This window comes from Balaenoptera acutorostrata, chromosome 15 (genome assembly GCF_949987535.1).
Source record: "Balaenoptera acutorostrata chromosome 15, mBalAcu1.1, whole genome shotgun sequence".
Taxonomy (NCBI): domain Eukaryota; kingdom Metazoa; phylum Chordata; class Mammalia; order Artiodactyla; family Balaenopteridae; genus Balaenoptera; species Balaenoptera acutorostrata.
Genome location: NC_080078.1, coordinates 81650780 through 81939137, shown reverse-complemented (window position 1 = coordinate 81939137; position 288358 = coordinate 81650780). Strand labels below are relative to the sequence as shown.

The 288358-nt window shown below is 43.2% G+C and overlaps 2 protein-coding genes and 1 long non-coding RNA gene across 9 annotated transcripts in view; all 3 read left to right on the top strand.

Moving 5' to 3' along the window:
* Positions 1–16428, top strand: part of LOC103015403 (1,25-dihydroxyvitamin D(3) 24-hydroxylase, mitochondrial) — an 18564-nt gene extending 2136 nt beyond the window's left edge. Inside the window, exons 3-12 of the mRNA XM_007185278.3 lie at positions 705–798; positions 2645–2741; positions 5775–5866; positions 6528–6639; positions 8120–8265; positions 11409–11575; positions 12295–12373; positions 12846–13043; positions 13145–13265; positions 15128–16428. Of these exons, the coding sequence (XP_007185340.1) occupies positions 705–798; positions 2645–2741; positions 5775–5866; positions 6528–6639; positions 8120–8265; positions 11409–11575; positions 12295–12373; positions 12846–13043; positions 13145–13255 (1096 nt within the window). The 3' untranslated portion in view covers positions 13256–13265; positions 15128–16428. The remainder of the gene's footprint in view (positions 1–704; positions 799–2644; positions 2742–5774; positions 5867–6527; positions 6640–8119; positions 8266–11408; positions 11576–12294; positions 12374–12845; positions 13044–13144; positions 13266–15127) is intronic.
* A 47795-nt stretch (positions 16429–64223) lies between these two features.
* BCAS1 (brain enriched myelin associated protein 1) lies at positions 64224–179118 on the top strand. Of its 3 annotated transcripts, none has more exons than XM_007185279.2 (13): positions 64224–64242; positions 81549–81625; positions 84802–84880; positions 110459–111030; positions 130829–130975; positions 132040–132084; positions 134504–134638; positions 141134–141310; positions 152825–152866; positions 160378–160551; positions 168710–168775; positions 174758–175021; positions 178038–179118. In XM_007185279.2, the coding sequence occupies exons 2-13, from the start codon at positions 81554–81556 to the stop codon at positions 178110–178112; spliced, it is 1848 nt and encodes a 615-aa protein (XP_007185341.2). In that variant the 5' UTR covers positions 64224–64242; positions 81549–81553; the 3' UTR covers positions 178113–179118. The 3 variants fall into 3 exon arrangements, with proteins under 3 accessions (XP_007185341.2, XP_007185342.2, XP_007185343.2); XM_007185280.2 differs by lacking the exon at positions 64224–64242 and adding an exon at positions 70696–70816 and having other exon boundaries at positions 160396–160551; XM_007185281.2 differs by lacking the exons at positions 64224–64242; positions 152825–152866; positions 160378–160551 and adding an exon at positions 70696–70816.
* A 51200-nt stretch (positions 179119–230318) lies between these two features.
* On the top strand, positions 230319–245932 carry LOC103016355 (uncharacterized). Of its 5 annotated transcripts, XR_009005547.1 has the most exons (8): positions 230319–231961; positions 232439–232562; positions 232867–232988; positions 235557–235692; positions 237538–237598; positions 240087–240197; positions 243060–243114; positions 245753–245932. It is a non-coding gene; the product is annotated as an uncharacterized LOC103016355 (long non-coding RNA). The 5 variants fall into 5 exon arrangements; XR_009005545.1 differs by lacking the exons at positions 243060–243114; positions 245753–245932 and adding an exon at positions 240836–241005; XR_451279.2 differs by lacking the exons at positions 243060–243114; positions 245753–245932 and adding an exon at positions 240836–241005 and having other exon boundaries at positions 230322–231961; positions 235621–235692.
* Positions 245933–288358: the final 42426 nt, after the last annotated feature.

Here is a 288358-nt window from a genome sequence, read left to right as displayed (position 1 = left end):
CAGTAGTTGAGGCGCACGGGCTTAGTTGCTCCGCAGCATGTGGGATCTTCCCGGACGAGGGCTCAAACCCGTGTCCCCTGCATTGGCAAGCAGATTCTTAACCACTGCGCCACCAGGGAAGTCCCTGGTTACTGGAATGAAAAACGGTATTAATGCATGATGCATCACAGGCAGCATGGTCACCTATAGAGCAAGTGCAAAAGGGTTCATGATGAGAACAGGCTTTTTACAGCTCCGGTGAATCTCTGACTGTTATTTGAAGGCAATGGCAAAATTCTAAATTCGAGGTGTTCTGTGAATGTGCCTTTCAACCCAATTCAATAGATTGAAAGAAGACAAGATTTTTTTCCTCAAACAGATCTGAGTTGCTGGTGAAGTGGGTGTTCACGTGCCCACTCTTATTGCTGGAAACAGGCCACTGGCCTCCCAGTTCAACCCCAGCGAGGGCATATCAAAAGTTCTGAACCCAACTATCTGGACTTGATCTTTCTGTGCAATCTTTGGCTCAAGGGAAAAGTGCTTATTCATCGTATTGTCAAACCAGCCCCGAATATTCCAATACTAATTATTCTCTGGCTGTTTCTTGGCACGATTCTGTGTTCATTTTATTATATAGTTCATGAAGTCAGAGAACTGGAGGTGTCTCTGCTTCTTCGTTCTTTTCCTTTCCATTTGCTCTAAATATAATTCTGCTTCTCTCCCAGGGAAGGAGAAGACTGGCAGAGGGTCAGGAGTGCCTTTCAAAAGAAACTAATGAAACCAGTGGAAATTATGAAGCTGGACAACAAAATCAATGAGGTTTGCAGGACGGGGTTCGCTTTCCTGGTTCTCCTGGGGATGGAGGGATTTAGTGGAGCTTCAAGCCACAGCTACAAAGTGCAGAAGAAAAGGCAGGCAATTTGGATGATTCAGGAGTCTTCCTTTTCTCCTCATTCCTCTCCACATCCGCCTCCTCCAAAACCCTTATTCCTCCCTCCTTCACTCCCTTTTAAAGTAGTATTACGATAAGGGAGCAGTTACGAGCATAGACTTTGACATTCTACAGTCTTGGTTTTGAACGTCACCCCACCCCCACCACTTATGTAACCTGACTGTACCATTTAATTTGCTCACTTTCCCAGTCTATAAACTGGGAGTAACAATTCCCACTCCTTAGGTTTACTGTGAGGATTAAGTGAGATAACACTATAAACTTCCTAGGTAGTGACAGCTGAGCTGGGTTTTTTAGGACGAGTAGGAGTCTGCAAGCCAGAGAAGGTGGGAAAAGGCATTCAGGCAGAGAGCATAGCCTGCTGAAAATATGGAGGCATGAGATGGTGTGTTCAGAGAACAGTACATTTAGTGCAGCTGAAGTGAAGCTTTCTCTGAAATGATGCTGGGCAGAGGGCAGGTCTTTACAATATTTTTGGGCCACGCTAAGGTATTTAGATGTTATCCTTTAGCCAACAGGGGCCCAAAGGGGGAAGGATTTAAACATGTAGAGAATTCTTTTTACTCCTGTTCACTCTGGGTATTTATTTTGAACTGGACACACATAAGATCATATAGGTGAAAGACTGCAAATTCAGAAGCTTCCAAGGGCCAGGTGATTAATATAAATGTATAAGGCAGGCCCAGTAGGGATTTTAGCAAGCAGAATAGTGCCTGCCCTTTCTAGAGGGGACAGCTGCCCCAGCTCTGGCAAATGCCTACCACATGGAAATGTAGACCCAGTGTCACCAGATCTAGTAATTATTATTATTTTTTGATGACTAACGGAAAATTCATATGTTCATGTGAAATCTCTGGATTTTTTGATGGTAACAAATTCAAAGTACTTTTTAATATGCTATGTGGACAAACACGCCCATTAGTTGCACCTGTGGGTTTTGTAGTCACATATACCCTATTTCAGACCCCAGCAGAGCCACTTTTATGTGTCCAAGGGAGAGTGCCTTCGCTACTCTCTAAGCCTCAGTTTTCTCATCTGTTACCTAGGAAATGGGAGTAATGACAGTATTTTCTACCTCATGAGGTTATTTGAGGATCAGCGAAGGTAATACATTTTGCACTGTGCCTGGTTCTATACAAGCCTCATTAAATGCAAAGCATTAGTCATCTAAAACCCTGATTGTGGAAACTGGCCTCTAGGGGCCGTATAGGACTTGCCCAAGGTGACAGAGCTATTTAGTGAAGGCGCTGCATCCAGAACTTACAGTTCCCTGGCTCTAAGCTTAACATGCTTAATACCACACCAATCAGTAAGGAGACGTTTGCCTGCCCAGCTATGGAAGTGGCAAACCTCAGGGTAGCCAGAGTCCTTGAGACGTTGTCCCCACAGAGACACTGGGCTGATTCCTCCTTTGTGGTTTATTCTCCATTCTGATTAGAAGAAATGTTTTCCTTTTCTTAAATTTAGATCAAAAGCTGAAACCTAAGCTTCAGGGAGGCTGCAGGGAAAGCTCAGGAAATAACCCAGGACAAGGGTGTTGGGGCAGAAGATGAACTCCCAAGGAGAATATATAATTAGTGATGATTCAGAATGAGTAATATTATGGGCAGTGAATATACAAGGTAGCAAAACCTGAAGCTAACTTACTGAACTTGAAACTTTTGTTTTCCTTCAGTGACTGAAATGTGTCTTTGGTGATTTCTTTCTGTTAAGGTCTTGGCTGATTTTACAGGTAGAATAGGTGAGCTCTGTGATGAGAGAGGCTGCATGGAAGACTTGTACAGCGAGCTGAACAAATGGTCATTTGAAAGTAAGTTGTCTTCACATCTTGTTCATTTGATTTTGCAAGTGATTTTGAAGACAAACATGGCCCTGTGGACAACTCTTCTGTAATCATACACTATTGCTGAGTAGGAAAGGCCATAGCAGCCCTCTTAATGCTTTCAGGCGTTTAGGTGATGCTTTACCCTCTGGATTGTTTATGTAGTCATTCAACAAACATTTATACAACACCTGCTGTGTGCCAGGCACTGTACTAGGGACACAGCAGTGAACAAAACAGGCAACATCCTTGCTCACATGGAGCTCAGATTTTAGTAGGGGTGACAATCAACTAGTAAACATAGTTTAATATATACTCTGCCAAGGAGTAAGGGAGTCAAGAAAGAATATAGGTTCCTAGGTGAGGCAAGTCTGCTTGGTAAGGAGACATTTGAGGTGAGACCTGAAGGAAGGCAAGGAGCAAGCCACCGGGGTATCTGTGGGAAGCCTGTTGGGACAGTGGAGACAGGAGGTGCAAATGTCCTGGGGTGAAAGCATGAACAATGTCTTTGGGGAACTTCGAGGATGCTGGTGTGAGTGGATTATGGGAGGAGGGGAAAGAGGAGCTGAGAAAGATGAAGCCGGGGCCTGAAAGTCCCCGCAAGGACGTTTACTTTGAGTCCGATGCTGAGCAATGGAAAGTTCCGAACAGAAGGGAGCATGATCACTGTTTTCAAGGACCACGCTGGGGATAAAAGCAAAGCCCTGCCTTGATGTGCTCGCTGCCCAGTGGAGATGCAAGCAGGGGAACAAGGCAGTTGCAGTAGAATGGGGAGCACTTGACTGAAGAGGTTCAAGGCTGGGGGAGAATCCTAGCGGCTGCCTCAGCTGAGCATGGTCAGGGCCGCTTCATAGAGGTGGTACCATCTCAGCCAAGGCCTGGGGGACGAGCAGGAGTTTCCCGGGTGAAAGTGAAGGAAGATGGAATGTTCCAGGCTGAAGGAACAGAGAGTGTTGTGTTGAGGAGAAAGAGGGTGTTCCGAGTGACTGGAGCACGTCCAGCAAGGGACAAGGATGTCCAGGGCAGAGGATGGGAGGAAGCAGCGGCCAGCCCATGTCAATCCTGTAAACCAGGGATGGGCATTTGGCTTTGAGCCCAGAGTCCCTGGGAGCAAATAGGAGAGTGATTTTAGCAGGAAGGTGCCAAGGTCCGATTTGCTGGAAGGATCACTCTTTTTTTTTTTTTTTTTTTTTTTTTTTTAAGGATTTTTTTTTTCTTTTTTATTTATTTATTTATTTATTTATTTATTTATCTATTTTTGGCTGTGTTGGGTCTTCGGTTCGTGCGAGGGCTTTCTCCAGTTGCGGCAAGTGGGGGCCACTCTTCATCGCGGTGCGGGGACCGCTCTTCATCGCGGTGCGCGGGCCTTTCTCTATCGCGGCCCCTCCCGTCGCGGGGCACAGGCTCCAGACGCGCAGGCTCAGCAATTGTGGCTCACGGGCCCAGCTGCTCCGTGGCATGTGGGATCTTCCCAGACCAGGGCTCGAACCCGTGTCCCCTGCATTAGCAGGCAGATTCTCAACCACTGCGCCACCAGGGAAGCCCTGGAAGGATCACTCTTGACTGCTGATGTGAGGGATTGGAGAGGGTGCCCCGGGACGGAGGCTTTTGTCCTGACCTGTCTCCCCCATCAGATAGACCTCGTTGTAAAGTTACAGACTGTCATCTTAGCACATGAGAAAGCCCCATGCCAATAAGAAATCCACAGAAGGTGTTAAGGGAAAGAGGGAATGACTACAGAGGAGAAAAGAAAAGTATGTTTTGGAAATCGTCCACTGGAAATACCCAAATTAAGGAGCATCAAATGCATTTCTTTGCAAGTCAAAGAAAACCTGACCATGGTGGTTGACAAATTATTGTCCAGTGTTATGAGAAGTCTTGAGGAAGCCAGTCCACAGCTGGCACTCAGTGATGTCACTGGGACCCAAGCCTGTTCTGTCTTCCTTCTCATCCATCCTGAGCTAGTTGGCTTGCTGCAGAATGGCTCCTGCCCTTCCTGGCCTCACCCCTGCATTCTAGGCAAAAACAAGAGGGAAAGAGGGAAGAGCTAAACCAGCTGTCCTTTCCCCTTTATTGAGAAAGCAAAAGTGTCTCCCTTGAATCTCATTGGCCAGACCTGGGTCATGTGACTGCTTTGGCTGCTACAGGAAGCCTGGGAAATCAGGGAACAGAATTGTCTTAGATCAATCCTGACTTATTGCCTGAGGACTGATACACTGACAGCCTAAATAAAATCGGGGTTCTCTTAGGGAAGAAATGGGAAAGAATGAGTACGGAGTAGGTCATTAACAATGGCTGCTACACACGATATCAAGGGTAAACTCTGAGAAAATCAAGACATTACAGGAGAGATTCACTCATGTATAAAAATGGCTGCATCTTCACAGTGGCTTTTCTGATCAGGAGGTTCTGCAGGGGATGAGTCATTGGACCTGGGGATAATTCTAGAAAGAGAGGAGAGTAATCAGGCCCCTTTCTCTCAGAGAATTTGCTTTTCCTCTTTCTTCGAAAAGACCTCACTTTTTTTTTTTTTTTTTTTTTTTTTTTTTTAATTTTTTTTTCTTACGATGAGGATTTTTTTTTTTTAAAGGATTTTCTTATTTATTTATTTATTTATTTATTTATTTTTGGCTGTGTTGGGTCTTCGGTTCGCGCGAGGGCCCTCTCCAGCCGCGGCAAGCGGGGGCCACTCCTCATCGCGGTGCGGGGACCGCTCCTCATCGCGGTGCGCGGGCCTCTCTCCATCGCGGCCCCTCCCGTCACGGGGCACAGGCCCCAGACGCGCAGGCTCAGCAATTGTGGCTCACGGGCCCAGCCGCTCCGCGGCATGTGGGATCCTCCCAGACCAGGGCTCGAACCCGTGTCCCCTGCATTAGCAGGCAGACTCTCAACCACTGCGCCACCAGGGAAGCCCAAGACCTCACTTTTATGGGAGACAGAATTGAGCCTTTGGTAGCCAGCTAATCATAGACTCCAGTGTCACTGTAAATGGGTAACAGTGTTGATTATTTTAAATAACAGGCATCTGCCTTGTGCTATATGAGAAGAGATTTGGGCTCCTTCAGAAGAATGCAGGCGATGAAGCTTTGAATTTCATCATGGCCATCAAAACAGTAAGTTTCTCCAGGGTAGAGAACCTTTCCTTATAAAACGTTTACAGAACCTAACAAATGTGCATCACAGTGTTTCCCAAGAGTGGCATCCACACATATTTTATTATAGTAGTTAAGTGTTCATTTTAATATGTGTTGCATATTTTCATGAATGAATGTGCATATATGTACGTATAATAAAAAAGCACATTCAGTCGTTGTCAGGCAAGGTGAAAGTAGGTATTTCAGTTAAAGGTCAGTTGATTAAAATACTACTTCAAAGAGTCTGAACATTTTCAGATTAAAATTTGGGGGATTGTTTAGGTTGTAGGTAGAGATAGTAGACCCTGTGAATCTGGTTTTAGGAATGGTTGAAGTTTGGAAATTATTGGAAATGGAAATGGATATGAGATTTGTACCCTTTCTTCTTTTTTTATGTTTCGGTCATAAGATCAATTTTTTTATGAGACACATCCAGTGGAAAAGCATCCCAAAGATTATTTTCATATGTCCCTGGAGGGTGGGGCTGGGGACTGGTGCCGAGAGCCCTGAGGCGTCCTTGGAATTCCGGCCTTTAGGGGAGCAAAGGGTGCAGTTGTTTAGAACGCTTCTCTCAAGGAGTGCAAGTTGTCTTTGAGAGAAAGAGAAACGGGGGATGAAAAGGCATTTGTGTTCCCCACAGATGATGAGCACATTTGGGAGAATGATGGTCACGCCAGTCGAGCTGCACAAGAGCCTCAACACCAAGGTCTGGCAGGCACACACTCTGGCCTGGGACACCATTTTCAAATCGGGTAACGTGGCCACATGTGCCCAGCAACCCTGTCTCCGGAGCTGCTGCCGGAAGGTCTGGATGACCTTGGCCTCAGCACCCCATCCTTTGATGGAATTGCTCCTCCGGATTCTTTCGGGCTTTGCAAACTCATGAATTTGGGGATCGCCCTGGTGCAGATGAATTCTAGGAAAAGGCAGGAGGTAGTTTTCTGTAGTCTTCTTTGGGAACTAGGAGTGGTTAAAGCTTTGGAGTCAAAGATTCCTGGGTTCAAGTCCCAGCTCTGTCATTGGCTGTGGTGGCTTGGCCAAATGCACTCTTTTTCATTCTCAGTTGTCTTGCCTCTAAAATGGGTTAATAGTGGTAGTAGTAGTGGTAGTAGTAGTAGTAGTAGGTACCTCAGTACAACTGTTTTCACTTCTAATATAGTAACTTAAAACCTGGCATATGATCTAGTGGGAACTGTCACTGTTTCCTGCCAAGAAAATATGTAATATAATTTCTGCAAAACCTAAAAAAAAAAAAAAAACCTGGCATAGTCCAATATCTCAATGGATCAGAGCTATTTCTGCTACAGGATGAAGGGAATATTTGGTGCTAAGTATTGTTCTGAGTATACACACACACACTCATTTAATTCTCACAAAAACCCTGTAAAGTAGGGTTTTCTATTAGGCCTGAGTGATAGAACTGAGACACAAAATTAAGTAACTTTATCAAGATTGCATGCTAGGTAATGGCAAAACCAGGGTTGAAGCCAGGCAGAAGACCCAACTCTAACCTCTGTGCCATTTATTGTCATCATTTTTACCATCATCACCATGATTATTATCATGGTGGTGGCTTGTGTGATGGATTGAAGTGAGGGAGGTGCATGCCTAGAATGTATTTGGCAAACATCACCATTATTGTCAGCATGCATGGGCACTGCACGTGTGTGTGTATGTGTGTGTTTATGTTTGATAACAATGGGGGAGGGGTTCTCCTCTCCTCTGCTGCCAGGATTTGGGAGCCAAATCCCACTGTGCCTGTATCAGTGACCATATCTGCTAGATGCTTGGATATGGGACCAAGTTCTGATTCTGAGAACGGACCCAAATGCCACCTCTGTCTCATGATGACCTCTCTCTCCCAAGCTCTAAGCTCTTCCTACTCAAAGCATGACTGCAGATCCAGCATCTGCATTGCCTGGTGGCTTGTTAGAAATCAGACTTCCAGGCCCACCCCAGACTCTAGAATCAGAACCTGCATTTTAAGAAGATGCCCGGGGGATTCTTGTGCACGTTAATATTTGAGAAGCCCTGCTCCTGTGGGCATTGGTCAGTCCTTGCTGACTTAACAACAAGGCAGTATTAGCTTACCTAACAAATTGTCAAATTGTCAGATTGCCTGCAAAGACCCTTTAGATGTTGCAAGGAGAATTTGATCCTGGGTTCCATTTCATTCTTTTCCTCCTCCTAATTTTCAGCTGATTTCCTCTCCCTTTTTCTCTTCTCCAACAGTCAAATCTTGTGTCGACAACCAGTTAGAGAAATATTCTGAGCAGCCCAGCATGGATTTCATTTGTGATATTTATCACCACAATCAGCTTTCAAAGAAGGAATTGTATGCGGCTGTGACGGAGCTCCAGCTGGCTGCGGTGGAAACGGTAAGGGTGGGCCCGGTTTTAGTTTGCTAAATCAACGGGCTGTAAAATCTTTTTCATGATGAATTTTACGTAGTCATTCAACTCACCTATTCCATAAGGATTAACTGAGCATTAGCTTAGCAGGCATAAAAATTCTCATACTAGAAATGTGCAGGAGACCCAGAGCACAGGCTTTGTGCTTAAACATATGATAGAAAAATACATGTGCTTTAGAGACAGAAATCCGGTGCAGGGTATAAGTGCCACGACAAATATGCAAAATGCTACAGGAATTAAGAAGCAGTAAAATCCTACACCACAGCAAGGTAGATAATCTAGGTTTTTAAAAACTGGATATATTTTAGGTTGTGCATGTTACCCCAAAGTGCCTAACTGTGGATGTTATTTAGTCTAAAAACATTGGAATACTGTCTGCAATTCCAATAATATTTTTTTCTGCTTAAAATTGTCAACAGAGGGAGTTTGGGAAACACTTGATTTCAATTTAAAGGAAACAGCTAATTTTAAATACCAGAATTCTGTCCCCAGTATGGTTGATACTCCTAGTAGGTACACAATACAGCCAAACTCCAAACATAAATACTGACAAGTATTCAGGAGGGTTTCATCGTCTTTGGTTCATTTTTTGAGCTCTCGCTGGAGTGATGATATTAATATTCCTCACAGGCCCAACATCTCATACACGTATCATCTCTAAGAACAATGTGTACCAGGTCATTTCTGTTCCATGTTTTCCCCTTTCTGTAGTGTTTCTGGTCTGAACAAAAAGTAGGGTTTTCTACATCAGGGAATAGCAAGGTTCTCATTTCTCCTCATGCTCCAGAAGGCTGTCAAAAGTGGGGACTTATGTCAACTCATTTTTCTGTTCAATCCCTTACCCTGAGAACCTCCTTAGAGGGATGAAAGTAAAGCTTAACCCATTATTCTTTTTTTTTTAAACTGGAATGTGAGCTCCATGACAGTGATGACTTGGTCTTGTCTCTGCTATTCCTAGGGTGTGGAATAGAAGTTGGCACATAGTAGGTGCTCAACAAATACTTGTTCAATAAATGAAAGAATTCAGGAATTATGGAGTGTCTGCTATGTGCCAGGCACTGTTTCGGGTACTTGAGAGACCACGATGAACCAGTTCCCCTCATGAAATTTAAGTGGTCTTGGGGCACAGATGATAGACATGTAAATAAATAATGAAATAGGATCATTTCAGATAGTGATCCAGGACCTGGAGGAAGCCATCGGGGTGAAGTCAGAGAGAGGTAGGGGAGGTCATCTCTCTCTGAGGATGTCATACTGGAGCTGACACTGGAATAACGAGAAGGAGCCAGCCAAGGGAAGATCTGGTGCAAGACCACTCCAAGCAGAGGAAACAGCACATGCCAAGGCCCTGGGCAGAAAGAAGGATGGACTGGAGAAGTAGCACATGTGGTCAGAGTTGACAGGGAAGAAGACGATGGGCCCTGTTAACCAGGAGCCTTCGTGAGGCGTTTGGATTTACTGCACCTGTGATGGAAATCTCCTGGAGTGTTTTAAACAAGGGAGGAACTTAATCAGATTGATGTTTTGTAAAGTGGGCTCCGGCTGGTGGATGGAGAATGGACCTAGCGGAGAGAGAGTGGAAGCAGCAAGGCCAGCTATGAGATGTGTCCCCTCCGTGGAGGTCAAGCGGGGATACTTTGGGCCCATGAGGTTTCTCAGGCCACTTCCCCTCCATTCAGCCCCTGCAGTTATCCTAAAAGGCCAGGGCTGTCTTACAGGGCTTTGGTGAAAGCTACAGTTATCTGCCTTTTGGAAACTCTATTTGGTACTTGTGGTAAGGGACCCACTGATACGGTTCAATCTGTTTCTTTTTTTAGTCCTGGCTATTCTGAAAGTCACATTTGGAAAATCAGAGAAATTTGACAGTGTATCTAATTTGGTGGCTACGCCCTCTTCCTGTTTTGTAAATTGGACTCTGGTAATAATGACATCCACGGTTTATTTGCAGCTGAGGCTGACAGTCCTCTGACAGGAAGAAGGCTACTTGGAAGCATCTTCTTCCAAAAACAATAAATACCATTGGCTCCAAATTGTCCTGCACTTGGCTCATTTGTGTGAGTGGCACATAGCACTTAGCAAAAGCGTCTTCATGTCTGCAGAGAGGACACAATGACCATTTTTATGGGAATATTTGGCTTAAATTAGACAAAAATAGGCCTAAAGACAAATACATAAGACTACCAGTGGTGAGTATTACGAAGCTAAAAGCTGCACTGGCTGTTTCTGCCAATATTTTTTCTCTTCTCATTGCCTTTGGAAAGGAAATAAAGGATGCCACTTAAAAGGCCATGAGTCTTTGTCAGAAATTGTGGCTGGTTCCTTGAAATACTCAACTTGACGCTAGAATTTCTTATTTTGGTGTTGGCCGCCTCCTACCAGGGCGCTTTCCTTGAGGCTGAAACCCTGGGTACAGATAATGCCTTTTTATTTTTGTGGTAACTTTTGAGGGTGTGGCAAAAAAAATCTTTCTTTTAAATTCCAGGAATGCAACTTCTTGTGCATTTGCATTGCAAAATTTTTTTTTTAAAAAAAAGACACTTTTATTAGCAACACTCTTAGGCTCTCCATCCCTCTCTCCCCACTCAATTTTCATATTATTTTTTATATTAAACAATTAACGAATTTCATTTTGAGATAATTATAGATTCACATGCAATGCTAAGAAAAAAATAGAGAGGATCCCTTAATCCTTCACCAAGTTTCCCTCAGTGGTAACATGTGCATAAGATAAACTGTTATCACAACCCGGAAGTTGATACTGTTGCAATCGCCCATCTGACTCTCATTGGGCCAGTTCTACATGCCCTCATTTGTGTTCACTTTTTGTACCAAACTATATTTTGCGTCCTCATGCAGCTGATTATTTGAAGAATTCTACTTTGATTCCCTCGGGAAATAAGCTATTATTCATTGATGTGTTTTATAAACTAAATCTGACTTTTCATACAGGGCATTTGTTTGAAGCACAGCCAAGAAGGACATGTAAAGAAGTGTCACTCATACAGTTTTCATGACAAGGTGGTAGGCGTCACCTTTGGTTCAGCTCATATTGGTTTTAAGGCAGTTTATTTGCAGAAAACTCAAGTTTATGTCCATTTGGCTTTCAGACAGCAAACAGCTTAATGTGGATTCTCTACAATTTATCTCGTAATCCCCACGTGCAACAAAAGCTTCTTAAGGAAATTCAGAGTGTACTGCCTGAGAATCAGATGCCACGGGCAGAGGATTTGAGGAATATGCCATATTTAAAAGCCTGTCTGAAAGAATCTATGCGGTAAGAACACGTGCCTAAGCCAATATGAATATGTCAGAAGGCTGTTCTCTCCAACACATAATAAGGGGTGCCCTGCCACAGATGGCTTCATTCCCTAAATCATTTGGGCAAATTCTATTAAATCTTGGAAAGTCAGAGTCCTGCCCTTTAAATCAGTAATAATAATACTCTAATGGATGCTATAAGCAATAATTAAGATTAGGGGCACGATTGAAGGATGTGAGATGAAAGCTCAGCAAGGAACCATATTATTATATGATAAGACATAGAGACACCTTTGTTTTTGAGCCTCTGTATAAAATGTTCTTTGAAAATTCTTTTTCTGGAAAACAAAGCTCACAATGTCTTAGGGTCAGAGGGAAATATCTTTAACTTCATGAAGGGTAGTTAGGAGAAACCGAGAACAAACAACAAGCTTGAGGGCGAAGCATGTCAATGTACACATTTGAATGTGTACGGGGAATGAAACCGAACAAACACTATCAACAACTATGAAGCAGGCTTGTACTTGGGGGTTTAACCAACACAATAAGATAAAGAATATAAACAAGAGGTGTAAATATTGGGAAGAAAGAGACAGAAATTCTTTGTAAAGAGTTGGGATCATGTTCCTTTTTTGAGAACTCAGGCAGCAACTATTTATTTAACCAGAATCTGCATTCCCTTGAGCTAGAACTTGGTCCGTGCCCACTTTGACATCTCTGATTTTGTTTTTCCAGGCTTACCCCGAGTGTGCCATTTACAACTCGGACTCTTGACAAAGCAATGGTTCTGGGGGAATATGCTTTACCCAAAGGAGTAAGTAGAATTTGTACAGTCTGTACCTTACCCTTTTCAAGTATCCATCAGATCTCCCTAAACGTTTCTACTGGGAGAGCATTCCTTTTGGAAATGTGTAGACTGCAGTATATAGTTGACGTGTTGTGTAGTCTAGCATTAGGCATAATGGTTATGGAGACAGACCTGGATTCAAGTATAGCCTTGAGTGAGTTACATAACCTCTGCGAGCCTCAGTTTTCTCATCTGTAAAATGGGAACGATAAAAACCTACCACATGGGATTGTTGTGAGAATGTGATGTAAAATTTTAAAGTTCATGACCTATTTATTGTGCCAGTATCACCTGGCACATTTCAAACACTCAATACATGTTGGCATTCATCATTATTATCCATTTGTGGGTTACTTTCACATTTGTAAGGTGATGGCTTTTGTAAATTTTGCTATTCAAATGTTTTCTTTAAGTGCTTTGTGTTTCTGTGTGTTTTTAGACAGTACTGATGCTAAATACCCATGTGTTGGGGGCCAGTGAAGAAAATTTTGAAGATTCAAGTCAGTTTAGACCCGAACGATGGCTTCAAGACAAGAAAAAGATCAACCCTTTTGCCCATCTTCCATTTGGCATTGGGAAAAGAATGTGCATTGGTCGCCGATTAGCCGAGCTCCAGCTCCACTTGGCTCTCTGCTGGGTAAGACCCTGATGGGATTTCTGCAGCTGTATTCTGGGCTATTTATTCCTCAAGGCAGGAGAAGAGGGGTGATTCTGCTTTTCTGTGCTTCTGTGTTCCAGATCGTCCGCAAATATGACATCGTGGCCACGGACAAGGAGCCTGTGGAGATGCTGCACTTGGGCATCCTGGTACCCAGCCGGCAGCTCCCCATCGCTTTCTACCAGAGATAGGAGGCCTCAGGTGAGCATCTGGGGTGTGGAGAATGGCCAAGAGGTGAGCCAAGCTTGGAAGTCAACCATACTTGGCTTCGAGTCCCTGCTCACTGTTGGTTCACTGGGTGACCTTGAACAGTTACTTAACCTTTCTGCCTTCATTTTTTTTTTTCATTTGTAAAATGGGGACCAAAATAGTATCCATCCAGAAAGATGATATGAATACCAAATACCTAGCCCGGAGCCTGGCATCAACTAAGTGCTCCAAAATGCAAGCTGCTTGTCATGGTTTTTGCATGTGAATATCGGGGTGGGGGGCAAACTTCTTCTGTAAAGGACCAGTTGGCAAATATTTTAGGCTTTGCAGGACATAAGGTCTCTCTCACATCCACTTTACTCCACCTCAGTGCAGCCTCAGACAACTGGTCAATGAATAGGGGTGACTATTGTATTAGTTTTCTATTGTTGCCATAACAAATTACTAAAACAAATTACTTACAAATTACTAAAACTTGTATTAAGTAGCACACATTTATTATTTTATCATTCTATAGGTCAGAAATTCAACACAGCTCTTGACAGGATAGAATCAAGTTGTCATTTGGCAGGGCTGTGTTCCTTTCTGGAAGCTCTAGGGGAGAATCTATTCCCTTACAAATTTCAGTTGTTGGCAGAATTTAGTTTCTTATGGCTGTAAGACTGAGGTTTTTGTTTTCTTGCATCAACTAAGAGTTATTCTCAGCTCCTAGAGGCCACCATTCCTTGGTTCATGACCTCTTCCTCCATCTTCAAAGCCAACTAGCCTTCAGGCTTCAAATCCCTCATCCTTCTTCTGTTGCATCTCTCAGACGGGATATCATTCAGGATAATCTCCCCATTTCGAGATCCATAACCTTAATCACATCTGCAACGCTCCCTTTGCAATGCAAAGTAATATATTCACAGGTACTGGGGATTAAGGACTAAGCTTTTTTTGAGGGCCATGATTCTGCCTACCAGTACTATATTTCAATAAATCTTTATTCGTAAAAAGAGGTGGTAGTACTTATTGGACCACAGGGTCTTGATTTACAGACCCCTGGCATAGAAGAGAAGATACTTACCAGCCTGTATTAAATACAATGTAATACTTTTCTGCAACATACCATTTATTACTTTTTCTGACAGTGTGGGTGTTCTCATACCAACTTCATAATTTTTGCCATATTCATATATCAGCTATTTAATTGCTGCTTAATTATTTCCTTTAAATTAACACAGGCCTAATAGTATACTTTAGCCTTATTTCTAATTTCCTTGATGAAATGGTGTTTTTTAAGTCTAGTTATTTTCCCCTAATCCACAATAAAATGAATTTTCAACTACTGAAGTGATAAAAAGTTAGCCTGAGAAATCTCTAGTATTATCAGGTGTGGAAATATGACATTTCTGACACATAGCTTTATAGAATTAGGTGTCAGTGGTAAAACTCAGTCTCAATCACTCTTCCCTTTCAACGACATCACCTAGAACTTGCCTAGAACTAGTTGCTATTTGCTAACTGCAAGTTAAGTGTATTTGCTGATAGGTGGATTATTTTGGGAAACATGCAATTACAGATGAAATTTCTGAATGAGGCCCAGTGAATTCCTCCCTACTTGTCTGGTATCATTAGGCAATTGTCAAATTCTGAACATGCCAACAAACAGAGTTGAATCAAGTAGGATAATGAAGGAATTCTAGCTTAATTGCGAAACTTCCAGTCTTCAGCTAGGACAGTGTGCACAGTTGTCTTGGTGAAACACAAGAGCCCAGGGCACTACTGGTTTTAGCATTTATTTTTTTGCTAATAATTCCTCTTGTTTAACTATACTGCTGTGATGTATAATTGGGGTATACTTTATTTTCCAGATTTTTTTTTTTTTTACCAAGACCACGAGCAGCAATTTTTACCCTTTTGCAAGAATGAGGCTTTGGGCTTCTGCATGACAGGAAAGCAAACATCAAAAACCTGAGCATGAATCAGCATGTAAAGAACATTTAGTCCCAGGTGTTTATACTCCTTCTTCTGTACAATTGTTCTAGAAGCTGTACTGTCTGTGTAGCTGATGGTATTTATTAAGATGGCATCTGGCTCAGGGAAAGCAGATTGTTGGAATACCAGGCACTCTACAGGGTATACCGCCTGCTTACACGTAACTTACACATAACTGACATCACACCATCCTGACTTACACAGAATTGCTCATCATCCTGTTTTCTCTTGTATAGGGCAGTTGGGCACTTATCCGTTGGTCAGGTAAAAGTCACTAAATGTTTCTGTCCTAGCTTTACCAGATTCACTGCTGGAATCTTCACTTCTCAGAAGTTTACATTTCACAATGAGAGACCGACTATAGCTAGATTACTGGGGGCCCTGTGTAGTATTGACGATCCATTTGTTGTAACTCCTTCTAATATATTTGGGGAAATACTGCTTAATAATAGAAGCAAAACTAAATATTAGTTAAAGTTATCAGGTCCCTATGAAGCTGTTTTTTTTTTTTCTTGTTTTGAAATAGAAACATTATTGGAAAATTAGAGAAAACGTCTATGTTAAGAAGTACTTTAATGAAGTCAAAACCTCCTGTCTAAGAATGCCTTAATGATTTACTGTGGCATCATTGTGTTAAAGGATCCTGAAATTATTTAATTATGGCATTGGGTCTATCTAATGGCAATTTGCTTACATCATTTAAAAATATATATATGGTATTTGATTTAGAAGTTTAGGGCAATGTTCTAAAGTTTAGTCATGGCTTAAAAATATTCAGTGACTTTCCCTGCCTTAATTTTCCCAGCTATAGATGGGTCAGTAGTAAAGTGTGCATACATTATAGATTAACTAGGTAAACCATGTTATGTGACTTGAACTCCTTGGGAAAATATGATTTCATAAATGGAAAAGGCATATAGATTTAAGCAATACTTGTAAAATTCTTAAAAATTGTGTTTACATATAGTTTATTTGCACAGGTTTTTACTACTACTTTTCCTAAAAGCATACTATATGTTTCTGTATATTTGATAAAGATTTCCCTTTTTAGGTTACATTTTTAGACTATTTCAGAAGTGTACATTTATATCTTTATTTTGAACAAATATGTGCACATCACCAAAATAAATATATGCTTTCTCACTGCTGTGAAATTCTTTTTAGAATTATAAATCCACATGTGTTATCAGATTTCATCTGTATTATCTTCTTTGAATTCTCTAAAAGAATAAAAGTTTTCAAATATGTGAGATGTTTCCCCTTCATTGCATTTCATTTTTTAAAAAACTTATTTATGTTATTTATTTATTTATGGCTGTGTTGGGTCTTCGTTGCTGCACATGGGCTTTCTCTAGTTGCGGCAAGCGGGGGCTACTCTGTTGCGGTGCACAGGCTTCTCATTGCGGTGGCTTTTCTTTTGCGGATCACAGGCTCTAGGCGTGTGGGCTTCAGTAGTTGTGGCATGCAGACTCAGCAGTTGTGGCGCACGGGCTTAGTTGCTCCGCAGCACGTGGGATCTTTCTGGACCAGGGCTTGAACCCGTGTCCCCTGCATTGGCAGGCGGATTCTTAACCACTGCACCACCAGGGAAGCCCCTCCCCTTCACTGCATTTCTTACAACCAAAGTTAAACATTCAAACTTTGTCTCACTAGAAAATTTTGTCATGTGGCTAGTTTACAATATAATATTACAATAATATTTTACAGTAGTTTTACCAAAAGATGATCATTTGAATGGCAAAATAATTTTCCCTTTTTTGCTCCATTTACTTCTATCTGCACCACCATCCCCTTCACTCTGGACCACAGCAGAAACTGCCAACTGATCTCTATCTTGCTTCCTTCTGGACTGTTCTTTGTCCATTGGCCATATCGGTCTTTTTAAAACCCAAGCCCTACGGTGTCCCAGCCCTGCTTCTGTGGCATCGCATTGCTCTTACATAAAGATCCAATTCCTTAAGCTGGACTTCGGTGTCTTGTAAAGTACAACCCACTCACCCACAGGCCCCAGCGCACACGAGCCACCGGAGACCTCTGCACTCTGGCCACACTGGCTTCTGCCAGTCTCTTCTATTCTTTAAACACTCTCTGCCCCCGAGTTTTTGCACCTGATGTCTTTCCTCCTGGGGCACTCTTTCTTCACCTGTTCATCTCTGCTATGCACCAATCAGAGCGCAGCTTAAGCTTCCTGGAGGATGTCTTCCTGGATGATCGAAATCCCCCAGAGGCTGAGGCTGACCCTCTCTCTCTCTCTCTCTCTCTCTCTATATCCTATTTGTTGGTCTCTGTTTGGGGGGGAGCCCTGATTGATACACTCACTCTAAAAATGTGCTAATATTACCTCCATTTTACAGATGTGGAGGAGGAAACTGGAGCTCAGAGTTTAAACAAACTTTAACTGTTTTTTACAATGAAAAGTTTTTTTTTTAACTGATTATATAAATAATGCTTCTGAACTTTATGGTGACTAATAAATCCAGGCACATTTCCCCAAAGTCATCCTGTTGACAGGTGGCTGAGCCAGGACTCAGCCAAGTCACACAACCTCCTGTCTGGAGGATGGGGGTGTGGCACAGTGCTCGGCCCAGGTGAACGTAGCAGATCTGTTACGATTGTCGTCAATCGTACGTGCCATTCAGTGTCTGTGGCTTATCATTTTATCTCCTCCGGTCCCTATTCTGTCTCCCTGAAGGCCACCTCAATTCTTTAGCTCAAACAAAAGTCTAATGGGTGCTTATGGGAAACCAGTTCATGAGGATACATTGGGAATGCTGTCCACTTGGCTTTTGAGATGTCCAGATAATTTTTGGAAAGAGAGAGGGAGGCAAGAAAAGAGGGAAGGGAAAAGAACTAAGTAAGAAAGGAGAGAATCGAGAGATCAAGGGATTTCCTCGATGTTTGTAGCCAAGATTCTACACACAAGATTGGCACTGCTCCTCTGAATAGTAGAAAATTATTTATGGGGCAGCTACTACTCATAAGCAGGTGATGGAGGGGAGTTGCATTATATGCACCTTTAACCCATGCAGACTTAACCATACATGCTCAGAGCAGAGGTGTGACTGCGACAGAAGGTAGCACAGGTGATTCCAGCAGCCTGAGTCTGGTTGCAGGGCCCAGGGGATCCCAGGGCTGATGTCGGGTCACTGGTGGAGGGGGCTCGTTCCTAACACAGCTGGGTATGGGGTCTGGGGTGCCCCAAAGATTGTGTTGGCCTGGGCAGAGCCAGGCCCAGCTGGTCTCAGCGAAGGGCCTGGCCCGCTACGAGCAGGCTGGGTCTGCAGACTGGGGGATTATGGTTTTCTAGTGTCCGGTGTCTGCCCCCTGGTGGGTGAGGCCGGTCCAGAGGCCAGAGCCGGCTTTCTGCAGGGCAGGGGCAGGGCCAGGGCGCAGGGGATTCTGGATCCGATGCCTCAACGCGAGGGGGCGGAGCTGCGTCGGAGGCCCTCTTGCGGGCAGGACCGTGTCTAGAGGCGGCTGTGAGCTCAGGGGGTCTCTAGGCAGCCCGTCTGCTGATGGGTGGCGCTGAGTCCCTGCCCAGTCAGTTGCTTGGCCTGAGGCGTCCAGCGCTGGCACCTATGGGCTGTCAGGCAGGGCCAGGCCTTGGCACTAATGAGCTGGAGGGAGGCTCCCAGCAGGCCAGCCGCCGGCAAGCGGCAGCGTGCACGCGGTAGGACGGTTCCCGAGGATGCCACCTGCCCGTGTCTGTGTCCCCAGCGTGAGCAGCAGCCGCCCCCGCTTCTCTGGGAGACTCTCCAAGCCCAGCAGGTAGGTCTGGCCCAGGCTCCTGTCCAATTACTGCTTTTGTGCTGGGCCCTGGTGCGCGTGAGAGGTTGTGTGGCCCTTTAAGAGTGACGGCTCTATTTCCCCGCAGTCCTGGGGGGCTCCCGAAGTTAAACCCTGCCGACCTTCAAAGCAAAATGCTCTGGGGGCTCGTCTTCCCAGTGCAGGACCCCCAGGCTGGGGAGCCTGACGTGGGGCTCAGAGGTCACACTCTCGTGGGACAACCTCTGCAGTGTAATTATTCTCCAGTTTGTGCGTCGCCCACCCTGGAAGTATGGGACTTGACTGTATCACGAGTCTGCCCCTCCTAACGGTCTCGCTGTGGTTCCTTCTCTATGCCTTTAGTTGTGGAAGATCTTTTCTGGTAGGTTCTGGTCTTTTTCATTGATGGTTGTTGTGCAGATAGTTGTGATTTTGGTGTGCTCACGAGAGGAGATGAACTCAGGGTCTTTGCACTCTGCCCTGTTGGCCCCAACCTCTCAAGGGGGCATATATACCTTTCACAAGTGATGTGCAGGATGAATTTCGGAGGTGTGCAGACAAATAATTTTTATTACTGATAATGTGTGTTTACAGTCATCTTCTGTAATACTAATTTTTAAAAAATGTCTAGTAGTATTATTAAATTTGCTTTTTAAATAAGTTGATTTACATTATAAAGGGGAGATGGTAGTGAGTGAGTGATATTTCTTGAAGCATATAAATTAGGCAACAACCATGAAAATGGCACAGGGGTATCTGGAAATGAGGAATTTCTGGAATTTAATAACCCTAGGATGAAGGTGTGAGTAGATTTTAAATTTTATAGATGAGGAAGCTGGGGCTTGGAGATTAATAAATGCTTATGTTTCTTGGAACTCGTATGCGATGGGGCCAGGATTTGAACCCAGGAAGTTTGGCTGTGGAGCCCAGACACTCAGGTGGCCTCCGTGTTTCCCACCTCCTGTTAGTCACATCGTTATATAACCCCCTAAAAGTATGGGCAAGACCTGTGACTTGCTTCTAGCCAATAGCCTATGTCAAAGGTGACGGGACCTCACCTCCTGATTATATAATAGAAGATTGTCACATCTGTCCTCCCAGGAGACTGTCTTCTTTGCAGGTTTTGATGACTAAGCGGGTGATGGGGGGCTCTACATGGCAAGGAACTGAGGGCAACCTCCTATTAAAAAGGAAAGTCCAAAAAGGAACCTAGTAAGTCCCAGATTAATCATCAGAACAGTATCATGCACTGATTTATCCAACAAATATCTATTAAATTGCATACTTGTTAAGGATAAAGGAATTCTATTCTCACGTTACAAGAGCTGTTCCTTGTTCCCTTCTGGAAATTCTCTGCTTTCCACAGTGTAATTCACTATGGAGACAAACTCATCCCACTTGTCAAGCTTGGATTGATTAGTTCTTTTTTAACGCCTAAATTGTAGGAAATTATCTAACATCATTGTTCTAAAACGTGTTTAAGATTTTTAATTTCAGGTACATTTTGACTGTGGGAGAACCCCACATGAGTTATCTTACTTCTCATTGAAAACGAATACATGAAAATAAGGAAGAAAACATGAAAGTGAGTAAGAAGGGAGGACACTGCTGTTTTCGAGACATCAGTGAAGTGGATTCTGGTTTTCATTAAATAACAGAAGCAGACTATTAATTAAAATGAGGAACTAAAATTATAAGGCCACGAAGTTTAGCTCAGGATTGCCTTCTAGAAGTACAGCGTCGGCCAGATCAGGACCATACACACAGCAGAATATGCTGCCATTGTGTTCTTAATGAAATTCCCAAGGCTAATTCCATCTATTTTTCTTAGAGATTCTGGATAAAGGTGCTGAGTCTGACTTTGGATGAGCACTCATTCAGTTTGCCAAGTTTTTCCAAGGTTCACTAGCAAGTGACCTGGGAAAAAATTCATATTAAGGCTTTAAAAGTCTACAAGTGCCGGAAGAGCTTAAAATAGTTAACTCATCAACTAGCCGGGAATGAACTTAGGATAAGTTTGTCTAACATGTTCCTTGTTAGGACCAGAAAAAAAACCCCCAAAAACCAGAAAACAACTTCATCTGAGGAAAGGACAATTCATTTGTGTAGGTCAATATCAAACTTCCTTGGTAATGAATGACTTTGGTAGTTATTCATGTTCTGGCAGATCTGATGAAACCACATTTTGTCCCTAAATTTCTAAGTGACTTTGATCAAGAGATGTTGGAAGCTTGAAAAGTTACACTAGCCTTCTAAAATGAACTGGGTAACATGCTTTCTTTTCCTATTTTCAGAAAGGCTTTGGATTATCAGTACCTTAAAAGTTAAACATCTATAAAACTACACAGGTATGCTCAGGGCTGGCTACATAATTGCAGGGTCCAATGTCAAATAAAAATGAGGAACTTCTTGTTAAAAAAAAAAACTTAAGAATTTCAAGATAGTGGCACAAGGCATTAAACCAAGTGCCCATCTAAGCTTGGGGTCCCATGTGACTGTCCACGTAAGATCCCATAGCCGTGGACCCAGCCCTGACATGGGCATGGAGGTGTTTAACCACCATGTCAATTGGTTTATTGATTATTGGTTTATTCAGATTTTCTTTTTCTTCTTGGGTCAGTTTAAGTAATTTACATTTTTTCCCCAAAGCTTGATTGAGGCTGGAGAACCCCCTCCCGAGATGACTCCCTTGTGGGGCAGCAAGTTGCTAGCCATTTGGACGGAGCCTTAGTTCTTCACTACGTGGATATCTTCACAGAGTTTCTTGTGTGTACTTATAGCCCAGCTGACCTCTCCCGGTGAGAGCAAGGCAGAAGCCACATTTTCTTTTAGGAGATAAACTTGGAAGTCACACAAGTCATTTCTGCAATAGCCTGTTGGTTATAGAGGTCTGCCTTGCTCAGTATAGGAGACCACACGAGGTCTTGAATATTATTGGTGGCCCCCTTGGAGACTGATACCACTGTACTCTATGTCGAGAAGCTAATAATAGTAATAATAATAATGATGATAAGAATCATTTACTAAAGTGCTTACTGTGTGCCAACAATGTAGTCAGCACTCTGTGTACATTATTTCATTTTATTTTTTATTTTTTTGGCCACGCAGCTTGTGGGATCTTAGTTCCCCAGCCAGGGATTGAACCCGGGCCCTCTGCAGTGAAAGAATAGAGTCCTAACCACTGGACTGCCAGGGAATTCCCCCATTATTTCATTTTGAATGCACAGCAACAGCAACAAGTCCTTACTATTACCAACCCTGGGATACGAATGAATAAACAGGTTTGGATAAATTAAGTAACTTGTCTTCCCTTTTCTACAGAAGTTTTTAACAGAATTATCTAGACCAACCCTGATTGAATCAGGGTTTCTCAGCATCAGCATTAGTGACGTTTAAAGCTAAATAATTCCCTGTGTCGGGGTGTTGTCCTGTGCATTGCAGAATACTTAGCAGCACCCCTGGTCTTCCCCTGCTAGATGCCAACAGCACCCTCTCTCAGTTGTGACAACCAAAGATGTCACCAGACATTGCCAAATGTCCCCTGGGAGGCAAAATCACCGCAGTTGAGAATTACTGCTCACACTAGGATTTTTCTCTGTTGAGATGTCACTTCAGTATAGTGCAAAATTTCAAGCGTTGCATGAAAATTCCATCCATTGAAATGAGAATGAAAAGGAGCATGCATTCATTCCACAAACATGTATTGTCTCCCTAGAGACCTGTACACACAACTGTAAAAACGCCTATACTGGCAGTCGTGAACTTTCCAAGATATGTAGGAGTGAGTTATTAAGTGTTGGAAATTAAAATCTGTATTATTGATTAGCAATCAAACAAAGAATTGGCTTGTCAGGTCAGATTAGGCTGACAGAATTAGGAACCACATGAATCACTGAGTTAATTGCAACAAAAGCTGCAGTTTACCGAAGGCATTCCATTTACCCAGTTCAGAAGGAATTCCACCTGCCTTTGAAGCAAAGAAAGTTTAGGGAATGTATAGATTTCCACGCCAGTGTTGAAATTGCTTTGGGAATCTGTTCATTACCAACATATTTATCTTGCGATACAAACAGTTGCCAGGGATCTTGTTATCAGCCCTCAGAAAGACAATTGAGAAAAATGACTTGTGAACAACACATTATTACTCAAAACATGTTGTTGGTAATTCAGTTCTAAACAATGGCTTCGGGAAACACGTTTGTCTCAACAAGTTAATGCATTTTTATCTGTTATTGAATAATTAAGTGGCTGATTAACTGGGTACAAATGTTATCCCTACCACTAATGCTATTATTCATTTGGACATAAGGATGGAAATCCTTCAAGTTTCTAGCAATTTCTGGCAACTTGTAGAAAGTTAAGCCATCAGGAAGAATAATAAGGGCTATGATCTCTAACTGCTGACTTCAATTCTGAACACCATGAGAGTTGGGGTTCAGGCAGACTTGCTCTTAGCTACTTTGCCAGAACCTAGTCTAGTGTCTGGTACATAGTAAGTGCTCAAAAACCTTAGTTGGAAACATTGAGTGATCTTTAAAAGTTCATTAGCTTCACTTCCTAGAAGACTGTTAAGAAATGTAATTCTGGAATGGATTTGAAATCCTGTTTCTTATCCTCTACCATGTTCCAAATAATCTTGTAACACCTTTTGATATAAATACCTGAATCATCAGCTCATCCTTTGACTCTGAGAGTTGATTAGATTTTGCATTGGGGTTGAACTTAGATGCTCCTATTGAGCTGGGCCAATGCTTGACTCCCAGCTCATCTGAGGGCAAATGGTGAGTCTGCCAAATTTTACCGTACCAAAGGGGAATTTTTTATGTCATGTCTGAACTTCTGGCATCCTGAGTATGCGTTACCGGGAATCATCCAGACCACCAAATCCACCATCCCTCCAATCTAAACTGATTGCAGGCTGGGCTTCCTAGAAGTGTTAGCACATCACTAAACTTTATGAAACACTTCAAGGAGTAGCTGCATTCTGCAGTAATAAAAAAAAAAAAAGGAATAAGAGCAAGGGCAGTGGTAGATAATACCTACTGAGAATTTGTGTGACAATCATTATGGCTAAGTTTGTTTATAAGCATTGTCTTACTTTAATTTTTACATCAGTCATGAGCTGTGAGGTAGAATTATCTCGTGTTCAGATGAGGAGATAGAAGCTTAGAAAGTTAAGAAATATGCCATAGTTCACAGAGCTAAGGAGTGGTAAACCTGATCTTTGAACCCAATATTCTTTTTGACCCCAGAGCATGGGCTCACAATCACTATGATTTATGTCTTCAAATGAGTATCTGTAAAAAAAACATCAACACAGTAGACACTACATGAGTCTGAGTTCATACTTGAAAGGTGTAGAAAGATGAGCTGCCCTTGTGGGGCCCCTCCTCTCCCACACTGAGCGGGATGACCTGTGTGACCAATAGATATTATGAAAGGCTACATCATAAAAGACATTGTGACTTTCACCTTGTACTCTCTTGGATCACTCTCTCTACGGCGAAGCCAGCACCGTGTCATAAGGACACTCAAGAAGTCCTACAGAGAGGCCCACGGGACACGGAACTAAGGCATCCTGCTAACAACCAGGACAAACCTACCTGGCATGTGAGTGAGTCAACTTAGAAGTGAGTCCCCTAGCCCCATTCAAGCCTTCAGATAACTTATAGTTATTTTGACTGCAATCTCCTGAAACCCTCAGACAGAACTGCCCAAGAAGCCACAAAAATTTTTTGGTGCAATTTGTTACACAGCAATAGATAACTAATACAAAAGGGGAAGATGTTTTCAAGGGAGTGATTATAATGATGAATCAGGATAACTAAGATGGATAAGCAAGGAAGTGAGGGAATGTAGGGTGTGCAGTTGGATGGATATAACTGATTAAAATCACAACTCCCCACCATGGTGTACGTACCGCAGGCCCTGATGCATTCTGACATAATCTCTTACCCTTCTCATCTTGCTCACTAAGCACACCCCACACTGATTCCGTTGGTGCCATTGTTGTTCCTTCAGTAAACCAAGCTCATTCCTGCCTGAGGACTTTTGCAATTGAGATTCCTTTACCTGGGACACTCTTTCTCCAGATCATTGCATTGCTGGCTCCTTCCCATTCTTTAGGTCCCAGCATAAAAATAGCTTATTCAGAGACAACTGTCGCGTGTAATGTTGCCATCCCCCTACTCCCACTAAGCTGCCCTACGACATCACCCTATTTTTTTTTTAATTATTAGCACCTTTAATTATTATTTATTTATTTTATGACTGTGTTGGGTCTTCGTTTCTGTGTGAGGGCTTCCTCTAGTTGCGGCAAGTGGGGGCCACTCTTCATCGCAGTGCACGGGCCTCTCACTATCGTGGCCTCTCTTGTTGCGGAGCACAGGCTCCAGACGCGCAGGCTCAGTAGTTGTGGCTCACGGGCCTAGTCGCTCCGCGGCATGTGGGATCTTCCCAGACCAGGGCTCGAACCCGTGTCCCCTGCATTAGCAGGCAGATTCTCAACCACTGCACCACCAGGGAAGCCCCCAACATCACCCTATTTTATTTCCTTCATATTCCTTAGCCCTTTCTAAAATTATTTGTTTGTTTGCTTACGTATCTCCTCAACAAGAATATAAGAGAACAGGGACCTTATCTATCTTGCTGACTGCTGTGTTCCCCAGTGTCTTAAATAGTGCCTTGGCCAAAGTGGGATCATAATATAAAGCTGCTGAATGAATGGATGGTTAAAAAGAAGCAAATAGAATAGGTTGAACCCTGGCTTACACAAACAGTACAAGTACTGACAACAAGGAAATGCCAGTTAGACAGTAACTGCAAACACTGAGAAAGCAGAGAGGCTGGGCAAAGACACCTTCAGCCTCGGAGGAACTCAAACCGCCATTCAATTCAAACCTCCAGGAAGGACGCCAAGCACAACGAAACCAGATACTGACTTCTGCGTGGCAGTGGTGCTTCAGCCACGTTGACAAGGGTTCAGATGTATCAGGAAGGAGTCTCATACTTGACCAACCCTCCATCCCTGCACTGTGTCTGATCCTATCTGGGGAGGCTTCAGAAGGACCCACTTTCAGTTCATCACGACTTCTCTGGCCTCTGAATATGGCCACATGGTAAAGTCAGTGTTACCTGGGAAGCCATTCCTCCAATTTCATAGAACACAGTGCAGCTTCAAAGAAACTTCCACCAGGTCATGAGTGATCTTGTATTCATTCGCTACCACACATTGTTTAATGTTCCACCCTAACTGGACACTCTGAACCCGATATTCACATGTTGGCAACTAGAGCCACAGCAGCCCCGCCCCAATTATGAATTTACAAGCTGTTGACACATCACATGCAGGCATTTTTAATCATTAAAGACAAACCCAGGAATAGTTTGGATTCTACGCCCAACTGCATGTTACTCAATGTCTACAACTGGGCAAATTAGGCTTCAAAGGGTCTGAAACCCAATTCCATGTCTGCATGAATCATTATCCCCTCAAAGTGGATCTCAGCACATTGTAGAACTGCTAAATACATGGGTGATGTCCTAACCAGGAAAATAAATTCCTGTTTTGAAAGGGAAACAGTTTTCCCTCTTTCAAATGAAAGGCATAAATTTATGTTTTGAAAGTTGTCACTAGGGCAATAATGAATCCATCTTCATGTTCAGGGACTGGGGTGATTAATAACCAATAATTCTTAATAAGAGTCTGATTTATGTGGCAGCTTTATCAGCCCACAGGCATCATGTGTAGCAATGGGAATGTCTTCATTTCATCCAACCTGAAACACATCTCTTGGGATGCTCCCAGGAGTCAGCTGAGTGGTGTAACCAGCATTAGAAATTGAAAACAGCAAACACAAAAATGACAGTTAAAGGAAATGAGGAAGTATATCAACGATCATCTTCTGCGAAAAGATTTACAATATTTATGGGGTTTTCTTTTTCCTTTTTTAGAATTTTTTTGTTATGTTTTCTCTTACTGCATGATGTAAGCAGTACTCATTTATCTAAAGGAACTCTGCCAAAAATCTTGGTTCTTTTTGATAATCAAGACCAAGATTCATATCCTGAAGAGAAGGTCTTATGCAACTTTCCCTGTTTCAAAATTGAAACTGTCCTAACGAATCCTTCTGCTTTTCACTGGAAAAATGTTCATGAAAGAGATCTTCGTGGCTTTCAGTGGAAGTTTAGGACTTTTGTTAGGCAGAGAAAGGCTCCAAGAACAGGAGAGATGCTGAGGAAGAGGAGGAGAGAAGATGAAGAATAGAAAAATAGAAAAGAAGAAAATGGAGAATAGGAGAGATGCTGAGTAGAAGGAAAACAAAGCCAAAGAAGTTCACGTGCTGAATGGCGGTGGATCCACTGGCTGTGAGAAGCCATGTAGTGATGGCTGGGAAAAGACTTTGAGAAAGGATGCCCTGTGTGGAGGGCTTCTCTGGGGTCACATCACCCTTATTCATCTCTTTGCTTCCCCAACCGGATCCATATGTGCCCACCTCTATTCCTGAGAGGCTGACCTCCATGGTCCTCCAGATCCTTTGCCCTTGGCTACATTTGGATTTAGCCAATGGGAAGCAAGCACCAGCAGGAAATCAGAGGCTGGGAAGTGAGAAAGGCCAAAGTATTGCTTCTGTCACCCCTCAGGCCACGTGTCCGCCACCAACTTCATCCCACTAGACTACCTCTCCTTCCAGGACCCATCCTCCACTGCCTCAGCTCTCACTGGGCACCTGCAAAAATTATTTCCTCTTCTTGCCCCTTCAGGCTAAGTTCTTAGCACAGGTAATGTTTTAAAAAGATCTCTCAAGTCAGTGAAAGAAATGAAAGAAACACGTATTTGATAACCAGCGGTTATCAGGTACTCCCAACATGAACTCATTTCCCCCTAAAAAAAGTAATAATAATAATTCCCTTTCCCTACAATGGCAGATAAATGATAACATCATTACATACTAAGCACCAAGCTAGCAAGCTATTTTTTTTTAAGTAAAAACAAAGCATTCTACCAGACAGAAGAACTTTAAGCCCTGATGAGATGACTTCTAAGAAGAAAGAAGTGGTTTTTGATGAGGAAAACACTTAGAAATAAACCAAAGGAGCGTGCACTTGAACCTCAGACTTAAAGGTGGCAAATAGATTCACTCTTCCCTGAAGCTGAGGTGGAGCCCTTGGATGCTTCTCTGAACCACACACACAGACCAACATACTGACTCACTGCTCAAGCCAAGAAAAGAAGCAACCAGGAAAGAGAAACCAGAAAACTCTGTTGAATTCCACTCTTGAGCACTTTATTGCCAAAGTACATAGACCAAGCTTCTTCAGGCGTACCAGTGAGATATTTTCTCCCACATATTTTGGCCCATAGCCCAGGTACACACCCCCTGAGTTCAATTATGGCCCAGGAATCACCATCCCCAACAGTGCTGTGACAAAATTACTGGGTGAACTCATCAGGAACTTTGTGTACAGAAAAAAAAAAAGAATGAGGAAAATTATCCACTGTGGATGGTGCCAGAATCCCTTCTTAGGAGCACTTTATCACGAACTATATGCCCTTCTTTCCCATCAGCCGTACCTTCAACGAATATTGGATTTGAACTCTGGGGGTCACAACATCACAGACTTAGGACTAGTTTATTATCTCATAGTTTTATGGAAGACTAAGAAAAATAACCAATTAACAAAGTGGTCAATTGCATAGAGATGACCAACAAACACATGAAAAGATGCTCAACATCACTAATTATTAGAGAGGTGCAAATCAAAACTACAATGAGGTATCACCTCACACCGGTCAGAATGGCCATCATCGAAAAATCGACAAACAAGAAATGCTGGAGAGGATGTGGAGAAAAGGGAACCCTCCTACACTGTTGGTGGGAATGTAAATTCGTACAGCCACTGTGGAGAACAGTATGGAGATTCCTCAAAAAACTAAAAATAGAACTACTATACGACCCAGCAATCCCACTCGTGGGCATATACCTGGAGAAAATCATAATTCAAAAACATGCGTCCCAGTGTTCATTGCAGCACTATTTACAGTAGCCAGGACATGGAAACAACCTAAATGTCCATCAACAGAGGAATGGATAAAGAAGATGTGGTACATATATACAATGGAATATTACTCAGTCATAAAAAGGAACAAAATAGTGCCATTTGCAGAGACGTGGATGGACCTAGAGACTGTCATACAGAGCGAAGTAAGTCAGAAAGAGAAAAACAAATATCGTATAATATCGCTTATATGTGAAATCTAGAAAAGTGGTAGAGGTGAACTTACTTGCAAAGCAGAAATAGAGTCACAGATGTAGAGAACAAACTTACAGATACCAAGGGGGGAAGGGAGGGTGGGATGAACTGGGAGATTGGGATTGACATATGTACACTACTATGTATAAAATGGATAACTAATGAGAACCTACTGTATAGCACAGGGAACTCAACTCAGTGCTCTGTGGTGACCAAAATGAGAAGGAAATCTAAAAAAGAGGGGATATGTGTATACATATAACTGATTCACTTTGCTGTACAGCAAGAAACTAACACAACATTGTAAAGCAACTCTACTCCAATAAAAATTAATTTTTAAAAATCTGTGTGACATCCCCCCCAAAAATCAATAAAAAATAAAAATAAAACAAACAACAACAAAAAAGTGGTCAATTAGCCAACAATAAGTGATGGAGAAAATGGAAGAGAAGTTTGAAGGGAAATAAGGTAACTACAATGGGAAACAATTTTATAAAGACTTAACACGCTTCTCGGGGTTGAAGACTTCTATGCATCAGACCCAATAAGCATCTAAAGGCTTAAAAAGATTCTGATTTGACAGTAATGGTATTTCTCTTGAAGAAAAGGCTAATGATAGCCTGCTTCACACAGGAATCTCTGAGGCCTCCTTCCCAAAGCCAGTTTTCATCCGCAGGAAGCTGAGGTTGTCGGGTACTGTCATGGTGTCTCGTGCTATTTCTTGAACGCAGGTTGGGATAATTACAGAATGTTATGGGAATGTCCTGAAACACCTCAAGTAAGGAACGTGCCTCGGATAAACCGGCTCCTCTGTGGAAATCCGTATAAGTACTTTGTGTCTGGTCCCTGGAACATTGAGATTCCTTTGCTCTTTCCTTCTCTCTCTCCTTCTACACGCCTGGGCCAACTCTGTAATATTCGTGCGGGGGCAGGAGTTCATTATTGACTTAAGATGATCGGTTCACAAGGTGAAGTAGGCGAGATGAACTTCCCTCCGTTGTCCCGTTCTCCGCAGCTACCAGCTCCATCAATAACCGCAGGTGATGCAGCCCCTTCAAAACGTGCCCCGGAGCACGCACCTCCGCCCCCTTCTGCCAAGCTGCTTCATGTTAGGGACCATTCGGAAGACTTGATTCTTCCCCTGTCTCCTCTGAGTGTTCTTCTGTGACTTTCAGACAGAGAGTGGCAACGATTAAAACACACACACGTCAATGTTTTCTGGGGCATAGAAATTAGAAGGTACTAGTTTGAATTCTCGTTTTTCTCCTCCCTTCTTCAAATGTCACAATCTTTCCCAAATCCCACGCCATTCAAGACATTACCAAGATATATTTTCACATTGTTAAAATAAAGTGTGACCCTGTTTCCTCAAAGATGTGCCGACCACAAATAGTTAAAGCTTGGCTTGACGCAACTTACCAGCAGTTAACACACACACACACACACACACACACACACACACACACACACACACACACACACACACATACACACACACACACACACATATTCTTTTCCTTGATCCAAATTTCTAAACTACTTATTTAAGAATAACCCAAATCACCAAGATACATTTAAACACTAAACATACAAAAAGTTAGTACATTAAAAATAATTAAAAGCTTGAAACCGGCGTGAATCTGGATGGTCTTATATATCAGAAAACTGGACCATGAAAAGAAAGAGAGCACAATCTCTCTGTGAAGCAGGTACTTTTATGATCCCCATTTTACAGATGAAGAAACCAAGGTACAGACAGAAGTAACCTATTCAAAGATCAGTGACAGAGCTAGAACCCAACCCCAGCAGGGGGACCCCCCCACCCAAGCCACACACATAAAGACTACGCTCTAATGCCTTACTGCCAAAAGCAGTAAATAAGAGGATGTGTTGAGGATTTCTATGTGCCAGCACCATGCTTGGTGCAGGGTGTATGATACGGGAAGCAAAAGCAGACACGGTCCCTTTTACCGTGAAGCTCTGGTGGGAGAGAAGAACATTCACCCAATGCTCCCTGATCAGGACTGAGCGGTACGTCGAGCAGTGAGCCTTGAGTGTGGCTTGGTTCAAATTAGGGGTGAGAGTCTCTGGTCACTAAGACCTGTTCCTACAGAGACCCTCTGGTGTGTTGTCCTCCTTAGAGGATGACATTTCTAAGAGCATCTGATTTGCCAAATCCATATATTATTATTTTTTTAAACATCTTTATTGAAGTATAATTGCTTTACAATGGTGTGTTAGTTTCTGCTTTATAACAAAGTGAATCAGTTATACATATACATATGTTCCCATATCTCCCATATATTATTTAAAGCACACACTCAGTTCAGAATTTCCGTTTCCGGGTGATACACATGTGATCTCCTCTTTATTCCTCCGGAGGTGTTTGGAACAGGGAAGGTGACTTCCTTACCTTCACAAGTCAGAACCAGCACAGTATCCAATCAGCCAGTTACAGAAAGGAACCACCAAAATTTTATCAAGTCTATAAAATCAGGTACATAACATCAAGTACAGAAACTCTGAAAACCTTGGGAATTATTTAGCCTTAGGAGAACCTCAGGAATATGCTCATTTATTGATGAGGCCATAAAACATATATTCCCCTAAAGGTTTTCAGCTACCTTAGGGCTGACTAAATTGGGATCTGATTTTTTCACAACCACCTGAAAAGATGGTTGAGGCCTGGAAAAAAATTATTTCCAACCTATGAAAAAGAAATATCAAAATGACATGTAATATATGTTTCATAAATATCTAGAAAATGTAAAACTATGTTGATAATCAGTTGGTACTCAAGTTGGTACCTACATGTGTACATATGTGTATACATGTATATGCTTATATGAGTGTGTATGTATATATAAAAATATGACTTAGTGTGGGATGTGGTTGAAGTTAAATCTGTTAATGGTAAGTGGTAGAATATTCCAGATATAAGAAGACCCTAACTTGTTCTTTAAAATTTTTATTGAAGTATAGTTGATATACAATATTGTGTTGGTTTCAGGTATACAGCAAAGTCATTCAATTATACATATATATGTATCTATTCTTTTTCAGATTCTTTTCCCCGATAGGTTATTATAAAATACTGAGTACAGTTCTCTGTGCTGTACAGTAGGTCCCTGTCGGCCATCTATTTTATATATAATTGTGTGTATCTGTTAATCCCAAGCTCCTAATTTATCCCTCACCCCGCCCTTTCCCCTTTGGTAACCATAAGTTTGTTTTCTATGTCTGTGGAAGACCCTGACTTTGAAGAAAAGAAATTTGTGAAAAAGTGGGTCAGGGAGGGCAGTATCAAAGATTTAACTGCATTTTGGATTAGGCGTCTAAAGGACAACCCAAAACAATTCTTTTCCGTTTTCAATTCGTCAGGTTTTAAAAATGTTTCTTTTAATTAAGTGGCTGGCCCATTTTTCACAGCAATGGGTCCCATGAATTCATGCCCCGGGAATTTACTGAGCACCGAATGGCAGTCCTCTTCAAGACTTAGGCCTAATCCACATGTTCCAAGCCCCCTTGGGGTCTGCTCTGACACCAAGAGGTGGACAAAATTAGCAGTGTCCTCTTGCCCGACTCTTTGACAAGAGACAACTTGACTTCCCTTCGTGGTGAGGGTGAGATAATTGTGCCCGATGATCCTGGTAACCTCCACTGCCTCCATCTGGTCTGAGTGATTCAGACAGAGACCTGCCTGCCTGTTGGTTCTCCTAACTGGGTTTGGCGAGCCTGATAAACAGGCAGTTTGCCTTTTGATGTGTCTAGACACACAAGTGATTCAGCAGGTTCCTGTAAGGAACGCTGAAAAGCTCGGGCGGGGAGACTGACTTTGTAAGGTCCCTGCTCCACAAACCCAGCTCCCGTCGAGGCTGAACACTCCTCGGCACTCTCTCCCTTTCTTTACCTGAAGGAACCAGACGATGAATCACCAGCTTGAAAGAGCCTGTTCTTTCCTTCCCCATTTCGAGCCCCATTAAAAGTTCCCTCTGACACAGCCTGTTTCCCTAAAGGCTGGCTGAAGGCCTCCTGACAATGAGGAACACGCTTTGCATATGAAAACACACTTTCCTTGTCTGTTGCAAGTTGTTTTCTGCACAGAGGTTCTAAACCTGGGAGGTGGTTGCAGGGGAGCTCTGTGAACCCTAGAAAGACCATCTGCATTTGGGTGGATGTGTGCGTGAGGAGTTTTCGGGATGGGGTTCGTAGCTGGGGGCTCAAAGTTGACAGTCTACTAGGTCTCCAAACTGACTGAGCTGGTAGAGCTCATGTTTCTTGAATTTGTGCTCAGAGCCAGGCACTGTCCTAAGTATTCATGTAACCCTCCCAACCCACTTATGAATTGGCACTACTATTTTCATTATCCCCATTTTACCAACCTCAGATTAACCAACCAATAAAAACGGCACAACTAGGAATCAGACCCAGGGACCCTGGTTCTAGCACGTGTGCTCCTAACCCCTGCACAGCACCACCTCCCGCAGTGAAAACAGAGGGAAAGCTATGAAGGTATTGCCATTTTAGCTCTACCTAGTCTGAGTGGGAAACTATGAAGAAAAAGTAGACTCAACAAAGAAGAAATGGTAAATTACCGGGGCTATTTGTTGATTAAACTACCAGGTTATTTAGCAAAATTTCCTGGGCTTTGTAGGCACAGCTTATGTAAAATCTTAGGAGCAACAGCTGCCTGCAAAATTCTTCTAACACCCCCAGGAAATGTATTTCTTCCCTTGGGTCTTCAATGTCCCCAAACAAAGATACTCTTATCTCCCCACCGTCATTCCACAGAGAATATATGCTTTCTAGGCACACACACAACTAGGGAGATGGGTCTTTATAGGCACAAAAACATTCACATTTGAGGAGATAAGCATTGTTCACGGTCCACCGTTTCTGTCTCCCAATGTAAGGCAATTAGTAGATGCAGGATATGAATTTAGTCGTGTTTATCCTGGTCATAGGCTTTGATGGAAGGAGTCTGGGCTCTGGAATCAGATAGTTCTGTCTGTGTTATTTAATGATTGGAAGCAAGATATCTGTAAAAGCATTAGCTATGGAAGTATTAGTAGCCCTAGTATTGTTTATATTACTTATGGTCTTTGTTTATGGGCCAGATACTGTTCTAGAAGTGCTACATGTTTTACATCATTTTATTTTCACAACTTTCCAAGGGAGATACTATTATTACCTATGTTTTGCAGATAAGGAACAGAGGCAACTAGAAGTTGAGTAAGAAATTGACTAGAGCCACACAGATGATAAAGCTCAGAGCCATGAAATGAACTGATGTGACCAGTCACACTAAATATTTGCTCACTACCTTGTGTCTTGGAAGTGTGTGTATGTGTATGTGTGTGTGTGAGTGTGTGTGTGTCTGTCACCCAAATTTTCATAGGTGAAAACTCAGATTTCTATCCCCCATTCTTTTATTGTAATGTATCTTTCTCTCCTATGCTGTTTGAAGCATAATAGAAAGTATTTTAGCATTTCTTTGATAGACAATGTCTGTTTAATGACTTTATTGATGAGTATTTTAAAGTAAACACATTTGTTCACTAAAGAGGTAAAATTATAATCTGGGGAAAATGCCTTGTCTTAAATGAAGGACTTAACCTGAAACTGAAGTTCATGGGTTTACGAAGTGAGTCATCTCTGACTCACTCTCTGGATTTGCTTGGAAATGCAGGAGAAAGACTTAGAGCCCAGCTTGGGGTTGCACTGCTGTTTTTCTTGTTGTTGCCTTAAAAATGCTCAGATGGAATCGAGGCACAGAGTCAACAGGGCATGAAAAATGGAACTAGCCTCCTGGTCAGTGTCTTGTTCCAAGCGCAGAGGTGGAAATGGTTCCAGTGGCTGCTTTCATGGGGGGAAGGAGTAGTATTTGGACATTAAAGATTTACCAAGCTGTATTTTTTATTCTATTTTTGAACTTTGCTGAGCAAAACCCATGCACCTTCTGAACCCGGACTTTCAACATCCTCTCTCTGGTTTACTATAAAAAGAAGATTCTTTAAAAAAATTGGGGTGGGATGAGAGTTTAAAAATTTCTTTACTTCTCAATAGCCTTCCTTGTGGTTCCTGAATTTCTGGCTGAGCAAGCACAAGCCAGTGAATGGTAGGGAGGAAACACAAGTAAAATATTGTCTTTATTTGAGGTCCTGATTCAGAATGAAGAGTTAAGGAAATGATCACACCAAGGGTTCCTGACCTAAGTAAACAGTGCTGACTTGGAAGGAAAAACAACACTTGACAGGAAGTGAGGTGGGAACTACACTGTCAGGAAAGGCATAGGGTGCTGGAAGATTCTGCAACCCAGGTCACAAACAGGCAGGTTTCGAGCCACCTGTGGACCTCAGAAAGGCTTTGTTTGGCTGGCATGGTGTGGTTTAAACTTTTGAATTGGTCAACAACTTTTAAAAATCGGGAGATTCCATCCTCCAAATTGGGATCTTCACTTCTCTTCAAAGTTAGATCTGTCTCCCTGTGGGCCTGCTTCTCTTGGCACCATGGATACAGCCAGGTAACAGAATCCCCTTTGAGGAGGTCAGGCCCTCTCTGGTTTGCCCTACTCTCCACCATTCCCTGCTACTTCCCACCTGGTCTATCTCACTCATTGAAACCTTGCCCCACCTTCTATGCATTTGGGCTTTTAGCGTGCGTTAAGGACCGTGCGCAAGTCCTTTATTTAACTCCAGTCCCCATTTATTTACCTCCAAAATGAAAAAAAAACAGAAAGTCGGCAGAGAAAAGTCTCTCTAGTTTTCTTCAGCTGTGGAATCCTGTAAGAGAAGAACCCCTCATCCAATATGTCTCATGTCCTGAAATACTGGCCTCAGCCGTCAACATAGCTCAGTGCCCCTATCATCTGCTTCTCACTTACCAGCAGTCCCAAAAGAAGAAAAACGACTCCGTTCTTTAGATTTTGTCTCATTTCCCCAGCTATTAACAACAAGCATCCTCACTGATGAATATTTCAACTGAAACCTCTATGAAAAAGCGCCCTATCTTTCGTAGCGTTCTTCTCCATTGTTAAAAAGCAGGTATTCCTTAAGCGTTGCTTCATGAATACAAAAGGTTGGGTTTTGTGATTTTCCTTTGAGAGGCCCCTCAGCATTCCCACTGTCAATGTAGCAACGTACGGTCAACAAGAAGATCAGGCAGAGTCCCCAAAATGCCCTCCTGCCCCCAACACAGACCGCCCTCTCTTTTATGGCTTTTCAAATGTGTCCTAGGAGACAACCCCCAGTCTGTTCACTGCAGGCACTCAGTCCCCAGGCTGCTTGGCATTTATCAAGCACTCGGTGAGAGAAACAACCATCCTGGAGGGACTGAGCTGCTGAGCTCATTTATTTCTCCAGATATATTCTTAGAAAAAATCACTGGTGGCAGTAGAGCAAAGTAGTTAGGGGCTCAGCTCCCCAGACCAAAAATGAGCAAACAGGTAGATAGCCTTGGCCCCTGCTCTCAACCTTCCAGTGGCTTCTCCATCAGATGGGAACCATGTTATACTTACCCAGCAGGGTGGCTGTAAGAGTTAAAAACAACAAGGCATACAGTGCACTTAGCTCAGACCTTGGAATATGGCCAACCATCATGATAAGGGCAGCAATAATCATAACCATGTTTACTGAGCACTTAGAAGCACATGGCTCTGTTAACTGCCTTACACCCATGATGACATTTAACCCTCACAACAGCCCCACGCAATGGGTACTGTTGTTACCATGCTTTTTTTTTTTTTTTGGCCATGCCACACTACTTGCGGGATCTTAATTCCCCAACCAGGGCTTGAACCTGCGCCCTCAGCAGTGAAAGCACAGAGTCTTAACCACCAGACCGCCAGGGAATTCCACCATGCTTTTTTTTATGAAAGGCAATAATGGACTCAGAGATGTTAAGTAATTTTCCCAAGGTCACACAGCAATTAAATATTGGAGCCAGAATTTGAAGCTAATGTTTGCCATCCTAAGCACACTACTATCTACTCATTTAATGTTCATGAAAACTTTTGAAGTGGATACTATTGATGACCCCATTTTACAAATGAGGAAACTGAGGCACCGAACAGTTGAGTAACTTGTCCCAGGTCACCTAGGTCAGGCAGTCTCTTATCCACTGCCCTGGGTGCCAGGCACTATACAGAGTCCTCCATATACGGTTCTATTTATTCTTTGCAAACACTGTAAGAAAGGGATTATCACCCCATGTTATAAATCAGGACACTGAGACTTGAAGACATGCTGTAAGTTGCTTCTAGTTAGACAGCAATGACACAGGGTTACTGAGATTCAGGTCTGCCTGTGGCTGACCACAGAACCCTTAACTGTTACAATACCCAGTGGCCTCCTCCTCCTCCTGTCCCGATGGCCCAGATCCCAAGTGGCCTTTTCTCTCCCTCTGCCATATCTCTTTTTCTCATAAATTCAAAAAATTAGGATTCTTTACATCTGGCCTCACCCTGGGACTAAAGTTTAATCTCAGGAACTCATTTAAAGGTCACAGTTCCCAAACAGAGATGTTGGGAGGGTCTGCCAGTGATTACCATCTGAACTTCATCACCTCCACGACTCACTGCAGTCACTGGGTTCACACATTACGAAACCGAATCGGAGACATCTTCTTCCAGCCTCTTAGTCAAACCAACAATGAAAAACTGCTCTCTCATCAAACACATCCAAAATCCAGAGAACCAGGTTCAACCATTTGAAAAGTCTTCATGTGAATATGATTGGTACCAGCTAAGAGATTGATCAATTATCTTTATATACTTACTTAAAAATAATGTAATCGGTTTTTTTCCCCTTAAAACTTAGAATAGAAAAGATCAAGAAGCTCCAAGGTGGATAATAGTCAAATTCAGTCTGTATCATTTAGGGTTTGTTCAGGGAAGCAGAACCATGCTGAGTGATCTAGAAGAGGGATTTCTTATGGGATTGAACCTTATCCGATTGTGGGGGCAGAGTAAGGACTTTCCAGTTGGGGCTCCTTTACTTCCCTCTTCTAAATTCTGTGCCGATTTCTCTGGCAGGCAACCCCAGTCTGGAAATATACAGGAAAGCAAATTCGGGGAAATGTCCTACCTTAGCTACATTGACACAGTGCAAATCTGCCACCCATAAGATGAATTTCTATACTTGACAATTAATAATAATAGAAGAAAACGTATTGTTTCATCCACCCATTCATTCATTTAACAAATAGTGAGCATCCCTTATTAGGTACGAGGGAGACACAGGTGGATAAAATGAGGTCATAATTCTGCCAGAGTCCACTTCTTCTTTCATCTGGATGCTGGTCTCCCTGCTTCCTTTGGGCAACACTCATTCCCACCGCAAAGATTTCTCTACAGAATTGCCAAAGCGATCCTTTTTTTTTTCTTTCTTAATTTATTTATTTTATTATATTTATTTTTGGCTGCGTTGGGTCTTCGTTGCTGTGCGCGGGCTTTCTCTCTAGTTGCGGTGAGCCGGGGCTACTCTTCATTGCGGTGCGCAGGCTTCTCATTGTGGTGGCTTCTCTTGTTGTGGAGCACGGGCTCTAGGCACGTAGGCTCAGTAGTTGTGGCTCGCGGGCTCTAGAGCGCAGGCTCAGTAGTTGTGGTGCACAGGCCTAATGGCTCCGCGGCATGCGGGATCCTCCTGGACCAGGGCTCGAACCCGTGTCCTCTGCATTGGCAGGTGGACTCCCAACCACTGCGCCACTAGGGAAGTGATCCTTTTAAACACAGATCATGTCACTCCTTACTCTCAACCTCCCAATGGCTTCCCATCCCAACAAAAATAAAACCCAAAGTCCTTACCACGGCCTAGAAACCCTCCACGGTCTGGCCCCGGCCGCCTCCTGGTTCTCATTCCCTCCTACTCCCGCTGGCGCCCTCTAGCCCTCCTCGCACCCATGCTGTTCCTCAGTCACACGAAGCCTGGCCCTGCCCTCGGGTCAGTGCACTGGCCACCCCTCTGCCTGGACCACTCTCCCCCAGAGCCTCACAGCGCTGTCCTCACTTCATCTCAGTCTCCTCTCAGATGCCGCCTCCTGACCCCGGTCGTCTTCGTCCCCATGCACTGAGCCCTTCAGGACACTCTCCATGTAGCAGCTGCCTGTCTCCTCAGGGCGTTTATCACTACCTGAGTCACTGTAAATGTGTTCATTTGCTTCCCCTTGGTCTCCCACGCGGCAAAGGGCACTCCGGGGTGGCAGGGACTCTGCTTTATCCAGAGTGACTTTGTCCATGCCTACCTTTCCGTCCTGTTTCCTTCACAGCACACATCACCATCTGAATTGACTTGCTGTTCATAGCATTTACTTGTTTACTGCCTGTCTCTCCCCCCAAAGGAGGCAGACCCTGGGTGGGGCGGGTGTTGGGCAGGAGGTGGCCTTCCTGCTCTAAAGCAGGGCCTGGCAGACACCCTGCTCTCTTCTCCAGGAGTAGAGAAGGGCTCTCCCCATGAGAGACCTGCTCAGAAGCAACCTTTATGTTCAAGGAAGCAATCCTGGCAATAAACGTATTCCAGTGAATTTCATCTTAAAAATTTCAAAGTCCCACCTAAGCAAGCCATCAAAATTTACATCGCCGATCGAGGGGCAAATTGACATCATGGGCTTCCTGATATGATGCACATGACGGGAACATACCGCCACTCGTGAGTTTTCCTGCCAGAATGTTTAACCCAAATCTAATTGGGATGAAGCAATCGAAATCAAACCCAAACTGAGGGTCGTTCTACAGAACAGCTGGCCTGCACACTCAAATCTGTCCGTGTCCAGAAAAGACAAGGAAGGGCCAAGGAACTATTCTAGAGAACAAAGGGAACTAGACATGATAAGACAATAGATGACCCTGGATCCTGGGTCACAAAATTAATCGCTTTAAATAGCCTTTGTGGGTGGGGGCAGTTGGGAAGATTTGAATGTGGTCTATACTGATAGTAGTATTGCTACCGATGTCAACTTTAGGAATTTGGTAATTGCATGTGCTCATATGAGAGAACGCTGGTGTTCGTACGCAGTACTTGAGGGTTTTAGGAGTAAAAGGACATGATGTCAGCAATTTGCTGTCAAATGATTTAGCAGAAAAATAATGTATATATTATATTACTATATACAGTACATACTACATAATATATAGTATATCTCAGAGAGAAGGCAAACATGGCAAAATATTAACAACTAGAAGAATCTGGGTGAAAAGTAAAAAGGTATTCATGGTGCCCCTCTTCCAATGTTTCTGTAGTTTGAGGTTTTCAAAATAGAAATTTGATAAAAAGATTTTTAAAGCATTTGGATGGATGAACAGACAAAGAAAATGCAGTCTATAGATACAGTGGAATATTATTTGGCCTTTAAAAAGGAGGAAATGCTGCAAAAGGCAAAAGCATGGGTGAACTTTGAGGACATCGTGCTAAGTGAAAAGAAGCCAGTTACAGAAGGACAAATACTGCGTGATCCACTTATATGAGAGATTTAAAATGATTAAGCTCAGAGAAGCAAACGATAGAATGATGGTGGTCAGGCGCTGGGGGGAGGGGTAAATGCAGAGTTGCTAACCGATGGGTATAAAATGTCAGTTATGCAAGATGAGTAAGGTCTACAGATCTGCTGTACGGCATCAGGTCTAGAGATAACAAGACTGTATCACACACTTTAAAAATCTGGTGGAAGGGTGGATCTCATCCGAAGTGTTCTTAGCACGAGAACATTTTTTAAAAAACTTTTTTAACCCAGCCCACCACAAAATCATCCGCAGAGAAGAACTGTTTTGAGTTTCTACCTGGCTTCCTTGGAATATAAGCCCTTTAAAGGATACAATAGCCTTCCCTATCTTTGCTGAGTCATTTCATAGTTTAAGTGTTAGACATTTCACATTTCACAGTGTGCTGAGTTAGTAACTTATAAGATACTGTGTACGATGTTATCTGCTTTAGATTTAATACATATATTTTAACACACTGCTTTACTCATTGACACACACACGTGCACGGAGTCACCCATTGGATTTGCCCCCGTTGACACTGATCTCATCCATGAACTTGATGCCTCCCTTGCCCCCGTTGTCCACTCACCTCCCCTTGGTCAAGTCACATTTTAACAGGAAGGTCACAAACCTCCTTGGCCTCTCTGAACTCTTCCCCAGTAGGTCAGGAGCAACTCCACAAGCACCCGATTCCCTCAATGAGTCCCATTCATGCTGTTGATCAGTTGAGGCGCGCGACAGAGACACTGTTGGGTCGGGGAAGGAGGGATGCTGTAGACCCAGCCTTTAGCGCTCGGCCACCCGCGTCACCTCCCAGTCCCTCTCCCTCTGCGGGTCCCCGGCATGGGAAGGAGTTGGCTGCCAGAAGCACTCAGGGAGTTGACACAGACCAAGGGGAAGCCATATTCAATGATTAACTCAACCCTGACTGCAGCTTGCACTTCTTGACCTCTCATAAGAACCCAGCAGAAAACAAGTTTGAACACTCAGAACTGAAATCCATAAACCCAAAACCTTTTACAGAGGGTTCATAGCAGGAATAGAATGCTGTTCCGAAAAATGCACATCTAAGCATAAGTGCCAAACGTGTTGAAACTATAAAACAGACAAAGGAAGAGGAGAGAGAGCAGACAAAACAAGTAATGAAATAACGATTTTTAAAATTCTGAAACATTTCAAGCATACCGAAAAGCACCTACCACCCAGCTTTGTCAAATCTTAACATTGGTCATTTAGACCCCAACACTTTTATAAGAAATAAAATATTACAGATAGTGTCAAATTGCCCTGATTTCTTTTCAGCAAATCTAATCCCTTGTTCCTCCTTTCCCAGAAATAACAGCCAACCTGAATTCCTGAATTTGGGATCCATTATTTCCAAACATGTTTTGTATGATTACCACAAATGAACATATTCATAATCAGTATATGATATTGTTTGCAGGTTTTAGGCGGCATATATCTTTCTGCAATTTGCTTGTTTTCAACATTGTGCTCTTGAGATCTTGCCTCACTGATGTAATTCATTTGAGCGCCAATGCATTTATTTAACTTTGGTGTAAGATTCCATTGAATGACTTTATCCTAATTTGTTTACCCATCATCTTGTTTCTGGACCTTCAGTTTGTTTCCATTTTTAACCATCTCACACCCTCCTGCTGTCGACATGCCTTGTGCACGGGTGTGAGGGCTCCTCCAGGACATCACGAAGTTGCTAGGACACCGGGATGCACATCCTCATTTTGATTAGATCTTGTCAAATGACTCTGCAAAGTGGGTGCAGTCCTGGCCCCCACCTGTACTCTATGAGAGTTCCCACCACTGCGTATTTCAGTCCTATCTTATTCCAGATTTTTGGTCCACATTCAACTCAGTGAACACCTTTAATTCACTGGGGAAAAAAAACTGTATAAACATAAAACTTTAAAATAGGATCACTTTTATCCCGTACCCCATATACACATAATTATATTTACATTTTATATAAAAAGCACTCACCTCTGAAACAAAATAACAGTCTTTAACACAGATGTCAACATCGTGATAATAATCATTAAAAATCCACTAATCTAAATCTATCCACTAATATATTGAGTATTGACTGGGTGTCAGGAACTTTCTGCATTCAATAAATGCAGTATCTCCTTGGACCCTCACCACCACCCTTATTTAGATACTGTTGTTATTATCTCAGTCTTGCAAAGGACCTAGTAAATGTTGAAGTCAATAAGTAACTTGGCCAGAGCCACGTGGCTAGGAATCGGTGAACGCGGGATTTGGACAGTCACCCGAAGCTTCATAGCTTCAGAAAATTTACTTACTCTGCCCCCATTTCCTCAGCTATAAAAAGGAGGAAAATAATCGGACTTGTCTCATAAGAACGGACCTGATGATGCAACGCAAGTAAAGCAGAACAGTCACAAGCATGCGGAAAGCTCTTCAACAGTTCTCAGCTGTCATTATTTTTCTGTTTATTAGTTCTATCATTTAAGAATCTTACAAATAAACTTAAAATGAAAAGCTAACATCAGAGGCCTCTGCTGTCACACGTGTCCTGTTCTGAGGGCTTCAAATAATTCTCACTGCCATCTTTTCATCTTAGTGTGTCTTCATCAGTACAAGACGGTGCTCACTTTGAGTCTGGCTTATAACCGTCCTCGCTAGTTATTCTGAACACCATTACCATTAAAATGCAGAGGAACAAGTGACGCAATTGAATGTGTACACCCAGTTCAAAAGAAGGAGAAATGACTGAATAATTGCCTAGACCTCCAAAGAGAAAAGGTAAAGAGGCTTTGCTTCATCAAGCCTTCAACGAAAAATGTCGTTGCTGACCTCTAAAGAACCAGCCGTTTTACATGACCCAGATATTCGAATCCTAGAATTTCAGGTCTAGAAGAGCTTCACAGATGAAAGAGTAAGAGTTCCAAAGCGTCTTTCAAATAAGTTTGGGAAATGCTGTCTGCCGCACCCCATCTTGGAGGTCTATCCCATACATTGGTACATGAAAGTCTCTGAGAAGTCCCATAATAATAATTTTAAAATCTGTTTCATTTGCTTAGCACTCATGTCCCCTAACTAATTGGATCACAGCATGTTTTCATTATTAAGCCCCCCATGCCCATCCTTGGGAACCAGTACCCCACGGACCTCAGTCACCTTAGGGGTCATTGATCTAAAGAGACTTTATTTTACACATGAGAAGACTGAGACCCAGAGGCAAGTGGGCAGCTGGTGGACGGATTTCTCCAGTGCGGAGGGTAGTGCTTTCCCCGTTATCCCAAGCATTTCCCTTTCTGGAAGATAAGAGCTACTTACCTAACTCTGCCCCCATCCCACTGCCCAGGAAAAACAAGTCACATTTCTTAACAGATCTCAGCATCTGTGGTTACAGTCAATTGCTTTTCCCTGCTCTTATACACGAATGTTATTATAGCTACCATCTCTTGGCACCTACTAAGCACTGAACTAAATGGCTTAAATTATTAATTTAATTTTCACAGCCTGTGGTTATTACCCCCATCTTATAGATGAACTAACTGAGGTTTAATGAGAAAACCAGCAGAGCTGGCACTTGTCTCTTTGAAAGCCCTGCTCCTTCTATGTATGGCAGTAAACTAACTTAGCCTGTTTATTAATGATGGGTAGGAAGGCTTACAATAGAAGCCTCTAGAAGAGGCAAAGAACTTTATAATTGTTATTAATTATTCTGCCAAGCAAAGAGAATGCCATCTCAATTTACAGGTGATGGAAAGACTCAGAGAGAGTAGGCCAGTCTCAAGATTTCACGGAAGTTAAAGGCATAGCCTGCCTCTTGCTTGATCAAAAATTCTGCTTTTCCAGCATGACAGGGATTATCTAAGCCATATCATTGCCATTTTCTAGGCCAGTTTTTAGCCTCTCACATAGTGGAAGCAACTTGAGTTTGGTGGTAGATCTAGACTTGCATCCTGGTGCCACCCTTGGGGAAGTCATGGGACCTCTTTGAGACGCGGTTTCCTCATTTGCAAAAGGAGCATCTAGCCTGATGCTTGGCACATAATTGACCTTCAATAAATGGCAGTTGTTTCTCTTTTGACGCACCTGGTGATCCTTGCCCCATTGGATTATCCACCAGTGTTACCTGCCATGCCCCTGCCAGCTGGCATGTCCTCTCCAGCCTGCGGGCACTGATGATGGGAATGCTTCTTCAGATCAGTCTAGACCAGCTACAGGCTGGGGCGCTCCACCACCTGTGCCCTCAGTGACCACAGAGACCTGGCAAAAAGGATGACTCAAAAGCCCTCAGTGACCCCGGCTGGGGTTGTGCCGCGCTCACAGCTGGAGCACATCCATCATCGGGCTGTCCTCGCTGGCCTCCACACCTGCAGAAGGAAAGCAGACTGTCAACCAGCATCCACAGGTCAAAGGAAAGCTCAGCGTTTGTTGGGCACTTGATCCCGTTTCTTTGGGAGTCGCCTGCCTGGAATTTTCGAAAAATCTGAAAATTTTTCACGTTTTAAGCTTATCCAAGTGATTAATGCCACAGTGTGTGACTGGTCCCCTGTGCTCTGAATTCACTCAGCTTGAAGCTTGGTACAAATAGCATCACATTCATCACTTCTGCATCTTCGGGTGAGACTTCACTCAGCTTTCGGGCTGTTCATTTTATTAGTTATGTAATTTCCAAGGATCGTCTTGGGGCTCTGTTGTATCTTCAACGAGAAGGAAAAGGGAAGTAGAGAAAAAGGGAAATAATATGGAGGGGTGTCAATGGGGTTTGTGCTAGGACGTATTAAACACAGTTAATCCTCATATTCACCCATTGTGGTGGGTAGTATTATCCTAATTTTGCTCAGAGAAGTCAGGTAAGGTACCTAAGGACACAGCTAGTCATCGAGGCTCCTAGGATTTGGCCCCAGGTCCACAAGACCCAGAGCCCAAGCTCTTTAATCACATGGCCTGGCCAGCATCACAGGGGAGTCAATTATGGGTTGGATTCTTACAGTTTATACTGATGATGATTGGATTGAAACAATACAATGAAACCCCATTAAATCATGGCCCACATAGTTCAGCCTCAGAAAGGAGTACAAGAAACACAATCTGCTGTTGGAAAAGAATTTCCGATTTTTACATAGATTTCTCCACAGTCATAAGGGAGTTCACAGTCAAGGGGGGGAAGACAGATGTGTAGTTGGATTCAGCAGCATAAATGCTACAATGTGGAGCAGACAGGGACCGGCAGGCAGAGAGCGTGGAGAGGAGAGATGAGTCCCATGTGCTGGAAGCAGCAGACGTTCAAGCAAGACTCCACCTTTACCCACTCCTTCTCTGCCTTGCTGACCTCACCTCCCATATTCTTTCGGTTCTCTTTACGTCCCCCTCGTAGTCACAAGCTGGCTGCCCAAATGTCCAAAAAGCATATCCTCTCAACAACGTCCCAAGCAGGAAGGAAGAGGAAGAGCCTTCTTCCTGTAACAGTTAGAGAAGAAAATCTTTCCCAGAAGCACCCATCAGGCTTTCCCATATATCTCACTGGCCAGCCTGGGTCATCTGCCCACCCCCAGACCTGTGAGCTGGATGTCTTCCAGTTTCCCCCAGCTCTACATCCTTTCTTCAACATTCTATGTAGACCAGTGAGGGCTACCTGTAAGGACTTCAGGGCTCCCAAATTCCCTGCCTGGTTTCAGCCAAGGCGGAATCCCTGCAGAAGGTCAGAGGAAGAAAAGACAGTGATGGGGGAGGGGGACGAGTCCCCAGATGTCTTCTCTGGATGTGACCTCAGGCTGGCTGGGGACTTTTCTCCTCTCAAGAGGGTCCTCCCTACTTGACTCTCTCCTCAATTCTATGATGACTCTACTGATGCCTTTGGCCTAGGGAAGGTACAGCTCTGTCGCTGCTAGTCTGTAATTACCTCACTATCCTTTTGGAGTCCCATATGTTCACGCCTCTATAAATATTCTGTTTTAATAACCCCTCCTAAATCACTTGATGCCATCTGTTGCTTCTTGGGGGCCTGATTTGCTACAACTTGTCATCGCCAAAGAAGAATCATGGTTTAGACCAATCCTATTCCGTTCCCCTGGGGCCAGGAGAAGGGTCTACTCTTTCTGAGGGGCTAAACATACAACACAAGGCAGTGTGTGCCGTGAGCTGCAGGCCAAGAGGAGGGAAGGACCCTTGGGGGCAGATGTATCCACGTCTGAAAGCTTCACAGAGAAGGTGACAGTTGACAACATCTGGAAACCCAAGTAGAGGTCTTCCTTCACTTTTCTCTCCATCCTTCTCTCCCTCTGTCAGCTGTTGCTCTTTTTCTCCTTCACCGGTTTTCACTCGTGAGCAGTTTATTCACACAACTCAGCATCACAAGGCTGATTTAGAATCTAAAGTATTGGGCTGGCCAAAAAGTTCATTAGGGTTTTTCCATAAGATGTTCCAGAAAGACCCGAACGAACTTTCGGGCCAACCATAGCAGTGGGTCTCAAAGTATAGTCCCTGGACCTGCAGCCTCCAGCATCTGGGAACTTGTGAAAGATTCTCAGAGACACTCCAGACCTACCGAGTCAGAAACTGCGTTTAACAAGCTCCCCAGAAGATCCCGATGGCCACTGTGGCTAGAGACCCCCAAGCTTTAGATGGTGGCAGAAACTGTCGGTTGCCAGCTCAAGCCATTACCAACCACGCTCCTTGCAAGCAAACTCAGACAGTGTTTGCGATTCAGGTGAGGGACATTGTTCTCAAGTTCTTTCAGGACAGGAAGCGGAAAGGTCTTTTTTTCTCCATTCTTTGGTCCTTTCCCTCCTCGGCAGCTTGCACTACAGGGTGGGGCGGGGGGGGGGGCGGCGGGTGTCACGTGGTCGTGGTCAGAATTGTTGCTGAAAAGGTGAGAAGCTGGGCTAGCCAAGGGAAGAGGAGGGGGAGGGGAGGAGAAAGGAAAAGAAGGCGATTGTGCGGGATCTCCGGGATCTGGTTAAAATGCAGATTCTGGTCCAGCATGTCTGGGTGGGTCCTGAGACTGCATTTCTAACAACTGCCATGTTGCAGTCAAAACTGGCGGTCCCTGGGCTCAGCAAATGCCCCCTCTTTACGCACTCAGCTTCGGAGTCAGAACCGAGACCTGGCTGTCCTAGGCACTGCCTTAGCGGGGAGGTTCTCCTAACTGAGTGCGTGCAAATCACAATCACTGGACCCCATGTCCCCGTGCACACACCCGAGTTTCTGACTCAGCCCTGCTGGAGAGTTTGCATTTCTACCAGTCCCCCAGGTGGTACAAGTGATGCTGACATTTTGAGAACTGGTGCTCTTAACTAGCAGAACTTTTTCTTTGATATTTTTGAGCATTAAGTGACCAAGATAACTGTCATTTATTCAAGATGCTAATGATTCCAGGTGTTGATAAAGAAAAAAAAGACAAGTATTTATCGTCCCACAAAAACCCCAGCTGAAAGAGCCCCAGGCCCTGACCATCTAAAATATAATCCAACTCCACCACCTGCTGGTGATCTCAGGAAGTGCAAAAAGGTGCCTGTCCTGTTCGAAAACAGCTTGCTGCAAATTAATCTTGGCAGACACAATAGGACGCGCGAGACACTCACTAACCACCCTCCTCCTCGCCTTTATTTAGAGAATAAACATGATTTGCGTAGTTAATAAATCAGTCCCTTGATTCTCACCTAAAGCGCGCCTGGCACATTGAAATAAAAGAAGTGATAGCTAACATTTGTAACATGCACGGTAGCCACGCTTCGGCGATGCACGTGTATGAACTCTGCTGCTCCCATGCTTCCTACAGGAACCGGGTGCGGGGAATTTAAGTAACTTGCTTAAAGTTACACAGCAAAAAGTGGTGGAGACAGAATTCAAACCAGGTAATGTGCCTCCAGAGTTGCCTGCTCTAAATCTCCATGCTAGGCTACCTCCCAAAAAACAGCTGGAGGAAGTGCCCAATAAATATGTTTTAGGTTAGTTAACTCACCCCACCCAGAAATGTAGCACTGGAATATGCCTCAGATCCAAACTTTTCCATCCCTTTCATTTTATAAAAAGAAGACGACAACAATCTGGGGCACAGAGAGGTGAGGTGACTTGCCTGAGGTCACACAGCAACTTGATGACAGATCAGCAAGGCCACTTGGGCTCCTTCAGCCGTATCACCCTTGCAGTAGCATCTACTGAGGGTAAATTGCCAAATCTCTAGCACAAGGCGGTATGCCATGGGAAAAGCAGAATTGTGACTAAACGCCCATTTTTGGACAGTTAGGGGCTCTGATTACATTTGGGGACTATGATTGTAGAAATAATAACTCATTAAAAAATACAATCAAGGGCCCACCACATTCTCTCTTCCACTGTTTAAAAAATTATTTTCTAGCCATTCAAATAAGCTATTAAAATTGTTTAAGCTATTAAAATTTTTGCCATGTACTACCTGGATGATTATTTACTCAATATTTTTCCTGTAATCCATTTTCATTTGTCCTTGTCCAAAGTAATATCTGTCAAAGCATGTGTATGACATTACTTGATAAATCTGTTGTTTGATTTAGTCACTTGGACTACACAGAATTTACTTCTGTAAAGCCTAATAGCATCTTCCTCTCCACCAGTGACACACCACCATGTTTTGGGCAGAAGTGATTGGGTCCTCAGTAGCTCTGGGACCTGCATCCTTCTCTTCTCAATGCTACCTGTAGGTCATGTGATGTGGGGCAGGTTACTAACCTCACTGAACCCTGGTTTTGTCATCTGAAAAGTGGGATTAATGTCATTTCCCATCCAATATAATTATTGGGATTAAATGAGAAAATCCAGAATTTGACAAGATGCCCCACTCATAGCAAGTATCCAATCAACGCCAACCTATTATCATGAGCTATAATCATTGCTCTAATGAGGCATGACAGTGTAGTTTTTCAAAATGAAGAACCATGAATCTCAAGGCTAGTCATAAAGGTGGCATGTCATCGTTTTCTTTGAGAATATAGACCTTTCTTTGGAAGAGGGACTTGTTTTCCCATTTAACAGCTGGACACATTGAGGCTTGGGAAGAAGTCATTATCATGAATTCCCTAAAGTCGTTGCATGACTCAACAGGAATACAGGCATCTTCAAGTCTTGAAATTAGTAGGAGGTTTTCATTCTTGTTTATTTTCTAAATATGTGGCTTGGGAGTTTATGCTATTAAAAAAGGTGCATCCTTTTTCCGTATCCGGGAACAAACAAACCAGGAATTCTTAATGCTGCTTCCTAAGAAGGGAATGGAATCTACCTAACTGAGCATGGTCTCCTCCGTGATTCATGGAGGACAGTTCTCTTGCTTCAAGAATAAATTATGCATATGGAGAAACCACTTAGAGTTCATAAATTCTTCCATCTATTCAGGAGGAGGAAATTCAGTTTGACTGTATTCTTTGGGCTTCTTATGCCATAGATATAAAAATAAAGCAGCTTTTCAATTTAGAGAGGACCTTATGACCCAGAGCGTTTAAGTAATTTTACACAAACAGAAAAGCTGGAATTATTAAAGAAGATTCAGATTCAAGCTACAAATCCCGTTCAATGGGGGCATTGTTCTTTTCTCCTCAGGGGAAGGTTGAGTGAAAGTGGATGGTTCCAGTCAAAATCAGGAAAGCACACTCCATTTTTTTCTCCCCACAGTCAGTTATCCAGTGGAATTACATACTTGGGAGCCAGCTGGGGGAAGAGGGAAACAATACTGCAATTGAAAGAACACTGCTTTGCACACACGCTTGATTTAATAATATGCTTTGTGTTTCTGCTTGTTCATATTATTTGATCTTCTCTGGTTAGAAATGCCCCAGCAAATTAACAAAGCTGCAATCTCAGCCCTCACCAAAATAGGAAGAAGCGAGAGCCTGACAGGGCTCGCCACTACAGGGAGTCTTACTCTGGATGCACATTGAAATTACCTGAGTAGCCTTAAAATAATACAAAGTACCTCTGCCCAGGCACACCCGGGACCTACGGAAGCTTAATTGCTGGGCGGGCGGCTTAGATGAGCCCAATGTACAGCCAGGGCTGAGAACCACTGAGCACGCAGACAGGTGGGCAGGACCGGACAGCTCTCCATCATGAAGCAAGCGGGCTGTCTGTCCTCAAGGAGATGCACTGCGGGAGGATGCGGGCATCATGGTGGATGTTCAGACATCAGAGAAGTCATTGGTCTAATTCCAGTCTGACTCTGATTAGCTGTGTTTTTTCAGGCCTCTTCTGTAATCTGCCTGAACTTCTCTCAACTTCTGTGGACCGAGGAAAAGAACTCATTCTACTAATGATTCATAAAATCAATATCGTGGCTCACAAGAAATATATTTTTTAAAAATATTTTTTTAATTAATTTATTTATTTTTATTTATGGCTGTGTTGGGTCTTCGTTTCTGTGTGAGGGCTTTCTCCAGTTGCGGCAAGTGGGGGCCACTCTTCATCACGGTGCGCGGGCCTCTCACTATCGCGGCCTCTCTCGTTGCGGAGCACAGGCTCCAGTCGCGCAGGCTCAGTAATTGTGGCTCACGGGCCTAGTTGCTCCGCGGCATGTGGGATCTTCCCAGACCAGGGCTCGAACCCGTGTCCCCTGCATTGGCAGGCAGATTCTCAACCACTGCGCCACCAGGGAAGCCCAAGAAATATTTTTTAAGTGGACCAGGAGAGAATGCAGTAGAATATAATTGAAATAGAATGTACTACATAGAATAAGTAAGAGCATTTTTTTTTCAGATGTGTGTGTGTGTGTGTTTCAGTGAACATGGTCCTAATGAAAAAATGTGTGTCTTGACTGTAAGTGACCATCAGAAAAGTTTGAAAGCCTGTGTTCTCACCTACAGGGTTTTTGGGAGGATAAAATGAGATAATGTTGCAGTGCACATCACATATGTAGTGCACGTCACATATTATATAGATTAGGTAGACTGATAGATCAATAGATTGATAGACAAGCAATCTACAGCAAAATATGTCTAATTTGGTGCACAGATGACGGAACCAGCTGGATGAAAGTGGGGCCTCTTCAGCTGTGGTTCTGTTAGTGGTAGAATTGGAAGGTCTGTGTCCTAAGAGAGCATGATTTTGAAAGGGACTCAAACCCTCGATCGATTCCCTATGTGATGAATGGGAATTTGCTCCATCACATTCAGATTCAAGAAATGTCACATCTCTTCTTTTCCTCTTTATCAACTGAATCCAGCTGAAAACCTTCACTAACTTGATTGCTGAGAAATTCAATCTCAGTCCTGGTTATGGGGTCACTGCTCTTTTTTTTTTTTTTTTTTTTTTACAATCATACAATAATGGAAAATAATAATAATAAAAAACCAGCTATGATTTATGAACCTTATTATGTGCCAGGCACTGTGCTAGCACTTAAGCACATTGTATTGTTTAATCCTACCTATGAGATACTTACTATTATAATCTCTATTTTCCAAATTGGAAACTGGGGATTCAGCATCTCCAGGGATTCACTTTGAAGTTACAGCTGCTGTTTCTGCTAATTACCTCCCTTACCGACCTGTTCTTCTTCCGTCTGCAGAGCCCAGATGCTTCAAGTGGGCTCAGAGATTCTCCTCTTTCCCCTGACCACAGGCTCAGACTGTAACCCTCATTGTTACTCTTAGAACCTCTGCTCTCAGAAGCTAGATTCCACTGGCATCCCATAGCTGCCCTCCAGGGAACATGAAAGCAAAGGTGACACTGGCACTGGTCTCTGGCACTAACAAAAACAGTAACCACCCAAAAGAAGTGTTGCCCCTTCCTTGGAACTGGGCATAACCCTCTGTCTACCAGGGTAGAATCACTCCCCCTTTTTCAGCCACCAGCCCCAGCTTCCCTCCTGGGATCCTCTATGCACCTCTTTCTTTTTCTTTAAGAAAAACCTAAATCTTGTCCTTGGAGTGTTTAGAAACCTCTGTCTTTGAGCTTGAGACACAAAAACCACGTCTCAGGGAAGCACAAACACTAAACACAGACAGTTTGGCTAATTTCTTAAGGAACTTCTCATGATTTCAAAACTCCTACATTAAAAATAAGTATCTCAATATTTGAGGTGTGCCACGGTAACAAATCACTTTCACTGACACTGTTGGTTCCCCACTTATTTGCAAACAGAACCCTGTTTATTTTTCCAGACAGCCATGCGTCCAGCCCTAGGGAGTGAGCCATGCTTGCTTCAAGCCAACTGCCACACGTGGCAACGTGTTACAATTTGCCAGTGATTTGTCTGCAGGTGAGGGGTTCTTGGAGATATTTTTCTCCCTGCATCTGAGAGAGCCACTCAAAAGTGACGCTCCATCCTGCTTTGGAAGCTACCATGCCAGGATGCGATATTCAGGTCAATACAACCATGGGATAATAGCCTAAGGACAAAAATCAATGTTCCAGGACAGTTCATTGGAAAGGTGGAAAGTCCTACTTTCCTTGATGACATTATTAAACCAGTATCATGCCTGGGGCTGCAAATCTGTGTACTTCTTAAGTAATAAATAAGTGTACTTATGATTTAAGCCACTGTTTTTGGACATTGTGCTACTTGTGGCTAAGACTATTCCCTACGGATGCATGAATCCTTCAGGCAAAGAGGAGAAATAAGTCATTAGAAAAATCTGAACAAACTTTAGGGTACCAACTTCCTTGACTTAACAGTGTTTCGATCTTTTCTGCCTTTGCTGAGTTATTCAGACTAGATTTTCAACAAGCTTAGCCCTGAAAGCTCCTTCAGGTTTAAAGTGTTGGGGTAATATGTTATTACCTAGAAATGCAAAGTCTTTGTGTCCCTTTGTGTCTCTGATAGCACTCTTCAAAAACTTCTCAGATAATTCCACAAGCATTTATGTTCCCGAGGATGCTGGGGGATGGCAGCGGGAGGGTGCAGTACAAGGCACCTGAGACACAGTCCCAATCCACACGGGGCTCGCTGTCTAGTGGAGAGATGGGCCTGGAAAGAAAAAGTCTCAAATACAGCATGGCAAATGCAGAAGATTCCAGGTGAGCAGAGAGGAGGGATGATGCTCTTACTTCAGTTCCCGCAAGAATTTTGGTATAAAGCAGAAGTGGTCAGAAGTGAAGGGCATGTCCCATCCTTGATAATGTTAAGAGATGAATGAAGAAGTTTCTCCAGGTGACTTTGGGGTTCAAGAGGGAAAGGGGGACAAGCAAAGTCTTTGGATGAAAGGAAAGGGATGTTGGAGATTCCAGGGAATTACTGAGGCTTAGGCAAGTGACTTCACAGCAGAAGCTTCTGCCCTTCTTAAAAAAAAAAAAAATCCCTTAAGGCAAGAATATTAAAAGTCTGGCTGTTAGCTTGAATTGAGGACCAGGGAAAAATATGAGATTGACAACCATAAATTACAAATAGATCCTTCCAGATTCTTGTTTTCCCTCTGTCATTCACTGTTGCCTTGTTCGCAACTAATTTGACAGCATTTTTTTTAGGTTGTCCTTGCTGAGGTTCTTTTCCCCCCCCAAAGAATTTAACTAACTTTTCACTGAAGCAACAGCTCTCTTTATTTTGATCCTGATAGTTTACTGAATTATTTATTATTTATTTCAATGATCACTAACAGGTACTACTAGTGTAAGCGGGCATGGGGACAAACATAACTGAGTCCTATAAACGTAAAATTCAACAAGTGGGAACAAAGGGAGCCTGCAGACCATGGAATAACCAACTTCCATAAGCCCCCAGGTGCTATGGGCATCCTTGGTGTGTTTTACAGGCTGTGTGTGTACAAATAAAAGAACCGTCTATTTATAGAGGGAATGGAGGAAAAATTAATCGAGAGGTGAATAATAAGATCTATTTTACTTTAGTCAATCATTCTGTTATCTGGGCTTTGAAATATATTGTACTTCCCTGAGATAGGTACAGTAGTTCTTGGACTGGAATGTAGCATGATATTCTTGTTTTAAAAGACTTGCCGAACTTTAATTGGTACCTTTTTTTTTTATATAAATTTTTTTTTTTCGGCTGTGTTGGGTCTTCGTTGCTGCACACAGGCTTTCTCTAGTTGCGGCAAGCGGGGGCTACTCTTCGTTGCGGTGCACAGGCTCTAGGTGCGCGGGCTTCAATAGATGTGGCACAACGGCTCAGTAGTTGTGGCTCCCGGGCTCTAGAGCGCAGGCTCAGTAGTTGTGGTGCAGGGGCTTAGTTGCTCCGTGGCATGTGGGATCTTCCCAGACCAGGGCTCGAACCCATGTCTCCTGCACTGGCAGGCGCGTTCTTAACCACTGCGCCACCAGGGAAGTCCTTAATTGGTACGTTGAGTCGCTAGCCCAATAGCTGATCAGTGATCCAATCGGTCTTTAGGACTAGCTTCACCAGAACCTTCCCGTCCAGGCAGCTCAGAAGCCTCATCTCTCCTGGGGTGTTTCTTCTGTTTGCCTTACTGCTTCCACCCCTCTCCACCTGCGCTCTGCCTCCCAAGGCCAGCCTGTGTGTACGGCGTCAACACACAATTGACTTAGTGCTGTGCCCTTGGCTTCCTGTTGGGTTTGGCCACTGGGGATACCAGACAGGAAGTTAGAGAAAAGGAGGAGAGTGAGGTGACCTCAGGCTGGCCGTGTCCTTCTACAGAAAGTCACCGTTCTGCTTAAAGCAACCAGCTTTCTCCCGCTCTCTTTCTTTCTGAGTCCACGGCTGCTACCCCCTTGGGCTTCCACGCTGTCCTTGTCCTTCTGCTAAGCTCCACCCACACCTTGGGAATGAATCTCTCAGGAGATAAAGCTCCCTTGAATTGTCCTCATTTGAGCGTGCCATCTGTTCCCTTCTGACCCTAACTGATACACCACGGGAGGGCTCTCTTGGATGCTAGCCACCGACTCACGTGGGAGAAAATCGATGGGGAAAGATGCAGTTACAGACATACTTTCCTTTTAGGAGGAGAAATTGTCAAGGCTTGGAAGCTGCTCGGAGGCAAGGGTGTGGGACAGTTTGAGAAGCTCCTGATGGCACGTGCTCTCCGAACAGCTGTTCTTGGCTTTTAAACAAGGCAGTGTCCTTTTATGAGAGTTTACACACTGTAACTTAGAAAAAAACATGATTCCCAGGAAATCAGCAGCAGTAAATGATGCCATGAGAGGTTGAGAAAACTATAGGTCCCGTTTTCAAAACTCCTCTTCTCTCTCTTCTTTTGGAAACTTGGAGCAGCATTGAGAGTGTGCTGATTCATAAGAGTAGCACCGACGACAGTAAATTAATCGTTGCAAACATCGATTCAGTGCTTCCGGTGTGCTAGGCATGAGCTCCAAGCTTTCCGGGCACTGGTCGCTTAATCTTCACCAGCTGCCCTGACAGTAGCTACTACTGTTCTTCGTATTTTACAGGTGAAGAATTTGAGGGCGACAGAAGGGCAGTGACACACACTTGGTCACACAGCTGGTAAATGGCAAAAAGGAGTCAAACCCAGGCCTGCCTGATTTCAGTGCTACCCGGGGCTCGTCAAGCGTGGGTTGGGAGGCGGGCATGGGCTCAAATGCTGCCTTTGCCGCTTAGTGCTCGGGTTGCCTTGGGCAAGTCACCAAAACTCAGAATCCATGTTTATCCAATGAGGCTAATATTACCTGTGTCCCAGGGCCGTTGTCAAAATGAACCCAGCTCCCCTCTGCCCCCTACAGAGACCCCTGTTACAGAGTGGACTTTCCAGAACATGCAGGAGAAGGGCAGGAGGTTGGCATTGCGAGGGCATGGAGTTCCCATCCCTTTGCAAATCTGCTTTTGTAATTCTTAATTTGGCCAACTCAGCCAGGGCTTCAGCTGAGGAATAATAATCATGCTGAACATTTATTTTTTGCCAGACTGTGCCAAGGGTGCTGTGTGCAAGATCTCCTTTCAACCCCACATAATCCTAAGAGGGAGGAACAATCATTATCCCCATTTGAGCAGTGAATAAACTGAGTACCAGAGAGATGAAGTAACTTGCCCAGGGCCGCACAGCTAGGAGGTAGCAGAACTCACATTAGCACTCAGATCTGCCTGGCTCCTGTACCTCTGCTCTAATCCCCTATCCTATACCACACACCTTTCTTTATTGCATTTAACAAACATTTCTCTGCTTACTCTGTGCCAGGAACTGTTCTGAACCCTTCAAATATTAACTTGTTTCATCCTCATAAAAACTTCATGAGGTAGGCGCTATTATCATCTCTTTTTCATGGCTGGAGAAGACTAAAGCCCAGAGAAGTTAAGTAACTTGCCCAAGATCACACAGCCTTTCCAATTCCAAACCCACTTTTTCTTAAGTTTGCAAATGAAACCGATGTCAAGCACTGTAATATTTGGGAAGTGACAAGTTTGAGTTGCCCATAGACTTGGTGATGTGTACTCCCATGTCATAAAGTTGTGTTCTTTGCAAAAGAGTGAAGGAAACAGATAGTGGTTTTCAATCCTCAGCTTCACCATAAAACAGCTTGGGGTGGATCATGGCCTCAGTGGGGATACCAAAAAGATGTCAGAAAGCAAGCCCTGTACTGGTTTAACCTCAGAGATTCGAGAGAACCTCCAAGCCATTTGTCTGCAGACAAAATAATTCTGCGTGAAATGCTCCCAACAGGCAGCCCTGGGCCAGGAGAAATGAGCTGGAGAAATACCCATTCCCTTTTTCCACAGGGATGTGGTGGATACACCAGGCTGAACACTAAAGGTTAATTGCCCTGAGTAATATTGTAGCATTTAATCCTGGTGCCAGATGAACTGAGACAATATTGACCATGATTCAGCCAACATCAGAATGTAAACACAAATGAAAACCCAAGTCCTTAGGCAGAGGGAGTCCAAGCAGGAATCTGAATATCCAGAAAGAGCAACCAAGGCTGGGCAGTCCCCTCAGAACTTAAAATTGGGGGCCCATATTGCCAGTGCTTTACTACTAGCAGTGTTGTGTGTGCTTGGCCTTTGCACATGTAGCTCTCTGTGCTAGAAGCACCTTTCTCCACCCCTCCAGGCCCCTGACTTTCACCTGACCAGTGCCACGTTTCTGTTCAACTCTCACGTGTAAGATGCTTCCTTCAGGAAAGCTTTCTCCCCACCCGAGGCAGAGCTAGGGTGTCTCCTCCTCAGTCTTGTATTCCCTCTTTGTTGACTGCTGTTTGAACACTTTTTTTTTTTTTTTTTCAGTTTATAACACATGCATTTCTCCCTATTAGTCTGTGGCCCAGACAAATGTATACTTTTTGTGTCTTTGTATCCTCTTGTAATCTTAGCACTTACCACAAAGCCTGGCATGTGATAAGTGCTTAATAAATGTTGAAAGGAAAGAAGAATGGATGGATGCCTGGATGAACGGCTAGCTGGCTGGATGGATGGATGATGGCTGGATGGAGGGGTGGAGAACGGGGAAAATGGATGGTTGGGTGTTTGGGTGGACGGGTGAGTAGGTAAGTGGATGGATGGTTAAGGGGATGACTGGATGGATGGATGAGCAGACAGATGGACCGATACCTCTAGGAGGCAGCTGATGAAGGAATGACAAAAGCCTCCATCTTCCGGAATTCAAAGAAATCAAGTCTTCTCCAACTGTAATTGACCCATAGAATTCTGTAACTCCCTTCCTGTGGAAGAAGGCACAGGCCCCACTCCCCCTTTCTCAGAATGTAAGTTGTCTTATTTTTGGACACTTGTTCTCCTTCAAGATAGTCTTACTTGCTAATTGTAAGCAGATTTCACCTGGATAAAGATATAGTTCAATACGGGTCGCATCTATGATTGATCCTGAGAGCTGAAACCACAGCCGCCCTTGTTCCTAAGGAAAAAATGAACACTTCTAGGGGGTTTTCTATTCCAGCCCTCTGGCAGGGGAAGGCCACTGGAACACTACTCATTTCTTAACTTGTGAGGGCTGTGGGGTTTGAGGGGGCAAAACTGTAGTGAAGTTGGTGGTTGATCTGAAGGGCAAGCAATCCCAACTATTACAAGTAGTATGAGACCTGGGTTTGAATTTCAACTCACTTCTAGTTGTGAGAAAACCTGGCTAAATTTAACTTCTCTAAGCCTCCTTTTCCTCATCTGTAAAACGGGCAGTAGGAATGATTGAAAAACAGTATGAAAGACTAACTCAAAGAGTTTTGTCGGGATTTGAAAAAAATAGCACAGTGTAGTGATTGTTCGGTCGATAATAGGTTGACATAGTAGCTGGTAGGTACAGGTAACCCAAGTGGTAATACAAATATTTTCAATTCAATTAATAAATGATTAATAGTACATTAGGATTTCACAAATTATGGAATACTTACCAGTGGTGATAGAGAAAAAAATTTACATTGTAAATAAAATGAGATTTAAATAGCATAAACTCACCAAGTAAGCAAGTGGCAAAGTTATTCCCTGTGAAACTTTCTTTCAGTTACGAATTACTGCTTTTAATTTGTCAAGGAGGAAATCTTAGTTTGATGCTGGAATTTCTTTAACATCTTTTAACAGAATGAGCAAGAGTCAGGTGTGGATCTTAGGCAGGTAACAGAATCTAGTTAGAATGTATGACCCTTCTTTATATTTGTTGCAAGTTTATTTTTTAATGTTACTTTTTAATTGTGGGAAGTAATATTGGTTTTCCTTTTATGGTAATCATGTCCAATTTTTTAAAAAGGCATTAAATAAGATTGTGAGTCAATTTAAAAGAAATATATAAGTAATAGTTTAGGTGGCATAGGAGGTATGGCAAAAACCAAAAGTGAGTAAAGTTTGGGAAACCCTGCAGGAGGAGGGAGAAAATACAAATATGGCCATATGGATAATGTTTAAATCCACCTATGAAAAACTTGCCATCTTTTTTCCTAACCGTCTGTTTTAATCTGTCAGAGCAGTGTACATTATAGCTCCTAAGAGATGGCTTTTCTCATTTTCTCAGCTCTAGCTCTTTAGAGAGGCTAAGATAACCCAGATGCCTAAACACTGCACGTGGTGAGTTGAGAAATCTCCTTCTCTCAGGGGAAGGAAAAACACTCACAAAGCTCAGCTTAAAGCTTCTGCCTAAATGCAAGAGGAAGGTGGATGGACACCATTTGACAGCCTTGTTGGGATTCACAAACTCAGGTGTCTAACAGTTCAGAGAGACCCAGGGCATGTGATACACATGTTGGAATAAACTCTCCATCTAAAAGGAGCTTGATGCCTGGGCATTTTTCCAGAGTTTAAAAAAAAAAAAAAAATAGTTATGTTTTAGATGAAAAAATCATACCTGCTGCTTTAAACACACATGCTTTGCATATTAAGTATATGCAACTATATTTATATACATATAATATATAACATATTATACATTACATTAAATGCATTGCATTAAAATGTAGTATATCAAATTACATTAAATATGTGTCATATATGAAATATATGTCATTTCACTTTCACACGGATACTTACACATGGAGACAATGGGGGTCTCCTACTCTTCTTTTTCGTACTCTTGATAGAAACTTGCGCATAAGAAACAGTTCATGGTTCTTTTAAATTTACCCTAAGAAAAAATGGCAGCATGAGGGTGAGGATAAATGGCAAATGATGCTGGGACTCAGGGCCAGAGAATGACAGAGGGAGATGGAGGTCGGGGTAGGGGGAGAGGAGGGGACCAGGGTGAATTGAAACTTGAGCAAGGAACATGGCTCTTTAAAAGGTACAGCCGGGCTTCCCTGTATTGTAAGAGGGATTAAGAGTGGTTAAGAGTCCGCCTGCCAATGCGGGGGACACGGGTTCGAGCCCTGGTCCGGGAAGATCCCACATGAGCGGAGCAACAAAGCCCGTATGCCACAACTACTGAGCCTGTGCTCTGGAGCCCGTGAGCCACAACTACTGAGACCACGTGCCACAACTACTGAAGCCCTTGTGCCTAGAACCCGTGCTGCGCAACAAGAGAAGCCACTGCAATGAGAAGCCCGCACACCGCAACGAAGAGAAGCCCCTGCTCGCCGCAACTAGAGAAAGCCCACGCATAGCAATGAAGACCCAACGCAACCAAAAATAAATAAATAAATTTAAAAATAAATAAGTTTAAAAATAAATAAATAAATTTATTTTAAAATAAATAAATAAATAAATTTATTTAAAAATAAATAAATAAAAGGTACAGCCAATGTCCAATCCCTGTCAGCAGTGATGAGAGACTACTTCCTAGCCCTTTCCAAGTTAGAATTGTGAATTTTCATATGCAGTTCCCTGATTATTAAATTAATTCCTGCTTTTAAAAAACGCTCTTCCCTTTTACCCATTCCTCTGTTGATGGACACTTAGGTTGCTTCTATGTCCTGGCTATTGTAAACAGTGCTGCAATGAACATTGGGGTGCATGTATCTTTTCGAATTATGGTTTTCTCCAGATACATGCCCAGGAGTGGGATTGCTGGATCACACGGATAAAGAAGATGTGATGCATATCTACAATAGAATATTACTCAGCCATAAAATAAAAGAAATAATGCCATTTGCAGCAACATAGATGGACTGAGAGATTGTCATACTGAGTGAAGTAAGTCAGACAGAGAAAGACAAATATATGATATCGCTTATATGTGGAATCTAAAAAAAAAAAAAAGGTACAAATGAACTTATCTACAAAACAGAAACAGAGTTACAGATGTAGAAAACAAACCTACGGTTACCAGGGGGTATAGGGGGAGGGATAAATTGGGAGATTGGGATTGACATATACACACTACTATATATAAAATAGATAACTAATAAGGACCTACTGTATAGCACAGGGAACTCTACTCTATACTCTGTAATGGCCTACATGGGAAAAGAATCTAAAAAAGAGTGGATATATGTATAACTGATTTACTTTGCTGTACATCTGAAACTAACACAACATTGTAAATCAACTATACTCCAATAAAAATTAAAAACAAAAAAACAACACTCTTCCCTCTGACAACATCAGGGAAGATTAATCACTAAGATCATGGCCCTCATGCCACTTATTTCCACCTCTGCCTTGGTTGAGTAATGAAAGCTGATCAGGAAGGAGGCCGAGTCCTGGAAGATAAACGGAACTGGGTGTCAAGAGTCAATTGTTTTGGCAGTTGACAAAGAATAAGGACAAATGTCCAATGAACATGTGACAACATTTTCACCCTCATGTTCACTAAGGCGGGAAAAATTACGAGATGGAATACTGATGAGAGATCATCTTTTTTCACTAAGCAAACACAAAATAATTTTTTTAACTGTGAATGCCCAATTTTCACCTGGATACAAAGAATCTGTCCCTCTCACACACTGATTCATTCATTCATTCATCTGTGGAAAAACAGAATATAATCATGAGTGTTGGAGACTCAGTCCCTGGCCTCAGTGAGGAAGGCCATTTAGTGGAGAGGAATTTGGCCATGTGTATCAAATGCCTTTAAAACATGACTATCCTTTGATCCCACACTTCAACATCTGGAAAATGCTTCTATGAGAAAAATCTAGGAAATGACTTCAATAATACTGCTGCAAGGATGTCCATCTCTGTCACGTGTATAATAGCGGAATATGTCAAACACTTAAATGTACAGCATGGCCAGTGGTTAATTCATCTGGGGCATGGCTACTCAAAGAAACTCCAAACCCTATTTTGAATGACATATTTGGCAGGGTATACAATGATTTTTAAAAAAAGATATCTTAGCTTCAAAACAGTATTTCGGAATCAGTAATGTTTCTGATATTGACATGGAATGAGAGAAATACCAAAAGAGAGTATTTCTCAGTGATAGGGTTATGGATTATTATTCCTTTTATATGTTTGCTCCCTGCATATTTTATAAGGAGCATCTATTCCTTCTGTAATGAGAAAAAAAAGGAGCAGTTTTTGAAGTTTTGTTCTCTAGAACCCTTTTAAACTGTTAAAAACTATTGAGGACCCCAGAGTGCTTTAATTTATGTGGATTAGAGCTACAGAAATTTGCCATATTAGAAATTAAAGTTAAGAATTTAAAAAATATTTATAAATTCATTTTTTAAAAAATAATAAACAAAACTATTTGGTTTGTTCCAAAACTGAAAACAAAAGGCAAAAATAATGGTACAGTTTTTCATTTTTGCCAGTCTTTTTAATTTCTGCCATCCGAGAAGACAGCTGGATTCTCATACCTGCTCTACATTCAGTGTGTTTCCATATGTTGCTTTGGTTAAAGTATAGGAAGAAAATCCAGCCCCACACAGTTCCGTAGTTGGACAAGGAAGAAGTATTTTAACAGCCTTTTCAAATAATTGTGGGTAGTGTGCTATGATGCCATGCCAAAACTTGACAAGGGATAGTTTCTTAAGGTTAGTTGTAGTGTGAAATCTGAAACCATAAATGAACTTTTTATTGTCTGTATACCTGTGAGAGGATGAGCGAGAGAAAAGCAAATAGCATCTTAGTGATATTATGAAGACTGTGTAACCTTGTGGACCATGTGAAAGGCTCAGAGACATCCACAGATTCCTGGACCACACTTTTGAGAATCACCATCATAAATTATCCACAAGAAAGTGTGTAGCTCCTACCAAATGTGAAATAGATAGCTAGTGGGAAGCAGCCTCATAGCACAGGGAGATCAGCTCGGTGCTTTGTGACCATCTACAGGGGTGGGATAGGGAGGGTGGGATAGGGAGGGTGGGAGGGAGACGCAAGAGGGAGGAGATATGGGGATGTATGTATACGTACAGCTGATTCACTTTGTTATAAAGCAGAAACTAACACACCATAGTAAAGCAATTATACTCCAATAAAGATGTTAAAAATTAGTTAATTAATTAATTAATTTTTTAAAATAGTATGTAGCTCTAGGGCGTCATCCTAGGAGAGTTGGAATGATAGCTCCATTTTTTTGTTTGTTTGCATTTGTTTGAATAACCTTTTGAATTATTTTTTTCACTTTTTCCCACATGCATTTCAATTTAAAAAATCAACTTTCCTAAGGTCATTATCATAGATTGGTTCCGTGGGATGCAGACTCTGAGATGGAGAGTTGCCTGTCGGGAGTTTATTGGGGTGTGCTCTTGTGAACCACTCCTGGGGGTGGGGGCGGGGCGGGGTAAAGAGGGAGAAGGGGAACACTGTCAATCGACAGGGAGCTCTGGAGCTGAGCCCACCTTTCAGGGCTGTCCCCACTGAAGCAAGGTGACCAGGTCTTTATATGTATACCAACCAGTCATCGGATGCTGACTGCCCAGGGAAGGGCTGATCTGAGGCAGAGCAAGCTCCAGAGAGAGAAAGAGCCATCGACAGCCAGCCCTTCCAGAAGCTGGGACCGAGCACTCAGTCCTGGAGGGGGGTTCTGGGCAGGCCTTGCAGCATTCCCTGCAGCCACATGGCTAGTTCAGTGCCAGAGCTGAGATTAAACCCTGTCCTTCCATTTGACTCTGGAGCCTCTGTAAAGAGACCCTCTGAACACTTTCCTCATGTAATGCGGGCTCTATCCATCCATCCGTTGCAGATGACGACCAAAGCAGAAAATCCGAAGTTAATGGCGTAAGAAGAAAGGGTGGGATCTGCACATCACCCTGTCCTGCACGAGTACAGTTGGCCCTGGGCTCTCTGCTCCTCTCGCGGTGAGAATCTGATCCACTTGTCATTTGCAAACATAAGCAGGTCCACGTGCAATTCACTCTGGGCTCTCGCGGGATGGATTCTGGGAAAATGGAGGACTTTTCCCGAAGGTTCACACACTTTCCCCATGGTGATGGGAATAAGCTAACTGACCAGAAAGGGGAAAGGAAACTGTAGAAATTATGCCTTGAAAGTGTCACCTGAGTCTGAAGTGCTACTATTAACAAAGTGAAATAATCGACGTAGGAATATCCACACCCATCTATAAGATTGGAGATGGGGGTACCCAGCTACAGGGGCTACAGATGCCTCTTACACCCACACGGCCGTAATGAATACAGTAACGGCCTGTGTCTCTCTGACACAGTAACCTTTTCTCTATTCTGGAAAAGGTTATGTCCCCACAGAAAGAAATCTCTAGTTGGCATCTGTGTCGTTGCTCATGTTTGCTCTAATACAGAGGAAGACCTGAGGTGGTTTTCTGACACTCCTGCCCAGGAAACCCCGTCCACCTTTCTGAAAGCAGGAAAAGAAAACAAAACAAACCCTGCCTGCCCTCCGATCTATGTTTTCTGCCTCTTATTTCATTCACTGTGAGCAGGAAAACCCCACGAGAGATCACACAGGGAGGGAAAATTATTAGCATCTCATAATACCATATTTCCAACTCTATTTGCAGAAGCATTTACAGATGCTTCTAATTTAAAACAGCTTTCTGACTGAAGGCTCTGAAGCAGAGTACATTGACAACAGTACGATATTTAGACAGTTTTATCCTATGTTCATGGTAATGAAGTCTTGGAACAAGCTAGGAAGATGGGAGTCCTGTCCCCTTGCCATCCTCAGGAACAGGGGTTAGCAGGGAAGCCATTAATTCTAACGATTAGAAGAAAGAAACAAATGACTACAATTGTGGGAATCTAACATGGTGTTTGATTTCCGTGCCAGTCCGTGTAGATTTGTACACCTTCTTGGCAGCCTCTCCGTAGCTGTGCGGGTCCTCCTACGGCCTTTATGTCCCTGTAGACTCTGAATAAGCATGTGGGTGCGGAGACCACTGCAAAGCTGCTGTTGGAGGCTGGTCTGCAAAATCAGATGGGTTAGACTGTGTGAGCTCCCTTACCCCGTCCATGCTCAAAATCTAGTCCCCAAATCTAGACTAGGATCCATGAGGTCAAGATCTCCCTTCTCATCAGTGCTGTCATATAGAAGCTAATGTCGTCCCCTTCTTTCCAAACCCAGAACCATACTTTGTGCCAGGCAGTGTGTGAAGTATTTTCTCATTTGAAATAATCAAATTATCTCATTTGATTCCCACAAGTCAATGACTTGGGTGCTACCAATATCCCCATTTAACAGACGATGAAACTGAAGCACAGAAAGGGCAATCTACCTTCTCAAGGTCACACAGCTAATCAGCTACCGAAGCCAGGATTCTTTTTTAGACTGCATGGCTCCAGAGCCTGAGTTTCTAATCAAGGCTGGGCCCTGGATTTAGCCTTTAACTGACTCCAGGGTCAGTCTGTAGTTTAATTTGGAGCAAGACATTGGTCTTCTCAGAACCTCTGTTTCCTCCTTACCCAAGTAGATACCTCTTATGTCATATGATTTCACTAAGGAGCACATCAGGTAATGTACAAGAAAGTGATCTGAAGAATGCCAAGTGAAGAGTGGACACATGTATTAGATTTAGTGTCTCAGCCAAAGCAGGGTGGGTATGTATGACCACACTGTGAAGTCTGGGTCATTCCCCCCTCTGGGTCAGTGATCAAAAACATGGCAGAAACCAGCTCAGAGTGAGTGAGAGGCCTGCGGGTAGAAAGGAGGAGGGTCTGCAGTGCTGGCCGGAGGAGGCCTGGAACAGTTGCCAGGGAGACTTCAGATTTCAGATTTCCCGTGAATCTTCAGCAGAGGGCCCAGCTCCAGTCCAGATTCCAGGAAAGCAGTTTGATAACAGGAGCTGACAACTTCATGAGTTTGTAATATTTGAAGAGGGGTGGAGATGGTAAAGAAAGATTAAGAGGAGAACCAGGTCATGAGATGTGATGATGAACACCACCTAAAATATGCATGGCCAGGAGCAACTCCTGCCATGTGGACAGTCAGAAGTGAATTCTTCCACCAAGAAGTTTGTCGACTCACTGCTACCTCCAGCCAGGGCCCTGAGCTTGGTTTAACACTCTGTGGTCACCATCTTGAAATGATTAGCAATTTTATCTTTGAACTCGTGTTGCGGAAGCAAAATTGGATGGGACAACCTATTAGAATGGTCAGACCAGAACACTGACAACATCAGATGCTGGTGAGGGGAATTCCCTTCCCTGGTGGCACAGTGGTTAAGAATCCGCCTGCCAATGCAGGGGACACAGGTTCAAGCCCTGGTCTGGGAAGATCCCACATGCCACAGAGAAACTAAGCCCGTGCGCCACAACTACTGAGCCTGCGAGCCACAAATACTGAGCCCACGCACCACAGCTTCTGAAGCCCATGCACCTAGATCCCGTGCTCTGCAACAAGAGAAGCCACCGCAGTGAGAAACCTGCGCTCAGCAACGAAGAGTAGCCCCTGCTCGCCGCAACTAGAGAAAGCCCGCACGCAGCAACGAAGACCCAACGCAGCCAAAAAAAATAAATAAAAATGCTGATGAGGATGTAGAGCAACAGGAACTCTCATAGATCGCTCGTGGGAATGCAAAATGTTACGACCAGTTCGGAAGACAGTTTAGCAGTTTCTTAAGAAACTAAACATACTCATACCATGTGATCCAACAGTCATACTCCTTGGCATTTACCCAAAGGAATTGAAAACTTGTGTTCACACAAATACCTGCACATAGATGTTTATAGCAGCTTTATCCATAATTGCCAAAACTTGGAAGTCACCAAGATGTCCTTCAAGAGGTGAATGGATAAATAAACTTGTATATCCAGACAATGGAATATTATCCAGCGCTAAAAAGAAATGAGCTAGCAAGCCATGAAAAGACATGGAAGAAACTTAAATACATATTTCTAAGTGAAAGAAGCCCATCTGAAAAGGCTATAAACTGTATGATCCCAACTATATGACATCCTGGAAAAAGGAAAACTACGGAGACATTAAAAAGATTAATGGTTTCCAGGGTTAGGGGGAAGGAAGGATGAATAGGCAGATCACAGAAGATCTTTTGGACAGGGACATTAGTCTGTATGATACTACAATGGCAGATACACGTCATTGTACATTTGTCCAAACCCATAGAATGTATAACATCAAGAGTGAACTGTAGGGCTTCCCTGGTGGCGCAGTGGTTGAGAATCTGCCTGCCAATGCAGGGGACACGGGTTCGAGCCCTGGTCTGGGAAGATCCCACATGCCGCGGAGCGGCTGGGCCCATGAGCCACAATTACTGAGCCTGCGCGTCTGGAGCCTGTGCTCCGCAACAAGAGAGGCCGCGATAGTGAGAGGCCCGCGCACCGTGATGAAGAGTGGCCCCCGCTTGCCACAACTAGAGAAAGCCCTCGCACAGAAACGAAGACCCAACACAGCCATTAATAAAATAAATAAAATAAACACAGAATAATCATTAAAAAAAAAAAAGAAGAAACAGATATTTAAAAAAAAAAAAAAAAAAAAAGAGTGAACTGTAATCAAAACTGTGGATTTGGGGTAATTATGAAGTGTCAGTGTAGGTTCAATGAGTGTAGCAAATGTATCACTCTGGTGTGGGATGCTGATAGTGGGGGAGCCCTGCACATGTGGAAGCAGGTGGTATATGGGGAATCCCTATACCTTCCTCTCAATTTTGCTGTGAACCTAAAAAAATAGTCTTTAAAAAACATCTGATGGAAAAGGCGGCAGGTACGTGAGCAGAGGAAGTACAATACACACGTCCGCTGCTTGTTGCTGCCTGTTCACAGATAGCATTCATGGTGCCCCACAGGAAGAGAATCCCAGTGGACCGTGATGGGTGGGTGTCTAGCAAGCCTCAAGGTGAGTATAAAGTACAGTGTGTTGTAGCTACAGCCGAGTTTATAGGGGCGCTGGCAGCCCTGAGAAGCCACAGTTTCCATTCAAATCAGAAATTGTCTCGAATGCAGAAAGAAGGCGATGCAGTCTAAGAAATATGAACAACAGAAGAACCCTATTGCATGAGTTGTTACTCATGTTACCTCGCTGCCAATGTGCAAAAATGATGACTTAGAAAAGGAAAGATGGAGCAATCGGTAGCTTCTTTTCCTTTCCACCCTTCCTTACTCCTCAGTAAACTGAAAGTACACGGTGTTGGTAGAATGCATGCGTGTCTAGAAACAATATCAAAACAGTGGAGTCAGTTTGTGTGGCATTTACTGTGCTTTAGTAAAGAAACGAAATACGAGTTGTGTGATTTGGGAGATTCTGCACAGGAGTTCACTGCATTTAAAACAGATATTGCACAATAGAATATGAATGGTAAAACTCATGCTAATAACTTAAATTTTTAATTTTTCTTTCCTTAGAATGACTTAGAATAGCAAATAAAATACATAACATGTAGTGAGAGACTGTGGAAGAAAGGAAAGCGCTTTCTATTTCAGGATGTCTGCCAGTACTATTTCCTGCTTTTAGAGCGAGGGGCTCAACATTTTCCTCTTGCACTGGGTCCTGCACATCACGTAACCAGCCCTGCCCACATTACCACTACTCAGTAACACTTGAGGAGATTCTAAGATACACCAGCCACAGTGCCAAGTGCCCTGCCTGAATGATGTTCCTTCGTGGCCCGAGTCACTCACGGCCCTAAACCTCATATAATTAATTCTTCTGTAAAACAGATGCCAAACTCCTAATCATGGCATGGACGTAACTGAGATGGGTGGATGTGAAATGCTTTGCAAAGAGTTAAATGCCGTCCACGGGGCGCTTATTGTCACAAATAATGACGGGGGAGCTGGTCCCATCAGGAAGTGCTTGCCCAGCACCTCCTGGACGGCGGGGAGGCGGTCACCCTGTTCTGCAGGGTGCTGAGAGTCGGGATACAGAAACCAGCACCAAATCAGCTCAAAGGCCCTGGCAGCCAAGAGGGGCGGCAGAGACTGAGGGAGGGGGGAGGGCAAGCTGCTGGCTCCACTCAGCAGCTGGTCAGAGTCGACGTGTGAACCCAGGGTGGGGAGCCCAGGCCCTTGACCCGCAAGGCCAGCCTGCCTCCGTGCTTGTGTCCGCACCGTGTGCGCGCCTGACAGCTGCTTAGCAATTGGGTTTATTACCTCCCAGATTTAAAGGTACAGCGCTGAGCTGAACTTGAGGTTATAGACCTAATTATGGTGCATCCAGCTGTGAATTCAGTTTTTATTTCAATAGTATTTTTGTCCCTTAAATGTGGCTTTCTGAAAGGGGCCTTCTCCAGCTCTCCCTGTTTCTCTGTCTTAGCAGCCTTGGCTTTTGTTTCATAATGAGGATCCTACTCTGTGACTCTATTTGTAGGACTCTTGTGTGTAATTATAATGAGCCCAGGCAGGGTGGGGGCAGGGCCTCTTTTCCTCACCACTCTAAATGCAGGCCTATATATAGCCCGGTGCTCAACAAGTATTCATGGTGGGTGCTTGAATGTGCATATTAATGAATAAAGCCACAATAATTACTAGTTTGTATTTCTCCTGAATGTTTTCAAGAACACTGAATAATATAGCTCATCCTGTTTCCCTTTTTGCAATGGCTATTAGGAGGCTCAAAGCCACATCTGTGAAGCCTTCATAGCAAGTTTGTAAATCCACATGCAGACTTATTTGTGGTCCTGGTCCCATTTGTTGTACCCACTCTTATTTTTCTATCTTCCTTTGTTATCTTTTTATTTATGCTCTCATACTGCATTGCATATGTCTTTCTAAGACACCTTAGTAAATATCCTTGCTGGAACTAAATAAAGTAAATAGCCTGTCTGGAATTTCTAGCCTGCAGAGAAAAAGAATGCCTTTTCCAATGCCATGCTCTGTCTCCAGAGCAATAAGCCACCCTTAGGTTACCTGCCTTCCAGTATCCAAAACCCTTTGGGAGAGATGTTTATGTGACTGGGGGCGGTGCAGTGGGTGAGATGTTATTTCCTCCCGATTAGGTGGTTAGGTGGTGGTGGAGGGGGTGTTCCAGAAAGAATGAAGGTGAAAGGCAGACAGAACGATAAAACCTTACAGAACGTGTTTTCCCTGCTCTTCCCATGACCTGTGGTTACCGGGGAAGGGAATTAGCCACCCAGGTCAACCCGAGCAGCTGCGGCCGGTGAGGGCAACCAGACAGGATGCTTGTGGTGCCAGGGAGGCATTAGCACAAGAGAAATCAGGTGCTCGGGTTTTATTGGAGAGGTGAGGACAGCCCCTGAATCCAGGAAGAGAACCTGCTTGTATAGGGCAGTCGGGGAGAGGAGGGCTCCACCCAGACTTGTGTTTGCCCTGCTCTGTGTATTCAGCCAGCAGGCTCCAGACGAGGAAGCAAAGGGCAGGGAGCCGCCAGGCTCAGTTGACAGCCTGGCACTGGGCAGCACCAGCTGGAGACACGGCGCTCCAAGTAAGAGCAGCTCCAGGTGACACCAGAGGACAGAAGACACTCCCACCAGGGGCTCAGCAGGTAATTGCTTCCAGATCCTTTAAGCATGGCTGGAGGGTTTGTTGTTTGTGGCAGGCAGTGAAATGTAGAAGCCAGGGGTCAGAGAGGGTTGCGCTTGACCCCGGCTCTGCCACCGAGTCACTGTGTGGCGTTGGGTATGTGAGAGCCTCAGTTTCACCATCTGTGAAATGGACCCAAAGATAGCCTTACCTAAAAGGATACAAAGATTAAATGGCAATGTGGGCAGTGTCAAGTTCAAAGCAACAGAAATAGCTCCTATTTGCATTGGAACAATTGAGCATCATTTCAAGTGTAAAACTTGGGGGAAAGTCAGCAGATGGAAGGGTATTCTATGTGATTTGGGGACCACCATCAGGACAGGAATCCCCCATAGTAAAGCCAACTTTGAGTCTGTGTCTCGGGGCATTGTCTAAGGAAGTAAAGGAGACAGGGAGAAGGACTCCCCGAGTGCCTTTTGTGAATCCTGTTCTTTACATAAATGGTCCTAGTTAACATTCAAGACTGCCCCTTGAGGTAGGTGCTGATTCAAATCCCAGCAGCACAACTGCAGAAATTTGCATTGCCCTCAGAAGTTTTCCTGCTCTGAAGAGTCCTGGTGACGAGAGGGTGGGACCAGTCTCAGTCCTGCCGCTGCCTGGTTGCCGGTGGGGCAGGTGACTTCACTCTCTGGGCTTCAGTTTCCTCAACTATAAGATGGGCATTATCATAGCACCGAGATCAAAGTGACAGCCGTGAGAGCTGAGGGGACCAACGCATGGGAACACCTCCGCGCTTGACACGTCAGCTGTTATTTCTGTTGTTGTTATCGTCCTCGCCGTCTGATGATTAGGAAAATGAGGCTGGGGGAGGGGGTGGGTAGGAACTCCTTCTAGATCTCACAGAAAGGAAGTTGTGAAACTGGGATCCCATCGGGGCCAGGACTTCAGTGAGATGAGTGAGGCACTCACCTTGGGTGCAAAATTTAAGAGACACCAAAAAACTCAGTTTTCGAGATAAATTATATTTTAAGGCAATGGTTTAAAATTTAAAAATCAATGCCAAAACTCCACTATGAACAAAGTAGCAACATATTTAGTAAAGATAGTATCAGTCCCAGCATTAATTTTGGTTTTTTAAAATATTGTGATGAAATATATTATTTATCTTGATGGCTGAGTTTTCTGGTGCCCCCTTAAATTTTACACCAGGGGGCAGCTGGCCCCATCCTCATGGCACTCTGCTCAGATTGCACTGCCTTAGATGCCTAGGGTGTATAGATCCTTCCTCTCTCCCTAAATAAAAGCCAGGAGAGGGCTGTGCTAATGTAGTTTTCAATTTAAGGGGTCCCAAATCATGGTGGATGTTTTTTCCAAAGGGTTCTGAAACTTGGGAAGGGTTGTCTTTTTAGGAGAAAGGCATGTGCTTCAGGAGAGTAATGGGCCTGGAAAAGCCCATCCTGGCTCGTTTCCAGTCATGGGGATGCACGGGGAGAGGGTTGGAAAAGACCTGGGAGGGCTGCTCGCTGCCGCTCCCACAGGCCTGCCCGAGCTGCTGGCGGGTTAAACATTTGTGGAGTGTCACCTTGTCAGCAGCTTCTTTTGCCGCCCAGACCTGGGCCTGGAAGCGGTTAAGGATCTGAGTGCCTGAGTCATGTGGAACCAGGTTCAACCTTAGCTCTGCCTCTCCAGAGCTTTCCTTCTGATCAGGATTACTTTACTCTCCTTTATCCATTTAATCAGCTAAGGTGAATTGAGGGCTCACTCTGTGCAAGCAGGACAAGCAAGGTACCTGCCCTCATGGAGTGTATATTCTAGGGATGAAGGGCTTGCATCACTAAGCCTCAGTTACTTTATCTGTATAATGGGGGAATAATGTGGGCTGCTGAAAGAGAAAATGGAGACAATGTAAATAAAGTGCCTGGCCCCAGGCACCTTGGGGGCAAAATGCAGGGAGGCACTCACTCTTAGGTGCCCATCTGCACCTGCCCAACCTTGAGGAGGAAGCCTCCTTGCATTTTGCACCCAGACGCCTCTCCTGCCCCACCCCACTCCTGGCCCTGCCCGGCTCACGGTAAGCCTGCAGTTAATGTTACCTGCTATCTTTATTAGCTTAAAAATGGTTGGTGCAACGCTCAGAATAAGATACTGAGCTCTGACCCTTCTAGGAACAACAATGCGTAAATGGATGCAAGCACAATGGAGTGTTCCAATAGCAGGACATCAGTTGCCAAGCGTTCCTAAAACACTCAGTGCCATTTCGATAAAGAAGCCCCTTCCCCTGGGCCCACATGGGCCCGTGCCAGGGCGCAGGGCACAGGACTTGGGGAGCACAAAGACGGATGGATTTCAGTCCTCATGTGCTCCCTCGTGCAGGTGGCAGTCTGCACCACTGCACACTGCAGCCCATGTTCCCAGCACGGTGCTGGGGACCGTGGGGAGATGCAGGACCATGGGACCTGGCAGAGCAGGTCTGTTCTCTTTACTCATCTTGACCCTGCCTTTGGAGTTGGGGGGCAGAGGGCTTCTGCTGGGTGTACCAGCCTGGCCATGTTGACACCGCCCTCAATGGGTGGTGAGAAGGGCCACAGTTAGCCTGCATTCCATTGCCTTGATCAAAGGTGTTTCTGTTTACTTGGTGACTAATTCTGTCACCATTCCACCATTCGAGGACCTCCTCCTTCCATTTGACAGTCATTTAGCTGCCGGCTGGTAAGGCAGCTGCAGAAATGCTCTTTCTCCAGGGCAGGTTGTACCATATTTGGTGTTTGATCTGTTCCCAGGAGGACGGCATACTGTTAAAACCTGTAACTAAGATGAGGAGATGCTGGCGGTGGTGGGAGGGCTAGGACGGGATAAAAGTGAAGGTGTTTAAGAGAACAAACTTGCAACGAGTCGTAAATAAGCCATAGAGATCTAGTACACAGTATAATGAGTATAGACAATAATATTGCTTTACAGTTGTGTAATGTGATAAATATCACTACATCGGCAGTTACATTACAATATATAAATGTATCAAAGTAACATGTGTTGCACCTTAAACTTACACAATGTTACACATCAAATTTATTCAATTAAAGATCTTTTAAATTAATTGATTAAATTAAATGAAGCCACATGACCACAAATCACTGGAGTAAATGAGGACGGATTCAAAGGAAACTTCCAGAATGGCCAATTTACTTGTGGATCAGACCACAGAGCTAATGGGATCATAACATTAAAATGAGAAATAAATAGTAAAAACTACCATTTTCTCATCTGACTACTGCCAAGCCCTTGGGCTAAATCTTTCCAAAGATTATTGATGACTTTTCAATTTTTTATTCCTCACTTTAGATCTGGCTACATTCCTTGACTAGTTATGATTTTAATTTCTCACTGCAAAAACACATATGCAATAAATATTTAATATTCTATGTTGTATTAATAAATAAAATATAGCATAACTTATATGGCAGAGGAGACAGTAAAGGTAAGAAAGTTAAGAGTTTGAACTCTGGAATGAGGCTGCCAAGGGTTAAGTCCTGATGCTCCCTCTTACTAGCTGATCATCTGTATTGGTCAGCTCAGGCTGCATAATAAAAATACCATAGACTGGGTGGCTTAAACAACACATATTTATTTTCTTACAATTCTGGAGCCTGGGAAGTCCAAGGTCAAGATCCTAACCAATTCTGATTTTGGTGAAAGTTCTCTTCCTGGCTTGCAGTCCTCACACCTCTGTCCTCTTGCTGCGTCCTCACGTGGGAGAGAGAGAGCAAGCTCTTGGGTGTCTCCTCTTATAAGGACGCTAATCCTAGAGGATTAGGGCCCCACGCTTATAACTTCCTCTAATCTATCTCCAAATACAGTCACATTGGGCTAGGGTCTCCACATGTGAATCTGGAGGGGGATGTAATTCAGTTCATAGCATGATCTTAGGCAAGGAATTTAGGGTCCCTGGGCTTAGGTTCTGTATCTGTAAAATGGGGACCATAAGAATCTCTGCTTCATGAGGTTCTTAGGAGGATGTAATGAGTTGATACAGAAAAGCACTCAGAGCAATACCCAGCATAGAGACGGCACTGTAGGAATAGTAGGTATTATTGCTTTTAAAGTGTGGCACACTTTATTTACCATGTATAATAATAGCTAATCTTTATTCCTCAACTGCTGTGCACCAGCCAGTGGGCTAAACCCTGCATGAACTGCTTTCTTTTCAGCTCAGCCTCCACATAGTGACATTGGGGCCAGATCACTCTCTGTTGTGGTGCTGTCCTGTGCATTGTAGGATGTTTAGCAACATCTCTGGTCTCTACCTACTGAATGCCAGTAGCAGCCTCCCATCTTGACTCATGACCATCAAAAATGTCTCCAGACATTTCCAAATGTCCCCTGGGGGGGGGCCCCAGTTTGAGAAACACTGCTCTTGAATCATTGTGAGAAACAGAAGCATATTTCTAAGGAGAACATTTTAATATAATAATGTAACTCATCAAGAAATATGACAAGATCTGAAATCTGAAATGTAAATATACAGTCCTGGATAATTGGGACCAAATGCCCCAGACATTATATAATTTAATATACTAGCTCTGTGCCTGCTACGTGCCTACCTCATTTAACCTTCCCCACACACTGCTGGGATGTATAAAGATTGTTGGGTAAGTGTCACAACCTTCCTGCGCCTCAGTTTCTTATAAAAAAATGAGAAAATATCGAAAAGGACAAAAATGCTAATTCGAAAAGATACATGCCCTCCAATGTTCATAGCAACATTATTTACAATTGCCAAGGCATGGAAGCAACCTAAGTGTCCATCAACAGATGGATAAAGAAGTTGTGATACACACACACACACACACACACACACAGACACACATATATATTTATATACAATGGAATACTACTCAGACATAAAAAAGAATGAAATTTTGCCATTTATAGCAACATGGATGGACTTGGAGAACATTTTGCTAAGTGAAATAAATCAGACAGAGAAAGGCAAATACTGTATGATATCACTTATAAGTGGAATCTAAAAAATACAACCAGCTAGTGACTAAAACAAAAAAACAAGCAGACTCACAGAGAGAGAGAACAAACGGATCGTTACCAGTAGGGAGAGGGAAGGGGGGAGGGGCAATATAGTGGTAAGGGGAAAGGGTTATTATGGGATTATATGAAACCATGTGTGTGAAACTTTTGAAAATTGTAAAGCACTATAGAATTTAAAGACTCTTTCATTCAATTAAAAAATAAAATAAAATTGAGAAAATAGCACCTAACCCAGAGGGTGGTTGCAAAAGGGCCAAGGGGAGTCAATACACACAAATCAGAAGCGCTCGGCACGTAGGAAACACTCAGAACATGCTCATTGCTGTCATCATTACGAATACTGTCATTTTCCACGAGAAAAATGCATTGAAAGGGCCCAGTGCTTTTCCCAAAGCCTCACAGTCGTGGGGTTTACAGAGGCATGTGTCACTCCAGAGCTCTTTTTCATGGGGGGAAGAGTGGGTGCCCAGAAACGGAGGAGAGTGATGGCTCCCCGCTCAGGCTGCCCTTCTACCCTCCTCCCGCGGGGCACATGCCCCTCACTTCTCAACAACCGATCAGGAGGGGAGGCTGTCCAGGAGCAAGTGTGCCCTGCACCCCTTTTCTCAGGGGAGGAAAGCCGGAGACCCAGGAGGTTTCTCTTGATTTGCAGGCTGACAAAACAGAGGGCTCAAAAAGGAGTGCGGGACTTCCCTGGTGGTCCAGTGGTTAAGACTCCACACTTCCATTGCAGGGGGTGCAGGTTCCATCCCTGGTCGGGGAACTAAGATCCCACATGCCACATGGGCGGTGCAGCCAAGAAAAAAAAAAAAAGAAGTGCTTTGAAAGGGTTGTGAATGTTTTCAGATGCCCAGGCTGATTGTGATTTGTGGGACCTGAAAGCCAGTGCCCTTCCTCCGTCTGAGAATCCCGAGCCTGGTTCTGGGTACCAGGGTAGTCAGCATTTGGAAGGGTCCCTGGCCTGGGGGATGCTCACTTCCCCAAAATATCCAAAACAGCACCTCTTGGCCTCAGCTGTCATGGAAGTCAGCCAGAGATCTTGAAAATATTCCGATGCCCGGGCCCCACCCCGGGGAGTCTGATGGAATGGGTCTGGCTGGGGCCCAGGCATGGGCATTTAAATCTCCAACGGTGATTCTAATGTGTAACCCAGTTTGAAGACTAGCCTCAAGGACACAGTCAGGAAGTGGAGAAGTAAAGGGACTTTCTCATCTGAATGAGCCCCAGCCAAAGACTTACCCCATGTTCTCCAGATGCTGGGCCCTCAAACATGAGTCCAGTTTCAAAAACAAACCCCTCTGCCATATGGAGGCTTGTGTTTAATGTCAGATAAGGTCATAAGAACAAAACAACTCACACCATCGGTTCATGAAAGAAGGGGCATTTTGACATCACCTTCAAACTTTTTTTTTTTTCAAAATAAAACCTAGCTCTTTCAAAGAATATGTTTTTCTTGATGAAAAAACTTGTCTTCTGATTTATGTTTCTCCTTTGTTGGAGACTGGAGAAAACTTCATCACAGACAGGAATTGTCGTCTGGACCACCTGGAACCTCGGTTTTACCATCTGCTAAATGGGGATAAAAAGGGTCCTTGCCTCACAGAGTCCCCGACCTGGCTTCCAGGGTGATCAGCTTATCCTGGTTTGCTCAGGACTTTCCTAGGTTTAACAGGAAAGTCCTGCATCCCAGAATGCCCTCATTCCCGGGACAACCTGGATGATGTTCCCCATCACGGTGTTTCCCCTTACGTGCCTGATCGTGAGAATCACCTGTGTGCATTTGCTAAAAATACAGATCCGGGGTCCCAACCTGACTTTTTGGTGAGACGATCATAGGAATCAGAAGTGCTGCAAAGTTCTCTAGTTGATTATATCAGACAAGTGGGGGAAAATGACTGAAAATATCAATGATGATCATGGTGATACTTCTAATCATGAAGAACACCTTCAGGGTACTCACTGTGTGCCAGACCCTGTTCGGGGCACCTTCCACGTATTAACGCCTTTAACTCCCATGAAACTCTTAAGTGGGTGCCCTTATTATCCCCATTTTACAGAAGAGGAAACTGAGGCCCAGTGAGGCTCAGTAACTGGCTCAGGGTCACTCATTCAGTATGTAGCCGAGCAGGGATTCTCAACTTGGTGGTTTGTCTCCAGAGCCCACATTTTTATCCTGCTGCAGTGCTCTCCACCTGGAATTCTTAGCACTGGGCTGGCACTTCATAAGGCAGATGTGATCATCATTATTGTCTTATTAGTTGTACTATCTTTGGGGCTAGAGGACTTGCCACTGTCTTGCCAACTTTTATCGGAAGGTTTAACTGCTAAACGTAAAACCGTTTCCTTTGACTTCCCCAGACATTCTGACCTTGCCCTGGAGGCTGAATATGTTCATTTCTGCCGATACTGACGTTGACCAATAGGTGGCAGTAACCGTTTGTTTTTGTCTCGTGGAAATCCGGCTCCTCGCAAAATTTGAAGGAAGGGCAGGAGCAATTTCACAACACATATGTTGTAACTGCTGGTGGAAAGCAATGTTATCTGAGTCCAAGTTGTCCCTGCAAAAGACGTGCAAATGGATTTTCCTTTTTTCAGTCCATTTTGCCTTGAATCAGCCAAGAGGCTCCTTAAAAGTGCAATGATTGGGGTAATGGAACCTGAACTCTTTGGGTTGAAAAAATTTCTCTCCTGCTTGCGCACATGACACCTCTCCCAGTCCAAAGATTTTTTCATAACCTCAAACATTTTTATTGAGGGTAGCCCCCAAATTGGACTAAATTTAAATTGAATAACAGGAACTTTGGAAGTTTGTAAATCTATTGGTAAATAATTTTTAATTTTATACAACCTGGATGATGGAGATGTCATCTAGTGTGTGTCCATTTTTGCAAGTGGCCTTGGTCAAGGAATTTAACCTACAAAGCTCAGTTTTCTCATCTGTAAAACTGGAATGATGATACCACTGCCTTGCTGATTTGCTATAAGGAGTAAATTCATTTACAGCAAGTAAAGCTCTTAGAACAGTTTCTCAGCACATGGTAACCACTCACCAAATTTGTTGTTGTTATTATTATTACTATCTTATCATCACTATGGTTGTTAGAGTGTTGTTGTCATTATTTTTATACACAGTGGGTTCAAATCCTGGTCAGTCTCAATTTGGGCAACACTTAACCTCTCAGCTGCTTCAATCTCCTTATTTGCAAAATGGGTATACGTTACCCAGGGTGATCTTGAGCAGAAGCGATAAACTTTGTAGAAAGGGCCAGACAGTAAATATCTTAAGCTTTGCAGGCCATATGGTCTCTGTTGCAACTACTCAACTCTGCCTCAGTACGTGAAAGCAGACGTACGTAGACTATACATAAATGAATGGGCATGGACGTCTTCCAATAAAATTTTATTTATGGATACCAAAATTTGAATTTCATATAATTTTCATGTGTCACAATCTATGATTCTTCTGATTTTTTTTCCAACCACTTATAAATGTAAAACCCATTCTTAGCTCACTGGCCATGCTAAAACAGGCAGCAGGCTGGATTTGTCCCCCAGCTGTCATTTCCTGACCCTGGCCTTGAATATTCAATATTATATTCATAAAGTCCCATTTATAGATGAAGTGATGGCCTATTATAAGTATGTATATCTTGGATTTTATAAATAGAAAATATTGCAACATAACTAGTGTCCTGTATGTTTTAGCACTGCTCAGCTTGATTACATGTTGTAATTAGTAAACATATATAATCCCCAGATTCTGATATCTACCAGGTTCCCCCAAGAAAGCCCTTTTCTGGCCTCCCCAGTTTCTGATTACTTGAGTCTATTACCAGGGCATAAAAACTCATACCATGGGCCAGAGGCCCATGGGAATCCTTGGAGAGGCACTGGCTGCTTTCAGCCAGAAAGCAAAAGCCCTGGCTGTTATTCTGAGAGCCATCAGGGCAGATGAGCCAGCAGCCAGGTCTTTGGAGATGCACGCTACGCTGGAATCGTTTATGTGCGTGGAAGAGAAGCTTTTAGGTAGTAAGGAAGCTTGGAGTGGCTGAAAGAGTCCCACTTCTGGAACCAGACATACTTTGGGTCAAATCCTCACTCGGCCATTTTCTGGATGTGTCCTGGGTGAGTTTGGGAGACTCAATTCCCTCCTTTCCAAGGGGAGGTAATAATATGTGGAACATTCCGGTGGTTGGGAGCACAGGCAGCCGGTGTTTGAATCTAGCCTCTGCCATCTTTAACAGGCTGACCTTTGGAAAGTAATTTACCTCCTTGTGACTCAGCTTCCTCTCAGCTAGAGGGACACGATGGCAACACCTCTTTCACACGGGTGTGTAGGGCTACGTGAGACGGTACAGGAAACGCTCTTGGAAAACAGTGCTTGGAACTGAGAACATGCTAAATTATTGTCAACTATTATCATCATTGTTCTAACAAGGCTCTTGAGAGGTTTAGTGATAATGTGGGTAAGTGTCTAGTTCAGCACCTGCCGGGTGAGGGGTTGTTATGAATGATTATTCCCTCCACTCAACTAATAAGTAATCATTTAGCACCTGATCAATGCAAATGCAGTGCTGAGAATAGGAGATATAACAGTGGGTAAAGACAGACAGTCCCTGCCCTCGTGGTGCTTACAGTTTATTGGGGAAGGGAGACAGAAGTTAAATACTCTGTTTTGCCCTCCAAGTCTAGATCAATTGTTACTTCATTCCAGAACCATCCTATTCAGTGCTGCCACCTCTTGCCCTCCGCTGTGGCCCCCCTCTTGTTACGTTACCAATTTCCTTTTTATTCATAGCACTGAACCCTATGTGTTTTGATAACACATTAACATACATATTGCTTCTTAAGAGCCGCACATTATTCTAACCACTTTACAAGCATTAACTCATTGTGTCCTTGTAGCAGTCCTGTAAGGCACAGAGAGGCTAATCAACTCATCCAAGGACACACAGCAGTGAGGGGCAGGGAGAGGGTTCAAGCCCAGGTTGTCTTGCTCCCGGTCTGTGCTCATAACCACTGCACCATGCTGTCTTGAACTATCGAAAACGGCCTGATTTGTGGATTTATTGTCTATTTGTTTATTGTCTGTCCACCCAACAGATTTCAACTCCATGAAGTCGGGGGCCTCATCCATTTAATTCACAGCTGTAACTCTAGTGTCTGGCACAGCCTAAGGTGCAGAGCTGGTACTCACTATATATTTGTTGAATCAATAAATGAATGAAAATATAGCCAAATAAACATATAATTACACGTAGTGCTAAGTGCTATGAAACAAAAAATGCCAGGCCTATGAGAGGTTTTAACAGGGGACTAAATTTAATTTGAGGATCAGAGAATACTAAAAATTATGAGTATTATTTTAACTGTCCCCATTCTAAAATCTCCTTGATATAATAGTTGTGACTGGCTAAGAAAGAAGAAAATGTTATCTACACGGAATATCCTTTTTGAGATGATAATATTCTCCCAGCAATGAAATGCAATTGAAAACTGGGGCTGCATTTGACTTTAATTCTGTTGAATTTATGAGCCCAGAATCTCCCCTCATTCCCCAAAATAAACATAAGCAATTGGTCTACCTGGGGCTTGTGATAATATACCCACAGTAACTTGGCAGTCTCTGCACCTTAGTTTTATAGGCAAGAGTGAGACTTCTGCTGGTCTTGGGTTTTCATTTTTCTCTGTGTCTCTCTTTTTCTCTGTTGCAGGAACAATGGGTAACCAAATGAGTGTTCCCCAAAGAGTCGAGGACCAAGAGAATGACTCGGAAGCAGACGCTCACAAGGTAGTGTAGTTACGGTCACTGGGTCATTAGCTACTAGTTGGGAGAGTCGGGGGTGACGGCAGAATAAACGGCCTGCCCAGGGCTCATCACAGAGGCGTGATTGATGCTGCTGCTTTTCCCAGGGGTTGTGCAGTTGTATTCAAACCTCCAGAACCCATCAAGGAGCTTGTTAAAAGTGCAGGCCCGGGGCTTCCCTGGTGGCACAGTGGTTGAGAATCTGCCTGCTAATGCAGGAGACACAGGTTCGAGCCCTGGTCTGGGAAGATCCCACATGCCGCGGAGCAACTAGGCCCATGAGCCACAACTCCTGAGCCTGCGCTTCTGGAGCCTGTGCTCCGCAACAAGAGAGGCCGCGATAGTGAGAGGCCCGCGCACCGCGATGAAGAGTGGCCCCCACTTGCCACAACTAGAGAAAGCCCTTGCACAGAGATGAAGACCCAACACAGCCATAAATAAATAAATTTAAAAATAAAAAATAAAAAAATAAAGGCAGAAAAAAATTTAAAAAAAAAGTGCAGGTCCTTAGGCCCCGCTCAAGGCCTGCTGAGTCAGATATTGCAGGGCTCGGAGCCTATGAAACCTATGTCTCCATGGTGATTGATTCCCATGGGGCCAATCTGATCTCTGTTCCCAGGTGGGTTTGGACCAGGGGTTCTCAACTGTGGGTGATTTTGCCTCCCCACCAGGGGACACTTGGCAATGTCTGGAGATGTTTCTTGGTTGTCACAACTCGGGTAGTGCTCCTGGCATCTAGTGGGTAGAGCCAGGGAGGCTACTAGACCCCCTGCAATGCACAGGACGGCCCCACAGCGGAGAATGATCCAGCCCAAAGTATCAGCAGTGCTGAGGATGAGAAACCCAGTTTTTGATCAGCAGTTTGCAGCCGTGGCTGGACATCAGAATCATCTGGGAAACTTAAAAACAAATTGTGAGGCTGGAATTGTACCCTAGACCAATGAAATCAGAATCTGTGTGTGGGAACCAGGGTGGCACCTGTATTTTCAAGGCTCCTCAACTGTTGCATGTTCAGCCAACGTGTAGAACTTCTTGTTTGTGAATCCCTCCTTTAGAAGATTGCTCTGGAGGGCTGAGGCCAGGGACACCCAAGTGCTTCTCCTTAGACCTTAGATCTACAAGCAGGCAGCAGAGAACCTAAATGTCCACCACCAGTGCTTCTGCAATCAATTCAGTTTAAGATTTAGAGCCCAGTTAGACATGGAAATCATTGTAGGAGGAGGTAATACCTACGAACTGATATTGATCACAGCATAGAGGGAATTCCTGCTCAGAATAGAAGGCTGGATTCAGAGAAGATTCTCGCATCTGACCATGTATTAGAATCCCTGGGAAATGTTGAAAACGCCCGATGCCCAGCACCACCTGAGACCAACCAAAACACAACCTCCGGGTAGGGGCCCTGCCATCAGTAGTTTCCCAAGATCCCCAAATGATTCCAAGTCTGGGAGCCTCTGGCCTCCAGGACCAGGCAGTGACAAAAATGAGCAAAGCAGGAGGGTGAAGCCCATTTGCAGACAGCTGGTTCTGACCAACTTTACCCTCAGCACGTTCCCAGAGACTTATTTTTCATTTGAAGCTGGAAAATGGTGTCAATGCAACCTCCTGATTTTTTCAATATTGGCAACGGATTCCAAAATACTTAAAAAAAAAAACCAGAACAAAACGTCTGTGAGCCAAGTAAATCAAATTTGCACACCAAGTATTACCCCAGGGATGCCAGTTATGACCTCAGAGCCAAATGATCACATGAGTTTGATATTTCAATTTTATGATTTCTTGGTAGGGTTAATGATAAATTCAAGAACACAGGCTTCTTTTATTTTTATTTATTTATTTTTGGCCACACCATGTGGCTTGGGGGATCTTAATTCCCCGACCAGGGATTGAACCTGGGCCCCGGCAGTGAAAGCACCGAGTCCTAACCACTAGACTGCCAGGGAACTCCCAACACAGGCTTCTTTTAAGCAAAACTGTTACAAAAATATAAAGAAAGGAAACGTCTTCCACATCTCCCCAGTAGTTTCCCATCATCAGGAGGTGAGTATTTAGTCTTTTAGGTTTTTTTTCTCTCCGCACTTATTTACATATATTATACTACTAATAGTATTAGCAAAATAAGACACGATATGCAAAGTACTTAGCATATAATCAATATTCAGTTAATGCCAACTATTAGAGGTGTAATTTATTTTATTACTAAAATGACATTATATAACATACATTCTTTATTGCAACCTTTTTTTCTTTCCATGTGAGTGTATGTGTATATGTGCATGTGTGTATATATATGTACATCTATGCATACATATATATGTATAATCTTTTTAAATGTCTGCAATAAATAACAGAAGAGAAAAAAAATCAGGGCAGTGGTCTAAAATTGGAACGGGGTTGTAACAGTGCAGTGAAAGGAGTGGGTGTGGAGCAGAAAAATAGCAACAACGAACTTCCTGTATTTTTTTTAAAATTAATTAATTTATTTATTTATTTATTTTTGGCTGTGTTGGGTCTTCGTTTCTGTGCGAGGGCTTTCTCCAGTTGCGGCGAGCGGGGGCCACTCTTCATCGCGGTGCGCGGGCCTCTCACTATCGCGGCCTCTCTTGTTGCGGAGCACAGGCTCCAGACGCGCAGGCTCAGTAGTTGTGGCTCACGGGCCTAGTCGCTCCGCGGCATGTGGGATCTTCCCAGACCAGGGCTCGAACCCGTGTCCCCTGCATTGGCAGGCAGACTCTCAACCACTGCGCCACCAGGGAAGCCCGAACTTGCTGTATTTGAGGAGAGAGGCCAGTGCTTGTGTGCAGGACCCTGGAGTGTGGTGAGCCTCACAGCGTGTCAAGTTCTTGTCCCCTCCCTGGTCAGACCAGCGCCCCAGTTTGCCTGTGTGTCCCATCTGTACGAGGGTGTCTGTCCTGCCCGTGCTTGTGGGGCTCACTGAAAGGAGGTAGAGACCATGCAAAGCTCTTATCAACACAGGAGTCCAGTCCTTGCAGAGGACTGCAACTATACATAGTTTCTCTGAGGTGTGATAGAAAACGGGGTAGTTCCTAGACATGCAGACTTTAATTTTGTGAGGCACCCTTGTGGCCTTGAGGTTCTTCCTTGAGTTTTTCTGACTTTCCCCAGAGACTCGGCTAATACTGCCACATGTTCTGTTCCAGGTGGCATCTGGGGACGAGTGCGGTCAAAATGGGATGCCGGTGATGGTATCCACCCGCTCCGTTCAACTCTGCCATGAAGGTCAGTGTCACGTGGGGACTGCTCCTCTGGGGGTTGGGGGGATGGTGAAGGGTCTGATGATCCCTGTTGATGGTGAAACAAGGTGGAAGAGTTGAAGCCACAGACTCACGTGGAAGACACTTGTATTAGTTCCTGGGGCTGCAAACACAGTGTCACGAATCAGGTGGCTTAAGCAACAGAAATGTATTGTCTCACTGTGTTGGGGCCAGAAGTTGGAAATCAAGGTGTGGGCAGGGTTGGCGCCTTCTGAGAGTTTGCGGAAGAATCTGTTTCCCTGCCTGTGCCCTGGCTCCTGGTGGCCTCAAGTGCGCCTTGGCTTCTACGTGGTGCTCTCCGTGTGTCTTCGTAGCATCTTCCTTCTCTGATTGTCTGTCTCTGTGTCCAAACCGCCCCCTTTTATACGGACACAGCCCCGTGGGATTGGGCACACCCCCACTGGCCTCATCTTTTTTTTTTTTTTTAATTATTTTATTTATTTATTATTTTTGGCTGCGTTGGGTCTTCGTTGCTGTTGCATGGGCTTTCTCTAGTTGCAGCGAGCAGGGGCTACTCTTCATTGCAGTGCTCGAGCTTCTCGTTTCAGTGGCTTCTCTTGTTGCGGTACACAGGCTCTAGGTGCACGGGCTTCAGTAGTTGTGGCTCGTGGGCTTCAGTAGTTGTGGCATGCGGGCTCAGTAGTTGTGGCTCGTGGGCTCTAGAGCACAGGCTCAGTAGTTGTGGCTCATGGGCCTAGTCGCTCCGCGGCATGCGGGATCTTCCCGGACCAGGGCTCGAACCTGTGTCCCCTGCATTGGCAGGCGGATTCTTAACCACTGCGCCACCAGGGAGGCCCCTGGCCTCATCTTAACTTGGTCTTCTGTAAAGACCCTCTTTCCAAATGAGGTCATAGAAACTGGGGGCTAGGACTTCATCTTCTTGGCAACTCAACTCTTTTTTTTTTAAATTAATTAATTTATTTATTTATTTATATTTATTTTTGGCTGCATTGGGTCCGCGTTGCTGCACACGGGCTTTTCTCTAGTTGAGGCGAGCGGGGGCCACTCTTCGCAGTGGTGCGTGGCCCTCTCACCACGGCGGCCTCTCCCGTTGCGGAGCACGGGCTCTAGGCTCACGGGCCTCAGCAGCTGTGGTCCGTGGGCTCCAGAGCACAGGCTCAGCAGTTGTGGCGCACGGGCCCAGCCGCTCCATGGCATGTGGGATCCTCCCATACCAGGGCTCGAACCCCTGTCTCCTGCATTGGCAGGCGGATTCTCAACCACTGCACCACCAGGGAAACCCCTCGGCAATTCAACTCTTAACAGTACTCATCTCTCTTGAGTATGTATGACGCCTGGAAGAGGCCGAGGCTTTACAGCAATGAGTTAAAAGCAGTAGAGTAGAAACACTAAGAGGCTGGCCTCTTCAGAGTCCGACAGACCAAAGTGAAAATCCCTGCCCTGCAACTTACTAGCTGTGTGACCTGGAGCAAGTCGTTTGGCTTTCTAAGCCTCGGTTTTCTCATCTGTAAAGTGGGGATAAGAACACCTAGCTCACAGAATTGCTGAGAGGACTCCAGGAGATCATTCACCAAGCATTTTACATATTACCCAGCACTTAGGAATTCCAAAGAAACAAGTAAAATATAGAAGACAACAGAGGGCAGTATTAAAACTGGACAATGTACTTACCTATTTGATTTCATTCTGGAGTATAAGGCTATAAATTCAAAGCATCAAAAATGACTGAGTTCTACTACGTGAGGAATATCTATAAATTATATGAGACAGTATAGCCCAGTGGTTGAGGGTAAGAACTCTGGAATCAGACTGCTGGTTTTGCCACCTACCAGCTGTGTGACCTTGAGCCAGTTAATTAACCTCTCTGAACCTCAGCCTCCTTGTCTGTGAAGTGGGATAATAACAGTACCTACAGCATAGATATCAGATATACTAGAAGTACCTCTTTCAGTGCCTGGCGCATAGTAAGTGCCATGTATGTATTAGCTTTCATGATTACATGATGGCTATGGTTGCTGTCCTTTACATGTAAGTTTCTGGGCTTCAGCTTCATTTCCTGAACAATGAGATGAATCATAACATTGGTTCCAGAGGCTTTAGAATTTCCTAGTGTAAGAAAAACAACTGCTCTCTGTTTCCCCTCGCTATGCTCTGCTACCCACACCACGTCTGACACCAGATGTGTGGGTTTTCCATACAAGTGATTCTGTGACACCAGCTGGGGTCCCACAGTTCAGTTCGGTTCTGACACCATCAACCCAGAGTTAGCAACAAGTTCCCACAGGTTAAGGGCTCACTCCCACAAGACTACCTCCCACTTCAGTTGCCAATGGCAAGTGGGGAGTCCCCAGGTTACCCACAACTTCTGTCCTACTTGGCTACAAATCAGAGGTTCTCACGACCTCTTCCTCAGATTCAGTCATTTGCTAGAATGGCTCACAGAACACAAGAAAACAATGTACTTATTAGATTACCAGTTCATTATAAGAGGATACAACTCAGCAACGGGCCAGATGGAAGAGATGCATAGGGGAAGGTATGGGGGAGGGGATCCTAGGGGCAGTGGATCGGGCAGTGGATCTTCCATGCCCTCTCTGGACAAGCCACCCTCCCAGCACCTCCATGTGGTCACCAACGCATAAGCTCTCTGAACCCTGTTCTTTAGGGACATTTGTGGAGGCTTTATTATGTAGGCATGCTTGATTAAATCATTGGCCATTGATGGTGGAACTCAATATCCAGCTACTCTCCCCTCCCTGGAGATGGGGAGCGGTTAGGCTGAAAGTCCCAGCCCTCTAATCACATGACTTGTTCCCCTGGCAACCGGGGCCCCCATCCTTAGGGGCTCTTCCAAAGTCACCTCAATAACATAAACTCAGATGTGGTTAAAAGGGGCTGGCTTGTTATGAATGATAAAAGTCTTCTTCATGGCTCTTAAAGTTAAGTTTTAGGAGCTCTGTGCCAGGAACAGAGATGAAGGCCAAATATAGATTTATTTTTTAATTTATTTTTGTTTTTTGGCCACGCCACACTGCTTGCGGGATCTTAGTTTCCCGACTAGAGATCAAACCCGTGCCGCCTGAAGTGGAAGCATAGAGTCTTAACCACTGGACATCCAGGGAAGTCCTTTATTTCTTAATACATTATACCCCTAGGTTGCTTGTTAAAAATTTCGATGCCCAGGTCCCAGCCCCTAGCCTCTGTCTAGAATACCCTAAGGTTGAAGCCTGGGGATCTGAACTTTTGAAAGCTTTCTAGAAGATTCTGACACATAGCCAGGATTGGCAACCACAGGATGAGATCATGTCACAAGTCTCTTCCTGCCTTTCAACCCTGTGAGTCAAACGTCTACTTTGATGGGCACAAAATGGATTGTATTGACAGCAGCGGCCTTTGATGAGAACAGTGTAAAGCTGGCTATTGAGATGCACAGACTTTGAAATGAGAGTCATATTGTTTTTATAATTTGCAAACTGTAGGTGTTCTCAAAAAATTGAGAGGCACTGAGAATATAATATGCTCTACAGAAATGGTTTTCTTTATCATCATTTTATTTGTATTATTACTGTTGTTGTTGTTTTTATGCCCCTATTTAATATGGGGTACAAGGGCAAGGAGTGTGTAGGAAGGACATAGGAACAAACTTGAAAATTGAGAAAGCCTTTCTCTCTCTTTCTGTCTCTCTCCTTCTCTGCCCCTCCCTCCCTTTTTTTCTCCTTCCTTCCCTCCTTTCCTCCCTGCTCCCAACATGTATTTATATATAAGAGGCAGTCTTGCTGGAAAGAGGAAAATAAGTAACAGAAATACAGGGTAACAGTCTGGGACAGTGTATTGCTGTGTGGATACCTACACACAAGGGAAAAGAGAATCTGGTTTGAGTGAGTCGTAGGTTGGTTGCATGTAGCTCTCATACCCTGCAGCCTTGCATCAGCACTGGCTTGAGAATCTGTAAAGGGTTTAAGTTAATCCTCTGAAGTCAAAAACTCTGCCTACATTCATTGCCAACCCAGGCCTCTGCAACTGGCTTTGGAATGATTATCTCATTTAATGAGGAAGGCAGCTTATCTCCTCGTGCTCCTTCCCCTAGGTTATTATAATTTTCGATGCAGTTTTTAAAGGGGTATAAAAGTGGGATTCTGGGTGACTTTTTTTGTCCTTTGGACAGAATTTTCTGACTGGGTCTTTTGATGCACGTTTGTGTTCACCTCTCTTGGTGTTTGCATATATGTATGCACATAGAGAAAAGTCACCAGAAAAATAGCTAAGTGGGATGCTGGGTGACTGTTTTTCTTCCTTCCATCTATACTTTTTCCTATTACAATTAAAACTGTTCATTGCCATGCGGGAATGTTTCCTGTGAAAACTTATTGAGAAGCAGTGGTGGCACAGTGGCTGAGCACACAGCCTAGGGAGCCAGGATCCTAAATTCAAGTTGTGGCTCTGCTGTGTGACCTTAGGCAAGTTGCTCAGCCTCTCTGTTCTCACATCTGTAAAATGGGAATCATAATAACAGTAGGCCAAAGCTTCGAAGATCACTGGGAAGTTAAAGGAGTTGATACACCTACAATATTTGGAAGAGTGCCTGGCACGTGGTCAACATGTGAGGAAAGTTTATTTTTCTGTGTTGGATTTAATGTTAATAAAGGCTGTCATTACAGTTTGAAGTTAACTGTATTAGCTCTGTCTAGCATAGCACTTACAAATTTAAAATCTGACCTTAAAATTTTTTTTTCCTACATCCCTTAGTCTTTTTCAATGTTTTACTTATTTGTCTTCCGGAGACACTGGGGGAGAGAGCAATCAGGCAAAACACTTCTTTTAAACTGATTCATGAAATTACATTCTGTTTCCTCATAGAAATAAATTTATTTCGCACAGTATATTTTCTTGGGAAGGGCAAGAGACCAGGAGATTTTGATATCAAACAAACATCAAGTAGTACAGCTCATGTGGATGAGGGCTTTCTCTCCAAAGCTTAGCATTATAATTCATCTTCAATAACAATATCTTAGAAAATCAAAATGTCTCATTTTTATTGCCACATTATATTTCTAGCTTAATTTGCCAATTTCAGATGCCATTTGAAAGTGTTGTGTCAGAGAAAACTGGTAATGATGCCAAAGCCATGCACAATGTGATTTACCTGCAGTGCCACGGAGAGCAACACATTGTCTTGCAACTTCGGGTTAGAGGCTAATGTGTTTGCTCTACCAAAACGTGATTGTTTAAATTCATATATTCAGTTTCTCCCTTTCTTTTTCCAGTACATGTTGATTTGAATTCCAAAGTAGCTGGGGAAGTACTTCCAAAAGAGCAAAATGTCCGTCAGTAGAGTGGTTGCATCAGTTAGGGCAGACACACACAGTCCTCAGCAAAAATAGGAATGAGCTACCGCCAAATACAGCACCGTGAGGGATCTCAAAACTATCCTGCTAAGAAAAGGAGGCCAGATGTCCACATCTGAATCTCCGGAACCTGTGAATATGTTACCTTGCATGTCAAAAGCAGGTTTTGCAGAGGTGATTAAATTAAGGATCCTGAGACGGGGAGCTGATCCTGGATTATCCAGACGGGCTCATATAACCACAGGGTCCTTATAAGGGGGGGTGTTACCAGATCGGTCGTATGGATCACCACTTAGGCCCTAGCCAGGCCGAAGCCCCCTGCCTTGGTGGGGAAGGTGCTTTTCTGTTCGGATTCACACAGCCAATGACGAAACTGACGCTGAGGCTGAAACAGCGCAAGCTTTATTCAATGGCCAGAGAACGGAGAAGCGGGGACTTAGTTCGAAAATCAACATCTCAACCTGCCTTGGTCTGAGACACCGTATATATAGGAGGGTCGAGGCAAAAGGGAGGGGATTGAGTAAAGAGAGGGAGAAATGTTCACGACTTCTCCGAGAATATTGGTGTGGTATGCTCAGTACTGAAACAACACCCCTTTTCAGTCCCTGTATGCCCTCCTCCGGCTGTTGCCATGGCAACTGTCAACGGTCACGGTGCTGCTGGGTGTTATTTAGCTGCTAATGTATTACATTGAGCATATAATGAAGTTCACGGTCTGCTGGAGGTCGGGGCTTCTGCCATTTTGGCCCTTGCTGATTTGAACCAGTTCCGGTGGGCTCTTGTTTTTCTCTTCTGATGGTCTCCTGTCAGATAAGGATAACACTTCTCTGCAGCTTACATCCCCTTAAGCAAGGCAGAGGGTTAGAGCTCAAGACTAACAGCCATGGTAACAGGAGGCAGGAGGGTCAGAGTCAGAGAAAGAGATATAATGATGGAGTGATGTCACAGAGAGAGAGACTTCAAGATGCTCCATTGCTGGCCTTGAATATGGAGGAATGGGCCATGAGGCAAGGAATGTGGATTACCAAACCAAACTTGGGTCCACTCGCCCCGTGCACAGCAAAGCCAGTGTACTGACACTGGATTGTGGTGAAGGAAAGTACAGTGTTTATTGCAAGGTGCCCAGCGTGGAGAATGGGCAGCTTAGGCTCAAAAGACTTGAACTCTCCCCTGGCTTTTGGGGAAGGGTTTTTAAAAGCAAGCTGAGGGAGAGGGTTGCAGGCTGCCTGATCAGCTCGTGGACGTTCTTCTGATTGGTTGGTGGTGAGGTAACTGGGAGGTATTTCAGAAATTTCAGTCATCAACCTTCTGGTTCTAACTGGTCTGGGGTCTCCATGCTGGTGGTCATCATGTAGTTAACTTCCTCCACCTGTGGGGTTTTTAGTATCTGCAAAGCAACTCAAGGATATGGCTCAGGATATTATCTGTAGCCCTTGAAGAGGAACTAAAGGTCTTGACTTTGTTTTGTGGCTAAACTATTATTCTTTTGTCTTGCTTGACTGTTTTCCTTTGTTTCTGCATTTTCTCATTTCTGTGATTAAATTTGCTCTTGGGAACTTGGGGAAGGCCTAGGAGGCTAAAGGTTTTCTATAAACAAGAGGTGGGAGACACAGAGGTCTGTCCCCTAGAAGGTCCTGTAGGGTCCTGCTCGATTTCAGAGCAAGGAAGCAGATTCTCCCCTCAAGCTTCCAGGAGTTGACCCATTTTTGATGTCTGACCTTTAGAACTGTAAGATATTTTGTGTTGTTTTAAGGCACAAAAACTATGGTAATTTGTTACAGCAGCCAAAGGAAACTAATATGAGCACACTGAAGCTTCGGAGGCTCACAGACCAGGTCCTGGCTCTGCCGCTCACTAGCTATGTAACCTTGGCAAGAAATGTGTACTCTCAGAGACTCATCTAGAAAATGGGAATAATAATAATATTAACTGTGTAGGGTGGCTGCAAGAACAGTGGCTGGCACAGGGTAAATGTGACAAAATAGGGAAATCTACAAGCAGAGTCCACTGTCATGAGTGTCCCTTACCACTGGCCTTTCCCCTGTTGTATCACCTGACCAGACTTTCCCACCTGTGTATTTATGCCTAAAACCTCACCAGTTTTTAGGGAAATAAAAATGCCTCATTTTTCTCCTTCTTCGATTCCTTTCTATCAAATTTATCACATTAGTTCCCCCTTTTAAAAAAATTGTTCAGTTCTCACTGCTGATGAATGGTAGAGACTAAGGCATGATTTATCTGCCAGAAAATGCCATTTTTCAGAAACAGAAGACCGTCTCTGTTTCACCTGGGTAAGAAGTTTCTAAAAAACTAATCTTTCCTTTTTTTGTTCCTAGTTGATTTTTTCTAAAAAGAATTGCCTGATTTTGCTTTTTTTAAAAAAAGAAGTGGAATCATTTCACTGGATTGAAAATCCTTACTTGAGTAAACAGTGCTCCTGCCGATGCTGTAACATGATGAATGAGAGGAAAAGAATATGCCAATCGTGATGCCTGGGCAAAGTGTGATGGGAGACCCAGTGCCAAAACTCATAGCTACCTGATAGAGAGAAAGACGTGGGACCAGCCTCACTGGTTGGGAAGGGAGCAAACACACGTGTCCTCTTAGCACCCTCTATCTCCCCACAATTGGCCGGCTTTTTTAATGTTTCGCCCACTTGAGTAAAAATTCCTGAGAACAGAGTATTTCCTTTGTTCTTGCAATAATCCCAGAGTTAACACAGGCTCTGAGATACACAAAGGGCTTGGAAATGACTGATGAACAAATGAACGGTGGTACATCAGACCAGTGGCAGCAGAGCAAGAAAATGCGGCTGAAGGGAGAGTTGTAGATCCTGATGTATCTGCTGCAATAATACAGCCCTAAGTAAATAGCACTTATAATTATAACAAGAAGTCTGGGGGTTGGCAGTTCCAAGCTTGGTGCAGCATCTTGATGGCGTTATCAAGACACCAAATAAGTGTGCCGATTATGTACTGTGGCTCACAAGATGCCACAGACCCACACATCACGTCCTCACATGACAGGACCCAAAAGCCAGAAGGGAAAAGCCACGATTTGCTACTCTTTTTTCTCCTTTTATTAGAAAAGAAAGGAAGGTCCTTCCTAGAAGCCCCCGCCTCAGGTAGGCATCCACTTATATCTCATTGGCCAGAATGAGGTCACATGACCACCACTAGCTGCAGGGGCTGCTGGGAAGTCAAGTACTTCTCTGGGCAGCAAGCAAAGAAAACGGGTTGGAGTGGATTGGCCACTGGACAGGCAGTCCCCAGTGTCTGCCAGTGTTTTGATTTCAAAGAATTATTGAGCAACCAAAAGTAGCACATATGTTTACTCAGGCCTTTCAAAAGTCATTAAAGGGATCTAGCTCATTTCCTGAACGCCCGTTTTCTCTCTCCTTCCACCATCTTGCTGTATATATCTCACTCAATAAATAAGCTCCTTATCTTCAGTTCTCCACCCTGCAACCCTGCTACATGTGCCACCCACACAGGCACTTCCTCTGGGTTGCACTGCATCGGCTCTCCACGTAAAGTGGTTACAGAGAATCCTGAAGACTGGCTCTGCCAGATGGCCTGACAGCTCCTTGCTCCTCTGTCCTTGGAAGTATGCAGGAGTCCCGGTGAAATCTAGTACTTCTCAACCTCTCAGTGCTGTTTCTCATCAAAAATTCTAGTGGAGAATTTCTGTCTGGTACATGTAGCCTCCCTGTTATTCTGTTGTGATAGACAGTCTCCAAAATTGCACATCCCTCCCCTCCCCCCGATAATCAAGCCTTCCCAGTATTCACACCCCTGTAGTCCTCTCCCTCGATATCTGGGATGACCCTGTAGAACCAATAATATGTAGTGGAAGGGATGATGCATGACGTCCAAGCCTAAGTCTTAAGAAGCCTTCCAGCCTCTGCCTCTGTCTTTCATAGCACTAGCTCTGGGGAAAGCTAACCACCATGTCAGAACGACTCAGACTGCCATGGTGGAAGGGAGCCCAAGCTAGTCACATGAAGAAGCCATGTGATAAGAAAGAAATGCTCAGCTAGTCCCCAAATGTTCCGGCCACCCCAGGCCAGAACAAATCCTTGAGCTCCACAAACGTGTGCAAATCCCTCCCATTCAACTGGTACATCTTTAATTTGTTGTTTTGTAACGGCTACAAGATATTTTAAGGTGTGGATGTACTGTAATTCATTCAGCCATTACCCTGATTTGGGCGTTTTTTTTTTTCTTCTATTTTTCTCTACTCTGAGCAATGTTGCAATAAACGTTCTTGTACATGTTTTTTATTCTTTGTATTTTAGATAGCTTCTTCAGGAGGGAAGCCGTATAATACAGGCACATGTTGTTTTATTGCGCTTCACTTGATTGTGCTTTGCAGATATTGCATTTTTTACAAATTGAAGGTTTGTGGCAACTCCGTGTTGAGCCAGTCTATGGAGGCCATTTTTCCAACAGCATTTGCTCACTGCATGTCTCTGTATCACATTTTGGTACTTCTCACAATATTGCAAACTCTTTATGGTGATCTGTGATCAGTGATCTTTGGTGTTACTATTGTAATTGTTTTGGGGTGCTGCAAACCTCGCCCATGTAAGACAGTGAGCTTAATCAATAAATGTCGTGTGTTCTGTCTGCTCCACCGACCGGCTGTTTCCCCATCTCTCTCCCCGTCCTCAGGCCTCCCTATTCCCTGAGACACAACAATTGTTGAAATTAGGACAATTAATAACACTATGGCGGCCTCTAAGTGTTCAAGTGAAAGGAAGAGTCACACATCTCTCACTTTAAATCAAACGCTAGAAATGATTAAGCGTAGTGAGGAAGGCATGTTGAAAGACAAGACAAACCGAAAGCTTGTGCCAAATTGTTAGCCAAGTTGTGAACGCAAAGGAAAAGTTCTTGAAGGAAATGAAAAGTGCTATTGCAGTGAGCGCATGAATGGTAAGAAAGTAAAACAGCCTTATTGCTGACATGGAGAAAGTTTTAGTGGTCTGGATAGAAGGTCAAATCAGCCACAACGTTAGCCTGAGCAAAAAAAAAAAGAGCCTAATCCAGAGAAAGCCCTCACTCTCTTCAATTCTATGAAGCATGAGAGAAGTGAGGAAACTGCAGAAGAAAAGTTTGAATGAAGCCAGCAGAGGTTGGTTCATGAGGTTTAGGGAAAGAAGCCATTTCCATAACAGAAACGTACACGGTGAAGCAGCAAGTGCTGATGTAGAAGCTGCAGCAAGTTATCCAGAAGATCTAGCTAAGATAATTAGTGAAGGTGGTGACACTAAACAACAGATTTTCAATGTAGATGAAACAGCTTTCTATTGGAAGAAGATGCCATTTAGGACTTTCATAGCTGGAGAGGAGAAGTCAATGCCCGGCTTCAAAGCTTCGAAGGGCAGGCTGACTCTTGTTAGGGGTTAATGCAGCTGGTGACATTAAGTTGACGCCAATGCTCAGTTACAGTTCTGAAAATCCCAGGGCCCTTAAGGGCTAACTCTACTCTGCCTGTGCTCCGTACATGGAAGAGCAAAGCCTGGACGACAGCACATCTACTTACAACATGATTTACTGAATATTTTAAACCCACTCTTGAGATCTACTGCTCAGAAAGAAGATTCCTTTCAAAACATTGCTGCTCGTTGATGATGCACCCTGTCACCCAAGAGCTCTGATGGAGAAGTACGAGATTACTGTTGTTTTCCTACCTGCCAACGCAACGTCCGTTCTGCAGCCCACGGATCAAGAAGTAATTTTGACTTTCAAGTCTTATTATTTAAGAAATACATTTCGTAAGTCTATAGCTGCCATAGACAGTGATTCCTCTGATGGATCTGGGCAAAGTCAATTGAAAACCTTCTAGGGAAGATTCACCATTCTAGATGCCATTAAGAGCATCCATGATTCATGGAAAGAGGTCAAAATATCAACATTGACAGGAGTTTGGAAGAAGTTGATTCCAACCCTCATGGATGACCTTGTGGGGTTGAAGATTCAGTGGAGGAAGCCACTGCAGGTGCAGTGGAAATAGCAAGAGAACTAGAATTCGAACTGGAGCTTGAGGATGTGACCGAATTGCTGCAATCTCATGATAAAACCTTCATGAATGAGGAGTTGCTTCCAACGGATGAGCAAAGAAATGGTTTCTTGAGATGGAATCTACTCCTGGTGATGAACTTGCGAAGATTGTTGAAATGACAACAAAGAATTTAGAATATTACATGAACTTAGTTGATAAAACAGCAGCAGGGTTTGAGAGGATTGACTCCAATTTTGAAAGAAGGTCTACTGTGGGTAAAATGCTGTCAAACAGCATCACATGCTGCAGAGAAATCGTTCGTGAAAGGGGCAAACTTCATGGTTGTCTTATTTTAAGACATTGCCACAGCCTCCCAACCTTCAGCAACCATCACCCTGATCAGTCAGCAGTATCCACATCGAGGAAAGACCCTCCACCAGCAAAAAACATATGACTCTTGGAAGGCTCAGATGATGCTTAGCATTTTTTAGCAATCGAGTATTTTTAAATTAAGGCATGCACTTTTTTTAGACCTAATGCTACTGCACACTTAATAGACTACAGTATAGTGTAAACATAACTTTGATATGCACTGAGAAACCAAAAACTTCGTGTGACTCACTTTATTGCAATATTTATTTTATTGCTGTGATCTGGTGCCAAACCAAATCTCCAAGGTCTGCCTGTACAATGGTTAGACAGGTGCTTCTGGACAAAGCACTTGTGTCTGAGGCCTCACCCCACCTCTCAGCAGCTGTGTGAGGATAAACAAGAGACTTCGTGACCTGATGGTAGAGAAAATCAGATAGTGCTTGCAAACCCCTTTACTTGGTGCCTGAAACAATAAATGATGGCCATTATACTTACGTAGACTCCTGAAAATAGTGGTTCCCAAACTTGAATGCACATTAGAATCTGCTGGGGAATTTTTAAACCCTCATACCCAGGCCTCACCTGGAATAATACAATCAGAAGCCCTGGAGTGTAGGGCCCGGGCATGTCTTTTTCCAAGTTTCCCTGGGCTAAGTATTTTTAAAGCTCCTCGTGTTCCGCCAGCGTTGAAAACCTTTTGAAATACACTCCAATAGAAAATTCCTTATTCACATTTTTCAAAAGTAAAACATTGGCATTTCTGTTTTAATTTGGGAACATTTTTGTCCCTGCCGTGGCTGACAGTCGGGGCACAGCTTTCCGTTCCAGGGCGCAGGCCGTCTGGGTGCCTGAACTTCCACGCAGCTGTCAAGTAACAAACAACCTGCTCTGTGCCTCTCTGGACCAAGAAGACAGCCAGCACACTGCTCTCTAAAGATAGAAGCATCCACACGGTTCCTGCAGCTTGAGCGATGTGAACCTGTCCCTCTCTTGAAGGGAAGACCAAGAGAGTCAGGGAGAGACCAAGGGAAAACATAAAAAAACAGCAAGAAGAGAAACAGTATCGTCCTGTGACAACTGCACATCATCTGATTTCCCCAGGGTGCATTTTCACCAGATCTGGAAATGGAATAAACACACCCACTTGCCAACAACTTTTCAGTTAACAAAAATAAAAATAATAAATCAGTGAGACCAAATAAATGGCAAGGTGCCCTCCAAATTGCTAGAAGTTTAACAATTGAAACAACGTATTAGTGGGTGAGATCTGATATATGCAAACATACCTCAAAGACCAAATACTTCTGGGAATGAGAACAGGGAAACATAAGCGGAGTCTGGCTCCGTGTGTCAGTACAAAAGCTGGGATGTGTATCAGTGATTCTCAGAGTGGTCCCTGGACCAGCATCATCCCGTCACCTCGAACTAGTTGGACCTGCAGCCCAGCTCAGACCTCCAGAATCCAATGCTGTGGGTGGGGCTGGCCCTCTGTTCTCACAAGCCTTCCTGGAGATTCTGACACTCCCCCAGAAGCGAGGACCACTGCATCTGAGAACTGGCACGAGATGTGGAGGCTGCAGGAAACTGGAAACTCTCCCTGTCTCAGCCCTCGGCCTGGCTGCCCTATGAGAATCCCTCAGCAGATAAGAGGATATTTCAGTGAAAGCCCCATTTTAGGATTTGCAAATGAAATTCCCCAATTCAGAAACATCTGAACATTCTGCTGGCCCAACACCAAGCTGTCAGTGGATCTCATATTTGCCAACCTCTGATTCTGTAAAGTTTTTCTCCCTAAAGGGCATCTCTCAACAAAGCCTTTTTAAATCATCATCATTGCCATCAGGTTATCCCAGCCTGAAACAATTAAACATTTAAATTCTACAGCCAACTCCAAGTGTGCTGGCTTGACCTCTGGGCTCACTGGGCATCCTGCCCATGGTGATGGGATCCCATGTGAGTCTCCCACAGGGAGGGACCAAGTGGGCGGGAGGTCGCCTGTGACCCGTCCCCTTGGCAGCTCTATTGCCTTTAACCAATAAGCTGCCTGTGGTTAATTCATGAGTCCTTTTTAGAATGACCTCTGGGAGGTACAGGGATTCCAAGTGACTTAAAAAGTTTGAGTTTCTGAGTTTGCTGAGCAAAGGGTCAGACTCTGGAATATGGAGGTGCCCCAGAGGTCATGCCCCTCACTCCAGGATGCAGGACCCACTTGGCCTGGCAACTCCTCCAATCAGAGCTGCACCTTGTTACGTACAGAGCCTGCCATCACCACTGGGCAGCCCCAGGTAAACCGGAAGCAGGTCAGACATTCCTCCAGTTGGCTTTAAATCCCACCTCTCTTTTCTAGACCTCTCCTTTCCCTTTATTTTTTCTTTTCATTACTTTACATTTTTAAGTGACCTGGGAGGTATACCTAGCAAACATTCTCAACAGTCTACATAATAAGATAGGACAGGGAACACCTTCCCACCCCCAACTCTGATCGCTCCCCAACCTCCATCCCCAAATTTCCTTTCTGAGAGGCCAGAACTCTTTACAGTTTCTTGTGGCCAGAGGTATTCCACGTGTGTATATTTTTAAATCCTCCCCTCTACCTCTTGACACCATTAAAAAAACAAATGGGAACATACTATTACAGACCGTTGGACATGGCTTTTTTTTACTTACTGTATGTCTTGGAGAATGTTAATGCCTGTGGAGCAATTCACTGTGTGGACAAATGATCATTTATTTAACCAGCTCCCTATTGATAAGCCATTAGGGTGTTTCTACTATTTTGCCACCACAGCAATAGTCCAGCAGACGATGTGTATCTGTTATATGTATCTTTGTGGCTCTGTGCGATTGTATTTATAGGGTAACATTCCAGAAGTAGAAATTAGAGCTCCCAGAGTGTGTGAATTTTTAAATATTGATATATATTACTGAATTATCCTCCAAAGAGACAGCCAAATTACGCCCCTACCCAGAAGAGATGCGGCCATTCTTTCTCATACTTTCTCCACTGCCGGTTACTGAATGTTTCCCTTTTTACCAAGTTGATAGGAGGAGAGCTAAGTCTCATAATTTTATTTTGCTTATATTTTACTATTCATAAGGTTGCACATCTTTTCATTGGCTTAAAAGCCAACCATCTATCTTTTCTGTGGAGTCTCTGCTCATGTTTGGTGTTTATCCCCTGCCCAAGAGCCATCCCCTGCTGTGTTGGTGTTTATATAATGTCTTCATTTTCAAAATTGAGATATAATTCATATTCCATAAAATTCACGCTTTTCAAGTGTACAGCGTAGTGATTTTTCGTATATTCACAAGGTAGTGCGACCATCGCCACGATCTGATTCCTGATCATTTTCATCACCTCACAAAGAAGTGTTCCTTGAGCAGTTCATCTCTAGTTCTCCTCCCCCAGCCCCTGGCAACCACTAATCTACTTTCTGTCTGTGGATTTGCCTATTCCGGACATTTCATATAAAGAGAATCATACAATATGTGGCATTTTGTATTTGGATTCTTTCACTTAGCATAATGTTTTCAATGTTCACCCATGTTGTAGCAGGTAGCAGTACTTCATTGTTTTATATGGCTAAATAATACTCCACTGTATGGATATGCCACATTTTGTTTATCCAGTCATCAGCTGATGGACATTTGAGTTGTGTGCAAGTTTTTGTGTGAACATATGTTTTCATTCTCTTGGTTATGTACCTAGGAAGGGAATTACTGGGTCATGTAGCAACTTGATGTCTAACTTTTTAAGGAACTGCAAAGCAGTTGCACCATTTTACATCCCAGCAGGAATGTATGGGGGTTCCGATTTCTCCACATCCTCCTCAACACTGGTTATTGCCTGTCTTTTTGATTATGGCCATCCTAGTGGGTGTGAAGGGGTAACATATTGTGGTTTTGATTGCCTTTCCCTAATGGCTGATGATGTTGAGCATCTTTTTATGCGCTCATTGATCATTTATATCTCTACTCTGCAGAATATAATGTCTTCTTTTTTTTATATAAGTTTATTTTATTTTATTTTATTTTATTTTTGGCTGCGTTGGGTCTTCGTTGCTGCACGCGGGTTTTTCTCTTGTTTCGGCGAGCAGGGGCTACTCTTCGTTGCGGTGCGTGGGCTTCTCATTGTGGTGGCTTCTCTTGTTGGGAGCATGGGCTCTAGGTGCACGGGCTTCAGTAGTTGCAGCACACAGGCTCAGTAGTTGTGGCTCACGGGCTCTAGAGTGCAGGCTCAGTAGTTGTGGTGCACAGGCTTAGTTGCTCCACAGCATGTGGGATCTTCCGGATCAGGGCTCGAACCCATGTCTCCTGCATTGTCAGGCAGGTTCTTAACCACTGTGCCACCAGGGAAGTCCTATAATGTCTTCTTGATTTGGCTCTTTTCCACATCCTTCTCCTCTAGCCCCTTGTTTCATATGACTTTCTGGCTAGCTACTCTCCGTGCCCTGGGGCCCCAAGCTAATAACTGTCACTTTTTAGCAGTGTTCTATGTGGCCTGAATTCAACCTACCCCCACCTAGCATCTCCAAAGCTTACCCTTTGTATCCTAAGAGCTGAGGGCACTAATAGAATGTTATATGATTTTCCTGGTAAGTTGGTGTTTTTTTTTTTTTTTACCATTTAAAAGGTGTTTAATATTGTAAATATATGTGATCAGTGTTCCTGCTGCTATGCATCACTGCTACCCTTGGGGGTGGGAGCCACTCATCACATTGCTGCTGGAAATGTGAATCTCTAGAGCCTCTTTTGGGGAAGTAATCTGGCAGTGTCTATTTTAGAAGTTAAATGCACATTAATTTGTGTGCAGCAATTCTACATCTGTACCTCTGTTCTATAGAAATAAAGCACTAGTTTAGGATTTTTGAACATGGAAGTTTTCCCCAATGTTGTTTATAATGGAAATGGAAAAATAAAGGTTTGGAAACTATCAGAATGTTCATTAATTAGGCAATGGCATACATGTCTTTTGGTATATCCATATTAAAGAATATTTTGCAGCTATTAAAAACAAGATAAGATAGATTTGGATATATTGATTGAGAGGGAGAACTATTGATGTCTTAGTCCATTTGGACTGCTCTAACAAAAATACCATAGACTGGGTGGCTTAAACAATAACCATTTATTTCTCACTGTGCTAGAGGCTGAGAAGTCCAAAATCAGGGTGCCAGCAGATTCTTTGTCTGGTGAGGGACAGGTTCCTGATTCACAGTCAGCCATCTTTTCACTGTGTCCTCACATGGTGGAGGAAGCAAAAGAGCTCTTTAGTGCCTCCTTTCTAAGGGCACTAATCCCATTCATGAGGGCTCCACCCTCATGACCTAATTACCTCCCAAAGCCCCCACCTCCTAATACCATCACAGTGGAGGTTAAGATTCAGCTTATGAACTTTGGGGTGGGGGGGTGGGGGGCAGACACAAACATTTAATCCATAACAGTGATATATAAAAGCAATCAAAAACAATATCCAAATACCGTATGCTAACACATATATATGGAATCTAAAAAAAAAAAAAAAAAAAGGTTCTGATGAACCTCAGGGCAGGACAGGATTAAAGACGCAGACGTAGAGAATGGACTTGAGGACACGGGGAGGGGGAAGGGTAAGCTGGGACGAAGTGAGAGAGTGGCATGGACATATATACACTACCAAATGTAAAATAGATAGCTAGTGGGAAGCAGCCGCATGGCACAGGGAGATCAGCTCGGTGCTTTGTGACCACCTAGAGGGGTGGGAGAGGGAGGGTGGGAGGGAGACACAAGAGGGAGGGGATATGGGGATATATGTATATGTATAGCTGATTCACTTTGTTATAAAGCAGAAACTAACACACCATTATAAAGCAATTATACTCCCATAAAGATGTTAAAAAAACAAACAAACAAACAAATCTAACATAATCCTATTTTTATAAAAACCAACCAGGATATGTGTATGTGTATCTGGGAGGCTTGTATGTATTTGTCTGAGCATGAACAAAGTTTGATAAGCCACCCCGGGTTGCAGATGTTCATTATACTGCAATGAGGGTAGAGGGTAGAGACAGGGAAAGGAAAGGGTTGAAAGATTAATCATATGGGAGGTAAACACATGTTAAATGTGTATTATTATCAAACTGAGAAAAAATCAAACATCTGATGTGTCTTTGAGTGAAATATTTGCTCATGTTGGAGCAAAGCCTGGTTCTACAGTTAAATTATCTTTGTATGTTCCAGACTTTTACAGGCCTATGAATGATAGGAAATGTGTGAGTAAAGAAGAGAGGAAAAATCCTAAGTCACTGGTGTAGTCTTGCCCCACAGTGACTAACAGTCACTGCTGACTTTAGAGGATGCTTTCCCGAGAGCGTGGCGTGAGTTACCTTCTGCCCACGTAATGTTTGAACCCAGCATTTTCATCACCAAATGTTTAGACACATTGTATCCAGCTGACAGTTGAGAATTCTTCCCTCCTGCCCCCCAAACCCATTCCTTTCTTTTATTTATGCTAGAATCCCTTGGAGAAGATAACCTGGCTTTTTAATATTGAGATGGAGAGCGTGAAATCTGATCATTCAGTGAAGTTTTCAAATCTAACATCTCCCTCCAAGCCATAGGCAGCTGCCACGTGAATCCTTATTTCAAGACCTTTAAAACAACAAATGCATTTACACAACACAGAAAGCCACAGTTGTTTGAAGTGTCATTTGACTCCTGCAGGCTGACCGCAAAAGGGTCATTTTTGCAAAACTTTTTGAGGTCTTCATCAGTCTTCCCTAGGGCCTATTGTAATCCTTTGATATTCAACTACAGTTCTCTTTTGAAGAATTTAGTGTGTCATCATCTACTTTCCCTTCTATTTTTCCTTCTTCTTTGGCAAACTACTTTAACTCTGCCAGAGCCTCATCCAACAATAACCATGTGTGTGATCTTTATATGACTATGAACTCTTCCATCTTTTGCAAGATTTGCAATTTCCCTTACAATTAGTGTGCATTGTATTTCCTCTTTATTTAGTTTTTATCCTGACTGACCACCATATTGACACTTGTGACAGTGTCACATAGGAAGGGATGTCTGAGTGGGGAATCGTGAGTGGACACTTCATTTGTGAATAAAATTATGATGACAGTTTCTGTTTTCCTCTTTAACCTTAAGAACTAGGAATGTTTAGATAATGAATTCTTAAAAGAAGTCTAAAATAAGTTTAGCCATTTTAAAATGAAAGTGGCAGGGAGGGGAAACATAAGGGTAAGGGATTAAGAGATACAAACTACTTTGTATAAAATATATAAACAAAAGCATGTATTGTACAGCACAAGGAAATATAGCCATTGTTTTGTAATAACTTTAAATGGAGTATAAGCTATAAAAATATTGAATCATTATGTTGTACACCTGAGGCCAATATAATGTAAATCAACTATACTTCAATAAAAAAATGTACATAAAAGTTAAGAAAAAAGAACTCCATCTCTGCCACCACCATCATTACTTGGGTTGCTATTTTTGCCGCCGTTAAAATCATGGCTGCTGAGCACCTGCTATGCCCCTGGCTCTTCTCCCTGCCTTACCGTGTTCCCTGACTTAATCCTACTATATGCCAAGCACTGCTGGGGGCACTGGGGATGCAGCTGTAATCAAAACAGACCAAGTCTGTCCATTCAGGGCTTATGTTCTACTGGGGAAGGAACAAGTAAACGATGAATTAATGAGATCATTTCAGAGACCAATGAATGCTCTGCAAAATCCGTGGAGTGAATGGGGGTGAGCGGGAGGGGTTACTTTAGAGAGGGTGGTCTAGGAAGGCCTGACCTGGGGCCTGAATGATAATGAGGTAGCCATGGAAGATCTTAGGGGAAGCATTCCCAGGTGGAAAGGACAAGTAGTGCGAAGGGCCTCGGGTGGGACTACAATTGGTGAGCTGAGAGGTGAGAGGAAGCACACAGTATGATCTGAGGTTCTGGTGGGTGTGGTCTACCGTAGAGTTTGTATTACTGAGTCCAAGTTTGTGCTGCATGACAGACCAATAATTTGAGAGATGAGGCATTGGGGCAAGGAATAGCGACTTTATTCGGAAAGCCAGTAGACCAAGAAGATGGTGGATTAGTGTCCCAAAGAACCATGTTCCCCGAGTTAGAATTCAGGCTTCTTTTATACTAAAAGGGGGTGTGGCTGGTTGCTGCAGACTTCTTGGTGACAGAATCCTTCGTTCTTGCAGCTGTCCATGTAGGTCTGGTTATAATGTTCCTATAAGCTTCCACCAAGACAAATGTTATTTTCTGTTCTGCAACTTTCTATCTCTATATGAAAGGAAAAGTATTATACCTTTAAAGGTCAGAGCCCATCTGAGAATGGGCTCTCCTGTATATTTCAGGCTCTAGGCAACAATTTTTATACAAAGTTGCAGAGCCAGCATGACTAAGCACAGGCAACAGAGCACAAGGGTTAGAGCTAAAGGGATAGATCCAATATGGAGTCAGGTTTGTTCTTCTCTGTTGTATTTGGACTTGATTTTAATTGTGATTAGGCCCTCTTTGGATAGTTTTATGCAGATTAATGATATGATCTGATTTTTATTTAAAACAAATAAACAAAAATCATACACCAATGTTGCCCAGATATGAGAAAGCACAGGCTTTTATTCCCCCTTGTGCAGAGTTGTTTTTTTTTTTTTTCTTGAAAATCCACTGATTCTGTTACCCACACTTTGTTCCACTCATCTTTCCTCCCTTGCTCTTCTGTTCTTGCTTCTACTACAATACATTGTTAGGAATTTGAGCTTTGAAATCAGGGAAACATGTGTTCAAATCCTGACTCCACCACTTGTGAGCAGGATAATGTTAGAAAAGTGACTTTATTGTCAGAGCCGCAGTTTCCACACCTGTAAAATGGGAGTGATGATGGTCTCTAGCATAGATTTGTTATAATACATAAATAAAATGTATCTTGTTACATACAGCATTTACTATAATGCCTGGAACCTGGGAAACATTCCATGAATATTAGCTATTGTGTTTACAGTTGTACCAAGTGAAAATTGTAGCTTTGGCACATGAAAAAAACAAAACAAAAGATAGCCCTTACTCAGAAGTTCTGAATAGTGTAACACAAACTTTGTGTGTGTATGTGTGTGTGTGTCTTAAATATGTGATAGAAATCTGATGAAGCAGTTTGTTTTAACTAAGAATACTTGGTGCTTGGAAAAAGCATTCTTGAAACTTCTCTGGCCCAGGTTCTTAGATTTCTGAAGATAAATGAATTCATATCATTACTATTTTAAAAGTCTTTCCAGAGCACCCAAATTTAGAGGTTAAACCATTGGAATAATTCCTTTCCTTATACTTCTATTTAGAAAATTAAGTAGTGATTGTAGTAATAATATATAAATATAACAAAACAACTAATATTTATTAAATATCCACACGTACCCGCCCATGTTAAGTACCGTGTAGGAAGTATTTCATTTAATCCTCACGGTCACCCTTTGAAGAAGACACTTATTTCCTTGTCCATTTTATAAGAAAATTGAGGCGTAGAGATATAAAGTAACTTGTCCAGGTCACATATTTACTATTTTAGAGGTTAAACCCAGGTCCCTCTGATCCACAATCTAAGTATTTAACAATTACACTAAGATGCCATTCATCTCCATCACACGTCTAGATAAAATGACTTTCTTAGGGCTTCCCTGGTGGTGCAGTGGTTAGGAATCCGCCTGCCAATGCAGGGGACGTGGGTTCGAGCCCTGGTCTGGGAAGATCCCACATGCCGTGGAGCAACTAAGCCCGTGCGCTGCAACTACTGAGCCTGCGCTCTAGAGCCCACGAGCCACAACTACGGAGCCCACGTGCTTCAACTACTGAAGCCCACACACCTAGAGCCTGTGCTCTGCAACGAGAGAGGCCACCACAGTGAGAACCCCACGCACCACAGCGAGGAGTGGCCCCTGCTCGCCACAACTAGAGAAAGCCCGCACGCAGCAGCAAAGACCCAATGCAGCCAAAAAATAAATAAATTTAAAAAAAAAGACTTTCTTAAAACACACACATACACACACACTACAAAATATCTTTTCTGCATTAAGGAGATCAAAATTTTCAACTCTCCTAAATATTTGGAAGCTACCATTTGCATTCTTACTTGATTTCTTTTTATCTTCCTTAAACTCTTACACATTTTTTTCATGGAAAGTAAAATCTCTTTGGTATGTCATCTGTTTGTCTGCTTTACGAGAAAACTTTTTATTGAAACCAGATTCCAGATGGGCTTCTCCCAAGATTTTTCATAGGAACGGAAAGCTTAGTTCCAGTCATCTAGAAGGAACTTTTTATTCTTTCCATAATAATGTGAGGAAGGCTTGTAAATTATCTCCATCTTTGCAAGAATATAAAACCTGGAACTCCAGTGGATTTTCTTCCTACTCATTCACACAGATTGGTGTGTGTGTGTGTAAGTTAATGTTTCAGAACATAATTTATTTGTCTTTTAATGCTTATCTAAGGTCTCAAATGACTGTAATCTCTTTGCCCACGTGGATTTTTTTCCTTCACTTTTACTGAGAAAACAAAGTGTTGGTGGGTATTTTTTTGTTTCTATCCAGCTTCTTAGAACTCACTTTCTCCCATTTCATTTTCTTTCCCCTCCTTCATCCCATATTAAATGCCTCCTAGACATATTTGAAGAGCCCGGAGACCACTTGTCAAGGAGAGGATTGATTGCTATTAATTAACAGGTGAAATAGGTACTGACCAATTCCCTGAAATTCTCTCCAAGTCACTGAGTATGTACTTAATTTGAACTGGCATAAATGGAAAAGAAAAAAAAAAAAAAAAAAAGACTTGCTGGCTATGGCTATGTAATTGTAAACCAGCTTCAGGGACAGCTGGATTCAGGTGTCCAAATGCTACCATGGATCTCTTGGCTCTGCTTTCATCTATGTTAGTTCTCAGGCAAGCACTCTGAAAGGTGACAGCCAAGGCCACCAGCTCCAGATGTACCTCCTACTGGTTTGCCAACCCAAGCACAAAGATTTGTAACTCTGTTCTAGTAGGTTCAGCAAAAATCGCAAGATTGATTTTTGTTAGTCTAGCTTAGGTCATGTGCCCACCTAGGAGGTGAGCATTTTAGCTAGGGAAATAGAAGCTCCAGATGATGGACTTGGATATACACTCACCCAAGTTTGGGGGGCAGAGCTTCATGGAAATGGGTTGTCCCATCTAAGAGGTCCTAGTTCTTACAAGTTATCAAAAACACTTTACCCATTCTCTGATATCAAGAGTTATGGTTTGTATCTGCTGTAACTCTTCATGCATTGAAGTCTAGTTTAGATACCTGGATGTAAGGAACGGATCCTTTATTGAAGCAATATATTGGCACTTTTTTAGAAGTCTGTCCATAGGAAGATTTTTTTCAAAGACTTTTTCTCGGACTGTAACACTCTTATTTACCACTAGCTCCTTGTTTTCCCGCCAGAGCGTAAGGAAGACTAGAGGAGATCAGTGGATGTTCTTGGCATTTTGAAAAGCCCTTCCTTGTTTTGAATCTTAGTCTCTCCCTTTTCTGTCGACTGCCTCCTCTTCTCCTGGCATGGAGCACCCCCACAATTCATTTACATTCACTCTGACAGTTCAACTGCCTGAGCTGCTTATTTGGCATCTTGACACATCCATCCATCACTGCTTTATTCCCACTCTCTCCCTCCCTCTTCCCTTCTGAGTATAACAGTTACCACGATTACGAATTCCAGGACCACAAGAAAAACGGTTAAGAAGAGCCAAAGGATACATCCAGTGTTCACAAAGGGTCTGAGTTTATGAGGAACCCCTAGTGCATGTCACTGGTCTTCCGTACCATTTCTTCTCCGCTCCTCAAAGCTTAAAGAGGAGACCACCACTCTGCACAGGGATCCAGAGCCCTCTCTCCCTCTCTCCCTCTCTCCCTCCCTCCCTCCCTCCCTCCCTCCCTCTCTCCCTCCCTCCCTCCCTCTCTCTCTCCTTTACTGTTTGTTCTTGACTTTAGACACTGTGAGATACTAGAGTTTGGCAAAAATAATTGCTAATGGATGTGTGTATTTCTTACTACCTACGAGCAATGTGAGAAGAGCTAAAGAAGCCTCGGTTCTCTTCTTTCTCTTTCTATCTTCCTGCAAACAGATATTAAGAAGTGGTCGGGGGCTACCCTGGTGGCGCAGTGGTTGAGAATCTGCCTGCCAATGCAGGGGACACGGGTTCGAGCCCTCGTCTGGGAAGATCCCACATGCCACGGAGCAACTGGGCCCGTGAGCCACAATTACTGAGCTTGCGCGTCTGGAGCCTGTGCTCCGCAACAAGAGAGGCCGCGATGGTGAGAGGCCCGCGCACCGCGATGAAGAGGGGTCCCCACTTGCCGCAACTAGAGAAAGCCCTCGCACAGAAACGAAGACTCAACACAGTCATAAATAAATAAATAAATAAATAAATAAAAGAACGTGAATTTCTAAAAAAAAAAAAAAAAGAAGTGGTTGACTACAGACTACACAGTCACAGTATCTGTCAGTTACTAGGCAGCTACTATGGGAAAGGCAGGATTCTTGATCCTTTGCATGAGTTTTCTCCTTTAAACATTAGAACAACCCTGCAAGGGAGCTTCTATTTTCCCCATTTTACAAATGAGAAAATTCAAAGAGTTTTCGTGACTTGCCCAAGGTCACACAGCTTAACGGTAGAGAATCTTGATCTTTAACTGTGATTTCCAATTTTGTAGTGTATCTTTTTTCCTTAATATTGCACTGCTTTAGAAAAGGGCCCTCGAAAAGGATGCAGTTCTGTTAGGTCGATGCAGAGTTCAAAACAGAAACAGGTGGATTCTGGAAACAGCGCCCCTCCCTGGAGGGGGCAGAACCTGCACCCACAGTCTTGCACAGGTAACGCTACACTCTGCCTCCATGTGACCCAAGGTCTAATCCGCTTTCCTGTGTAGACATCTGAACTTCCAGACTTCACAATGGAAACTTTCTAGAATATAAGATAGAGCATGAACTTTGGAGTCAGATTTCTACCCATAACCAGATTCTGCTTGCTGGCCAGCTGTGGGAAGGTGGGTCAACCTCTCTGGCTGTCCATTTTCTCGCTTATGAATAATGACAATAACTAACGTTCATAACATTTATTGAGCATTTACTATATTCCAGGCACTGTTCGATGTGCTTTAAAAGTATTAACTCATGGAATCTTCATGACAAAATTATGGGTGTAGGTTCTACTATTTGCCTCATTTTACCAGAAAATTGAGGCACAGAAAAGTTAACTCAGATTCAAATTGACAGTCTGGCTCAGTGGTTCTCGAATGTGAGTTTTGCCCCCAGGGGACATTTGGCAACTTCCGGAGACATTTCTGGTTGTCACCACTAGGGGGTGCTATGGGCATCTGGTGGGTAGAGGCCAGGGATGCTGCCGTACACCCTGCAAGGCACAAGGTGGACCCCGGAACAAAGAATGATACGGCCCCAAATGGCAATAAGTCCCAAGGCTGGGAAACTTGTTCTCCTAACCCCATAAGTGCTGTCCTGCCTCCCAGGTGAAAGCATGATAATTTGCCTCTCACAGGATTCCCGCGGAGATAAAGAAGATAATTAATGTGTCACTAACACAGCACCTGGTGCGTGCTTTCCGGTAACTTGGCTTTCCTCTTCCCCAATCATATGTTCCTCTCTCCAGAGAAAAGCAGGGTCAGAAGACACCTTGATGGCTGACTTCTGCTCCGCAGAGGGACCCAGGCACAGCGGAGTCCCAGACCGCATCGCAGCCTCTGTGTAGGAGACGGTGGGAGTCCATTAGCAATCCTTGAATTTCCTCGCTGGGCTGAATGACCGCTGTTTCTGTTTGTGTTTACAGTCGATTTGGAAACAAGTGTCCAGGAGGATAATGTGGCCACTTCTTCCCCCAAGACAATGGAGATAAGCGCTATTGCGGATGCCAACGGGGAGAATCTTGGGAAGGAGGCCAAAGCCCAGACACCAGCTGCTAAATCTCGTTTTTTCTTGACACTCTCTCGGCCTGTACCAGGACGTACCGGAGACCAAGCCACAGATTCATCCACTGGACCAGTGAAGCTTGATGTCAGCTCCGATAAAGCTCTAGGGAACAAAGACCCGAGTGAGCCCATGGCACTTCCGGTGGCAGCTGCACTGGGGTGCGACCCAGATAAAACCCCCGTGCAGACCCCGGCCCAAGCCGAGGGCCTCTCTGCCACTTGGGGACCAGAGTCTCGTCTATCTGAGTCCGGGGGGGCAGCCCCCTCCAAGCCCAAGGACTCCAGCTTCTTTGACAGACTCTTCAAACTGGACAAGGGACGGGACGAGGTCCTCGTGGACCGTCAACAGGAAGCCGGGCGTGCAGAGCGTCACCACCCCGCCGCCGAAACTCCTGGATTCTCCACGCAGTCGGACGATGTCCCTGCAGAGAGGGTAAGACAGTCCGTTTTGTTCTTAATGCAGGCTCGGGGGGCACTTGTGGGGCAAGACGATTGCACGTGTGTTGCTGTGCTATCACCGAGGGGTCCTGACAGGGTATCAAGCCGTGGATCCCTCTAGAACCAACAGCACGTTGCAGCGCGGTGCTCGCCAGTGTTTCTGCGGGCAGAAACATCTGTTGGAAGAACAACAACAGCTGTGGCATCTGTTTCATGTAAAAGAAAAGAGGAGGTGAGTCACATACAGATGAATCTGTCCCTCCATTTATCAAAGGCAGCGGTGGACAGGTTGCATTTATGATCAAATGGCGTCTGGAGGGAAGAGCATTAGCAGAATAAAAACGGTTCCTAAAAGACTTAAATACCTGCCCGTCTCAGTAGCTGGTTTCATATACAGAATGTTTATGGGCTTTTGTTGGAATGCATTTCACTTCTTACGTTTAATAGCTTGGACTGATCTTTAACTATCTTTTGCACTAAAGTGTGCATTTAAAGAAAGAGCTTTTACAGCTCTGGAAAGACTCTTTTATGTACAAATTATTTTTCAACAAGCTGGAGTAATACCTTTGTAAAAAACGAGATTTTTTTTTTTTTTTTTTTTTTTAAGGAGGCATCTGAACCGGTTGCTTTCTTTCCTGTGCAAAGAAAAGCAAGTCCTTTTGATCTTAAAAAGAGCATTTGATTTTAACCTTGAGAGTTCGTTGGTATTGGGGACTGAGAAAAGAACTCCTTGAATGAAGAAGGAAATAAAAGTAGATACATTGTATTTTAAGGCACTTATTCCCTTAGTTAATGGATTTTTAAACAACAGTATTTTTCAAAATTTGGGAGTAAAGTGCCTCTACTTGAGATTAGACCCAGGAAAAAATTAAATGGGTTGTTTTTTATTATATGGTTATGTATCATGGCTGTCAATATATTTGTCTTAATGACAACCAGCTTCCCTGCCAAGTTGCTAATGATAACACTGGCTGTCATTTATTTAGCTTTTACAATGTGCCAGGCTCTGTTCTAAGCACTGTCCAGATATTATTTTCCTTCAGGAAAATGAGTATCACATTAATCTGAGGTTTTAATGTATCCAGGATGGTGTCAAAAATTATACTGTAAATATTAGACACCAACTGAAAATTCTGGACTGTTAGAATTGAGGAACAGATAAGGCTCATATGTTTAGGCTCATGCTATCAGCATTCTTGTCATTTCTGTAAATTTTTACTCTAAGAACTGATTCTTATATTTTCTTTCAAAAGTTAGAAAAATTGCCCTTTAAATGCCCCCTTCCCCAAATGCAGCAGTTCAGGAGGCAATTGAATAGCTTTCTGTTTAATTCAAAGTGAGCCTTCAAATGTATGCTGGCATCAAATCTTTACTGAGGGTGACACTGCCAGGCACAGGTGAGGCACGTCCACAGTGGTGGACAGGACAGGGTGCCGGTCCTCAGGGAGTTTTTGGTCTAGCGAGAGAAGAGGTACGAAAAACTCACAGTTACAATGCAAGGTGCCCAGTGCTCTGGTGGGGAAGGCCAAGTGTTGGAGAGGATGTCCAGACACAAGGAGAATTAGCCTACCTGGCCCAGGGAACCTTCCATCAAATGTATAAACCTGGAGCCCGAAAGGTCCTTGTCTCGGGGCTATAAACTGGTCATCAATATTCATGAATATTTGAGAAGCTATTTACTACTTTACTTTGAGTGGGGAAACTCTTGTTGCCTTCTTGTTATTGGTCATGGGCTACTAAGGCCATTCTGAGTTTTTGAACAGTCACATGTTTCATTTCCATGGGCATCCAAAGCCAGCCCATGGCTTGAGTTAGGAAAAGACTGAGTTATTTATGGAAAGAGAATGAAGGACTGAGCTTTACCCGTCTTGGGATAGGTGTCTGTAATGCATCCAAATCCCCATCCTAATTAAGTAAACCAGTTCAGCCTCTGATAACCGACCCTTGAAAGTATTTAACCTTAAAAACTTAATGTGATCAATCCATTCCTATGCTACGAAGAGGGCAGAAAGTTTTAGAATTGTGCTTTATCAACTCAGTTTTTTTTTTTAATTGAATGCTCTTTGGGACAGCACCTCAACCAGAGTGGTATGAGCTCCAAAATGAGATTTGATTCACAAGATAGGGTCTGTGTTGGGAACATGGCAGGTATTTAATATAGTCAAGCCTGTGGGCAATATTTTGAAGTTATAGTTAGTAACCTCTCAGAAAATCTAAAAATTGTCACTTATCTTCCTCTTGGAGTAACTGAATTTGTTTCCCTAGATTCACCCATGAAATTTGCATGTGTTTGTTCCACTACAGGTTTCCATTTTTGGTTGGTTGTATCATTGGAATTTGAAATATGGAGTGTTCACTCTGCCCTACGTGCTTATAAAACATGGAAAAGTTATGAAATAGCCACTCATTTCTCCTCCAGTCTGTAAACTTGTGGATATTCAAATACATATATCTGCAAAGGTTTTTAACAGCAACAACGGCAAAACAGCCTTCTGATTGTTAAGATTTCTGTTCTGATCCCTGGCTGCACAGTCTGTATTTGGGGGAAAAATCAATTGTCCTGGAAGTGTAATGAAAGAGTCCAGCCCTCAGAAAGTAACAGGAATAAAACTTCTCAACCAATGGCTTTCTTGGTGGGAGTAGCATACTATGCATAAGTGGCGTCAATGTATCGATTCAGAATTCTTAGGGTAAATTATGCCTTGGGCTCAGCAGTGTCAGCTGTCTCTCCTCTCCCACCCACTCAATCCTCCCCCCCACACCCCAACCCGGTTTCACTGTGTGTCTCTTACTGGATTGGAATTCCAACCACAAACCCACAGAGCCGTGAATTGGGAGAAAGATGCCACCATTTCATTCTGGGGGAAACACACAAATCTGTGTTTTCAGAACGACAATCTTATTTTTGTGCCTTATAAAACTACATTCAGAGCATAGCATAATTAAAACAAGGCCAGAATTCATGAACAAATGAAGCATTTACTACATAGGCCAAAGAAAAGATAAATTATATGCCTGAAAGGTTTCACTGAGCTGTGATTCACACAAACCAATGTGTTGGCAGGGATGAGGTGGGGTTTTTTGTAATTTTTCTCTCACCCCAACAATTGAACCAGAACTATAAGATACACATTTAAGAGATTCAGCCCTCTCAAAATTGATCACATCATGAAAACCTGATCTTTAGTGGTTAAAAAAACAACAACAACACTAAATTTCTGTTGTCACTGGTAATTCCAGAAGTGTCTTTGTGTTGGGAGTAGGGGTGCTTTAAGTGTTGCCAAGCACAGATTCAGAAGATTTAAACAAGAATATCCCTTCTTTTAAAAGTTTAATTAAATTCTGTGTTATTTAAACACCAACCTTGTGCAAGGCACTTAAAAGATAAATTATGGTCCTAGACCTTCAAAGATCATATAATCTAGTAAGAGACACACTATTTTTTTTTAAATCGGATGGTATTTGCCTGTTTTCAATTCACTGTTTTTTAAAATTAATTTATTTGTTTATTTTATTTTTGGCTGCATTGGGTCTTCGTTGCTGTGCGCGGGCTTTCTCTAGTTGCAGCAAGCGGGGGCTACTCTTCGTTGCGCTGCGCGGGCTTCTCATTGCGGTGGCTTCTCTTGTTGCGGAGCATGGGCTCTAGGTGCGCGGGCTTCAGTAGTTGTGGCTCACGGGCTCAGTAGTTGTGGCTCGCAGGCTCTAGAGTGCAGGCTCAGTAGTTGTGGCGCATGGGCTTAGCTGCTCCGCGGCATGTGGGATCTTCCCGGACCAGGGCTCAAACCCGTGTGCCCTGCATTGGCAGGCGGATTCTTAACCACTGCGCCACTAGGGAAGTCCCGAGACACACATTTTTAAGGGAGGTTGTGATAAGTGCATTGATCCTCAAATTCATTCAGGCTACGGATTTTTAGAGAGGTACCCAGTGTTTTGCTTCCTCCTCTTCTTTTCTCTCTTGAACACACTCCATTCAGCCTTTGTCCTCCATAAAATCTGCTCCTGTCAAAGCTGCCACGATGTCACACCTCCCCCCACCCCTCACCTCAGCTGCCAAACTGAGTACGTCTCCATCCTTATCCTGCCCTATTTGTGGGTCACATCTGACACAGCCCACCATCCCTTCCTTCTTGAAGCAGCATCCTCACTTGGTTTGCAGGTTCCCCACCTCCCTGGCTGCTCTTCCTTAATCTCTCGTGCTGAGTCTTACCCTCTAAACGTCGGAGTCCCCAGCGTTCAGTTCTTGGATGTCTTCGTCTTTAACTACACTTCCTTCCTTGCAGATCTCCTCCAGTCCCAAGGGTTAAATATAGCCATCTGCTGACACGTCCCAGATTGATGTCTCTAGCCTAGATCTACCCCTGAAGTCCAGACTTGGGTATCTAGCTGCCTCTGCTACCTGTCTATTTGGATTTCTACACCGCTATTTGAATGTTCGCTGGACATCTGGACCTCAATAGGTCCAAAACTGAACTCTTCATTCACACTCAACACCACCACCACCGACAACATACCCACTTGTTTAATCCACAGGCTTCTCATCTCAGTTACTGGCAACTCCATCCTACCACTGCTCTTTAGTGGTAGAACTGGAATGAAAGAATCAAGATCTCTACAGTCCTTTTCTACATGGTATAAAGGAGTGAATTAGAACATAAACATTGCAGTCAAGTAGCCTAGGTTTCAACTCTGTGTCTGTCACCTACTGGCTGTGTGACCTTGGGCAAGTTACTTAACCACTCTGAGCCTCAGTTTCTTCATCTGTAAAATGGGGATAATAATAATATCAAGCACATTTTCACATTATTCACACTTGTGAAAATTAAATAAGTCATGTAAAGTACTTAACACAGAGCTATTGCATTTTGAGAAATATTATCAGTATCACGGTTTTTCTCCCCCTTACTTCACATTTTAGTCTTTTTACCCTTCCCTTCCATAGTCTTCAACCAAAATCTGCAGAGATAGCACAATTGAATCGAATTTGAAAGCTACATAACCAAAGGCATAAGTCCTAATTTGGGTTAAAAAAAAGATGCAGGAGTTGTAAAATTATTTTTAGAAATAATAGAATTTAAATGCCCATACCCGCAAGCTCCAGTTTCTTTGTCTGACATTCAAGGGTCTCTACCAGCTTTCCTTTGTCTGTTTTTCTAACTGTATTTTCCCCTATTGCCCTAAATTTATCTGGTCAGAATGGCCAACATATGACCTGTGCAGATGCCATCTACTCCCCAGGATTTTCTCTGCCTGTATCTCCTTCTCTCTCTGTTTATCAGAAATCTACTTCACCTTCAAGTGCCAAGTTCTCCATGAAGCTGACCAGATGTCCCCACTCCTGGCTGGTTTCTGATGACATGAATCCCTCTAGTTTTTTGGGTTTTTTTTTTTTGGTATTCTATATGTTAAGTGAAATTCTGTGATAAAATCACTTTGAAGGAATCATCTCACTGAAAGATCAAAACTTCAAGGGAATTTTTGTATCTTTACCATTTTACGGATGAAGAAATCAAAGCTTTAGAGAAACCAAGTCACTCACTCCAAGTTACACAGCTAAAAAAGAATTGTCCGTCTCCAAAGCCCATACTTCTCATGCTCAATATTATGTTTTTACCAATTATTTGAAACTGCAATAACGTTGCAACTATGAAAAATTGAATAATGATGTGAGGAAGTGCTTTTCAAAAATTTTAGTACATGCAGTATTGGAAATATCAAGTTAATCTCAGATCAAAAAGAAAAAAATCCCCTCATTCCAGCATTTGAAGGCCAAGTGAATTACAAGGTGTGTTTTTTATTTCATCCTGTTTACCTCTGGCCAGAAGGCCATGACATTTCAACAGGTAACGAGAACTATCCACCCAAAAGTGTTTGTCAGTAAAGAGGGAAAACCTGTCTTAAACTATACAAGGTATGGAGTAGGCAAGGTTTTCAGCTATAACACTATAATTTTTATGAACTTTATAAATTAGCACTAAGAAACATTTGATGTGAAACGTTTACTGTAGCAGAGGTGCAAGTGTTAGGGGCCTGATTGACACAGGAATGAGTTCAGATTCTACCACTTACTAGACGTGTGGTAGAGTCAAATAATAACAATTGCCCCAGTTTTTAATAATTGGTTATTCCTCGGCCGTGTAGTAAGCCTTTGTCACACCTTAATGGCTTTGATTCTTATAACAACACAAGGTAGATATTTTTATTGCCATTTAACAAATGAGGAAGCCGGGGCTCAGAGAAGTTAAGTTACTGGCTCAAGGCCACACAGTTAAATTAGTGGCAGAACTGGAATCAAGATCCGGCAGTGACCAAAGCCTGTTAAACTCACTCATTTCAAAACCTTGTGTTTTCATTCACAAGAGGAAGGTACTGCCTGCCCTAGACGCTATTGCAAGGACAAAAGATGACATGGGCAGTCAGTAGTAATGATGCTAAATGAAATAGTGTATTTTCTAAATTGTCAGAAACTTAGAAATAAAGAATAATGAAATAGAGCAAATGGTCTTCCAGTATGATGGAGTTTGGATAGTACATCATCTAAGGTACCTTTGGTTGCAAGTAAAGAAAAAAAAAACTCAATAGTGGCTTCGTTAATGAGGGAAATGTACTATTTCTTGTACATAATAAGAATTCGAGAAGTGGGGTGTTTAGTCTGGTTCAGCATCTTCACAGCCCCAGGATGCATCAGTCTCAGTGCCCTCTGTGTATTGGCTTGGTTCACAGGCTTGATCCCTTGTGGTTTTTCGTCTTCTTTCTTTCTTTTTTTTTTGTGGTATAGTTGATGTACAATATTATATAAGTTTCGGGTGTACAAGATAGTGATTCACAATTTTTAAAGGTTATACTCCATTTATAGTTATTGTAAAATATTGGCTTTGTGGTTTTAAGAAGGTTGCCATAGTTCCAAGCAGTGTATAGAGTCATAATGTCCTATCAAACGAAATAGGAGTTTCCTAAAATTTACTCATTGGTGAAACCAAGTCACATGTCTGGGTGGAGGTATAATGGGGGGGTTGGAAAGTTTCTTCAGTAGAAAGCAGGCTCTGCCAGCAAAGAAGATATGTCACAGGTAGAAACCAGATATATTATTTTCTATCCAACTTTATGTGAGAGAAACATTAAGTGGATGGAGCTGCTAAAGGCTACTACAGTATCCCCCTATGGTAATTTATTTAAATAAATAGCTCTTTAACTTGACTATGATCCACAGTAAGAAATAGATTTTACATCTTGACCTGATACATATGCATGTACATGAAACAAAGAATTCACCAAATAGTAGAATTCTTACAGCACGTAACACAGGCTGGTATTTTCTATTCTTTCCAGTCTATTTCATTTGATGGTTTTAATGCTGATTTTGATCCATTAAATTATGTTCCCATCCACCCGTAGTCACAATCTGAAGTTTGAAAAACTCTTTTCTACCACCATCACCCTTTTCACATAGGGAGACAGTGATCTTGAGGGCTGTCACTGTTTCTTATGCAACTGGGTTTCCCCAGTGCACCCTGCCTGGCACACCCTGGCAGGCGGTAATGTTCGTTAGATGAACTTGACAAGGATGAAGGTGGTACATACGCATCACATTACAATTTTTCAAAGAATGTTAGAATATATTATTGCAATCTCAGTATCACCTCTGCCTAACACAACTTTAAATAAAAATGATTTCAAAATATATGTACACTATAGATGTTTTCACATAGATAAACTATGTAGAATCATGAATCTCTACTATTTATTTAGTATTTTTCATTCAGCCTTTAACATGTTATGGTGTTAATCATCACGGTTGAATATCAAGTGAATTGTGTTTTGCAGTGAATTTGCAAAATATATTTTGAGTTTACTTTCCCTTTGGCATTATCCAGTCTGATTCTCTCCTTCCAAGGTTATAATAACAGTCCTGATTTATTGAGCATTTACTAACTCACAGAGAAGTGAAGTAACTTGCATAAGATAAAGTGGCTAGAAAGCGGCAGAGCTGGAATTTGTCACCTACAGGCTTAGTCACTGTGCCTATGAGTTTAAAAAGAGGGAACGTTTAGAACCTTTGGAAACATATCTTTTTAAAACTCCTGAAGCTAGTATTTCCCAAACTGACATTCTGTGGACTCATCAGTCCAGTGAGATCAGCCTAGAAATGGGGTGGCCACCGTCAAATAGTTTCGGAAAATAGTACTTGCTTTATACTCTCCTGAAGATTCACAGTGGATGTCAGCCTGCTAAAGCCTCTGAAAAGTCCTGCAGCAAGCACACCTGCTTCACTTTAACTGCTTCTCAGACTTAATTATCCATAGAACAGTTGTATCTTCCAAGGAATAGTTCTTCTAGGAAATGCTGAGCTAGGCATGTAGACCAAAGTTGGAAAATGGCCTCTTGTAGGATGCATCATGCCACAGATGGGTTTTATTTGACCTACACAGTGTCTTAAATAATATTTTAATTAATTGATAACATTCGGAAATTGACAAAGTTGACAATAGTTTTAAATTATGAGATTTCAATAGAATGCCGTATTTCAGAAATTTCTGAAAAATGGGAAGTTTCATCCTATATTCCCAGGTGGGATGTCAGTTGTGACTGCCCCTCGAGATGGGGCATTCACTCCCCAGTTCACCCAAGTCCCCACCCCTCCCTACTGGTTCCCAATAGTACAGCGTGTGAGTTGTCCTTCACTGTAACACTTGCACTGTTATTTTCTTGTGGTAGAGTTGAGAGTAATTCAATCAGAGACCACTTTGCATCCTTCATAGCACAAGGCATAAGGCAATTTGAAGCAATTTAGGTGATCATCTGGCTAATAAACTATAAATCCAGCCCAAGAGTCAGTTTGTCGGCAGGTGTTGAACAGTAAATGGGAGGCATTGATACTTTCATTTATTCATTCAACAAACATCTGAGTGCTTTCTTTGGGCCAGGAATGATTTTAGGATGGATAGAATGATGTACCTCATGGGAGCTTTCATTCTAATGGAAAGACCAACAATAAACAGGAAAATAAAGACACAAAGAGTTCCAGTGTTTTAAAAGGGTTACAAATGAAATAAACAGAGTTTTGAGAAAGCAGAGAAGAGAGGGGGCTGATAATCAGGATTGGGCAGGGGGTAGGGTCAGGAAGGATTTGGTCTAATGTAAAAATTCAGGAAAAAGGATATGACTTTTCTTTTTTCTGTATAAGGCCAAACCATTCTTAGAAAATCTGCAACCTAATTTTGGCAGCATTCAAAACAGTTTTCTCACTACTGGGAAGTGTTTGTTAAACAGATGACAAACTCGTTCTAGGCTATGGGTTATTTGCTTTTGTATTTTGAAGTGGTTTTTTTGATGTTGGATATTTTTTTCTCTAATAAATGTAAATTATCAGTCTGGAGGTTGCACATGTTGGAGCTGATCATAGAACAGAAGAATCTGCCACAGATTCTTTTTTTGCCTGATGTGAACTGGAAATCACTCTCCACCCACCCTTTGCCCACAGTAAATGTATTTTTCAATTTTATATCATACATAATGGACTGTATTTAAGAGTGTGCCAGGGCTTCCCTGGTGGCGCAGTGGTTAAGAATCCGCCTGCCAATGCAGGGGACACGGGTTCGAGCCCTGGTCCGGGAGGATCCCACATGCCGTGGAGCAACTAGGCCTGTGCACCACAACTACTGAGCCCGTGTGCCACAACTAGAAGCCACAGCAGTGAGAAGCCCGCACACCACGCAGCAACAAAGACCCAATGCAACCAAAAATAAATAAATTAAAAAAAAAAAAAAAGAGTGTGCCAACTCATGTGTTCTTAGGAATATCCCCAAAGTAATTACTGTTGCCAAAAACAGAAGCAAGGAAAGAACACTGTATTGCTTAATCCTCGACCCACATTTCACTTGCCATTGGAAATCAAATTGACAAATTCACTTACCCCTCAAGCAGAGGAGTTACTGAGACAGAAAATGGAAAACCCTTATTTATAGGAAGAAAGTATGAATTGCTTTCTCTGATAGATTTCTTTCCACTCTCCACCTATCACTACAATGAACAACTGGTTTATTTAATCTTTTAACTAGAACATCTCTGCATCCGTCAATATCATGGGCTAATGAGGCTCTACCATGTCAAGGTGCTATGTTACACTTCTGCCACCAAGATAGAATATGAGTTTTTAACATCCTGAGGTTATGTCTACAGAGTATTAAAACAGGTGGTGATTATGATTTATAATAAAGAGCATCATACTGGATAATTGGTCCAACCTTGCTTGATTCAATTAGTATAAGCAGCTAAAATGAACAGTTGCCACTCTCTCCTCCCAAAAAGAGAAGGGAAAAATAGGTAAGTGGAGCATTTTTAGATCTGTGTCATGCAGATTCCCCAATTAGAAAACATGCCAGAAGACAATGAAAATCTAGATTTCACGTTTCAATACTTTTATGTTCTTTTTATTGCCCTCTGAAGTGTCTGATAATTTCTCAACTACCTGGATCACTAGGAAGTTTATTTCAACCCTGGCACTTTGGCAGTACACAATTTTAAAGTCTTAAGAAGTTAGAAAAGGCAATTTGACATCTAGGAATTTATTGAGAAAATGGGCAACATTTTATCCACAAGCTTTTTTTTTTTAAGTCTGGCATTTTCTGTAAGAGAAAAGTTGGGAAGATCTAAAAGATCTGATTGCAGGGTTTTTGTACTGATTCTGGTACACCCTTACATTGGACATCATAACAAAGATGACATAGAAATAGAAGTATTGACATGTGAAGACGGTTATAACATAATGTTAAATAAGAAAAGCAGGTTCTGGACTTCCATGGTGGTCCAGTGGTTAAGACTCTGTGCTTCCACTGCAGAGGGTGTGGGTTCCATCCCTGGTTGGGGAAGTTCCACATGCCACGTGGTGCGGCCGAAAAAAAAAAAAGAAAGAAAGAAAGAAAAAAGCAGCTTTCAAAATAGTATATACAGAAAGGTCACTTTTGGGTAAAAATCATTTTGCCTTGCCTGCCCACACATATTCATCCTTCCACCCAAAGAGGGGTGTGGAAAGAAAAATTGCAGATTGTTAGTAGTAGTTATTTTCTGTAATGGGATAATGGGTGCATGTTATATTTTTACTCTTTGCTCATCTAGATTTTCTCTTTTTTAGAAATAGAGCAAGTACTGAGTACTGCCTAAGTATAAGGAAAATACTACAATCTAGGTAATTTCCTGATTCCTCCACTAGATAGCGCTATGAAGCTTGCAGCATCCTGAATTGTATTAGAAACTGCAGTAGTAACAAGCGGTTTAACAGGAGGTTATTTTCACTCACAGTAATTCCGGAACTGTGCAATCCAGAGCTTGTGTGGCAATTTCTTGCTCAGAAATAACACTGATTTTTAACACGTATAGCTAATGTGTATTTTGGAAAGAGAAATTTTGTTGTGGATGGCAGTTTTCAAAGTCCTTTCGTAATTGGCATTCCTTAAGGTTGTGCTACTTGAGTTCTTTCCTTATTTTTGCCATGGGCGTAAAAGATGTCAGTGCATTTTTATCCGTTGATGTGAATTGGGAAGGTATAGTGGGAAAAAATAAAAATACAAAATTAGCTACAGGGGTAGACCCTCCTTCGGTGGTTTTGGGCTTTGTAGTAAAACAAAGTTTAAAAAAGAAAAATCCCAACTGCTTCGGAAATGTTGACGTTCTGTTAAATATTATTGGTAGACTTTGTTCTTAGAGTTCCTTCCTGCTTGTTTAAGTCATTTGCTTCCCCTTCTATGAAAATTGGAGGATAAATTTTTATCTTTAAGAATTAACCAAATCCCATTTTTCATCCCCAATCTGACAATGGGTGTATGCAGGTGATGTGCTCCCAGAAGAAAAAAAGTAAAGACATGATGTTTGTCTGGAGAGCATCGTTGCTGAGCGAATGATGCCCTTTGTGCCGCTGGGGCAGCCAAGTGGGAGAGGAAACACAGCTCCTCCCTTTAATCCCAGACAGCACGTGGCTCGAATTTCCAACAGATGGACAAGAGTAATGGGTTTCTGTACCAGTCAACATTTTTTAGACAAATTTTCCTGTGTTAAACTGCCTGTTCGACACTGATTTCTTGGTACAAAGATTCAAAATGAAACCAGTATGCACAATCGGTGGGGACATCTAGATGAGGTAGACATTCATCACAAATAGTTCCAGACAAGGCTTTTTTCAGCCTTGATCATCCTGCCTTCACTTGTATTTTCACTTGGACAATGCAGACCTTGCTTAGAGAAAGACGAAAGCCAGTTGACAATTTACAGTGGAAGGAAGGTGCCAGAAGTTCTATATGCGTTTTTTTTGTTTGTTTTTTTGTTTTTTTTGGCTGTGTTGGGTCTTCGTTTCTGTGCGAGGGCTTTCTCTAGTTGCGGCAAGCGGGGGCCACTCTTCATCGCGGTGCGCGGGCCTCTCACTGTCGCGGCCTCTCTTGTTGCGGAGCACAGTCTCCAGACGCGCAGGCTCAGGCTCAGTAGTTGTGGCTCACGGGCCTAGTCGCTCCGCGGCATGTGGGATCTTCCCAGACCAGGGCTCGAACCCGTGTCCCCTGCATTGGCAGGCAGATTCTCAACCACTGCGCCACCAAGGAAGCCCTATATGCGTTTTATTATAGGCAATCAAATTAGGATAAGGCAGCATAATTTTTTAACATGACAAATTGTGATCACTTAGCTAGTGTTTCTATCTGTTTGCCCTTTGAAGCCAACAGAAAGGAAAAAAATACAGGCCTCTTCCATGTGGATGAAAAACAAGCTGACCCCATGGACACCTGTTTGCTTAAAAAGAAGTTTCCAGATATTTCCTGGAGAACACCTGTGTTTCTATCTAAAATTTCTGTTTGCTGAGAATGATCTGCAGGCCTCATGAGAATAGCAAAGACGTATTTGTAGTTAAGGACAAAGATGCTACAAATAAGCCAATATTTAAGGCATAGGTCACAAACAGGTGGCCTTGGGCTGGATCGTCTTCCAAACTGTGTTGAGCGTGGCCCTCTGGATGTTTTTTAAAATTTGGAATTAGTCGCCCACATTTTGTTTTAATTTTAATTTTTAATAGATAATACATTCACATGGCTCAAAATAAGAAATTATAAAACGGTATACTTTTCTACCAATGCCACCCGCAATAGATAATCACTGTTTGTATTTTTAAATGAGTCTTTCTTGAGCATATATAAGCAAAAGACAAGTATAAATTCACATTCCTTCTTTTTTAAGCAAATGGTAAGATAATATACACTCTGTTCTATTCCATGCTTTTTTTTCCAGTTTACACTACTTTCTATATCTGTACAGCTTCCTCATTTGTAATACTTGCATAGTTTTCCAATGAATGGATGTACCATGATTTATTTACCCAGGACCTTATTAATGACATTTGGCAGGTTTCCAAACATTTGCCATGACCTCATTGCAGTGAATAAGCTCGTGTATTTGTTATTTCACACTTATGTGAATTGAGGTTTAAAATCAGCTCTTAGGAGTGGAATCACTTGGTAAAAGAATATATTCTTTTTTAAATTTTAGTTGATAATGCCAAAATTTCAGCCCTCCATCAGGACTGAAATAGTTTATATTTCAATCAGTAAAATATGAGGGCCATTGAAAAACATTTGGTCATTTCCAGTTTTTAGCCATTACAATAAAGTTTTTATAAACGTTAATATATGGGGTTTTGTGTGAATGTCAGTCTTCGTTTCTCTGGGGGAAAAAAAAGCCAGGAGTGTAATTGCTAGGTTATATTGGAGTTGCATATTCAGTTTTTTAAGAAACTGCTAAACTTTTCCCGATTGGCTGTACCATTTTGCATTCCCATCAGCAGAGTATGAGTGATCTAGTTGTTCTGCATCCTTGCCAGAATTTGAAACTGTCACTATTTTTCACTTTACCCATTCTGATAGGTGTGTGGTGACATCTTATTGTGGTTTTACTTTGCATTTCCCTAATGGCTAATGAAATTGAACATCTTTCACGTGCTTATTTGCCATCTATATCTTTTGTCCAGTGAAATGTCTCTTCATGTCTTTGCCATTCTCTAATTGGATTGCTTGAGTTCTTTGTTTGTTTGTTTGTTTGTTTTACTATTGAGCTTCGAGAATTCTTTATTTATTCTAGATTCTAGTCCTTTGTCAGAAAAGTGGTTTGCAAATACTTTCTCCCCCATTCTAGCTTTTTTTTCCATTTAAAAAAAATTTTTATTTATTTATTTGGTTGCACTGGATCTTAGTTGCGGCACGCGGGCTCCTTAATTGTGGTATGCAAACTCTTAGTTGCGGCGTGTGGGATCTAGTTCCCTGACCAGGGATTGAACCCGGGCCCCCTGCACTGGGAGCGCAGAGTCTTAACCACTATGTCACCAGGGAAGTCCCATTTTTTCCATTTTTTAAGTAGGATCTTTCACAAAGCAAAATCTTTTAATTTGGATGAAGACCAGTTCATCATTTTTTCCTTTTATGGATTATGCTTTTGATGTCAAGTCTAAGAACTCTTTGCCATAGATCCCAGAAATTTTCTCTTATTTTTTTCTAAAAGTTTTTTTTGTTTTGTTTTTTGTTTGTTTGTTTGTTTTTTGACCTTGCTGCACAGCATGTGGGATCTTAGTTCCCTGACCAGGGATCGAACCCGTGCACCCTGCAGTGCAAGCACAGGGTCCTAACCACTGGACTGCCAGGGAATTCCCCTGAAAGTTTTATACTTTACAATTTGTATTTAAGTCCTTGGTCCATTTTGAGTTAATTTTTGTACAAGGTATAAGGCTTAGATTGAAGTTCTTTTTTTTTTTTTCGTCCCATGGATGTCAAATTGTTCCAGCACCATTTATTGAAAAGCTGATCTTTCCTCTATTGAATTGCTTTTGCACCTTTGTCAAAACTCAGTTGGGCACATTTGTGTGGGTCTATTTCTGGGTTCTCTCTTCTGGCCCACTCAACTATGTGTCTATGCTTCTACCCACCAGTACCACACAGCCTTGCTTACTATAGCTAAATAACAAGGCTTGAAATCAGGTAGGCTGCTTCTTCCCACTTAATTCTTTTTTTTCAAAATTGCTTTAGATATTGTAATTCCTTTGACTTATAAATATTAGAATAATCTCATCTATATCTACAAAACGTCTTGCTGGGATTTTGATAGGAATTGCATTAAACCTGTCTATCAACTTGGGAGGAGTGACGTCTTTATTGTGTTGAGTCTTCCAGTTCATGAACATTGTATGTCTCTCTGTTTGTTTATATGTTCTTTAATTCCTTTCATCAGTATTGTATAGTTTTCTGCATATAAGTCCTGTACATATTAAGTATTTCATTTTTGGTACAAGTATAAATGGTATTATTTCCTAACTTTATTGACATGTAACTGAAATATAATTTTTGTGTAAGTTTAAAGTGTGCAACTTGATGATTTGATACACGTATATACTGCAAAATGATAACCACAGTAGGGTTAGTTAACAGCTCCATCACCTCATATGATTTCCATCTCTTTCTTGTGATGAGAACATTTAAGATCTACTCTCTTAGAAACTTTCAAGTATATAATACAGTATTGTAAATTATAGTCACCATGCTGTATATTAGATTCCCCAGAACTTATTCATCTAATAACTGGAAGTTGGTACCCTTTGACCGACATCTCCCCATTTCTCCCACCCCCCCGACCACTGGCAATCACTTTTCCATTCTCTATTTCTATGAGTTCAGCTTTTTAAAATTTCACATATAAGTGATATCATACAGTATTTGTCTTTCTCTGACATTTATCTCTTAGCATAATGCCCTCAAGGTCCATTCATGTTGTCACAAATGGCAGGATTATCTTCTTTTTCATGGCTGAATAATATATATTATATACAGTCTTCTTTATCCATTTATCTATAGACAGACACACTTGTTGTTTCCATATCTTGGCTATTGTGAATAATGCTGCAATGAACATGGGAGTAGAGACATCTCTTCAAGATTCTGCTTTCATTTTCTTTCCCACGAGTGGGATTGTGGGATCATGGGATCATATAGTAGGCCTATTTTTAACTTTTTGAGGAACCTCCATACTGTTTTCCATAGTGGCTGCAGCAGTTTAGATTCCCACAAGCAATGCACAAGGGTCCCTTTTCTCCACATCCTCGCCAACATTATCTCTTGTCCTGTGATGATAGCCATTTTGACAGGTGTGAGGTGAAATTACATTGTGGTTTTTATTTGCATTTCTATGGTGTTTGGCTGGTGGAGAGCAATTATTGTCTAAAAGCTTTCTGTCATGCTAGACTGGCCCTTTCCTGGCCCTTTGGTTCGAGCAGGCGTTTCGAGAGGGGTTTTTTTGGCCAGTGCCCATCGGTGTTTCCAGGTCATTGGCTTCTCCAACTCCAAGTCCAGGATATCTGCGGCAAAAGGAAAACCCAGGGAATTCACCACCGTGTTGTTGTTGAGGTGCCTAGCTGGTCTGCCTTCTCCTCTCATTCACCACTGTATTCCCAGTGCCTTGATCGGTATGAGGCACTTGTTAGATATTTGATCAATAGCTTTTATCCTAATGCTTCATGATGCCATAGGCAGATCCCAAACCTGGCAGTGATTCAAAAGTCCGGCTCAGTCCAACTTAAAAACTTCAGTCTTGTATCCATTTTAACATTCATCCCAATTCTTTCTGAAATCAAACTCTGACGTGACCATGGGCTGAGGTCCTTGAGGTGTCTGGAAGGAGTAGGATTTGCTCTTTATTTCTTCTCCTCCTCCCTCAGGTGTGCGAGTTCAGGGTGGAGGGATTCAGGGAAAAGAGCTCTATTCTTTTGGACCCCTGCTGTCACTATCCTTTCTTGACCAATCTGTATCTTTTCTGTCATGGGCACCCAAATGAGGTCTGGCTCCGGGTCATAGGTGGGGCCTTCTCCACCTCGAAGTTCCCCAGTGGAGCTCTCGACTGCTTCTTCTGCTACTGGGGCTCTTTGCCCCATACTGCACCCCCAGCCCAGAAACCTTCCACCTAGAAAGCGCCTACTTTATAAGCTGCCGCTCAGCAGATTGAGAGGAAGCTCAGTGTGACTCACGGTGGTCTTCTCTAACCACCTTGCCTTTATCTGTATCTCAGTTGAACTGAACAATCTACCCCTGAAACCCTTCCCACCCCCATCCCCACCTCATCCTTTTCTACATGTTTTTCGTGCCCTTTCCTCTGTCTGAAATTCCTCACCACCCCATCCTTCCCCCACCTCCGTATGTCGACCTGTAGCTCAGGCTCCAGGGCCGAGGGCAGACGCTGCCTCATCTTCAAATCTTCGTTGTCCCTCTAGTTCAGCTGTTCTCAACCTTGGTGCACGTTGGAATCACCCAGGGGCTCTAAAAATATTGATGCCTGAGCCTCACCTCCAGACATTCTGATCGAATTGGTCCAGGTGGCGTCTGGGCATTAATACTGGTTGAAAACGCTGTGCAGGGCTAAATGGGCTAGTGGAATTCTTTTATCTTTTTATCCGAGTACTTATCCCTCTCTGCTGCCCTTTATCCACTGTGAGACTGTAAGCATCTCGAGAGAGGAACGTGTCTGATTCATTTTTGTTAATCTCACTGGGCTCAGAACAAGGCTCAGTAACTTAAACTATGATAGTAACAATAATGATAATAATAGCTAGCATTCATTGCATGTTTACTATGTGCTACACACCATGCTAAATCCTGTCGATGGATTGTCCCATTTACACCCCGACAACTCTGAGAGGCAGGTGCTACTGATAACCCTTTTACAAATGAGCAAACCCGGGCACAGATGTCAGGGAACAGGCCCAGGATCGCACTGGTGTGAAGGATGGAGCAGAGAGTGGAGTCTGGGCGGGCTGGCTCCGGAGCCGGTGCTAATGTCATGTTGCCTCTATACAGCTTGTGCATGGTCAGAATTCCCCCATCAAGTTATTGAGTGAAGGTGAGTAAATGAGCGGTTGGAAATAAATAACTTTTTCCTAGGCAATAGCTCCATCAGGCCTAGTGGGGCACCTCTCCATTAGATTTAGTCCTGGTACCACTTTCATAATGGCTCATGTTCCAAACACCTGCTTGATGATTTATGTAATATTTTTTAAATTAATTAATTAATTTATTTATTTTTGGCTGCGTTGGGTCTTCGTTGCTGCGCGCAGGCTTTCTCTAGTTGCGGCAAGCGGGGGCTGCTCTTCGTTGCGGTGCGTGGGCTTCTCATTGCGGTGGCTTCTCTTGTTGTGGAGCACGGGCTCTAGGCGTGCGGGCTTCAGTAGTTGTGGCACACAGGCTCAGTAGTTGTGGCTCGCGGACTCTAGAGCGCAGGCTCAGTAGTTGTGGCGCATGGGCTTAGTTGTTCCACGGCATGTGGGATCTTCCCAGACTAGGGCTCAAACCCATGTCCCCTGCATTGGCAGGTGGATTCTTAACCACTGCGCCACCAGGGGAGTCCTGATTTATGTAATATTTTTAATTTAACATTTTATCTAAAAATTTTCTACTCAACTTCATCCAAGCAAAAATATCCATTGTACCAAAGAAATATCTTTCCAAAAAGCACTTTTAAAGAATAACCTCGTGCGTGTATGTGCACGTGTATGTGTGCATGTGTATGCACCACCTAAAGTAAAATCACCACCCCTGTAGGTATACCACACTCATCTGCTATAAACAAACTTTTCAGCCATCCTCCTTATCAACCTACTTAACAACCTGGATCCGAATTATACCTAGGAATTATAAAAAGTTCCACTCATTAGAGTTCTATTCTAATATGAACAGTAAGTTATATTAGAACCTGTTTAAAAGTTCATCTCTTCCCAAGTAAAACACATTTTGCCTGGAATTAACTAGAAAAGCCGAGAAGCTTGTTAAGGCAGTGGCTTCTATCTGCGTTGGGCTTTATGAGGTTCCAGCTCTTTAAGAGGCATTTCACAAGAAGCACTGCTCCATTGAGAGGGAGTGCTGGGGCTGAGGGAAACCCTGTGGGATACAAGCATTATTATTACTTTTTAAAATATTCACCAAAGTGTGTTTATGCATTTTTACCCGCCGTTCTACAATAACCCCGTTTTTAATGCAGGCTATTCTGGCCCAGTCCTTGGCATTAGGGTAACCCACGTGCCAAGTGAGTGTGCAGGAGGAGGTGGTCTAGAAACTCAGAGAAGGGAATAGGTTCCATGGGTGCTGTGACCCAGAAAGACTTCAATGGAGAAAGTAAACTTGAGCCCGAGCCTGAAGAATGAATGGGTTTGAGGTAACCTGGCTTGGCCCAAGGTCATGGGAGTGAACGTGAAAAAAGGATATTCAGCATGCATCCCACCCTCCTGGGTGAGTTAGAGAGGAAAATCCGTCCCAATAGCACATCCTTCGCACAATTAGCTCCCAGATCCTGAAAGCGGAATTATTATTTTAAAATATCAGTACTTTTTTTTTCAGTTGATACAATTCACCACTGCGGGGATTGTGGAAAATCAAATAGAGGCATCTTCCACGATTAAACTGGAAGACCACAAAATATTGGCATCATACATAACCTCTGTGCAGAATTGGGAAAAAAGGGTTTTTGTTTGGGATGCAACGTGCACTGCTGTGTTTGTTAGCCTCTGGCTCCAAACAATGTCCCTCCAACTAACTGCAAATGCTGATTATGTTAGAAAGAGGGGGCGGGGAAGGAAGAGTGACTCTCATAAGCTCCTGATTGTTCTACACCCCCGTGGGCAGAAGAAGTATGGCTGGAATTAGGGGGTAAGGCAGACAGGGGCGCGAAGCAAAAATATTACTTTGAGAGTCCACATTCAACAAGTTGCAACCATGAAAACTCTGTCTTGTTCCTAGGACATAGCTGACGGCACGGGAAAAGAAGGACAGGAAATCCCAACTGTGAGTTGCTCTGTCCCCGGGGTCCCTGAAGAACTGGAGATTGCAAAGGAGGACCCCCAGACAGAGAATAATAATTCCATCATGAGCTTCTTTAAAACTCTGGTAAGCAGTTTCATCTCCTTTTCTATTCTGTTCCTCAATTCTATTGCTCGAAAGTTTTGTTAGATCTAAGAATGATGCATACTTGAATGTTATTGCTCTAAACGGCTTGATGCAGCTGCGGCATTGGAGAACAGGGACAAGGTGTGCTTCGTAAGGGAATTGGCTTTCAGTGAAGGAGTCTTTAGTTGCTGGGAACTGTGAGATTAACTATACGACATGAGCTATGTGGTAGTAGAACGCTACCACAATTGGATATCTTTTGCTCATTGATCATAAAAATAATTGGAAAATACTTCCCTGAGTTGCTGACCTATCAAAGCATTTTTGCTACTCAAATGGCAAATAAAACTGTAGAAATCACTTTCTATCTTGTTACATCTAAAGCTCCCATTTGACTGGGTGGAGGCAGGGACCCACATCTTGCATTGCTTGCTCCTGTCTGACTCTTCAGACCCCGCAGCTTGGCACCTGCCAGACACTCAAAAAAGGGCTGAATGAGTGAATGCATAATTAAACAGACAGCTCCAAGTGTTTGGGCTATTCCCAAAGACCAAGACCAACTTCAAAAGATAAAACAGAAAAAGTCAACCGAATGTGCCACAAACACCAAAGGGTTGTACAGTTGTTTGGATTAGTGGTGGACTTGTTGGAAAGTGTGTAGCCATCCAGGAGACAGTTTTGAACGTGGTCAAGCTCTTAGTGAATGTATAAGATCTGATGCGTTTCATTATAAAATATTAACTTTGTTAACTTATGTATACTTAGGTATTACCCAGAAGTCCATGGGTTTCTACTAAATTAAAAGGACTTCTCATTACATTCCTTACTTGTAGAGTGAAGTGGACCACCCTAAATAAAAATACGAAATAGGGAATTCCCTGGTGGTGCAGCGGTTAGGACTCGGCACTTTCACTGCCGGGGCCCAGGTTCAGTCCCTGGTCGGGGAACTAAAATCCTGCAAGACGCACAGCACAGCAAAAAAAAAAAAAAAAAAAAAAAGAAAGAAAGAGAAACACCCTACAGAGCTATGGTTTTTAACATTTGGTTTTTCTCAAACTTTTAAGGTTTCGCCTAACAAAGCTGAAACAAAAAAAGATCTGGAAGACACGGTAGGTCATTTGAAGTGTGTTTGGGTTTGGGTTTGTGTGTAGAATTGGATTTGAATTTATGTATGCTTCTTTGTTTTTTGAATTTTGTGTGCGTGTGATATACATACACAGATATATACATATTTAGCAATTTAATAGTGCTGTTAGATTGTCTTTAAAATGTTCCACTTACAGTAATGGTATTTTAATGAAAATTTTGGTGGGAAGCTTGAAATATGTGCCAATTCTGGCTAAATAATGTCATAAAAACCAATTTCTTACAGAGAATAAGAACAGAATACTAATAATTATATATCATCTTAGTCTTTTTAGTTGTGTGTAGAGAGACCCAGGGAATATGGTAAAAGTTAGCCACTGGAAATGCAAAAGTCGTGAGACTCAATTTAAAGCAGATGTGAGCTGCTAGATTTTGGTTTTTAAAAAATATGTCTTGCTTTGTATTTCATGTAATTTGAAAAAAGTTAGTCTCCACTGCAACAGCAGTTGCTTGGTGGCATGAAATAGTCACCAGTCGACACTTGCCAAATGAAGGAACATGTAGAGGGGTTAGGACGCCCTGGAGAGTGTGTGCTTTTCCACTGTCATCCTAGAAATTCAGCCAGTTCCCCTCAAAGTACATTTTGTTTGGAATGACTACTTTCTAGAGGTGTTTTCCCTTTGCACTTGAGAGAACCGATTTCCTTTCGTAGAACACGTGGTTTAAATTTCACGGGAATTGTGAGGGAAATTTAACTTGGAGACAGATAAATGTCTCGTATCCTCCTTTTGATAACTGAAAGTGCTTTGAAAGGCACTGGGACCAAACAAATGGCTTGGCCAACCCGGTATATCTGCTCCCCATATTTGAAGGGGCTAAGTTGTGAAAAGGATCCTAGAATTTGTCTCAGAAGACCTGTGTTCGAGCCGCAGTCCTGCTACTTGATAGCTGTGTGATCCTAACCTGTCTGAACCCAAATTTCCACATCTCTAAAACTGGGGCAATAAAAATTCTACCTCCCCAACCCCAGGACTGAATGAAGGTGTGATAGTGCCTGGTAAACCATGGAGCTCTATTCAAATGTAGGTGATCCCTATTTCCATAATCACAGCAGGACAGACTGAACACCAGGATTACATCTGTACTGTACTGATTGGTTCCTCTAGAATTTTCTTCTTCCATTGAAAAAAAGATATATCTGAGGTATCTACGTGCATTTTCCTATAAGGTTATTTATTTGCTACAAGGCATCTAGGGTCAAGTTCAATGAATGGTTGGGTCCAAATGTTTCTCTTTGGGTTCTGTGTCTTGCATTGTTGGAAATCACATAGTCAGCACAATAGGCTATAAACAGTGGGGTATGTGGGTGTGTTGTGTGGCTTCCCGAGTGACCTGATGCCCTCACTCCCTTTAGCTGCTCACGCATCAAGACTCTTCCCCCACCCAGAATGTGGTCCGAGCTGAAAGTACCTAGTGGTAAAATCTCATGGCCCTGCCCAGAGAGCTATGCGCTCATTGCTGATGGAACTGGATCTCAAAAGCGGGTTTTGTGAATGTAGGTTGTCCGTGTTGCCCACAAACAGACCTCTTTCTACCAACCTGGTTCTCATACCTGCCTTCTTGACATCTTTTCTACTGAAGTTCTTGGATTCATGCTTTTGAAACGTCAACACTTTTGTCCGTCTTCTTATTTGGCCCTGGGCAATTTTTAGCACACTCCACTGCTGCCCACACAAAATCCCCTGCCATTTGTGACTTGAGTCAACAATTCTGAATGGTTGTAGCTGGGCTATGTTGGTTCCAATTTCCCCTCACTTTGGCTCAGTGGACTGACTCACTCTAGAAGCATCTTTTGCCCAGGAGATCTGCCCATCTAGAAGTCAGTTGAAATTTTTGTGGGTGATCCTGCTTCCCTGAAGTTTCTAATACGGAAAAAGAGGAGATCAGTTTGAGAATGAAAGCCATTTAGTGGCAGTGCTTGACTCCAGGATGCAAAAATAAATTGCTTGTCTTCAGGTATTTTTTCTTCTGTTTCACGTGGCAATAGCATTTAGATTTTTAAAAATCATCGGGTAGGGACTGCATTATCTTGTTTATTTTTTAAATTTTTTCACCTGGATATTACATGTCCTGTAGACAAAGCTTAAATATCTTGTCATTGTCTTTAGCAAATGGAGCTGCATTAATCTGGGTCATTTAAATAGGTTGCCGTGTTGAAAATCAACATGTACCTGAGATAGACTGTGAATTTGCACTTTAACAAATCGTCTTTGAGAGTTTGAAAAAGATAAGCATTCACATGATGTCTTGTGATTGGGAGATGGGGGTGATACACCAGCAGCTAATTGACAAAGTGGATTACTGCACTTAAAAACAACAGAAAAAAAAAATGCATTCTGTTTAAAAACAAAGTTCTAAGCTGTGACTGCTGTTGCCCAAAAGGCATCTAAAACAGAAAGTGCCTGTGATGGACAAGCTGGGCAGAAGACATCCGAGATCCAGGCTAAAGGCACCAAGAAAAAGCATCTGCATAGCCCCAGGCTAGGACTCGCCTTTAGAAAATTCTTTAGGCATAAGGTCTGTATCTTGTTAAACTAGGAGGAAAAATAAGAACCCTGGTCTTCACCACATGACACATGTGCCCATCCTGTATCCAGCCAGCTCCACTTCAGTGAAGACAGAGCCTTGGGTGGTAGAAATCATTAGAGGGGAATTAAGTACTATGTGAATCAAATTTCAGAGATTTTAAGTCCCCATAATTGTAAACATCTCAGACTACTTTCCTAGTGTGGACCAGGGTTCTGAGATTACTCTTTTAACCTAGTGTTTCCCAAATGTTGAATGTTTGCATACCACCTTCATCGTTTTTGGCAGATATACCACTATTTACTTGATATTTTTATATTGAAATTGACTCACTTCCTATTTAAAGATATCTGTAAAAGAAACTTTGTATTACATCACACTTGGAAAAGCAGATCATTTTTCATAAGAGGAATGTACCATTATATGGGCAATAAAAAAAGAGATTACATTCTAGCTGTCTCGCTTGTGTTAAGCTCTGAATCTATTGCCCTTTCTAGCTTTATGAAAAGGCAATTAGCCAGCGGTAGGGAAATGTTAAAGATTTCCCTACCAGCATCAGACTGAGATTTTCCCCTGAATGGTCTTAGAAAGATGAGAATTGAAAAAGGAAAAGTATTTTCACAATTTTAATATTATTTAATATCATAGCACAATCTAAGGCCATCTCTGATCCCACCAATGGTATGCTTGCTATCCTTTGGGAAATGCTCTTCTAACCTCAAGATAACAATTCTATCTTCCTGTGGTCTGTTCCATCTCTTCCCTGTATTAACTAAACTTATACTGAACCCAAATGGAAGCCCAGGCAGAACAAAACAATGAATGAAGGCAGAGCAAGTTCTGTCTCTACGTTCTTGGGAAGTAAAGACAACAGAGAAGTGAGTTTTGGAGATTTCACTCTTCTAATGTCTAAGAAAATGACAGTATTTGTCTGAAGCCATCAATTAAAAGGATCCCTGACTTGGGCCAGCATGCTTCTAAATTTGTTTAAAATATCCACCATTCTCCACTAAATTGAATGAACTTATTTGAAAAACTTCCCCAGCTGGATGTTATAGTCCCAGGATTGTGTATGCAAATAAAAGCTCCATAGAAAGCTCTCCCAGCAGAATCTATATTTGCATAAACAAATTATGTTATGAAGCCACCCTTCGATTTCTATACAGGGTTATTTTGTTCTGTAACGAGACAAGGAGGTGGATGAGAGATATTGCAATGGGGGAGGGAACATTAAAAAGTGGTACCACTGTATGTGGGCGACAGTTTGGTAACTGCTAGTGAAATGTGTCATGGATCTGGTAAAAAGGAATCTAGCTGAATTCCCACAGGGTGCTTTGGTGAGTAGGGGGCCTTGAAAGTTTAAGACGCTATGACTCCCCCTCCCCCGACCCCCGCAGATCTGCGTCTCATCACGACATTCATTTCATGCCTCCAGAACCTCTCCCCTCCCATAAGTGGACCACCCAAGTTCAGTATTCCTGGGGCTTCCCCAAATTGTTGGCTTCACATCCTGCCAACTGAGTTGACTTTTGGGGTAGGAGAGGATTCTAAAAACCACTGGGATGACGGGGAAGAAACGACGCTTTCTGGGATTCTGTAACGCAGACCTAAGGTTTTGCCTTGAGTTACATTCGGTCTATTTTTTTACGTCAACGTAAAGTAAGGAGACAATTCCCAGATGTTCTTAATTCTCATTTATACAGCAGTGTGGTAGATCTCATTGGCTTTTACCTTCATGCCTAGGACAGTGTTTTTCTTTTCCTCAATTGGTTGTTCTGTCGTCCAAAAAGATAGGAAAACAGGGCCATTAAAATTGGCCAGCCAGAGTCCATCATTGAACCTTGTTGCATGATTATGGGAGGTGTGATACTCATCCTCCTTGATTTCAGTGTGATCAAGGACAGAAAAGAAGACATCCAAGCAAATTCAAGGATAAAACGTTATCTTCTAGTTTTGCTCTTAAAAAAAAAATACAGTGGTTACCAATTCTGGTTAACTCCTCGGTTCATTTCTTTGTATGTCAATGTTCCTTCCTATAAAAAGAATTTGCTTAGTTTCAAAGAGGAGGAAAGGCTGACGTTAATCAATGAAATAAGTTTATTTTTATAAATAATAAGGGTGTCAGCGTTTCTTTGCTGAATCTGAATTTTATTTTTTCTTGGCTTAATCACATGCAATTCCTCAGAATAAAACCTTTTCACACGACCTTCAAACGTTGGACATGACACATACACACAAAGCAGGACATTGTTTTAGAATGTCTTTGCCACGCCCAGAAATGTTCCCCTCCCCACTCAGGTTTGCTCAATGCCCACCCTCTCCGTTAAGGCAGCTAAAATATTAGCAGCTACCTCATAGGGTTCATAAGCTTATGCCGCACATTCATTGTTTTTTGGTTCTTGGTACAATGTTTCCATCTTACTAACACATGCCCTCTCCCACACTCAAATGTGAAAATGATGAAAACTTCTTGTGGAAGAAGGTAAGGTCATCTGATACGCAGTCTCCAGATCTAATACATTAGAATTTCATGGGTAGGGTTGCCAGATAAATAGTACCCAGTTAAATTCAAATTTCAGATACACAGCAAATAATTTTTGAATATAAATCTAAGTTATGTCCCAGGCAATATTTGGGATATCCTTATGCAAAAAAATTATTCTTTGTTGATCTGAAATTCAGATTTAACAGGACATCCTATAGTCTCACTGTTATTTGCTAAATCTGGCAACCCTACTCAGGGGATTGTCTCCAGAAAACATGGATAGAATTTTCGTAGTCTCCTCCGTAATGCAGACAAAGAGTATGAATTCGGTGGATGCTGGCAGAACACCATTTGGGGCACTTCTCTGGGAAGCGAGGAGATGAGTAGGCAGGGAGAGGATGACTAATGGGGTGTGCGACTCCACAGCCCTGTAAGGAGGGGGTGGGTGGACGGAAGCATGACATGGCAGGATGCCATGTGGGTAGCTCTCTGTGGCCCCTCTCGTAAAATTAATTTGTTGTTTATTTAATGCCTGTTTTGAGCCAGACACTGGGTCTGACGGGAGGTAGGAATGTAATGGTGACTAAGACATAACAGCTCTTACCTTCACAGAACTCATACTCTGGCCAGAGAGATGCATACTCAACAGTTACACAGATATATTCGTTATATTATATTACTATACATATGATAGAGTCATGTCCTTGTCATGTTTTTTGAAGATCTCAGGGTATCTTCCCAGGGCAAAGACAATTGGCCATTTCCCAACAAAACTGATCAGTATAGATGTGTTTCTCAACCTTTTTCCTATTATCACCCCCCCACCATGAAGCTTCTTTAGATATTTTCTCCCTAATTGCCCTTCTCCCCATGGAATTTTAGTACAACAGCTACACTGTTTATCTGTTGATGTACTGTGGCCCTTAGTAGGGCCATAGGCAATATAAACATCTAAAAATTGCCCATAACACACCACCCCAAGAACAAAAGCAATCTCACCCCCCAACTTTCCCCCACGTGGAGTTAAGATTGCCGTGGCTGAGAATGCGTATGGCGTAGACGGTTCCATCCCCTGATGGGCACAACAGCACGTGGAGTGGGGAGACCTTGGTCTGTTGGAAGCAGTGTAGACAGAGTAGCTATTCAGAGTCTGGGTTTGGGTATCAGACTCCCTGGATTCAGATGCCAACTCTGTCGCCTTGTAAGTGCAATCACAGGCAAGTTATTTAACCACCTGGGACCAAAATTTCCCTAACTATAAAATGGACATAACAATTAGTTCCTTCCTCATAGGACTGTTGTTAGAACATTCAATTGCTTAAAACGGTGCCTGGCACTGGTACCTTTTATTGTTATTATTAAATCAGAGTTAAAAGTTGGCTATCTCTGTGCCTAGTCTCCTTGGACCCTAGTCCCTCTTCAAGAGGCTGAGAGAGAGAGGAGGCTGAGGGGAACAAAAGGAAAGGGTAAAACCAGCCAAACCAGAGGTGTGTGATGGGCTAAGCAAACTAGACCTGTCCTGGTAGAATTCTGGAACTCCAGAACTAGCTTTTTTCGGTAACCCCCACGTGGCTTTGGCTGAGTAGGCTGAGCACATATGAAGGGGTATCCAGGAGCTGGTCAGGTAACACGGCATCTCTAAGTATAGAAAGCAAAGCAGCAGAATTTAAATCAAAGCAGTGTGGAGCAATGGAGCATCTACTGTAATGACAAGAGCAGGTTGGATGGTTTACTTAAGCCAACAAGAGCCCTTTCTTAGAGATAGAAGTGAGGTCAGCCTCACCCCCCAGATTCTTGGTCTAACATGGACCCCTTGAGCAAGTGGGGATTTTCCCAAGAAAGCAGAAGGGGAGTTGGTGTTGGGGACCCACGCCTGGCTACTCCTTTGCTTCCTGCTTCCGTCACGGCTCTTTGATGCTTTCCGAGGGCTCTGAGAGCACGTAGTGCCCTGTGCCTGGTGTGCCTCTCCTCCCTCCTCCAGCTAATTTCTAGTCACCCTTCAGGTCATGGTACAGCATCCCGTTCTCTATCAAGCCTTCCTGATTGCCATGATGGATCTAATTCCCTAGTTTAGCCTTTTTTTTTTTTTTTTTAGCACCAAATCCTTCCCTCCACCCCACAACACTTATCATAGTTGAAATTTTACATATGTTTGTGGAATTATTTGTTTGGTGTCTCTCTCTCTCCATGAGGACGTGTAACCCCAGCACTCAGTACCCATCACAGGTCATAGAAGGCAGTCGATGCATTTTTTATGAGTAAATGAATAAATCATAATACCTTCCTCCTATTTTCTGGAAAAGCAAGCAAGCTAGTTGGTGGAGGGCACTTCCCCTTCAACCAGTGCTTGTTAATTTAATTACCATTTAGAGCTAAAACAGCACCAGGTGTCCGAGACCATTTGGAACATGCATAAATGCAGAACCGTCTGAGCTCAGCCATTTTGACTGCACTGTTGATACAAGGCAGAGGTTATTTTAAACCCTAGCATTATGCGGTTTTATACATTTTTAAATGGAACTGGGATTATTCCAGGATCACCTATCACAAAAGTCATTTCTATACATTGGCCCTGTAGCTCCTGATTCGAACATAGAATCTGTTCAGTAAATGACTCCCTCTTAGTATCAAAAAAGTCAGCACAGAAGATACTGTGTCTTACATCAGATAGTAAAGTTCACATTATTTGTGAACTCCCTTTGGAGGGGCAACGTGCAGTGTGGAAAGAGCGCCAGATAGGAGCCAGAAGTCTGGATCTGAGACCAGACTGTGCCCCTGGTTAGTGTAGGGCAGATCGTAGACCTCAATTTCCCCATCCCTGAAAATTCGGGCATTCGATTAGGTGGTCCCTAAGACTCTTTCCAACATCAGAAATACTCTGAAACGTCCTGAATTTTTCCACACCCTGTTTTTACTGCCAGATTTTTTTTTCTTTTATTCAGAAAATGTAGTCAAAGATCTGACCTCCCTGGGAATTTAAAGGGTTGTGTCACAAGTCCCTGGACCAAGAATCATTAAAATGAAGATGCTTAAGATGACGAGGTTAGGTCAGGTGACCCCAGTGTTAAAAATTTTAATGCAGTGTTCACTCACGTCGAGATAAATGGAGACTGTAATTCTCCTAACTCTTCCTTTGTCCCATGAGTCAGGAGGTGGCAGAGCATGGAAGTAACAGCCCAGTCACTGAAGAGATCAGATGCCCCGGAACTGGATCTCAGCCTGGCCGCTCAGAGTGGGGAGAGATGGGGGGCGGTGGCGTGGAGAGAAGGTGGGGGGAAGAAAGAGAATAGGGACTGAGTGAATAGCATTTGGAGCTTTATATCAATTACAATCCATCCAGTCACATCTAATTTAGATGTGGAAGCTGCATCTAAAAGTGAAGAAATGGGGGTTGTGGATGCTTTTCAAACTCAAACCTCTTCCCTGAGTTCCTTACACAAACTCTATAGACTATAGATCTATAGATCTTTATAGACTAACCTTTGTAGACTGTAGATCACTATAGTAATCTCTGAAGCAGAGTGTGAGAGGAAAACTTCAGCACTTCTCTTTAGAAGTATATTTATTGGAACCCATCTTTCATTTCAAATTTGGATTAGTAGAACAAATACATCTTTATCATGTAAACAAATACGTGTGTATTGAAGGTGCACGTTCAGACTATTTTTACTGCCATGACCATGGTCGAAAGAAGACCAGGGTCCTCAACACGACCTAACATTCTAACAGCCAAGTGCCTCTTCCAATCACTTTGAGTCCTAATGCGTTACTTACATAAACATGTTACATAATGTTTCTATATTTTTTTTTCTGCAAAAGGACTATGGCTTGATCTTTTTCCAAGATTTTAACACAAATCCACATTCATGTAGAATATTTGGAAAATACAGAAAATTATGAAGAAGACACTTAACATGCATAACCCCAGTCCATATTTGTAAAAAAGAGATCTTTTGCTTTTGAAATCCTGAGATCATTTTAATTTTTTTAAACTCTTACAGGGTGCCGAAAAGTCACCCGCCACTTCAGCCGACCTCAAGTCAGACAAAGGCAATGTTACACCCCAGGAGCCCCAAGGGGCTGCCAAGAATTCTACATCCACTGAAATAGCAAAGGAAGGTGCCAAGGAAAAGGGGGGCCCCACCTCTCTGCCTCTGGGCAAACTGTTCTGGAAAAAGGTAAGTCCTAGTTTCAAGATTTGGAGAGTCCGTGGGGCTAGGATGACTTGAGATATGGTTTCTGTTGGGCCAACTGATGTATTCAGCAATGCATGGAGTTTCTTGTTCTCCAAAATGACTCAACTTGCCATTGAGTTGAAGACTTCTAACTCACCCCCGGGAAAAATGAAATGCCTATCGTGTTAGAAGCATGTGTTTTGTGGGAAAGAAAAGGAAATGAACGAGTAGAATTTTTCATTCTTGGAATTAATCCGGTTCATGACAGAGGGTTATGGTATTTCGTGATTTCAATTTCTTTCTAAAATGGTGGGTTACATAAAGGTTATGCTCCCACCAGCAGTATAAGAGAGCACATTATCCTACACCCTTGACAACAGCGTTTTATCAAATTTCTTAATACTCGCCAATCTTATAGAGTGAAAAATGGTACTCAAGTGTAATTTTAAATTACGTATAGTTTGTGAATGAGGTAGAGTGCCTTTTTATCTGTGTTAAGAACCATTAATGTTTTTCTGTGAATTGTTTATTCATAAATTTTGCCCATTTCCTAAAAATTGGATCGTTGGGTAGATTGTTCCTTTCATCACAATACAATATTTCTCTTTGTCCCTTTAACAGCTTGAGGCTGTTAGTATATTTATTTAACATCAATGTTGTTTTGCTCACGGTGCATCTTTGGCCATTTTTTTATCTTCAGTCTTCCTTAGATTTAAGACTTGTGAATATATTTTTAGTTCCAAAACAAACGAACGAAAATAATAAAATGTGGGTCACTCTGGTTTCCTCCTGGCTTTCTCTGAGCTCTCCCAGCCTGGCGAGATGAACCGCCTCTGGGCTCTCTGTCCCTCCTACCCCAGCCAGATAGAAGCAGCCATCAGCAGCCCCAAGGTCTCTATCTCCTTTCGGAAAACCAGTCTGTCAATCAGTTCACCACCAGGGCAAGCCCACAAGGTGCTCTGTGAGAGGAAAATTCAAACCGCTGTCTGAATTCTTTTCCCTTGTAGAATTAAGGTGCCGAGCAAGGAAATGAGGTGGGCGGGGCTGAGTAATTCTGAGAGCTATTCCTTGATCCTCGTTGCTGAGCAAACCTCAGCTGCCAGACAGGTTCAGAACTCTTGCCTGTTTTAAATGTGGCCAAAAGATGAGCAAGAAGTCAGGGATGGGGCGGGGGGAGGTGGTGGGGGCAGGTGTGAAATAGAGCTGGAAGAATCTAACTTAGCCATTTCAACAAAACATCCATATGCCACTTGGCACGCAGTGCAAGGAAGGTGATAAATACAGATGCCGCTGTGCTGTTAGTTTATGCTCTTGTCCAGAATCCAGCTGGATTTCTGAAATTTTCTCCTGTTTGTTTTCTTTCGTACAGAAATCTCCCTTCTAGGTTCTGCCCAGAACACAAACTCTTAATACTTAATGAAAACTTGGGATGATGTCACTTGGCATTCTGTTCTAATCTTCCTTCTTCACCAATCTTTTTTTACAAAAATATTTTATCAGCAATATAATGAAGGGAAAAATTTCCAAGAAAGTTACATCCATATATTGGCGGCAAGGGAGAGACTTAAGTGACTCGTATTCAAATATTTTTACTTAAATAGCCATATATACATATATTCAAAGTGTATTAGGAAAAATAAAACTAGCACATTAAACTCAAGATTTAACATATATTTTGGTCAAGGTGAGACTATATAGATTTAGTTTAAAATAGTAATCCAATTAAAAGGAAAGTGTTATGTAATTAATGGTACGGATAATAAGTAAATAACGGTAAATCGGGGTCCTCCAGGAAGCGGACACTAAGACAGAATTGATGTGCAGGAGATTTATCGGAGGAAACTGTGGAGGATAAAGGGAAGGGGGCAGGAGTAGGTGGCGAGAGGCTGCAGACCCCAGGGAGGGGCTGACACCTCTGTGCAGGGAGAGAGGGAAGGAGGAGAGGGTTGGAAAGACCTCAGGGTGGCAGTGGTGCTGAGCCGGGCGGGTGGGGGGGGGGAATCCCCCAGAGCAGAGCGGGCCCCGGGGGGAGTCCTGCACTGGGCAGGACCAGCCCAGCACCCTCTGTGCTCAGTCGTTTCCGGGGAGCAGCGAGGAGATCTCCGCGGTAGCGGATGCTGAAGGCGTGGCAATCGAAGCCTGCCTTTCTTGCAGGGAAATGTGACCAGCACACGGCCACGGCTGTCACAGATGGTGCATACAACGTGGCAGAACTATACTGGAGGTCGGCAAATGACTGAAGTTGGCGGAACACTGATGCAGGGTTAAAAGCTTAGAGTCAGACCCCACTCTGAGTCCCAATCCACCTCCATGAGCCTCAGTTTCCTCATTTGTGAAATGCAAATGATAATAGTACCCATGCCATGGAAATGAGCGAGGATTAAATGAAATAGGGCCAGTAAACGCCTCCCCGCCACCATCTCCACCACCGTGGTTCACACAACAGCGTCTGATGAGTGGTCCCCCCTCCTTCCGTCATTTATTTCCTGTGTGCTCAGAGGGTTGGGACACTAACATGTCCACTTCTGCATCTTTCTGTGCCATCCAGTCTGGGGAGGCTTCTAAACTTCACATGCTTTATCTTTCCTTATCTTTGGCATCTATAAGGGATGTGTTGGTTCCTCTTTGAAATTCCGGCTCTTTCCATTGAAAGTAAAAGTCAGGACCACTGGGCGTTCATCTATTCATTTATTTCAGTCTCACTGTTTTTTCACCATTATCTGACTTTTATTTCTTTAGTAGATCATAAAAACAATGAGGTTAAGAGAAACTAAAAACAAAGTCGCCTGTAAATCTTGTCTTTCCTTCTTTCACCCAATCTGAAAGAATAGATTATATGGAAGTGAAATAGGGGAGAGTCACTCATTCAACAGTAGTTTTAATCACTTTCTTTGTGCTAATTTTTTTGGGGGGTTGTGTGTGTGCTACGTTTTAGGCATTGAAAAAATATCAGTGAACAGATTGCTGCCCTCTGATAGCTTACATTCTCATGAAGGAACTTATTTCTAGTAGGAAACAAAAGGAAAGTCTTTGTTTTCTTTTCTTTAAATTAGAATAAGCTTTGGCTATAAAACCATTCTAGTAAAAATTTTGAAAAACAAACAAAGGGAAACAACAGAAAATGATGATATTTCCATTCACTAACCCTAAGCTCGCTTTCTTCTCTTTTAATTGAAAAGCTTTTAAACAAACACATTTCGAAGTTTGCAATTATGAACATCAGAAATGAATTTTTCCCCTAACAGGCTGTCAGTATGAAACTATGCATTATTTTGATTTATAGTCTTGATTGCTAAAGTAGTTCTTATTATAAACAAAAACAAAAATAACCTTTGAGAAAATTAATTTCAAATTATGTTGTGCTTGCCAGAAAATGTTTAAATCTAGTTATATGGCCTAACTGCGCCCTTGATTGTTCAGGGTTAACTGGAATACCATTTGCTCTGTGACCTCACAAAAGTTATTTACTCTGTTTGGGTTTCTTTTTCCTCCTCTGTTGAGTAAAAAGATTGGAGTAGATTATCTTAAAAAATCTTGGGGATGGTGAGTTTGTGTAACAGCCAGAATCAGAAAGGTGGGACTATGTAACCTTGGGCAAATTACTTGACCACTCAGAGCCTTTATTTTCTTATCTGTAAAATAGGCACTGTGTTTATCTCACAGTGTTGTTATGAGAATCCAATCATTTACACGGAGAGCATCTGAGACATACTAAGTGTTCAGTGAACGGTGTTACCCTCATTTCTTCAAGTATGACATCTCTGGTTATGATCTGAAAACCCACGTGGGGCTTCTATTGCCAACAGCACTGGAGGTACAAAACAAGTCTAAGACATATTTGCTACCATCAAACACTTGAAATCCATTTGGAGGAATAGGATATACATGCATGCATGCACACGTGTGTGTGTATGTGTATGTGCCTGCACACAATTAGTAAATGATACATTTGGAGCATATTCAAAACAGCTTTTTTCCTGCTTTCCTTTGGGAGAGACAAATGATGAAGTAGAAAAATAATGTGAATTCTGAAGCCAAAGAGACACATAGTCAAATCTCGGCTCTGACAGTTACTGGCTGTCTGAATGTGAGCAGAGACTTAAACCCTCCAAGCCTCACTTTCCTCAGCTCTGAAAGTAGGAGGTGATACCTACCTTTCATGATTTGGGGGAGAACTGAGTTGGAAAATGAATGCAAAGTGAGTGGCATTCAGTGAGTGAAAGCTCCATTACAAAACAGTCAAGTGTGGAATCCAGTGTTAATCCATGGAATCCAGGTTAAAAACGCTACGGCTGTTTAGACAAGGGAGCAGTCAGTGTAGGTCAAAATAGACTAAGAGAACTTAAAAATTCCTTTGACTCATCTGGGTTATTTGTTTCAAATACAGAATCCTGTGTGTGATCCCAGAATCCATGGGGATCCTGGCTTAGAAAGCCCGGCACAGGGCTGGACAATTATGGAAGCACTTGAAAGATGGGATGAAATATCCAGACTTGATAGAAAAAGTCTTACTTAGGTCCACCGTGAAATCAGTGAACTCAGAACGGCTGTCATGTGATCCAAATGGTGCTTCTGGAAGACTTGGTAGCAACAGGGTGTCTTCTGGCTTAAGTGCTACTGTGTGACAGCATTTTAAAGAAACATCCCTTTAAGAATTGAAATGTGCTCTGTAAAGGAGAGGAGCTCTTGTTAATCACGTTTATATGATAAGTACATATGCTATTTAGATCCTTATTCTTGGCAATATAAATGTCCAGACAAGATCCTTTAGATTTCAAACTGGATTTTTGTTGTTGTTGTTAATGAGATTGGACAATTTTTAGACTCGCCAGATAACAGCCAGATGTCCAGTTTATTGAAAAAGATTGAAGTGTTCCTGGTTTTGAGATTCGAATGAGAGAATCCCACGCTCTGTGTGTTCCTGACCAGCCCCACACCTTATCATATTCCTCTGGCTGAAGGACTTGAGGACCTAATAAACGCCTCTGGTCTGCAGAAATCGACCTTGCACTTTAGAATCATTCTCTTTCATTCACTTTGAAGTGAGTTGCTGTGCCGTCCGATTTTCCTTCCTGTCTTTGAAATTCCTTTCCCGAACATATTCCCAGTGTGGAAGAGTTAGTCTTCTCTCCTCATCCTCAGAGATCATCCATCACAGCGTACTCGCTGGCAGTGGAAATGATGAATTGGAACCTGGTTCTGCTGGGTCCTCAGCTCATAGTCTTTCTGCTGTGTGGAAAAGATGAGGAGAAAAGGAAAAAGTTGTCCGATGTCTTTGTCTGTCGTTGTGTATTGAACGTGGAAACCATCCTGGTTACAGATACACATTAAATGTGAGATCCAGGATGTCAGCTTTGAAGGAGAATTAGAGACACACCTCAAACTTCAAAGGGAGGTATTATTTTAGAATAAGAGCAAAATTTAATAGGTATTGGAACAGAGGCCTAGAAATTAGGGGAGATCTGCTTCCATTTTGAAGACCGACATGGAATACTAACATAAAAAAATTAACCTGCTGCCTAACGCAGAGCCCAATAATATGGGTTGTTACCATTATTATTATCTTTGTTAGTATTACTATTTTTCTTCAGTTCTGTAGTGTTGCATCTAAGGCATGTTCACAAGATGGGTAGATGCAAGCCAACAAAGAATATTTATTAGAGGATCAAAACCACATGCAAGAAACTGTCTTTGGGATGGCCTCTGGAATCTGGCCTCAGGCCTGTTTATTCAGAGTTTTTATTTGTAACTTGGTCAATAAACTGTGAAGCGCATTTGTCAAGTTCACAAGCTGGGTGGGCTCATTAATGCAATCCAAAATATAAACAATAAGGATCTCAAAATACTGGCACAATGGGCTGAAGTTAGGATGTCCTGGGATTTTTGTTTTCCGAAGGTCAATGTGCCACTTATCCTGTAGGAAGCAGATCATCACGATTTTAACTGAGATCCACACCATCCTGTACCCCATTCCAATGCTGGAACCCAGTATAACCTAAGAGCAGTGTTAAAAATATCCGTTCGTAAGGGATTCAGGAGCAAGCATATATCTGAGCCAGATATAAGGAAATTTTGAAAGCAACATGGAATTAGTCAAGAAAAGTTTCTTTTAATATATTTTATTGAAGTATAGTTGATTTCCAATGTTGTGTTAATTTCTGCTGTACAGCAAAGTGATTCAGTTATACATATATATACATTCTTTATCATATTCTTTTCCATTATGGTTTATCACAGGATATTAAATATATTTCCCTGTGCTATACAGTAGGACCTTGTTGTTTATCCATTCTCTATATAATAGTTTGCATCTGCTAATTCCAAATTCCCAATCCATCCTCCCCCACTCCCTTTCCTCCTTGGCAACCACAAGTCTGTTCTCTATGTCTGTGAGTCTGTATCTGTTTTGTTGATAAGTTCATTTGTGTCATATTTTAGACTCCATGTAAGAGTGATGTATAGTATTTGTCTTTCTCTTTCTGACTTACTTCATTTAGTATGATAATTTCAAGGTCCATCCACGTTGCTGCAAATGGCATTATTTCATTCTTTTTTATGGCTGAGTAGTATTCCATTGTATATATGTACCACATCTTCTTTATCCATTCATCTGTCAATGGACATTTAGGCTGTTTCCATGTCTTGGTTATTGTGAGTAGTGCTGCTGTGAACATAGCGGTGCATGTATCTTTTTGAATTATAGTTTTGTCCACATATATGCCCAGGAGTAGGATTGCTGGATCATATGGCAACTCTATTTTTAGTTCTGTGAGGAACCTCCATACTGTTTTCCATAGTGGCTGCACCAATTTACATTCCCATCAACAATGTAGGAGGGTTCCCTAAGAAAAGTCTTAAATAGGTCAAGTAGGCCTAATTTATGCCACTTTTCCCCAGCATTCACAAAAATCGCTTCCATTAATCGAACACATCCTATGTGCGGGCACTGTGCTAAGTGCTTTACACATATGAGATTAACATCAGCAATTTTCATCGACTGAAACACATCAATCCACACCCCTACTCATCCCATTCAAATAGTTCTAGGAATCTAAGAATGTGATCACAGATCAGTCCAGGCCCCCATATGTCTGTACTGGGTGATTACTCCCAAACCACACCACTGTCACCAGAGCCACCAAGGAGAAGGTCCACACCAACTTACCTGATGCCCCACTGATGTCCTCACGAGCCTGCCATAGTTCCCCTGCCACTTGCAAAGCGGTAGGAAAAAACTCTCTTTCTGTGTGGTGCTCACCTCTGGGAGCAGCCGCTCGGGACACAGAGTGACACCATTTAACAAGACCCACCCTCGGCATCCACGCAGCCCTTTTCTCCCCAGTGCACGCCCAACTCGAGGGTAGCTGAGCTGGGCTGAGTTGGTCCACCAACCACCAGCATCCTACCCAGAACTCCCCCTGCAGGTAGCCGGCTTGCCTGGAGTCCTAACTTCCATCGGTGAGTTCTCTTTCTGATGTCCTTTTCTTAAAGTCTTTATTTCTTCTCCTCCCATGCCCCCTGACTTCTAGAAAAGACTGTAGACAACTGACCCCTCATTGCAAACATGGCTTAAGTTGTCCCTCCCACCATACACACACCTTCCAGAGTCTCCAACGCCCATGGAATGGGAGGTCTTCATATACGTACCGGGAGGAGCTGTGTGGCCTGACCCCAGCCACCGGACGTAGGTGAGTCTCAGCTCTGCCTCAGCCATGACTTTCCCTCACAGGCTTTATTGTATCTATTCCTTAGAACAACCCTCTGATTGGTAACAGTCTAATAGCCCACTTTTGAGTAAGTGAACTGAGGCTCAGAGAGGTGTGGTTGACTGGCCCCAGGTTGCACAGCTAAAACAGTGAATTTGAACCTGACTCCATAGCCCAAGATGCTCTAGACTTGGGTTTTGAGCAGGTTTTCTCTTACATGTGCCAAACACTAAAGGGCAACAAGAACCTGGCGTCTCATTATCCATTTCTGGGTCCTTCTTTTAACTGGATTTCAGCCACCCCAACATGAAGGCTATGCCCTTAGGCCAGTATGCAAATGTACAAAAATGTGCAAAATGATTTTGAGTGGTTCTTGAAGACAGCCCTAAACATTTAATCAGTCACGTAATGCTAAATTATCTTCTCGCCATTCTACTCCGTTTCCTTTGGTGACCTGAATTATAAAATCTCTTCGTGATATTAATAGGCATTTTTTACTGTGCTAACACTTGCTGGTCTCTCTTTTTAACAAAAACTTAAAAATAATTAGAATTTAATGAGCATTTTTGTTTTATTCATTGCAGTAGTTTTTTTTTTTTTTTTTTTTTTTTTTTAATTTTATAGCTACTTTATTTATTTATTTATTTATTTTTGACTGTGTTGGGTCTTCGGTTCGTGCGAGGGCTTTCTCTAGTTGCGGCAAGTGGGGGCCACTCTTCATCGCGGTGTGGGGACCGCTCTTCATCGCGGTGCGCGGGCCTTTCACTATTGCGGCCCCTCCCGTTGCGGGGCACAGGCTCCAGACGCGCAGGCTCAGTAGTTGTGGCTCACGGGCCCAGCTGCTCCGTGGCATGTGGGATCTTCCCAGACCAGGGCTCGAACCCGTGTCCCCTGCATTAGCAGGCAGATTCTCAACCACTGCGCCACCAGGGAAGCCCATTGCAGTAGTTTTGATACATACTTTTGGTTACAGGGAAGATGTTGATATTACATTCATGATAATGATAAGATGCTTTCTTTTAAAATATATTTGTTGGGCTTCCCTGGTGGCGCAGTGGTTGCGAATCCGCCTGCCAATGCAGGGGACACGGGTTCAAGCCCTGGTCTGGGAAGATCCCACATGCCGCGGAGCAACTGGGCCCGTGAGCCACAATTACTGAGCCTGCGCGTCTGGAGCCTGTGCCCCGCAACAAGAGAGGCCGCGATAGTGAGAGGCCCGCGCACCGCGATGAAGAGTGGCCCCCGCTTGCAGCAACTAGAGAAAGCCCTCGCACAGAAACGAAGACCCAACACAGCCATAAATAAATAAATAAATAAAATAAAATAGTAAAAAAAAAAATTTAAAAAAAAAAAAAAATATATATATTTGTTTAAGTAAAAAGATAGTCAACTTAAAGAAAAATATCACGTAAATACAGATGGTGCACAGGCAGGTCAAGAATCGTGAAAATGGTATGCAAATTACTGACGTTTGAGAAATGTTCCACTGGGCTAATTCCCAAAATAAGGAGTGTTTTGCTGGGTAGTAGAACTTTAAAGTGGGAAATAGTAATTTCTTTTGAAACAGACAGTACTTATAATGCCAACTTTTGAAACATCAGAAGCGTCTGGACGTCTGAAGCCATACAAAGACGATGGAAACATCACCGCTCAGAATAGCTCCTTCCACGCCGCACCATCGCCTACACCCAGTTCTCAGTTTCCTCTAGAAAACAGTGAGCAGTCAACAGCCAAGAACTCTCCAGACACAGGAAACCAAAGCACAAACTAGTCTCCTTACAACCAACTGGCACAGGAAAGAGGCCTTGAAAACCTAAAAGTGCTGTTCTTACGTAGTGGGAGGGTTTTCTCAGCCTAACGTAGACACTATATTGACTCCTGAAACTTTTGTGGGTCAGGTTTAAGGAGGCCTGGCTTTTAAAATATCATTTAACTCTTTGCCTTTTCATAGGATTAAATAGCATCCAGGTGGTCTCGGGAGAAGGGGTGTAGTTCCAAGAAAGCTACACTGCTTGCAATTACTTCTGAGTGTGCTATAATTTTATGACAATCAGAAGCTTCCAGAAAACCCACAGTCCATTTTAGGGACATATTTTGTGCACAGGTAAGCTTCAGTATGAGAAGATAAGGAAAAATAAATGGTCCAAAAATAAATGGTCCAATCTCATCTAGCGAGAGAGCAAGTCTGGTAGAGGAGAAAGAAGCCCACACAGTCACACACACACACACACACACACACACACACAAAGTGATTCTTTTTTTAAAAAATAAATTTATGTATTTTATTTATTTTATTTTTGGCTGCATTGGGTCTTCGTTGCTACATGCGGGCTTTCTCTAGTTATAGCGAGCAGGGGCTACTCTTCGCTGCCGTGCACGGGCTTCTCATTGCGGTGGCTTCTCTTGTTGCGGAGCACGGGCTCTAGGTGCGGGGGCTTCAGTAGTTGTGGCACGTGGGCTCAGTAGTTGTGGCGCACGGGCTTATTTGCTCTGCAGCATGTGGGATCTTCCCAGACCAGGGCTCAAACCCATGTCGCCTGCATTGGCAGGCGGATTCTTAACCACTGAGCCACCAGGGAAGCCCCACACAGAGTGATTCTGATCCTTCAAGTTATCACGGCAGGGGGAAAACCTGGCTTTTGGAACCATTTTCACCACTTTCTAGTTGTACCATCCTGAACAAGTGACTTCACCTCTCTGTACTTCCGTTTCTTGTCACGTAAGTGAAGATCATCATGCTGACCACTTGGGGCTACTTTAAGTGACATGGTGTATGCAGAGCACCAGATGAAGAAGATATATTTGCAAATGTCAGGTCCCTTCTTCCTCTCCCACTACATGTTTTCAAGGTAAAAATAAAGGCAGGACTTGGAACAAAATCAACATAGATAAGAGTTCTTACCCTGGAATCCAAAAGAAAGGCAAGGGTCTATGAACACCCTGAAATTATTTGCAAAATATTTTGTTCATGTTTGCTTTTCTGGGAAGAGAGTCCAGCTCTGTCAAGTGAGTCTCAAAGTGGTCTGTAAACACCACCACCCACCCACCTAAAAATCCTTCAGAACAACTGCAAAAAATATGCAAAGATGACCTCCCAAGTTGGAGCTTGGCAAACTGATACAATGATTGGGACATTGACCTTTGATAGAATTTGGATAACTCCTCTCCTATTTGGGGCAGGACTGTAGATGCCAGAATTACTGCAGGAATTAACAGGGTTTGAAGCTGGGTGTGTTGGACCCCAGCCCTCTGGCCCTTCATAGAAGTATTTTAACCAGATTGTACTTTGGCATGGTGACCTTGGCCTATGTCGAAGGCTGATGTAAGATGGAGCTTCGGCTGCTGGCCACTGCCCAACTGTCAGGGTAAGGCTGAGTACTGCTTGCTCTCTGAGGACCATGGGATGGATTTCTCTGGACATGTTACCAGAATTTTCCTGAGCAGCTCATGTATCTTACCTAACAGTGACTGTATCGTGTGACCAATCATAGAGCCCTCTTTTCATCAGCTACCAGAAACTGTCAAGGCAAACGTGTTACTTGCCCACAGCCAAGACTGTAGTTTGTGTTTTCTGTAGCATCCCTTCTCCTCATTCCATTTGTATTCTGCCTGCATCTGTATGTTTATTTTTCCTTTGTTACATTTTAAAATACATAACTTAATTTACACTGTTTACATTTGTGTAAAGCTCCTTCCGTTTCTTCTTGGAACAAGGTACGCATAAGCAATGTCCAAGAATGGCACCCAAAAGCTGTTAGCCCTGGTTTTGGTAACAATCTGACTCTTACTTTTGTTTTTATCTTCCCTTTAGTCAGTTAAAGAGGATTCAGTTCCCACAAGTGCAGAGGAGAATGTAAGTTATGCATTAAATGATAGAATCATTCCATACTCATCTCCGGCATGACGGACCACTGGGCGTGTCAGCTCTGGGGTCCTGGGTCCTTGCATGTTCCAAGTGTTATTCATCCGCTGTAGACTCTTTCTCCCTTTCACGTAATTAGGGACCATGGGGGAACAACTTTGGATAAATATTGGTAAAGCCCATTGAATCAATGCAAATAAAATGCAAAATCAGAGCACGCATTTTTAGCATTTGTTACCATTTAGGGGCTGAAAGAGTCTACTAAACATAAGAACATCTTGCCACTTCCTTAAGGGACAGTGATGCTGCACCCTCTGCTTCCTCTTACTTTGATTGCTCTTTCGCCTTTATCTCCATGGCAACCTAGATTCTCCACTAACAGTGGGTGGTACCCAGGACAGGTAGTTACATCAGGCATGAGAGCAGATTGCTGCAGTAGTTGCTGTGAGACTCTTGGTCTCGGAGAGCCAACTGCGTGGGTCTACACTTGACAGACATAGGTTGAGCCTCACTCTCTTTTTGGCCTTTAACTTCCAAGAGTGATGGTCAAAACTTTCAAGACATTCATGTCTGAAGGAGATGGCTCCATGTGAGACACCACAAAAATGTATCTTTCCAGAACATCTTCCAGGGAGATGAATAAACTGGCCCTAGGAGTTTCAGACGCAAAACAGCAGCTTTCTGCTCTGAAAGAAGTACAGCCTTTGGAAAATGTTCTAAGTGGGCTATGTTCACAGCTCCTTAAGATAGAAACAGATCGTTATCATTTCACCAAAGCAAAATATGTTTGGCTCTTCCGAGGTGTCTCTTGTTTGCTTGCCATGGATGGGGCTTGTGTTTTCACCTTTATTTAATTGCTGGAACTGAGCAGAAGTTGAAAATCCAATATGTTCCAGAAAGGATGTCTGTGATGTGGAATAAAAATGAGAATGGCTATGTTGTAATTCTTGTTGGGAGGAAACGCTTCGGAATCTGCTTTACTGTTGTTGTTACTGTTGTTATTTATCTTTCCTTCTCTCCATCTCTACCTTCTTTCTCCGCCCCCCCCCACCTTCTTCTTCCTCTTCTTCCCCTTCTTCCTCTTCCTCTCCCTCCCCTCCCCCTCCTGTCTCCCCTCCTTCTTCTTCTTCTTTCCTTCCCCCCACCCTTTCTTTTTGGAGCCAAATTTAGTAGCTCACAAAGCTCAGGTCTCTTGTAATTCAAATTCTCATGAATTTGCTGGGTATTTTCTAGCAAGTCTAGGTCTCTGTTTCAGCAGCCTACAAGGGGGAACTCCACGAGTCTTCTTCCCATGAACTTTAAATTTAAAAGCTGCAGGTTAAATCCAGGGCAACTGTTAGCTTCGAAGTTCCAGGTTTTTTGAAGAGAAACTTCTTTTTGGATGTTCGTGTGTAGTTGCCTATCCGAGGAACCTCGTGTCTCTTGCAGCTCGCATGTGAAAACACAGAGTTAATCTCCAACAGGCAAACAGAAAGTGTTTCATTTTCAAATTTGAAACAAAAATAACATGAATTAGTTAAATGATTGATACTGAAAGATAACACAAAATCAGATAGAGATGCAAATGAAAGCAAAATATTGGGATGGCCAAAAAGTCCGTTCAGGTTTTTCTGTAATATCTTATGGAAAAGCCCAAACGAACTTTTTGGCCAAACCAATATTTTTGTCAAGAAAATAAAGAAGCATTTAAAAATCGCTTTAAATTGCTTAGTCCTACAAATGATGTTTCTATTTTTAAGCTTCCACATTTCATCTACTAACTATTAGTTGGAAAGAATGAGGCTAAAATGTTGTGATCTTGGCCCCATCATCCCCAGGCTGTGCTGCCTCTTGGACCTCAGTTTACTCATCTCTTAAATGGCCGTAATAATATTACCTACCCCTTAGGATTCTTGTGAGCATTAAATGAGTAATGCAGGTAGTGTGAGTATTTCAGTGCCTGAAACACAGGAAGAACTCAGTAATTCAGGGGTTGGCAAACTGCCGTTCACAGGCCAAATCTAGCCCATCACCTGTGTTTGTATGGCCCATGAGCTAAGAATGGTTCTTACATTTTGAATGGTTGAAGAAAAATCAAAAGAAGAATAATATTTTGTGATGCGTGAAAATTATACAAAATTCAAATTTCAGTGTTTATGAATAAAGTTTTATTAGAACACAGACACCCTCCTTCCTTTACACAGTCTCTGGCTGCTTTCATGCTACAAGGGCAGAGCTGAGTAATTGCAAGGCCCTTTGCAGGAAGAGTTTGCCTCCCCCTGCGGGAATGTCAATGCATAGGAGTTGTAACAGCAGGAAGTGAGTGCTTCCCAGCAATCAGGGATTATATTTCCTCATGAAATTACACACCTCACAGCTGACTCAGTGTTCACGTGGAGTGAAGGTATGTGTAAAACAATTAGTTTAATTTCCTTCTCCCAAGTAAGAGAGATGGTGTGAATCAAAACAATGGCTCATACTCTAAGCCTTCAGAACAGGACAATTAGGTGTCATTAACCTTATTACAAGAGTCCTTAAACAGTCGCAACTTCTTCTGGCTGAAATGCGATCGAGTTTAGTTTTTAAAATTTCTCTACCGAGAATTTCCAAAACTGATCTATCGCCCAATGCAAAGTAAAGAGCAGGCTGATGTCAACATTTTTCAAAATGTCTAATGAAAAGAAAAATAAGGTGCTTGAAGCCCCTGGAAGTTTTAACGCTTTTCCTAGAATGAGCCTCTGGTCCTAACAGGAAAAAAAAATCTATTTATCCTGACTACAGAGGATATTGAATATTCATTGAATATGAAGATATTCTTTTGTTGTAACCTGAAAATGTTTTGACCACTGGTTAATTGAGGTAATGTTCTAACTAATCGTGGGGGGATGGGGGCGGGGGTGGGAGCTTTCCTTCCCAGTGACCTATTAGATCAGGGAAACAGGTATTTCTCTTTCTTAGTGATGAACTTCTCAGTGGCAAGTGAAAGAAAACCCATCCGTACCTGGATTAAAAAGAAAGTGGAATTTATTGGCTCTCATGCTCTCCCTTGGCTCAGCCTTCTTGGCCTGGCTACGTCCTCTGCCTTCCAACATCACGTCAGCCAGTGCAGAGTAAAGGAGAAGCTGGTCCAGCAGCAACCCTGCATGTCCTGGGAATTTGTTCCTGTTCATTGACTTAAACGGGTTCCCATGCTCTGTTAGTCAGCATCTACCAGGTTGTGTTGTAATAACAACCAAGCCCCAAATTCCAGTGGTTTTCAACAGCACAGATTCTTTTTTTTTTTCCTCTCACTCATGCTGCATATCAGCTGTAAGTTGGCTTGTGGGTGATCCTTATGGCCTCTTCCTACTGAAATCTAGATGGAAAAAGCAGCCCCTTCAACAAGGAGGTGCAGCTGGAATGGCAGAGAGAAAATAGTGCCATGGCTGAGCCATGGAATAGCTCTTAAAACTTTCACTCAGTCGAGGTTTATATCGTGTCCACTCACATTCCATTCTCCAAAGCAAGTCACACAGCAGTGGGCACGGATGTGTAAATTTTTTATAGGAAGGCAGAATGAATAATTGGGAAAATTCTACTTTCTGCCACATATTCCCATCCCTGAACTCATATGACCAAGGAGCTAGACCATGTTAATTGGCTTAGACCTGCTCAACCAGCTTCATCCATATTACATAGTATTAAAGTTAGGGAGGATTGTCCTCCCAAAGAAAACCTAGGGGGCTGAGAATGAGGAAGAATGTGAAAGAGTTACTGGGTATAAAAATAAAATCTCTACAGTGTCTTTGCAATTAAATAATCATGTTATAAATCAAATCAGAACGAATCCAAATATGATTCTAAAATAAAAAATTTTAATATCAATATTATTATGTCATGGGTGAAGTTTAAGTGGAGGAAATCCGTTTTGCTATAAATCAGTTTCCGAAACTCACAGCTCTAGTAAAAACTGTGTAAACTGAATTTTAAGAGTAAATATGGTATATTACTAGGGGCAAAAAGTGAAACCTTTTGCTGAAATGTGTGTTGTCCGTGTTAATTGTACTAGCCATCTACATGCAACATACAATATCCCCTACTGAAATCAAGCAAGGGAGATTTAATTCTAAAATACAGCACAAATCTAATTTTCACTCTGTCCACTGTACCCGAAGTTAAAATGTGCAGATGCAGTCATATATTCTGAATAAGGAACAACTTCTTCCAAAGCTCTGGCCTGGAAAGGAATCAGAAAACTATCCACAAAAAAATCAAATTCTTATGTCTGTATATGCAAATCAGATCCTCACTTAGCTCAAATCCTTCTAGATTTCCACGCTGGATGTCAGTGGACTTTTTTTTTTCTTGGCTGCTGAAAGCCAACTTCTTGGTCTGAGTTCAAAGCTAATGAGAGTCCCTAGAAGTCCCTTTTTTTCTTCCTATCGAAATAGTTGTGTTTTGAAGAATGGACTCTGGGCTAGGATTTATAAGTTGACACCCCCTTGACATTTGGAAAGGTCCAGTAAGAAAACCATTGGCGCTCAAATAAAGTTGATGTGCAGAGTTATTGCCATACAATCATTGTAAATGGCCCTCCAGGCTCTCCACACAAAAAACGAACTTGCTGCTTCAATCACAAATAAATCTGAACCAGAGTCAGTGAGTCAGACTCTGTTCATTACCTACCTAAGGGCCATTTCCCATTCCTCCACCCTTTTTCTCTTGATCTTAGGTAAGGTTGGCAACTACCACAGCCCCAAAGTATTTCACTGTGATTTGTCTAAACCAACAATCCCATTTTCTTCACCAATAATTAGTCTAGGGGTAAGGATGTGACCTACTTTTGGTCAATGAAATGTACCCTGAGTAGAGGATCAAAATACAGAAGTTCATTTGAAGCCACTCTTTTGCTGTGACTGTCCTTCCTTAGGACATTGGATTGAGGATGTGATGCATGGAACTGTGGCAACTACTTTATATCCATGAGGCAGCAGATAAAAGGATGAAAATTCAGCATGACAAGGATGGCAGAGCCAAAGGATAGAAAGAGCCCAGGTTATAGAAACACTGTGGAGCCACCGAACCAACCCCATAACTTCCTACTTTTAACCTTCTTGTTCCATATTGTTGTTGGTTAAGTCACTATTAGATACTCAGTTACTGGTAAACAACTCCATCCTCATTGAAATGACTACTTGCCTGTGGTGTGACTTTGGCTAAGTCATTCACTCATTACGATTCTTGATCTATAGAATAGGGATAATGTTACCTACTCTGAGCTGTCTTGTGTAACTCAGTAACTCTTTATTGAGGTAATATATTAAAAATACCTTGTACAACGTCTGACATAGTAAGAGATAGTTATTGATATCTTCTCTAAATAGTGGACGTGTGCATGGTGGGTGATTCCAGATAATTCATGCCCATGGAGTAAATGGCTCTCAAATAGCATAAGTAACAACTGCTAGCGTTAATTAAGTGCTTATTATGTGTCAGGCACGGTTCTAAGAACTTTACATGTGTTGCCTGATTTAATTCTCAAAACAACTTTCTGATGTGTGTACTATCCCCATCGAGAAATGAGAAATGAAAGCACAGAGATGTTGAGTAGGAAACTTGGATTAGAGCCCCTGGAAGGGGTAGGGTCAAGATTTAGGCCCAGGCAGGCTGGTTACTCTATCAGGCTGCCTACATTTCAGATGTACCCCAGGGCTCTTGTGGCTGAAGCTTATTTTTCAGAAATGCAATTAAATTAAGTCAGGCCTGGATGTGGAAACCCAGGACCACATGTGACCACTAATCCAGTCTCTTATTTGGCTCTAGTCTCTGCCTGGTTTCCTAAAGACAGGCCTGGGTTGAAGACAGACAGCCCAGCAGCAGAGCCTCGTCACAAATGTGCTTTGTTTGACGGTCCAGTGGTTTTAGTGTTTTACTGTCTTTCAATGGGATGACTTAACTTTCATTTGTCATCGTTCCCGTCACTCCTTTTTGTCTTAAACCTGGTCAATCCATGCTGGCTTCACCTGCCTTGCATTCTGGGGACTTTTGACTTTATAACTCCCCAACCTAGATCTTAGATTACAAAGGGAAAATGCTGGAAGTTGTGTCCATACCCTTAAGAAATGGAAGGTGAGGAGAGAATGCTATGATTTAATTGCCAGGTTTGGGGATGTTCCTATATGCCGATTTGTTGATGGGCACCTTCCCGCTTCAGCTGACAATATAAAGACGAAGGGTCCTTCTCAATTTGGATCATTTGGGTTCTTTGCAAACCAATGGTGTGTTCTGCATGGAGGAACGGAAAATGATTTCTCCACAGTCATTCCGTGTTTTTGGAAGTGACCGAGCCCCCTTCCCCTCCTCCGTAACGGCAAGAACAGGAGTCGGAGGAGGCTGGGGGTCTGGCGCTAGCCAAAACAAATGCAAAGATGCCTGTGGCTCTAGCGGACTTCCCTCTGCGGCAGAGATGACAAGTGTTTGTGTAAAGGGCCAGATAGTAAATGTTTTAGACTTTGCCGGCTACATGGAGTCTCCGTTGCCAACTTTTCATCTTTTTAAACAATTTTTCCAACCCTTTAAAAAATGTAGACTCTATTCTTAGCTCAGGGGCCATCCTCAAATGGGCTCTGGGATGAATTTGGTAGTAGTGTGCCAACCCCTGCCTGAGGAAACGAAAAGGAAATTATAAAACTCTTTCCAGGCCAGCTAACTCTGTCGTGTTGCAAGGACCAGTGCAAACACAAAAGCTGTCCCAGGTGTGACTGGGGCACAGCCCAAATGGAGTGAGGCAATGCAAACAAACAAAATTTGGAATCAGAGCGCAGGCGAACCGTCTAAGGGCAGGGCTTCCTTCTCAGCCCCCGACTGGTGGCCATCCCTTCAGACATTCAAGGGCCGCTGAGCTCACGAGGTACCCTGCTGGGGGCCATAAGGAACTTAGCCGGGGTTCTCTTGCCAAGTTCATCCTGCTTCTGAAAGCAGGAACTTCAGTCAAGTAACAAGAACAAGTGACTGGTCTGGGGAGAAGTGGGAAAATGAGTTAACGAGGAAGTCAAGGCCATTAAACTGAGAGGCTTTCACACTATCCTTTCTTGCAAAGAGGACGGTTTCTCCACAGCTGCAGCGAGCTAGGATGTGCAGTGGAAAACATCCCGGCCACTGTCTTAAGATTGTACTCTTAAGGAAATAATTACACAGGTCAGGTGTGATTTACCTTTATGGGAGACCAAACAGGTGGGTCTAATAGATTGATTGGAAGGGGTATTGAGCATGCTCTGAAGGGCAGTCCTTAAAAGGGACTCCCTAGCCAAGCCTTGTAGCTTCACAGGGCAGGGATTTTTGTCTCTTCCACTTCAGCATATTTGGAGAGCACATGATATGATGTGAGTGTTACTTCTTCAAGATGTGCCTGTGTATAGCCTAGACTCCAAACTGTAGCTACCATGTGGTTGAGGGGAGAACCGGGACCCCACTTCATAAAACATGTCTGGGGGATGGGTTTTTTTTTTTTCCCCACTGTCTTATTACCTGGCAAAACAATCCAGGTGGTGTGTGAATCACAGGTAGAGGCTGTAAAGTCCGAAGAAGTAGAATCAGCCTTACAAACAGTGGATCTCAGCGAAGAAGGAGATTGCACACCTGAACCCGCAGAAGAAACGCTCAAGAGAGCAGAACGCAAAGCACCAAGACCCTCCCTGATGGCGCTTCTCAGACAGATGGTAAGCCCTTGCCTCCAGTTGAGGGAAACTGAAATACCCACATCAGCTTCTGAGACCAAAGAGCCCAGGTCAGGTGGTGAGACATGATTCTAGGTAGTATAGATGGAATATAAACCGAATAGGAGTTGTGCAGTGAGAAAATTCCCTTTCGTCCTCCTGATTTAATCACAGAGAATGTCTCTCTTTATTGCTAATTTTCCTTAACCTTTAACCCCTGCTAACTGCCTTCTTAACAAAAGAAGAGCTGGCCTGGGCTCCTGAGCTGTGGCAGACAACAATACCAACCTGGAAGTTAATAGTGTTGCTTACTTTTAATTTTATTTATTTTTAAAAGTTTCCCTCTGTTTTTGGCAAACGATTCCATTTTCCTCGTTATGGTGATAATATGCAGTTTCCTTTGAAAATACGTTTATTTACATAAAGAACATAAGGCATTTTTAAAGGATTAAGTAATTAATAGTTCAAGTTATATTTTGATGTTGGAAAACTTCTGAAGGGGACGTATGAGTGACACAAATTTGGGCAAAGCTGGTTTATAGATAATTCCAGAAAGGGTATGATATGAAAGGAAATGACGATTTTCTAATAGTGAGGGTGTATAATTTAGTTGGTGAATTTGCCATGTTTTTAATTTCTATAGAATGGAAAGAATCTGGGCAGACATCTTTGGGCGTCTGTGAAGAGTCATGTGCATAAAATATCTAAACATCCAGAAACTTAAGTAATATAATGCAATCAAACCCCAATCAGTTGGAAGACAAAAAAACAAAAACCCATGTAAAAGGTCATTGGTTTAATTCTCTTTTAATGAAAAACAAGAATTTCATTATAGTGTGCCTTTATTTTCAGGAGTATTTGGGAATTAATCCTTTGAGAAAGCAACTCTCTAATTTCACAAGCTCAATCTGTTAAGGAATTCTTTCTAGTCCACAAAACAAAACAGAACAAAACCCTTGCCAGTGGGAGATGAGGAATATTAGAAATCACTGTTAGAAACTGTTGACAGGAATCATTTTCTTTTATCGCTGAATTCTCATGGAGTAAGAAGCACTGGGCAGCCTGCATGGCTGGAACCCCATCTATATTCCTGGCCATTTATTCTGCAATTTGGCACTGAAAATGGGCATCAAGATTTGAGATCTTTAAATCAATTTTTACATGACATCAGGAAAGAAAAGAACATTTGGCCTCTTTCTGGCAACCCATCTACATTACAAATGGGATCCCCAAATAGCTCATCACAACATTGAGGATGGTCCAGCTTTCTCATTTCTGGATGGAGTTGAGAGATACAAAAAAAAAAAAAAAGCAAACAGAATGACTTTCTCTTCCAAATAATCAACATGAGACTTCTTCGTTTCAAAGGGAGGAAAATATAAGAGACTCTAAATAAAGCATGAAAGACCTCCAAACCACCCACTGCATCCATTCAAAACAAATCCTTAAATACAAGTAAGGTTCCATACTTAAATTCATCCTCTGGAGTTATCCATTAGATGCTGTTTGGGGATATTTTCTAGCAGTAGAAACTGTGTTAGTCTGAACAAATTGGAAACCAGAGTCGTTTGGAGTTGATTCTCCACAGGATAGGGATGGGGTAGAAAAGGACACATTTCCCCAAGTAATCCTCAGTCACTTCACAGTGCCAGGTCTTATAATGTCCATGGTTCTTATTTCCTATTGCCCACTAAAAGGGTTATACCCGGGAGCTTGAATATTATTGCTTCCTTTTAATGTTTAAACCCCCAAGCTTCCATGATTGAGATTTCCCCTAAAATTCCAGATATCTTAATTATTCTGGTCTTGCATTCTGTTTTGTTTTCATTAGAACATTATATTCCCATTGTAGTTAATTCAGGTACACAAAAGACAGGGGTTTTTTCGAGTTCACCACAATTCCCGCCACTCCCTATTGCCACACCCAGGCCACCTCCCTCATTTACATTACTGGTCTGTCCCTGTGGGTATTTGAGTTTGCAGCCCCAGATACAGAGCCACCTCACTCTTTATAAGAACTTCATTGAATCACATTGTCTGGGTTTATCGTGTTCTGATTAACCGTTGCACTATGGATGGACATTTGGTTTCCAACTTTCTGCATTTCATTTATTCACTTATTCACTTATTCAACAAATAATTATTAAGCTCCCACTATATTCTAGACAATACAGATACATAAATAGATGTGGTCCCTGTCCTCATGGAGAACAAAGCCTAGTAAGGAAAACAGACTTATTTTGAAGTCTGTGCCATGTTCAGTGAGTACGCACCTTGTATCTTCCACACGTGATCTCAGCTGCTTTACTAACCTGCATGAATAACGCCTACTTTTTGCCCAGGTTTTAATATCCCCATAGTGTAGAATCCCGCAAGTCAGCTTCAGCAGTTTTTTTCAGGAAACACTTCTGGGTAGTATTTCATAGCTTCCAAACTAAAGTCTTTGGATTTATGTAGGGGGAAAAAAAAACAACAGAAAAACTGCTTTAAGGGCGTGAAGATAGAGGCAGCATCTGGCCCATCGCTATGGGATTTTTATTTTCTATTTTTTTTAGTATGTGCCTGAGCATTATAATTGAATAAGTGAATGTTTTAAACTGATTTTAAGTATTTTTAGCAAAATACAGTTTTTAAAAATAATTGATTTAATAGAAGAGAAAACTCAATTGCAAACATATCACCCTTGTTTTATAATCAGGGTTTCCATTCATCTGATCATTGATTTTCTACTTTCTAGCCTTCCCTTCCCTTAAATTTCTTTCAGATAGTGTATTTTACTATCCCATGGCAAAGTACTTCTTGGTTGAGTATTTTTTTTAAATAAATGCATTTCCCAGTTCATTTCTAAAGTGATCTTTTTCTTTCCAGAAATTAATCTTTCATAAAAATAGAAAGAAGATCATTTTTCAAATAATTATATTTCAGGGAAAAGAAAATAGTCATATAAGTCCTAACATTGCATTGGGCACATGTAGGTATAGCACTTCACAAAAATCCTATGGGCTCCTACAGACTTCCGAAAAAATCGCAAGGAATAGCTAAGACATCTGTCACGCCCTAAATAGAAAAAGAGTCTTATGTGTATTAATTCAACGGTATGTCAAGAAATTGGCTATTTGAAGCACTAGTATATTTTTACAAAGTGCGTGGGTGGAGTACTGTATTCATGTACCCACAAACCAGGTAGGCAGATGAAACCAGAAAGGTGGTGGATGGAAGTACAAAGATATAGACTTATACTTTATCAATATTAATAACACCTTACACTTGAAAAGTGCTTTCTCCTGCAAACTATTGTCACATACATTGTTTCATTTAATCCTCCTCCTGTCTCTTTCTTTAGACCATTAGTTTTGTAAGAAACTCTTTGTTGGAGTAGCCTTCTCAGGCTTAGATAAGAAAGACTCTTGAACTTTAATACTGGGCAAATTAAAGGCCCAAGTGAGACAGCCATGAAGTCAGAGGGATTTTGTTAATTACATTCAATCTAATAAATCTAAGAAAACCTGCTGAAATTGACTGTCTTGTGAAAAAAGGAGAATAGTTTGTAAGGATAATTATAAAACAACAAACAGGAGTCTTTTAGCCAAAGTTTTTGATCTCAACTTCTTCCCTGAGTATTAAAATATGAATACTGAGTTGTTCTTTAACGTAAGGTTTCTGAAAGTAGCATTTGTTTGGGACAATTCGTGTCTCCATCGGGGACTTGCATTCTTTCCTACCCTAAAAGGGGACTCTGGAGTCATTTGGCAGGTCTCAGCTATTAATAGTAATAATAATAATAGCTACTGTTTGTTTTTTGCATGCAAATGATGTGGCCAGGCCCGGGCTAAGCACATTGCATGCATTAACTCATTTATTAATATAAAAACCCTGTGAAACAAACACTCTTACTGCCCCACTGTGCAGATGAGGGCACGAAGACTCAGTGTTTAAGTGACCTGCCCAAGGTTGCGGAGCTGGTCAACAGCAGAGCCAGAATTCAGAGTCAGGCTTTCGTTGCTTCTAAAGCTGACCCTTGTTGCTGCCTCCTGTGCTTCTGGCAGCTATTTTATTTGAGAGTAAACAGAACAACTGTAGCTCCATTTTTGTGATTCTCTTATTAATGTTTTCTGTGGAAACATCATGTTTATGTGTTGGGCTTACCTGAAATTACACTGACCTGAAATTACAACAAAGCACAAGAAAGCAGAATTCATACATGTCTTACATAAAGCTTGGACGAAAGTTTTTCTGAATATACTTGTCACTAAAATGAGATTTACCTTGGCTGTGTCATTTTGTCTGAATTGTCCGATTCCATTGCAGGTGAGCATCTTGGTAAAACACAAAGATTGGACTCATAACCTTTGTTTATCCTGGAAGTTTCTAGCAGGTCCAGTTCTTTAGATTTGTTGTAATGAGGTTGATTTAGTAAACAATCAGGCTCCTCTACTCACACTAAATTAAAATATCCCAATTCTTCCTTTAAATCTCAACTTCAGTTGGAATAGATCTCTATCAAAATACATTTGTATTCCTTTCAAAGAGATTTGAACTGACCATCAAACATTTCCACTAGAATTTTAAATACCTAAGTGATATATATCAGAGATGCTTCAAACATTCTTCAGAGTATCAAGCTATAGGAATGCATGACACAATGAAAGAAATTAAAAAGTGATTTCATTAATATGCAAGGCTTGGATTCACAAGCAGATCCCATTTCAGCACCGCAGGCTGGATGCCCTGAGATGCTTCATCTTTGATTCTTGTGAATAAAAATAAACTCTTTGTAAAGAAAGTTGCTCAGTATCACACTGGGAAATCTCCACAATTACTTAACAGTCTTCAAACTGTTCTTTAAAGTACTAAATAGTCTCTGAAAGCATTTTTGTCTCTTTAAACAGCAACTCTGTTTTTTTGACAGCTGGGAAAAATAAGCTTCTGTGGTTATGGTCCTTTGAATAGAAAGCCCAACAGGAACTATTTTAATTTGTCACTGAAAGAGGGCTCTGCAAAGAGGAAAGAGGAGGGGTAGAAAGAAAACAAAGGAGAGAGGGAGAGAGGGAAGGAGAAAGGAAAGAAGGGAAGGAAGGAGGAAGGAAGGGAAAAAGGAAGGGAGGGAGGAAGGAGGGGAGGAATTGTTAATAACTGCAGGTATTGAAGAGACCTCAGATGGACTTATTAGTAAGACCCTTAGTCTAAACTCAGCATACAGTCACCTTTGCATAAATACAGTTTTATATGCCTCAAAGTGAACAACAGAGAAAAATCATAGAAAAACTCGAGGTATTTTCCCCCTTTTTTTTTTTTTTTTAAAGACTTTGAACCTATTTGCAATGATTTCGCTGGCAGCATGAGGGTCTGTTTTCAGGATGGTAGCCTCGATCCACTGCCGTCAAGGGAGCCCTCTGATTAAATCCAAATGCTCCCTCAAGGGCTCCCTAGGAAAGGAAGGAAGAAGAAAATCAATTTTAACCTTAAACTGGCAGGTACCTAACACTAACCAAATTGAAACAATTAAAGGGAAGTTAAAAATCTCTCTCTCTTAGCACGTATAACATGACTCCTAATTATCCATTCAGGTTTTGCTTTAAAAAACCACGTTGGTTGGTTTTTGCCTTTCAACACTCCCTAAAGGCCACCTCATGAGGACAGGACCCTGTATTCTACAGGACCCTAGGGAGTATGTTTGAGTAGGCGGGGCAGTTACAACACAGCCTGAATTCTGGAGGCCCCGTGAAATCCCAGAGTGGTAAAACTCTTGGGTGAGAGCTGAAAGAGCTAGTTGCAGGGAGAAAAATAATAACTGAGAGCCCTTTCTTTTTCTAAATGTTCTCAAGAAGATTGGTCCTTGTAGAACAATGCAGAAGACCTAGAGGAAGAAGAAAACCACCTTCCATCTGAATGGGTCTAAATTGTACATAGAGAACAGATCCTTATTTGCCTTTGGGTTGAGCAGCTTGGGGAAACCCATGACAATGATACCTATAAGAAAAGTGCATGGAACTTCCAGACACCGGGGAGTTCAGGCTGAAGAAAGAGTTCAGGAATGGCTTCTCCATTCCTAACCAATGAAGAAGTAGATATCAACGTTCTAGCCTATGCCTAGCTCTGGAAAGGTTGCTTTGGGGGTAGGAAGGATATTGGAATTCTCATACTGTGTTCAACCATGGACAGTCCTAGTCAAGTCTTCTGAATCAGAGAACAGCACCAAGCAGTAAAGACAAGCATATTTGTGACCTGATGAAAGGCATGTCCCATAAACATCCCTATTTGAGATTTTCAACCTCCACCTTATCCAAGCCCTTATCATTTTTCCTAATTAGGAAGCTTCATAGTAGATGTTCAGTAAGTATTTGTTCATTGAATGGTACCTCCTACCTTCTAGGGGCAGTGTGGGGAGGAGGTTAAGAATGTAGAAGATGGGGCTTCCCTGGTGGCGCAGTGGTTAAGAATCTGCCTGCCAATGCAGGAGACATGGGTTCGAGCCCTGGTCCCGGAAGATCCCACATGCCGCGGAACAACTAAGCCCGTGTGCCACAACTACTGAGCCTGCGCTCTAGAGCCCACGAGCCACAACTGCTGAAGCCCGCGTGCCACAACTACTGAAGCCCACGTGCCTAGAGCCCATGCTCCACAAAAAGAGAAGCCACTGCAGTGAGAGGCCTGCACACTACAACGAAGAGTAGCCCCTGCTCGTCGCAACCAGAGAAAAGCCTGCGTGCAGCAACGAAGACCCAAAAGCAGCCAAAAATAAAAAATAAATAAGAATGTAGAAGATGGACTCATTGCCATAGTGCCAAATCATGGCTCCCAACCTGCTACTTCCATGACCCATGTTAGTTTCTTGAAGCTTCCATTTTCTTGCTGGTAAAACAGAGCAATAAAATTGTTCCTCTAAAGGCTCTGGAGTGATAAATATATGAACTAACGCATGTTATTATCTCATTTAGTACAGTTCCGGGCACTTAGCACTCCACTAAAAGTTAGCCGTCATAAATAATAATTTTTATTATCTCTGCTAATATGAGTATCCTGTCTCAGATTATACAGGTGCATAATATTAACCAGTAAAAAAAGTACTGAATGCTTTAATGTTTGTAACTTCGTGTGGGTGTTATATAGGTTCGTGTGGGTGTTATATAGGTTCTTGCTGTCCGCAAGCAGAACAGCCAAGATAATAACAGTAGAATCCAGTCTTCCTCTTTGTTCCACAGAGCTTAACCTCCACTTCCTACAATCCCTCCCTCTAGCCAGGAGGAGGAGACCATAAGCATTGAAAAAATACATGGGGTTAGACCTGAGTCCAGATTGTTAATAAGAACTGAACAATTCATTGCCAGATTTCTTAGGTCTTCTATCAAGCATCAAGCATAGAACATTACTAAATCCACAGCTAAAACTACAGACTCCAGTATTGGTCCGTATCTGTCTGTGGCCAGTTAGCTTAAAGCAGTGATGCCTCAGAATCACCTGGAGGGCTTATTAAAACACAGATTGCTGGGTCCTAACCCCGAGAGTTACTGACTCAGTAGATCTGGTGTAGTTCTCAGAGTTTGCATTTCTATCAAATTCCCAGGTGACGCTGAAACTGCTGGTCCCGGTATCACACTTTTAGAACCTTGAGCTTAGACTGTTGGTTTAAGGACCCAAATCTGTGACGTCAACCCCATTCAGCCCTGTCCCTGATGCCGCTGGCCACAGGGGGCGCTGAAGATTGGAAAATAGAATGTTCGACATAGCCCATCTCTCTGCCAGGGGCAAAAAAATACTACAACAAAACATCCATCATTTAAATGTTACCAATAGATAGCTACCAATGGTTTAATTGTTTATTTACTTATTCATTCATTCTATATGTTCAACCACCTTCTGGTTCCAGCATCAGTATTTTCATCATCATTTATTTATCCCAGAATTACCTAATCCCAGGGTTTAAGACTTTTATTGTCGTTATTTTTGGAGACCAACACTTGAATTTAATCAGACTCTGGTTATAGACCACATGGAAATCATGTGACTCACAAGGAATGCATTTCTAGTTGGTCTTCCATTTGTCTTGACCTTGAATCTCAACAATGAATGACTGAGGTTATCCATTTCACAACCTCCCTTGCGTTCTCCATGTTGCTGTGCTTGTGGTAGCTGAAAGGCCATTGTCTGTTTGTTATTTTAGTCAGTGAAAGGGGATGGAGGGATCACCCACTCAGAAGAAATAAATGGGAAAGACTCCAGCTACCAAGTAAGTGATCTGTAAACTCGGTTCAATGGTGGGTTTAGCTGGCATGTTCTTGGTTCTTTCCAGCCTCATTTCTGATGCAATTCTCAACCACAGCCAACTCATTTGATGTCTCTAGATTGGGTGCCTTCAATGGTGGGTTTAGCTGGCATGTTCTTGGTTCTTTCCAGCCTCATTTCTGATGCAATTCTCAACCACAGCCAACTCATTTGATGTCTCTAGATTGGGTGCCTACTGTATACCAGGCACCATCTTGGGCTTTGCAGATGCAAGCATGAACAAGCTAGAGTTCCTCAGCTATTTCTTACTGCAGAGCTCCTTCATGTGCTCCTCCCTCTCTCCACATGGACAATTCTTTCCCATTCTTCACATCTTGGCCTAAATGTCCCCTCCTCAAAAAGCTGTTCCCTTTCCACCCATCATCCCTGCATCTTGTACTTTTACTTCATGGCACTTATCACACATTGAAATAAGTCATTTGTCCATTAGCTATCTGTCTCCCCTACTCCTTCCCGCCCCTGTCTGGAGTATTTGTAGAGCAAGGAAGGGGCCTCTTCTATTTTTTTTATCACACTGCATGGTGCCTGGTACATAGTAGGAGCTTTTTCTGGAATAGATGTGTGAAAGACATGGGATCAGGCGGTTCGTTTCTATCATTTTCTCTATTCTAAAGAGACAGCTATGACATTTTTATAACTATATGTATTCTTTTTTTTCCCAGTGGGATCATCTCATGCTCAACACCCTATTTTATAACCTGCATTCTTTTTTAACTTAGAAATATACCTCCACAAAAATGTCATCAAATATTCTTGTTCTAATTTTGCCAATACAGAGATGTGGTTAAGAGCATGGGTTGCAGACTCAAACTGCCCGGGTTTGAATCCTGGCTCAGCTATTTTTTAGCTGTGTGACCAAAAGCAAATTACCAATCTCTCCATGCCTCAGTTTCTCATCTGTATAATGGAGCTAGGAAAAGTGCTGCCTTATAGGGCTGTCATATTTAGATGAATCCATACATGTAAAGCACTTAGAACATTCCTGGTATAGAGGACTCAATAAATGTTAGTTGCTGTGTTTATCAGCATGAGCTGCCATAACAAAATACCATAGAGAGGAGAGAGAATGAGTATTTTGGTGTCTCTTCTTACAAAGACACTAATCCTATTGGATCAGGCTCCATCTTTATGACCTCAATTAACCTTAATGACTTCCTTACTCCAAATACTTTCACATTGGCTTTATATGGCTTCACCATATAAAGCCATAGCTATTGCTGTTGTTTTATTACTATTACTATTGTGCTTCTGATGAGAAATTATCACCCTATAATGTTGTTCATATCACACACAAATTCCAGCAATTACTAAATAATTTATGATATTTCTACTTCCATAATAATTAGTTTATCCTGTATATTTCAACATGGAATATATTGCTTTTTAGTGCATTCAAATTATTTTCATTTTTCTTTTTTAACTTATTACTATACCTGCCCCCCAAACCCATACTCTAGACCACTTTGGAACCAAAAATCCCAAAGGTTACTACCTTGGAAACATGATAAACTTACGTTATTCACCATGAAACACTGAAATATGTTTGTACATTTTGTCTGGAATCTGACAGTGAAACAGTTATGCCAGTCATTTTGGTGATTCTAAAATCTGAAAACAGTCAGTGGAAATTTGAATGAGCTGGAAACGTCATTCTATTTACACTCATCTAGAAATGTTTTGAGAATTCTATTTTCCAGGGCTTTGGATCCAGACGTGAGAAGATTGGTGTGTACTATTGGGAGATGACAAATGCTTAGTTTAACTTTGGGGGGTGGGAATAGACACTCTCTGCTCCTTTTAGATTTGCCCTCTGAGTTATAAAAGCCTTAGTTGATGTTTCCATGAAAAACCCAAGAAATTCCCAGCCTGGGTTGGCTTCCAGTGTGTGAATCAAATGGGATGTTCCAGTAACCTTGTCCTCCAGCTTCCTGCCAGCCTCCCTGGGTTCTAGGAGAGGAGACACTCGGATTATTCAGACGGGAATAACTTTTGTTATAAATTTTGAGACAGCGTCAAGCCCCAAGCAAAGGTTCTAATTCTTCTGCATTTCATGACAACGCAATCATGCACAGTTCAGATTCTTAGCTCACTCTGAAGGTAAGGAACCGGCCATGTATTGTTTCCAGAAGTTCGTTTCTAAGCCATTCTAAAAAAAAACTTAGGCCTAATAGGGATGGAGTAACCATGTGGTAAATGGATATGACACACTGAAAGCTCCCCTCTTGAAAAAAAATCAGTGTCCCATGAGAGCTGTTGGTTTGTAGGGACTTCCCACTACATACCCGAGTGATGTGCTAACGGAAGTATTTTGGAAACACTTGGAAGGTGAGTTGCTGGCCATTCATTCAGCCCATTTTGATGGCGATCTACCATGTGTCAGGTGAGGTGCTGGGAATAAAGCAATGGAAGAGAGACAGAGGAGTTTCGTGCTCCGGAGGGAATCAGAACATTTCCAAGTGAGCAAAGAAATCCCCGCGATGACTGCAAACATGAAGAAAATTCAGGGGCTTCCCTGGTGGAGCAGGGGTTAGGAATCCGCCTGCCAACGCAGGGGACACAGGTTCCAGCCCTGGTCCGGGAAGACCCCACAGGCTGTGGAGCAATGAAGCCCCTGCGCTATAACTACTGAGCCTGTGCTCTAGAGCCCGCGAGCCACAACTACTGAGCCCGCGTGTCACAACTACTGAAGCCCGTGCTCCTAGAGCCCGTGCTCCGCAACAAGAGAAGCCCACGCACCGCAAGGAAGAGTAGCCCCCGCTCGCCGCAACTGGAGAAAGCCCGCATGCAGCAGCGAAGACATAACGCCGCCAAATAAATAAATATTTTTTAAAAAATACAATAGGGAAAGGTAGTTAAAAAAAAAAGAAAAGAAAATTCAGCAGTGTTCCACAAGAAGGGGGTCATGCGTCCTTAGACCCTCTAATCAGGGACTGTGTCTCCAAGGAGGTGATGACATTTGAGCTGAGTGAGACCTTCTGGGAAAGAAGCAGTCATCTGAAGCCCTGGAGACAGACCGAGCAGAAGCACAGCCGGTAGGAAGCTCTGAATTGAGAATAAGTTTGTTCAAGAAAAAAAAGCACCGTGTGGCTGGAGCAGAATGGGGGGGGGGGGACGGGGTGGGTGGGATAGAAGATGAGGCTGGAGAGACACGGGGACTTGATTCAGCAAGTATATTTCTTGAGCGCCTTGTCTACACCCGCAGCTTGGATGCACAGCCCCTCAGAGTCACTGCTGGTAGTGTTAAGCCAGGACGACCAACTGATCCCAGTTTGCCCGGGACGTTCCTGGTTTTAAAAATGCAGGTTCCATATCCTAGAACCCCCTCACTCCCAGACAGACCAAGACAGTTGGTCCCTTTATGCTTGGCATCCAGACACTGTGTGCAGTGGGCTTTCCATTACTAGCTAATTTAATCCTCACTTAACACCATGAAGTATGATTTGTTTGTTTGTTACTCCCACACAGAAGAGGAAGCTGAGAGATCACACCATTTATTCCAGGTCATACAGCAAGGATGTGATGAAACCAGAACCACACCATGTTTTTGTTTTTGTTTTGGTTTTTTATTTTTTATTTTATTATTATTTATTTATTTTTGGCTGCGTTGGGTCTTTGTTGCTGAGCGTGGGCTTTCTCTAGTTGCAGCGAGCAGGGGCTACTCTTCGTTGTGGTGCACGGGCTTCTCACTGGTGGCTTCTCTTGTTGCGGAGCACGGCCTTTAGGCACTCAAGCTTCAGCAGTTGTGGCATGCGGGCTCAGTACTTGTGGCTCACGGGCTCCAGAGCACAGGCTCAGTAGTTGTGGCACACGGGCTTAGTTGCTCCGCGGCATGTGGGATCTTCCCAGACCAGGGCTCGAACCTGTGTCCCCTGCATTGGCAGGCGGATTCTCAACCTCTTTGCCACCAGGGAAGTCCACATGCCATGTTCTTTTGACTCCAGACACTAAGCTTTTAGCTACTCACTGTACCTTAAAATCTTCTATGCAACAAAAACAGTTAACAGGGTGTTTGAGCAGGGTCACTGGTTTCTGGCCTTTGTGCAGAGCAGCACGGTGGGAGTTTCTGTCTCTTTCTGAGGCGAGTATGTGCTCTGGGCCCTCTGTTATACTTGACATCTGTATCTTAGCATTTGCTACAACTTCAGCAACTGGGATCTAACAAATATTCAGGACATGTGCTTGTAAAACATCTTCTTGGGCTGCACTGGATGTCTGAGGCTTTGTTCTCCAAGGAGTTCTGCCCTCCAGGGGGGCACTGCAGCCTGGGGAGGCCTTCAGGACGGGAATTTTCTCTGTCTTCTTGCTCATTTCTAAGGGGTGTGTTTGATTCACGGATGTGAAATGACAGTTCTATACCCTCTGAATCAAAACTGCCACTTTGTCATAGAACTTTGTGACTTGGGGACAACACATAAATTTTATGAATCATAAATTGTAAATATGTATCCAGTGGGCCAAATGTAGCCCACAGGGATAATTGTGTTGTGGTTGTTTGCTGTGAACAGGGCTTTAAAACTTCCGATGTCAATATTTTTAAATTGACATATTTTGCATTTAAAATAATTCGATTTCAAGTTTCCATTGAAAACATACAAGATACGACAGCACTGGGGCTGTAATCCTACATCGTATCTTTTGGTGGGTCTGAGCAGTTGTTGCCCCTTTAGACAAGGCATGTGGCATTCAATTCACCACAATCCCCCCTACTGCAAATTGTCTCCCCAACATCAAAGCCAGCATAGCTTGAACTGTTTTTCGTACACTAGAGAAATATTTCTTTGGCCTTATGCTGCTTTCACAACTGGGGAAATAAGTTCATCATATGATTATTCCTACCCCTAGCCTCTTTCATGTTTTCTTTTTATCTGTCTGGCCCCCAGAGTCATTTCAGTTCAAGTAAATTATGGGAAAAAGTCTTTTACTTCCTAACAGATTTTTGGTTGTCTGTAATTTACCTAGAATTTTGGATTTTACAGCCTTACTCCTCCAAATTGTAGGAACCAAGTAGGAACGCAAACATTTCACTTTACCATGAAAAGATGTATGTTCAAAACTAAAACAATTATCTTCTTTTACCACTGTTTTATGAAATGACTGTTTCATGCCAGAAATTAAGATAGACATAATCATGAAGAAAAGACCAAGCATCCCCAAGAAGAGTCATATGTGGTTGCAAGTGGGAGAAATCCGCTCAAAGCTGGCTCATACAAAAAGGGGCTTCAGGAACAGCTAGATCCAGGGGCATGTGCGATGCCATCCATATGTGGGCTCTTTTTCCCTTTCTCTCTCTTCATCTCTCAGCTCTGCTTTCCTCTGTGTCTCATGGTTTATTTTTCAAGAAAAAAGAAATTCCATTTCCAGGATTTTTTCTGGAAATGGTGGTGGTTCTGGAAGCTCCAGGCTTTCATCTTCACAGCTTCAAGTTCAAGGAAAGGGAACTGACCTCTCTCTCGGTTGTTTTAGCAAAGCCCTGAGATTAGCTCAGGTTTAGCTGCCTTTGGCCAGGTGGAACCAATCCCAGCATCCCAGTCACATGCAGTGCTCTGACTGGCCAGGCCTGAGTCATGTGCCCTTTGTTCAGGGATGAAATTAGTGTGTCGAAACCACAGGGAATAAACCAGAGAGAAGGGTGGTTCTCCAGGGAAAACCCAGGTTCTAGTTCCCGAAGAAGGAGTAAAGAATGCTTGCTGGGGAAGTTTTCATTAATGAATGAATGATCAGATTGGTAAATAAATGTCCCCACTGTGACCTCATACCAGAAAAACTATTTCCACATTTTTCTTATTTTTTTCCATCTCACCCAGGAATCCTGAACACGTAGACACCATCCAACCTTTGAACATCTCTGTTTTAACACGTTTACTCACCTGCTACTGAGCGTTGTCTTGCAGCCACTAGAAATGCATTTTGTTTGAACTTGCTCTAGGCCTCAGAGTCGACTGAGAAGGCGGTGGTGCCGCCGGAGTCAGAACCGGCAGCCGCTGGCCAGAAGGGCAAGGAGGGCGCCTCCAAGGACAGGAAGGCGTCCGCCGAGCCCGAGAAGCAGAAGAGCAGCAAGCCGGAAGCCAAAGAGACGGCCCCGCGCGCGGAGCCGGCCCCGGGGGAGGTGAACTCGCTGCGGGACGGGGACAAGCCCCAGAAGAGGCTCGAGAAGCGGCGACAGCCCCTCGGGGGCTTCTTCAAGGGCCTGGTGGGTGGACGCTTCGCCTCTTCTTTCTGGGCTTTTGGGCCGGGGGTGTGGTGGGTCCCGCCTCCAAAGGGGACCGGCTGGCCAGGGGGTGGCTGGGCCTTGGCCAAACACCGAGGACCTGCTGTGTGCAGGGCGCAGAGAGCAAGGTGGGCGCAGGCATCGCTTTTCCGCGGCCACAGGCAGGTGTGATGCTGATTGGCTGGGGGGCGGGGGGCAGAGCTGGGAGGCGGGGGCGGAGCTGGGGGGCGGGGGGCGGAGCTGGGAGGCAGGGGCGGGCACAGGAAGGGAGCCTGAGGGTGAGGACGTGGCCTGGCCTTGGGTTTGAGAGGAGGGGCGGGGGCTTCTCAGAGGTTCCATGTGAGGAGGGACCTCAAGTTAACCTGTAGAGGGATGAGGCAAGGAGAAGTCTGAAGGCAGGTGAGGTCCAGGCCATAGGTACAAAGGTGTGCGGGAGAGACAGCACGGATCTGAGGCTCAGTCTGGCTGGAGGAGAGGGAATTCAAGGATGGGGTGGGTTGGCAGGAACAGGTGGTGATGAGAAGCAGGGATGCTCGTCTGTGGCCAAAGACAGCCTTGTGGGGTTTCCACCAGGGAAGCTGCTCTGAGCCTGGCCCTGGGTGGTGGGTATACAGACCAGGCTAAACTTATTAGCTCCTTCTCTCTGGGGAAGTCCAGTGAGGGGTGAGTGGAGGCCAGACATTAAATAATGAATTAAGCTTGGGGTTCTTTATTTGTGCCTATTTGGTTCTTCTCTGTCTCCTTCTCCAGACTGTTAGCTTAGGGAAGGCAGTGGCCAGACCTGTCACGGGCAGACGTGCTGTCCCCTCCGTCCCGCCACCCACCCCCGCCAGCGTGTGGCCAGAACACAGTCGACACCCAGGCAGCGTCTGTTGATGAACGAGTAGATGGAGTGAAATATGATACTAGTAAAGGTTTCATTATATCTGGGATAACGTAAATCCTGGCAAACGGGGAGAGTCTGAAGAATCATCACCCAAATAATAAGATGATCAAGCGTAAACTAGGAGAGACAAGTGAACTCATACCCAGGGCCCGTGGGAACGTGGGTTGAGCCAGGAGGGCCAGGCAAGGAAATACTACTGGCATCGGCTATGGGGCCAGTGAACTGGGGTTCACCTTCATGTTGCAATGAAGATGGGGTAGTTACGTGAAGCAAACTGCCCTAATCATTCCTAACTATTCCGTTTCATGAATATCTGTAGACATCGGTGCTCTCTAATATTATAGATAGAGGTTAGGTGGGGGCTGTGGTTCCTCTGGCCCCAGTTTGGTCTTTAGAAGCATCTCTGGGGAGTTTATTAGAAATACAGAATCTCAGGCCCCAGGTTTAAAATTTTATGATCAATGTCATCTATTTCTGTCTCATCTTTGTGTCCTTGAGTATGTGTGTAGAACCTCAGTTTGAGGCTCACTTTCTAGTGGGACACATGGAACTATAAAGTAGATAAATTAAAAAACAAAAATGTGAGTGTGGGAAGTCACGGAGGGGAAATAAACATGGTAATGTGATAGGGTTACGCTGGGGATGAGGACAGCAGTACGTGTGCAACTTGGAATCTATGGATCCAGAAAGTGTTTCTGAGGAGATAATATTTGAGATGAGACAGGATTGATTATCGGTGCCAGACAGGAAGAGAGCAAGGCTCTTTGTTCCAGGAGGAGGGAACAGCAAGTGCAAGGGCCCTGGGGTGGGAATGCGCTTTGTATGTTTGAGGCCCCCCCGTTGGTGGGAGGTGGTGAGCTAGGTGAATAATAAAAGTCGCTAAGGTTGGAGCAGTGGGCAGCTCATGCTGGCTGTACAGGCTGTGCGAAGAATGTTGACATCATCCTACTTAAATTGGGAAGCTATTAAAGGGTGTTAAGCAAGGAAGTGTTGGACCTTTGCTTGTAGCCTTTAAAGACTATTTTGCTGCTATAGTGCAGAAATGGCTATAGAGTGGCAAGAGCAGAAATAGATGCCCTGGGTAACACTTCTAGGGTTACCTGGGAGAGCCAATGGCGGTTTGGCATTGTGATGCCTGCAGAGATGCCAAGACGTGGGCAGGTTCTAGATCATAATTACAGTTCAAGTCACCAAGCCCTTCCTCTGAGGCTGTGCTTCACTTATATTCATCATCTCTTTAATTACGGCAATGTCCCTTTGCGGTAGAAACGCTTATTCTTCAAATTCTCCACCTTCCCATTGTCAGGAGACTCCCAACAGTGGTGGAGAAGGAGGGAGGGGTTTCCTGCCACTTTGCAAGGATCCGATCAAGCCCTGAGGACTGCCAGGCTGGACACATTTCCCTGGGGTTGTCTGACCCCTTTCCTGAGAGGGCAGCGCCGGCAGCAGAACTGGCACCAGCCCGGGGGCCCATCGAGGCCACGCCGCCTACAGGAAGCGAGCCTCTGGCCCCCCTCACCCCCGCCCAGCCCAGCCTCAGCCCTCAGGCCAGCCACTCCCTGCGTGACCTTTGCCCTCCCAGTGACATCCCCTTCATTCTGCCCCTTTCTCCCTCCTCCTCCATATGCTGCTTGGATTCTAACAGAAAGCAGCCTACTTGGTATTACATGAAAACTTTGCAAAGACACGTTTTGTGAGAAAAGTAAACAGGCAGTGTGGTTAGAAAGTGATTCGAGAGGGTGACGGAAGTGAGCTCTAACTGTGGCAGGTTTTCTACGCCCCAGGTACTAAGTACATTACAAGTCAGGACTCACTTTATCTTGGAACAACCCCCTCCGAGATAAATGTTATCGCCTCCATTCTAAAGATGAGGAAACTGAAGCACAAAGAGTTCAGCCATTTGTCCAAGATTTCACAACTGCTAGAAAGTAATATAACCGGGCGCTGACCTCGGGCATCTCACTGGAAACCGTTCTCTTACCCTCTGCCCACGAATAAGGTGTGTTTATGTGGCACAGCGCCTGGCAGAGTCGGTGCTAAATAAATGGCAGTTGTTGCTGTTGATATTACAGCTCTTCACTGGGATGCAACTTCTTGTATGTTTCTCTCCAGGGACCAAAGCAGATGTTGGATGCTCAAGTGCAAACAGACCCCGTATCCATCGGACCAGTGGGCAAATCCAAGTAAACAAATCACCACGGTTCCCACCAAGTTCTGCCACCAAGAGGTCTTCTCCCTACTCCATCTCCTCCCCAACCCCGCTCCATGTATATATGTTTTCTTCTGATGGCCATCGAATGAAATTCTGCCTACAAATTAAGCCTGAGCTGTTGTATATTGAGGTGTATTATTTCTGTCTCTGGTCCAGTCTTTCCTGGTAAATAACTGTCAAGATGGTTTAGCAGGTTAACGAGCCAGGTCAGAAGAGTCGATGGTTGCCAAGCAGGTGGGGGGAGGGGGCCGAGGACTGCCTTCTGGTGAAGTTATGAAAAATGGCCGGTGACGAGTAAGTTGCAGAAGGAAAACGCCTGCCTGAAGCATCCTCTCAGCTTGAAGAGGAGAGACAAGAATCGTTTGTTTAAGTTCACATCTCAAGGAGGGAAAACGTGGGCTCTGTGTTGGGAGGTTGCCAATTTTCTGGAACGGAATGTGTGGGGAATGACAAAGGAATGAATAAGAGTTGTTTTACAAATAGGGTCCTTGAACATTACTGACGAGGGGGAAAAGATTGACTGGAGAGGGCTTGACATAATTTGGGAAAACAATTGCTTTTTGAGGCTTAGTGACAAGGGCGGGGATTACAACTTCAAAAAAAAACAAAAAAACAAACCAAACCGAATAAATGAAGTTGCGAGTTTATTTTTCAACACTAGGGGGCGCCAAGGTCTCCATTTTCATCCCGCATCCTGCATCCCTAACAAAGATTTCGGTCTCTGCAATCTTACATTATTAATGTTTCTCAGATGGCTGAGGGGCTTGCTTCATCTGTTCTGTCTGACACTTATCTCAAGTCTGTCTGTAATTTCCTAATGTTCTCAGGATGTGCTCTGATAAAACCCTCCCTATAACCCCAGTTAATAATAAAAATTTATAGACGATTATTCAAATACCTGAGTTTTTTTTAATACTTGTACAGAGGAGTACATAGGACGATGAGTGTATTAAAATGTAATCCACAGTAGCCATATCATTGACTGATACCATGTTACTGTATCTTTTTCTGATTTAATAAAAAGTACATTTACATCTGAAGGATCTTTTAATTTTCAACTTTGAAAGCAGGTCTCTCATGCTCTATGTCTGAGATGCCTTTATCTTCCACAGTAGAAAATCAGTGCTTTTCTTCCATCTTATCTCTTCTCCCAGATCCTTCTCAATTTCCTTGTATGTGGGCACATGCACATACAAATGTGTGCACATGTATATTTGTATATACGCACACATGCACATATATACAAACACTTTCTTAGGCCACGCCGCCTAGAGCAGAGCCTGAGACAGGGATTCAGATGCATGTGTTATGCTGAAGGAAGGCTTCCAGGGGAAAGGGAGGAAGAGAAGGACAGGGCAGGGATTGGTCTCAGCTGGAGTTGAGTTTCGTCCTGATCTGCCAGGGGGCCCTGGAGCATGAATTGCACCATAAAGTTGGTTATACCTACGGGCAGGGGTCCGGCCTTTGTCCCCTTGTTGGTGAGCCATGGGCCACCCTGGGAGGTATCAGGACAGGCAAGCTGCTCCCATTGAGCTGAGAAGCTGGATCCCTTACCGGCTGGAGGATGAGGGTCATCCCAAGTGTCCACTACAGGTACACATGTGTACATGCAGGCATGTATTTATACCCACATATGCACACATTCATACTTATAGTTACTTCTGTACAGGAATAGATAAATGTGTGCACTCATTCCTAATCATACACAGGCAAACAGACACGTGTAACTGACAGAACCACATGCATACACTGACTCATACAAATCCATTGCATGTACAATCCATCACACAGTGATTGGAAATAACATTGAACATCCTCTCCTGACAAGTCTATACCTTAGGCAAATAAAACAATGGCTTAGGCAAACAGGCCTTTGGAAAATGTGTTTGGGACAAAAATGTTCCTAAAAAAACAAATTGGGAGATCCTTGGCTCCTGGAACCTGCTGGCTCCCAGCTTGGGCTGCCTGAATGCTCAGTTTCCAATAAAGACCAGAGGCCTTTTCCTTGCAGAGGGGCTGGTTTCTTCGTCCCTCCTGCCCGAACCTGGAGAGTCCTCAGTGTCTGTGACCCACCCAGCTCAGAATGACCTCATGCTGCTTCATGTCTGCATGCTTAACTTTGCCCAAATCAAGAAAAAACAAAACATTGGGGAAGCCCTTGGTGGGGGGTGACTTTCCCTCCACCATCGCCATTACAGTACGTGGGATGATTCAAGGCAAACAGGCAGCTGGTTACTGCTTTGTCTCTAAACACCAGGGGGGTTGCCTGGTGTGACCTTTGGGCTCCAGACCATACCAGTCTATTGAGAAAGGTGACAGTATTATTTGCAAACTTCACCTCACTGGATACAGGGGCTTTTTGCCCTGAAGAGAAATGTCCCCGGGCAGGACTGAGTCACTAATGTAGGAGCCCTCCCACCCTCTCCCGCCCCAGAAAAAAATTTTTTAATTTTTAAAAAGAAGTTCTCTGCTGCGAATCTTGCTGGAAAGCATGCCAACAGTTTTCTGTAACTGGTTTCCCATCCTCCTGGCCAAAAAAGAGAACAATCTTGTAATGAAATTGCTTTTTTTTTTTTTTTTTAAGAAAATTTAAGCCAGATAGGACTCAAATAAATGGCTTATTGGGGGGATTCTAAAGCCAGTTGTAGCCTGAGAAGCAAGTTAAAACTCCATTTTTGAGTTTTGTGGGGTTTGTTTGGTTTTGAGTGGCGAGCCAATTCCTGATGCATTTACAATAAATACTAATTTCCATGCTCCTGCTGAACTAGTGTGAAAAGAGCGCACAGTCTCCAAGTGAGCTCAGGAAAGCTCCCAGGACACGGATTCCCAGAAGGACTGAAGTTCTTCAAACTACAGAACCCAGGAATGCCATTTGGATAGCAAAACGGCACACAGTAAAATGTTAAGAACACCCTGAAACTGAAAGAGAAATTGAGACCTGGAGGAGGGGGCAAAGGTACCTTTTTGAAGTTGACATACTCATTAACTTATTTACTTATTTATTTTTAGGTGCACATGGAAGAGTGTCTTCTCCAATGTCATGAAGAAGTGCCCTTTCCAAGAACTGGGCCATTGAGCTGAAATGGCTGTGATCGGGGAAAACAAAAATCAAAAAACTCTGCTTTCCAGCTCCAGCCAACGGTGACTTCTGGACTGATATCCATAAAAGAATTCGTTCAAAGGCACAGTTGTTCTCAGCAGCCCCTGAGGTCTCTCATGAATTCATCATCTTGGGGAAAGGGACACATACCACCCAAGGAAATGCCAAACAGGGAAGGAAAAGTGAAGTTCTTGTGGTTTTATTGTACCCCCCCTGCCCTTTAAACAAATTATCGGGGATTTAAATACACACAGACACACAGACACAGACACACACGCAGACTCTCGTTGTTTGTTTGCAAACAGATGCACTGGGGTCCCCTTTAATTAGATTCCAAGAGGCTAGAATCTGTCCTGCTGGCTCCTTCTCAAAGTGCCTGGAAGGGAGCAGACCTGACAAGTATCATTTCTTTTGTCAAATAATCCCAAGTTGATCTTAAGCCTTACAAAATAAAATCAGATCGCCACCCTACCTTAAAGAGAAGGAAAGGAAAATGATTTCCATTATTAACTCACCCAAGTTGCATATGCAGGGAATGCGCTTTGCAGAAATGTAAGATGATTCTTATCAGCTTTTAACTATCCTCCCAATGTCCCTTTTTCGGCCTTTTAAAAAGGCAGTTTGCTCGGTGAGTAGGATTAGGTTCCTCTGTGGTCTAGATCTTGTTCACTCTATCAGTGGAAATAAAGGGACTCCAGCCCCCCTGGAAATTATGGGCTCCATTAGGAAGAAAAGAAATTACTTACAGAACAGCAAATTCTGTAAATTTGTAATTCAGATCTTAGCCCTGGCCTGAATGCCAGTCAGGAGCCAGCCCTTTGCATAAATTGGTTTTCTGGGAAGTTTAACTCTTGCGCCTCTGTTTCCCTTCCCCAGAAACCTATTCACTGGAGCCTCTCTATCCCCTGGCCCTTTAACTAGCCATAGCCCATGCCTGGGTAGCAACCCGTGCAATTTCACAGAAGTAAGGGTAATAATAAGGCCTTACATTAACACACTTCACAGTTTATTGCTTTTTGAATACATTATCTAATTTAAAGCTGTATGCCCCTAACTGAACTTAATTGCCTCCTTTGTTATATTTTATTATGAGGGGGACTGGTGTGCACCTGTATGGCTTTTTTTTTCCCCCCAAAGGTGCACTTCTTAACAAAATGGCCTCCAGCTGGGCTTCTGGCAATGATTGCTCATTGCTCACATAATTTATTCTCGTTGAAGGACATTTCCCTTTAAATCTGGCCACAGGGGGGAGTTCCAAGACCTGGGGTTCCACAGTCTCTAGCCTGGTCCTTTTCCCTGACTGCCCAACCAGGAGGCTGGGCTGAAGCAACTCTTTAAGAATGCGTTACTCTGAAGTAACTTCTAGAAAGTGGTCAAGTTGAATGAAGAGAACTAGAATAAGAGGGCCAAACCGGGTAAGTCAATTGCCTTCTGTGATTCTCAGTCCCCCAAACAAAGATAAAATTGGTTGTTGGTTGGTTTTTCCATTCTTATCAGCTCAGTCTTGGAAGAAGCTTGAGGGAGGGTAGTGTGACTGCAAACCGTTTAAGCTGGTGTCATTGCCAAGCGTGGTGTAAGTCACCCTCACCAGCCCATCATGCCCCACAAAGCAGCCTTACCTCTCCCGTCTCCACACCCAACTAGAGGAGCGGGCAAGTGACTTATCTCGCCAGTTTCCTCCCTAAACAGGAGGCTAATAAAAGGGCCAACTTCACGGAGTTGCTGTGAGCATGGAGCAAGAAGGAGCAAGGCAAACGCTTCGTGCAGCGGCTGGTGCATAAAAAACAGTACAGGAGGGCTATTAGAGCACAGGGAATTTTAGCACAAAATAACTGAAAACTCCGACTCAAATTGGCTAATTAATAACAAAAACAGTAGGGATATTTATCATTTCATGTAACAGGTGTTTTGTCACAGCCTGCCTCTGATTCTCTGGGACTCTGCTCTGCCACGTCCCATGAGCTGACTTCATCCTAAAACCAGTGCCAGATGATGGCTGCAGTGCCAGACAAGGGAATTACGGGATTACCATAATCAGTTTTGATTTATCATTTTGATGAAATCGATATTGAGAAGGCAACTAGGATAATGCAGTAAACAGTAAAGCAAGCATTAATATCAGTATTTTTAAAGGTAGCCATTCCCCAAACCAACCAGGCCCCTTCAATTCAAATTGATGGGATTTGAGCAATTATGATGCCTGCCCTGCAAACCAGGGCCATTAGACTGTGGGCTCGTCAAACACCGGGGACCTTCTTGTCTCATTCACTGCTCTATCGTCAGTGTCTAGCACAATGCCTGGGCATAGTAGATACTCAATAAATGGCAACCGAATGGGTAAATTGATAAATATTCTATGGCCACGTCCACTGGGAAGAGGGTTGCCTTATGCTCTAGTATGAGTTTATTTTAGCTCCAAGTGTTTGATCACTCTAATCAGACATCTTCCCTCCTCAGGTGCCCAGCTGAGTGGTCCTTAAAGTGTGGTCCCATAACAATCAGTATCAGCATCACCTGAGAACCAATTAGAAATGCAAATTCTCAAGCCCTCCTCCAGACCCACTGGATCAAAAACTCCAGGGGTGGAGCCTAGCAATGTGTGTTTTCACAAGCCCTCCAGGTGGTTCTGATGCAGAAAAAAGTGAAAACTACTGGTCTAGGTTGAGCTCTTACTTCACTGAACATCAACTAAAAAAGACCAGTTCAGAAGATGCAAAGATGATAACAGCTAACAGTGGACTTTATGCCGGGTATTGTGCTTCACATGAATTCCCTTGTTTACTGCCCATTTTACAGATGAGAAAACCAAGGCTCAGAGAGGAGAAGCAACTTTGCCCAAGGAAACACAGGTCAGAACCAAGGTTGAAACCCAACCTAAGCTCTTAAAGGCATGTTTTCACATCTGTGGGAAAGACAGGCAGACAAAAAGACAATCATAATGTAAGATAAGTAAATGCAGGACATTGTGGAACTCAGAGGAAGGCACTGCTACAAGACTACAGGGGATGGCCATTTGAGGAGGTGACAGTTGAGCTAACTCTCAAAGAATGGCCAAAGGGGTTTCCAGCAGAACAGAAGTTCAAAAGCCCAGAGTCTACAGAGAGAATGGCAAGTAGCTCAGCATGGCTGGAGTGAGGCTGCGGGGGAGGATGGATAAGATGGTGAAGCCCGGGGAGGAGGCCAGACCAGGTCAACAGGGACGCGCAGTAAGGAGCCCATGGTAAGAAGTTTAAACTTTCTCCTGAGGGCAGTAGGGAGCCATGGAAGAGATCTGAGCTGGAGGGTTACATAATCAGATTTGTATTTTGTTGCAGGCGTATCTAGTAATGCAAACTCAATTCAACTAATATTCGTTGGATTCCTTGAGTGACCTGAACTACTAGATACCATAAAGTATAATCATTTTGTTTTTAAGACTCTGTAACGAGTGTAAGAAATACTCAGATAAAACCTCTAAATGGCACTGGTCCTTAAAAGAATGCTTAAATGCTTCTTTCCAAGCGTCGTAAGTGTAAATTTGGAATTTTGTCCCACAGTCCATCCAGATTACCCACATCTATGAACCAAGGCTGTGAGATCTTGAGTCAGTTACTTTACCTTAGTTTGCTCATCTGTAGAATGGGAATAATACTGGAACTTAACTCAGAGACTTGCTGAGAAGGGTAAATGAGACAACGCATTTATGGCTTGCTAGCATAGTGCCCGGCAAGTGTTAAGTGCTCAGTCAGCATTATTGATGAGGCTGCAGGTGACATCTGTCCAAGGTAGAGTGTACGTCTTCTCTTTCAAGGGCTCAAAGCCCATCCAATCTTTGGGACACCCTTAAGCTGCATCCCCGTCTTTCCCCGTCCTGGTAACCACTTGTCTGTCTGGCTCATCCAAGAAAAGAGAAAGGAGGGAGGAGAGAGGGAAAAAAAATGTTGATCTTCCCTGGTGTCCATCCCATTGTAAAATAAAGTAGAATTTGGGGTGGGTGGGGGAGGGAACTCAGGTCTGCCTTTGACTTTCCTTGGTTGTATCTACTTATACTATTAGCCAGGTTGCCATGGTAGCAGATGCTATGGATGCCCCGCCTCATTGCTCCTCAGCCCAACTCTGAGTTCACGGGTACTGATAACTTCCTACCTCAATGATCCCTCCATGATTTGCTTTTCTTCTTGGTGGCTTCCTCCAGGGGCTGTGAGAACTTGTTCAGCCCACATGCAGGGCATCCTGGAAATGCCTGAAAGTTCATGTCCCCAGAGGCTACCCTCAACCAGTGAGGGATGGAAAACGGTGGATAAATATCTCAGCTTCGCCATCTTTTGGGGGGGGGGGTCTTCCGCATGCTCCCACAGTGTCCCCAGCAAGACTGAACCCAGCTGCCCCAGTAGTAACACACTCACAAGCACACTCTCCCTCATTCACGCTCCCGGGGACCCCTTCCCAAATAAACAACCTGCGTCCAACTTCTTGTCTCAGGGTCTGTATCTAAAGCACAAACATCTGTGTCTCACTTAGGGTTCTGTCAGGGAACCTCGCTTGTGCCAGTAGTTTAATAGAGGAGGATTAATACGGGTAGTGGTTTTAAAGGTGCTGGAAGAGCTGACAAGGCAAGCATGTGACAAGGAGGCCATCCAGAGATGAGACGCAGAAGGAAGCCACAACCACTATTAGGGCCAGACAGATAAAAGGAAGAGGTGATGTTACCAGACCAGGGAACCCGGTGGTCCTGTGGGAAATGGAGCGCTATGTGGGGAGGCGCAGGAGGGGAAAGACCGCCTGAGGGTAGCTGTGGGGAGGGGGGGTCCGGAAGCAGTGTTTTTCTGCTGATGGGAGTGAGAAATATCTTGGTGCCAGTGCCTTCCACTGGCTGAAACGAACCAGGAGCCAGTTGGCAATGGAACCTGGGAAAGGCAGTTTGAAGGGAAGCATGGAAAGAGGAAGTAGGAGCAAATAGGCGAATGCCCAGCACAATCTGAGGCCCTGCTTTGAGAGAGAGAAAAAGAAAAAACGGAGCAGCTTTGGTCAGGGACCCATCCCCTCCCCTGGATCCACAGACAAGAGCACATCTACTATGGTCTCTGAGACAACCCCATCACCTTCTGTATCTTCAGGACAGAGTAGTGGTTAAGGACACAGGCTCTGGGTCCAAGGGCCTGGGTTGGAATTCCAGGTCACTTCACTTCTCCCAGGCTCACTTTCACATCCATGAAATGGAGCTGAAAGTGGAATCCAGCGCCTGGGGTTGCTACGGGGATTTAACAGCACACTCCCTGCAAAGCAGTTAACACCGTGCCTGGCACATAATAAGTGCCTAGTAAATGTTCACGTTTATCAGAACATTATGAGATTCAACTGTCGCTTGAGTATTTGGAAACTGATTAAAATTCCTGCTCAGACTTGTTTCTTCTTCTCTTAACCACTCAAACCCCCAACTTCAAGTCTAGAATCTGAGAATCTGCCTCCAGTCTCTACTTCACTGCCTTTAAAAAACAAAAATAAAACACCAAGGAACTTTTCCACTTCCACAGAAGTTCTGCCAGAACTGAGGGAGGAACAGCCTTCTCCACCCCTCTTGGCTCACAACCCTCTCTCCGCAACCCCTGTCCCCTCCCTCTCTTGGCCAGTTGTTCACAAGTAGCTTAGCAGTTTTGAGGACACAAAAACAGGAAATTGTGCACCAGTCCTGACTAAGGCTAAAAAACTCATGTGCAAACTCTGCAACATACAGATTTCTTCAGCTCGCAAAAAAATAGGGCCTTGAAAAATCAGGTCCCCTAGCCAAGATCTCTGGATTTGCTTAATCATTCCCTTTGCAAAATTATAACTTCTTTAACCATGAAGAAGAGATGGTGAGAAAGAGGGAGGCGGGAGGTGAAATGTTTTAAGTTAACCACAAGACAAGACAGGAAATTCTGGAATGGGGGCTGGTGGTGATGTTTCTTTCATCCCTCAGTGCCATAGCAGCCTTGGATAGCAACTCTGGAAAAATGACCATGCTAGGAGATTTTTTTTTTTTTTTTTTTTTTTGCTGTTGACTCTGACTCAGAGGGAAACCTAGGCTTCTTCATTCAGGGGCTAAATAGAGACTATTGGATCCAATAAAAAAAAAAAAGAGAGACTATTAGAGACGAGAAGCAGAGAGACTGAATCGTCTCCGTCTGACCCTTTATTTGACGCAGACAGCAAACATTTGTTGAGGGCCTATTCTGCCCTTGTTCTGTACAGAGACAAGGAGAAAGATAGCACAATTTTAAATCTAGAAACTCTTGCTAATATAGCTGTGATATGTGTAAAGCAGAAACCCCCAGGTCTAGGAGGAGAAATAAAGAAATCCACCATGGCAGTTGTAAGCTTCACCATTCCTCTATCAGTAACTAATAAACAAACCGACAAAAGCAAATTAGTAGGAATAAATTTTAAAAAAATTTGACCAGCACTATTTACACAGTTGGTTGAATTGACATTTATAGAACAAAGCAACCAATAACTGCAGAATATGTAATGTTTTTCAAGTACATATGGAATATTTACCAAAATTGACTGTATGCGCTGGCCACACAGTAGGTCTCAAATTTAGAAGATGGGGTGGGCAGTGTTTGCTGTTAGATTGGATGCGAGTATCAGAAAGAGATGGAAGTCAAGGTTGACATTGAAGACTCGGTGCTCTGAAGTCAAGGGTGACTGGTTCAGGCTGCATAATTACCATGTTGGAAAGATAGGGGTGTGTGTGGGGGGCGGGGGTGGGTGTGTGGGTGGGTGTGTCGGGGTGTGTGTGTAGCAGTCATAAGATAGTCAGGAGTATTTCCATGTGTGAGTCAACCTGGGAGTGAACCTGTGTCCAACTGAACATGAACCAATTATTCAAACTTGGTTTCTGGAATATTCCCAGGGTGAAATAAGTCCCTGGTTTTATCACTGTCTTCTCAGTTGAAGTGTTTGCTTGTCTTGTGAACCGGGTTGGCATTATCTGTTTCAATTTGGAATGGTGGACACACAGAAATAAATCTATGAAAGTCCCATGGCGTTGACAGACACTTCTGAAGAAAGGAGTGGATGACCCAATTCCTGGCCGCCTTTATCAATGTGGGATTGGTTTATTCATTGACCGATTGAGTATCAGTTGTGAGCCTGGGCCTGGGAGAGTGGTAAACAAGAAAAGCAGAGGACACTCCAGTATGGCTGAGGAGGGATCCATTCCCAAGGCCATATATCAAGGAAACGCTGTAGGAAATCCCACATGCATAGTTGTGTTCCGTACCCTTGTGTGATATGTTTGGAGTAGTAATTAAGAACATTCTAGGATTCAGTTCTCCTATGAACTATCCCTAAGACATTGGGCTTATATAAAACATCACGTCTCAGTTTCTTCACTGTAAAATGGCAGTGATATTGATAATACCATCACTGTAGAAGTAAACCAGATTAAACTCCCAGCTTGCTCAGAGCAGTACATGGGATTAAGTTAGCACAAAATTAGCATTTGCAGCTTTTATCGTTATGCTGCTTCAAGCATTTTTATCCTTTTAAAAAAAATTGTGAAATCATATATTTCTTTAAAGATTATACTCCATTTACAATTATAAAATATTGGTTATATTCCCCATGTTGTACAATATATCCTCGTAGCTCACTTTATGTTGGATTGGCCCAAAAGTTCTTTCGGAATTGCTGCAAGAGCTTATGGAAAACCCGAACGAAATTTTTGGCCAGCCCAATATATAATGTTTTATACCTCTTCATCCCCTACCCTTCTATTGCCCCCCTCCCCGCTTCCCTCTCCCTACTGGTAACCACTACTTTGTTCTCTATGTCCGTGAGTCTGTTTCTTTTTTGCTATATTCACTAGCTTGTTGTATTTTTTTTTAAATATTTATTTATTTATTTGGCTGCATTGGTCTTAGTTGCAGCAGGTGGGATCTTCATTGTGGCATGCGGCATCTTTCGATGCAGTGCGAGGGCTTCTTTAGTTGCGGCGTGCGGGCTTAGTTGCCCCTCGGCATGTGGGATCTTAGTTCGCCGACCAGGGATTGAACCCATGGCCCCTGAATTGGAAGGCAGATTCTTAACCACTGGACCACCAGGGAAGTCCCTGTTGTACTTTTTAGATTCCACAGATAAATGGTATCATACAACATTTGTCTTTCTCTGTCTGGCTTATTGCACTTAGCATAATAGCCTCCAAGTCCTTCCACGTTGCAAATGGCAAAATTTCACTCTTTATTATGGCTGAGTAGTATTCCATTGTGTATGTGTGTGTGTGTATATATATATATATATATATATATATATATATACACATATATATAAATACATATATGTATATATATATAAATATATATATACATATATGTATTTATATATATATATTTATATATATACACCACATCTTCTTTATCCATCTGTTGTCAGATGCTTAGGTTGCTTCCATATATTGGCAATTGTAAATAATGCATGTAATTGTAAATACATGCATTGGGGTGCATGTATCTTTTCAAATTAGTGATTTTGTGTTTTTTGCATATATGCCCAGTAGTGGGATTGCTGGGTCATATGGTAGTTCTATTTTTAGTTTTTTGAGAAACCTCCATGCTGTTTTCCATAGTGGCTACACCGATTTACGTTCCCATCAACAGTGTACTAGGGTTCACTTTTCTCCACATCCTTACCAACGTTTGTTATTTGTGTTCTTTTTGATAACAGCCATTCTGACAAGTGTGAGGTGACATCTCATTGAGCTTTTGATTTGCATTTCTCTGATGATTAGCGATGTTGAGCATCCTTTCATATGCCTGTTGGCCATCTGCATGTCCTCTTTAGAAAAATGTCTATTCAGGTCTTCTGCCCATTTCTAACAGGGTGTTTTGTTTTGTTTTGTTTTGTTTTGTTTTTGATGTTGAGTTGTATGAGCTATTTATATACTTTGGATATTAACCCCTTATCAGTCATATCATTTGCAAATATTTTCTCCCATTCAGTAGGTTGTCTTTTTGTTTTGTTGATGGTTTCCTTTGTTGTGCAAAACTTTTAAGTTTAATTAGGTCCCACTTGAAATCATATATTTTTAATGTTAGGGGAGAATAAAGATAAAACAACCCATGATAATCCCATCTCCCTGACTTAGTCTTATCGTTACATAGTCCTTTCAGATATTTTTTATATAGATTATTTCATACTTACAAAAGTACCTTGCATACAGCAGGTGATCGATAAAATGCATACTGACTGCCTGATTGTCCGATTCAATGCAAACTATTTCGTGTTATGCTTTGTGTACCTAAGTGATATTATATTACATATGATATGATGATATTATAATTATAGCATGTACATTCCCCTTATGTTTTTTCATAAGCTACGTGATCATAATTTTTATGGCCTTAGGATCTCTCATGTCAACGCATGAGCTTGGCTAAGCCATTTCTCTTTTGCTGTGCTGTCGTACGTAGAATTACTGCAGATCACTCTACTTTGGACTCCACCACAGTAAACAGTTCTATGTATTGTGTTTTGCCTTTTTTGTAAATTTCTTAAGATGATCGTAGACTATGGAATTAAACATCCCAAGCTAAACCTTTAAGTTAGCTGAGCAGGGGGTCCCAAAAGATGAAACCAAAATGGGACTCCTTCCATAACATCAGGTTGAAATGAAATGAGCTCCACAAGGTGATAAAACCACGTATGATCCTATCTTCATTCTGAGGTATTGCTTTTCACTCTTTCAAAAAACATTGTATGAAAACCTACAACTCCCTCAACACGGATCAATAAAAGATATGAGTATTTTGACGTGTTCATAAACAAAAACAACGGCACTTTCACTCTTAGTAGGTATGTGTTTAAAAAAAGAGCTCATCAGACCTCTGGTTAATCCAAAGATTGGCTTTTAAAAGCTGCGGAGAAAGATTCTCAGCCGTGTATTATGTTTCCTGAAGCAGAACCCCTAAAATCTTAGGATGGATAAATTTCTCTCTCATGGTGCTGGTGAAGCAGAGAGGAAGGAGCAATCACAACAATCTATTTAAGTGAGAGGCACCTACCTAGTGATGCAGAGACAGCCAGCTACGCCTTGATGTTTACTTGTCACAGCAATGATGGGTGACTGCAAGCCTGGTGGTCCAGAGTGGGGTCTCCGGAACCAGGCAGCCATGGGCATAAAAAGCACCTTTGCCACTTGCTACCTTGTGACCGAAGGTACATTAGTAACTGACCGAGGCAGGGTTCAGTCCCAAATCTCCCTGGTTCTGAAGTCCCTGGGCTTCCATATGTAACACTACTCTCTCTCCAGATTGGTTGTTCTCCTATTTTGGTTGATTCCAAAGTTCACTGGAAATGGGAAGAATGAAAGAGGGAAGGCCAAGGAGGCTATTGCTGTGCGTCCTTGAGAGAAGATGGTGGCCGAGGAGGTGGTGAGAAGTGGCTGTTTTCAGGACTTACTTGAATAAAACGTAACAGGATAGAATAATCGATGTGGACCTGAAAGGGGGCTTAAGCACACTGCCTAGCAGGTAATAGCGCTCAACAGATTGGTTCATTGGCTCCAAATGGATACCAACCTGGAAATGGGAGGTTTTGCTTTTCACAGGAAAATCTGCAGGTTAACAAGAGTATCTTTCTCCCCACACCGTCTTTTCTTATTTCATCCCATGAATGATGGCCCTAAGGTAGGGTGAGAAGAAAAGAAAAATAGGTAACCTGAGAATAAAACTACTGATTCAGTGATTGTTACACGTCCACTCTCTGTATTTTATCCTATTTAATCTTCAAAGGAACCCAGTGAGGTGGGGATCTTCTCCCCATTTTACACGTGAGAAAACAGAAGTAAAAGGAGTTACAGAATTTGCCGGAAGCCACAGAGCTGTTAAGTTAAAAAAAAAAAAAAAAAGAAAGAAAGAAAAGCAAGGATTCCATACGGGTTTGTTTGATTCCAAAGTTTACAGGCTTAATCATGAGGCTGTATTGCTTCCTGCCATGTTAGTGGGAAGGGGGGGGATTCAGCGGGAGGGAGAGAGCTTCGTTCTTCTGTCTGCATGTTACGTAACTCTTTCAGGATCAGTCTAAGGAAACAGGGGCCAAACCTCTGTTGCCAGCCTATGGCTCCAGCCCACTCAAGTTCTGTGTTTTCTCTTATGAATGTAAGGACACACAACAGCCCCTTGGGATGGGAGGGGGGAGGGGTTGACACTTGTCACCCAGCATTGGGGAAGTTGATCTTTTTAGGTCCTTTTTAACTGTGTGAATGTCTGACACTTGACATTTGGGCAAAAGGGGAAAAAAAAAGTCCCCAAAAGGCCTGCTTGGGTCCTGCCTGGCTGATTCCTTGCCAAACAGGAATCCTCCCTTGGCTGTCTTCCCTCAGAAATGATTTTCAAACTACAGTTTTAAAAACAATTCCTTTGGGGAATTAAAAAAGCAATCATGTTTTCGATAGAAAATTGTTGTGTCAACAGAAATGCATGAAAAATAAAATCACCAATTACCCTATCACCCAGAGAAAAGCACTGTTAACAAATGAATGCTTCCTTCTTTTTTTTCCCTTATGCACATAGACCTATTTTTGTAAATGTGATTGGACTCAACTGCATATAAAATTTTGTGGCATGCATTTTTTAAATCAAACATTGTATTGCCAACATTTCCCCATGTTTTTAAATTTAAAAACTTGGAAAACATGGTTTTTAATAACTACCTAAGAGTCTACCCCAACGATTATTATAACATATTTAATCATTTCTCCATTGGTGGACATTCCTTTGTAACCTATTTCAAGCAACATTTTCTCCCTAGGAATGTTTTGCCTTTATACAGGTATTCTGGCCCTATCCTACCAAGCAAACAATTTTAATTTCCCATCAAAATCCTTCTAGGCTTTTCTACATCAGAATAGTTGGGATGCGAATCAGAGGAGTGATCTCAAATCAGAAGCAAACCCCATGCTCTACTATAGAAGCAATGGCCTGTAAGAGGAAATCAAAATGCCCTTTTATTGAGCTTTTCAGTCACCCCAGTTAAAAGCCAACCAACAAAGAACTTTCTCTTGCCTCCCCCCCGCCAGGCCTTTCTGTAGCCTTATGTTCCTCTTTCCCTTTGCTTTGATTTCTGTCTCTTAACCTCCCATTTACCCCTCAAGATGCTGTCATCTCTCCTCCACTCTCATTGCCCTGCTGCAACTGTCCTTGCAAAATGCCAGATGCATTGTCCTATGCTTTCAAGTAATTTCTAACTGCACAAGTGATAGAGAAAGGCATTTTCCTAGTTGAAAATAATTAACAACTTAAAGATAGATTCCCTGGTAACCACTTACCCCTCATCTTGGAAACTTTCCCCTCCAACAAGGATATTTAGTGTTGCAAGTGTGGTGATGGGGGAGGGGAGCAGTTTCCAGGTCCTATCTACACATACAGAGAGATTGAGAGAGACGGAATGAGAGGGAGACAGAAAAGGTGCCAGGTAGTATTTGTTTCGTTTGGAAGTCTTTTAGTGTAGCTTATCTTTCTAAGTGATCCTTGTGTCTCCACAGCTCAGATATACAGTGGACCAGAGTTTATTTACCTGTAACTCTACTGATGGACATTAGGTGTTTACTATCACAAACAAGGAGGCAACAAAGAGTACTCTTGACCTTATTCCTCTGGGCACTTGTGTTGGGAATTTTACTGCTCTAGGGAAAATACCGAGAACTGGACCTCCAGGCCACTGAGCGCGCACTTTTTCCTGATAACGTTCACGCACATTGACGATCACCCCCTCCAAGGTGGCAGCACCAATTTACATGAACAGCCTACTTCAGTCCTTCTACACTGAGCTCTTCAGAAGCATCGTGCAGCAATACTACCCCATCTACTGCTTTTTTAAAAATTGAAATATAGTTGGTTTACAATATCGTGTTAGTTTTGGGTGTACAGCAAAGTGATTCAGTTATATATATGTATTTCAGATTATTTTCCATTATAGGTTATTACCAGATATTGAATATAGTTCCCTGTGCTATACAGTAAGTCCTTGTTATGTATCTATTTTACGTATAGTAGTTTGTATCTGCTAATCCCATATTCCTAATTTATCCCCCCACCCCACTGTCTTTCCCCTTTGGTAACCACAAGTTTGTTTTCTATGTCTGTGAGTCTGCTTCTGTTCTGTGTATAGATTCATTTGTATTATTTTTTAGATTCCACATATAAATGATATCATATAATATTTGTCTTTCTCTGTCTGACTTACTTAGTATGATATTCTCTATGTCCATCCATGTTGCTGCAAATGGCAATATTTCATTATTTTTTATGGCTGAGTAATATTCCTCTGTGTGTGTGTGTGTGCGTGTGTGTGTGTGTGTGTGTATTGGACACTTGGGTTGTTTCCATGTCTTGTCTATTGTAAATAGCGCTGCTGTGAACACTGGGGTGCATGTATCTTTTTGAATTAGAGTTTTCATCTTTTCTGGATATATGCCCAGGAGTGCGATTGCTAGATCATATGATGGTTTTATTTTTAGTTTTTTGAGGAACCTCCATACTGTTCTCCACAGTAGGTGCACCAATTTACATTCCCACCAACAGTGTAGGAGGGTTTCCTTTTTCCACACCCTCTCTAGCATTTATTATTTGTAGACTTCTTGATGATGGCCATTCTGACTGATGTGAGGTGATATCTCATTGTGGTTTTGATTTGCATTTCTCTAATAATTAGTGATGTTGAGCATCTTTTCATGTGCTTGTTGACCATCTGTATGTCTTCTTTGGAGAAATGTCTATTTAGGTCTTCTGCCCATTTTGGTGTTTTTTGTTGTTGTTGTTGATACTGAGTTGTATGAACTGTTTGTATATTTTGGATAATAAGCCCCTGTCGGTAGCATCATTTGCAAATATTTTCTCCCATTGCGTAGGTTGTCTTTTTGTTCTGTTGATGGTTTCCTTTGCTGTGCAAAAGCTTTTAAGTTTGATTAGGTTCCATTTGCTTATTTTTGCTTTTACTTCTTTTGCCTTGGGAGACTGAGCTAAGAAAATATTGCTACATTTATAGCCAAGAATGTTTTGCCTATGTTCTCTTCTAGGAGTTCTATGGTGTCATGTCTGATACTTAGGTCTTTAAACCATTTTGAGTTTATTTTTGGATGTGGTGTGAGGGAGTACTACCCCTCTACTTCTTATTCTACTTCTCCTTCCTGTTGCTTTTTCATTCTCCCAGCCTGTCTTTTCTAAGTCCCCTTTGCAATCGTCCTCTACTCTGTCCTGAAGTGTGCCTGTTGCCTGGAATTCCTCACTTCTTTCTCTACCTGAGTGATCTCTTATATCCCATGGCTTACACAACCAGCTCCTTCAGGGGGTCACAGACTCAAATATGTATAGGAACAAGGCGGGTAAAAGAAATAGTGGGGAGTCTACGAACCTCTCCCCTACCACCCAAGCCCCAATTCACCCCCAGCTCCAGCCATTGTTGCTTTCTTGGAATCCACATTTAATACTCTCAGATAGTTTTCTTTTTTCAAAAGAAGCTGGAAATCTAGATTGGTATATAAATGCTCACATTTTTCAAGAATAGAAATTAATTTAAAAGAAATTGTAACCCCATGTGGTCCACACAACACACCTCTGAGGATGATTCAGCTGCCAAGATGCCAGATGGGAACTTCTACCTCAAGTACTGATATAATCACTCCCTTTCTCAAATCCCCCTTTTCCTTCCTTGGGCCCGTCCCTTATTCCATCAGTCACTAATCCTCTGATTCTGCCTAAGAAATTGTGCCAGAATTCGGCCCACGCTTCCATCCTCACTGCCGTTGCCTTAACTCCAAAGCTCGCCAAATCCCTGCCCTGCCTGGGACTAGAGCATCCTAACTGGCTTTCCCGCCATCAGTGGGTACCTCCTTGCCCCACCTTTGTGCTACCCTCCTCGCTGTTCTAGAGCGTTCTCTACCCCACCTCCACCTGCTCAGAGTCTTACTAGCGTCACATTGCTCCCAAAGCAAAGTTGCCAGCTACGGCCACATTTAATCAGCATTTGGCCCACCATTGTACAATTTGACCCAACATAACCAAATCAGATTTCATATAAGCCTTCAGATGTTGGGCTTTTCCTGAAAGATCTGCCTGGCTGGCAACACTGGGTCTGCAGCTTCACATGGAATTAATTGCCCGGAGCCCAGCGTGACTGTCACCATGGGGAGTTGGGGGCTTTGCCCCCGCCCCCTTTTCTCACCCTGACCAGCCTCATGTACCCGTGTTACCGCCTGGCCCTGAAGGCGTCTGCCAGCCCTGAGCCACAGGCTGAAGTTCAACCTGTTAACGTGCACATGAGACCTTGTGCTATCTGGCCCCTCTACCCCCAGCCTCAATTCCCAGCCCCTCTTTTCAACTTCCCTTTTTGTTCCTGACTCACAAAGAAATTGCTTCTGACCTGAATCTAAGCACCACTCAAATACCATGACTGTTTTAGTTACTTAAACCAAGGTAGACGCACTCTGTTCAGAGAGGTCGTCCCTTTGGCTCAATACATCTCTCTTCAAATCGCTAATGAAGTTGAGCTTGCTCTAGACAGCGCGTTTCAGGTTTAAGAAACTCCTCCTGAAGTTAGTTCTCAGGAGGATCCCACTCAGCTCTGATTCTAATGGAAGGAGACTGAGGGGCTGACAGACAAAGTCACACCTACTTCATGTAAAACCCCAGGAGGAATGTCTTGAAGATCATCGTGCAGTAAAAATGCAGCTCACCTTCCTGCAGAACACACACACACACACACACACACACACACACACACTCACTCACTCCTCTTAACTAACTGGTTTTCTTCCTTGATATACGTATTTAATAGTAGGCATGAGCATTGTTTTACTACATGGTACTTAGTTACAAATAAGTCATTCATAAAGACTATCAAGATTATTTTTGTAAAACTAAATAAAAATTTTTAAATTTGTTCTAAGATGCTTTGAAGTGGTAAAGTCTACTCGATGCCTACCCCATATCCAGTCTCCCTTCTTTCTTATTAACAGAATATCAACTTTAACGGGGGTGGGGGGGTGGGGCTTTAGAAGCTTTAGCTTTTAAAAACTACATTTCCCAGCCTCCTTTGCAAGTAGACGTGGCCGTGTAACATGGTGCTGGCCAATGAGATGTCAGAAGTCATTGGGTGGCCTTCTCAAAAGGCTCCTTAAAGTTTGGGGGGTGGGTGGGTAGGGGGGTGGTCAAGACTCAGGTGATCTCTTTTCCCTTTCTCCTTTTCTGCTACCTGAAAAACTATGTGACTATGAGAAAAAGACCCAAAAATTTGGCCTTAAAATCTACACTACACCAACATGCCTCTGAATTTCTTACTAAATGGGAAAAATAAATCTTACTTAAGCTGCTGATATTTGGGTTATCTCTTAAAGGCAGGTAAACTATATTCTATTCGAAGCTACTTTGAAGGGAGGAAAGAAAGGGAGGAAAAAAACATTTTCCCCTCTGGCTAGCCCACCAAAAATCACTGGAAGGGACTAATTAAGGAACAGCTGAAATAATATTACTTTATTCATAGCAAATATTTCAAAATTCTTAATGTCCTGTTTCACCATTTTTTGGTCTTTTGGCTCAAATGTAATCCAATATGAAATTTAGCAACTGTGCATATAATAAAGGGTGATGTGAAGAACTGACCATCTGATATATTTAAACCCAAATTTTTATTTCCATTTTGGCCGAAAGCAAGATGTTCCATTCGGTGGTAAGAGGCCCTCAATCTCCCACTTTACTCTGTCTATGTGACTTAACCTGATTGCATTCCCACTGACGTTCTGGATTTTTCTGTAATCTCCTTTCCTTAATAAATTCAAGATAGCCCCACACATCGCAAACAGTTTATAATAGTGTTACTGTTTCTGGGTTAAATTGGGGATGCAACCCTGGCCAGTAGCTATGTCTGTGAATATCTGAATAATTGGTTCAATTCCCCACTTGTTTCTGAGTGAGTGTCGGCCTGACCTCTGGGCACGGCGGATCATTACTCATAGTCAAACTGAGAGTTTCAACGCTAAATGTGACCGTGTGTGCTATATCTGCTTTCTCTCTGGCCGATTATTCAAATACCATCGAGTTGAAGTCAAGTTGTTCCAGAGCGCACTGAATCTTTGCCCCAAAGGTCCCCATAGGAGTCCTTCCTTGAAGAGCTTTCTTTGCTGTATTGTAATCTGTTTCTCAGTGAATATGTGATGATTGGATGCTTTCAGCCTGATTCTTTTCTCCTGCCTCATGTCCCCTGGAGATCCCGCTACCTCCTTATAAAAGCCATGTGTATCTTATCTCCTCCAGCGCAGTTGCTAAAACCAGAAAGCGGCCTGGAAAACATTTCCCCAAACTGTACTGTTTTTCATCCTTTCTTTCTGACACCTCCAGATAACTTGTTAGCATATTGTCTTTCCCTACTTAGCATTGCCCCAGTGGGTGTTTGGGGACTGAATGACATCACCCAGGAATTTATAATTAGAAACAAAAATGCCTCTTTCCAAATCTATAACACCAGGAGACAACTGGAGAGATTTTTAAAAGTTGTTGGTGAAACCCCAAATGTAAAAGGGCTTTTCTGATCAGGTGGACGCTCCACCGGCTTTTAGGACGCGACCAGGAAACCACTGGGAACCAGCGGCAAATGATCTTTCCAAGTGCTGATTGCAGTGCCACATGCCAGGGCGGACACTCAAGACCTGGGGTTAGCCTTGGACACTTGACAGGAAATGTCACTGGGATCTTGGCTCTCCCCAGGCAGAGCTGTGTTTCTCGAAGTTCCTGGAAATCTCTGAGAAGTGGTCTGAATTTCTGCCACTGCAGAGTTGGAGCACAGTGACTTTTGATTATTGAGTTTTTATTTGTTCAACCAATTCTTACTGAGGGCCTGTCTCAGCAAGTCTTATGCCTGGGGCCTTAGCTGCTATCACCCAGGGCTCTGGTCTTTTGCTATGAATAATATGACCAGAGTTCTACTGTCTAATACATTAGCCACTAGACACATGCAAGTATTTAAATTTAAATTTAAAATAACAAGGGACTTCCCTGGCGGTCCAGGTGTTAAGACTCCGCACTTCCACTGTAGGGGGCTGGGTTCCATCCCTGGTCCGGGAACTAAGATCCCGCATGCGGAAAAATAAAATTAAAAAATAAATACATTTAAATTAACAAAAGGTAAAGGAAGCTACAAATTTGTCTCCTGGGTTGTCTTGGCCACATCTCAAATGCTCAATAGCCACGTGGGGCTGATGTTACCCTACTGGACAGCACAGATCTAGAACATTTTTATCATCGTGGAACGTTCTTGTTGGACAATGCTGGGCTAGAGAGTCTGACTTGCCTGTGACACTCCTGGATTACACCTATTGACCAGCTGTAATCAGTAATAGCACCTTCTTTTATTCTCAAAGCGTAAACAATAATTTAAGAATGGAAATGAACTTGGCCACCACCTCCTGGCAGCCTCCCTACGCCAGTCTTTGCCAGGACTTCGCTGAGACCCCAAGCCCTTTGCTTTGATGAAAAAGTTGGCAGTGTCAGCAAGCCCCCTGCCTTTTTTCCTGATTCTCTCGCACCTGTCAAATTCAACAATATTTATTAACGGGAAAAAAAAAAAAAATCCCAGTGAAGAAATTGTCGGTTCTCCCAAAGTGAATGATCTGCTTGTAAGCAGTTTCGGTTTTGGTTTTTCGTTCCCCGTGCCCGAAAGAGCTCAGCTTGGCCCCATTTGCCCTGAAGGCTGCCGGTGGGTCACACAAGAATGGGAGATGGGGAGGCAGGCCCCGCCCACCGCGGCCCCCAGGCCCCGCCTCTATGCCAGGGACCTCCGCGCTCAGGCCCCGCCCCCAGCTGCCTTCCCTCCTGGCCTTGGCCCCTACGTGTCTCGCCCAGCAGAGGGCACCTGAGTTTACTCTTCTCTGTAAGGAAGATTTACACAATCGTTGGGGATTTTTTTTTTCTTCCAGTGTTACTTTTTTGTGAGTAGCAATCCGAGGTGCCAGATAATATAGGTCACTTTAAGGACATGTCACCCAAACGTGGAGATGAGAGCCGTTGGGGCGGCAGGCGGCTCGTAGGGAACAGCACACTCGCCCCCGCGGACGCAACAGCGCAGCCCCCGCGGACGCAACAGCGCAGCCCCCGTGTCCGCGGCGCAGACACCATTTTGCAGAACTAAGGAAGGAGGTCCAAACCGTCTTCCCTGCAATCCGTGCCGCCCCGCGGGCCAGGCCTGGGGGGGCTAGCGGGCCGCCCCCAGGAGCTCCCCGCTGATGCTGGCTTTGCCCTTTGGGGGCGCCCTGGAAACAGCCTTGCATCTCACACCCCTGCCAGGGAACAAAATGGTGGGAACTGGAAAGGGGTGGCTGCAGGGACCGGAGGTGGACTCGTATACAACTTGCTTAGCTGCCCCTCCCTGCACCATCAGGCCGCATTTCAGTATCTATCTGTCCGTCTGTCATCTAGCATCTCTCTCTCTTTCAATGTCTTTTTCTACCCCTGTCTCTATCTCCTCCTCCCCCATTTCTCTCTCTCCCTCTCTCTCCTCCACCAATATCCCTCTCAATCTCTGTTTCTCCCCCCCACTCCCTCTTTTCAGTCTCTGTTTCGTTCTCTCTCCGCCCCCCATCTCTCTCCTCATTCTTCCGGCCGCATTCTCTGCTGGAGTCTTCCGCTCTCCCCACGGAAGGGGGCTGAAGTCCCAGCTGATCTGACGTCTGCTCTGGGCGCCTCAGTGTTAGTAATTCATTACTGAGCATAGTTTGTGATTTATTTTTCTGTATCTAAGGGGTGAGGTACTGAGGCAAGTTTGGGTCTGGGTTATTTGTTTACTGTTTTGGTACCTTGAACGTAGTTAGCAGGTTCAGAAGCTCCTTTCTAAATGGATGTTCACTGCTCTTTTCAAGATTCCCGGAAAACTTTTTTTTTTTTTAATTTTTATTTATTTATTTATTTATTTTTGGCTGTGTTGGGTCTTCGTTTCTGTGCGAGGGCTTTCTCTAGTTGCGGCGAGCGGGGGCCACTCTTCATCGCGGTGCGCGGGCCTCTCGCTGTCGCGGCCTCTCTTGTTGCGGAGCACGGGCTCCAGACGCGCAGGCTCAGTAGTTGTGGCTCACGGGCCTAGTTGGTCCCGCGGCATGTGGGATCTTCCCAGACCAGGGCTCGAACCCGTGTCCCCCGCATTGGCAGGCAGATTCTCAACCACTGCGCCACCAGGGAAGCCCCCGGAAAACTTTTTGAAAGGGCTTCTCAGTGGCAAACCCCCAGGACTACTCTGTTGTACCTTCTGGGAAGAAGACAAGCCTGCGGCTGGGCTCCTGGGCTCTAGTTGCTGGGCAACAGCCAGTGATTTGTCGGCTGCATCCTCAGTGTCCTTTTCTGTAATAATTGCGCCTTCCTTAAGGAGTAAGTACGACAGTGCAGGTAAAGGGCTTCGGGAAGGCACATGGCATGGATTCAGTGAACAGCAGCGAGTACTAGTTTATTATTTCTTTGCCACGAGCTCCCTCCAGGAGGTTAGAGCTTGGCTTCTGAGCACAAGTGCTTGACGGAGGGAGCTTTGCGTTCCCTGAACCGAGGAGTCCTGCGGGAGAGGTTTGGCCCTACCTCACCTGTGACTTCCTCTCTGTGACTTTGTAAGTCAGGGCTTTGTGATTCAGTTTCTCTTTGAATAAAACAAATGCTCTTTACTTACCACCCCTCCCATACTGTTTATAAAACACTCAACACACGTTTATGGAGCCCTTATGATGAGCTAGGTTTAGAGAGAAAGAAATACCCAGCCACAGCCCCGCCTCACCACCTCGCATGCCAGGGTGCCTGGGGCAGCGCCAGTGCTCGCCTCAGTGCTAAGGGCACGTCCTTCTGTTCCCCAAGTGTGCTTGGTTGGGTGACAAATAAGGTCACTCTACAGAAAACGTAACACCAGGCCTGGGTAAGCTCAAAGTCAGGTGTAAGAGACGAAGATACATTGATAGATGACGGATAGATAACTGATAGATAGGAGATAAATAGATGATAGATAAATGGATGCATAGATAGATAAATAGACAATTGATTAGAGACAACAGATGAAACAGACAGATAGATAGATAGGTAGATTGATAGATGAGAGAGACAGACAGACACACGGGAGATTAAGAGAGCTAGACTGGGCATCACATCCTACCTGCAGAGCTGAGTAGCTCCGTGACCGTGGACAAATCACCTCCTCTCTGCGTCTCCATTCTTCATCTGGAAACCAGGGATCAGTGGGTGGTACCCACCTCTGGGGCTGGTGCGCTGACTAGCGGGCAGGTGCTTTGGCCTGTGCTCATGCACAATCAGCTCAAGTTTTCTCAGTGGGCAACCGATCACACGGTCGCGGCTCTAGCAAAGAAGGGGTTCACCTCCCCAAGAAAGAAAGAGAACACCTCAAAAGGAAATAACTTAATTGTAGCATACAATGTTGCGTGTCATGTCAGGAAATAGAATTCTATTTTATGGTTTAGTACATTTTTCTTTTGGAATTCATCTGGGGCTGGGGAGATGGGCTCAACTATTAGATTACAGGTCATCTAAAGTGACAACAACACAGCAGGCCAGGAAGGTGAGGGCTAGGGTGGAGGACGTACATCATGCAACAGGGGAAAGGATGATGGCGTGATGGCTTCTGCCTAAGCTAGGCGACAGGAGAGGGACAGGGACAGGGGAGGCAGAGAAAGTGGCCTTCTGAATAGGAGCCCAAACCTCCTGCCATGTCCTGCTCACACATGCCCTCAAACAGAGCAGATGAGGTAGAGGCTGAAGGAAGCACGGTTTTCATTTCAGAAACATCCACAGCTCCTGTTCCACCAACTCTCCAAATGCCTTTTTTTTTTTTTTTTGGCACTACATGTGGCAATTGGGATCTTAGATCCCCAACCAGGGATCGAAACTGCTCCCCCTGCAGTGGAAGCAAGAAGTTTTAACCACTGGATCACCAGGGAAGTCCCCAGATGCCTTCTTGAATTTTATTATCCCAACCTCTGCCCCACTGAGGAGGAAGCTGGAGCCCAGGGAAGCTGGGTGATTGTGACACCCCACAGCCACAGGCCAGAGGACCAGTGTTTGGACTCTCCTCCCTCTCTAAGGCTTTCCTGCCTCTGATTACTTTCCACCTTAGGTCAAGTTATGGGGTCCTCATAGCTGAGATTTGTCTTACCTGCTTCTTAAACCTCAACTCAAACTGACTTAAGCAAAATAGGAATTTATTGGCTCATATAACTTAAAGATCTAGGAGTTGATAGCTTCAGGCATGGCTGGACCCAGGACTGGGGCTCAAACCAATATCCACCAAGTTCATCTCTTTTTCTGCTTTCTTCTATGTTGGCCTCACTCTTGGATAGGTCCCCTTTCCAAGGTTCCCCCTTGGATAGGGGACCTATCCAAGAGTAACTTGGTACTCTTGGACCAAGAAACTCTGGTAACTTCAGGTTACCAAGTAACCCTGGTAACTTCACATTAGCATTCTCTCAGCTATAAGCCCCAGTGGAAATAAAACACCTCTTTGCCAATAATTCCAACGAAAGTCTTGGCTCAGGTCTCATCTGGCCAACTTAGACCATTCGTGAACAGATCAATTTGCCAAGCCTAGGTACTAATGTCCATCCCTGAAGTCAGGATTCAGGGTAAGGCCCCCAAAACCCACATGAGCTGCAAGTTGGGGTGGTGTTAGTCAAAGGAAAATGAGGGAGCCTTTTACTCTAAGAAGGGAAAGTGGATACTCTGTAAACAAAATATATGGATGTCTATCGCATGCAGTAAGTGCTCAATATACTTTAGCTATTAAAGGGAGCACTTGACCAAAAGTTAAAGACCTTAGGGGATCATTGAAGCTCCAGAATCATACCTTTAAGCTGGTGGTTCTTTATCTTGGGGGTTCTTTGTCTTAAAACTCTTCCATCCCTGAGCCCCACCCTCACGGGTTCTGATTCAGTTGATCTGGGGTGAGGTCTGCCCAGCACTGAGTATTAAATGCACCCAGGAGAACGTAATGTACGGGGCTGAAAACCACTGCTTGAAGCTAATACACACGCTTGGCTGGTGCCCACAAACTCTCAACCATGGGACCACCTCCTTTAAGACCCAAGGAATTATTAGGAAGTAATGATTATATGTGACGCTTCAATGCAGAATTTAAAAATCTCTCCACATTATTTCTTCCAGTGTCCCATGTACTGAAACCGGACTTTGGTGGTAGCTAAAAAAATGCAAAGTGGAACAGAGCTTGGGTGTGTGAGAGTGTGTGTGTGTGTGTCCCTTGTGATTATACAAAACCTTACTTGGAGTGGTTAAATCAGCAACACAGATGACTCAGGAACTTAACTAATGCTGAGTCATATGCCTCCTTGTTATTTCAACTTTCTTCCCCCTTCCTCCACCTCATGTCGTCCACAAACGTCGGATAAAAGGTTGTGGGTATCTAATATCATTAATGACAGACGGGTGGACATCATGTGCCTCCTGAGAAGCATACAACATCTTCTCTGCTCCGCATTCCAGCCAAGAATGCATAACCTATACCTAATCAGACAAACACAACTTGAGGAACATTCTGTTATAATGGGGTAGCGGGCAGGGGAAGGATGGTGGTTTTCAAAAATGCTAATCTCACAAAAAACAAAGAAAAACTGTGGAAATTTTCTAGATCCAAGGAGGCTAAAAGGACATGAGAATTAAATGCGAACCCTGCCCCTAGACAGGACTCTGTACTGGCAGGGAGAATGTCAAAAGCAACAGCACAGGCTAACTGATGAAACTGGAACATGGATGATAAATTAAAGAGTTGTATCAGGATAAATGTATGAAGTTGTTAAATCTGCTGTGGCTGTGTGAGCGCTTATCCCCATTCTTAGCAAATACATACTTGGAATATTCAGGAGAAAAGGGCCATGATGAATGTTGCTCAACATTTTTTTTTTTTTTTTAATTTTATTTATTTATTTATTTATTTATGGCTGTGTTAGGTCTTCGTTTCTGTGCGAGGGCTTTCTCTAGTTGCGGCGAGCGGGGGCCACTCCTCATCGCGGTGCGCGGGCCTCTCACTATCGCGGCCTCTCCTGTTGCGGAGCACAGGCTCCAGATGTGCAGGCTCAGTAGTTGTGGCTCACGGGCCCAGTTGCTCCGCGGCATGTGGGATCTTCCCAGACCAGGGCTCGAACCCGTGTCCCCTGCATTGGCAGGCAGATTCTCAACCACTGCACCACCAGGGAAGCCCGGCCATGATGAATGTAACAGCCACAGATGGTTCAGGAAGAAAGTTTGTGTGTGTGTGTGTGTGTGTGTGTGTGTGTGTGTGTGTGTGTATGTGTGTGGAGAGAGAGAGAGAAACCGAACAATCAAGTAAATGGAGTAAAATATTAATAATATTAGGGGCTTCCCTGGTGGCACAGTGGTTAAGAATGCGCCTGCCGATGCAGGGGACATGGGTTCGAGCCCTGGTCAGGGAAGATCCCACATGCTGTGGAGCAACTAAGCCCGTGTACCGCAACTACTGAACCTGCGCTCTGGAGCCCGTGAGCCACAACTACTGAGCCCACGTGCCACAACTACTGAAGCCCGCGCGCCTAGAGCCCATGCTCTGCAACAAGAGAAGCCACTGCAATAAGAAGCCTGCGCACTGCAACGAAGAGTAGCCCCCGCTCACCGCAACTAGAGAAAGCCCGCGCACAGCAACGAAGACCCAATGCAGCCAAAAATAAATAAATTAAATAAATAAATTTAAAAAAAATTATTTAAAAAATTAATAGGTAAATATGATATAGGGTATACAGGTAATCTGTATTATTTCTATATTTGCAAATTGGTGGGTAAGTTTGAAATTATTTTCAAGTAAACAGTGTTTTAAAAGCTGGAGACAAAAAAAAAAAAAAAAGCTGGAGACAGAGAAAGGCTATAAACAATAAACAGAGTGTTCGTTTAGTTGAAATGTAGAAATATACTTCATAACTCATCAAGATTAAGAATTCCAAACACACACCGCCCCCCCCATATATCAAAGCTCATACCTCATACTAATAAAATGAAGCGTTCCTGTTTGCACCCAAGATAATTCAACAGTCAAAATGTGAGGTGCATTCCTGAACATTTTCATAAACTCTCCCAGATTAGGGAGTTTACAGGAAGCTGCCAGATGGTACAGCCATACCCCAGTGGTTTCTCAGGACCCTAGAAGTTTCTGAAATACAAGCCACTAAGTTACACTGCAGTACACACAGAAACACTCCCTCTACTTAAAGCTTCCCGGTGGTATTCATTGCCCCCTTAGAATAAAATCCAAACTCTTAACCTCTGGCTCACGAAGCCCTGTAAGCATTTGGTCTCTTTTTTTTAATTTGGCTGTACCACGTGGCTTCCGGATCTTAGTTCCCTGACCAGGGATAGAACCCAGGTCCCCAGCAGTGGAAGCGTGGAGTTCTAACTACCAGACCACCAGGGAATTCCCTGGTCTCTTTCATTTATTGGGTTTCATATCAGACTCCCCCTCGTTAGCCTGCTTTCTGGTTCTCAAACACGCCAAGCCCTTTCTTAACTCAGGGTCTTTGCACCTGCTGTTCCCTTTCCTGGAAAACTCTTATCCAGTGCTTCACATAACTGCCTTCATCTTCCAAGATCATGTCAGTCTCAACTCAACTGTTGTCCAGCTCTCTCTCTCTATTTATCATAGAAATGACCACCAAGTGGATATTTTTTAAAACTCCATACAAATATAGTGCAGAAACCTTATCTAAACATCTCCCACTCTGCTCAGTTTCTGGGCACTTCTTTTCCCTTCTGCTCTTTATAAAGAGACTATGCTGCATGACCCCACCCTTCTTTTGGGGTTACCCTCACCTCCTCAGAGAGCCCTTCCCTCAACATTCACCTCCTTCCTTTGCTTTATTTTTCTTCATAGCACTTATTACTCTCTGACCACACACACACACACACACACACACACACACACACACACACAGTATATATGTGACAAATATAATCTACATATATTTCTGATTATCACTCCAACTCCCCAACCCCAACCTCCAATAGATTGTAAACTCCATGAGGGCAGGGAGTGTGTATATTTTTATCACCACTGTATCCCAGCACCTAAAGCCAAGCCTGGCATAATAGACACTCTAGAATTTTTCTTGAATGAATCAGTGAACAAACGAGCAGGAATGGATACACAGTTGGCACTCCATGAATGAATGTTGAAAAGAAGAACAAAATTGGAAGCCTTCAAGTACCTGAATTCAAGCCTTACTATAAAGCTACAGTAACCAAGAGAGAGTTTTTACTGATGTAAGGAGAGATTTGTAGATCAGTGGAACATCCAGAAATATACCCACACAAATATGATCAGTTGATTTTATAAAAAGGCATCAACTTAATGGGAAAATGGTAGTCTTTTCGACAAATGATGCTGGAACAATTGGATATCCATAACAAAAAATAATGAACCTTGACCCTTTTCTCAACAGTATACATGAAATAGTCATTTGAAATGGACCAAAGAGCTAATAGACCTAAATGTGAGAGATAAACTTATAAAACTTTTAGAAGAACACAGGAGAAAAATCTTTATGGCCTTGGGTTAGGCAAATATTTCTTAGGACACAAGATCATCCATATAAAAGAAAAAAATGGATACATTAGTCCTCATAAAAATTAAAAACTTTTGATCTTCAAGACCCTATTAACAAAATGAAAAATCAAGTTACAAATGGGGAAAATATTTGCAAAGCATATATCTGATGAAAGGCTTGAATCTACAATAGAATAGATAAAGAATACCTATATTCTAGATATATAAGTAATAAGAAGACACTTTTTTTCAATGGGGAAAATGTTTAAGCAGACACTTCACCAGAGAAGAAAGAAGAATATCAAATAAGCACATGTACAGATATTCAATATCATCAGTCATTAGGGAAATGCACATTAAAATCACAATGAGATATTACCACACACCCGGATTCTAGGCTAAAATTTTAAAGATTGATAATACCAGCTGTCAGCAAGGATGTGGAGCAATTGGAACTTCCATACAGGGCTGATGGGAATGCAAAATGGTGCGGCCACATTGTCAAACAGTTTGGCATTTCTTCTAAAGTGAAACATACACTTAGCATGCGACCCAGCAATCCCACTCCAAGGCGTTACCGAAGAAAAATAAAAGCACATGTCTACACGAAAACTCGTGTTCATGACACGAGTTCATGACACGTGTTCATGACAGCTCTATTTATAATAGCCCCAAACTGGAAATAACCCAAATGTCCATCCACTGATGAATGAATAAACAAATTGTTATACATTCCTATGATGGACTATCGCACAGCAATATAAAGGAAGGAATTACTAATATGCTCAAGAACACGGGTGAATCTCAAAAACATGTTCAGTGAAAGAAGTATATGATCCATTTATATGAAGTTCTAGAGAAGGCAAAGCTATAGAGACAGAAAGCAAACCAGTCATTGCCAAGGTCGTAGTGATGGTTATAGGGCTGTATGCCTTTGTCAGAATTCAAAACCAGACTTAACATGGGTGCATTGCGTTGTATGTAAATTATACCTCAATAAAATGCAAGCATGTTGGATGAAAAAAAAATGTATTTCTGTCAGATGTGATATTTATTCACTTTCCACCTCCGGAAAAGTGCCAGCCTCAGCAGCTGTTGCCTGTCGACACTGACGTTCTTGTTAAGCTGCTGGGTCACCATAACCTGCTCTGGTGTTGCCAGAGGACAAATAATAATGATGACTAATGTTCATGCCTTGACCCAGTCACTGATCTTGACCTCCTCATCTGTAAAATGGGATCATCACAATGCCTGCCTCCTAGGCTTGCTTGGGGGAGGGCAAGAGGAAGTCATCCATATTAAGTATGACTTGGCTGATGCTCAGTAAATATTAGCAAGCACTATACTAATTATAGGTTGGGCATTTATTAATGTGTCCGGTCCTGGGCTAAGCTCTTTGGAGACATTATTCCATTTCACCCTCACAGGGCAGGGCTTCTTCTTACTCCCCTCTTACAGATGAGGCTGAGGATCAGACCAGTGGGGGGATAGAAGGTCACACAGCTGGTAAGTGGTTAGATTTGGGATTCAAATCCAGACCTGCCTGACGGCACACTCAGAAGTGCTACGGGAATCCAGTTCTGATCATCACTGCCCTTCTTTCTCTCGTTTCCCTTCTATTCTTGAGTCACCAGGGAGTCATTTCCTGTATCATTAGATCCTTCAGTGGCCCCTCTGCCCACTGAGTCCTCCACCCACCTCTATGGCACACCCTTTCTTAGTGTCTTGCTAAAAGAATATCAAATCCGTTGGAAAGCGTTAATGGTCATCTCTTCAGAGAGGCCTTCCCTGACCTCTCTCCATCTCCTTTCATTGCTGTATTGTTCTTCATGGCATTTGCCCTCTCTGACATTGTATAGTATCATTTTTGCTGATTGTCAACACACACACACACACACACACACACACCCCTCCCTATCCTCGTCCCCCACTCCACAGACAAGGGCTGAATCTGTGTGGAGTGTTGGGGTTTTTTTCCCCACCATGCTACCCCTAATACTTAGACTCTTCACATGGAACTGGTGTAATCATAAAGTTTGGAAGGAACTTGTAAGGCCCTCATCCAACGCTTGCATTTTTATAGATGGGGAGATCCAGAGAGGTTAAGTGACTTCCCCAAGGTCACACAGCTGGTTGGGTCAAAGCCATAGAGCAAGCATTGAATTCTTTTGGGTCCCCATCAGGTGATGGTTCTGCTTCTTCACAATGCCCTCATGTCCAGGTCTAAGAAAGCAAGAGGCACAAGACACAATTTAATCATTTTTAAAAATTAATTTGAATGTCATGTAGTAGGGCTGGCAGTGAGGGGTCTAGGGGACATTTGACCTAGGCCTCATATTGATCTTCTGATGTCATCTCCAAAAATACTGCAGGCCTTCCCAAGGGTGCAGTAATAGGGCTTCACCTTTATGCTTGTGTCCCATCCACAGATCATGCTGTTTATAGTTCATTCTAAGATATGGTGTCTTATAAATCCTATAATCCTGTATACAGCCCAGCGTCACTGCAGTGAACAGTAATCAGTGTGTGTGTTCAAGTTCTTATTTTATTCAATGTAGGCACTGAAAATATTTCATAATTTTTGGTAACCCTTATTTCCGCAATTCTTTGTTTTTATTTCTTGAGATGCTAGAAGTCTCATCAAGTAGGCACAGCCTGGTCCTCTCCCAGACTCTCTGTGGTCCTGGGTCCTATACCTGTGTAGTGTCCACATTCTTTGAGACAGAATCCCCATCATACTCGCTCCCTGGGGGTACACAGCTCTCTGGAAGGCTAAGAGAGACAGTCTTCTCAGGCACAAGCTCTAACAGGAGGTGGTGTTTATGCAACTGGCTTACACAATTTCCCTTTTGCATCTCTAGACAGCTCAGCCTCATCCCTGGTTGCATGCTGTTCTGTGGATGACTTGGCATGAAACATTATCTCTGCAAGAAAAACAAGTCAAAGGCTTATGCCCTGATGGCGAAATCAGCACTCACTCAGCGGGCAGCCAAGGGAAATGGGTACCTGGCTATGCTCAAGCCACAAGATTACACGGCAACATCCCACGTGCCAGAGGGTATTACATAGAAGCTCATAAGGGACAGATATCTGGGAGTGTGTGTTTGTCATAAACTCAAAATCTGTTTGAATAGCTGACCCAAAGTGGCAGAAAGAACTATTAGCCAACCAGTGACCCAAAGGGTGACTTTATACTTCTGGGATGAAAACTGATTGTTAAAGAAATCCTTTGTGCTTATCACAGATATCAACGTTTGATAGCATTGACTGGTCCCAAATTATGCCAAAAATGACTATTCAATAGCAATTAGAATACCTTTTTGCTTCCCCTTAGACAAATTGTCTACGGTTGAAGCTGCCCAATTTCTTAAAATGAAAGCCCATCCTTGCATATAGATAAGCCCTAGCACTTGATTCTTGGATTAGTGGATTTTCTCTGTTGCAAAGTTTGGTCATTAATCAAGATAAGTATTTACATATCCATTTAGAGTTCAGATCAGAAGGAGGATGATGTAATAGCAAGACTACTGCAGTTGCAAGTGAAAGCAGCATAACTCAATCTGCTTTAAGAATAAAAAGGAATTTATCATTGTATGTAACTGACGCATCCAAATATACTGTCGACTTCAGGCATAGCTGGATCCAGGTGTCTAATGCAGTTAGCAGGAGCGTGCCATTCTCCTTTTCTTGGCTCTCTTTTCCTCTGTGTTGGCGTTATTTTCAGGTAGGCTCTCCATATGAATATAAAGTTATCATCTGTAGCTTTAGGCCTAGATGATCCTCATGGCTGGTGAGTCCAAAGGAAACACACATGCACACACACACCTTTCCCAATACCTCTAACAAAAGTCCCAGATAAGAACCTCACTGACCATATACTTGAGGCACATACCCAATCCAGAATACGTTCTCTCTTAACTGGCCATTTCGTGTGTATCCAGTTGTTTACCATTACGAACCAGACTGACACGTCGATGCTTTCCTAGGTCTCCTTAGGCATTCATGTAAGGGTACTCTGGAGTAGAGAGATGACTATGTCTTTGGACACCAGACACAATAGCTGGCTTACCTTTAGGAACCGTGGTCTAAGAAAACACTGTGACTCTGTAAACCAGGTTTACACACCGAGGAGCAAGAGGGATGTCCCTTCCTACAGGAAGAGCAGGCGTGTCCTCCCACCTCAAGCTCCCTTGAGAGCTGGAACCACCATCACCAGCATCACAAGCATTACTGTTTGCTCTCTCACCTGTGACCATCCCTGGCCAAGTTGGATCACAGAGTTTGAGTAATGTATACATTCAATGAGCAGAATGATGCAACGTCTCTGCATTGATGAGGAGGATGTGAGAGAAGAGGACAGAGACAGAGAAGGCTTGAGTGAGCTCTGAAGTCCCACCTACCACTCTGCTAACTACCAGAAGCACTGAGCTTCCTTTTGCGGATGGAGGCAAAGCCCGCCCCGAGCGCTTCCCTCCTGAAACTGTGGGCGGGGAGACCCTGCTGGCGGGGTTGAGTCCACAGAGCCGACAGACCAAGCCCTCAGCCAGGAAAATGAGTCAAAATGACCTTTCCACTCTGCCTCCTTCCTTTAGAATAAAATTTTCCCTGACATGGTGTTTCATCTTAATAAATCATATGCAGTAGACTTCAGGGCTTGAGAAAATATTAGCACTGGCTAACATAACCAGCAATAACAGAATTTCTTGGAGCCTAAATAAAAAGTTGATGTATGACTTCCCACTTTCATTCCTGCTTCCCCACACTTAGCCTTTAATACATTTTTGTAAATGATAATAAAATTTAAAAAAAAACAACAACAGAGTGAAGTACTTCTTGAGATCCTGCCCAGTCTATTTTTTTTTAAGTTTACAATAGTGAGAATCATAGTTCAGGGTTAGGATATTCATCCAAACCAAATCCCAGATCTTTTCATCCTGAGTCGGACCCTGGCTGAACACCTGCCCTCGTTCGAATTATGGACCTTCTGACCTAGCTCAAGGCATGGGATTAAAGCTGCTACGGAATCTGAACTCACAGATATTCGTCCTGACTTAGCCACTCTGAACTCTGCTCCACTGTAAGAATCTGGGCATTTCCTTCTCTCATTTCCTCAGAATCTGCTTGGGAGTGTCCGGGAGAAGGTTGTCATGAACAGACTTGCCATAAAAATAATGAAATAAATGGAGAGCAGGTCTCTTTCTGGAATTCGATTTTTTTGTGATAGGAAAGAAAACAAAGTGCGTAAGGGGCAGAGAGAAGTCAGGTGAATCCAATATTACCATGTCCACCTACTTAGTTTCACCCCTCTGGGACTCATTGCTCCTAACAATGGCCCTTTTAGCTGCAAACACAGAAGGGCTAACCTTTTTCTAGCCTGTCAGTGAGAAATACCACCATATATTGGTAAGTATTTCTGTACCAAATTCACTTGGAAAGGATATCGTTTCAAGTCTGGACAAAGCTCATACTGTCATGGTCCAGTTCCAGTTATTTTAGGCAAAAAAGGGAATTTCCACTTCTCCCTCTAATCTGTCGCGGGCACCCTGCTGTGAGTAACCACTTCCTTGTAATCTGTCAGAGTCCAGGTTATTTAACAGGAAAAAAAAAATCCCCTGATATTATGCAGAGAATTCCTAACAAAGCCAGCCACTATGAGAACATGTCGATGAGCTCACGCAGGATCGAAGGTGTGACCTTATTCAGTGCAGGGAACGAAAGAGAGTTGATTCTAAAAGGCAGGAATGAAATGGGGCAAAACTGACAGTCATTCAACATCGATGTTGATGGTGACAGTGGCTCTCATTTATAGCAAACTTACCATGTGCCAGGCACTAGTTTATCTGAACCATTATTGCACTGGTCTTATTTGCAAGTTTACAGTGTTTAAGGATTTTTTTTTTTTACAGTCAGTTAATGTATATTAAATAAAAAATAGTGCAGGTGGTAACAGATATGGCAAAAATCCAAAGTAATGTGCAAATAACAACGGAGAAACGAAGAGCTGGACAATACTATTTCTCAAAATAAAACAAAACAAAACAAAAACAAACAAAAAATATCACCACAACAAAGAAAAGAAAAAAGAAAAAAACTTTTACCATATATTAAACGTTCCTTAGGTGCCAGACACTTGATGCTTATAAAATATTATAAGCATTAACTCTAATCCTCACAAAAACCCTATGAATTAGGAAATATTATTATTATTATTATTTACATATTTATTGGAGTATAATTGCTTTACAATGGTGTGTTAGTTTCTGCTTTATAACAAAGTGAATCAGCTATACATATACATATATCCCCATATCCCCTCCCTCTTGCGTCTCCCTCCCACCCTCCCTATTCCACCCCTCTAGGTGGTCACAAAGCACCGAGCTGATCTCCCTGTGCTATGCGGCTGCTTCCGACTAGCTATCGATTTTACATTTGGTAGTGTATATATGTCCATGCCACTCTCTCACTTTGTCCCAGTTTACCCTTCCCCCCACCCCATGTCCTCAAGTCCATTCTCTACATCTGCATCTTTATTCCCGTCCTGCCCCTAGTTTCTTCATAGCAATTTTTTTTTTTTTAGATTCCATATATATGTGTTAGCATACGGTATTTGTTTTTCTCTTCCTGACTTACTTCACTCTGTATGGCAGACTCTAGGTCCATCCACCTCACTACAAATAACTCAATTTCATTTCTTTTTATGGCTGAGTAATATTCCATTGCATATATGTGCCACATCTTCTTTATCCATTCATCTGTCGATGGACACTTAGGTTGCTTCCATGTCCTGGCTATTGTAAATAGAGCTGCAATGAACATTGTGGTACGTGACTCTTTAAATTATGGTTTTCTCTGAGTATATGCCCAGTAGTGGGATTGCTGGGTTGTATGGTAGTTCTATTTTTAGTTTTTTAAGGAACATCCGTACTGTTCTCCATAGTGACTGTATCAATTACATTCCCACCAACAGTGCAAGAGGGTTCCCTTTTCTCCACACCCTCTCCAGCATTTATTGTTTGTAGATTTTTTGATGATGGCCATTCTGACTGGTGTGAGGTGATACCTCATTGTAGTTTTGATTTGCATTTCTCTAGTGATTAATGATGTTGAGCATCCTTTCATGTGTTTGTTGGCAATCTGTATATCTTTGGAGAAATGTCTATTTAGGTCTTCTGCCCATTTTTGGATTGGGTTGTTTGTTTTTTTGATATGGAGCTGCATGAGCTGCTTGTAAATTTTGGAGATTAATCCTTTGTCAGTTGCTTCATTTGCAAATATTTTCTCCCATTCTGAGGGTTGTCTTTTCGTCTTCTTTATGGTTTCCTTTGCTGTGCAAAAGCTTTTAAGTTTCATTAGGTCCCATTTGTTTATTTTTGTTTTTATTTCCATTTCTCTAGGAGGTGGGTCAAAAGGGATCTTGCTGTGATATATGTCATAGAATGTTCTGCCTATGTTTTCCTCTAAAGGAAATATTATTTATCCCCATTTTACAGATGAGGAAACTGAGGCTTAGGAATGCCAAGTAACCGGCTCAGGGTGACCTAGCTACAGTGTCAGAGCTAGGACACCCACTCCCACTAGACGCCAGAACCCTGGGCAGGTGTTAACTGTGATGTCATTGCCGTTCGTGCCAAGCGCAGGGTTGGATCATCTGGATGATACCACTCACTCCTCCGGGCAAAGGAAATGCCACAGGCCACTGGGAAAGAAGCCACTTCCTGTCCCTGCAGAATTAGAACATCCTCATCAAGGTCCTCGCCATCCCTGGGTTCAGCCTCTAAGCTAAACAATTTATCCTTGTAGTGACAGATGATGGCTTAGTCACCCCGACTCTGCCCTTTTCCCTCTTCCTATAAGCAGCCGTGTTTCATGGGTGGTTAAAGCACAGCTCAGAATATAATTTACGTAACCAGCAATCACTGGGCACTGTGTGAAAGGTTGTCAGTGTTCCCTCAGATCTCCCTTATGGGCAGAGCACCTTCCCGGCTGCAGTGCTGCTGACGGCAGCTTTAGCTGCTCATCCTCGGAGCTGCCGTCAGCACAACAGGCGCCAGCTCACCTAGGAGATGGTCCCTCCTCCTTCACGGGACAGCCCACAGCCAGTAACTGACTGTCCCAGGGTGTGATGGGCCAGCCCCTTTGCCTCCAGGTAACGCTGTGGTGCCGTGTATACTTTAGAGATCCCCGTGGGATTGGGCTGAAGCTAGACTCCAGCTAAGAAAACGCTCTGCTTAACTCCTCCCCCTGCCCTGTCCTGCTTCCCTCCCTTGCCTTCTTCCGGCCGCCTTCTCTGGCTAAACCATGGACACCCAAATCCACATCTGCTTCTAGAGACCCACTGTGTGCCAAGGCAACAGGCACTGGAATGCTCAAATAAGATGTGGTCCTTGAACTTCAGGAGAAAGAAACTTAGTGGAGAAAACAGTTACACAAACCCACATACAATGAGATAAGAATTATAACAACACCTGCATCCTTTTTTATTACCTTTCTTTTATTATAGTATTTTTATGTCCCGAGACCTATGTGAAACATTACTCAAGTGTTATTCTATTTGATTCGGAGAACAAACTCATAAGGTGGGGACTCCCATTAGTCCCCTTTTAGAGTCAAGAAAAGCGATGTTCAGAGAGGTTAATTAACTTGCCTGGGGTCACACAGCCAATAAGTGGTACAGATGAGATTTGAACCCAGATCTCTCAGAACCTCCGTACTCTTTTACATGGTCTCTTTCCCAAGTCTCTAGATCATGGGTCAGCAAGCCAGGCTTCCTGGGCCCTGTCTGTTTTTATAAATAAAGTTTTATCGAAACACAACCATGCACATTATTTACATATTGTCTGTGACTGCTTCCAGCCTACCAAGGCAGAGTTCAGCCGTTGACACAGACCCACACAGCCAAAAATATTTGCAATCTGTCTCTTTGCGGAAAATTTGCCAACCCCTACTTTAAATGATGTTATTGTTGTTGTTGTACTTTAGCTTCAGATGAAACGTGAATTCTCTTCCCTTCAAGTCAGAGTTTCCTGTTCCACCGCGGTTTATAGCAGAGACTGTGTATCCTCGCTCAACCCCGGGGAAGGGAGCAGCTTACCCACTCTATTAAGCTCTCATGAAACACTCACTGGAGAATAAAGTCACATCGTCTGTTTGGCCTGCATCTCCCTGACTGTTTCACCTACTAACTCTTTCAAAGGAATTCTATCATTTCCTCAACAGATGATGCTTATAGAGAACCACAAGGAAGTTTCCTCTTGAGATTTCATTGTTCAAATATATCCCATTACCTTTTGAATCGTGCCACCCCCCCAAAGAAGTTCCTCTTCTAGCCTTTTATTTACAGAATTTCAATGCTTGGAAATGGTGATCACCTCCTTCCAGGGTTTTCTGCCACACAGCTCTCAGACTTTGAGCCCTTTTCATCTTTTCCCATAAGTCAGGTGCTTCTTAATTGTGTTTTGTTGCCCAGTCTTTGAACTGCATCCAATCTGTTTGCATTCTGGGATGATTAAAATACAATGAGTACCAGGAGACTGACTGAAAGGAAACATACCCAATCCATTCAGGTTCAAATGGCAAGTTGAATTTGAACCCAGCATACTATTTCCCTCTCTCTGAAAGACTTTTCTGGTCACCAGAATTTGCTAGCTGTGTTGTTGGTAGCTTGTACTAGCTATGTTTGTTATTTAATCTTTAAGACTCCTGATTTTTAAATGTAAACTCCTACGCTAGGTAAAATTTGAGACAACCTTTCTGCAAAGCAATTTCATCATGCACATCAAGGCATTTTTAAAGTTTATACCCTTCAACTCAATCACCTCACTTCTAGAATCAGTCCCAAGCCTTAGAATCTAATGAAATTATCAGAGATGACACCAATGATGTGGATGTAGGGATATTCATCATGGTGTTATTTTAAAAAATAGGAAAAATGAAAAAATCAATTTTAATATAAAGGAATGGCTAAAAAAACAATTTCACATTTTTCTGGAGGAACACTTAATAGGCATGAAAATCCCATGTTTAAAGAATATTTGTTAATATTGTAAAATGTTCATGAAACACTAAGTTAAAAACTATATACTGAAGAATACCAAATTTGTAAAACACTTATATTTGTCTGTGTGTATATATGTATATTTTATAAATACATAGTAAATAGATTTTTTTTTATTGTTTTGTTGGTTGTGTATGCCCAGAACCTAGACCAGGTTTCTCAGCCATGGCACCTCTGATATTTGGGGCTTGTCCTGAGCATTGTAGGATAGTTCGCAGCATACCTGGCCTCTGCTCACTAGATGCCAGTAGTACCCCTCCATCCACCCAGTTGTGACAACCAAAATGTCCCCAGATATTGCCAAATGTCCTTTGCAGACAAAACCACCCCTGGTAGAAAACCACTGGCCTAAACATATAAAAGGTGTTCAATAATATTGTCGAATAATTCAATGAATTAGAAAAGATACATGGAAATTTCAGTAGTTATCTCTTGTTAGTATGATTATTTTGTTACATCATTTGATTATCATTGTATTTTTCCAAATTTTCCACCATGGCAGGTCCTGTTCATCGTCCCTCACCCACAATTCCAAAATCCACAAAGCTCATTTGACAGCAAATCTGGACTCCTCTGAATTTACTCGAGGGCTTTAATGATCCCAGGTGGTATGAATATTCATACATTTGTTTGAAGAAGTATTAATGTGTTATTTGATATTCAGTGTAAACAGAACATATCTAAAAATCTGAAAAGAATCTGGCTTACACAACACACCTGGTTTCTAGGTTTTGGGACATAGATAGGACTATGGGCCTGTATTACTTTTACAATCAGCAAAACAAACAAATGAAAACATAGGAAAAGCATCGAGATACTCCTCTACTCAACAGAATAGAACGAATCGAGGAGGTATTATTAAGTAAACACTCACCCCAAAAATCCTCTCCAAAAAGTAAATTATGGAAAAAAAAAAAAAGTTATGGGCAGTTGTAGTAATCTTATTTTACAGATGCGGAAACAGATGCTCGGTGGGTTTCAAACCCAAAGTCCCACAACCGGCAAACGCTGGTGCTGGGTGTGGATCTTGGGTCTGTATGATTGTCTCCCACCTGAGCTGCTTTCTTGCTTCTGTGACACAGAACACAGCACCTGCCAGTCAGCGTCCGTGTCGAATGAATGGATGAGCACCTTCCTGGGATGAAGTTAATTTCTTAGAAGACCAAGGTCATCTGAATTCTACCTTAAACAGGAAATCAAGCAAGGGGGGGCTTGGCAGGGGCTAGATAAGACCTGGGGCCGACTGATAAATGTTCAGTTGCAAAGTGGAAACTGTCATAGGCAGTGACATAAACAGTCATGCCGTTTATACGATGCCTTGATAAAATTGTGGGGACAGAGGCTCCGGAGCAAGACCCCTTGGGTTCCAATCCAGGTTCACCACTGACTAGTTGCAGGTTCATTAAAGGTTCTGTGCCCCAACATGCTCATTTGTAAAATGGGAACCACAATAAGACCACCATCACAGGTCCGCTGTGAGGACGGGATGAGTTAACACAGAAAAAGTGTTAAGAAGAGGGTCCCATGCTAGGCACCCATAGATATCCTCCCCTCTCTTCCCCCAGTACATCCTCCTAAGCATTAGCTGATCTGATTGCTCTGTGCCCCATGAAGAGGCACAGAGAGGCACGAGAGTCCCAAGTTTGTACACAGATGGACGTGGTGGCACATTCCTGCTCTTCCAGCCTCGAGTTGTGTGACGGGGCAAAGCCACTTCCCCTCTCTGTGCCTCGGTTTCCTCATAGATCCAACCTCAGTTAACAACCATCATTTTGGAGACTTTGAGAGAACTGAATGAGCTATGGGGTGTACACTGCTCAGCTCAGTCATTTTTCTATAGTGATGGCTATTTTTGTTTACATCCTATCCTAATGACAAGAAACTGAGAAGCAGAAATTCAGGCAACAGCACCTAAAGGTGCAGAATCCTCAGTGCTTTCCCTAAGAACAGTGCACCCCCAAGGATGTTATGTCGACGGCTGGTGGGATACAGAATGACATTAGGGGATGTAGGGACAAAATTATTTATTACTTTTAATAGTCATGTTTTTATTTTCAGTTCCTACCTGTGGCAAGCGAATCAGTCTCCCATTTACTAAGGTGACATAGTTTCCTTTTGATATAAATGTAGTTAAGTAGTAATAAGTACTATTTATTAATACAATATTATTTTAATATTAATATTAGTTGTGCAGTAATAAGTAGTAGATCGATCTAAAGAAAAATATTAACTGAATCCTATACAAGGCAGAGACTGTGGTCGATCATATCTGGTGATTAAAATAGCCCAGCAAGATGGTCAAGGGGCCTCCTGAGGGCTGCAGGCAATGACGGCCTGTGTGATTCACCCTACGTTCTACGTTCTTTCTTAGTGAATCCTTCCTCTCTCTGACTACACATTGACCTTGTCCTTGACAGATTTCCTAACCACAAATTAGAACCATCTTATCAACTGTCGTGGTCTCCCATGTTAAGTCCTTCCTAATTTCCCATTTTACATCTTTAACTGGCACGCATATGTGTGTAAGAGAGAGAGGGATCCTTGTGAACAAAGATCATACTTTCTTTCCTTACACTACCTGCTTCAGTAGTGGACACATGGAGGTGACTTAATCATGATGGTCTACCATGTGTGATATGAATGCATGATTGTTTCTAATCCCCCCGATAACTTGATAAGGTAGATACGATTACATGCCAATTTTTATAAATGAGGAAGAATTTGAGACTTACAGAGGTGCTGTGGGCCCAAAGGGAAGCAGCTGAAACTAGAAGTTGAACCTAGGTGGTAGTCTGAACTTGGAACCTAGATCCTAACTATTACACAACATTGAATCCACTTTAAAAGATGCCTCGGGCGGATGGATGGATGGATGGATGGATGGTTGGATGGATGGATGGAAGGAATAGGACAGGCATAAAGAGGCAACAGGACGATCTTTGAATAGTCCTGAATCCACGCCATGGGTTCTACTATGTGCTAAGCACTGGACACATTACCTTTAATCCTCATGTAAAATCTTTGCTCAGAGAAAGGGTGACATGGAGATGTCGTAGAGGTTTGCTATTAAGACATCTGCTGTTAAGACCACAGACTCTGAAGTCAGACAAACGAGGTGCCAATCTTGGATCTGCCACTTAAAAGCTGAGCAACCGGGCTTCCCTGGTGGCGCAGTGGTTAAGAATCCGCCTGCCAATGCAGCGGACACGGGTTCAAGCCCTGGTCCGGGAAGATCCCACATGCCACGGAACAACTGGGTCCGTGCGCCACAACTACTGAGCCTGTGCTCTAGAGCCAGCGCTCCGCAACAAGGGAGGCCACCGCAATGAGAAGACAGTGCACCGCAGCAAAGAGTAGCCCCGGCTCGCCTCAACTAGAGAAAAGCCCCGGTGCAGCAAGAGACCCAGTACAGCCAAAAAAAAAAAAAAAAGCTGAGCAACCTTGGGTTGCTACTTATACTGCCTGGGCCTCAGTTTCCCCATCTATAATGGGATGATGATATCTACTGCACAGGGGTCCTAGAAGGATCAAATGAGACCTTGTGTCCCCAGTGCCTGCTTTACATCATGTTCTCAACATATGGTCGCTGTAGTTGTTGCTGTTGCTGTATTTATCATACTTGTGAATCTCAGAACTGAACTACCAACCCAGGTCCATTTTAAGAGAGTGAGGAGGTTAGGAGTTGAAGTCGGACTTGAACGTCAGGGAGTGTAGTTGGCAGACTAGTGGCTCTCCAGAAAGGTCCGTAGCCTAATCCCCAGAACCTGACTCTTGTTACTTTGAACGGCAATGGGGAATAAAGGTCGCAGATGGAACTAAACTTGCTCATCTGCAGACTGCAGGGAGTCAGCTGAAAGTAGGGAGGGTAGCCTGGATTATCCAGGTGGGGTCAATGTAATCACAGGGTCCTTAAAAGTGGAAGAGGGTGGTCCTAGAAACAAGTCATGGCGGGATCGGCGTTGCTGGCTTTGAAGATGCGGGAAGGCGCCAGGAGCCAAGGAACGCAGGACGCCTCTTGCAGCTTAGAGACGAGGAATCAGATTCTCCCCCCCGGAACCTCCAGAAAGAACGCGGCCCCGCCAACACCTTCAGTTTAGCCCGAGGAGGCCTGGATTGGACGTCTGACCTCCAGAACTGCAGATAAGTTTATACTGTTTTAAGTTGTTTTAAGGTGATTTGTTACAGCAGCCCTAGGAAACGCATTGAGCAAGGAAAGATTCAGACTCTGGCCTCAGATTTATAGGAAGTCAGAGGTCTGGGCAATTCGCTTCACGGAGGCAGCTTGGTTTCACTTGCCCTCTAAAAATAAAACCATAGGCAGCCGCTGCTTCTGCTTCTCCAGCTCGCCGGCCTGCGTGCTCGGACCCTTGTGCTTGGGAAAGGGGTGGGGCGCGTCTATGCAGCCTGATGGGGGAGCGGGCTTCCGGCTAGTCAGCCGGAGGAGGGGTGCCCCCGGGCCCCAGCCGCTAGCAGTTTCCACGAGGCAGCAGGTGGAAGGCGTTTCCAGCTAGGCGGAGGGAGCTGTCGTTTTTTTTGCAAGACCAGGAAACGGCTTTCTAGTCTCCGAGTTCCAGGGCTCAGAGGAGGCGGGATCGCTGTTATTTCCTTCACACGAGAGCTCTGGTTAAAACAGGAAACGAGCTGTAGGGCCATTGGCATCTGACAGACATCAGGGCACCGTTGGTTTCTCCTTTTCCTTTGCAAATGTGACTGGCTTCATCACGGGCAGGAGAGGCTGACCCTTAGAGACTGGTGCACCTATAAAGGGAGATTTTCTCACTTTGAAGTTCAGCTGTTCACTCTCATTATTTAAATGGCAGTCAATTTTACATACAAAGCACAGATCTTAATTGTCCTCAGTTTTGACACTTACATGCACCCAAACCAAATTATAGAATGTGTTCATTACCTGTGCCCTGTTCTGGGCAATACCAGCCACCAGCCGCTCTCCAGAGGCAACTACTCATCTGCTTTGGTTGCTATAGATTAGTTTTTCTAGAATTTCATATAAATGGCATCAGGCAGCATGTGCTCCTATGTGTCTGGGTTTTTTTTCCACTTTGCATAATTTTGATTCATCTGTGTCATAGATCAGTAGTTCTTTCCATTTTATTACTGAGTAGGTACATCCAATGAATGTACGTTATTTTAAAAAATCTGTTTTGTTGTTAATGCTATTTGGGTGGTTTCCAGTTTGTGGCTGTTCTGAATAAGAATGCTGTAAATATTCACGTATAAGCCTTTTGTATGGACATTTGTTTTCATTTCTCTTGAGTAATACCGAGGAGGAGTAGAATTATAAGAAACTGCCAGAGAGTTCCCAAAGCCCTTGTACTTCCGTCAGCAATTAAATAACAGAACCATAGTAAAGGTTTTTTTTTTTTTAGAAACAAATTTTATTTAAGATCTGACATAGTAAAGGTTTGAGTTGTTCCTCCTTGTGTGTGTGTGTGTGTGTTTGTTCTTTTCTTTTGGCTTTTCTAATGTGTGTGAAATTGTATCTCATTGTGGGTTTAAACTGCATTTCCCTGATGACTAATGATGTTAAGTACTTTTCCACGTGCTTATTGGCTATGCCTATATCTTTTGTGAAGTGTCTGAGTTTTTTGCCCATTTTTAAGACATGTATGTTTGTCTTTTCTTAGTTGTAGGAATTCTTTGTATATTCTAGATGCAAGTTCTTTATCACATACAGGTGTAAAAATTTTCTCCCAATCTGTGGCTTGTCTATATTCTTTATAGTATCTTTGAATAAGCAGAAACTTTAGTGTCCAGTTTATTTTGATTCATTCATTTTGTGTCCGAAGAATTCTTTGCCTAACCCAAGTTTACAAAGAAGTTTTTTAAAATGTATTCTTCTAGAAGATTTCTAGTACTAGCATTTACATTTAGTTCTCTGATCCATCTCAAATTTTTGTGTGTGTCTGGAGTTAGTGCGGGAGATGGGATCAACAAATTCCACGGCCAGTTCTGTGGAGACATCAGGATGACTGTTCTAAATTCAGGGTCTAGTGCAGGATTCAGCAAATCTTTTTCTATACATAGAAACAGGGCCAGAGAGTGAATATTCTGGGCTTTACAGGCCATATGGTTCCTGTAGCAACTTCTCTACTTTGCCTTTGTAGTGCAAAAGCAGTTATAGACAACATGTAAACACAAGGGCATAGCTGTGTGCCAGTAAAACTATTTACAGACAATGAAATTTGAATATCATATAATTACTACATTTCATGAAATATTATTTTTTTGATTATTTTTTAACCATTCAAAAATGTAAAAATCATTTTTAGCTTGTGGGCTGTACGAAAACAAACAGCAGCGGGATTTGACCTGCAGCCTCAAGCCATAGGTTGCCAAGTCCTGGGCTACTCGGCAAGGCAAACATTCAAAAACAGAAGGACACGCTGTGATAACAGCCTGAGAGTAAAGAGCTGTGTGCTGTGGGTGAGAGAATAATAGGCAATGGGTAATCTACTTCGGATGAGATCAAAAGGAATTATAACTAAACCACAATGAGATACCACTTAACACCCATTAGGACGGCTATTATTTGTTTAAAAATAAAGTGTTGGTGAAGATGTGGAGAAATTAGAACCTTGGTGCCTTGTCGGTGGGAATGTAAAATGGTGCAGGCTGTGTGGAAAACCTGTAAAAATTAAACAGAATTACCATATGATTCAGCAATTCCACTCCCAGGTAAATACCCAAAGAATTGGAAGCAGGAGCTCAAACAGAAACGTGTACACCCATGCTCATAGCAGCACCATTCACAAGAACCGAAAGGTGGAAACAACACAAATGTCCATCAACAGATGAATGAATAAACACGTATAAATGCAATGGAAAATTATTTGGCTATAAAAAGAAAATTGAAATTCTAATACATGCTCCAACATAGATGAAACTGGAAAACATTATGCTAAATGAAATAAGCCAGACACAAAAGGATAAATATTGTATGATGTCACTTATCTGCAGTAATACAGAACAGGCAACTTCAGAGAGACCGAAAGTGTAACAGAGGTTACCCAGGAGCTGGGGGGAAGGAGGAGTTATTTAATAGAGTTCCTGTTTGGGATGATAAAGTTTTAGAAATTGACAGTGGTGATGGTTGTATAACACTGGAAACATACTGAATGCCACTGAATTGTACACTGAACACTGGTTAAATGGTAAATTTTTTATTGTGGTAAAATACACATATTTTTAGAAGTTAAAGGAATTATAATTAAAGGTCTTTCTCTGAGTCTGTCAGGCACTGTACTAAATGTATCACATATCAATTTACTTAATCTTTACAACACTATGAGGTAAGTTCTGTTATTATCATTATACCCATTTTATAGGTGAGGAAACTGAGGCACTAAGTTTTGACAACTTGCCCAAAGTCACACATCTAGTGAGTTGCAGAATCAGGATTCAAACCCCAGCAGCCTGGCTTTCAGCTACCACGATCCACTGCCTTTAAAAGCAGTAACTCTCAGCTTTGGCTGAACTCGAGCATTTCCTGGGGAGCATTTAAAAATCCCCGTGTCCAGGCTGCACCTGGTTAAATCAACCTCTGGAGGCTGGACCAGGCATCACTAACTGTAAAAAGCTCCCCAGGTGCTGCCAATGTGTAGCCAAGGCATCACAGAGATGATGTTACAGCCATGACCTCAAAAGTGAACAGGAGTCAGCCATGGGGGGAGGGGGAGAAGGGTTCACTCCAGGCCATACATTTTATGAGTCATGTATTTTTTTTTTAATTCCAAGTATATATATATTTTTTAATTAATTAATTTATTTATTTATTTTTGACTGTGTTGGGTCTTCGTTTCTGCGCGAGGGTTTTTCTCTAGTTGCGGCAAGCGGGGGCCACTCTTCATCGCGGTGCGCGGGCCTCTCGCTATCGCGGCCTCTCTTGTTGCGGAGCACAGGCTCCAGACGCGCAGGCTCAGTAGTTTGTGGCTCACGGGCCCAGTTGCTCCGCGGCATGTGGGATCTTCCCAGACCAGGGCTCGAACCCGTGTCCCCTGCATCGGCAGGCAGACTCTCAACCACTGTGCCGCCAGGGAAGCCCTGAGTCATGTATTTTTATCAAACCGCGTTGGTCTTTTTCCTATGTGAGAATAATGCCGTGTCCTAATAGGAATGGTTGCTGATATTTATTGAGCAATTATGCCCCAAGCATGACACTAAATGCTTCTCACACTTTGTCTCCATTAACATTCATGATGATCTTAGGTGTAAATGCCATCATCCCCATTTTACAGATGAGGCAACTGAGGCCTAAAGAGAGTGAGTTGCTTGCCCAAGGCCACACTGGTACTAAGAGGCAGTACGCGGGTACCCAGGCACATGTGGTCCAAGCTCAGCTCTCCAGCCTGCCCACCCAGGGAAGCTGGCCAAGGGTGTCCCAGCAGGAACAGTGAGAAAGGACGTGACCTACCCACTGCTGTTGGTTTTGTCTTGTTTTCTGTACATGTCTGCCTATGGCAAGGCCTCTTGATTGAGTCAGGACCTTGGTGCTCCCATAACATCACCATGGCCCGGGGCTGCTCCGAAGAAGTTTGTTAAAGAATCTGAATAATCTCACTCTGGGGTGGAGAGGAGGCCTGAGGCTGGGAGAATTTTGTTGGGGGAACTCAATGCATCATCAGCTGGAATCCAATAAGGAGATTTACAAGGCCCCTGGTTCAGGGAGAGTGGACCAGGGTGTGACAGTGTGTATGTTTCTAGGTCTGGATCATGTTGATTGTGTCCACAGCTCAGAGCAAGCTTGACTAGGGAGAGGGGCTGACCCCGGGAGACACAATACAGAGAAGAGTCCCTTGACATTTTCCTCTGATTCTGAAAGGCCGAGACCACGTCTTGCTAACACATAACTCTGCTTCGAGAACAGTGCCTGGCACGCAGTGTAGCTGCTCATTAAAAACTTGTGGAGCAAATGCATATGTGCAATGGGTGGGGGAAGGGCTGCCCTGCAGACGTGTAGATGAACTGAGATCCTGGCTGGACACTTGTTAATAGACGAAGGGATGAAGGAAAAAATGCTCCAAGGAAGGAAAAATTCATGTTTCAAGTTCAAATTAAGCTTTTCTATGATGTCACCCATGACTGATGAGGAAACTGAGGCTCAAAGAGTTCTAGTGATTTTGTCAATTAGGATGCAGCTAGAAAGTACCAGAACTTGGATTTGAACTTGGGCCCCCAGACTCCTCTTCCAGGGTTGTTTCTACTGCACATTAGCAAACAACCAGAGGATAATGCAAGTGAACAGAAAGAATATTTCATGGCAACACAAGGTCCCTAAACATCATCACCAATGAGAAAAAAATCATAAGAGCATTAGCTACAATTCATTAAGAGCTTACTCTGTGCCAGGTGTATGCATATTTGAAATACATTACCTCTAGAATCTTCACCAAAAAAACCCCTATGGAATGGAAGCTATTATCATCCTTATTTTATAGCTGCAGAAATGAGGTTCAGGGGCATCAACAAGCCTCAGTTTACACAGTTAATAAGGAGCAGAGCAGCAATTCAAACTTGGGAGTCTCAGACCCCAAAGTTTAGCCACTGTTCTCCTGTCAGTCCGTTCAGTGTCAGGCAAACTGGCCTTTGATTGTAACTGAGTTGATGATGATAATTATTATACCTTCCTTTCTGGGGCTTTTAATGTTTCTATTTTAAGAGAACTTTCACAGTCTTTTGACAAAATTTTCCACATTTCAAAACCAGGTGTTTTGGTGTCATGTCCCGAGTGATGGAAATACTTCCGGTCACAGCTGTGAAAACATAATTGGTAGATAGCCACAAAGAATATGAACACGGCTGCAGAGCAGATTGGTATCAGCCTGGGGTCAACACCCCTGTGTACCTTCCCCAGGCCCCCTGGCGCCCAGTCAGGAAGCTGGGAAAGAGTGCTTCTCCCCTTGCTCCTACAACTCCTGGCCTCTCCCTGCCCTTCACCCACTCCCCTTCAGGAGAGGAGCAGAGACTTATCTGGTAGGTAAACTGGGAAAGAATCAAGCTGTCCTCTGCTCCCTATCTCCTTGTGGAGGGGGAGTTGTTCTCTGCTCCTGTGTTGGAACTGGAAGATTCATTTCATTCTGGGGTCAGTGTGGGGAAGCCCAGTGGCCCACAGATATCTAGATTTATCAGCAATAGAGGTGACATTTTGGCTCCCATCTGTGCTATAGATTGAATATTTGTGTGTTCCTCCCCTCCGCAAATTCACATGTTGAAACCTAATCCCCAGTGTCATGGCATTAGGAGATGGGGCCCTTTGGGAAGTAATCAGGTCATGAAGTTGGGGCCCTCACGTGTGGGATTAGTGCCCTTATAAAAAGAGATCCAGAGAGCTCCCTTGCCCCTTCCACCACTGCAGGACACAGTGAGAAGACAGCAACTCGGAGAGGCCCTCGCCTGGCCATGCTGCACCCTGATCTCTGACTGCCAGCCTCCAGAACTGTGAGAAAGACATTTCTGTTGTCAGCCACCCAGTCTGGGGTATTTTTGTTACAGCAGCTCGAATGGACTAAGACAACCTGCTCGTTCTTTTGTCTTATTTCTCAATTGGTTAAGAACTCTGGCTGGGAAGGGACCTACCCAAAAAGCCCATCCCAGGGGATGCTAGTTTTAATGAGGTGTGATGTCTGGTCTATAAGCGGGAGCAATGATTCAGCATCAGGGATGTTCTTTCTTTTCAGTTCACTTACTTATCCCACATTTACTTGCTAAGCACCTGCTCTTTGCCTGGCCCTGCACTAGACACCCTTTAGATAAGGATGAGCCACTCCAAGTGGGAGCAAAAGGCTTCATCAAGGCTGAAAAGAGTTTTCACTTCTGACCTTTTGACGGTAGAGTGGGGTCAGCTCTTTTCGAGAAGCCCAGCATCCATTTCCCATTGCCTGGGTTACAGTGCCCTGATTTTTCTTTGAGGAAATACGCACCCCATCATGAGTCACCCCGGTGGGACTGTCAAGGCACTCTGCCCTTTCCTAGCCGAGGGATGAATCCACGGCCAAGATTAAGTCAACACACTGTAGATTCCGGGATGGTTGATCTTCACCAGAGTGAGGCAGGGTGGAAAGCAAACTGCAGCTCCCCTACTCCAGAAGAATACTTTTGAGAAGTCTACTTGCTCCCTAGACGCATGGGACGGCTCTTGTTCTCTGTCTTCCTCCCTTCCTCTCTTTTTTCCTTCCTTAGCTCTCAATTCCCCATCTGTGAGTGACTCAGTATCAGTCCCTTAAACTCCTCTCAGCACGGGTCAGCCGGAGTTGGTTGCCTTTGCAAGAGAAAATACAACCCCACTGTCTGCACATGTACTGGAAGAATTAGAACCTTGGGTTCCACACCTTCATCCAACAGCTGGAGAAAATGAAGTTAAGAGGAGACTTTCAGTTTGGGGTCAAGGAGGCCTTGTGGCCTGATGATTAAGAGCGCGAGTTCTTGAGTCATCTGGTCTGGACATAAAGCCTGCCTCTGCCATTTTGTAGTTATTGATTGATATGGGACACATGAACTTCCAAGCTTCAGGTCATCATCTCTGAATATAGGATAATCATAGTACCTAGCTCCCAGGGCTGGGAACACTATGAAGTGCATAATAACCTTTGGCTGTTATTTTAGTGATTATTCTTCTAGATTTCTTCTGAGAAGTCATGCAAAACAGGAATGTAAATTGCAAAAAAGACGCTGAGCAGGAAGGCAGTAAAGAAAGCCTTTCTCCAAAGGGGATGTTTATTTCAGAGGCACACGGGGAAGCTCAACCAGCTGTTTTCCAGGAAATCATCCACGTAACCCAGGGTGAGCTCTAAATTTTAATGACCAGCCAGTGTGGAAGGACTGGAAAAAGAAGAAAACAAACAAGGATGATGTAAAAATCCAGCCACACACTGTATAAACTCTGAGGTCTCCAATATTTAATCGGATTCCTGAGTTTGGAGGTGGTTCCCACCTCCATCAGGAAAAGAATCACAACCATCACTAATATCGGCAGCTAAAAAATGAACTTAATAGTAAATATCAGAAACCAAATACCAAGGCTCACTAGGATCTTGGAAACAGTAAGATGTAACTGATTAATCCATACCCATTGGATTAAAAGTCTGGGTGTGGGGGGGGGGGACTTTGTACTGGAATTTTCTTCTGCCACAAATGCCCTCCCCAGTCCCCCACTTCCCTGTACACCCAAACTTTCTCATCTCAGCTCAAATGTCACCTCCTCTGAGGAAGCCTTCCCAGTTCTAATGGAGCTATGATCTCAGAAGGTCCTTTCTTCCCAGCAATACCAAGTTTGTAATGACATGTTTTTTGCAGTTGCTGGATCAGTTGCTTTCCCCAAGTAGACTGCAAGTTCCAGGTGACCAGAGATCTTGTCTGTTGTATATACTACTGTAGAACAGGTTAGATTGGTTTCAGATCCACAATAGAAACTCTGTATATCTTTGATTTAATGACTTCAGCAATGTTCTATTAATTATCATTCATGCACTCACTATATGAGGACTTAAATCTTTAGCATGTACTTTTCATTCAATTAATTATTAATAAACTATAAGTGTTTACTATCTGCCAGGCACAAATGTGGGCAATGAGGACACAGCCATGACAAAGAGACAAAAATCTCCACCCTCATGGAACTTAGGGGGAACGGACCATCAATGAATACATAAATATAAGTCTGTGGAGCCTTAAGTGCTTTGGAGAAAAATAAGTAGAGGAGAGAAATAGGGAGTGTCAGGATGGGGGCAATTTTGAAGAGAGATGCTGGAGAAAGCCTCCTTGGGCAGAGACCCCGACAAGTGAGGGAACACAAGTGAGGGGGATACCTGGGGGATAATTCCAGAAAAAGCAGCAGGTGCAAAGGTCTGAGGAGGTGTGTCCTTGGTTAGTGTGGCCACAGTGGAGAAAGCAAGGGAAAGAGGGTGGGTGGGTGAGTGAGGCAGTCAGGGAAGCAGATGCATGCAGGTCACCGAAGGACTTTAGATTTTGCTGAGATGGGGAGTCACTGGAAAGACACATCTGGAAAGAGATGTGGGATTTAAAATTATTTTCGATGGAATTCCCTGGTGGTCCAGTGGTTACGACTCCACTCTCACTGCCAAGGGCCTGGGTTCAATCCTTTGTCAGGGAACTAAAGATTCCACAAGCCGTGTGGCGCGGCTAAAAAAAAAAAATTATTTTCAAATAACCTGACTCTAGAGACTAAATGGAAAGGGGGGCCCAGGGAGATGTAGGGGGTGGTTAGGCAGCTCCAGGAACCCTTTTTCTTCCCGCACCAGGGCAAGGGCAGGACGTGGTAGATGAGTTGTCAGGCTCTGTGAAGGTAAGGGCACCAGGAAGTGCTGATGGATTGAAGGTGGGATGTGAGGGGAGAAAGGGGTGTCAGGGGTGACTCCAGTATTTCTAGCCTGAGTCACTGAATGAACAAAGTTGCCACGAGCAGAGTACTATGAGGAAAGCAGGTTGGAGGGAGGTGGTGGTGGTGGGGAGGGAGAATTCCAGGAGCTGGGTTTCAGGCATGTGATGTTTCAGACTATTTTTATAACATCCAAGGGGAGATACTGTCAGGACAGACACAGTCCTTGCCTCTCTGGGAACCTATATCCTAGTGAGGGAGAAATCCCATCAACAACACAACTAAGAGACAACCTAACCTGTCATATAGTGCTAGGTGTCGTGACGGTAATGTGATGGGGAGTGGTGACTGTCATAGTTGATTGGGGGTGGCCTCAGTGGGCAGGTGACGGGAGAGCTGAGACCCAGGACAGGGACAGCAAAGCCAAGTTCCGGAGGAAGGAATGAGCTTAGTGAGTTAGAGGAATAGAAGGAAAGCAACTCCAGAAGGCTTACCCACAGCTGGGTCTTACTTTACATGTGATGGGAAGCTGTTGGGGGACTTTGAGGATGTGGTCACCTGATTTCCATTTTTAAAAAAGGTAACTTTGGAGACTGGATTAGCACGAGAGGGAGCAGGAAACCTGATTGGCAGTCCATTAACCACTGTCTAGCCAAACAGGACGCTGACTTGGAAGGCCAGTGGAGATGGAGGAAATCAGAGAGATATGGGATCTGCTTTGGAGGTAGAGCCAGCAGGAGGAAAGAAGAATCCAGGATGCTGCTGAAGTCTTGGGGTAAGTCATTGAAGGCTACCATGAGCTAAGTGGGGGCAACACAGCTAGAGGAGGATCCAAGCTCTCTTTGGTCACATCAACTTTGAAATGAATGAGGAAGGAGGAACAGGGAGATCATATTGGCATTTTTTTAATGTTAGTAAAATATACATAATCGCAAATTGGAAATATCCAGCTTGATGAATTTTCCCAAAGTTGTCACATATCCGGGAAATCAGCACCCTGAAAGTCCCCCCGTGTCCTCTCCTAATCATTATTCTTTCCCCAAAGTAACCTCTGTCCTAGTCTGACATAGTTTTACTGACATTTTTAAACCTATGATTAAGAGAGAATAATCAGAGGTAAGCGTGGGGCATTTGCTTATGTAATTCTCAGAAAAATAACCTCACTTGGTTTTTTAGACTGAGTAAGGCTTTGTTTTCTTTTGTCAGTAACTTTGAGGTTTGCTCACGCGTCTTTTTCTCCTTCTTCCCACAGGAGGTGCTCACGTGGAGTGTGAGGTCTCGCCTGACCCCAGGCTGGCAGGTGGCCTTTGTCTCTGCGAGTCAGAAGGGCATCAAACCACGACCTGAGGTTTAACTGCACAGCCCTGCTCCTGGCGGTGAGCAGGTCCTCCTCCCCACCCATCCCCTTCCCCTCCGAGTTTCATTTCACTCGTCCGGTCCCAACAGAAGGCTCTTCGTAAGGCATTGCTGTCAGTTTATAGTGCTGGCAGTGTTTTAACACTTTAATGACATGATAGCCAATTTTATTCTGTCCTGGAAATTAATCGCTCTTCTGTTTCTGTTTCTCCCTCCCTCCCTCTCTCTCTCTCCTCCTCCTTCCGTCTCACTGTTCCTGCGATTATTTCTTTTGGAAATAATTCCCCTCACACTCTGCCTCCATAAATCTCTGAATCCCGGCAGACGGAACAAGGCTGCTATTACGAGGGAACAGAATCAACAGGGAAGCGGCAAGCGGGAGGCAAGCTTTATGCTCTGTGGTTTCGCCCCAGTAGGAGGACGTGATGACACCTCCAGGACAAAAGGTTCATCTTTTCAACTACTTTGACTTCTCAGGAGCCCCCCAGCCCCATGGTCTTTTTATGAGAGAACTGTTTTCACCTCCTTGGCTCTGCACATGTTTTCTACATAATATTAAACAGTAACCTTCGAGTCCCCACATACTGGACTCACAGACCACAGTACACACACACACACACACGACCTGAACTCACAGACCTCAGCGCGTGCGCGCACGTGCACGCACGCGCACGCACACGCGCACACACACACACACACACACACGACACATGAATCTGTACTGGCTGCCTGCTGGCAAGATAAAACAACTTTTAACTGTTAATTTGGCTCTTCCTTTTTTTTTTTTTAAACACCTTGAGATGTAATTTACATGCCATAAAATTCACCCATTTTTAACCATGTAATTCGATGGTTTTTTACTTTACCGAGTTGTATACTGGCTGTTTCGTTTTGAAAATGGAGCCCCTGGGTGAACATTTTGACCCCACGTGCTCCCTCCTCACTTTGAAAGGTGACATCTAAAGTGCAGAGAGCAGATTCTGTTTCACCCCCAAAATAGTTGTTTTATTCATTCTGCCATTTACAACTTACTTCCTGTGTTTTGATTCTGAGCTGCTCTGGCCTGCTTCTTAGAAGCCAGGTGGATTCATTTTTTACACTGTCAAGAAGTTTCTCTTGTGTTAGAGGAATTTTGTTTGCTTGTTTGTTTTGTTAAGTGTTTAGTAAGTTTTCAGATCTTTGTTTCATCTGCTGGGCTAATTAGAGAGACTTGAAATGTATCTTTGTGACATGACAGACTATACAGAAATATTTGGTATTTAGAGCTCAGCTCAAACGTTCACAGCATTCTGACTGCTGAGATTGGTTATAAAAAATGAAGTTACCTAGAAATATAAATAGGGCATGGAGGCCTAGAACTTTTTCCTAATATTACATCTTCATCTATAGTTTGGTTTTGATATCTGAGTCTTTCTCATTTGAAAAACAGAAATGAAAATCACTTTAGGAGATTTGCCTGAGGACTGCATGAGCTAATTCACATGAGAACACCTAGAATGCTAACAATTTTTAAAAATTTATAAATGTTCATTGAATACAAATCCTAAAGAACTTCACTAATGGCGTAAGAATCGTGTTTTGGCCACGGTACATTAATAAAAGCATAGCACCTGCTGTTGAAGAGTGTGTACCAGTTTAACCAATTGTTCAACAAACAGGTAATGAGGCTTGCTGTGTGCCAGGCACGGGGGATAGAATGGTGGATAGGCAGGTACAGTTGGATGGAAGAGAGATGTTCAACACATAGTTGAGCAAATAAATATCTAAGTACAAACTGTGCAAGGGTTAAAGAAACCATTCTGGTATGTGTGTATGCATGTGTGTGTGTGCATTTAAAGCAACTTAAGGTATATTTTGCTAGTAAATGTATACCTATAGGCATAGAGAAATTTTCTGGAACAATTCATGAGAAATTGGTTACAAGTGTTTCTTTTTGTAGATAGGGAATGTCTTCTACTTTTTATTCTGTAACTTTTCTATGCAATTTCAAGTTTCTAACTATAAGCATGTACTTTTGTTTTGCTGTTTAAATATCAGTAGGCTTCTCTGATCAGTAGGCTGGGAGTCCATTATTATTTTCTTCATTAGACTTCTATTAAAAAACAACCTGTTATTTAAAATGAATAAATGATTAACTGCTTGCAATATTTAACTTGTCATGCCAAACCAATTAAATATTAAATATTACACTTGAGAAGACAAAGGTCATTTACAAGAGTGCAAGACTTCATCAACCCACACTAAATTGTTACCAGCCTGCTCGTGCCCCCAGTTTGCCCGGACAACACTTTCATTCAACAGATATTTACTGAGCGCCTACTGTGTACTAGGTAGGCATTGTTCTGAGCACTACTAGATGAAACAAAGCCATCAGGGCGTCAGGCTAGATTCTAGTTGGAGGAAACAGACAAATAAGTAAACCAAACACGTTATTTATAGATAATATGTGCTATAAAGAAAAATTAAAGCCGGGCTGGCTGGCAGGTGACGGATAGTGCCCTCTGTTCATCGTATAGAATACACTCTGTAGCTGTATCACTATAAAGAAAGATTGGGAGGCCTGTCTGAGAAGGTGCCATTTCAGCCTGGGTGAGGGAAGGAAGGGATGAGCCATGCAGAGAAATGAGTGCCAGAAGGACCAGTAAAGGCTCTGAAATGGGAGAGCTGGAAACCAGTAAATCTTAGCAGTAAGTACATGTACTGACTATTGTACCATTTATTCTGTCCACTTGTCACAGCGTTCAAAACACTTCATAATTTAAAACTTAAAAAAAAATACTAAAAATGAACACTGATAGCTTTATTATTGTATATACAGGACTCAGATTATGTGGTTCTGGGCACTGCTTCTCTTTTTCGATATTTAATAAAAATAGTTGATACGAACTATACATCCTAGTGAAATAGAGATACATCTTTATTAAGACGTGTTTTAAACTTCTTTAGCCATATTGTCATTACGATACATTTTTATTCTAACAGTATCTCATAAAATGTGTATTTTATTACTGTAGTACATGCCCATTTCTAGCCACTGAAAATTAAATTAGTGAGTATTAATTACTTCACGGTCATAAGGAAAAGGATCCTGAGATGCATTGTTTCCCGTCTACTCTGAGATGCTTCCCAGTAGGAGGGGCACAATGATAGGTAAGTGAATCCACGAACTACTTGAAATAACAAGAAAAAAAGCTAGCAATAACTAGCCTTAGCTCACCACCTAGCTGTGTACACTGGGATGCACTTCCTGCTGTGGTCCCCACCCGTAAAATGAAGGGCTGGCTATTAAGTTGTCTGAGTCCTTTGATTCCTTCTCTTGCGCTCTCTCTCATATTTTGAGATCTAACTCTATGAATTGATTAAAATAACTGCTTTGTAACCAGTGATTTTCACTATCGCTGGCCGAACACGAAGTTAATCTTCTCTTCCTCCTTCAAACAGGATTCTGTGGGTGGGTTGCTCTAGAACAGTGGTACTCAACCTGAGGCGATCCAAACGTCCTCCCCACCCCCCTTCTAGGGGACATGTGGCAGCTACAGGAGCCGAGGCTGCCTGTCATGACCGTGGAGGGGTGCCGCCAGCATCTGGGGTCTAGGCCCATGAAGCTGGTAGACACCCCACAACGCACAGGACAGCCCCCTGCAACACAGAATGACCCAGTCCAAATGTCAACAGTGCCGAAGACGAGAATCTCGGGTCTAGAGAAACTGGAAAAGATGGAGAAGGGAGAAAATGAATGGAGGGCACTGCCTACTTATGTCCATCTGGTATTTCCCACCTAAGAAACAACATAGCAACTTCTGTCTTTTTTGATGCTGATTCTCCTCTATTGATTACGCTTTGTTATTCCTGAAGACTTGGATGTGTGACTTAAATAACCCCACGTTAGACACAAGCACAATGGAATAAATGAAAACTGGAGGGCAAATTCTAACATGTAACTATAAGAACATTCTTTCTAAGGCTTGAAAAAGTCTTCAGATCCTTGGTTTAATTTAATCGACAATGCGTTCATCTGCATATGGCATTCAGCGGCAAAATAAACTTTTTTTCCTGCGTCTTTTGTTTCCAAATCAATGGGGAACAAAGGATATCCCGGTTCCATTCAAGCAGTTTCAATGATTCTCAAATGTGGGAGTAATAGTCGAGCCATTTAAAATACAGTGATGAGAAAGCATGCTTAGTAACCTTGTAAACATGCTATGAAAGTACAAGGGAACCTTTAAGAAGAATATCCGAGTGTCCTTTTTATATAATAGCCCTTTGTACTATGAAATGTTCAGAGGTCCATAAAATGGAATTGAACAGAACAGACTAGAAGAATGCAATTTCCAAGTTTTCTAGTAATGGTGCTGTTAAAACATTATTTTTGTTTCTTAACACTCAGAAAATTAAGTTTCCTCACCCCAGGATCCGCCCTACTCACAGAAAGGACTTTGGACCCATATTTAACCAACCGTCAGAAGGGATTCAAAAGAAGGCTAATTGAACACTGAGATTTTTGAAGCTCTCAAACGATGACCCAAGTGTTTTCTTGAAAACAGCAGCAGCTTGGCAGGAAGCAGGAATTAGACAAGAGAATTGATGGAAACCTGCCCTCCAAATGGGAAGAAAAACTTCCAATAACAAACTGTGAGGTTTGAAATCACTGCGTGTTATACTATTCATTATTCAAATGGCCACCAGCCTTATTACCTGGCATTTTCTCCTGCTTCTGAGCTGCCCCAAGAAACACACTTTAGTAAGGATGATCCCCCCTTTCTGAGGAAAGGGAAACCCTCTTTGTCTCCCCATTCTGCCCCCGCCCCGCCGCTTCTATCTGCATTCTCTCTCTCTGTTCTAGCTGCATGTTTTGCAATCCCCTCCAGTGTTCCAAAGGCCAATGAAATCAGTCTCCCATAAGGGTACTCAGCCAAGTACATTCACTGTTCAACTGTATTTTTCTCTTTCTTAGCCCTTTCACCCACTGATTTCAAATTTCTCTTTAATAAATAGGCCAGCCATGGCAGACCTCAACCGAGTAAGTTATGAAAAGGCAAGCTAGGAAACCACACAGGTAAGATTTCTCGAAGAGGAGAGCAGCCTGATGTTTTTCATCTAAATCCTTCGGCCTCACTCCAGCCTACAAAGACAAGTGGCAGGAAACTAACAGCAATAATCAAAATGAGCTCAGCTGGCCTCGAATTGCTTTTAAAAAGTGTGTGTGTGGAGGGGAAGGAATATAGGCACTCTGCCCAGGAGAACCTAGAGAGAAAGAAATCTTCTCCTAAAAATCCCTGAAGTTTGCTGCCAGTGATTCAGTACATACCTGACCAAAAAAAGAAAGTTTCCTACCTAACTGGTTTGGCTGTTTCCCGGCTACTACCTAGAGAAGTAAACAGAACCTTATCATCTCAGTTACATCTGATTTGGACATTTTTTTTTTCAAGTAAATATTTGTAATTTCAATGCACTTCCATTGCTGCCACTGCTGTCTTTGAATTGGATTGATTGACAATACTGTCTTGGATGAAGCCGACTCCATAGCAACAAGCCAGGGAAGCCTGCACCTTCCTTCCAGCTGGCCTCTCTGTGGCCACTGGGAGGGCTGGGGGAGTATTTGGTGACTGGGGACTTCGCAGTTATCTTAGATGGTAGCTGAATGGAGAAAGTTCTTCCTTTGCCCTCTGGGCCCCTCAGTCGGTCGGGATTTCTGCTGACCGCTCTGCACTTCTCAATGAATCCAGCACTCTGGGCATTTTTCTCTCTTTATTCAGGAAGTGGCGAGCTGAGCCCTGAGATTCTTTCTGCTCCGATGATATAAACAAATTGCAGAGGAAGTCAAGTCAAACTTTCCCTTGCTGCTTTTGTTCTCCCAACTAGCAATTCAGAAAACAGAGCCAACTTTTTTTTTTTTTGGATGCCTTCTAAGGATTGCTCTTAACTGCAAAGGCAGAAACCCTCCTTTTTTTTTTTTTAAACAAAGATACTCAACTTATTTTTTCAAAAAAGAAATGCCCTAGAAGGTTTTGTTTTGTTTTTTTTTTAAAGGCCGTTTCTGAGACTTTTCAAACCAAATTGCTCCTCTGACATTGCGTACTTACCTAATGGTTGTTCGGCCCCTCAAATTTCAACCAAAAGAGCAATAATGAGCTTTGTGAGGACAATGGGTAAACCTGATTGGAGGCTCCTGGGGCCCTAATTCACAACCAAGGAGAGCTAGCAGTCATGATTCAATAAGGGTGCTAGTACAAGGCACACACCAGACAGAAAGGAGACATCTTATCTGTATAATCTACAGATACTGCTTGAAAAACCACACATAATTAAGCCCTTCTCACAGTGGAAGCTACTTGAAGCTTTATCACCAGCTTGTAAGATGTCATCTCTGGGCTTCACTGATGGCTCTGAGTGAACATTTCCAAACCAGAGGCATCTGACAATCCGGGTGACATGTTTACCATGCCTATCTTAGTCATCTAATAAAGAAGCTCTGCACTACAAAACTGACAGAAAACAGAATGGTGGGGAGGTATACAAATATTTGCAGGGTGGCCCTGAGGTGGCTTCCCACACTGGGTGTTCTGTTCCGTTAATCCTGGTGCAAGAAATAAGATGCAACAGTCACATGGATATCTATATGCCACACTTGCTTGTCCTCAACTGGCCCTCCCTGTACACAGGTGGGTAGTCAACTTTCAAAACAGCCTGATTTTCTAGTGAAGCATGTTAGAGCTCAAATACAGGCTCAAGCTACTTACTGCATCTCTGTGTTCCCTTCTTTACTATAGGGATATGTTCTAACATGGCAGTGCTGTTACATGGGTTAAAAATAATAATATATAGAGATATCTCACCCCAATGTGTGGCATTTGTTAGTCTCTCAAAGGTAGTTATTAATAAAATTCGTAACACTGAGTTCCCCGGGTCAGGAAAAACTAGCATTGGTAGAATCTGAACATCGTAGTATCTGCAAGGTTATTTCTATGTCAGAACATGTTTGTTCAATCATGATCGTCCCTGCCCTCCTTATCTACAAACATATACATACTGGAGATATTTATAGACTACTAGGTATATAAAATCATTTATGCAAGTTGTAATTGTGCAATTACTGAATAAACAGTAGATGAAAGGAAAATGTGAGGTTCTGAAAGCTGGCTTTAATTCTTGGCTTTTTTTTTTTTTTGGCTGCGTTGGGTCTTCGTTGCTGCGCGCGGGCCTTCTCTAGTTGCAGCCAGCGGGGGCTAGTCTTTGTTGCGGTGCGTGGGCTTCTCTTTGCGGTGGCTTCTCTTGTTGCGGAGCAGGGGCTCTAGGCATGTGGGCTCAGTAGTTGTGGCTCCCGGGCTCCAGAGCACAGGCTCAGTAGTTGTGGCACACAGGCTTAGTTGCTCTGCGGCTTGTGGGATCTTCCCGGACCAGGGCTTGAACCCGTGTCCTCTGCACTGGCAGGTGGATTCCTAACCACTGTGCCACCAGGGAAGCCCTAATTCATGTTTTATCTTATATTCATTAAACTGTTTATTTACTTGTCTACACTCTCCTCTCTGTTGATTATCTTCCAGGCACACATTTCCCTTGGGCAACATCAGATGAGAAAGCGATCGCTTTTCCATTGCAGGCGAAACAGAGAAACAGGAAACCCAAAGGCAACGACTTGCTTGGAGGCCTCCAAGGTATGCACGGCAGTGTTAGAAGTTGTGTGCACCTCCACACCCCATAACTACTTTTAAAGCTTTGATGTAGAAACGTGCAATACCTACAATGCTCCTGAATTTCTGTATAGCAAATAGAGCTATCATGCACTGATGCAATTGCCATACATTTATAGAATTCAACAATTGCATTCAACGAACTATGTCAAATACCTACCAAGTGCTGGGCACTTGGTACAAAAAGGAGTAGTCATCAGTGCTGGCTGGCCCCAAATGAAGACTAGACACACACTTAAAGGACCAGAAAAGCAGGGACACCATTACAACCCCTCTTGCCCACCAAAGGAGACAACCAGAAAATTCAGAAAAGCTATTTTTGACATGTACATGTTTTTGTCTCTTTGAAAAATATAACTTTTCATTTTAGTTTGATTTTTATTTTAACTTTTATTTGGTTATGGGTCTTGGGATAGTGTGTATTATTGTTCAGGAAATACACCTCTCCCATGCCTGCTTTGGATGGAATATACTTCCCTGACCCACTGATTTGGACTCAGTCATTTGACTTTGTTGGTAATAGGCTGTTAGCAAGCAGGATGCAAGCAAAGCCTTAGGACGTGTTTACACCGCGGGTCTTGCTCTTTTTGCATGTCCAACAGTGCCGTGAGAAGAACATGCCTGTTCATTCAAGGAGGATGAGAGACACCTAGAGCAGACCCTGATGCAACCCACACCTTGAAGCCCAGCCCAGACAGTCTAGATCATCTGAAAACCAGCCAATTTGCAGATGCTTTTGTGAGATTAAATAATTATTGTTTTAAGCCACTGAGCTTTGGGTGATTTGTTACATGACATTAGCATGGCAATAGCTGACTGATGTAGGCCTCATAATACTTATAGGTCTTAATCTGTCCATGGGCATACCATGACAGATACTAAATTACCACCCCCCCCACAAAAAAAGTAATTAAAAAAAATGCTTCAAACACTTGCCTTACTGATTTGTTATGTAAATCAAGGTCAGTTATAGCCTTTCATGGACTAAATGAAACTTGAGGTCCATAATGTTTAAATGAAACATCATATGGTTAAAAAATAAAAGAGGGGGCTTCCCTGGTGGCGCAGTGGTTGGGAGTCTGCCTGCTGGTGCAGGGGGCGCGGGTTCGGGCCCTGGTCTGGGAGGATCCCACGTGCCGCGGAGCGGCTGGGCCCGTGGGCCACAGCTGCTGAGCCTGCGCGTCTGGAGCCTGTGCCCCGCAGCGGGAGGGGCCGCGATGGTGGAAGGCCCGCGCACCGCGATGAAGAGCGGTCCCCGTGCCGCGATGGGGAGTGGCCCCCACTTGCCGCAACTGGAGAGGGCCCTCGCGCGAGCCGAAGACCCAACACAGCCAAAAATAAATAAATAAATAAATAAATAAATAAATAAATAAATAAATAAATAAAATAAAAGAGGTATGAGGCAGTAGATAAAGCCTTCATTTCCACAAATGCTTCATTCCTAAAACTTTGTTCACTCAAAGAGATACTGGTTGTACTCTTGTGTTCAACCCTGAAGATACAGTACTAAGTATTAATAACTAACCCTTATCAATTGCTTACCAGGTACTGGGTTTTGTTTTTTGGTTTTTTTACTAGTATTTTTTTTTTGAAGTATAATTGATTTACAATGTTGTGTTAGTTTCAGGTGTACAGCAAAGTGATTCAGAGAGATATATATATACACACACACACACACACACACACACACACATATATTTCTTTTTCAGATTCTTTTCCATTATAGGTTATTACAAGAAGTTGAATATAGTTCCCTGTGCTATACAGTAGGTCCTTGTTGTTTATTTTATATATAGTAGTGCGTATCTGTTAATCCCAAACTCCTAATTTATCCTTCTTCCCCTCCCTTTCCCCTTTGGCAACCATAAGATTGTTTTTTTATGTCTGTGAGTCTATTTCTGTTTCGTAAATAAGTTCATTTATATCATTTTTTTTTTTAGATTTCACATATACGTGATATCATATGGTATTTGTCTTTCTCTGACTTACTTCACATAGTATGATAATCTCTAAGTCCACCACATTGCTGCAAATGGCATTATTTCATTCTTTTTGATAGCTGAATAATAGTCCATTGTGTGTCTGTGTGTGTGTGTATATATATATATATGTGCCACATCTTCTTTATCTATCCATTCATCTGTCAATGGACACTTTGGTTGCTTCCATGTCTTTGCTATTGCAAATAGTACTGCTATGAACGCTGGGGTGCATTATCTTTTTGAATTAGAGTTTTCATCTTTTTCTGATATATGCCCAGGAGTGAGACTGCTGGATCATATAGCAACTCTATTTTTAGTTTTTTTAAGGAACCTCCAAACTCTTTTCCACAGTGGCTGCACCAATTTACATTCTTACCAACTGTGTAGGAGGGTTCACTTTTCTCCACACCCTCTCTGGCATTTATTATTTGTAGACTTTTTGATGTGGCCATACTGACTGTGTCAGGTGATACCTCACTGTGGCTTTGATTTGCATTTCTCTAATAATTAGCAATGTTAAGCACCTTTTCATGTGCCTGTTGGCCGTATGTATGTCTTCTTTGGAGAAATGTCTATTTAGGTCTTCTGCCCATTTTTTGATTGGGTTGTTTGTTTTGATATTGAGTTGTATGAGCTGTTTGTATATTTTGGAAATTAAGCCCTTGTTGGTCGCATTGTTGGCGAATATATTCTCCCAGCCCGTAGGTTGTCTTTTCGTTTTGTTTACGGCTTCCTTTGCTGCTTCCTTCTTAATGCTTTATCTACAACTTATTTAATCCTCAAAACTTAATGTAGTACTTACTATGTTTACTACGTAGTTACTATGATTATCCCTATGTTGCAGATGAGAAAATGGAAGAAGCAAGAAGATAAGTGACTTACCCAAGCTTCCACAACTTGTAAGTGACAAAGCTGGGATTCAAACCTAGGCTGTCTGGTTTCAGAGCTCACACTCTTACCCACCCTGGGAAGACAGACATGTTGGCAGGGAATTTGCAGAGTAAAAGGGGCAGCAACCTTAATGAACAAGACAAGTCAATAATTACAAACCATGGGCAGGACTATGATTGAAAAGAACAGGAAACAAGGGTTAAGAATAATAGAAACTGGGCTTCCCTGCTGGCACAGTGGTTAAGAATCCGCCTGCCAATGCAGAGGACACCGGTTCAAGCCCTGGTCCGGGAAGATCCCACATGCCACGGAGCAACTAAGCCTGTGCGCCACAACTACAGAGCCCGCGAGCCACAACTACTGAGGCCCACGTGCCTAGAGCCTGTGCTCCACAATGAGAAGCTGGCGCACTGCAACGAAGAGTAGCCCCCGCTTGCCACAACTAGAGAAAGCCTGCACGCAGCAACAAAGACCCAATGCAGCCAAAAATTAAAAAAAAAAGAATAATAGAAACTGTTTTAGACAGGTAGCCAGAGAAGTCTTCTCTAGGTAGGGGAAATTGCTTGAAGGATGAATATGATCAGACCAAAAATGGCTGAGAGAAGATTGTTCTCCAGAGACAAGAGCGGAGGGGTTAGTCTCGAGTCAGTACACAGTTTGGTATATTTTAGGGACTGAAAAATGGCCATTGCTTCAGGAGGCCAAGAAGGTGAGTGTGTCTCTTGCTCATTTCCATAGGACAGGGGTTGGTCAACAGATTTTTTGTAAAGCACCAAATACTAAATACTTTAAGCTTTGTCGGCTCTGTGGGCTCCGTCTCAATTACTCACCTCTGACGCTGCAGCATGAAAGCAGCTGTACACGGTAAGTAAATGGCTGAGCATGTCTAAGTTCCAATAAAACTGTATATATGGACTCTGAAATTTAAATTTCAGTGTGACAGTTCCATAAACAGCAAGGATGTGTGTGAAGACACACAGGATAGTCAAATTTGGTGCATTTCCCATATATCAGGTAACTAACTTATATTTGATACACCTTGGCCTTGGAACTCTGGTGAGTTCCCTGTCAAAGTATAAGTGATACCAGTAAAAGAGATAATTTTGAATAAAACTAGTAACTAGGCTATTGGGTTTTTTAAAATCCTTCTATTAATCACGATTCTCCAGAAAAATAGAATCAATAGGATATGTATGTATAGGAAGAGATTTATTATTAGGAAATTGACTCACGCCATTATGGAGGCTGGAAAGTTGCACAATTTTCTGTCTATAATCTGGCAGCCCAGGAGACCCAGCGGTGTAGTTCCAGTCTGAGTCCAAAGGCCTAAGCAACAGGAGTACCTAGGGCAAGAAAATCAATGTCCCCGCTCAAGCGGTGAGCCAGGAAGGGTTGAACTCTTCCTTCCTCTGCTTTTTGTTCTATTCAGGCTCTAAATGGACTGCCTGATGCCGCCCACACTGGGGAGGGCGCACTGCTTTACTGAGTCCACTGATTCAAGCGCTCATTGCATCTGGAAACACCTTCACAGCCACTCCCAGAAATAACATTTAACCAACATCTGGGCAACCCATGATCCAGTCAAGTTGACACACAAAATTAACCATTACAACCTGCTAAAGAGGAGCAAATGATAACGATCACCCAGGAAGAAGAAACATTGTCATTGACAAAGATAACATAAAAGAAATGCTCCATCTTTACAAAAAGGAAAGCAACAAACTAGTTAATGGGTGTCATTCATTCAAAGAGTATTTGAGATTCATCACTGCCCTAGAAAACTCAAATTGCCTAAAATCTTACAGGTCATATTATAAAAAAACTGGACAGATGTTTTCCCAAATCTGACACAACAATCCTAAAAATTTACATCACCTAACCAGTAATGTGTTGCAAAGCCAAAACTTTTCTAAATTGACAGTAACAAATTTTGATCAATCCTGATGGTGGAAAGATTAAATCTTCTTTCTAGTAGTCTCTCTAAAGAAAATGATAATCCAAGATCACTGTCATATTAACAGGTAATCCAAGAGTGTGTAGCCAAAATATATAGGAAACGCACATTACAGGAAAAGTCAGATAGTTAATAAAAAATAACACGAGGGACTTACCTGGTGGCACGGTAGTTAAGAATCCGCCTGCCAATGCAGGGGACAAGGGTTCAAGACCTGGTCTGGGAAGATTCCACATGCCGCGGAGCAACTAAGCCCATGCACCACAACTCCTGAGCCTGCGCTCTAGAGCCCACGAGCCACAACTACTGACCCCACGTGCCACAACTACTGAAGCCTGCGCGCCTATAGCCCGTGCTCCACAACAAGAGAAGCCACCACAGTGAGAAGCACATGCACCACAACAAAGAGTAGCCCCCGCTCGCTGCAACTAGAGAAAGCCCGTGTGCAGCAACGAAGACCCAACATAGCCAAAAATAAACAAATAAAAATAAATTTATTTTAAAAATAATAATAATAATAGGAAAAGTCAGGTAGTTAATAAAAAATAAAGATGGTATTTGGAGGATTTTGTGATGTCAGTGATATTTTCAGCTTTAAAAATTGGGCTAATTTGTAGTATATTCTTTTATTCTAAATAAATACTAACTTTTATAACTTTTTTCATAACTTTTCTACATCCTTTCTCTTAAAGCCCCCAAATTTTATAACCTTCAAGGCCTACCAACCTGGAACCAGCTCTGATTAAGCATCTATTATAGGAGCCAGGCATATCTAGATGCTAGAAATACAACATTGAATGGAATAGACACTGGTGGTTTTAAAATGTCTACAAGAAAAGAATCTGAAAAAGAATATATATATGTCTAACTGAATCACTTTGCTCTACACCTGAAACACTGTAAATCAACTGTACTTCAATAAAAATAATTTTTTAAAGTGTAAACATATTGGGGGAAAATATTCGGTGACACTCCCCCTTCACAAGGCAGAAGCCCCTCCCTTTGAGCTTAGGCTGGACCTCATGACTTGTTTCTAAGGAGTAGAATATTGTGCAGATGACACTGAGCAACATCCAAGACTAGTCAGAAAACACACTGCGGCTTCCTCCTTGCTCTTTCCCTCTGGAAGGCAACGGCCATGTCCTGAGAACATTCAAGCAGCATTATGGAAAAGTCCACATGGGGAGGAACTGAGGCCTCCAGCCAGCAGCCCTGTGAGCTCCATCTGAGAAGCAGATCCTCCAACTCCAGTCAAGCCTTTAGATGCTGGCGGCCTCGACCAACATCCTGACTATATCGTGACTACTTACAAGAAACCTTGAGCCAGAGCCACCTGTCCAGACTGCTCTCAGTGATTCCTAACCTCAGAAACGGTGTGAGTTAAGAAATGTTTGTTATTTTCAGCTGCTGAGTTTTGGGGTAGTTTGTTACACAGCAAGAGATAAATAATACACCACCAAAAGTCCTGTTTTCATGATTCTCACATTCTGATGTTTGTTTAGGGGCAATGAGTAAGTGTTTTTTGAGGAAATGATGAATGACAGTAAATCAAATAAATGTATCAGATTACTACCCATTCATTCATTTATCGAATATTTACTGAGAAGCACCATATGGTTATCTGTGTTCTAGGCATCAAGCTAGACTAATAAACGAGAAAGACAGAGAACCCTCCCTGCATGGAGCTTCCAGTGTGGTAGAGAACCAGGTTTTTGCCCTGTCTCTGACGTGAAGCGCCCTCACTGCAGGACACTGGAATGAAGCCTCCATTTCCCTGTTCCAGTTACATGCATTATCTGACATAATCCCCACCACAGCCCCCGCTCCCTCACCCACCTCCATTCTGGAGCCTTCCCTGGTCTCCCTTGCAACTTGGCCATGTAACACAGTTCAGGCCGGTGAAGGAGATCGCTGGGAGTTTTCTGGGCAGCTTTGTTGTCTCAAAAAGGAAAAGATGTCCTTGGTTCTACTTGCCTTCCTTTTCCCTGACTTGCGAGTAAAGCGGTTAGGCATCCTGCAAGCATAAAGAAGAGAGAATCGCAAAGCTCTGAAATTCTGGAGCCATTGAAACATAACAACTTCCTGCCTCTGGACTTCCTTTTAAGTGAGGGGAAAAACAACCTAAGTCTCTGTAGGCTTTTTGTTATGGTGGTTGCTACTTACAGCTGAAAGCATTCCCAATTGATTTAATGAAACTGAAGCAGAGAACGTTTAGATATCCAAGGTCACAAAGCCAGTGGATGGAGCGATCAGAAAGCAAAACCAGATCTGATTGACCTTAAAATCCGTACCCTTAATCACGATGTTATACCGTCATTATGGTTCCCTCAAGTAAGCAAAAACGCTAGAGCAAATGTATGTGCTCCAAATAGAGTAACAAGACTATTTAATGTTGCCTCGAACTCCAGGATGCTAAACCTACATGCCGATTTTAACACTTAATTGCAAATTTCTCGGAGGTCATGGAAAGTGCTAAGGAATTCCTTAATATTGGTGATGATGTTGAAAATATGCTAACCATGCATATATCTTTTAGAAGAGTTAATAAAGATAGATCCTATTCCTTGAGGGTGCCTTCAGCAAAATATTTCTAGGGCATCTACAATGTGCCTCCTAATTTACTCCCATGATCTGTTTCTCTGTCAGACAAGTTGAGCCCGTGCTCCCCTTTTAGAGATGAGAAAATTGCAGCTCAGAGAGGTGATAGGAGCAGGGTTAAACTCACTTCTGCCATAGCCCAGAGTCTGCATCATTGCAAGTTAGAGGTAGAGTAGTAAAATGTATCCTGTATGTGATAGCAGAATAAATGATATTGGATATGGCAGCAACTCTGACAGTTTATACATGAATGAATAAAATTTGGGAAATACTCTAGTGGTAGATATTGAAGTGAAATAAAACATGGGTCAATTCCTGCTCTAGCCCCATCTAGCTGTGACATTACGTAAATCTCCCACTCTCTCTAAGCCTCAGTTTCTTCCTCTGTAAAATGGAGAGAATATTAATACAACCTCACAGAATTGTTCTGAGGACTCAATGGGGCAAAGCTGGTGGGCTCCAGGCAGGCTGTCCAGCTAGCCCTTGACAAATATTAGTGGTGATCATTATTTTCATTACCGTCCCATACTTCTTCCCTATATGCAAAGGAGACAGTTCTGATCCTCGTATTTCTCCTCAACAGTTATGAGCGCTCTCAGTACTAGAAGGAATGTGTAGTAATCCGAGAGCAAACGATCTCTGCAAAAGCCATGTCCTGAATTTTGCGAACAACAATGTTTTCCGTGCCCATGGCATAGAACAAAGTGAAGACAGAACACGGTGAGGGTGCCTGGTGGGGAAAACAGAGGGTTTTGCTGCCCTGGCTTGGAGATTCTTTTCTACCCCCGCCCTGTCCCCTGCCACCGCTTCCTTCTTGTCCACATTGATCTAGTTCTCCCTCCACAATCTTGTCCTGCAGTTACATCAGCACTTGTTTTCATTTTAATATAATAGATTCCCGACCTCTCCCCACGAAAGTAGTGTCTTGGTTTACAGGGGAAAGATCCAACACAACTGGGGGTGTCTTAATGTCCAAGGAAGTATTCGAACATGGCCCCCTGTATTCAGGTCCCCTGGAGTGTGGGCTGGCCTAGTGACTGTCTAGTAATAGAATACAATAAACATGGTAGAATATCACTTCGTGATTAGGTTACAGAGGACTGTGACTTCCACCTCTGCTAGCAGACGCTCTCTGTCGCCTGCTCAGCTTATACACTTTGACGAAGCAAGCAAGCTGTCATGTTGGGAAGCTCCACGCAGCACGGAGCTGAGGGTGGCCTTTGACAGACAGCAAGAAAAGACCTGAAGTCCTCAGTCCAACAGCCCTTGAGGGAACGAGTCCTACCAACAGCCACATGAGCTTGGAGGCAGATTCTTCAACTGAGCCTTCAGATGAGACCCTGGCCTAAACTGACACTTTGAATGCAGACTTGTGAGAGACCCAGCTAAGCAGAGTCCAGATTCCAATATACAGAAACTGTGAGACAGTAAGCGTACCTTGTTATAAGCTGCCATTTGGCGTGCGCGCGCGTGTGTGTGTGTGTGATTTGTTACACAGCCATAGATGACGAATACAGACCCACCTAATCAATAAATAAGAAGAAGGGAAAGAGCTGGATCGGGATCTAGTATCTCTGTATTCTGGCCACATTCTGCCACCCACTACATGAGTGATCTTAGAAAAGGCATTTCCCTTCCTTGCCTCAATTTCTTCTGTCAAAGGAGAGGGGTGAATTAAGGATTATAATTTTTTGTAGTTTTTCTCCTTAAAAACTAATGATGTTCTGCCCTGGGATCACTTTCTCCTTGGCAACAATCACAATTAGATACAAGCTGTCCTCGTGAAACAGGGGTGGGGTTTTAATTCACCTCAGGCCTCACCTGAACCACTTTTATCCATTTATATTACCTGCCAGGTACGGCAGGTGAGGCAGTCACACTAGCAGATACCAAGTTGGGAAAAGACATACAAGACATTTCATGGGGGGGGGAACCCACAGGATGGGAATACAATAAAGGAGCCAGAGGAGGCTGGGAGAAGAGTTAGAACACAACGCTTGTCTAACCCCCACAGAGGAGAAAAGAAAAAAGAACAGGTGGGTAGGAGTAGTCTGAGCCTGTGGCACAATTCTAAGAAAGTTCTGGCAAAGCCACGTGTCTCCCAGAAATGAGCCTGCTTTAGTACCCCTGTCGCAGGCAGTCACTGGTAAGGAGAAACCTGGGGGAAATGTGGTCTTGGCACAAAGGTGGATTTCAGAGCAGGGCATCCAGACCCTCGGTCAATTACAGGCCCTGATGCGGGAGACCTGAGAAGCACATTGTCATGGCTTCCACATCCCCTGAGGTTCCTTCTAGTCTAAAAATCCCACCCCAATGTGGGGCCCGCAGGATGCACGTGGCCCACAGATGCATCTTGATTGGCTCATGGTGTTTAAAAACATTAGCTACAACGCCAAAACCTTCATCCACAGAAAAAAATGTTGATACACTGGACATCATCGAAATTTAAAACATTTGTTCTGTGAAAGACACTGTTGAGAAAATGGAAAGATGAGCCACAGACTGGAAGAAAATGTTGGCCAATCATATATCTGACAAAGGATTTGTGTCCAGAATATGTGTTTGAAAACTTTCAAACTACAATAATGATAAAACAAACCACCCAATATTTTTAAGTGGGCAAAAGATTTGAACAGGCACAAATAAAATATATACTGATGACAAATAAGCTAATGAAAAAAATGTTCAACATCTTTAGTCACCAAAATGAGAGACCACTACAAACCTATTAGAATAGCTGAATTAAAAAAAAAACATATATCAAGTGCTGGCTTCATAGGACTGTTGTGAGGATTAAATCAAATAATGTGTGTTTGATACTTGGCAAATAATGCATCCCTAATACATGTGTTATTGGAAATTTCAAAAGAAAATTAAGAACCAGAGCTTTGCAAGAGAGGGTTAAAAAGAAGACAGAGGGTAAAGAAGACAGAGGGACTAAAATCTGAATAAAATGTCAATGGATAGGAGTTCACCTCAAAGGAAGTGATTTTCCTTCCTGAAAATTTCAAACACTACTGGGTCATCTGCCATTTTACAGGACAAACAGGACAGTGTAAAAATGACATCACATTTACTAAACATTTGCTGTTCCTCAGGTACTTCACTCGGACTCTCATATTGCTAGTCCCACATTATAGATGTGGCTCAGAGAGGTCAGTGGTTTGCCCAAGACCACACAGCAAATGAATGGCAGAGCCAGAATTCCCAAGATGTTCCTTCTCTCCTCCTTACACAACGCTGCCTTCCCAACTAGGAAGTAGGAGCGGCAGCAAAGAGGGTGATGCCGCTCACTCAGGAGGACTTTGCCACTTGAACGTGCTTCCCGCACACATGAAATCCCTCCTCCCATCCCCCCCCACCACCTTCCTGCCATCTGAGGTCCCGCCATTTCTAGTCTTATATTGGGTACCTGCCCCGTCCACATCCCCCCCAGCCCGTTATATCAGTGTTAGCCAGTGTTATTTAACATGTTTCTCATTTGCATCCCCCCTATAAGGAATATTTTTAGACTGTTTTTTGTAATTACCCCCCCATGATATGTTAATACCACATATACACTATATATCTGTTCATGTACTGTGCATATTTCTGTGCTTTATCTATAAAAAGAGTATGATTTTTGAGAAATCGAGAAACAGTGTGATCCCCCTGGAGGGCAGCTCTGTGCCCCTTGGGAACGTGGGTGTCAGGGGGAGCAGACCCAGCAGCACAGTATGAAACGGGGCTTACCTGGCGCCCGACACTGTTGTTAAGGGCTTCACATGCATCAGCTCATCCAGCCCTCTGCTCAGAGGCAACAGCTTCTGGGTTCCACCCAGAAATGGGAAGCTGCATAACTCTGGGGACCTTTCTTGAAGATGGAACACTTTGCTTTGCTTTCATTTTGCTCATCTCCAATCTCTCTCCATCTTTGTCCACTTCCAGGCTAGAAGCAGAAGTGATTCTAGGAAAGCAAAACCACAGGAGGATGTTGGCTTATCTTCCAGGTGGCAAGACTACTCTTGATCGTCCCCACTGCCATCTTTTCCCAACTTCTAAAACCTGTTCTAAATTGTTCCTTTAATTTCAAAAGTCTTTCTGAGTCACTGTTTCCAGAGAAGGATTTCGAGTCCGAAAACGTCCTGAAGCCGCCCTTTTCTAGAAATCATGATGACTAACCTTCACAAGCACTGAGCTAAGTTCTTTTCAGGGATTATCAAAATTTCATTTTTGCAACAGCTGCCGTTTTACAGGTGAGAAATGGAGGCTTGGAGAAGCCGGTTAATTCACCCCAGGTTACATGAGGACATGTGGTGGCCAGCCCGGCTGCAAACCCAGGACAGACTGGCTCCAAGTGTAGGCTGCTAACCGCGATGAGAAGCCACCGCTTAATTTTAGTGTATCGCTTCCCTCAAAGTGCAGAGGAAACAGAAGTTGGAGATTTTTCAAAGTGGGAGGGGGTACCTTTGTGCTTTATATAAGTTTACTCTCCCAGCCACAAAAGAATACCCTGGTGCTGAGTAGTACAGACTTTTTTTTTTTTTTTAGTGATGCTTCTGATAACTGATTTGCTACCCAGCCACTTACTGCTTTTAGCAAGAGATTTCTCTCTTCCTACTCAATTACTATATTATAAAGTGACTCCCTCAAGGGAGAAACTTCCCAGTGAAGACAAGGCTGCGAGGGGAAAAGTTCACCCTCTTACACTTTGCCACATGTGCCCAGAATCTTCAGACAGATCTGAATGATGAATTGTGTTTTCTACGTTGCTCAAATTCGCTTTTCCACATACCGTTCTCTAGCTTGGTTTGCATTGTGTTAACCTTGAATCTCTTCCTGTGTCCTTGGAGAGCTAAGTGAACATTCAGGGGTTTTTTTCCATAGTAAAAGGAAGAAAAAACTTTATGTCTATGATGATCTATAATGTTTCTATTCTATTATGTACAAAATAACTGGGAATATACCTTCTTCTATGTACTTTATACAAATTACCTCTAATCCCTTCCACAGCTTCCGGTAAATGTCCCAACACCCAGTTTTAGATAAGGAATCTCAGAAAAGGAAAGTGACTGACCTGGGGCACACAACAGGGTGTTGAGAGAAGCAGATTTCAAGCTCCCCTTTCGCTAGTCCCCGGACTCATGTGCTTTGCAATATCACCATTTCCTGCACGTGGCCAGAATATCGTTCAAAACTTTCTCTTTCAGGCACCTTTGAAACTTCCAACAGAAGCCTAAAATTTCCATTTCTAACCCAATAAACCCCCACCCCCGCCCCGAAAAAAAAATTCTTGACATTCTCAATCAGTCACTTTTTTGGTTCTTAAAACTGGTGGGCAGACTTCCGGTTTCTGGTCCATCATGTAAGAAGCTTAGAAGTCACCTCTCCATCAAAGAAACAGGCAAAAAGCTGAACAAACTGAAAACAATTAACAGCTCTTCTTAGATCAGTAAAAGAAATGAGGTCACAGGGCAAACCACTGCCCCAAAATCGGGGAGACAGACAGTTGAATACAGAAAATCACCATTTATTGGACCATCAACCTTGGTGGGAGCCAGTGCCAGCCAGCATAGGGAAACCGGTATTGAAATTGATGAATTGCTGGAGGCTGCTGTGGACAGATCTGCGAGTCAAAAACTCCAGGGGTACCCAGTCATGGGGGGATCCCCACATTTTGTTTTACTGGACCAGGTACTCACAGTGAATATTGGAGAAAAGTCCCCTCATTCTTCCAGCAGGGGAGGGGAAAAGGAAGCATTCTGAAATAGGCCAGACCACTCTCTACCTCTTAACAAGGTCTGCCCTCAGGAGAAACTACTTAACCAGGACTTCACCTGCTGGGATTTTATAAGAACTTAACTGATTTAGGAGAAGGAAAATACCTAACTCCAGGCCCCTATAGCTCTCCACGTGGAGGAAGGGAAATACCCAGCTTCAGCCCACTCTAGCCACCTGTCCCACCTTAGGGGGTGAGGAAGATGAACTGAGAAGCATTGGGGGATTCACAGTCCAGAGGCACAGGCTCGCAAAAAGACTGAGAGCTAAACACAGGACTACAAAACGCTTCCCCTCCCCTCCCACCTCATCACTACCTTACTAAAAACCTATAGCAGTTCCTTTTACTGGGTACATCATGTCAGGCTATCAGCAAAAAATTACAAGGCATACTAAAGAGCAAAAAACACAGTTTGGAGACAGAGAGGGCAAGCATCAGAACCAGACTCAGATGTGGCAAGGATGTTGGAATTCTCAGACTGGGAATTTAAAACAACTATGATTAAGATGCTAAGGACTCTACTGGGTAGACAGCATGTAGAAGCAGATGGGCAATGTAAGCAGAGAGTCAGAGAAATTCTAAGAAAGAATGAAAAGGAAATGCTAGAGATAAGAAGCACTGTAACAGAAATGTTGTCTTTAATTGGTTTACTAGTAGACTGGACACAGCTGAGGAAAGCATCTTTGAGCTTGACAATATATCAATAGAATCCTCATAAGCCAAGAAGCATAGACAAAGAAGACTGAAAAAAGAAAAAAACAGAATGGAATTTCCAAGGGCTGTGGGAGAACCACAAAAGGTATAACATATGTATAAGGGGAATACCAGAAGGAGAAGAAAGAGAAAAAGCAACAGAAGAAATATTTGAAGCACTAATAACTGGGAATTTCCCTTAAATGAATGTCAGACACTAAACCACAGATCCAGGAAGCTCAGAGACATCAGGCAGGATAAATGCTATGTCTAGGCTACATCTTATTTCTTCATATTGTATAACTACGTCTAGGCATATCATATTTAATTGGCAGAAAATCAAAAATAAAGGAAAAACTCATGAAGGAAAGGGAAATCGCCTTACTGATGGGCAAAGATAATAATGACACCTGACTTGCCAGAAACCAACACACAAAAGGAGTGGAGGAAAATACTTAAAGCGTTGAGAGAGAAAAAACTGACCAACTGAGAATTCTGTTCCAGGCAAATTATCCTTCAAAAGTGAAGGAGAAATGAAGATGTTCTCAGACCAAGAAAAACGGAGAAGATTTGCTGCCAGCAGACCAGCCTTGGAAGACATGTTAAAAGAAGTTCTTTAGGGGCTTCCCTGGTGGCGCAGTGGTTGAGAATCTGCCTGCCAATGCAGGGGACACGGGTTCGAGCCCTGGTCTGGGAGGATCCCACATGCCGCAGAGCAACTGGGCCCGTGAGCCACAACTACTGAGCCTGCGCGTCTGGAGCCTGTGCTCCGCAACAAGAGAGGCCGCGATAGTGAGGCCCGCGCACCGCGATGAAGAGTGGCCCCCGCTTGCCGCAACTAGAGAAAGCCCTTGCACAGAAACGAAGACCCAACACAGCCATAAATAAATAAATTAATTAATTAAAAATTTTTAAAAAAAAAGTTCTTTAGAGAGAAGGAAAAAAAATCAGAAACTCGGATCTACATAAAGAAGAGCATCAGAGAAGGAAAAAGTGAAGGTGGAATAAAAACCTTTATTTTTCTTATTCTTTATTGATCTAACAGATGCAGCTTGTTCAAAATAATAATAGCAACAATGTATTCAGTTATGTATGCCTGCATACCTGCGCGCTTATGCATGAGTGAAGAGAATGACAGCAATGATGCAAGGGGTCGGGGAGGAATTAGGATTGTTTGTTAAGGTACTGGTGTTACCTGTGAAGTGGTGCAGTGGACTTGGATCAATTATAAATGTGAGTAAATGCACATGTACGTTAAGTGTATACTGCAAATTCTAGGGCAACCACTAAAAAAAGTAGAAAACACACCCCATAGCCACACAGCCTGGGAGAGCGCCATCCTCAGGTGGAGAAACTGAGCTCCAGACACAGGCTGAACGAGCAGGGCTGGACACAGCGGTGCTCGTTTAAGTTTCTTAGCTGGAAAGAGGTGTTTTTGTTTTGTTTTGTTTACTTCCTCACACGGCCAGTCCTTGCACCCGTGGCCTTACTTTGAGTGCAGAGTAGGGCAGCCAACAGTTATAACCTCAGCGGCTTCCTCACCTCTGGGACCTTTTACAAAATGATTGCCGCTTGCTGTTTCCTTACCTCTTAGTGTCCATGCCCGCAGCATCTGAAAGCCAGATTTTAAGGATAAAAACCACAGGTCTTCGTCTTGTTCACACCTGTCTCCCATGCCTGACAAAGTGCCTGGCTCAGAGAGTTTTATGAAAGAGTGAAAAAAAAAAAGTGGATAAAGGGAAGGAAGGAAGGAGGGAGAGAAGGAAGGAAGGAAGGAAGGAAGGGAGGGAGGGAGGAATGAGGGAGTTTCTTAGAAACTCTTTCAGCTGAATCTCTTTGGAAAGGTTTCCCATGAAATATAGACAGAGTATGGGTCAAAGTTCTGCTTTTTTACTGCTTCAGTGCTTATAAAATGTGTGTGTGTGTGTGTGTGTGTGTGTGTGAACAGTTCAGCCAGAGAAGGATAATGCCATTGATCAAAGGGATGACAGAGGAGAGGGAGGCTGAAAGGCAGGGGGATGCTAGGACACAGCTACGAGATAAACCGAAAACACTGCAGTCTGCAAAGTTGAAGTCTGGTCAAGGACGGGATAAAATCCAACTGTTCTCACTCACGAAATCAGCCTCTCAGCTGGGCACACGTGTCGGGTACACATGTTGGTACCTACAGGCCAAAGGGAAAAGCCTGAAAGAGAAGTCTTAGGACAGTACAGATGGGGGAGTAAGCATTGCCCTTGAGCAACGGGACAGGTAAAATCCTCCATCCCTCCCTCCCTCCCTCCCTCCCTCCATCCACCCACCCACCCACCCACTGGATATTTGCTGACTGCCCATTTTCCTTTGTGTCCTTTCTCTGTAAAAATCACGGCCATGCTGCGTCCTGGAGTCCTCCTAGCAAATCCTTAAATCCGGAAGTGGTTTTGGAGACCTCCAACACAGCCTCTCTGAGGATGTGACATTTGAGCCAACCCCTGAACGAGAAAGAGCCAGTCTTAGGACTATCTGAAAGACAAGTATCTCAAGCAGACAGAATAGCTCGTGCAAAAGCCCCGAGGCCAAAATGATCTTGGTGGGTTTCAGGAATAAAAAAATTAAGTGTAGTAGGAACACCATGCAGGGTGGGGAGGTGGCCGGGGCAGATCGGGTGGAGTTATAAACCGGGGTGTAGAGTCTGAATGTGATTCTAAGTGTGGTGGGAAGACACTGGAGGGCTTCAGAAGGAAACGACTTTGAACAGTGATGGCAGCAGGCGGGGCCAGAGAAAGTGGGGAAAATGTTCAGTAATTCACTAAGAAAAAGTCTTGCACTCAGAAGTCCAGCCTCATTCCTGCCCCCACCGCCCGACCCCCAGGTCTAAACTCAGGCTGCAGATTACCAGCTCATAGTTAAGGAGCCATGTTTGATCGACAAATGCTTTGGTCCCTACTGTGCCCCCCTCCCCAAAATCTGAGCTAACATTTTAAAAATCAAAAAACAACCTATAAAATTCACCCTTTGGACTTTTAAAATGGGCGCCGCCGCGTATATTCAGTCCCGCAGGGCACCTGCAGCCGGCCATGCACCCCGGCCGCCTGGGCCCAGGTCTTCTCTTCCCCACAAGCCCTCCCAGCCGAGGGGCAGCAGGTGTCCCGATGACACACCGTGTATTAAGGAGCTCGCTCTTGGTTTGTTTGTTTTTTTTTTTTTTTTTACACAGCTCACGTTAGCCATACTATTAGGCTAAACCATAAATAACCTTCATTTTTATAGTTTGAAAAGTGTCGAATATCAACAGTTTCATATGTTCTACCTGGTCCTCAGAGGCCTTTGGGCTTGCGTTTTAGGCAGTTTTAACTTTTTCAGTTCCTCAAACTGCCGTAAGAGCTCTTGCTTCCAGGTCTTTATAAATGTTGTTCCCTCCCCCTTAAACTCCTCATCAGGCTTCACCCGTGATGGGGTTTCCTCCAGGAAATGTCACCTGACCCTTCACTGTCTGGGCTGCTGTGCCCCCTGAATTCTCCCAAAGGGCCATCTTCTTCCAATATGGATAATAATAATAATATCTAACACTTAGAAATATGCTAATGCCAGACACTCTTCTAGTAAGTCTAATACGTTAGATATGCATGTCTCTTAACCACAGTTGGCAATGATCCAAGGTCATCTCTTTACAAGAGTGTAATGGTGCAATGGTGATATACACAGGCACTTCGGAAATATTACCAATTCAGTTCCAGATCGCTGGAATAAAACAAATATGGCAATAAGTGAGTCATGTGAATTTTTTGGTTTCCCAGTGCATATGAAAGTTATGCTTATACTGTTAAGTGTGCAAGAGCATTATGTCTAAAATAAAATGCGTATACCCTAATTTTAAAATACTGTTAAGTGTACAATAGCGTTATGTCTAAAAAAGCAATGCATATACCCTAATTTAAAAATACTTAAAAAATAAAATAAAAAATACTTCATTGCTAAAAAAATGCTAACCATCATCTGAGCCTTCAACAAGTCGTAGTAGTAATGTCAAAGATCACTGGTCACAGGCTTCCCTGGTGGCGCAGTGGTTGAGCATTTGCCTGCCAATGCAGGGGACACGGGTTCGAGCCCTGGTCTGGGAAGATCCCACATGCCGCGGAGCAACTAGGCCCATGAGCCACAATTACTGAGCCTGCGCGTCTGGAGCCTGTGCTCCGGAACAAGAGAGGCCGCAATAGTGAGAGGCCGGCGCGCCACGATGAAGAGTGGCCCCCGCTTGCCGCAACTAGAGAAAGCCCTCACACAGAAACGAAGACCCAACACAGCCATAAATAAATAAATAAATAAAAATTAAAAAAAAAAAAAAGATCACTGGTCACAGATCACTGTAACAAATATAATAATGAAAAAGTTCGAAATAGTGCAAGGAAGGCTTCCCTGGTGGCGCAGTGGTTAAGAATCTGCCTGCCAATGCAGGGGACATGGGTTGAAGACCTGGTCCGGGAAGATCCCACAGGCCACGGAGCAGCTAAGCCCGAGAGCCACAGCTACTGAAGCCCGCGCGCCTAGAGCCCGTGCTCCGCAATGAGAAGCCTGCGCACCGCAACGAAGAGTAGCCCCCGCCCGCCGAAACTAGAGAAATCTTGTGTGTAGCAATGAAGACCCAACACCGCCAAAAATAAAAATAAATTTATTAAAAAAAATAAAAATAAATAGTGCGAGGACTACCAAAATGTGACACAGGGACATGAAGTGAGCCGATGCCATTGGAAAAATGGCAACAACAGACTTGCTCGACACAGGGTTGCCCCAAACCTTCAATTTGTAAAAAACGCAATATCTGTGAAGCGCAATAAAGCAAAGTGTAAAAAAAAACAAGGTATGCCTGTAGATAATTTTTTTTCTCCCCACCCCACCCACCTATAATTTAATCCTTACAACAACACTATGTGGTACATACTTTTATTAGCTCCATTTTACAGATGAGAAAACTAAGGCATAGAGATATATACGGTGATCAGCTCAAGCCCATATACTTAGTAAGTGGCGGTATCAAGGTTTGAACCCTGTTTTTCCCAGAGCCTGTGCCTTTGCCATGACACTCTCCTGTGTCATCACTGTAATGACTGTTTGTCTTTCTCAGCCACTGGACTGAAAGTGCTTCAAAAGCAGGGCCAGTGTCTACACTGCCCTGAGGTGTATGTGCAGTGCCTACTTCCATGGTATCTGGCACAAAGAAGGTGCTAAATGCATTCTTTATTTACTGGACTTGACAGGAGGAAGAGAAGGGAAGGAGGTGTTGCCCAAATATTAAGGGATGTATGATCTTTTAAAAAGTGATATGAAGCACTGCTGATTAGGGAGCTTGAGAACTATCAAAGGGAGGCAGCGCAGAACTAAGAGGAGAGGCAATGAACAGAAACAAGACTCGAATGGGTCCATTCTGAGGGGTGGGAGGGCAGAAGAGTCACCACAGGATATAGCCTTTGGCTTTTCCCAGCAAAAGTAGGTCAGTGGCAGAATAAACGATCACAGTGACTTTTCTTACATTTTGATATTCTTAGAGTAGTAGACAAGAGGGAAATGTTAGGAAAAAGAGAAAACCAGAGGCATTGCACCATGCTGGATGACATATAATACACAGACCTTTGGCTAAACAGTTGTGATCATTATAATTTTAATATTCATTTGCTATTTCACTATTTACTACGCACTTAGAATGTGCTTAGTATTTATTTTCTCTAGTTAACAAAGCAAAGCCACTAACCATGTGGAGATGACATCCTAGAGCCATGCTGTCCAACATGGCAGCCACAAGTCACATGTGGCCCTTGAGCCCTTGAAAGGTGGCCAGTTGGGATTAAGAGGTGCTGGGAGTATAAAATAGACGCCAGGTTCTGAAGACTTAGTCCAAAAAATGAAAATGAAATATCACACTAGCAATCATTTTATACTGATTTGATGTTGAAGTGATAATATTATGGATGTATTAAGTTTAATAAAACATACTGTTGAGATAGGCTGGGACCTGGGACCCTCTACCGGAGTGCTTGCACTTGGGCTAACATCTCTCTGGGCAACAGAATACAAAGTAACTCTAAGGGACTAAAATAACTGCAAGAATGGGCATTTGGGGCAATTGTGAACAATAGGATACAAAAAGGCCACAAACCAACTGCCATCTCTGAGGTGCTGGGAGCAAAAGCAGGGGACTGTGTATGATCCCTGCATGCAGCACCACTGAGCGGGTGGGCAGACCACCTAAGCTAGCCACCTTCCCGCCCCACAGACCCGCCCCCCCCCCACCGTCATTACCCCATTTAAGGACCTAGGCGGCTCCTCTCAGGGAGAGTGCAAAGGCACCTGTTTCTTGTTCTCACTCCCTTGTGCTGCAGCCCGAGCCCCAATAAAGGCTTGCCTGGAATTCTCGTCTGGCCTCTTAGCAATTTCTATTGATTAAACAGTCCAAGGGCCTGGGTCGGTAACACTATTATAATTAATTTCACTTATTTCTTTTTACCTTTAGAATGTGTTGCCTAGAACATTTTTAATGTCCTATGTGGCTTGCATTGGATTTCTGTTGGGTGGCACTGTTCTAGAGGTTTATAAGCTAGCAGATAAATACGGGTGTTAATAAATAACCTGTATTGATGAATGCTTTGAAGAAAAGTAAAGCAGGGCAAGAAAATGGAGAGAGATGGGAGGTGAGGGCTCTAGCAGTATTTCATAAAGGTTGTTCTTGGAAGGCCTTTCTGAGCAAGGAATATTTGATTATCCAAAGAAGTAGATAAATCTTGATTTCTAGAAAAACTGCCTAGAGCCTGTTCTTTCACTGTATTATCAGCCAAAATATTGAATGAATACTCACAGGAAAACTGAGGGAATAAAAACGATTGGAATATTTTGTGCCTCCTTGTATGAATGACTTCCAGACTTAGGAGCCAGGAATAATGATTTTCTCTTATAAACAGCCAGCAAATAATCAGAGAACAATCTTATTTAGGCACAAGTGTAAAGATCTTACAAATAGATTTTCCCTTCCCTGTAGCTATTTGCACTCACATCATCCATTTTTATTTAATTCTATAAAATAAAACCCATGTCTGATGATGGGTGGGGGGCGGAGGAGAAAACAACGAGAGTTTCACGTTCCTCAAGGGCCTAGTTCAATTCCAAACAATAATTGGGTTTCCTGTATCTACAGAATAAATGCACAGTAGTGGAAGTTCTGTTTCAAGTGGGCAGAGACACTTTTAAAATCTTCCATATTAAGAGTACTGCTATTACAAGAATAGGGTAATTTAAGCCCCTCTCAAAAGTATGGTGTAAAAAGTTAAGCCCAGATTAGAGAGTTCTGCCCAGGGGAAATGAAAATAAACACAAATGGAAGCAGTGCAACTGCTGAAACTATTAAATGTGCTTGAACTTTGATCATCAGGACGCCCTTAAAACGTCAGGTGTGTACAATCTCAGAGCTATTTATCCGTTCATGGATTCCATCGTCCACAGTTGCCACAGGTTCACTGCATTTTAATTAAACTTGACAATGGACACAATGTTTACTATTAGAACAATGAGATTGTGTACACAACTCAAGAGCTGTGTTTAGTGGGTTCAAATCCAATAAAAAATTATTGCAAAGTTTTGCTTTCATATTCAGGGAACCCTAGGTATATCACAGATCATAGTGTGTGGTTGACAACAAGCCCCATACACTAAAACCTTGATGTAGAACAGATCTCTAAATTGTGGGAATTAGAACTGTGCCTACCACTTAGGAAAGGGTTCTACTGTATTTGTTTTATTCCTAGATCTTGGCTGTACATGAATCAAAGACTGTCTCTTCTCATTCCCCACAAGGAAAAAAAAAAAAAGAAAAGGACAGAGAGTATTTCCTTTATTTTCTAAAGTTGCTTCCAGTTTTTCCTAGTGATTCTTAAAAATAGAAGCTTGGCCAGTGGCTTAATGGTCAGCTCCTGAGACTGACTCATACATCTGAGCCATCATTTAGGGAGGCATTATCTAGAAGAGCCCTGGGAAAGAATTTTGTTCTAATCACTAATGTTATGTTTTTAAAAACTAGGTTGTGGCCAGAGTTCTCAGACACCCTTGAAAAAGAAGAATGATTTGGATTATTATTTCTGTTGACTGGCCCTTCAAAACTTAACAGCAGTTGGAATGACCAAGTCATCATATACACCATGAATGCAGAGCTACGTGTATTTGAGGACATATTCGGAAGAGCAGAGGTTGACTCCTCCGTTCCCCCACCCCACACGCTTGCATACATCTCATCTCTAACTCACCCACGATTCAAGGGCTTGCAGCAGTCCACCGATATTAGCTCTCTGGTGGAAAAAACAATACTGGTAAAGGAAACCCCAAAGGGCCCAGAAAGAAACATTCACACAAGAAGGTCGTACCAGAATTTCATTAGAAACGAAATAGGTCCTTACAACAAAATAAAACAGAAACTGTTGGAAGATGCCAAGAGGATAGTATTAATGTGCTTAGCTAGAAAGCGATTAATCAGCCTCCTTGCTTCCCTAGTTTCCAGCTGTAGAAATATGCCAAGGGGAAAAAAAACATCTCCTCTAATACTATCAAGTGTAAGAAGAGTGCTATTTTGACTCCAAAGCCAAGGCTGAGGATTGGGGGTGTGGGGTGGGAACGTGGGCCCTAACAACAAAAAAGACTTTTCTTAAAAAATTTATTTTTTTATACAGCAGGTTCTTATTAGTTATCCACTTTACACATATTAGTGTATATATGTCAATCCCAGAAAGACTTTCACAGTATCCGTTCCCAGACTATAAACATTCAAAGACTCCTAGCCAAGCACATAAAATTTTCTTCTCCCTCTCTTTCTGGTTTCCTGTAGTTTATATGTTCACATGTAAATTGTGATTATTAGTGTAGTCTTTGACTTAAAGAATGCTGAATTTCTCTGGAAGTTACCAAAGCCTCCTGCTGAGAAGAAAGCACCTTTTAGGAGATATTTCACTGGTTGAGAAATGTATGTGTTCATTTCAGCAATTGTTAGATTTGAAACAAGAGTATGAAAAACGATCCACTAATAGTGATCACAACAAGAGATGTCACCCAGGAAAGCCTGTCTCCACAAACAGAAAAGAAAAAAACACAGCATTCTTAACCCAAAACTCTAAAGACGGTCTTGCGTAAAAAATCACAAATCTAATCCAAAAGTCAAACAATGTTTGCTCCAAAAGGTGACACTCTGAAAATATTCCTACAACTGGTTTAGATCACGAAGCGAATTTTCTCTCTTTCACTTGGGAAGTAAACACTGACTGTAAGACTCTTTTAAGAGATGAATCATTTAGACCCTGCATCTGACATGGGATTAGGTCATCTGTTTGTTTCTGGGATATATTCTACGCTTGAATATGACTAGGTTCCACGATTTGTTCAAACGTTTTCTGGAAATTTCTGATTTGTTCAGACAAAGACCAGAAGCTTAAATCCCACTGAATTAACCGGGTGGGTTATTACCAAGGTGGAACAGAGCCAGAAAGCTGAAAACATACACACCATGCGCTGTTGGAACATAGTGTCTGCCTTCCTGAGGACACGATCATTCCTAGGACTCTCACTCACCAGTCAGCTAAATGAACTGGAAATGTTTTTTTCTAAACAGCAGGAACAGAAGAGACTGATAATTCTCAGGTGAGCAATTCTTTTGCCTTTTGGAACATATTAGAAACTAAAAATAACCGTCTTCTTTCTTATAACATTGACATCTCTACGTTAACCAAAAAGGGGAGAGAAGGAAAAAGGAAGAGAGAGAATAAGAAAAAGAATACCATGCTCCACAGTCACAGAATAAACCCAAACACACCTGAATGCACTATTCTAAAAACTCAGAAATCACCGAAGTAGCGTCCATGTTCAATTAATTGAAAAGTACGTTTAAATAATACCTCCAATTTGAATGCCATTTAAAGTTTACCCAGGACTTTCACATATATTATTGTTTTGTCTGACATCATTAATCACTTTTTATATTGAAGAAAATCGGGGATTAAAGGAGATTAAATAATTTAAGAAAGATCATGCACCTAGTACAAGATTGAGCCAAAATAGACCTCGGTATGGGAATTCCCTGGCTGTCCAGTGGTTACGACTCTGTGCTTCCACTCGTGGGGATCCAGGTTCAATCCCTGGTCAGGGAACTAAGATCCCGCAAGCTGCACAGCACAGCCAAAAAAAAATAGACCTTGGTATTTCAGTCTTAGTTTCTGGTTTTTATCATGACACCAGAGAATTTTCTGGTCCTGCTATAACATTTATAACATCTCGAACACATTCACAGGTATCCCCCAATTTTTATGTACCCTGTCACAAAATTATTTTGTAAGAATTAAAGCACTGCACTAAATTGCACCCGTCAGTGGTTCATTGTACATTAACAGATCCCAACAACTGGTCCACCTCCTTCTGTTCTGCTCAGAAAACACACTGGAATAGGTCACAGGCCTATTTTCCCAGCCGGCATCTCTTCCCATAGAAAACTACTCTCGTTCCATAGAACTGGTTCTCAACGGGGGTTATTTTGCCCAGCAGGGGACATGTGGCAATACCTGGAGTTATTTTTGCGGTCACGGTGGGTGGAGGGAGGTTAATACTGGCATCTAGTGGGTAGAGGCCAGGGGTGCGGTTACATGTCTTTCGATGCACAGGTCGGCCCCCACAGCAAAGAATTCTAGGGCCCAGAAGATCAGTGCTGCTCCGGTACTATCACCCTGTGGGCCTGACCTCCTCCTGACCCTGCACCAAGGACGGACAGGGGACCCAAGCCTGGCCAACTGGGATCCCCTTCCCCACAGGACTTTTGCCAGAGATACTGGGAAGAGTGCTCTCTATTTCTCTCGCAGGTCAAAACCTTAAGGCCAACCAAAACTTGGTCCCACCAGATTGAGAACTAAGAGGGAGAGAGAGACAGAGGGAGAGAGACAGAGAAGGAGAGAGGTCTGAAGACTGTTTGAATCAGGCTCTGCCTCCCCACCTCTTAAGCTTTTGAGCTATAGGAGCCTATAAATTCCACTTATGTAAGGGGATTTCTTCTAGGACTTTTGCTTAAGCTAGTTTGAGGTGGACTTCCATGAATTGCAAGCAAGAGTCTTGGCTAATATAGAAGCTGGCGAGTGAGAGTGATATTATAAGAATACCTGAAATACTTTCTAACTAATATTTTTAAGACTACGTCATTCACCAATGCCAGGACATTAGCTGCTACTACTAACAAATAGCACTGCAGCCCATTAGTCAAAAGCAAAGTCTCTTCCATGTATATTTAAAATAAGGGATAACCAGAATCACCAATGTATTGTTTTCCTTTACCTGATCAGGGAAGAAACAAAGCTAAAGTTTTGAGGCTCATCAACCCAATCAAAGACCCAGTACATGAAATAATTTAAGGAGTTACAGCTGCCAGACTGAGTCCAGAGTCAGATTCCAAATGTCAAGGCAATCACTTGACAGGCAACGTTACATTGCGTAGGAGATGCACCTGAGTCTGACTCACCTTGAACACGAGAAGTCTGGGGTGTCAGGAGGGATTCTTCCAGAAAACATTTCAAGGAATCTCCACTGGGATGGTTAAGAGGCATCTCAAAGTCAACATGTTTGGGGAGGGAGAACCCAGGAGAAGCAGGATGCACTCTGAGCTGAAGAGGTGGAGCTGAGAGGCTGGGGAGACTGAGGCAGCTGAGTTCAGAGGGCAGGGCACCCAGAGAGGAGTGGGGTGGAGAGAGAGAACTCCAGAGACAGGCAAAGGACCCACGTGAGGTCTTCGGCTGACAATGGATCAGCACACACGCCAGAAGGAACTTCGAGGCTTCAGAGACAACCACCCTGGATTCGAGCAAACCACACGGGAGCTCCCACAGCCCAGCTGGACCACCTCACAATTCCCAGGCAGTGGGCAGAACACTGTCTTGCCTCAGTAGCAGAGAATAATTAGCTTTGGACGCTAAAAGCTGCTTTGATCCTGCCAAACAAATCTTAAAAGCAAGACCTGAAAGAATCAAACCATTTCCAGGTCATTTAACTGCATCCCAGAACAAAGCCTGGGAATATTCATGGAAACATAAAAACACCCCACAGCCAACAAGGTCAAATACATATGGGCAAACATTAAAAAAAAAAAAAAAAAAAAAAAAAAAACTAGGCCTGCAAAGATGGAGGAAAATAGGACCCAGCTGATACTTGTGAAGCAAAAGAACTACCCAGGCAGCCCACAGAACCATGAGAAATAATGAACTATTGATGTTTTAAGCCACAAATTTTGGGGTGGTTTGTTAAACAATAATAAATAGCTGGGAGAAAAAAAAATCTTCTCTCCTCTGGACTGGTGTACTAGCCTCCAAACTTGTTTTCCTGATTCCATTCTTGCCCCCTATAAATATCTCAATAGCAGTCAGAGTGATCTTTAGTCCAGGTCATGTACATCTTAGGCTCCCAACCCTCCCATGGCTTCCCATTTCCCTCAGAGTAAACAACAACAAGCCCTACGGGGCCCTCCACACTGTGCCTCTCCACCCACCTGGTGAAACATATGCCCCCCAAAATGAAGCACAGTCAACTCCTCTTTGTGCTTTCACATTTAAGGCATACCTAACACATCCTGATGTCATATTTCCCGCACCCTCCCCGCACCGTAGAAGGAGAAATCCCAGCCATAAAATAGACCCAATACAAAAAACAAAAACAGAAGGAAAAAAACAACCTAACCTCACGTCCAGTCTCCTCCTCTTGGCCCTCTGGCTCCAACCATTTGGGTCTCATTCCCACTCCTCAGATATGCCGGGTAGCCCGAGCCTCGCTCGGAGCCTTTGCCCTTGCTGGGGCCTCTTCCTGGAATGCTCTTCCCATGTATGGCTCTTCTAAAGGCTTTCCTCGTAGGAGATCCTCCTCTGACTGCCTGCAGAAAACAGGGCCACTTGCTGGAGTTCCCTGTCCCCTCTAGGTAGCACCACATCCATTTCACATGCAATATGCTTTTCTTATTTGTTTGTCTGTCCCTGAGGGCAGGGGCTTTATCGATTCTGATTCCTGCTCTCTCTCCAGCACACACAATTGGTCTAAGACCTGTAGCAGGCAATCAATCAAAATATTTTCTGGACAGAATGAATGAAGAATGAAGATGAAATGAATGTATGATTGACTACTAAACACAGGAACAGATAATGCCGAGTATAAATTTTCTCCCGTAGAGGTCTGTGCTAAGAGGTTAGTAGGATGATATTCTTGTAAATGTTCTTAGCCTCCAACTGTATCTCATCAGCTCTTCTAAATGCGTTAATTTTTTGTTATTAAAATGCTGTCTTTCTGCATTTCCATCAACAGCCCCCCTTATGGGCCCAGAGCAACAGACTGAGGAGGGCTTGCTCTCCCAAGGCTATAGGCAAGATTCCATTTGCTAAGGTTGAATCTGAAAAAGAAACAAAAGGGGGAAAAAAGGCACCTACAACGACCACAAAGCAAAACAAAACAAACTAATGCATGGAGTGTAAGGGGGTACGAAAAGAGTTTCTGGGGTGCTAGAATATTCTATGTCTCTATCTGATGGCTGTTCACACAGACCTGTTGTTCAATGGGTGAAATTCCATTGAGCTGTACGTTTACGATACATACACATTTTAAAAGGTACCTATGCATAATAGAAAGTTCTCTCAAGGATCTACTTCTTAATTTAAGACGACTACAAACTGTGACGTATGTGTTCAAGTCTCTGCAGTGGTCAGCTGTTGCCCATCAGTAACCAAGTCACACCTGACCTCTCCTCCTGGGCTCCCACCACATGCTCTGTGTTGTGCTGGGGTCTGGGGACCTCAAGGGCGGAATAAGGATCAGTCTTTGCCCTCAGAACACTTCCATGGGGTCGGGGCCAAGAGAGCAACACACCCGGATGAGCCAACGAGAACAATGAAAATAGCAAAAAAATAAAAAACTTGAATATTCACTAAGCCTTTCCCCAACGCCATTCCATTTGATAAACAGATATTTTTAAATGCCAAACTGCACTGTAATACAGTGACAAACAGAAAATAACCTGTTACCCACCTTTGGAGTGGGGCGTGAAGAAGCGTCCACCGGCCTGGCGTCCTTGGAGCCAACTGAAGGAGACCGAGGTGGCTTCAGAAATAAAGGAAAGCTTCATTCTTTGACAAAAGAACTGACAGCCCGCCATCGCGCTCCACGGCACACGCTCTCCCAACAGGCTGTGCGCAGGACTGCTTTATAGGGTCAGCGGGGAGGGGGCGGAGTTCTCGCGGGATGAGCGTAGCTGTGCGGCTCGCGATGCTCTGGATCCAAGCGCCCTGCGCAGCCACTGCACACAGCCCGCCGCCGCCATCTTGAATTGCAGTGCCGTGTGCAGTGTTTACGCGTGCGCAGCGCCACGGAAGGCTCCTGCGCAGCCATTTCACGGTGGGAAGCCTGGTCTGAAGTTCCAGGTGCGAGGCATCTTCACGCGGCCCCCTGCCAGCACAAAGGAAAAAAAAAGGTTAGACTTTATTTTATTACCCAGATTCTGTTTTTATTTCCCAGGAATTGTTAATGGGCTTTGCCGTTAGAAACCTAAATATTTCACAATGAGGGAATAATATAGTCCCGTCATGAAATAGAAAATAAAATATTCGATAGCCCTAAGAATTAAGGTATGAAAGTATATTTAGTGGCATGAAAAGATGCTCATAACGTACTTGACTAAACCGTGGAAAATGGCGTGTACAACATGGTATGGCGCACGCGCACACACGCACGCACGCACACAGAACAAGTCTAAAGAAAGTACACCACCATGCTGTCGCCGGTTATCTCTGGGTGGTGAGAACGGTACGGTCGTTCTTTTCCAGAGCTCAGCTCTGATACGGCCTCTTCTTTCCACTTTTTCAGCCCCTCCGAACACGTTTGCTCACTCCCATGTTTAAAGATAAGAACACCCTGATACGCACGGGAGATGCCGAGGAGCTTTTCCCAAAGTAGGATTGTCTCGGGGCTTCGTCCCCTCTTTTGGAGGTGAACACACATCCGCGCAACCACTTCGAATGCCTTTGCTCACTCTCACCCACACACTCTCACACGCACAGCTTTCTTGATGGTCTCTGCCTGCTGCGTCCATTGGTGCCGATGTCAGTGTCCCACGGCGCATCAAATATTCGAAAAATAAAACAAGACACCTGTGTGCACACCTGTTAAGCTGAAAGTAGTGGTGAGAACTTCAGAAGAAACCTGTGTGCAGAGCAGTGTGGTTGAAACTCTGGTTTCTGTGCACCAGCAACTGGGTGAAACACTTGTAGGATCTGGGTACCTTATGGGGAGGGCAGTGCAACATTAATCAGTAATATTATTCCTGTTTCCCTAGATCTTTTTTGGCATGAACTCCAGGGGTGGAGCCAGCACTCACGATGCTGGGAGTGAGTCACAGTAAGGCTGGACATTGCGTGACTCTTGGGAGAGTGTCTAAAGCCGGTGTCTAAGATAACCTGGGGGTCCCTCCTTTACTGCCCCGCCTCACCCCTTCTCATGGAGTATGAAGACATACACATGCTGCCCTCAGTCTGTCCTGCTATATTAAGTGAAAGCGTCCCAGGCTTGCTCATCACTTTGCTAAGCGCATAATGAGGATATCAGTGCCAAGCACTCAGGCTAGACATCGGGGATATAGTTTGGTTCACAAAACATGGCTGGCTGCCTTCGTAGGTTCATAGACTGTGATGGGGACAGATAACCAGGCAGAACGATGAAGTGTGATCAGGGATCATCGGGACGACAGGGGTTAGGGGAGCAGGGGCAGACCCCCAGGAAGGGAGCTGGGAAGGATTCCCAGAGAAGGTGAAACTGGATTTCCCTTGTATCACTGGGTTCAACAGGGAAAGTGGGCTGAGCTCTTCAGTGACAAGCAGAGACACTGAGTCTGGGAGAAAGGGAATAGAGAGAGAAGACAGTGGGAAGAGAAGCCCTCCAGGACGTGCGGACTTTATATTTCAGTGAAAGAGCGTGGACAGCGAGGGCAGTGAGAGCCACTGAAAGGGTTCCATCCAAGGCATGAAGTGGTCCCCGTTGTGTCCCAGAAAAGCCACACAGGCCACAGTGCAAAGACCAGACAGGAGGGAGGCATAGTACGCTGTGATGGAATATTTGGGGTCAGTTTAAAGTATGTGAATATAAATGTATATCAACATAAATGCCAAATGTTAGCAGTAGACTGCATTGCAGGTGATTTTTGTTTTTGTCTTTTAAAACTTAATCATATTTTCCGATTTTCATATGGTAAACGAGACATTTATAGAATTGGGGAAATTTTTTATTTTTAGTGTACTTGGGAGCAGGAGTAGGACATTGTTGGGAGGAATGGTCAGCCCTTAAAGGACAGTCTTCCCCCTTTGGTTCTGATATCACCGAGCTATGTTCTCAGAAGTTTGAAGGGGCCCTTGGACTCACACACCGACCTAAGGATAAGTGCCAGGCCACAGGCATTCATGTGTGTTGACTCAGTTCCCTCCAGCAGCTCAGCTGGATTGGGTTATGGTTCCCATTTCCTGATGAAGAACCTGAGGCTTGGAAAAGTCAAGTCCGTGCAGCCACTTGTTGGGAGTTCCCCTCATAACACTACAAATGCTGTTGATAGGAACCTGACATCTGTCCTGTTCTTTTGTCTCTTTGTCACCTGGATGCGTATGTGTGCATGTATGTGTGTGAGCTCGTGACCCCCTCAGGCGGGAACTGTGGGCATCCCTCTCATTCTCTTCACGTCTCATTAGGATTTACTGATAGAAAGTCAATCAAGCAGCTGCTGCAGGGCCCTATGGAAATAGGTTTGAATCCCAGCACCACCTCTGACTTATGTGACTCAAGTCAGCCTCTGAGTCTCAGTTTTCCCACCTGTAAAATGGGGGTGGTGAAAATACCAGCCCCACAGCGTTCTTGGGAAGACTGCAGGCTATCAGATGTATAAAGTGCTTAGTGGGTGCCTAGCTCTTATAAATATCATCTATTAATATTATTTTTTAATTCCCCCCAAAAAAAAGACTCCAAAGAAAATTTTGATAATAGTGTAATTGAGATGAAGTGTTCATACCATTTGATCCAGAAGTTCCAGGGTTAGAAATATGTGGATATATTCAAAGAGGGACAATAGCCAACAAGGAAGACCAGGAGAAGCATATTGACTTTAAAATACAAGAGGGTTTCCATACCAGATGGCCAACAGCTGCTTCCTCAGGCCCATCAATCCACCACCCAGGCTGCCTTGGCCTCTCCCTGGAACCATCTGGGGTGTCCCAGGATCCAGCAACTAAAGGGTCAACAAAGGGTCCCACTGCCTGCTGCCTTCCGATTGGTCCAGCCAACAGGGCTACTTTGAAGCTGCACCACCACCATCACCAACACCACCAACTCAAGGATGTTTCCCTGTTTCATTTGCTTCTTTGCGTGGGGTGTGTGTGTGTGTAGCACAAATCTGAAAGCAACCTAAGTGCTTCATAATAGGAGGCTCATTAAATAAATTGTGGCATGTCCCTCCTATTGAATATCATGCAGCCTTATAAGAAAGAACGGCCGGGGACTTCCCTGGTGGTGCAGTGGTTAAGATCCCATGTGCGGAGGGGTGCGACCAAAAAGAAAAAAAGGCACAGAAAGAACTGGTGGCTCTAAAGTGTAGACATTAAAAACAGCCAGCAAGGCAGGTCACCTATGCATATATACTGTATAATTCCATTTGTGCAAAATAAATGGAACAGACATGTATGGGTGAATATATGCAATATATGTATATATTTTTATATATGCATATATAAAACGTGCAGTGCACTGTACATAGCGTTCTACTGATGTCGTTCATTATTATTTAGAAAAACTAAACATCAACAGAAGAAAGACTGTATCTTCCAGTTTGGTACTATGTATCAAAAATGTAAATACATCCCAAATATGCACATATGCTTACAGACTAATACATATATATGTATATGTAATTTGAGTGTAGGACATTCCTGTGTACATTAGAAACTATGGGCAATTTTTACTTCCGGGAAGTGGAGCTGGAATGCAGGTGATGAGTGTTCAGATCACTTTTAGGTCTCACTTTACACTTCTGTTTAAAATTTTTGACAATGAGTACATATTACTATTATTTTTACATTATTGTTGTTATTTTGAAACAGACAGACTCCGAGCAAACTGTAGTGTATTCTGGCCACTGCAAGGGAACTTGGTAAAAGGGGCCACAGGGGACGCTGGGAGCCTGCACTGTGCAAGGGAAATACAGGGTTAATACCCCTTCCCAGGCAGCCTGCTGACTGCAGCCCTGCAATTAGGCTATTAGGCTAATTAAGCAGTTTCATGAGTAGGACAGAAACGTAATTGGGGGGCTTCCCTGGTGGCGCAGTGGTTACGAGTCCACCTGCCAACGCAGGGGACTACGGGTTGGGGCCCTGGTCCAGGAAGATCCCACGTGGCTCGGAGCAGCTAAGCCCGTGCGCCACAACTACTGAGCCTGCGCTCTAGAGCCCGTGAGCCACAACTGCTGAGCCTGTGTGCCACAACTACTGAAGCTCGCCTGCCTAGAGCCCGTGCTCTGCAAGAAGAGAAGCCACTGCAATGAGAAGCTCACGCAATGAAGAGTAGCCCCCGCTCGCCGCAGCTAGAGAAAGCCCGCGTGGAGCAACAAAGACCCAACACGTCCAAAAAAAAAAAAAAAAAGAAATGTAATTGGCCACAGACACCTGAGCTCTCACAGGTAGGTGCTAGAAGGCTCCTGGAGGGGTGGAGGCACCATCGAGGAGAGGAGCTCACTGCAGGGGCTCATATAAAAGTTCTCTTTCCAGACTTCAGAGAAGATTTGCAACAGACTCCCCCACCTCCCACCCTGGGGGCGTTCAAAAGATTGAGACCATGGGGGAACCAGTACAGAAAAGGGGCGAAAAACAAAGTTGAAGCTCTCCATTCATTGCATTTTTTAGAGGGGTATTTTTCCATTCATTGAGAAAGAAAAAGGAGTCTCTTTTGACTGAATAAATAAATTGGACTCTTTCAGGGTGAGAAGTTCTGAGCCAAGGCCTGGGGATGGAATGGTGGGTTCTCCAGGAGGTCCAGGCTGGTGAACCGGTACGAGCTATCTTACATACAACACCACCTAACGTTCCGTGGGGGTTTGCTGTGTGTCAGGCGCTGATCTAAGGCTTTTCCTACGTTAATCCATTCGATGTGCACCTCCCAACGCGATGTTCACTACCATATTTCACAGAGTCTAGGACATACGTTTTTGGCCTTTATAACTAGAATTACCAGAGTTAGCAAATAAAATTCAGGACCCCAATTAAATTTGAAATCTGCATAAGCAATGAATGATTTTTTCATATAGAGATGTCCCAAGTAGTATGCCCCAAATGATATACACTGATCTTAAAACATTATTCATTTTTTATCTGAAATTCAAATTTAACTGGACATCCTGTATTTTATGCAGCAACTCTACTTAAAATATTTCTAAAGTCCCTGTAAGCCTTAGAGTCAGTGGATTATTTTATAATTAGTAACAATTTTTTCTTTCTTACTGGTTCATGGTATTGCCTTTCGGTGGCTTCTTGGAGTGGTTGAACTGTGATATTATTATTCCCATTAGACAGATGAGCAAACTGAGGCTGGCAGAGATTAATTCACTCCCCGAGGTTGCAAAGCCAATGGCACAGCCAGGATTTGAACCCCGGCAGGCTGCTCTAGGACTGCACATCTGACTACTGTGCTTCTAGCTAAGGAGGTGCACTCCTAATGTCAAAGAGCAGTTGAAGGGATCATTAGGAGACACTTTGTTACATTTCTGATTTTTCTCTTTTTTTCCTTAAAATTCTGTAAAGCCTTTTGGATCTGTATCTTTAGTTTCCTGCATAAGAAGAGTTAGGATTCAAGTTCAAGTCGTAGATTAGAGTCTTGACTTTAAGAGTTTCTCTGGTATTAAAAAATGAGCTCCATGAGGAAGGCTCCCAACCGTCAAGTGGATTCAGATGGCGGTGGAACCCGTGAGTCAGAATGGAGTGTGCTGCAGGGCAGAGTGCTGCCCCTGGTTTAGCCAGGAAGGGGTGGGGGTTAAGCAAACAGACTCTTAAAATCATCAGTCAACTCGTAACAAGTGTTCAAATCCCAGCATTCATGCGTCCAAAAAATATTTATTTAGGCTTCCTATATGCCAGGACAGTTCTAGACCTAGAGACCTGGCAGGGAAGGAAACAGGAAAAAAACTCCTTGCCCTCATGGAGTTCAACCTTAGAATGGTAAAGACAGGAGATGAATAATCCGGTTATATAGTAGGGCAGAGGGTGATAAAAATTCTGGAGGAAAGTAAAGCAAGCAGGGGAGAGAAATAGGAGGTGATGGGAATTGTAGGGGTTCCCGAGAGCTCTCAGTGGAAAGGGGACATTTGAAATGAGTAGCATTGACCACCGGCATCGTCGAGCGATGTAAGAGTACACTAGGCCCCACCAGCTATGACGTCTGGAGCAGTGCTAGAGGTATTTCTTTTCTGTTTTAAATATAATTCATTTAATTGTTAGTTTTGTAGCTTAATTTTTAATAGTGGCTGTGTTTAACAACCGGATCACAAAATCCCTTCAGATCTATCAGTCGGCTCTTATGAGCCTGTGTAAGTCAACTTCAGCTCACTTTCCACACCTTGTTTGCCCGTTTAATGCCTACCCGTCCTTCAGACCTCAGGCGAGCAGTCAAGGAATTCCCAGAGCACCCACCCCAGGCCCTGTCACCCTTGTGTTACCTAATTATATGTGTGATGATTGTTGTGTGGTTGCCCTGACCCTTTGCGAGGTCAGCTCTGTGAAAGCAGAGTTTCTGGTCTGTCCCCTCTCCCGTGCCATTCACAGGGCTTGATGCACAGTAGGTGCCCAAATAATGTTTGTTTAAGGGACGCACGAATGAATGAGAGATTTCCATTAAGGCTTTCCCTGCCTCTTACATGTACAAGTTTTGGTGATATTGTAAAGAAATTATTTAAAACTTTGTGCCCAAACAGTGAATCATTTATTAAATAAATGACCCACTTCCCAGCTCTTTACAGGAGCTCAGTCTTTTTATGTCGTGGACCCTTTGGGGGGCTTGGGGAAGCCTGTTATGCCCTTCTCAGAATGGTTTTTTAAATTATTTATTTATTTATTTATGGCTGTGTTGGGTCTTCGTTTCTGTGCGAGGGCTCTCTCCAGTTGCGGCAAGGGGGGCCACTCTTCATCACAGTGTGCGGACCTCTCACTATCGTGGCCTCTCTCCTTGCGGAGCACAGGCTCCAGACGCGCAGGCTCAGTAGTTGTGGCTCACGGGCCTAGTTGCCCCGCGGCATGTGGGATCCTCCCAAACCAGGGCTCAAACCCCCGTCCCCTGCATTGGCAGGCAGATTCTCAACCACCGTGCCACCAGGGAAGCCCAGAATGGTTTTTAAATCTATAAAAATGCATAGACTTGCAAAGGAAACCAATTATATTAAAACGCAGTTACTAAACAAAATTTTTTAACCAATATGTACTATGATAATATATGTGCTTTTTTATTAACACACTAAATGACAAGACCAATATGAAGTCTAATAACATCAGTAATTCTGAAGTGGAAATAACTATAAATGATATTTCAAATTATTTAACTGATGTGATATGAACGTATCTGGTTTCCACTGGTGACAAAGTTTCAAATACTGCTAATTTCCTCTCATTTTTAAAAAGAAAATAATATTCAGGTTAGTGTTATGTGTTTGTTTATTTATCCTGAATTTTATCCAAGGATCACTTGGGGAGATCATGGGCACCAGGTTAAAGATTCCTGTGGAGAGAGCAATTAGCACAAGCGTTCAAGGGAATATAGATCAAACATCTCCACACAAGATAGAGACTGTACTAATGAAAAGCCAAGATTTGCTGTCAGATGTTCCTGAATTCAGACTCTTATGCCTGCCTCATACAGGCTGTGTGACCTTGGACACATTCCTTAACTACTCTGAGCCTAAGTGTCCTTTTCTGTAAAATGGGGCTAATGGCATCACCTCCAAGGAATGTTCTGATGCTTAAATGATGTAGAACCGTGCCTGACATGTAATCGATGCTCAGAAATAGTAGCTACTATTTCTGTTTTACTTATGCCAGTTCTTTTTGGCTGGGAAGCTCCAATGCTTTTAACAGAATCAAACTGAGTCATTGGTGACTTAAGGGAGGGAAACTATCCCTGTGACTATTGAAGCTTGAAAACTGTAACATGGGACAGAGAGCAGAGGGCACATGTATCTCAACTGATTCTGCTAAGAGGACTTCAGGCTTTTTATCAGAAAAAGACTTTGATCAGAGCTTCTGGAGCTAAAAGGCTGAAGAGAAACACACCGGTGCTGGAGCCTTGCTGGTGAGATCCACCCTCCGGATTCTGCAACCAGATACAGTTTGGGTGGTCCTCTGGCCCAGTTTACCCAGGACTGCCCTGGACAATGCTTGCAGTTTCCGTGTGATTATTCATAGCATCCTTTTCACCTTCATAGCATCCCAGTTTGTATGATATATTAGATAGTCACTGTAGGTAAGGAGCACCCTTCTCTCTTAGCTGCCAAGCCCCTGATGAAATTCTTTCGAGGGAGCAGTTAACATGACATTTTTTCCTCCTTGGCAGAATTCAGAAAGGGAGCTTGCAGGCCCTGGAATTCTGATCATTTTCTTCCAGGGTTCTGGAATCATCCTTGCATATGGGCTTTGGAGGCAAAGATACCTGGAATCAGGGTAACCAACCATACTGCTTTGCCTGGGAGGGAGAGGTTTTCCAGATGCAGGGTTTTCAGTGCTAAAACTGGGCCAGTCCTGGGGAAATCGGGCCAGTTGGTCATGCTATCTGGAATCAAATCCTGACTCTAGTAGTGACCATTTGCGTGACCCTGGACACGTTATTTTTTTCTCTCTGAGCCTTACTTTTCTGGTGTCCCAGTGGGGATAACAATGTTTACCCCCACAGTATTATTATAAGGATTAAGTAAGATAATATTTTTAATAAGGATTAAGGGAAGCAATATATAAGCACCCCTCCAATGACTTCCATCCAAATAAAACTTAATAAAATAAAACCCAAAGTCCTTATCGTGGCTTATGATGTCCTACACAATCTGGCCCTTGGTTACCTTCCAACTTAATCCTTCATGTCTCCCGCCTCCCTTTGATCCCTTCGCTGCAAGCACTGGCCTTCGCGCTGGTCCTTGCACACCACACTTATTCCTCCTCTGGGCCTTTGCACTTGCTGTTCCCTCTGCCTGGATGCTCTTCCCCAGACATCCTCATCACAGCCTCTACACAGATGACATTTTTTGCAGAGAGTTCTTCCCTGGACACCGTCTAAAATAGCTTCTCCCTCCTGTCACTCCCTATTCCTTTACATGCTGTATTTTTTCCCTCACAGCATTCGTCACCACCTGATACTATATTATAAATCAACACATTTAATTGTTCATTACCTGATTTCTCCATTAGTCTGTAAACTCCCTGAAGCAGATATTCAATTTTAATCACTGACTCCACCCCCTATATCTTGGACAGTGCCCAGCACAGTGCATGGGCCAGCAGTACCTTTAGAAAGAAATGAACACATCCTACACAGCAACAGGGTCTTTTGAGTTTGGGAAATGGTATCCATCCTTGTGGCCGCTCCCCTGTAGTCCTTTGGGAAATGCTAGGAAGGTCTGCTGGTACCTGTGTGTGCTTCATGTGATACTTGCCAGTTCACTTATCAATGTGACTGGCAGGTGCTGTATCATTTATAAATGAAAGATTCAACAGTCCCCCCAGTTAAGCCCTCAGACCCTCTTCTGTTGCTGGAGTCCATTTCTGGAGCGCCGGTGAAGAGGCATCCTTTCTGAGGCAGGATGTGGGGTGGAAGATAATTTTGAAAGTCAGGATTAACCTAAAATCACATTATCCAAGTTACACTTGAAAACCCCCTTGAGCCTAAATCTCCCGTGATGTAGGTATGGCTTGGCACATACAGCTCTGGAATCCTTTTTATGCGCGTTCCAGGTTGAAGGTCCTCTGAGCTGGACTAAAGAGACGAGCACAGGGAGCCTGTCCACGCCGGTGTGCTTGCAGGCACGCACATCGCCTCGTCTTCACGACGACTCTGTCCCAGCAGTAGATGGTGGACGGTGGGGAGCTTGAAAGTGGCCTGCTTATCATGGGGCTTACCTCCAGGTGCTCGAATGTTAAGTCTCTGTGGCCTTGATATGAGTTCGTAGATTTGTTTGCAGTTGTGAGAATTAACTGGGAGAGTGGGATTTGTTTGTGAAAATGTGTGTATTTTTATGGTAGGAGGGAAGGGGGGTGGATGACCTTAACTTCAGCCTAAAAATTAAATGCACATATGATGCATTTCGAATGGACTCTGCAATCACCAGTATTTTCAGTTTTAAAGATTTCCAAGCCCATCATAAATGCCAAGTGCTATGCTAGGTTCTAGGAAAAGAAGAAGGATAGAATAATTCATTCATCCAATGTTATCATCTACTATATTCCAGAGTGGGGAGGGGTGTACAGGAGTGAACAGCTTCAACAAAGTCCCTTCCCTCAGACCACTTACATCCCAGGGGTGGAGACGGCAGACAGGTAAACAGATACGTCCTGGCTGGAGAGGATGTGGAGAAGTTGGACCCTGATATGCTTCCAGTGGGAATGTAAAATGGTGCAACCACTTTGGAAAACCATCTGGCAGTTCCTCAAATGATTAAACAGAGTTACCTTATGACCCAGAAATTTTACTCCTAGATATATTCCCAAGAAAAAAATGAAAACACATGTCTATACAAAAACTTGAATGTTTATAGCAGCGTTATTCATAATAGCCAAAAGGAGGATACAACCCAAATGTCCATCAACTACTGAATGACTTAAAAAATTATGTAGCATATCTATACAAGGGAGTATTATTAGGCCATACAAAGGAGTGAAGTACTGATGCATGCTACACCATGGCTGGACCTTGAAAACATTATGCTAAGTGAAAGAAGTCAGTCACAAAAGACCACATATTACATGATTCTATCTATAGGAAACATCCAAAATAGGCAAATCTAAGACAAAAAGTAGATGAGTGGTTGCTTAGGGCTAAGAAAGGGGATAATAAGGAATGATATCTAAAGGGTACTGGGTTTCTTTCTGAGATGATGAAAATGTTCTAAAAATTGACTGTGGTGATAGTTACACAAGGCTATGAATATAGTAAAAACCGTTAAATTGTACACTTTAAATGGATGAATTATATGGTATGTGAATATCTCAATAAAGCTGTTAAACAAAACAAAACAATTACATCCTGGACCATTGCGGAGAAAATGACTGTGGAGAAAATAGAGCAGGAAGGGGAGGCAGAGTGATTCTGGCAGAGAGGGGTGCTCTTGCAGCTGAAGTGGTCAAGAAATTCCTGTATGAAGAGGTGGCATCTCGGCCAAGATGGAGTAAAGTGAGAGACTGAGCGTCGTGGGTGTCTGGGGAAAAGTGTCTGGTAGAGGGCGCCTCGAGGGCAAAGGCCCTCTGGCAGGAGTGTGTGGCTGGGCAGAGGGAACAAGGGGAAAACTGCTGAGAGGCTGGCTTGGCAGCCACCCATCGCACGGCCGTGGGACGATGACCAGGGGAGGCTCCGAGGGGCTGAGCAACCTGCCTGGAGGCCCACAGGCAAGAATCCCCAACAGAGCTGAAGATCTGCCGTGAGAGGGCACCCAGTCCGAGCTCCAGCCGCTGTGCGGACTGTCCGCCATCATTTGCTGCCCCACCCGCTGTTCAACCCTTCGAATCTAATTGTCAGATTCACCGACTGAGTCATTTCACTATGAACTTGTGTTCCTAGGAGGAAAATGGCTGCACCCTTGCAAAGAAAATGCGGGGAAAAAACTGTAGTGTGTAAATCGTGTCCTCATCTTCTGTCCAGAGATTTATCGAATGAGGGTGGGTGCACAGTCCAGTTAGGTGCAGGTGAATGAGTGATGTGAGCATGCAATTTCCTGGTGAGAGACTTCCATTTCTAAGTGATGAAAAAAATTTACGTGATGAAAAAAATTTACATGATACTGCTATTTCAAGAGCAAGTTATTTTCTCAATTTTCTTGCCTTAAAAATACAGAATGGCTTTGGGGAGGGTCAAATTTACTATGTATTTGGCCTAATATGAGTCAGTAAGTGTTGGCCTTGCTACAGAAGCACCATTCGTGTTCCCAGGTGTTCTCCCACGTTTCTAAAGGGGGGGTTAGGATGCCTATGTTCTGCCACGGTTTGTGATGAGGTCGCTGGTGATGGAATAGAATGGGGTCAGGAAATCCACTGAGACCAGTGATGAAGAGCAGGGCTGTGGAGTCGAGAGTCCCACGCTGGAGTTCTGGATCCGCGATGGCTGGACCGTGGGCTGCCTCAGGGCTGCGCTGGAGCCCGCTCTGCCAGCGCGCAGGAGCTGGTGGTTAAATCTTCAGGAATCTCACAAGCTGGTGGTGAAACGCAGCTTTTGAAAAAATTAAATTCTACACGCTTACGATTAAATGAAGGATATTAAATACAAAGGATGTGCTAAGTGAACGAAGCTAGACACAAAAGGACAAATGTGTGATTCCACTTTAATGAGGTACCTGGAATAGGTATATTCATAGAGACAGAAAGAACAGAGGTTCCCAGGGCCTGGGGGAGGGAGAAGGGAATGGGAGTTATTGGCTGATGGGGACAGAGCTTCTGTTTGGGATGATGAAAAAGTTCTGGAAATAGTGCTGATGCTTATGCAACACTGTAAATGTACTTAATGCCACTGAATTGTACACTTAAAAATGGCTAAAGTGGTCAATTTTATGTATATTTTAGAACAATAATACACATGCATGTTGTATATGTATACACATATATATACACGTTGTGTATATATATAACTTAAAACAAAGGAAACAGATACTCAGAATTCTTCACTTTCTAACGCTTTTCCTACATTTTACTGTTGCTCTTGAGATTATTTACGTGTATGGTGGAAATAATACATGGTACTATTGCAGATCTCCTCTCAACTCTATGTTCAGTGGCCAAAGCCCCGACTGAGCAGGAAAAGTGACCAGCTGAGCCCTGTGAACCTCAGAATGATGAAAAAAATAAATTATTCTTTTAAGCCGCAAAATTTTGACATGGTTTGTTACTCAGTGATACCCAGAACAACCTTTGCTTACCATCAAGATTATGTGAAAGAAAAATATTTTTCTACTATATTTTTTTTTCTTTTTTTAAATTTTATAGCTACTTTATTTATTTATTTATTTATTTTTGGCTGTGTTGGGTCTTCGGTTCGTGCGAGGGCTTTCTCTAGTTGCGGCAAGTGGGGGCCACTCTTCATCGCGGTGCGGGGACCGCTCTTCATCACGGTGCGCGGGCCTTTCACTATCGCGGCCCCTCCCGTTGCGGGGCACAGGCTCCAGACGCGCAGGCTCAGTAGTTGTGGCTCACGGGCCCAGGTGCTCCGTGGCATGTGGGATCTTCCCAGACCAGGGCTCGAACCCGTGTCCCCTGCATTAGCAGGCAGATTCTCAACCACTGCGCCACCAGGGAAGCCCCTTTTCTACTATATTTAATAAAGTAAAACGATTGCTTGATTCCTTTTTTTTTTTTTTTTTTGGCTGCGTTAAGTCTTCATTGCGCACGGGCTTTCTCTAGTTCTGGCGAGCGGGGGCTACTCTTCGTTGCAGTGCGTGGGCTTCTCATTGTGGTGGCTTCTCTTGTTGCGCAGCACGGGCTCTTGGCGCTTGGGCTTCAGTAGTTGTGGCTCGCAGGCTCTAAAGCGCAGGCTCAGTAGTTGTGGCGCCCGGGCTTAGTTGCTCCGCAGCATGTGGGAGCTTCCCGGACCAGGGCTCGAACCCGTGTCGCCTGTACTGGCAGGCAGATTCTTAACCACTACGCCACTAGGGAAGTCCCAAACAATTGCTTTTCTTGCATTTAAACTGAATCCTTACTAATTCAGGTTGGATGAGGCTGGGTGATGGTGTGAAGGAACATTATCAAGAGATTTAGAAACCTTGATTTTAATTGCTCGCAGGCAACATGACTTTGGCTGTCTTCTTCCTCTCTGGACCTCAGGGTCTTCATCTGTAAAATAAGATTAATCTATTAGAATAAAACTTACTGAGCACCACTACATGTCAGGCATTGCACAGTGCTTGTTTTCTTCTCTCATGAGGCTTATCCTGTAGCAGGGTGTAACAGTCAAGAAAAAGATAAAGAAATAAGCCATTTAAACGGTATTAGAGAAGTGCACAAAAGGAAACAAAACCAGAGGAAATAGAAGAATGGGTAGAAGGAGGTGTATGTACTTTACGTGGAGAGCTGAGGAAGGCCTTTTTAGGGAGGGGATATTTGAGCATCAGTCTGAATAAAGGATGAGCCGCCTGTGTGAAGAGCTGCCGGGGTCGGGGTGGGGGGGCAGTAAAAGAGCAAAAAACTAATTTGGGGGGGTGGCTGAGGAACGGCCAGAAGGCTGCCACGGATGGAGCAAAATGAATAAGTGAGACACATGAATGAATATAGAGATGAATATAGAGACATAAGGGCCAAAAGTAAGCAGCTTGAGGAAAGCTTGGGCCACACAGGACCTTGTGTTGTAGGCCACTGTTGACCTAGATCAGTGGTTTCCAACCTTTGGGCTGTAGTCCCCAGCAGTGGTGAAAGCTGATGGATGGATTCACGAAGAGAGGAAATTATTATAAAGACCCCAGATTTGGTATATACATAAAATAGTATCTGTCAGTTAAATACATGGATCTCACTTCTCGTGTACCACTAGCTTTTAAATGTATTGGCAATGTTGTTGTAATTTCCCAAAATACAAATCCACTGCAACAGCCCTTGAGAATTTACAGTTGTGCATTTGCCATTATATTTTTCTCAGTCAGTGAAAACGAATAGCTTAACTATATCACGTGACTATGAAATGTCTGGTGAAAAAAAAAATGAGCTCATATTCCAACCTGGAAGGACACACCTTCAGAATGTGTAGACACTTCTGCTTCTAAAATACGGAAGATTCTGCTACAAGAAAATGTGTTACGGCACAAAGAGCATGTGGTGATTTTTTAAAATTATTATTATTACTATAGCAAGAGTTTATTGAGTACGTACTATCAGCTGGGCACTGTTATATTCTTTTATTTCAGTTACTCATCTGATCTTCAAAACAATTTTGTAAAGTAAGCATTACAATATCCATCTTACAGATGCGGTAGCTTAAGGTTCAGAGGTGGTAACTAAATTGACCATGTTTACCCAAGTAGTAAGTGGTAGAGGAAGAGGTGAAGACCTGTCCTAATAGAAATGTGTCAGTTAGGTATGGCTGTGTAACGCATCACCCCAAAATTCAGTAACTGAAAACAATAAGCATTTATTACTGATTCTGAGTCTGTGGGTTTAGCCAAGTGGTTCCTCTCTTCAGAGTTAAACTCAGGCCTCTGTAGTCAGCTGTGGGTTGAGCAGGTGGCTCTCCCGACGTAGAGTGGGTTCTCTCACAGGTGAGGAGGTCGGCTGGTTGTAGGCTGGTCCGTGGTGGCTTCAGTTGAGACAACTGAGCCTGGCTCCGTGTGGCCTCTCATCCTCAAGAAGACCGTGCCAGGCCTGTGCTTATGGCAGTAGCAGAGTCCCAAAACATGCACAGAATACGTGAGACCTCTGGAGGTACAGGCTGGGAACTGGCTTACTGTTATTTCCCCTGCTTTTTGTTGGTCAAAGCAAGACACAAATCTAACTGATATTCAAGGAGTGGTAAGTAGACTCCACCTCTTGATGGAAGGCACTGCAAAGGTGACATTGCAAAGGATATGAATATAAGGAGGGGTAAAGAGATACAGCCATCTTTTGCAGTCATTCTACCCAGACAAAGAAAAATACAAGCTCTTGTGTTACTAAAGGGCAGGTAATGAGGCATACACTTTAATCAGGAATCTGAAAACCAAGTAAGTTCCCCACTTTGGAGAACAGTTGGCAGTTTCTTACATATACATTAAACTTACATCTATCGTATGACCCAGAAATTCCATTCCTAGGTATTTATCCAAGAGAAATAAACATACATGTCTCTAAAAAGAGTTATATAGATACATCCATTACAGCGTTATTCATAGTAGCCAAAAACTGGAAAAGAAGTAATAAATGTCCATCATCAGATGAATGGATAAACAAAGTGCTGGTTTTCCACACAGAGGACTATGACCCAGGAGCAATTTAAGAATGAACTGGTGGCCTAGTGGTTAGGATTCTAGGCTTTCACTGCCGTGACCCAGGTTCAGTCCCTTGTCAGGGAATTGAGATCCCACACGCCACGCAAAATGTGGCCAAAAAAAGAAAACAAACAAAAATAAATAAATAAATATGAACTAAGGAGACACACAACAACATGAATGAATCTCCAAAACCTTATAATACTGAAAGAAGCCAGACACAAAAGTGTACATTTTGCCTGGTTCTATTTACATGAAGCTCTAGAACTGGCAAACCTGAGCTATGGGGATAGCTATGGGGGTGGGAGGGTTTTTACTGGGAAGAGGCGTGAAGGAGTATATGCGGGTGATGGAAGGTTCTATATCAATTAGGGCGGTGGTTACAATGTTGTAGATATTTGTCGAAACTCATGAAACTGTACTTGAAATCTTTGCAATTTATTGTATACAAATTGGACCCCAATTCATCACCATCATCATCATCAAGTCGGGCTTCCAAAGGCTTTCTTAGAAAGGTTTGGAGGGACTGGCAGGGTTTCACGGTGAGTGTGAGACTCTGAGTCACAGCAATAGGGAGGCTGGAAATAGGGGGCCAGAGGGCCCATGGGGAAACCTGTAAGCATTAAATGCGTCCTCACCTGCTCCTGCTATGACAGAAAGGAGGATAATTCTTCTACATTTGCAGCAGACACGCAGGAAACATCAACAGAACGTGCCTGCAGGTGCACGCCAGCTAGCCGGGCGCGCGGGGATGTGCCTCCAGGGAGGCCAGCTGTATTTTCCCCGGAGTTCGCTGGCGAGAGGCGGAAACGCCGCCTTCCCGGAGTCACGTGGCAGGAAGGAGAGCAGAGGTCTCTGGGGAGCCTTTCGTAGGAGTCAGACCCCACGCAGAAAGTTGTGAATCAGGTTCCTGGTGTTTATGCAGCATAGAAGCCAGGAATTCTCTCACTTAGAAAATCCCTCCGAATGCAGCCAACTGTTTGATCACAGAGACTAATCAAATTGAATTGTACCAATAAAAATGAATACAAATCCTGGTGTAGAGCCCTCAAGCTACCCCTGGGCTAAGTGGAGCAAAGTGGGGACCCTGGAGCTTGTATTTTAGGGACTTTTTTTTAATAACTCGTGATCCCGATTTGGAATGCGTCATTTCTCCTGTAAAGACAACGTAGCCAAAGTCATTTTAAAATCCCACAGAGGGCTTCCCTGGTGGCGCAGTGGTTGAGAATCTGCCTGCCAATGCAGGGGACACGGGTTCGAGCCCTGGTCTGGGAAGATCCCACATGCCGCGGAGCAACTGGGCCCGTGAGCCACAATTACTGAGCCTGCGCGACTGGAGCCTGTGCTCCGCAACAAGAGAGGCCGCGATGGTGAGAGGCCCGTGCACCGCGATGAAGAGTGGTCCCCACTTGCCGCAACTAGAGAAAGCCCTCGCACAGAAACGAAGACCCAACACAGTCATAAATAAATAAATAAATAAAATAAATAAATAAAAGAACGTGAATTTCAAAAAAAATAAATAAAATAAAATAAAATCCCACAGAAACCAACTGAGGAACTGAGGACAGGTTGGCATGTTTTGAGCAGCCTACCTGCATTATTCTCACACAACCCACTGCAGTCCCATAAGGTAGCTATTACTGTTCCACTTTACAGGTGAGAAAGTTGTGGCTCTGACTTGCTCTCAGTCTGTCTGATCCTTGCTCAGTGATTTCAAAGTCCAGCAAAGTGAGGCTTTTGAATTCCCTATAAGAAAATCGTTCACATGTTATGTTCCCTTTTGCAAATCATCTAAAAATAACCTTTCCGCATTCTAACTGAGCGTGCTGCTGGTTCCTGTGCTTGGGTTGACGGTCACTGGCTCCAAGTTATATTACTTTATTTGTGGAGTGAATGGGAAGAAGAGAGAGGCAGGCTGAACTTGAAAAGGGTGCATCTGAGCCCCAGGAAGGCTTTGTTTCTCTCCCTCTGGTCCCGAAGTTGAGAAGTGGTGGGCGGGCTGAGTCACTGCACCGTCAGAAAGTGCCTCTGATTGGGAGTCCACGCTGCCTGCAGAGATTTCCAGATTTCACTTCTGTGCAGTTGTTTCAACCACCATATTAAATTATTGTGGCTTATTTGGGTTTAACAGTTTTCATAGTTTTGTTTTGTGTTCATCTGTAAATTTGCTTTGATCTTAGGGTTCCCGAAGAACTATGAGTGTAGGGGACGTAAGCCTTCTCTTATGTTACTGTGCGTTTATGTTGTATAGTTACATATATATATGGTAACACTTGGCGTCTACAAGACTTCTTTTCTTTGAAAGGTATCTGAATATTGCTCGTATTTCAGAGAATCTGTCTTTCACAACTGCTGCCCCAACTACTTTTTTAAAAGTGCATACATTTCTCATGTGTTTCATAAAGAGATTTCAGACTTACTAGGAGTCAAAAAATGCAAATAAAAACCAAATACGATTTCCTTTGTAATATCTGCAAGTGTGTGTATGTGTTTTAAGTTTAAAGTCCTGAGTTACTTGGAAGAAACAAATATATCTATCCACACAGTTCAGGTAAACTGTAAATCAATACAGCCTTTGGGGAGAATGCAATTTGACAGAATGCATCAAAAGCTTTAAAAATATGACAACCACTACACCAGGATTCAAGTGACAGGAATTTATCCTGAGTAAATAACGTGGAAGAGGAAGGAAGGACGGAAGGAAGGGGAAAAGGAGGGAGAAAGGGAGGGAGAAAAAATATATAACCATAATGTCTGATATTGGGAGATTGCCTAAATGTTCCCTGCTGGAATATGATACAGCCCTTTTAAATGATGCTGGTGAAGAATATTTAACATCATGATGGAAAAGCAGTCCCAAATGTCAAGAGAAAAATTAGAATATTAAACACATCCCACCTTTCATAAAATACACGTTTTAAATGCAGAGAAAAAAGACTGGATGGATTCCTAACAAAATGTCAATACTGGTGATTGTTAGATGGTGAGATTAGCAGTGATTTTATTTTCTTCTTTTTGTTTTGGGTTTTTTTAAATGCCCTACTGTGAATGAATATAATTTTGGAAATCGGTATGGTGAGTGAACCCCAGCATAAAACAAATTCGGGTGAAGATCCCAGCTGCATCAATTCTTCTGAGTGACTCTGAAGAAGTTATTTCATCTCCCTAAATCTGTTTCCTCATCGGTAACTTGCGGATAATGTTTATGCCTATTTTAAAAAGCTCTGAGTATTAAATGAGATAACACACATTAAGGGACTTAGCACTGAGATTGGCAAATAGTATTAGTTCAATGAGTATCATCTGTAATGAGGAAAGGATGATAAAAATGTTTTCTTTGAATCAACCATATGTTTAAGTAAACATTTCTCAGGCTTCTAAGCGTGCTAATCAAACATTTAGCTTCCACTAGGAAGTTTTGCTAGTGGGAGAGAAAGAGAGAGAGAGAGAGAGAGATAAATGCCCGGTGTGTTTTTACTGGCCCTATAACCTAAGGATATTTCTTTGGAGCTCTGAAAGTCATTGTTAAGCGTTTATTAATCACAGACCAGTGGTTCTTTACCAGGGGCAATTCTTCTACTCACCACCCCCACCCCACCCCAGGACATTTGACAACGTCTGGAGACAATTTTGGCAGTCACCACAGAGCATCTAGTGGGTAGAGGCCAAGGACGCTGTAAACGAGAGCTACCTGCCCCACGTGGCAGTAGTGCCGAAGTTGAGAAACTTCACCCTGGTGTTATCACGCACAATCTGACCGCTGGAACAGTGTGTGACAAAGTGAGCTTATTGTCTTACTACTTTTTGATCCATTGTACGTTTGTGTGTGGGACTGAAATGAAAACATTTTAGAAACCACCCCCCATCTCACCCCACACAGACTGTTATTTTTCCTCTTCAAACCCACTAGACCTCAAGGCCTATTGTGCACAAGATCTTAGGTTTGTTATCAGGGTTAAAAGATGAAACATGTTTCTATCTTTGTCCTTTAAGATAAAGAAAGACAGACCCCCTAAGGAACTGATTGAAGCC

Coding starts and splice junctions, on each gene's coding strand:
- BCAS1 (XM_007185279.2), top strand. CDS start 81,554: ATGGGTAACCAAATGAGTGTTCCCCAAAGAGTCGAGGACCAAGAGAAT. Junction 84,881..110,458: donor CGTTCAACTCTGCCATGAAG/GTCAGTGTCACG, acceptor TTGTGTTTACAG/TCGATTTGGAAACAAGTGTC. Junction 132,085..134,503: donor AAAAAGATCTGGAAGACACG/GTAGGTCATTTG, acceptor GTTGCCCAAAAG/GCATCTAAAACAGAAAGTGC.